Below are 288,358 nucleotides of genomic sequence, written 5' to 3' on the forward strand. Positions count from 1 at the left end.
ACAGGATGCTGGCGTTTCAGGCCAGGGCTTTAACCCGCTGTGCCACAGTGCCAGCCAGAGACCTCAGAAAGTTATCAACCCACACATGGAAATGCCGTGTAACAAGTGAGTAAAGAAATGTCGTACTACTCAGTAAGCACCACACCAAAAAAATGGGTACTCAAAAGCCAGAAAATCAAACCAGCTCCCTACTTCATATCCTGCACAAAATTAAATTCCAGCTGGAGAGGTGTACAAGATATGAAAATGGAAATCATAAAAGTTTTAGGAAGAGAGAATAGGGAACAGAGGAGCTGATCTGGACCATGGGAAGATACCAGAAGAACAGGGGAGGAACCACATTCCCACGGGACTGTTGGTGAGTTTTCCATGGGAAGTCTACAGAAAGAAGAGAGACTCATGGATCGGTGAAGACTGTACACTCACACAGCAGCTAGCAGAGTGCAACCAGCGACTCCCGCAGCTGGCAGAGATGCCACCTTCTTAGATGGAGGTGAGAGGAGTCTGCAGCAGCCTGTCTGACCTCGTCTGAGGGAGGACCTTGCGTTCTCCACTGACAGTGAGTTCAGCCTGAAGAGCTGGCGTGCGGCAGGGTGTCCACCTAACCCTGTGCAGGGAGGACACGTAGATTTCCTCCCCTTCCTCACCAAGGTGCCCAGCAACCAGTGGGGAGCAAGTGCCACCATCCCAGAATAAGGCAATTGAAGGCTGCTGCAGGTCGAATGGATTTTGCTGGGGAGAGAAATGTGTGGACTCCAGCTAGCCTGAGTCAGACTGGAGAGTAGGGATCAGAGCAGGTGCCTACGTAGTTCTGTGAAGGGAGGGCACATTGCTCCCCTCCTCTCACCCAGCCAACCTCTGTTGGACAAGTGGCTGACTCTGGGAACAGGGTTGCTCTCTCCATGGGTGGAGGCTTGCAGGGCAGGGAGTGGATCCTCTGTGACTACATGACAGGACAGGAGACTGAGAGGGTGTGGGGTGGGGCTGGGTCTTTGGAAAATCACTGGATCTGCCTCCCGAGTGCTGGGGAGGACTACTGGGGAGAGCGTCATGCTCACTCCACTGTGCACGTAGATTCTTTGTTTGCTCTATGTGCCTGAGTGGCTGGGTATATGGACACTGTGGGCTCACCCCGGGCAACGGGTTCCCCTCGGTAGTGAGGGGCTGGGGTTGTGAACACACCAGCCAGGGTGATTAGACCCTTGGTCTCGCGCATGATAGAAATCTACCACGCCCAACTTGGGTGTCACTCTGGACCTTGCCCCACCCCCGAGCTCTGGCCAGAGCCCCCTGACCCCACCTAGCATACACTTCTGGATACCTTCTGAAAGACTAGGGACTCCACTAAGCCACAGAGGGACATTTCAAACAGCAAAGACTTCAGAGGAGAGATCAGCAAGTTTTACTCAGATGCATAAAAACGAATGTGGAAATACAAGAAATATAAACATGGAAGACAACTTGACACCCCCAAATGAAACACATCACTACTTGTGAAAACAAGTAGACTGATGAACTGTCTGAAAAGGAATTCAAATGAATAATCATAAGATTATTCAAACAAAGAGAAACAAATAGATGACTTAAAATTTTTTTACATGACCTGCTTGAATAATTCCGTCAGGAGATAGAGATATTAAAGAGAAATCAAACTGAGATTAAAATTGAAGAATTCAATATTTCAAATAAAAAAGTGGAAAGTCTTAATAGATTTAGTGAGGCAGAAAAGATATCCAAACTGAGACAAATTTTTGAAAATATCTCAGTCAGACAAAGAAAAATTAGTAAAACCAAAAACAGGGTCGAGGTCTATGGGATACCATCACAATGGCTTAGAAAACTTATTCCATGAAATAATAGCAGAAAATTTCCCTAATCTGGGGAAAGATACGTATATCCACATATATGAAGCCCATAGAACCTCTAATAGACATGATCAGAAAAGATATTCACTACAACACATTACAAACATTCAAAAATAAAAAAATCCTAAAATATGCCAGAGGAAAATGCCAGATTACCTTTAAAGGACTGAAATTCACTTGACAGTAGAGTTTTCATCAGAAACCCTACAGGCTATGGGAGAATGGAGGTATATATTCCAAGTCTGAAAAGAAAAACATTTGTCAGCCCAGAATACTGTACCCACAGAAGTTCTCATTTATAAATGAAGGTGAAATAAAGACCTCCCAAAACAAGCAGAAATTGAAAGAATGTGTCACTGCCTGGCCAGCCTTATAAATGATACTTAAGGATGTGCTATATATGGAACCAGAGAAAGATAGCCAGCACCAAGAAAGAATATAAAGGCAGAAAACCTCCCCGTAAAAGTGCAAAGGAGATCTGAAACAAACAATAGACATATTTATGGGAAAATGGCAAGATGAAGATGTTACTTATTAATAACAACCTTGAATGTAAATGCCCTGAATTCTCCAATTTAAAGATACAGACTGGCTGAATGGATTAAAAACAAGAACTATCTATTTGTTGCCTAAGAGGAGCACATCTCATCAACAAAGATACATGCAGACTGAGAGTGAAAGGATGGAAAAAGATATTTCATGCAAATGGGCATCAAAAAGGAGCAGGAGTAGCCATGCTAATATCAGACCTCAAAAACTGTTAAAAGCGACAGAGAATGGCATTATGTAATGATTAACAGATCAATGCAACAGGAAGATGTAATTATAGTAAACGTATATGCACCTAATGCTGGAGAACCCAGATATTTAAGCATATGTTAGTAGATCTAAAGGGAGACTTAGCATCAAATACAATAATAATGTGAGACGTCAACACCTCGCTTTTATCAACGGACAGATCAACCAGACAGAAAATCAACAAAGAAACAACAGAGCTAATCTACCCTATGAACCAAATGGACCTAGTTGGTATCTACAGAACATTTCATTCCACAGCTGTAGAATACACACTCTTTTCATCAGGGCCTGGTACTTTCAACAGAATAGACCATATGCTGGGCCATAAAACAAGTCTCAACAAATTTTAAAAAATTGAAATTGTACCATGTATCTTTTCTAACCACATTGAGATGAAGCTGGAAACTAGCAACATGAGAAACTCGAGAAAATATTCAAACTGAACAACTTGCTGCTTAATGAACAGTGGCTCATAGAACAAATCAAGAAGAAAGTCACAGAAATCCTAGCCATAGAAATGAAGGAAGATGACAACATAGAGTATAAAAATCTATAGGATACAGCAAAAGTAGCGTTAAGAGGAAAGTTTATAGCAGTTGGTACCTACATCAGGAGACTGGAAAAGCGTCAAATAAGTGATCTAACAGTGCATCTCGAGGACCTCGAAAAAATAAGAACAAACCAAACCCAAAACAAGTAGATGGAAATAATTAATAAAAATTAGAGAAGATATAAACAGAATTAAAATTAAAAAAAAAGTCAGTGCAATGAAGGGTCTTTTTTTTTTTGGAAAAAAAAAGATAAACTTTTGGCTTAATTAACCAAAAAAATAGAAAGGGAGAAGACCCAAATTAATAAAACCAGAGATGAAAAAGGAGATGTTAAAATGGATACCACAGGGGAAAAAAAGCATCATCAAGAATTACTACAAACAGCTATATGCCAACAAATTGGAAAATTTAGAAGAAATTGATAGATTTATGGCCACATACAGTTTAGCAAAACTGAGGCACAAAGTCATAGAAAATCTAAGTAGACCAAAAACCCTACCAACAAAGAAAAGCCCAGGACCAGATGGTTTCATTGAAGAATGCTAGCAAACCTTTAAATAACTAATTAAATTTTCTTCTCACATTATCCAAAACAATTGAAATGTAGGGAATCTTCCCAAACTCCTTCCATGAATTCAGCATCACTTTAATTCCAAAAGTGAAAAAGATATAACAATAAAAGACCGTTAGAGACCAATGTCCCTGATGAACATAGATGCAAAAATCCTCAACAAAATACAGCTAATCAACATCTAAAACACATCAAAAAATTCATCTACCTGAACCAAGTGGGTTTTATTCCTGGGATGCAGGGATGGTTCAACACACAGAAATCAATAAGCATGGTAAATTACATTAACATATTAAATAATAAGAATTATATGGTATCTCAGTGGATGAAGAAAAATCATTAAATAAAATACAACCATACTTTCATGATACAAATTGGGTATAGAAAGATCATTCCTCAACACAATCAAGGCAATATATGACAAACTCACAGGCAGCATCATTCTGCGTAGGGAAAAGTTGGAAGCATTTCCACTAAGATACAAAATCAGACAAGAATGCCCACTCTCACCAATGCTGTTCAATATAGTTCTGGAAATTTTAGCTGGGGTCATTAGGCAAGAAAAAAAATCAAAGGGATATCAGTGGGAAAGGAGGAAGTCAAAATATCTCTGTTTACAGATGATATGACCCTGTACATGGTGCCACTAGGAGACTATTAGAATTCTTAAGAGGACCAATGGAACAGATTAGAAATCCCAGAAATTAATCCACATGTCTGTAACAAATTAATCTTTGACAAACCACTCCCTGAAGAAAGGACAGTCTCTTCAACAAATGGTGTTGGGAAAATTGGATCTCTAATACAGATGTATGAAACAAGACCCCTACCTTTCAGCCTATATAAAATCAAGTCACAATGGGTCGAAGATCTAAACTTAAGACTTGAAATCATCAGGTTACTAGGGGAAAACACTGGGGAAACACTACAAGGCATGGGCATAGGCAAACACTTCTTTTTTTAATTTTTTTTAATTTTTTTATTTGACAGGTAGAGTCACAGACAGTGAGAGAGAGAGAGACAGAGAGAAAGGTTCTCCTTCCGTTGGTTCACTCCCCAAATGGCTGCAACGGCCAGCGCTGCGCCGATCCGGAGCCAGGAGCCAGGTGCCTTTTCCTGGTCTCCCACACGGGTGCAGGAGCCCAAACACTTGGGCCATCCTCCACTACCCTCCCGGGCCACAGCAGAGAGCTGGACTGGAAGAGGAGCAACCAGGACAGAATCCGGCACCCCAACCGGGACTAGAACCCGGTGTGCCGGCGCCACAGGCAGAGGATTAGCCTAGTGAGCCGTGGCACCAGCCTAGATTTGATTTTTTTTTTATCTTTTATTTAATGAATATAAATTTCCAAAGTACGACTCATGGGTTACAATGGCTTTCCCCCCCATACCGTCCCTCCCACCCACAACCCTCCCCTTTCCCACTCCCTCTCCCCTTCCATTCACATCAAGATTCATTTTCGATTATCTTAATATACAGAAGATCAGCTTAGTATACCTTAAGTAAGGATTTCAACAGTTTGTTCCCACACAGAAACATGAAGTGAAAAATAATAGATGATTTTTTTTTAAATGATGATGAAATCAGATCAGACCTATTGTCATGTTTAATCCCAGTGAGAGTCAAGTTGGGAATTGATAATTTCTTTTTTTTTTTTTTTTACAGAAGATCAGTTTAGTGTACATTAAGTAAAGATTTCAATCGTTTGCACCCCCATAGAAACACAAAGTGAAATATACTGTTTGAGTACTCGTTATAGCATTAAGCCTCAGTGTACAGCACATTAAGGACAGAGATCCTACATGAGGAGTAAGTGCACAGTGACTCCTGTTGTTGACTTTACAAATTGACACTCCTGTTTATGGCATCAGTAATCTCCCTATGCACCAGTCATGAGTTTCCAAGGCTATGGAAGCCCCTTGAGTTCTCCGACTCTTATCTTGTTTAGACAAGGTCATAGTCAAAGTGGAGGTTCTCTCCTCCCTTCAGAGAAAGGCACCTCCCTCTTTGAAGACCTGTTCTTTCCACTGGGATCTCACTCACAGAGATCTTTTTGCCAGAGTGTCTTGGCTTTCCATGCCTGAAATACTCTCATGGGCTTTTCAGCCAGATCCGAGTGCCTTTAGGGCTGATTCTGAGGCCAGAGTGCTATTTAGGACATCCGCCATTCTATGAGTCTGCTGAGTATCTCACTTCATACAGAAATCTACCAACAACAGATGCTGGCGAGGATGTGGGGAAAAAGGGACACTAACCCACTGTTGGTGGGAATGCAAACTGGTCAAGCCACTATGGAAATCAGTCTGGAGATTCCTCAGAAACCTGAATATAACCCTACCGTTCGACCCAGCCATCCCACTCCTTGGAATTTACCCAAAGGAGTTTAAATTGATAAAGAAAAAAGCGGTCTGCACCCTAATGTTTATTGCAGCACAATTCACAATAGCCAAGACCTGGAACCAACCTAAATGCCCATCAATGGTAGACTGGATAAAGAAATTATGGGATATGTATTCTTTAGAATACTATACCGCAGTAAGAAACAACGAAATCCAGTCATTTGCAACAAAATGGAGGAATCTGGAACACATCATGCTGAGTGAAGTAAGCAAGTCCCAAAGGGACAAATACCATATGTTCTCCCTGATCGGTGACAACTGACTGAACACCAAAAAGGAAACCTCCTGAAGTGAAATGGACACTATGAGAAATGGTGACTTGATCAGCATAGCCCTGACTGCTAATGGACAACTTAATACATTATCCCTCATAGTATTTTTTTTTGTCTGTTCTACTTAATATGACTGGTTTAATTCTGTAATTATCACACAGTTATTCTTAAGTGTTGAAAATTAACTGAAATGTGATCCCTGTTAAACATAAAAGTGGGAATAAGAGAGGGAAGAGATGTATAATTTGGGGCATGCTCGGGCTGACTTGCCCCAATTGGTAGAGTTGGAAACATACCAGGGGATTCCAATTCAATCCCATCAAGGTGGCATGTGCCAATGCCATCTCACTATTCCAAGTGATCAATTTCAGTTCACAATTGATCATAATGAAAGGACTAAGAGTCAAAGGGAGCACATAAACAAGTCTAGTATCTGCTAACACTAACCGATAGAATAAATAAAGGGGAGAGTGATCCAACATGGGAAGTGAGATTTGATTATTATTTATAGCCCTTGTCTGTACTCCTGAGGAACAGTGGCCTATTTGCATACTACTTGTTGAATTCTTTAGTTAGTAGAGGATTAAGCTTGTGTTATAAAGTGAAGTGAAAGTATGTCATCATAAAAGTTAAAAGAAAAATAAGAAAGGATGGAAGAGAGAGGAAGGAAGGGATGGAGGGAAGTATCACTATGTTCCTAAAATTGAATATGTGAAATACATGAAATCTGTTCCCTTTATATGAATAAATAAATAGCCCCACTTTTTTGCTTTTAATGAACAGCAGCATTGCATTTATATATCTCTAGGAGTACTTGCCTCTAGATTTCAGTTGGTGAGATTACTACAGGGTCTAAGGGATTAGGCAGGTGTCATCATAATGAAAATTGCCACATTGTTATTCAAAATAATCTTACTAAGTACTTCCATCACCAAGATGTAGGGTATGCATTTTCCCCACCTTCTTGTCAATTTTTTTATCAAACTTTTAATTTTTGTTATTCTCTTGGGAGTAAAATGGTACACATTTGTTTGTTGTAGCTTCTGTTCTCTGGATTAAAAGCAATATTAGTGTTTTCTTTATAGGTTTACTTACCATTTGGGCTTCCTCTTCTGTTAAAAGTTCCTTTTGAGGAACTGTTTGTAGTTTGTATTTATTTGGAAAATTTTAAAATTCCTTAATACTATTTCTCTATCAGTTCCATGGGTTGAAGTCTTTATGTCCAATTTATAAACAAAAATAAATATATTCATACTATATTTCTTTTGCTTATTATCAGGCAGAAATCTTTTAATATTTATTGAATCAAATATATACAAATTTTTTTTATACTTTGCATTTTTTCTCTAGGTTAAGAAATCCTGTCTTTCTTAAATCCTAATGATAGGGGCCAGCGCTGTGGCGCAGCAGGTTAACGCCCTGGCCTAAAGTGCCGGTATTCCGTATGGGCGCCGGTTTAAGCCTCAGCTGCTCCACTTCTGATCCAGCTCTCTGCTATGTCCTGGGAAAGCAGTAGAGGATGGCTTAAGTTTTTGGGCCCCTGCACCCACATGGGAGACGCGGAGGAGGCTCCTGGCTCCTGGCTTCAGATCAGTGCAGCTCCAGCTGTTGGAGCCAATTAGGGAGTAAACCATCGGATGGCCTAGTGGCTAAAATTGCCACCTGTAATCCCAGCATCCCACATAAGGGTAGGTTTGTGTTCTGGCTGCTCCACTTCCTATCCAGCCCCCTGTTAATGGCCTGTGAAAAGCAATGGAAAATGGCCCAAGTGCTTGGGCCCCTGACACCTATGTGGGAGACCCAGATGAAGCTCCTGGTTCCTGTCTTCAACCTGGCTCAGCCCTGGCCATTGCAGCCACTTGAAGAATGACGCCAATGAATGGAAGACTTTTCTCTTGATCTCTCCTTCTTTCTCGGTAACTGTGATTTTCAAATAAATAAATCAATCTCTTTTTTATTATAAAACAGTGTAGGAATAAAAAGGCCTAAAGATACATCAATGGAAGATTTGATAAATTGCATTGCATCCACAGGACACTGTAGAGCTCTTAAAATGAATCCATTTGATCTTCAAGTAGCAACCCAATTGAATCTTCTAAACATAATGTGGGATGAAGAATGCAGTTTGTAGGAAGATAAATACAAGATGGCATTTTTATAGTGATAGAAAATTCACACACAGTATTTGATATTATTTGGGGACATTTCCGTAGACAGTAACATGGATGAGAATGACAGCAGTTATGTCCGGCAAAGGAGTGTTGGAAGAAGGAAATCACTATGGTGGCTTCAGGTATATTTATAACATTTTATAAAGACATAAAATAAAACACATGCAATGCAGCATTAGCACCCGTCTAATTGGGGCGTTGAGTGCATGTGTGCTTGCTCTTTGTTCTTTTCCAGATAGCATAATCAAAAATGCACTTGCCAAAAAATGGTGTCGTTATTTTCCATGTTCCCTTCAAGCATGTCAGTTTAATACTCGTTTCTTTATAAAATTGAAAATGCCTTCTAGAACCTCTTTTTTGCCTGTGTCTCATCCCTTCTTCTCTAGTCTCATTAAGATGAAATATTCATGTGGTTGTTGAGCCAGTCAGTCACGTTGGGCAAATCAACAAATGTTAATCTGGCTCTGAAAAAACCTGCCGTGATGCTGCGCTGGCATGCACCTTCCTTCCACACCAAGGCTGATTGCCACGGAGTGCTTTTATCATCATGTAAATGTGTAGAGAGGCTGCTCCACAGAGATGAAAGACGTAGAAGCGTGTAAGCACAGATTAGCATCTCCTTTTACAGTGTTTTAACTCTTGCGGGATACCGTGCTTTGTACAACTACCATTCTATCTCTATCTCTCTATCTACCATTCTGTCTACCATTCTATCTCTATCTGCCTCTATCTCTCTATCTGTCTCTGTCATCTCTGTCTCTATCATTCCTGTCTCTAACTCTATCTCTATCTCTGTATTTCTATGTCTATGTCTATCATTTCTGTCTCTATCTCATTTCTGTCTGTATCATCTTTATTTCTATCTCTATCATCTCTCTCTCTCTCTCTCTCTCTCTCTCTCTCTCTTCTCTATCTCCTTCCTAAATATAAAAATCAGAGATGTTCTTCCTATCGCTTAGGTTTGGAATGGTTATGTTTTCCTATTACCTCTTGTATCCATCCCACCAATGACTCTTGAGGAGCTACCCTTGGGATTATTTCCATGGAACATCAAGTGAGCTTGGACTTCTGTTAGGGGGGCTGACACTCTGCCTCTTTGCTTTAGGTGTTAACCACATTGTGCGTTTAGTTAGAAATTGACTTGAAGGCAAGGTACAGAAAACTCTAAAATATTGCTACCTTCCTCTCTAGTGATAAGTTGAAAGGTATTCCTTTGGTATTCCCCAAAGTAGATTTACCCTCTAGATTTTATTGCCAATGATTGCTTTCCAGTTAGGAATTTTTATAAGTCACCTACTCAATATATGTTTCTTGTCCTTTCTGAAAAAAATGATTCCATCAAATAGGAAAGAATTTGCATTGGTTTTAACTACAGGAAGCCTACAAGAATCTGAACATTCTTACTTAAAACAGCAGTTTTGTCTATATTTTTATACTGAGCTTTCATTTGAAGTATAATAATTCTGTTCACAAAAAATTTGGAAAATAGAAAAAGGAAGACAAAAATCTTCAACAGGAAGAGGTGTGTACTGATAATACCTTGGCATACTTCCCTACAGTTTCCTACATTTCTGTGTATGTTTTTCAAGTATAAATCATCATACATACGCATATATACATTCAAAAGTACTTAAAAAGTTTGTGAAAAATGAAATTAAAAGACAGATTTGTTTTGGTGCAGAAAATATGAAATCCAAGTATAGAGAGTTCTTCAAATAGTTCATGGAAAATGTGTATCATGGGAGGCCGGCTCTCCGTGGCTGTGGCTGCAGTGCCAGCATCCCATATGGATGCCGGTTGGAGTCCTGGCTGCTCTACCCCTGATCCAGCTCCCTGCTGATGTACCTGGGATAGCAGGGGAAGATGGCCTAGTGCTTGGGTCCCTGCTCCCATGTGGGAGACCTGGATGAAGCTCCTGGCTCCTGGCTTCAGCCTGGCCCAGTCTCAGCATTTGCAGCCATTTGGAGAATGAACCAGTAGATGGAAGCTCTATGCATGCATATGTAAATTATATCTGCGAATTAAAGTATTTTTTTCTCTTTACAAAGTGATGCACAATGTAAAAATATGAAATAATGAAAATATTAAAAACAATTCATATTTCCACCAAAAATAATCACCTAAGTAATATTTTGACATGTCGTGCAGTCCTTTAGTGCCAAGTTCAAGTGTGTATGCGTGTGTGTACATCGTTTTGCTGGTTGAAATCGTGTTGTGCATACTAATTTCTATGCCGAGGCCATTGGCACGGCTCACTAGGCTAATCCTCTGCCTGCGGCACCGGCACACCGGGTTCTAGTCCCGGTTGCCCCTCTTCCAGGCCAGCTCTCTGCTGTGGCCCGGGAGTGCAGTGGAGGATGGCCCAGGTCCTTGGGCCCTTCACCTGCATGGGAGACCTGGAGGAAGCACCTGGCTCCTGGCTTCGGATCGGCGCAGCGCACCGGCCGTGGCGGCCATTTGGGGGGTGAACCAACGGAAGGAAGACCTTTCTCTCTCTCTCTCTCTCTCTCTCTCTCTCACTAACTCTGCCTGTCAAAAAAAATTAATTTAAAAAAAAGAAATTTCTATGCCGAGATAATAGGAGAACTTTAGTTCATAGACAGAAGGCATGTAAAAGAAAGCTTTAGTAACAGATAATATCTGCCTCTGGGAGGTTGATGACTCATTCCTAATTTTAAAAAATCCCAATGACTCACTCCATATGGGGTTTTTTGATGATGTGTCTTTAATTAAAAATTAATATTGCATTTAGAAAACACATTAGAGAAATTTCTAGATTTCCTTAAGTCTTTTCCCCAGAAGTAACTAATTACCCTGACCAACCTAGCCTCGCCCAAAATAGTCTTTGCCTGAAGTAGAACAAACATGTGTTATTTTCCATTGACAATCCAACCTGCATGTATTGTAATCAATTTACTATATGGTTGCACATTATCTCTCACAATATTACCCGTATTATCATCCCTTTTTATACAAATGGGAGTATGCTCCACATGCTATACTACCCTTCGGCCACTTTGCTTCAATGCTTAGAAATTTTTAAATATATCAGTTCATGAATAACAACTTCCTTTTTTGGCAAGACCACATACAAACATAACACAATTTATGTTCCCACTCCTCTAACAATGGGGCCAGTCATTGTCACCTGTCTTTTGCTATGGCAAGTGACGTGACAATGAATATTCTCATATGTGCAGGCTCAGTTGTCAGATGCAGAGTTGCTGCGTCAACAAGTGACCCCGTTGTCAATGTATGGAAACCACCAGGTCACCGGGTCGGTCTCCAGACTGGCTACAACTTAGCATTGCTGAGCTGAGGTGAGACACAAGCGTTTTCTAACACCAGCAGATGCACCATGCACCAGGAAGCTTTCTAAATGTTTGCTAACATCTAAGGTGCAACACAGATTTTCGTTTTGAAAACTAAATTTTTACATTATGTCTAATTTAGATTGATGTGCATTGTCTTTTCATTTGTTGGCAAGCTTGTATTTATGAATTTCCTATTTCTAATCTCTGCATAGTTAGAATTTTTTCAATATTTATTTTATTAGAAAGGTAGAGAGCCAGAGATTTATGTGCTGGTTCACTCTCCAAATGCCTTTGACAGCTGGAGCTGGACCAGTCTGAAGCCAGGAAGTAGGAACTCAGTCTGAGTCTACAGCATGAGTGTCAAGGTTCCAAACACTTGAACCTACACCACTGCTTCTCAGGGTGTACTTTAGCAGGAAGCTGGAATGGGAAGTGAACTGGGACTCAAAACAGACTCCTTGATATGGGATGTGAATGTCCTAAGTGGTGTGCTAATGGCTGTACCAAATGTCAACTTCTATCTATTTTTTAAATTAAATGATTGACGACTTTTTTTGGCTGTTTCATAAGGTTTTTTTTATATATTTAGAAAATTATTCATAGTATCTGTTGCAAAATTTATTTGTAGGAGTTGATTACCTTATGATTTTGTCAACGCTAATTTATTATCCATAAGCAACATTTGTCATAGATCCAATTTTATTAATTTTTGTCTTTTACAGCAAGTAAATCTCACTTTGACTTTAAAAATCATCTTTTAAAAACCTTCAAGACTATTTTTTAAATATCCCAGCTCTTCTTCTGTGCTGGTAATTTTTTTAAACATCACTTTTTTTTTTTTTTTTTTTTTTTTTTTGACAGGCAGAGTGGACAGTGAGAGAGAGAGACAGAGAGAAAGGTCTTCCTTTGCCGTTGGTTCACCCTCCAATGGCCGCCGCGGCCAGCGCGCTGCGGCCGGCGCACCGCACCGATCCGATGGCAGGAGCCAGGAGCCAGGTGCTTTTCCTGGTCTCCCATGGGGTGCAGGGCCCAAGCACCTGGGCCATCCTCCACTGCACTCCCGGGCCACAGCAGAGGGCTGGCCTGGAAGAGGGGCAACCGGGACAGAATCCGGCGCCCCGACTGGGACTAGAACCCGGTGTGCCGGCGCCGCTAGGCGGAGGATTAGCCTAGTGAGCCGCGGCGCCGGCCTAAACATCACTTTTAATGTTTAATATATCTGGAATTTATTTTGGCTGAAGGAGTGAGGTAACGAATCCGATTTTTATTTTCTTTTTCTAGATGGTTAGCATATCCTTCAACTTTATTAGGAACGATTCATCTTTTAGCCACTGATATAAAGCAGTCTCAATGATTACATTAGTTTCCTATCACTGCTGGGATGAGTTACTACACACTCAGTGGTTTAAAGCAATACAAATTGATTCTCTTAGAGTTCTGGAGGTCAGAAGTCCCAGGTGAGCCCTTAAGCTTGCAATTCTCATGGAGGTACCAGAGGAGAATCCATTTCCTTGCCTTTTGCCCACATCCCTTAAATTGCAACTGCTACAGTCCTACCTCTATTCCATACCTGCATCTTCTCCTCTGACTAATTTCTTCTTCCCTTTATGAGGTCCTTATAAAGACACTGGGGTCACCTGAAGCATCCAGAATCATCTTCCTATCTCAAGTCTCTTGATTTGATCGCATTTGCAATGGCCTTTTTACTATGCAAGTTAGCACATTTGCAAGAATGATACATATGTATTACACATGTTGCATATGCACGAGGATGATACATATGTAACACAGGATACAGGTGAGGTATACAGAGGAACCCATGCAGGAATTGGGACATGAGCATCTTCATAATCCAGCCTTTGACACCTAGAGACTACCATACAGATTTAAAAGATGCACACTTTTTTTTTTTTTTTGGCTTTGTGTCAGATCTCTTTAAAATAAAGACAATATTAAAGAGACACATAAAGTCCAAAGATTACAATTTCTCCACAACCTCTCCAACACCCGTCTTTTGTAGTTCCTGTGACGGTCATCCTAACAAGTGTAAGTGCAGCTTGGATACACATTTACTTGATACAGGTGATGTTGAGCATCTTTGTATGTACCTGCTCTCTGTATCTCTCCTCTGGAGAAGAAGTTATTAAAGTCCTTCGCCTGCTTATAAATTGGGCTATTTGTTTTCTGCTACTGAGTTTCAGGAGTTCCTCATATATTTTGGAAACCAACCTCTTCGCAGACACCTGGCTTGCCAGAAATTCGATCCACTTGAATTCTGTTGATTCTTTCCTTTGCTACGCGGAAGCTTTGAAGCTTCCTGTAGTCTGACATCTTTCAGCTGATGATGGCTGTGCTTTTGGGTTACACCCAAGAAATCATTACAAAGACTGATTCAAGAATGTTTCCTGTGTGTGTTCTTCTAAGAACTTGAGAATTTCAGATCTTACCTTAGGGTCTTGATTCAAGTTTATTGAGTTTTGTGTATAGTGAATGATAAGAGCGCAACTTAATTCATGAATGTGCATAGTCTGTTGTGTTTCCCTAACACTATACATTGAGGAGAACTTCCTTTCCCCATTGTGTATTCTTGACACCTCGTTGATGATCAGTTGATCACAAATGCATGGGTTTATTTCTAAGCTGTCTCTTCCATTCCTTTGATCTACATGTCTACTTTTATGCCAGTGCCATATTTGCATTTATCCTTGGGATGCAAGGATATTTCTACATATGTGAATCAATCAATATGACACAGTACATGAAGGGAATGAAGGATGCAAATCATGCAAGTGTCTTGATAGATGAAGAAAGAACAGCTGACAAGGTTTTAAAAATCTCAAAAAATCAGGTACAGAAGGAACTAACTCACCTCCACACAATACTAGCCAGACATGAAAAATCTATAGCCGACACCAGACTTCATGGTGAAATACTGAGAGCTTTCCTCTAAGGTCTGGAATAAGGTAACTGTGCTCACTCTCCCTGTTTCTTTTCTATATGGACCACAATACCTGGTCAGAGCAATTAGGCAAGAAACAGAAATACAAGGCATCTAAATCAGAAAGGAGGAAATGAAATTATTTTTCTTTGCAAGTGACATAAATTTATATGTAACAAACCCTCCAAACACTTTACAAGAAAACCATTAGAACTAAGAAATAAACCAGTAAATTTGCAGGTGAAAAATCAGGATTAAAAAATCAATAGCATTTCTGTATACCAACAACACTCTGAAAAGAAAGCTAAGAAAGCAATCCCATTTACACATAGCACCAAAAAGAACCAAATACTTCAGAATAAACCAAACTGAAGAGGTGAAAGACCTGTTGGCTAAAAAGCTGTAAAACCATGAAGACAGGGCCCAGTGCTGTGGCATAGCAGGTTAAGCTGCCGCCTGCAGCTCCAACATTGCATATGGGTGCCGGCTGGAGTCTTGGCTGCTCTGTCTGGGAAAGCAGCAGAGGATGGCCCAAGTGTTTGGAATCCTGCACCCACGTGGCAGACCCAGATGAAGCTCCCGGCTTCATCCTGGCCCAGCTGTGGCCACTGTAGCCATTTGGGGAGTGAACCAGCAGATGGCAGATCTCTCTCTCTCTCTCTCTCTCTCTTTCTCTCTCTCTCTCCATAACTTTCTCTTTCAAATAAATAAGGTAAATATTTTTTAAAAATGAAGACATTAAATTAAGACATAAACAAGTGGGGGAAATCTACGTTCATGAACTGGAAAAGTTAACATTGTTAACATGTCCATACCACCTAAAGTTATCTATACATTCAATGCAATCCTTATTGAAGTCCCAAAGACAATTTTTACAGAAATAGGAGAAATAACGTCAAAATGCATATACACCACTAAAGATCCCTGACAGCCAAAGTAATTTTGATCAAGAAGCGCCACAGGCATCACACTTTCTGATTTCAGTTTCTATTACAAAACTACAGAAATGTGGTCAGTTTTTCAAAACAATTTTTCCAGAAATGCATTTATTTTTGTTCATTTAACCTTTTATTTTATCAGTCTTTATTGTTTCTTGTTTGTTTGCTGTTTCTATGTTAATAATTTATGCTATGCTTATTATTTTATTTTCCTTACTTTTGGGGTTTAGTCTGCTTTTTGTTTGTTTCTTTCATTTTACTTTGGATAGCTGAGTTATATTCACAGCTCATCAATGTTCAATAGTATTGTCTATGCATTGCAAACTGTTAATTTACCTGCAAAGTACTATTTTAGCTGTGTTCTTCAAGTGGAAAAGTTTAGTGTTTACATTGTTCTTCAGATCTAAATATATTCTCAAATTTTAATTCTTTATTTAGATTTCTCCTTTGAAACCTGTATTATTTATGTGTATTTTTAAGATTCTGAATACACTGAAGACTGCTTATCATTTTGTTCATCTTTTTGCTGAATTGTAGTCAGAAACTACATTATGTTATCATTATTATTACTTATACTATTGTATTTTTTAGAAAATTTATTGACTTATTTATTTGAAAGTGTTTCACAGAGAGCAGAAGAGATATACAGAGAGAGATCTTCCATCTTCTGGTTTACTCCCCAGTGACCACAACGGCCAGAGCTGGGCCAGGGAGGAGCCAGAAGCCAGGAACTTCATCTGGGTCTCCCATGTGGGCAGCAGGAGCCCAAACGCTCGGGCCATAATCCTCTGCTTTCCCAAGAGCTGGATGGAAGAGCAGCAGCTGGGACTCGAACTGGTGCTCATATGGGATGCAGTGACTTAACCCACGGAGCCACAGCACTGACCCCAAGATTTCCTACAGTTAAATCCCATAAGTTCTTGGTTGCCTGAAATAAAGTTCTCCTTTCATCCTTATTTATTTACTTATTTATTTTTAAGATTTTATTTATTTGAAAGACAGAGTTACAGAGAGAGGTAGAGACAGAGAGAGAGGTCCTCTATCCGCTGGTTTACTCTCCAGATGGCCACAGCGGCCAGAGCTGAGCTGATCCGAAGCCAGGAGCCAGGAGCTCTTTCCAGGTCTCCCATGTGGGTGCAGGGGCCCAAGGACTTAGGCCATCTTCTACTGCTTTCCCAGGCCATAGCAGAGAGCTGGCTAGGAAGTTGGATAGGAAGCAGCTGGGACTAGAACCGGCGCCCCTATGGGGTGCCGGCACTGCAGGCCAGGGCTTTAACCCGCTGCATCACAGTGCCGGATCCTGACCTTTATTTTTTAATGATTTTGTACTAAGTCTAGAATTCTGAGTGGATGTTCTGTTTTTGTTTTTATGTTGCTCCCTAGTCATCTTCCTGGTGAGAAATCCATGGTGATGTTTATCTTCACTTCCTTGTAATTCCTCCTACACCAGCTGTCTCCAAAGTTTCTTTTTTCATCTCTTGTTTTCAACAGTTTGTTTTTCTTTGTGCTTCTCTTGCTATTTGTGGACCTATAGTTAATCCTCTTTCATTCATTTTAGAAATCCTTATCCATGATCTCTAATTTTTCCCTACAGTCGCTCCCTTTTTTTTGGGGGGGGGGAGTATCAATTGCACATACACAGCGTTATCTGTCAGGTCAGCTGGTGGTTAGCTTTTCCTTGTATATGCAGAGAGAGTTATTTCTGGAGCACCCCTTGTGGAAGCATTAGGAAGAGGCAGGGAGTAGCCTGCTCTTGTCACCCCCGTCTCCTGGTATAATCTTGTCCCTGTACAATGTTTTCTCATGCTGAACAGTTTAATAGGACTAATATGAAGACACTTGAAAAATATCAAAGAGAAATGAAATTAAAAGCTATGCTTATTTTGGCACAAAAGATTTTGAAATCTGTACAAAATTTTTCTTAATATGCATTTTCCATAAACTTTTTCAAAAACAATCACGTACATAACTAATAGGATATTACAGAAAAGGGAGAATGTAACTGTTGTTTAAAAATTATTTATTTATTTGAAAGGGAGAGAGAGGAGAGAGAGAGAGAGAGAGAAGTCTTCTCTCAACCCCAAATGCCAGCAAAGGCCAGGGCTGGGCCAAGCCAATGCCAGGACCCTGGAACTCCATCTGTGTCTCCCACATGGGGGGCAGGGGTTCAAGTCCTTGGGCCATCACCTGCTGCCTTCCCAGGTGCATGAACAGGAAATTGGCTCAGAAGCAAGGCAGCTGGGACCTGGCACCAGAGCTCTGATAAGCGATGCCAGTGCTGCAAGCAGTGCCTTAACTGACTGTGCCCCAACGCCAACCCCTCAGCCTGACTTTCCGTGAAGCCCTGTGTCTTGGAAGACTTACGCCTTTCTTCCCTTCAACTGAACAGCTATGAGGAGGCTTACTATTGTTATGTGGAAAGGGTTTGGGCATTCTCTCAATTCCTGCCTCCTCCCTCGCCTCTCCATGGTGGCAGGCAGGTTCCCCAGTCACGGTGCTCAGCTGAGAGTCACTCTCTGCCATGTCTTCCAGTGCTGGAGCGCTGATACCTGTTCTCTCTCTCTCTCTCTCTCTCTCTGTGTGTGTGTGTGTGTGAGGCCCCCAGCACTTCCAGAGAGCCCTGAGGGGTTGTGTTGTTGCAAGGACTCCTTCTTCTCACAAGTTTCAGAAGGGAAAGTGTCCTGTGCATGAGTTCTTCAGAGACTCCCCCCTAGAGAAGCAGAACAAAGAACCATATTCTTTGTCAATATATTCTCATGATAAGAAAATTAAACTACACCATTTAAAAATCCATGTTAAGGCCGGCACCGTGGCTCACTAGGCTAATCCTCCGCCTTGTGGCGCCGGCACACCGGGTTCTAGTCCTGGTCGGGGCGCCGGATTCTGCCCTGGTTGCCCCTCTTCCAGGGCAGCTCTCTGCTGTGGCCAGGGAGTGCAGTGGAGGATGGCCCAAGTGCTTGGGCCCTGCACCCCATGGGAGACCAGGAGAAGCACCTGGCTCCTGGCTTTGGATCAGTGCGATGCAAGAGCCCTGACCAATACAGTGCCTTTATTCTAAGAAGCCTGCTTCTTTTTTTTTTTCTTTTTGCATTTTTAAACATTTTTTGACAGGCAGAATTAGACAGAGAGAGAGAGAGACAGAGAGAAAGGTCTTCCTTCCATTGGTTCATCCCCCAAATGGCTGGAGTGCTGCAGCCGGCTTGCTGTGGCCGGCGCGCCGCACCAATCCGAAGCCAGGAGCCAGGTACTTCCTCTTGATCTCCCATGCGGGTGCAGGGCCCAAGGACCTGGGCCATCCTCCACTGCCTTCCTGGGCCACAGCAGAGAGCTGGACTGGAAGAGGAGAAACCGGGACAGAATCCGGCGCCCCAACTGGGACTAGAACCCAGGGTGCCAGCACCGCAGGCGGAGGATTAGTCTAGTGAGCCACGGCGCCAGTCTTAAACATTTATTTAAGAGGCACAGAAACAGACAGAACTCTCTTCCAACAGCTCACACTCCCAACGATGGTGGGTCAAGCTGCATCCAGGAGCCAGGAACACAGTCCGAGTCTCCCATGTGGGTGTCAGGAACCCAATTACTTGAACCGTCACCTGCTGTGTCTCAGGCTCTGTAAAGGCAGGATCAGAGCTGGGACTCGTACTCAGGCCCTCTGATATGGGATGTGAATTAACCACCGTTTTAACCACTAGGCCGAACACTCACCTCTAAACATATAGGTCATTGCATGCTTGCCATCTAGCAGCCTGAGAATGAACTTGACACAAACAGAGTTGCCCGTGAGATGGTGAACAGGCAGGGTGTTGGCCTGACCCAGATCACTGTTTACACATATTGAGTTTCCAAAGAGGGGACTTCTCTGGGGGGCGTTGTGGAACTGAATCCTGGGAGCTTGGAGCTCTGAGCTTGTCTGTGTTGATTTAGCTTCCTCCAGAGAGAGTGTGTCTTGTAAGCAGACGCCGCCAATGTTCCAGGGCGTGTGTCTTGTTTCTCATAGCCCACATGCACAAGCTGCATGCTGTGTGTGTCTCCTGGGCTTGGGTCACTGCACTGAGCCGTCCCAAAGGCCCTGCACGGAGCTGCACTTGGAGTTGCACACTTACTATCACTTGCTTCCTTGCCCATGGTCTTAGCTTGCCTCTAAAGTCTACAAGGAATCTTCAAGCAGGGCATGAAAAATACCCATCATGCAAAAATCATGCATGGATTTCAAAAGAAAAACTTTTTGCACTAAAATAAGCTTATCGTTTAATTCCATCTTCCCATGAACTCCCTCTAGAACTCATGCAAGCTCTCCCCATCCAGTGTGAGCTGATACATACCTAATTGCTGCTCCTCCCATCAGCCCGGTTGGCGAATCATGAGTTTCCTCCTTCTACACATTGAGGTTCAAAGAGGTAAAGCAACTCCTTGGAACCATGTGGCTCGCAGGTGGTGGAACTCATATGTACACACTGGTCTTCTGACTCTGAGAACCTCAAATGTCACATTACAACATGTCACCCTTAGTTCCAATAGCACTGATTCTGTTCTTCCGTTGCTGCACACTGTAGTAGCACAGGTTCTCGCCAGTGAATCCAGAGCCAACTTTCTCCTCCTTGGTGCTGCTGCTGCTGGTGGGGGCTCTCCTTTAAGTAAAAATGAAATGATCTGCAATAAAGCACAGTTCTTTTTTATTATTAAAAATTTATTTTATTTATTTGAAAGAGTTACAGAGAGGGAGAAAGAGAGAGACAGAGAGAGGAATAGAGGGAGAAAGAGAGAGAGAGAGGGAGGAATAGAGAGAGAAAGTAGGTGGCAGGAACTCAGCCATCATCTGTTGCCTCCTGGACTCTGCATCAGCAAGAAGCTGGAGCCAGGAGCCGGAGGTGGGCATCCAACCCAGGCACTCTGATGTGGGATGGGGAGGCATCTTGACCAGCACGTCCATTGCTGGACCCAACACCCTTTATGTTGTAGAGCAATGATTTGCAAAGTGTAGTCCCAGACCAGCAGCATCTGCAGCCCTTGGAAACCTGTTAGGAGCTTAGATTCTTTTTTTTTTTTTTTTGACAGGAAGAGTTATAGACAGTGAGAGAGAGACAGAGAGAAAGGTCTTCCTTCCATTGGTTCACTCCCTAAATGGCTGCTACAGCCGGCGCTGCACCCATCCAAAGCCAGGGGCCAGGTAGTTCTCCCTACATTGCTTGCTTGCATTTCAGTTTCCAAATACTGTTTTCTCATGCAAAGGGAAAGAAATCCACTCACACTAATAAGAGGCCGGGTTATCCCAGTGTTGATTAACTGGGAGGTGAGTAGTTCCATAGTGACATAAAGTCATCCTGGAATACAGAGCCACTGTGCCATCTTGTTTCCAAAGTGCGTTAAGGTGGGTGGCTGTTTGGGCCCGGCAGCTAAGATCCTGCTTGGGATGCCAGCATCCGAGAGAGGAGTGCCTGGTTCGCCTGGTTTGAGTTTCAGTTCCTCTCTTTCTGATTCAGCTTCCTGATAATGTGCACCCTGGGAGGCAGCGGGCGATGGCTCAAGTACTTGGGCCCCTGCCACACACACATATGGAATACCCAGATGGAGTTTCTGTCTCCTGGCTTTGCTATGGCCCATTCTTGGCTGTTAGAGACATCTGAGGAGTGAAAGAACAGATGGAAAAATCTCAAATCTCTCTCTCTCTCTGCTTTCCAGATAAAAAAAATTATTTTTAATACTTGTAAAAGGTGCCTAAGAAATTATCTCCAACGGCCTTTTTGATCCACAGACGTAGACATAAGAAAAGGTGACAGCAGTGAGTCTAGGACCCCACTGCCATAAAACCAGCAAATCCAGCACCCGGTCCCCACTGGATCGTGAACTTCCAGAAGGAGCCAGCCTGTGGGACAGCCACACATGTCCCCGTTTGGAAGAGACAAAAGATGAACAGTCTGTCTGGCTCTTGTCACCCATAGAGCTGACAGCTTTATAAGCTCAGAGGAGGGAGGAGCTGGAAGGAGGTGCCTTGAGCACGGATCTTGGTGACAGGGAGGAGAGATGGATATTTTTATAGAGGAAGAAATGCACTGCACAAGGGAAATTGGATGGAAAGACCATAAAGGTCTCATAAAGTCTGGCCAAACCAATTAGTAGATGTTTACAAAAGATAACCCCTGGGGTCAGATAGCGTTTGCTTTGATGTCGATACTCTTGGGTTTGAAAAACGGCTTAGCGTCCTCTGTCACAAAGTGCAGTGTGCAGGGACACAAGTCTCCTGCTCAGCCTCCTGCCAGCTGTGTGCCCTTGGGCAGGTGACACAGAGTTCTGGGCAGCCCATTCCTCCTCTCTTACAAAAGAGGATTATAGGCGACCACCTCCCCAACCCCCTCCCTCCCAGGACGTGCTAGGAAATGCGCTTTGACTTCTGGAAATTTTCGGGGACATTTCTGGGCTCTGTTACAAATTGGTCTTAAGTAACTGTGCTTCATCTGGAGGGGAGGGGAGAGTTTCTCATCTCCTCTGCTTTGGGTTTTCTTAGCCACTTTGCAGTAGGCGTCAATTACATCTGCCTGAGGACCAGCACAAGGAAACAGCCTTGGGCAGGTCCCAGCTGTTCAATGAGGTTCACCTTCATGGCAGCCATTGGGTCAAAAGCCAGGAACGGGGCTGGCACTGTGGTATATTGGGTGAGGCTACTATCTGCAGTGCCAGCATCCCATATGGGCACACGTTCAAATCCTGGCTGCTCCACTTCCAATCCAGCTCTCTGCTATGGCCTGGGAAAGCAGTAGAGGATGGCTTAAGTTCTTGGGCCCCTGCAGCCACATGGAAGACCTGGAGGAAGCTCCTGGCTCCTGGCTTCAGACTGGTGCAGCTCCGGCCATTGCAGACATCTGGGGAGTGAACCATCGGATGGAAGACCTCTCTCTCTCTCTCTCTCTCTCTCTCTCTCTGTACCTCTGCCTTTCAAAGAAAAGGCAAGATACTATAAGCTGTGGCCTCAGGTCCAAATGGGCCAAGCAAAGTTGCACAAGGGAATGTCAACAAGTTCCTGGAAAATGAGATTAAGTGATGAGTTTATTTTTGTGCAGAACAGTTTTGGAATCCATGCCTAGTTTTTCATAACATGAATTTTCCATGAACGTTTTTAAAGATCTCTCAGACATATAGATTTATGGGCCATATGGGCGCTGGGTTCTAGTCCTGGCTGCTCCTCTTCCAGTCCAGCTCTCTGCTGTGGCGCAGGAAGGCAGTGGAGGATGGCCCAAGTGCTTGGGCGCCTGCACCCTCGTGGGAGACCAGGAGGAGGCACCTGGCTCCTGGCTTCAGATAGGCGCAGTGCTGGCCATAGCAGCCATTTGGGGGGTGAACCAATGGAGGGAAGACCTTTCTCTCTGTCTCTCTCTCTCTCTCTCTCTCTCTCTCTCTCTCGCTGTCAGTAACTCTACCTGTCAAATAAATAAATAAAATCTTTAAAAAAAGTATTTTCATGTGAAAATATACTTATCTTTCAAATTCATTTATCCATAAACTTTTATTCTCTCATATATTTAAAAGGCAAAGATGAGAGAGAAAGAGAAAGAGAGAGAAAAAGAAAGAGAGATCTCCTATCTGCTAATTTATGCCCCAAATACCTCTGGGTAGCTGGGACTGGGCCAGGCCAAATCCAGGAGCCTGAAACTATCAGGGTTTCCCTTATGGGTGGCAGGGACCCAACTGCTTGAGCCATCATCTACTGTCTCCCAGAGTAATATCTATTAACAGGATGCTGGAATCATGGGTGGACTTGAACCCACACACTTCAAAATTCAATGTCATTCAGAATCTCATTCTCCCACGAGGGGATTTTGTTTCGAATTTTTGAGCATGCTTTCATGGATATTCTTATTAGAAGTGCCACGTTGGAAAACTTGAGGACATCCAAGAGATGAAAAGTGATTCTGGAGAGAAAGACTCAGAATTAGCATCTCGCTTCCCTCTGGAACAAGATGGAGTGCAGGTAAAGTAAACTTTCCCAAAGGCACACAGAACTGGTGCTAAACTCTGGTTGTAAGTCTACCTAAGCAGAAAGGACTGGATTATTTTATTGTGAGTCTCTCTACTGTTAACTAAAATCAGCACCTTCCAGCAACCGAACTCTCATGTCCCAGCCACTAAGGCATTCAGTGACGTAATTTATTTGAATTAATGCTGCAGGAACTTTAGAAGGCTGGATGCTCTCAGTACTGCTAAATGTTTGGCAACCAGCTCTCCACATATATTTACAAAGAAATATGTAAAGCAGAAAACAGCCCGCTCTACAGCATTTGCCAATTACCACGGTGTTAATACTCCCCCAGTGGCCAAATTCAGGCTACCCAATTTACATCACTGGATGTCAAGCTCAAGAAAGATGTACTGAATTGGGCCTCTTGGGCAGAACCCATCCACATAAAAGCTGGCACCAGCACCATCTTGGTTCCCATGCCTATATCAAAGATGAAGATACAGAGCCGTCTTGGTTCCCATGCCTATATCAAAGATGAAGATACAGAGACCCAAAAAAGAATCACTTGGCTCAGGTCCCCAGAAAGGAAGTGGGAGAACCAGATTTTGCACCCAGGTGATCTGACTCCAACACTTGGGATCTCAGGGAAGATGCTTCACACTGTTTAGCTTCAACACATAGCAGATTCACATTTGCAGAAATGGATAATGTGAACAGTTCCACCTGCTGACTCTCAGCTTCCATTCTGAGCTGTTCCTGTGGTTTGGACACAGTATATCTATGTTCTTGCCAGGGTCTTGTGATTGGAGGGTTAGGGTGGCACTATTGGGAGGTGCTGTGGAATGTCCAGGAGCAGGATCCTAATGGCAGGTCCCCTTAGATGTCAGGGAGGTGCTCTTTGAAGGTAGGTACTGGGCATCCTGTTGAGTTCTTGCATGAGAGGTTGTCATAAAAGGATCAGGCCTGGCCCACCCAGCTTGCTCTGCTCCTGGTGCAAGGTGTGATCACTTGCTTGCTCCCGCATGCGTACCCATCATTCCTATCTGCACCGTGAGGTGATAGCAGCCACATGGCAGCCTTGAGCTTAGAACCTGCACTGTGCCATTGGAACTTTGAACCTCCAAGACTGTGAACTGAATAATCCTCTTCTTCTCCATACGTAGCGCAGGTCAAATGTTTCATTATACTGACACCTGCGTTTTAGCAGGTTTCCCTGCCATATTTCTACATACTCTGGGAGTAGCTGAGATAGCTTCCTGTCTTGCTGACTTCCTGTTCTGATGACTTCCTGTCCTTCCTAGGGACTTCCTGTCTTGCTCATAACTTCCTGTCTTCTTATTTAATCACCACCTGGACTGATCCTCCTTGTCTCTGTGTATCTTGGGTCCTTTTCTTCTCTGCCACAAGTCCCAAGAAAAATTGGTAAGTTCTGAACCCTTTAAAACCGTATCTGAGAGCTTTAACCAAGTTCAGGCACTTCCATTGTCTATAGTATTTGTTATCAGTGAGTCAAGACCATTTGACTGAAGTTCCTATGTGAGTAGGGGAGGTCACACAGAAGTGGCTATTGTTTTTATTTATTTATTTATTTATTTTTTGATAGGCAGAGTGGACAGTGAGAGAGACAGACCGAGAGAAAGGTCTTCCTTTGCCATTGGTTCACCCTCCAATGACCGCCGAGGCTGGCGCGCTGCGGCCAGCGCACCGCGCTGATCCAATGGCAGGAGCCAGGTGCTTCTCCTGCTCTCCCATGGGGTGCAGGGCCCAAGTACTTGGGCCATCCTCCACTGCACTCCCTGGCCACAGCAGAGAGCTGGCCTGGAAGAGGGGCAACTGGGACAGAATCCGGTGCCCCGACCGGGACTAGAACCCGGTGTACTGGCGCCGCAAAAGGAGGATTAGCCTAGTAAGCCACAGCGCCGGCCCCAGAAGTGGCTATTGTAACAGAGCTGTCTGAGACTAGTTTCTGTTTCTCACTCTTGCTCGATTCATAGATAAGCCATGGTCAGATGCCCCATGAAGTTGTGTTTCCTGTAGCCTTAAGGGGCTGCTCATGATGTGGACAGAATGTCTTGGTGTAATAAGAATTGTGGGAAGTAGAAAACTGCTTAGAGTCCCAAACCTTCATTGCAGTCCCAGTTCTGAGGAAGGAAAACAATGTTTATATTTCAGTTTTCTCATATGGGAAAGGAAAACTGGTTATGAAGGTATTTCAAAAGGTGATAAAAAATTGAATTAAAAGATAATATTCAGGGCCGGCACTGTGGCGTAGTGGTAAAGCCGCAGCCTGCAGTGCCGGCATCCCATATGGGTACCAGTGCTAGTCCTGGCTGCTCCACTTCTGATCTAGCTCTCTGCTGTGGCCTGGGAAAGCAGTGGAGGATGGTCCAAGTCCTTGGGCCCCTGCACCTGTGTGGGAGACCTGGAGCAAGCTCCTGGCTCCTGGCTTTGGATCGGAGCAGCTCTCTCTCTCTCTCTTTCTGCCTTTCCTTCTCTGTATAAATCTGACTTTCAAATAAATAAATAATTTTTTTAAAAAAAGATAATTTTCTTTGGGAGCAAACATTTTTTGAAGTCCATGCATAGTTCTTGCTTACTCACTATCTTCCATGAACTTTTTGAAGCTCCCTCAAATGCATGGATGTTTTAGTCATTTAGCACTAAAATAAACTTATCTTTTTGTTCCATTCTACCCAAGCTATGTTGATTATGCTGCTAATACCTGTTCTGGTTATAACCTGACGTTGGTAAGTAGGTCTAAGTGAAAAGGTTTTGAAAACGTTATACCTCATTCAACACGAAGTCTTCTTATCCATCACAAGGGATATCAACTACAGGACTGGGTAGTTCTGCCAAAATTCACAGAATCCTTTGGAAACAATAAAACGAAACTTCAACGCATGTAGTTCTTCCCCAAGACTGCAGAGGTGTTTCTCAATGTGTGGAAAGTGTCTTTCTGATTTAAATGTCAAGGCTCCTGGACGTGACACAGACCATGGAATTGTAAAGAAATCCATTGAGAGAAACCACAAAATGCAAACATTGTCACTGGCTGGTCATGAGGCTATTTGTATAACATCTCATTTTTATAAAACTAATATTTTTGCAAGGATAGTTTTTGTCTAAATCTCAGAGTTCATTAAGATGTTAATATAATAAACATTTCCTTTAATTTTTCTTAAGGGAAAATTGAAACAGGAGACTGAAACGTTACAGTGAGTAGTAGAATCACAAATCTAAGGATACAGTTTTATAGTTACTACTTCTTTACATTATTCCCTGGGGGTTGTGTTTTTTTGTTTTAAAGGTTTTTTTTAAAATTTATTTGGAAGGCAGAGTTATAAAGAGGGAGAGAGAGCTGGCGCCGCAGCTCACTAGGCTAATCCTCCGCCTTGCGGCGCCGGCACACCGGGTTCTAGTCCCAGTTGGGGCGCCGGATTCTGTCCCGGTTGCCCCTCTTCCAGGCCAGCTCTCTGCTGTGGCCCGGGAGTGCAGTGGAGGATGGCCCAAGTGCTTGGGCCCTGCACCCCATGGGAGACCAGGATAAGTACCTGGCTCCTGCCATCGGATCAGCACGGTGTGATGGCTGCAGCGGCCATTGGAGGGTGAACCAATGGCAAAAGGAAGACCTTTCTCTCGGTCTCTCTCTCTCACTGTCCACTCTGCCTGTCAAAAACAAAAAAAAAAAAGAGGGAGAGAGAGACAGAGACTCACTACACCACACTGTAGGCCTTGAGGTGGGGTGAATGGTATTGTCTTAAAAAAAGATTTCATTTTTAATATTTTTAAAAAAGATTTATTTATTCATTTGAAAGTCAGAATTACACAGAGAGAGAAGAAGAGGCAGAGAGAGAGAGAGGTCTTCTGTTCACTGGTTCACTCCCTAACTGGCCGGAACGGCTGGAGATGCACCGATCCAAAACCAGGAGGCAGGAGCCTGTTCCAGGTCTCCCATGTGCAGGGACACAAGGACTTGGGCCATCTTCCACTGCTTTCCCAGGCCATAGCAGAGAGCTGGATAGGAAGAGGAGCACCCGGGACTCGAACCAGTGCTCACATGTGATGCTGGCACTGCAGGCGGTGGCTTTACCTGCTAAGCCACGGCGCTGGCGCCCATTTTTACCATTTTTGCTAAGAAAGGGAGAACAACAGTATACTTGAAAGTTTCTATGACTGCCCATTTTATTTGTTTTAGTGACTACATATGCAAATAGATAATTTTCAGGCAAAAAAATCATAAAAGTTTGCATTAGTGTGTAGCTCTTCCCAAGCAACTATATTTTACATTATTTGTTTTTGCTTTTTAACTAATAATGACTTTTGTCAGTCACATGAATGTTATGACAGCCTTTTCAAGATCCCTTACTCTGAATATAATTGAAACAAATCAATAAAAAATAAAACTATTAGGGCAAGTAATTGGCCTAGTGGTTGGGACAGTTACATCCCTTGTCAGAGTGTGTCAGATGTAGTCCTAGCTTAGAGGTCTCAATTCCAATTTCCTGCTAATGTGCAGCCTGGGAGGCGACAGGTGTTGGCTCAAGGGTCATGTTCCTGCCATCCATGCATACCTGGGTTAGGTTCCTGGTTCTCTGCTTCAGCTCATAGCACAGGGATGTTTGTGGCCATTGGGTAGTGAATCTGCTGACGGGAGCACTCTCTCTGTCTCTTCTCAAAATGGGTAAATGAAAAGTAAGACAAGATGAAAGACAGATACAAATGTTAAAGTGAATGACATCATGTTTACAAGGCATTACTCACTCAAACATAGACAAAACAGCTAAGAGTGAAAAAAATTAAACTCAGAAGTTCATGATAGGAAAGAAATACCTGTGACATAAATAAAGAAGCTCGATTGACAGAATTCAACAAAGCGTTGATGATAAACAAAGTAAACTAGACATTTTCCAAATCGTGTCGACCAAATGAATCGCTCACTAATTTCTATTATTTAAACTACAGTAGGTGTGACATAGGCCACAGTAGTTGCTATTTTTAAACAAACATTTGCAGGGGTTAAAGAATTTGGTGGGAATTTTTATAGATGATTCCTCACTCTAATTCACTGGAAAAATAGGCCTGTAGAATTTTAAATTGGAAGAGACATCTGTAGAGAATACTTCTCAAGTTTGAGCAGTCATCAGAAGCAAACCAAAGACCCTACCTGCGCGAGTTTCTCATTCAGTATGGCCGGGCTGCGGCTTAAACACGCCTGTCTAACAATGTCCCAGCAGGTGTTGGCATGGCCGGCCCAGAAACCACACTTGGGGAACTGCGGTGCTGAGGTAACCAACCCAATCCCTGTGATCTACAGCAGTTCCCCAGGGTCTGATCTCAACGCAGGAACTGGATTCCAAGTTCAACATCAGTCTACTGCATTCCCACTGCTGGGAATTCTTCTGCAAGGCCCACAGTGCCTTGCCCAGGATGAAAAGCTTTCTTATATATTATTGTGCACAAGACAAATATGCATTTGCCAATTAGCTAGCTGCTCTTGGTGGCCGTCTTAAGTTCACCTGTGAAATTTGCTGCCCCCAAGACGGAGCTGTCTCTGACCAGGTCACGTAGAAGGTGGCCGAGTTACGCAAAAAGGAGTAGGCAAGATACTGGAAGCTTTAAAGTAAAAAAATAAATAAATAAGAAGAAAATGTGTGTGAAAAATGCTTTTCTTTCCTGTATGAAACAGGAACGAATGCCAAGCAGCACAGGAAGAGTCAGGCAAAGAAGTACGGAGAAGTGTAGCCGGCAAATTCTGAAACGACTCCTTGGCTAAGTCAGTGTCTGGCTGAAAGTGTCACCTGCTCCTCTCTTGGTTCTGGCCTCCGTAGAGCAATGGCCCTTGGCCAATTTTCTGATATCTCCTTGGTGACTTCCTCATCACCTCCCCTTAGCTCTGCTCTGTGGACAGGTGTCACTCACAGGTGATGGAGAGGAGAGTACACAGTAACAGAGTCTTCCCTTGTCTTGGGAGAGGAGTCTCATATACCCATGGAGTCCCGTACCCTTAAGGGGTCCCCTATACCTAAGGAGCACCTAGACCCTGGGGCATATTAGAATTCTTTAGAGGGCTTTAAAAATATCCCATCACAAAGCAATTAAATAAAAATCTCTCATGATATGAATCCGGACATTCAAATTGTAGGCCAATCTTCCAGGTACATCTAATGTGTAGCTAACCCCTAACCCAGATGATGACCCCTTCAGAAGAGGAATCCCCGGGTGAGAAATCCTCTTTTACAGATTGGGGTTATCCCCTTCCCCAAGACCTGTCCTAAATTGAGAGTGACCCACAAGGACTAAGAACTAGGAGGTACTTAGAATCCTCGGGTGCTGTTGATTTTGTCCCTTTTGGGGTCTCAGTGCTGAATCTGTCATCGATTGGATGAGTCACCTCACCTCACTTGGTCTTAGTTTGCACATCTGTAAGGTGATAGCATGGTCCTTGCTTCTTTGGGCAACTGGGAGAATCGCATCCCACTCTGAGGTCTACTGTTAGCAGCAGCCACGAGCATTGCCTGGCTTCTCTGGGCTTCCACGGAGCCTGGGACTTGAGGAACTCACATCTCCAGAAGCTTGGCTGCTGCTGAGAGGTGGCTGGTCGGTAGAATAGGAAGCACTTCTTTTCGTCTCTTTTGTCCTCTCCCTGGCACTGTAAGCCCCGTGCTTACTGCTCGCACGCTGATGGGGTTCCTAACGGCAGTGTGCAGTAGGATTGCACACCAGAGCTTTGTCTTCTGGGGCAGATGACTCTTGAGCCCTGCTGCTGCTTTGGAGTCTCCAAAAAAATGCCAGGCCGCTCTGGCCTTTTCCCACAAAGACAATGAGTGATGCTCCAGGTTGTACCTGGATTTAATAATTGGCGATTGAAGCACTTAGAGCATTTGGCTTTAGATCTTGTTCCAAATGCAATAAATTGTACCTGGCATGCAGGCGGGCTGCTGCAAAAACAGCTGCTGATGGAAGCTGTCAGCGACACCTTCTCCTCTTTGAACCTCACTGCCTTCCCCAGTGGTTGAAGGATTTTGTAGGAGCGGGTACTCACCGGGGACCCACAAAACAGCAGGGCAGATGAAAAGCACTTGCCCCTGGCAGCAAACCTCCTTTCTCTGAGTCTTAGAGCCTGCTCATAGACTTGTCCATGCTTTAGAAAAATGACAAGGGATTGGTGTCGTGGTACAGCAATTAAGCCGCTGCCTGCAACACCGGCATCCTGTATCAGGCCGCCGGTTTGAGTCTCCACTGCTTTGCTTCTGATCCAGCTTCCTGCTAATGTGCACAGGAGACAGCTCAAGTCCCTGGGTCCCTGCCACCCAGGTGGAAGACCCGAATGGAGTTCCCTGTCCCAGCACTGGCTGTTGCGGCCATTCAGAGAGCCAACCAGCCGCTGGAAGCTCTCTCTGCCTTTCCCTCTCTCTGTTGCTTTGCCTTTCAAATAGTAAACACATATTTAAAAAAAATAAGAAAAATGTCAGGATAAAGAGTCGTGCTGATGGCAGCCCTGCAGACCGCCTGTCACCTCTGTGTTCATCCGGAATCTGCAAGGAAGAGACGGCCAGTGCAAGATGGAACCCCCTGCAGGACTTCTGGAGGGTGGGTCAGAATGTGAGGAGGTGCCCCAGATGAAAGGTGGTTTTGGAAGGGGAAGAAGAAAGACCAGCAGGGCAGAGGAAGGGTCCTGTCTTCCTTCCAGAAAGCCCAGCTGCCAGGAGGTCTGCTACGTCCATCTGTGGGTTGTCTGCCCTGCGAGAAGGGAGCCAGAGGGAGCTGAGCCCATCCCTGCAGGGGGCGAGTCATGAGCTTCAGGGACCAGGGAAGTAAGGGGAGAACAGCCTTAAAGAGCTTCTCCAGAATACAGGAGTTTAGTAACGCTCCCTTATCTTCCAGCTGGGTGTGGGGCTCTCATCACCAGGCGGGCACAGAGGGAAAGTTCAGCCTTTGCAGAACACTGAGTCCATGTAACAGTTGTGAGCAAGCCGGAAATCAGCCGCCTGGAGAGATGTATGCTCCCTGTCTGAACAAGTATTGTTCTTTTCTTTCATCCAGCCAGAACACTGGCTCCAGTTAGTTTTTTTTTCTTTTAATTTTTTTTTATTTATTTGAAAGATAGAGTTACAAACAGAGAGAGGGAGAAACAGAGAGAGAGGTCTTCCATCTGCTGGTTCACTTCCTATATGGCCACAACAGCTGGAGCTGGGCCAATTCAAAGCCAGGAGCCAGAAGCTACTTCTGGGTCTCCTACGCAGGTGCAGGGGCCCAAGCATTCGTTCCATCCTCCACTGCTTTCCCAGGCCATAGCAGAGAGCTGGATCGGAAGAGGAGCAGCCGGGACACAAATTGGCATTCATACAGGATGCCGGTGCTGAAGTCAGAGGCTTAGCCCATTGTGCCACAGTGCCAGCCCCTCCAGTTAGTTTTTTTTTAAAAGAGGCTTGAGAGAGACTCCTGTCACCAAGAAATGTCACAGTGAGAAGTCAACAGTCTGAAACCCAGAGGAGAGCCCTCTTCAGAACCCCATCTGTCACCTTGAGCTGTGTCTTCCAGTCCCAGAACCGTGAGGAATCCTGGGAAATGCATTGCTGTTTGCTAGCCATCCACTCTATGGCATTTATGTTTTAGCCTGAACTAAGACCAGGAGGGGAGGATTCAGTGAGAAAGGCCAGAGGCTGCTGCCTACAGGCAATTTGGAGAGATCTCCAATTCAAGGGTACCTTTTGGAAAACCAATATCTTCTTTCAAAGCTCTGTCTTCAGTTTGACTTTTCTTACCACTGCCACTGCTTCTTCTTCTTCTTCTTTTTTTTTTTCCTGCCACTGCTTTTTTTTTTTTTTTTTTTTTTTTTTTTTTTTTTTTTTGACAGGCAGAGTTAGACAATGAGAGAGAGAAAGACAGAGAGAAAGGTCTTCCTTCTGTTGGTTCACCCCACAAATGGCCGCTGTAGCCGGCGCTGCGCCGATCTGAAGCCAGGAGCCAGGTGCTTCCTCCTGGTCTCCCATGTGGGTGCAGGGCCCAGGCACTTGGGCCATCCTCCACTGCCTTCCTGGGCCACAGCAGAGAGCTGGCCTGGAAGAGGAGCAATCAGGACAGAACCGGCTCCCCAACCAGGACTAGAACCTGGGTGCCGGCGCCACAGGCGGAGGATTAGCCTAGTGAGCCACGGCGCCAGCCTGCCACTGCTTCTAAAAGATTGTCACAAGCTTCGTGGTAAAATTGAAGTCTTTCTTCAAATGATAGATATCTCGGGTGCTTAGTCATTTTGTTTAAAAATAAAAGCATCTCAAAATTTGTGTCCAGATGGTATTTGTATGTGTTCCCAAAGGGTCGGCTTTCCCCTACTTGTTCCGATATAAAGCTAGTTTTTCATCAGAAGGGGGGCGCTAAGTAAATTCTTACAAGGACTGCTGCCCTCATGTCAAGTCATGCAATTGCTGGGTGAAGCAAAGCTAGATGGAGGAGACAGGAGGCTGTTTCAGTTAACTTGCCGTAATGAATTGTCAAGACAATTTGTGATTAAGGGGAAAGACGTGGTGTCTGACGGTGATACCCAGCGGGACACACAATAAAAAGAAGGCAAAGTTTATCTTTTGCAACATGTGAGCATGCTAATCAGGAGGAACAAATCTTATATGACTGATGATGAGCTAAGCTTCTAGATGTTTGGACACAACTGCGGAGTGGCACCTGATTGGAAAGTTTTTCTGAACATTCCTGCTAGCCCTATAGACTTCCAAGCAGAGATTCAGGAAAAGCCAGAAAGAAGCAGAACTGTAGAACTGAACATCAAGGCTTGATCAAGCAGTGGTCAGTGGAGAGCTTTTTTTTTTTTTTTTTTTTTTTTTTTGACAGGCAGAGTGGACAGTGAGAGAGAGAAACAGAGAAAGGTCTTCCTTTGTCATTGGTTCACCCTCCAATGGCTGCTGTGGCCGGCGCACTGCGCTGATCCGATGGCAGGAGCCAGGTACTTATCCTGGTCTCCCATGGGGTGCAGGGCCCAAGTACTTGGGCCATCCTCCACTGCACTCCCTGGCCACAGCAGAGAGCTGGCCTGGAAGAGGGGCAACCGGGACAGAATCCGGCGCCCCGACCGGGACTAGAACCCGGTGTGCCAGCGCCGCAAGGTGGAGGATTAGCCTAGTGAGCCGCGGCGCCGGCTGTGGAGAGCTTCTATAGCCACGTGCACCTCCTGCTCCACAGGGAAGCTTAGATGTCATTACTGTTGACATCTGAATCACCTGGGAAAGCAGACGGAGCTGGGTGTTGTGGCTGGTACCTGTTCACTTGCCATCCCCAAGTTCAGGGACTTCACCTGGGCATAAGCAAAGTCCTAGAGAGGGAAATAAAAGCAAGCTTCCGTCTGCAAAATAACTACACTGTCAGACTTTCTTGCACCAACAAGAGAACAGGTACCAAAGGAATGGGCAGAATGCAGTGATTAAAAAAAATACAAGTCCTCTTGGCCTTTTCTCATGAAACTACTCACCCCTTGGCCTTTTTTTTAATCACTGCGCTCTGCCCATTCCCTTGGTACCTGTTATCTTGCACATATGATTCCCATACTTGACAGGCAAGTTTTCCTTGGAAAAGCCCTTCCAAGCCTCCAGTCGGCCATCTCCATTTCTTAGGCTTAGAGATTTGTCTCCCAGAAATCCCTTACCTGTTTCCTACTTCAGATAATCACCAACAAGGTCCTGTTTGGATACAGACACAACTACTAAAGGGGCATACCTCAATGAGCACTTGAACACTAGATGGGGTTTCATTCATGTTGTGAAATCAGTGGACAAGGGATCTTGAGCTTACTCATTAAAGACTCCCTTTAGCTGCTTCTCCTTTTGAATTCCCTTCCAGTTAGATTTGCAATTATGAATTGGCTTCCTGTGCAGGTTTGCCCATAAGGAAGGAACGTGTGGCTCATCTGGAGAGGCAGACGCCAGGCAGGCAGGTGGCATGTCGTGTTTTTAATGACTTCGCTAGAACACTGGTTTTATCATTGAGTCTTGAGAGTTTGATTGATGTATTTTCCTCTCGGTCGCAGGATGCTGAAAGACCAAGTTTCTGAATCTGTAAGGTTGGAAATCAAACCCTGGACCACAGTAAGTTCACACACACACATACACACACACACACAAATGCCCCTGGCATTCTGCGTGTCCCACACAATGCTCTGGCCTCAGCAAACATTTTCTGCTTTGAACACCTACAGATGTCTCATGTTTGCTCTCTGTCAAGTGCCTTTCATTACAGAAGCACTCAGTAGATTCTAGTTGACTTGAACTTGACTCAACCTGCCGGTGGTAGAAGAGTTTTCCTTAGGGGCCGGCGCCGCGGCTCAGTAGGCTAATCTAATCCTCTGCCTGCGGCGCTGGTACTCTGGGTTCTAGTCCTAGTTCGGGTGCCGGTTCTGTCCCGGTTGCTCCTCTTCCAGGCCAGCTCTCTGCTGTGGCCCTGGAGGGCAGTGGAGGATGGCCCAGGTCCTTGGGCCCTGCACCGCTTGGGATACCAGGAGGAAGCACCTGGCTCCTGGCTTCAGATCAGTGCAGCGCGCCGGCCATAGTGGCCATCTGTGGGGTGAACTAACGGAAGGAAGACCTTTCTCTCTGTCTCTCTCTCTCATTGTCTAATTCTGCCTGTCAAAAAAAAAAAAAGTAGGGTTTTCCTTAGGCCACTTTCCCTGTTTTTCCCTTTCTGTCAAGGGTATCAGGATGCTACCATATGCCAGCAATGATGTTCTCAAACCCATAGCTCCTTTGTTGTCAGAAAATGTATCCTATCGATATCACCTAATGCTACAGTTGATGTGGTGGCCTCTCACTATCATCTCTTCCTCTGATGTTATTTCTAACCTCTACCATCTGCTTTATCTTCCTTAATTAAACACTGCCCATCAAGTCAGATCAAATCCTTTCCTTAGAATTCTCCATTATTGGACCTGCTATGAGACGTCTCAGTCATTGTCATTGCTCAAGTACATACCCTACACTCACTGTCGGGTATTCCAGCAGTTATCTATCACCAAGGATCAAACTGTCTCAAATCTCCAGGCTTAAGATGCTATTTCTGTTGCTTACAAAATTGCAACTTGGGAAGAGCTATGTGGAGACAAGGTAGCATGTTCTACCTGTGGCGTCAGCTTGACAGGACTGGACAATGCTCTCAGAAGATGACCCATGCCCGTAGCTGACACACGGGTGCTCAGTCCGGGTGTGGAGGGGGTGGGGGCTGGACATCCCTGCACATCCACAGGCTGCTGGGCCCCACATGTCTGCATTCCAAGGGAACCCGGAGGAAGCTGTATCACATTTTACAACCCAGCTTCACAAGTCAAATAGTGTCAATTCCACTGAATCACAAGACCACCCACATGCAAGAGGCGAGAACGGGGATATACCGTTACTCCTCAGAAAGGAGGGCCAAGCTCACATTGTAAAGGAAGGAAAAAAAAAGGTGTGGAATGGGAGATATGTTTTTGGCAATCTTTTTTTTTCTTTTTTTAAAATGTAATCTGCAATGTGACGCAAATGTCTGAGTGATCGGTTGAGAACAGTCAAGAAAGCAAAACATATACCTATCGTATAGTCATATTTGTAGATCTTGGAGTTTTCCATCTTACCTGATAGTTGAGAAAGCAAAGGCTCACAAAAAATGTGACTTTGGGGGAAAACTTGGAAGAGAGTCGAGGTCTAGGCCATCACACTGGCAAATTTTTATTGAGCCAGTCTAGATGGGGCTTGGGCAATGCCTATGTATCGTTAAGTGCGTACGGTGCTTCGTACAACACGGCAAGTTGAAGGAACTCAGCATTACAGCTTCTTGCCCACTGGAGCACCAGTTACAGAAATTCCGGAGGGTGTGGTTGCATCCCTGAATATTTAAGGCCCTCTGCAAATGGAAGACATCATTAGTAGTCCTTAGCCTGGGTGCACAAGCTAATCTCTCTGGATAATTAGGCGAATGAAGACGAATCAGGTTCCCCATCCTGCCCCCTGAGAAACAGGAGGCAGGCAATGACTTGTTGGGACTCAGCTAATCCCTGCTGGTGTGCTGGCACGCTGCCTTTTCCCCTCCAATGATTTGAGGAGCAAGCAACCTGTTGCCACAAGCAGAAGCTGCTCAGGTCCCAGCTGCAGCTGTGGACTGGCGGGGGCAAGAGCCCTTCGTTATGCAATTATCCATAATTAGGAGCTCATTACGACTCGCTCGTTGGGGAGCCGGCATCCACCCACCTGTGCAGTGCTGTCGTGAGGACTGGCAAGCCCGTGGGACAGAGCCTTGCTTGTTCACTAGGGAAGCGGAGTGAGAACCCAGGACACGCAGACAGATGCTGATACACAGAGGCCAAGTATTTAAATGATGCTGATCTCCTAATCCTAGTGTTCCCCTCAGGGCTTGCTACAGTAGATGGGGGATAGAAGGAGGGCAGGGGGAAAGAGGGGACTGTTACTTTAACCTCAGTTAATGGAGAACTCGTTCTGATACAGAGTGAAGCTTCCGTATGCCAGGCATAAAGGCTCAAACTAGTCTGACACGCAGAATTTGCTTTCTCTTTCTTTCTTTTTTATTTTTTAAAGATTTATTTATTTATTTGAAAGGCAGAGTTACAGAGAGACAGAGACAGAGAGAGAGAAGTCTTCCATCCACTGGTTCACTCCCCAAATGGCTGCAACAGCCAGAACTGAGCTGATCCGAAGCCAGGAGCCAGGAGCTTCTTCCGGGTCTCTCATGTGGGTGCAGGGGCCCAAGGACTTGGGCCATCTTCTACTGCTTTCCCAGGCCATAGCAGAGAGCTGGATCGGAAGTGGAGCAGCCAGGACTTGAACCTGCACCCATATGGGATGCCAGTACCGCAGGTGGCAGCTTTACCAGCTACACCACAGCGCCAGTCCACTGTTTTTCTTTGTAAAAGCTGTCCCCCTCTGTTAAGTCCTCCTCCTGAACCAAAAATTAAGAGTAAAAGTCTTCCTTATGTGTCATTTTACCTCCTGCCATCGAGTGTCTAGGAGGCACTGGTTGTTCAGCCCATGTTTCAAGAAGCAGTGGTTGCTGGATAAATATAATATGAGCAGTAGGGGAGCAGATAGGTAGGGAAGGTCTGGCTTGAAAGCATGGGAAAATGTGTGTGATGCACTTGTTAAATACTCCTGAGGGGACAGGAAATCACAAGTCTAATCATATAAAAAGGGAGCCACTTTTCATGGTTAAATCAGAACCAGGAATACAAATTACAGCAGATCCTGAACTAGAACTTGAATTGGTGGAGATTAGCAGGTGAATTAAGCACCTCCACTACAGTAAGGGCACTTGGGTATAAGGGTTTCTTGGATCCCAGGACTAATGAATGCTTTGCAGAGTGATCCACTCTCCCCTGACTTCCTCTAAGAAAGAAGGCCATGCAAACATGTATTGGTTTCTCTATTAAACGCTTTTGAAAGCTCTCACAGGTCGGTCCAATGCTACAGCATTGGTAAACCCAGCTATATTTAATTGGCTACAAATCATGGGTTTTGGGAGTTTATATACTGGTCATAGCTGCCTAATTTTGTAACTATGTTAAAAACTCCAAATACACATAGATAAACATGAGGGGGCTTTAAAAATTCATGGAAAATATGCATTTTGGGGAAATTATGCATAGATTTAAAAAAGTATTTTGCACCCAAATAAATATATATTTTTATCTCATTTTCAATAAACTTTTAGAACTTCCTTGTATAAATTTGGCATAAGGTATAGGTGGCATTTCTAAGATATTTCATAGATAATATTGACTCAAATGGATGGATATTGAAAGAAAAAAAGTAGAGAACCACTTTACTCATTATAACAAATTGGTTGAAAAGGTAAATGCTGAAAAATAAAAAAATATTCCACACAACAACTCAAGCAAATTATTTTTTTATTGCTTTCTTGCAGAAGGGCCTCTTAAAGTATTGCAGAAATCACTCAAACCCAAATTGATCATTTTAACTGTATGATGTAGAACTCTTACGTGATGAACAGGAAAAACTCTTTGAAGTACAATACGCAGAGGCCAGCGCTGTGCGCAGCGGATTAACGCCCTGGCCTGAAGCCTGGCACCCCATGTGGACTCCAGTTCGAGACCTGGCTGCTCCTCTTCTGATTCAGCTCCCTGCTATAGTCTGGGAAAGCAGTGGAAGATGGCCCAAGTCCTTGGGCCCCTGCACCCACTTGAGAGACCTGGAAGAAGCTCCTGGCTCCTGGCTTCAGATCGGCTCAGCTCTGCCCGTTGCAGCCAATTGGGGAGTGAACCAGTGGGTGGAAGACCTCTCTCACTCTCTCTCTCTCTCTGCCTCTCCTCTCTCTGTGTGTAATTCTGACTTTTAAATAAATAAATAAATATTTTTAAAATAGTACCATATGCAAAGTCAAAGTCAAGATGAACAATGTAAGGGAAAAAGAGTTTAGATAAGTGATTAAGGGCTAATTTTTATGGAATTCAGAACTCATATGGACCAATGAAGAAAAAAATCGTAGGAGGGGCTGGTGTTGTGGTGCAGCAAGTTAAGTCATCGCTTACAATGCCAGCATCCCATATCAGAGCGCCGGTTCGCTCCACCTCTGATCCAGCTCCCTGCTATGGCACCTGGGAAAGCAGCTGAAGATGGCCCAAGTTCTTGGGCCCTGCATCCAGGTGGAAGACACAGAGGGAGCTCCTGGAGATGGCCTGGCTCAGCCCTGGTTATTGTGGGCATTTGGGGAGTGAACCAGTGAATGGAAGATTGTGTGTGTGTGTTTATGTCCTCATCTCTTTCTCTCTCTGTGTCACTCTGCCTTTAAAGTAAATAAAACAAGTATTTTTAAAAATAAAAATAAATGGGGGCTGGCACCATGGCTCACTTGGTTACTCCTCCGCCTGTGGCACCAGCATCCCATATGGGCGCTGGTTCTAGTCCCGGCTGCTCCTCTTCCAGTCCAGCTCTCTGCTGTGGCCCAGGAGGACAGTGGAGGATGGCCCAAGTGCTTGGGCCCTGCACCCCATGGGAGACCAGGAGAAGCACCTGGCTCCTGGCGGTCATTTGGGGGGTGAACCAATGGAAGGAAGACCTTTCTCTCTGTCTCTCTCTCTCTCACTGTCTAACTCTGTCAAATAAAAAAAGGACAAAAAAAAAAAGAGGCATTAACAAAAAAAAAAATAAATGATAGGAAACAAACAAGGGACTGAGTGAACAAGTTTGCAGCAATAAGTATCAATAGCAAAGGAACACATGAAATTTTATTATTTAAAAAAGTGAATGTGAATCATGCAGTGCCAATGTTTACTTCTCAGACTGGAAAAATAAAGATTAGTAGTAGGTAAAGAGCATGTTCTCTTGCCTAAGGGTTCCTTGGTTCAAATCCCTTGTGCACCACTCACCAGCTGTGTGACCTCAGGTAATTTACTTAGCTTCTCTGTGCTCATTTCTGCTTCCATCAAACTCACACGGTGGTGAGGATGATAGAATGAGACAATTTTCAAAACCCACTTAGATAAGAGCCTGGCGCAGAGGGCGCACTAAATAAACATTAGATTAATGAAAGAGTGGGAAGAAATAGATGCAATTTTGATTTGTTGGACCATAAATCACAGTTAGGTCATTTAATCAATGTCTACCCACATTTAAAATCTAATTGCCCTAAGCAATGATTCAGCAGTTCTATTGCTAGGATTTAACTGTATGTATATAGTTACAAAACTACCGAATATCATTTTCAATAATTGGCCAAAAAATGGGAATTAGCCCCGTTTGTCAGTATGGAAGTGGTGATGTTGCTCTTGGAAGGAGCTGGATTGAGATGCGCAGACTGATAGAAAAATGTCTCGGAGGTGCTTTGAGTGCGACCAAACAAGTTCCAAGAGCTTCTCCGGGATGCGCATGAACTTGCTTATGAAATATAAATATATGTACATATTTAGGACTCATTAGGGAAAGCGGACTAAATGATATTTAGCCCCTCCTCTCTCTCTCTCTCTCTCTCTCTCTCTCTCTCTCTCGGAGTGCAAAGCTAGATTGTTTCTCTGAGGGTCTGTGCCCCCATTATGTTCTCTTCTTTGTGCGAGAGCAAACACTGAGTATCAGCGGACCAGGTAGAAGTCCAAGTGTGCGGAAGTGCAGTTGGTGCTTGGAGCTGGAAGGGCAACGGTGGCCATGCACCGAAGATGTAGAGCCCTCCAGAGGCTGAAAGCCCACAGGAGCTTTGTGCTCATGCCTTGTGCATGAGTAGTAAGAACCCAGAGTTCCTCCCCCAGGGAGGGGAGGGGAGGAGAAGGGAGGGGAGGGGAGGGGAGAAGAGAGGAGAGGTGAGAGGAAGGGAGGGGAGAGGAGAGAGGGGGAGGGGAGGGGAGGAGAAGGGAGGGGAGGGAGGGGAGGGGAGAAGAGAGGAGAGGTGAGAGGAAGGGAGGGGAGAGGAGAGAGGGGGAGGGGAGGGGAGGAGAAGGGAGGGGAGGGAGGGGAGGGGAGAAGAGAGGAGAGGTGAGAGGAAGGGAGGGGAGAGGAGAGAGGGGGAGGGGAGGGGAGGGGAGAAGAGAGGAGGAGAGGTGAGAGGAAGGGAGGGGAGAGGAGAGAGGGGGAGGGGAGGGGAGGAGAAGGGAGGGGAGGGGAGGGGAGAAGAGAGGAGGAGAAGTGAGAGGAAGGGAAGGGAGAGAGGGGAGGGGAGGAGTAAGGAGGGGAAGAAAGGGGAGGGGAGAGGAGGGGAGGGGCAGCCCAGCAGCTTTGGAATCAGCCCAGTATTTTACTCTACAAATTTCTGCCCATATCCCAACAAATTTATAGGGGGTCCCAGCCATTCCTCAAAGAAAGCACCCCAGGGGAATCCTCTTGCCTGGTGCCAACTGGGCTACCCAGTCTGATCCCACCGGGTGATACAACCTTGGGAGGAATTTTACCTGCTTCACACCCAGCAAACCCTTGTTCTAGGAGAAGTAGTTGGAGGGGGCGCAGAGGAGAGATGGCGGGAAGCCCTGGACCCCGTTCCCTTATGAGCCCCAGTCTGAATACAGGCTCTGCGCCCAGCTCTTTCCTGAGTGCCCACCTGGTCTAGCAGGTGCATGGCAGCCCCCAGTTCTCTCAGTTCTTTGCTGAGAGGCCCGCCCAGCCTGTTGGGTATATTCTCTCTATTAAGCTATGTAATCTTGCTTTCCCCAGTCTGAATGGTTGGGCACTTTCTCTAAGATTCTGTCTAGAGAGGCGCCCATCTGTTCTGACATCTGTTCTACCCCGTTAAAGCTTGCTGACTTGTCTACACTACTTCTGTCTCATGCCTGAATTCTTTCTTGAATGGAGACAAGAGCCTCTTTTCCACCAGTCTCTGATAACACCACTGAGGTGGCTTCCATTGAGACCAAAGTTTCATAATGTAAACCAAAGATAAAAGACAGCATGGACAAAGCTTGTCACTGAGATAATTTTTTAATATTTATTTTATTTATTTGAAAGGCAGAGTTACAGAGAGATGGTGGGAGAGACAGAGAGAGATCTTCCATCTGCTGGTTCACTCCCCAAGTGGCCACAATGGCTGAGGCTAGGCCAGGCCAAAGCCTGGAGCCAGGAGTTTCTTCTGGGTCTCCCACATGAGTGCAGGGGCCCAAGGACTTGGGCCATCTTCTACTGCTTTCCCAGGCACGTTAGAATGGAGATAGGCCAGAAGTGGAGCAGCCAGGACTCGAACAAGTGCCCATATGGGATGCCAGTATCTCAGGAAACAGCTTTACCTGCTACGCCACAATGCCAGCCCCTGTCACTGAGATCTTACACGTTAAATGTAATAAATGTATAGTAAAAGTTATGAGCTCTTTCACATATATAATTCTTCTGGAAATATATACAAGAAATAGACAATAGCATTTAGCTCTTAGAGAGGTGGACCTTGGGCCGGCGCCGTGGCTCACTTGGCTAATCCTCCACCTGCAGCACCTGTACTCTGGGTTCTAGTCCCGGTTGGGGTGCTGGATTCTGTCCCGGTTGCTCCTCTTCCAGTCCAGCTCTCTGCTGTGGCCCGGGAGTGCAGTGAAAGATGGCCCAAGTGCTTGGGCCCTGCACCCACATGGGAGACCAGGAGGAAGCACCTGGCTCCTGGCTTTGGATTGGCTCAGCGCCAGCCGTGGTGGCCATTGGGGAGGGGGTGAACCAACAGAAAAGGAAGACCTTTCTGTCTCTCTCTCTCTCTCACTGTCTAACTCTGCCTGTCAAAAAAAATAGAGAGGTGGACCAAGGAATGGGGAACAAAATTTTTGTTTTGTACTTTTCTGTATTCTTCAGAACATTAATGTATGACCATTATAATAAAAGTATTAAACATTCATATTTTATACACAGAATAGAGAAGGAGATACGTGTGTATGGTAGAAAACTGTAGGAGTTGAAGATAGGGGCAGGCATTGTGGTTCATGGGGTTAAGGTGCCACCTGTGGTGCCAGCATCCCATATGAGTGTTGGTTCAAGTCCTGGTTGCTCCACTTCTGATCCAGCTCCCTGCTAATGGCCTGAGAAAGCAACAAAAAATGGCCTAAGTGTTTAGGCCCCTGCTGCTCACATGGGAGACTTAGATGAAGCTCCTGGCTCTGGCTTTGGCCTGGCCAAGCACTGGGCATTGCAGCCATTTTGGGAGTGAACCAGTGGATGGCAGATCTCTCTCTGTGTATGTGTGTCTGCCTGTCTCTCCCTCTCTATAATTCTGACTTCCAAATAAGTAAATAAATCCTGAAACAAAAGAAAATAGTGAATGTGTCTTAGTGCTTCTCTATGATATTCTTTCAGTCAGTGTCTTCATAGTTTTGCTTCTGTTACAAAAATCATTTAAGATGGGAAACAGCCAAGGTTAAGCATCCTGATGGATAGAACCTGACATTCTGTCCAGTCTCCGCTCTGCCATGAGCCAACTGTGAGTCCTTGAAAGTCCCTGCACCCTTGGGGATTGGCACAGAGACCCAAGATGTCTCTCTTCAGTATCTCACCTCCAATAATTCACTGTAGAGGTGCGGATGCCAGATACTGGCTGTGTCCTTTGTGTGTTGGGTCACTAAGGGATACTAACCTGCTACGCCACAATGCACACACACAATGAGGTGTGTAGGGCAGTCCTCTTCCTTCCTCTGGAAAGCAAGGGACTGGACACCACCAGACCCAAGGAGAGTGCTATCAGCAGAGAGCTGGTGACAACAGGCACAAGACAGTGAGAGCAGAGAAGAGCCAACAATCCCCGGAGCAGCCAGGCTTTCAAACTCCGGGATGTTCCATTTGCCCTTTGCCATAAAAACGACAGAGTTGGCTTAAGAATTCTGCACCCCTTATTAGCCATTAGCATCTACAACAAAGATGAAAGAGCACCACAGCAATCATTGTCACTACGATCGGGATTTATTTCCCTTGGCCGATGCTTACATTAGCAGTTAACCACTGGCCAGACCCATGCCCAGCAGGTCATGTTTCTAGCCAACATTTCCTAAAGCCATTAGATCCCAGTATCCCTCCCTCCCCCATAAATTTGGAAGCTAGAGCCTGAAAAGACTAACAGAGTAAGGGGGAACCCCTATTCCATCACGTTATCTTAAGTTTATCTTTTCGAAGCAGATGCTAACCTATCTCTTTAACTACCCAACAGCATGTAACATAAGAAGAGACCATGGATGGGGGGCTTTAGTGGAGAAAATCCTCCGGTTTTGATCTTTTCCTTTTATAGAAAGACTGACAGTTGTGCAGAACCATTATCTACTTACCCAGGTTTAAGTGTTCCTTAGATGTCCGGGGCTACTTGAAAGCTAAGATCCAGTTGAAAAGAGGGAACAAAGGAAGTTTATTTGTTTGTTGCAAACAAAGAAATTGGGTGGAGTAGTCTTAAAAGACTCTGTGTATCCCATTTTAGTCCGAGGTGAGTCTTTAATTCCACCCCGTGCTTCTCAGAGTCACAGGATAGATAATAGTTTCTTAAATAGTCTATTCTAAGCTTCCTCTTTATAATGTAGCACTATTTTCTGGAGAGTCTTAGAGATTGAGAGAGGACACTAATATTTAATGGGCATTACTTGATTACAGGGAACTGTGTTTTGTAATACTGTAGTTGAAGTCTCTTGATACCCCTCCTTTTACAAATAAATAAATAAATACAAGCACTGGGACCAGCAGCGTAAGCATAAGCTGCTCTGTGGATCCCAATTTGAGAATCATTAACTTGGGTCTTGCTCTAGCCTTTGATACTTTTTTCCCGTATACCATAATACTTTTGATATATTCCTTTACTAGGTAATTATTGAGTTTCAAGTGCTATGAGAGGTTCAAGATGCAGAGGATGTAAAGAAAGCCATTCTTGGCTCTTGCAGAACACTGGGTGTATTGGGAAAGACCAATGTTAAGTATAATTACATGACTACCTATGAATATATATGATACATATATGTAGAGGTGATATTGAATAACATAAGAACATATGCGAATAAATCTATGGTTTTAGAATTGTGGTAAGTGCTTTGGAGGAACAGCCCAAGATACAAGGAGACTGAGTGAGAGCTTTGCTTTAGGTCCTTTAGGTTAAGAGGGTGAATGTGAATGGAGATAATAGCACAACAGATCTCACAGAAGAACTATCCATAGAAAATCCCGAGGTAGAAGAGCACATGGGAGGAGCCGAAGCCAGGGTGCCTAGAAATCATCACTGGGAGAAGAGACAGGAGCGGTAGGCAGAAGCTGAGTCCTGTAGAGCTGGTCCTGGAATTAATTTTGACATTATCACCAAATCACTGTGAAGCTACTGGGAGAATTTCAGAGGGGGCCTAACTACCAATGTGCACTATTTGAGAAAGTTGGAGAGAAGACACTAAGAGTGTGTGTGTGTGTGTGTGTGTGTGTGTTCCCAGGCTTTGTTCCTTGGTTAACCGGATGGGTGATGAGAGCAGGTGCCACCGGTGAATCCAGGTCTGGGCACTTGGAAACAGGGGTGTTATCCATTGAGATGGCAAAGTTGAAGCGATAGAGGATTTGGAAGAGATCTGGGAGAGGCCGGGGTTTGGCATGCTGTGCTGAAAGTGCCGGGGCACAGACGGCACACTGGCACTGCATTGTGTGGGTCTGCAGATGAGAAGAGGGGCCTGGATTGTTCCAAAGCCTGAGATCCTACAGGTACAGCACAATGATTAAGGACAAGGCTTTGGAGTCAGGTAGCTTGGATTCGAAGCCCAGCTCCACAGCTTACAGTGCAAACTTGGGCAAATTACCTTACCTTCCTGTGTCTGTATCCTTTTTTTAGGTAATAAAGGGAGCAGATGTGAGGGTATTTCAAAAAGTTTCTCAAAAGTGGAATTAAAATATAAGTTTTGCTTGGAGGCAAAACATTTTGAAATCCATGCACACGAGGCAACTTCAAAAAGTTCATGGAAATGTGTATTATGAAAACATTATTCTTAAATAAATTTCAAATTGTTTTATCTCCCCCCCAAGAATTTTTTTTAAAAAAAAGATTTATTTTATTTATTTGAAAGGCAGAGTTACAAAGGGGTGGGGTAGAGAGAGACAGAGAATCTTCCATTTGCTTGTTCATACCCCAGATGGTTGCAATGACTAAGATAGGGCCAGACTGAAACCAGGAGACAGGAGTTTCTTCCTGGTCTCTCACACGGGTGCAGGGGCCCAAGCCCTGGAGTCATCTTTCATTGCGTTTCCCAGGCTCATTAGCAGGAAGCTGGGTAGGAAGTGGAGTAAACCCACTGGGACCTGATGACTGCATAGAGGTTCCACCTCTTAGATTTGTTGCATGGCAATTGTGTTCCCAACTCTTGAACTTTGGGGGACACATTCCGTCCACCTAGGGTGAAAATCCAAGGTGTGAGGCAGTGGGAAAATTAAATGAGCAATCTCAGCCAAACGAGGAACACACACCCAGAAACGCATTACGATTCCGGTTAGATTCAGTTTCCATCTTTGCTTACTTGAGCTGATTTCAGCTCTTCAGGGCTGGCCTGGGAAAGTACTGGTGAGGTTCTCCAGGTTTGAGATGTTCTTGGTTGAGTACAGCGGAAGAACAGAGGCACGGGGGGGGGGGGGGGTTGGCGCATGCACGGGTTGCTGAAATGATGGTCCATGCACTCCTGAGCTGTGGCCAAGTAGTGAAGGTGGAGGAAGTATTTTGAGAACAGATAGAGAGAGGATGGGAGTGTATTTACTATCGGACCGTGTTGCAGAGGGCACAGTGGAAATATTTGGGAGGAAATGAAGTGTGGGAGTTTAAGAAAGAGGAGATCCAGCTCAGGGCAGGGTAGGGAGAAGGTGGTGGAGAGATCTACATGAGGTTAATACCCTTTGAAGTGTCCCACGCATTTGGCCATGAGATTGTGTTGGTTTATTGGACATGGAAACCAGGATACTTTCAGAGACTGTAGGTGAAGTCAGAGCTGAGTTTGTAGGTAAAGAAGTAGGCACAGAGTAGAGCACAGGATGAGATGGGCTCTTGCTCTCAACCCAAAATATTCGGTATCATGGCTGCTTCTCACGTTAGGAAGAAAACTCATCCATTTCCATGAGGACAGGAGGCTGCTCCTGGACCATGAACTAGAACAGGTGCATTACCTGGCTCCCGCAGGTGCTCCGACAGTTAATACAAATACATGCAACAGAGCCCTGTTGTCACCACAGCCCTTACATACTGGTACCTCCAATTTACTCTCCAGGTTGCACAGCCTTGGGGCTAGACTGGGTTGAGACCCTGAGCCTTGCTGGGTGAGGCTGGGGTGTCTTCTATAGCTCCGACTATACAAGAGCCCAGGTAACTTTTCTTCCACAAATTATTCTCTGAGGAATGGCTTCCAAGGTGTCACATAGATAGGACAGAAGAGCAAGAAAACTGCCCATCTCGTCTCCTTAGACACCTGCTGCACTCTTCTCCGGATCCCAGTGCAAACCAATGTCATTCCCAACACACTCTTCTGTTCATGGGCTGTCTCTGCCTTGAACACAGGCATTCATTCACTATTTTTTTTTTTTTTGACAGGCAGAGTGGACAGTGAGAGAGACAAAGAGAAAGGTCTTCCTTTTGCTGTTGGTTCACCCTCCAATGGCCGCCGCGGCCGGCGCGCTGCAGCCGGCGCACCGCGCTGATCCGATGGCAGGAGCCAGGTGCTTCTTCTGGTCTCCCATGGGGTGCAGGGCCCAAGTACTTGGGCCATCCTCCACTGCACTCCCTGGCCACAGCAGAGAGCTGGCCTGGAAGAGGGGCAACCGGGACAGAATCCGGCGCCCCGACCAGGACTAGAACCCGGTGTGCCGGCGCCGCAAGGTGGAGTATTAGCCTAGTGAGCCGCGGCGCCGGCCCTCATTCACTTATTTGCCTGATCCAAGCTGAAGAAGAAACAGGTAAGGCCCATCCAGGTTGTTAGAAGTTTGGTGGAGGTTGCGTCTCCCCCAGTCTCTAAGTACTTTAGAAGATCAGTGTTCCCCTGACACAAAATCAGACGTTCTTGCATTGCATGGTTTTTCCGGTGCACAATCCCCTCCGTTGCCAACTACAGCAGCCGTGGCCCTGCCAGGAACCTTCCTAAATGAGGCACAGGGGTATGAGCATACTTCGAAAAGTTCTTGGAAAAGAAATGGAGTTAAAGATAAGTTTATTTTCGTTCCAAAAACTTGGAAATCCATGCATGTGAAGGATCTTCCAAAAGCAAATGAAAAAAATTCATAGTATAAAATTCTTATTCATGGATGTTAAAAAATTTTGCACCACAACAAGCTTATATCTTAATTTCATTTTTCCACACTCTTTTAACATTATTTATTTATTTATTAAGAGGAGAGAGAGAGTGCGCATTCCCATCCCCCACTGGTTGGGTCCTCAAATGGCTACAACAGTTGGGACAAAGCCAGGAACTGGGAACTCAGTATGGGTCTCTGGAGCCCTGCCCACTGCCTCCCACGGGCTGCATCAGCAGGAAGTTGGAGTCAGGAGCCAGAACTGGAAAACAAGCAGAGGCAGGCCAGTGTGGAATGCAGGAATCATTGTAGCCAGCATTGCAATTGTGACACTAAATACCCACTTCCCATGACCTTCCCCTCAAGGTATTAACTATTCACAGAGCCTGAACACTTTCCGAGGTACCACATCAGCACTTTGTAGGCATTGCTTCGTTGACCACAACCCTGGAGAACTTGAGCACTTGTTCAAGGTCAAGGTCACATACAGAGAAGTTGATCACCTAGGATTCTGAGCCAAGGCGTCTAACTGCAAAGTCCACCCCATCTACTGGAGTGGGCCCCTTGCAGCAGTCACCGTGGTCACCGTACATATAGTTTGCAATCAGATACCTGCTGTGAGATCTTTGGAATAAAAGTCCTTAACACCAAATTCTTCAGAGCTTTAGGAATTGCCCCATGGCTATACTTTATCCTGAACATGGTCATACTCCTCCATTTCCTAGTGAGCCTATATTGTACTTCAAAGTATCCCTTGGGGCCAGCGCCCCAGCGCACTAGGTTAATCCTCCGCCTGTGGTGCCAACATCCCATATGGGCGCCGGATTCTGGTCCCGGTTGCTCCGCTTCCACTCCAGCTCTCTGCTATGGTCCGGGAAGGCAGTGGAAGATGGTCCGACTGCTTGGGCCCTGCACCTGCATGGGAGACCAGGAAGAAGCACCTGGCTTTGGATCGGCGGAGCTCCTGCCGTTGCAACCATTTAGGGGCTTTAGGAAGAAACCATTGGACGGAAGACCTTTCTCTCTGTCTCTCTTTCTCACTGTCTGTAACTCTACCTGTCAAATAAAAAAAATCCTTTAATTAAAAAAAAGTATCCCTTATTTATGCACATCGTGATGTCTCCTCCCACTTTTCCCTGTTACCGTTTTTTTGCAAAGAACATTCTTGTACATATATTTGTATGACTGTACAAGTCTTCAATAAGACAAACCTCAACAAGCACGGTGGGTGACTCAAAGGATATACGTTTGGTAAGTAGCCAAAGCATCGTCCAAAAATATCTACTCTGGTCATAACGATAAGAACATGCCGGTTTCCTTACATCTTTGATAACTTGCTATCAGCAAGTTCACGCATTTGTGCCTAATAGGAGAAATATGGTACCCCATTGTTTCCTATTACACCTACTCAATGGAGTTCCAGAAACTTTTCATTGGCCATTCTTTTCCCCACGTGCAGGCTGCTAATTATTTTTCTTGCCCATTCTTCCTTTTTCAACTATTCCTTGGCTTATTGACTTACAAGAGTTCTTTGTACGTGAAAGAAATGAGTACCCCATAACATATATTTTGCTGGCTTGCTGTTTGTCTCGAGGAAATCAACCTGCAGAACAGTGTGACACTGGCAACTGTCCTTTTGCAAGGCGACCACGTGTTTCTACATGCTTGGACAGTTTCTTGAAGCCTAATATGCTAAATTTAATGTTAGTTATTGAGGATCGGGGCGAGCAGGAAGTCAACCTTTCACTGCTCTGTATGGTTTTAAAATACGCGAATGGTATCGCTCTTGAAACATCTCGCCCCTTTCTCTCCTCTCTGGTTGCTTTAAATCAATGAACAGAGACTGCATGGTTTCCAAACAGGGCTGGACAGGGGACATCTCTACTTCTTCCCTACTCCTCTCTTCTTTTTTTTTTTTTTTTCCAGCTGGTTATTGGGAGCTCTTTGGAGACCCGAGAACCACAGTGAAACTCTCCTGTGGCCCCCGCTGATGTTCACGGGTAGCATCTGGGGCAGAGGTCTCCGGCGTGTCCACATCTGCAGCTTTGTAGGGGCCTCACCTCCAAAAGGCCTGAAAGTGTGAAGCCAGCCAGGGCTTAATGTGTATTAGCAAGACAAAGCACCCACGAGGGCTGCAGTGGGGATGAGCTTTAGTTTACTGAAGATTTATTAGACCTCATGAAATCGGCCCAAACCACCCTTTTTTCTTTTTCTTTTTTAATCTCCTCGGCCCATGTTTAAAAAGGAAGGCTTTGTTAGGAGGCGATGGTCATTTGAACAAAACTCACGAGGACAAGATGCTGGAGAGAATGCACCCTCCGAAAGGGGAACCCCAAATCTGAAAAGGTAAGAATGTTTCTAAGAGTCCTGCCCTTGACTTCTGTGCTTGAGCAAGCTCAATAAGCCTTGAGGGCTGGACAGGCTAGGGTGCTTTCCCACAACTCTCTGGATTCCTCCAGGGCGAGTCCCAGAGAAATGCGTTGAATGTTCTGATTCGGGGGTAAATGCTTTCCAAACCTTCCGACTCAATGAAGCATGTCCAGTAATGCTTAAGCGCTTAACTCATGAGCCCGCGATGTCTGCGGTTGCTCGAATGTTAAAATAGCAACTGCTTCATTTGAGCGAAAGGTAGAAGTTCCTGAGGCTTGAGTTTTCACTTACCCTTAGGCTCACAGCTCATTAATAGAGTGTTAGAAAATTCTCCCGGATTTTATTGCTAGAAACTTTCCCTTGAGTCACCTTCAATTACAAGTCTCACAAGTCTCCATTTGCCCGTCTATGCAATGGGTAGATGTTGAAAACAAAGTAAGACGTCTGGAAAAAAAAAAAAAAAAAAAAAAGGAAGGCTGACTGATTTCTCCCTGGGGAAAATGATCTCACTCTACCCAAGTCAGCCTCGCAACTTTAAGGAAGGAGAGGGAGTGCTTCGTTTGCCTTTATGAAATATTCATCTGTGCTCACTGCTGTGACGTAATGTGAAAAAAAAAAAACCCACAATTGTGAAGTTTAACAAGAGGAGGGATGAATTCCTCCTTCTGCTGGTCCTAAAAGTAGTAAGCAGTGGGGCTGGCGCTGTGGTGTAGTAGGCTAAGCCTCCTCGGCCTGCAGTGCCGGCATCCCATGTGGGTGCGCGTTCGAGTCCTGGCTGCTCCACTTCTGATCCAGCTCTCTGCTATGGCCTGGGAAAGTAATAGAAGATGGCCCAAGTCTTTGGGTCCCTGCACCTGCATGGGAGACCCAGAGGAAGCTCCTGGCTTCAGATCAACCCAACTCTAGCTTTTGTGGCCATTTGGAGAGTAAACCAGAGGGTGGAAAATCTCTCTCTCTCTCTCTCTCTCTCGCTCTCGCTCTCGCTCTCTCTTTCTCTCTCTGTCTGCAGCTCTTCCTCTTAAATAAAGAAATATATAAATTTTTTTAAAGTAGTAAGCAGGACAGAGGAACATAGTTGAACAGGGGAGAGTGGACGTAGCAGAGACATCCGCAGTGGAGTCTTTGACAGCAACACCAGGGCAGTGACTGCAGAACAATGCATGTGCAGACCATAATGCATCCTGCCACAGGCACTACATTCTTGGCCTTTGATAATGAATTTGGAGAGAAAAAAGGAAGATACGCAAAGATTCTGCTTTAAGGCACACTTGGTGATTCGGGTGCACTTTTAGGGCCAAAAGCCAATAGTTTTTTTCAAAAACAACATTTCGGCTATTTTGTGTCTCATCAATTGTAATCATCCTCTGTTTGACTGTGGGTTATAGACTACATCAGTCTTAATCTGTCAGTGCCCAAGTCTCCTTCTACACAATGGGATCGTCCTCAATTAATGCAAATTAAACCACAGTTGTCTTGTGTGTAATTGTCCAAACTAGCAGAGTGCCTTTCTTTGCTGAAAAGAGCTATCCCCAACTCCTTGCTCTGTGTACCCCTAAGGGCTCAGTACTGGTTCCATGCTTTATCTCTTTCTTGTGGCTTTTATCCACACAACATTAAAGGGACTCTCTTTCCTTTATGCAGGCAAATAAAAAGTAGATTTAGCGAGCAAAGATGAAAAGAGTGCATTCCACTGATGGCGCATGTCAGGATCCAGTGGCCTGGTTTCTCAGACGTTGGCAAAGTTGAAAGTTGCGCTGTCTCCTTTTACATCAGAAATTCTGATGGCAAAAAAAAAATCCCGAAATCAAGTGTGTGCCGGTAAGGACTTGCAGTACGCTGAGATGGAGTTGTGTCATTGGCAGCTCTTGACATGGGATTTCCAGGCCTGCCTTGTAGCCCTGGTTCTTGGGAAAGAAGAGCTCAGGGCTTGCAAGTTTGCCATTTGCCCTCTCAATCTGTTTCCATTTAAAGAATGTTTTCTGAACACGGCGAGCAGGTGAGAGAGAGCAAGCCTGAAAGGCATTATTATGTCGCAAAGGCCAAGCTCACCATCAGGTGAGCTGTTCTCACTGGTACATTCCAGGGCCTGTGCAATTTCCCCCAGCAGATACTCACTCAGCAAACACAGCAAGAATTCAAGGGCGGAATTCGATTTACTGAACACACTGCAAGGAGCGGCAGGCTGGCCACTCAGGTAGCGGCTGACAAATGCTTCAATACCCACCTAAACTGAGGGGGTAGAACTGTAGCATCGATCCCTTTTCAGTTAGGGTGACTGTGACCATAGGCTTCAACGGGGGCACCCGGCATGACAGCCACAGGCTGTCTGTAAAAGCATGAATGACAAGCCAAGAAAAAAAAATACCTGCAACTGCAATATTTTCTCAGTTAAAATGAGTTTTCTATGATGCAGGAGGTTATCTGCAATAGGTGATTTGCATCTCAGGGTGGAGCTGGGAAGCTGTTATTACTCTTAGTCTACAGGGCTCTATCAGATTCCACAGGGACACCCTTTGTAGAACAAACCTAAGTTCAGAACAGGGCTGTACTGGAAGAGGGGTTATGGGTCTGGGACAAGATTGTTCCATGCAAGGAGCTAGACTCCTCCAGGCGTAACCACTGTGCACTGTGTTACCCTCTGTGGCATGGGAATTACCCTTTTGTTGTTCCCAGGTGAGTTGATATACTTGACTTCAGGTGATTTCCCTAGCCCAGCCCCACTGGTGTGTTACACACACTTTGATTAATGCTAACTTGCTTATTCCCACCACATACCCTCCTTGACAGGTTGCACTTGCCCAATCTGAAAATGCAAACTCTGAAAGGCTCCCAAATCTGAAACATTTTGATCTCCAATGTGATGCCACAAGGCAAAAAATCTCCACCTGACCTCATGTAATGGGTCACAATCAAAACTTAAGTGAAGAACCATGAATAAAGTGGCCCTCCAGCTACACGTATAAGGTGTGTGTATGTGAAGCATAAATGAATTTTTTTGTTTAGATTTGGGTCCCAGTCTCAAGAAATCTCATTCAGTATATTCAAATATTCTAAAATTCTAAAATGTTATCTGAAACCAGAAATACTTCTGGTCCCAAGAATCTTGTCTATGAGATATTCAACCTGTGCTTCCATAATCACAAGCCCTACAACCTCTTAAAGTGACCACCACCCAAAGTGGGCCACTCTGTTCTCTATTACAACACACTTACTCTTTTCCAACCAATCTGTCCCAATCATTCAAACTGCAGTTCATTCCAGAGCCAGTCTGCTTAGCCAGTGTCTTTTTGCCCTCTCAAGCCACAAATGGAACTTAACTGGTTTTATTGTAACCCTGTAGGGATTCAGACATTCCATAACCATGCAGAACAAAGCTACATGGGGACTACCACTGCCCAAGATGTTCTCCCAATGTTGCACCTGATGTAAAGCCAGCTACCTTGCCTGAAGCTCTCTGTGCAGTGGGCACAGTATGGACTTTGGTGCCAGTTGGTCTGGAGTTTAAATCCTATATCTGTCACTTGCCAGTTTCTGTGCTTTCTTTTTATTTATTTCACCACAAAGCAGGTGAGTGTAGAAAGAAATCACACAGAGGATCTGGTGTATTTGGGTAGTCAGCCTCTCAGGTACCCTCCAGGTATCTTCACCAGCTGATCTTCAGGGTCACATGCTGTATCTTCCTATGCTGAATCAGAGCTGGTCTTATGTGACCAAGGAGCATGGAAGATGTCAAGAGGGTGGGTCACAAAGGTGACCTACCTTTTCTGCCTTGTTCTCTTGGATCAACATTGTGACATGAAGACTTGGAATCAACCATGTACAATAACTTTCCCCCCTACCTGCGACTTTGAGGAGCAGATCTAATCAATGGACAGGTGCACCTGGACACAGGTTACTCACTATGAATGGTCAGCAGAATCCAGATGGCAGTTTGTACAAAGATGAAGGAAGGGAAAAGAGCTCCCCTGGAAGGAAATGGAATGGCATCTCTGAGTTTTAACTCAAGAGTATGCCTATGAAGATGATGTGAAAATATAAGAAGCTTTGGCCCCTATGAAATACGAATTGAGAATCGTGAACAGAGAAAAGGCTGACACACAAAGGGCAACCAGTTACAACATTTAGATGAGAAAAGCATTGATCCCACATGGCAAGGGGCTAATAACTCTTATAAGAATCTAAACAGAGCCATTGCCAAGATGGAAATTGAATCAGTAATAAAGACCCTCCCAACAACAACAAAAAAAGCCCAGGATTGGATGGTTTCACTCCTGAATTTTACTAGACATTTAAAGAAGAAATAACTCCAGTACTTCTCAATTTATTCAAAACCATTGAAAGGGAGGGACTCCTCCCAAATTCTTTCTATGAAGCCAGCATCACCTTAATTCCTAAACCCAGAAAAGATGCAACAGAGAAAGAGAACTACAGACCAATTTCCCTGATGAACATAGACACAAAAATCCTCAATAAAATTCTAACCAATCAAATCCAACAATACATCAGAAAGATCATTCACCTGGACCAAGTGGGATTTATCCCTGGTATGCAGGATGGTTCAACATTCACAGGTCAATCAATGTGATACATCACACTAACAAACTGAAGAACAAAAACCATATGATTAACTCAATAGATGCAGAGAAAGCATTTGATAAAATAAAGCACCCTTTCATGATGAAAACTCTAAGCAAATTGGGTTTAAAAGGATCATTTCTCAACACAATCAAGGCAATTGATGATAAATTCATGGCCAGCATCCTATTAAATGGGGAAAAGTTGGAAGCATTCCCACTGAGATCAGGAAACAGACAAGGATACCCACTCTTACATTGCTATTCAATATAGACCTGAAGTTTTAGCCAGAGCTTTAGGCAAGAAAAAGAAATCAAAGAGATACCAATTGAGAAAGAGGAAATCAAACTGTCCCTATTTGCAGATTATATGATTCTATATATAGGGGATCCAAAAGATTCCACCAAGAGACTATTTGAACTCATAGAAGATTTTGGTAAAGTAGCAGGACATAAAATCAATACACAAAAATCAACAGCCTTTGTATACACAATCAATGCCACAGCTGAGAAAGAACTTCTAAGATCAAGCACATTCACAGTAGCTACAAAAAAAAAATCAAATATCTTGGAGTAAATTTAATAAAGGATGTCAAAGATCTCTACAATGAGAATTGTAAAACATTAAATAATGAAAAAGAAGAAGGTACAAAAAATGAAAAAAATCTTCCTTGTTAATGAATTGGAAGAATCAATACCATCAAAATGTCCATTCTTCTGAAAATAATTTACATATTCAATGTGATACCAGTCAAAATATCACAGACATTCTTCTCAGATACAGCAAAAAGATGCTGAAATTCATATGGAAGCATAGGAGACCTCAAATAGCTAAAGCAATCTTTATCAACAGAAACAAAGCCAGAAGCATCACAATACCAGAGTTCAAGACATACTACAAGGCAGTTATAATCAAAACAATCTGGTACTAGTACAAAATCAGATGCATAAATCAATGGAACATAATAGAAAGACTAGGAATCAATCAAAGCATCTACAACCTTTGACAAAAGAACTAAAATAAATCCCTAGAGCAAGGACAGTCTTCAATCAATAAATGGTGCTGGGAAAACTGGATTTCCACATGCAGAAGTATGAAGCTGGACCCTTCCCTTACACCTTACACAAAAATTCATTCAAAGTGGATTAAAGACCTAAATCTGTGACTTGATACCATGAAATTATTAGAGAAGATTGGGGAAACCCTACAAAGCAGTAATAGATAGAATAATAAAAAAGGAGAGAATGTTCCAACATGGGAAGCAGTCCACACAGCAGACTCATAGAATGTTAATCGCTTTAGATAGTAGTCTGATCTCAGAATCAGCCCTTAAGGTATTCTGGTCTGGCTAAAAAGCCATGAGCGCATTTCAGGCATGGGAAGTCAAGACACTGTCACAAAAAAATGTCCTACATGAAGGATCTCTGTGAGTGAGACCCCAGTGGAAAGACGGAACCATCAGAGAAAGATGTACTTTTCTCGGAAGGGAGGAGAGAACTTCCACTTTGCTTATGGCCTTTCTAAATACGGACAGAGATTGTGAATTCAAAAGCTTGCATAGCCTAGGCAACTCATGTCAAGAGCCTCAGATAATCACTGACATCATACATAAGAGTGTTAATTGTTAAATTAATAACAGGAGTCACTGTGCACTTACTTCCCATGCAGGACTTCTGTCCTCAGTGAGTTGTATTATGAGAGTTAACTGTAACAGGAGCCCAGAACTGAATCCACGTCTCCTACATGGGTGGCAGGGACCCAAGTGCTTCAGCCATCATCTGCTGCCTGTCAAGGTGTGTATTATCAGGAAGCTGGATCGGAAGCAGTGGAGCTGAATCTCAAATCAGGCACTCCAATACGAGACGTTGGCATCCCAAGTGACAACTTTGCCACTGCACACACATCTTCCCCTCATGTTAGTGACTCTGGATACTTCATACTTATATCCATTCATTTAGTGGGATTTCAAAATGTTGATACTCTAAAACTATCATCTGTTGTTTATTTCTTAGCTGGGACACTTGTAAACAGGCACTACCCTGACATCTTGAATGACAGCTTGTATAGAAACAAAAATATATAAGCACTAGATTCTTTTTTCCTTTGTTCCCAATTTCCAAGTAATTCATTCCGTACTCACCTCCACAGATGATTTATTGTGTTATTAAAATATATTATTATTGGGGCTAGCACTGTGGCACAGTGGGTTAACATCCTGGCCTGAAGCGCCAGCATCCTATATCATGCCAATTCGAGTCCCAGCTGCTCCACTTCCAATCCAGCTCTCTGCTGTGGCCTGGGAAAGCAGTAGAAGATGGCCTAAGTCCTTGGGACGCTGCACCCACCCATGAGGGAGACCCGGCGGAAGTTTTTGGCTCCTGGCTTCAGATCAGCGCATCTCCAGCCATTGCGGCCATTTGGGGAGTGAACCAGTGGATGGAAGACTTCTATACCTGCCTCTCTGCTTCTGCTTCTATAACTCTGCCTTTCCAATAAATATATAAATCTTTAAAAAAAACTACCTACATATAATCTCACCATTCTTCCTTCATTTTAAAAATAATTCATTGAATTTTGAAACAACATATAAAAATGTAATACATTAGAAGCTTATAATAAAAACAATTTGTGAACGCTTTACCAGCTTTCCTTTTCCTATTGTAACCCCGTTTGCTCTTGGTTCTATTACTGACTACGTATTCAGTCTTCACCCCCATATTGACGCTGAAGTTTGCCTTGAGCTGCTATGAACGTTTGTTGTCTGGTTACTCGCATACTCTTCAGAAAGAACTCACGGGAACATGGTTTCTTGAGTTCTGGCATTTTGACAACCAATTTTCTATGTTCTTTTCATTTGAAAGGCGGATTTGCTGCATGTAAAATCTTTGCCTCACATTCTTTCCTTTGAGTTCCTTGTGTATATCTTTCTGTTTTATTCTACCATAAATTGTTGTTCTTTCCTTTATACATCTTAGCTTTTTTTTTTTCTTCCTTCTTGTTCTTGTTCTCGGGGCTCCCACAGACAGTAGGGTAATTCTGTGTATAATTTTTTTTTTGAAGAAAAGTGACTATTGTTCAAATTGCAGTCATTTCTCAGAACATGTCTTCATTTTGGTTGTTGTGGGTCAATATTCACAAACAGACAGTGTGTTTATGCAGCTGTATCTTCACTTTTGATTTCCTGAAAGTTTGCTTGATTTACACTTTTTAGTATTTGTTCTGCATTCTGGCTTTGATTCTTTTTTTTTTCCTTTGAGGACTCTATTATCTGCATATCAGATCCTCCTTATCCATCTTCATGATTTTCCCTTCCAGTTAGAAGTCAAGAGCTTGGAACTCCTTCTGGGTCTCCCACATGGGTGACGGGGATCCAAGACCTGAGCTATCATCTGTTGCCTCCCAGGGTGCATTAGCAGGAAGCTGGACTGGAAATGGAATAGCTAGGATTTGAACCAGCACTCCGATATGGGATGTAGGCATCTCATAGCCCATTCTTTGCTTTCTAAACTGGAGTTGCCTCATTCACAAAGGTAGAAACGATAATCCTACAGGTGTACCATATAAAGGTCTCCTTTATAATCTGGGTCTTATTAGCCAGTGATAACTCCCAGGGTGCAGATATGACCTTTATCCCATGGGTATTCTTGTCTGGATTGCTCAATACGCACACTTTTCTGAGGACAATGTAGTCAAAACATCATTTTCTGTTGTCCTGAAGGTACAGGTAAGGACCAGGAACATGGTCTCCTGAGAAAATAACTTACAAAAAAATAGTTGTCAGCAGGAAGCCCGGGGGGTTCTGATATTAGACACTGAGTGTTGTGGATGTGAGACTCAAGGATGCTCTTCATTTGGTTCACAGACAATTCTGTAGACTACGGCTCATGTCCCTGTCTCAAAGCTATCACTGCCAGGATGTGGAAGACTTCTGGACTAAAACCTAACAGCACCTCTTAACACCTTGCTACCTGCCTCATCTTTTGTTTAAGGCACAACAGACTACAGAGTTAAAGATTATGCAAAGAAAGAAATCCATGGGTCCTACAGCCAGGTAACCCAACCCCAAAGTATCCTATCCGTGTCTCTGAACTGACAAGACTACAAAGAGTCTACTTTCGGCCATTAAACTCTCCAGACCTTTAAAAGATTCAGCCAACTCTTTAACTGCCCTGTTGTAAAATCTGATGTTAAACCACCAAGAAAAAGTTTGGATTACGCAAGTTTCCATAAAAGCATTTTTCTCACCAAACATTCATTTTACTATCCTTTTTATTGGAGGACTGAAATAGTCAGATCTCAGGTCCTGCCTGCCATTTGGCCTGAGGAGCCAGAAGCCTAGGTCAAGGTTTATGCTGACAATGAAACACACTTTTTTCTCTTCTCTGAGAGTTTACCTTAGGGTGATGTGTTTCTTAAAACTAAATGTTAATATTTGATGTAGGGATGATTGATGAGAATGTATTATTGCACCAAGAATGCATCCAGTGGGTACAATGAGAGGAAGGAATGTACGTAGTAATGTGAATTAAGACAAAGGTCAGAATATGGTGAGGGATGAAGACATAAATCCTGGGAAGGAATCCAGCTGTAACTCCATGTAGGAGCTGAATGTGCTCCAACTCCCAACCCCAATCACATAAAGAAGTGAATGAACAAACTCAGGAGCCAACTAGGTGCACCTGCTGTCACATGCAAATACTCCCGTTCTCTCCCAGATGCTCACAATGCTCCCTAGGCCTGGCCAGGGCTTGAAGCCTCTGTATCTTCCAGGTGGATGGCAGAAACCCAACTACTTGAGCCATCACCATTGCCTCCCAGGGTCTGCTTTAGCAGGAAGCTGGAGTCAGGAGCCACAGCCAGGTTCTCCAATGTAGGTCATGGGCATCTCAAGCAGTGTCTTAAACACTGGGCCAAATGTCCACCCCTAGGTTGGCTCAACACATATTTGAGGGCCTACTATGAGTAGGGAATCTTTGTAAGTCTTTGGGACACAGAATCAAATGTCATCTTTTCCTTCAGTGAAGCTTAAAACCTGTTTGTGGAGATGATGATAGTTAAGCAATCATAAAATAAGAACTTCTGATCCTAATAAGTGACTTGAAAGAGCAGGTGAAATGTTGTAATAGCCTGTAAGAAGGGAGTGGACCCTAGACAGGCAGGAGATGGTATGACAGTGTACCACTTTTTCTTTGGCAAAAGATTTATTTTTGTTTATTTATTTGAAAGGCATGGTTAGAGAGAGAGAGACAGAGAGAGAGGGAGAGAGACAGAGAAAAAGAGATCTTCCATCTGCTGGTTCACTCCCCAAATGGCTGTAACAGCTGGGGCTGGGCCAGACTGAAGCCAGGAACCAGGGGCTTTATCTGGGTCTCCCATGTGGGAGCAAGGATCCAAGCATTTGGACCATCCTCTGCTGCTTTCCCAGGCACATTTGCAGGGGGCTGGGAAGGAAGTGGAGCAGCCAGGACTTGAACAGGTACCCATATGGGATGCTGGCATCGCAGGCAGCCCCAGAGACGATGCCACTTGAACAAGAGTTCTCATGGAAGATGACTTAGTAAGAGAAAAGCCAGGAGAGAGGGCAACGGAGGTCCTGACAGAGGGACGGGTGAGTACACATCTTGAGCTCAGATAGAACACAGCACGGTGCTAACTAAAAGAAGACCCCGTGGTGAGGCTGCAGAGATAGCCAAGTGTGGGGTCAGATAAGGCAGGAGAGGGGAGTTCAACATGGAGGGCTTTGTGGACAACATTACTTTTTTTTTCTTTTTTCCTTTGTCCAAAGTCTAGGAGATGCTTAAATATGTTTAGAGAGGTTTCATGGAAAAATTTTCCAGTTGTAAAGTTAATTTTAAATTTCCCCAATTCAAAACAGCATAGGCCTTCCTTAACCCTAAAACATTTATTAAATTCACTCTAGGTTTTACGAATTCCAGTTGGTAAGATAGCAAAGGGAAAATTATTTCAAAGTACATTACATAAGCTATGAGTCATTGTTCTCCTAATGGACACATCACCACAATTGCTATTTCACAGATTTCTTATTTGGAATGGTCCCAATCCTTCCTAGTGGTCAGTATTTTGGTCCTGGATTTCAGTACCGGTGGACAAACCTCCATAGAGTTCTGTACGTTTTGTGGAATTGTTAGGTCCCTGATTGTCTAGAGCTGTGACAAAAATCTGTAGAAAAGGAAAGAGGAGGAGAAGGTGAGGAAGATTGAGAAGAAGAAAGGAGGAAGAAGAGGAGGAAGGAGAAGAAGAGAGGAGGGAAGGAGAAAAGGGAAGAAAAGCTGAGAGGGACGGGAAAGAGAGAGAGAAAGCATTCTAGGCAAATCTTCATTGTGTCCTTAGTTCACAGGAAAGGAGACGAGGATCCAGCTTTGTCACTGTACCCGATAGGACTAAGAGGCTGGGTAAGGGGAATAAGGATGGGGAAGGGGATATGAAGAAGGAAAGGAAAGAATTATGGAAACTCGGGTAATGGTTATGTTGAAAAAGCCTATTGGCAAGTGCTATTGATTTGAATCAAATGGAAAATGTGTGGAGTCTTAAAAACTCATAGAAAAATGGGTATTATGCAAAACTATGAATGGCTTTCAAAATTTTTGCAGCAAAACCAAGCGAATCTTTTTTTTTATTTATTTCTTTTAACTTTCATTTAACAAATATAAATTTCCAAAGTACAGCTTATGGATTACAATGGCTTTTTCCCCCCATAACTTCCCTCCCACCCACAACCCTCCCATCTCCCACTCCCTCTCCCATTCCATTCACATCAAGATTCATTTTCAATTATCTCTATACACAGAAGATAAATTTAGTATATATTAAGTAAAGATTTCAACAGTTTGCACCCACACAGAAACACAAAGTGTAAAGTACTGTTTGAGTACTAGTTATAGCATTAATTCACATTGTACAACACATTAAGGACAGAGATCCTACATGAGGAGTAAGTGCACAGTGATTCCTGTTGTTGACTTAACAATTTGACACTCTTGTTTATGGCGTCAGTAATCTCCCTAGGCTCTTGTCATGAGTTGCCAAGGCTATGGAAGCCTTTTGAGTTTGCTGACTCTGATCTTATTCCGACAGGGTCATAGTCAAAGTGGAAGTTCTCTCCTCCCTTCAGAGAAAGGTACCTCATTCTTTAATGGCCCCGTTCTTTCCACTGGGATCTCACTCGCAGAGATCTTTCATTTAGGTCCTCTTTTTTTTTTTTTCCACCAGAGTGTCTTGGCTTTCCATGCCTGAAATACTCTCATGGGCTCTTCAGCCAGATCCGCATGCCTTAAGGGCTGATTCTGAGGCCAGAGTGCTGTTTAGGACATCTACCATTCTATGAGTCTGCTGTGTATCCTGCTTCCCATGTTGGATCGTTCTCTCCTTTTATATTCTATAAGTTAGTATTTGCAGACACTAGTCTTGTTTGTGTGATCCCTTTGACTCTTAGACCTATCAGTGTGATCAATTGTGAACTGAAATTGATCACTTTGACTAGTGAGATGGCATTGGTACATGCCACCTTGATGGGATTGAATTGGAATCCCCTGGCACATTTCTAACTCTACCATTTGGGGCAAGTCAGATTGAGCATGACCCAAATTGTACATCTCCTCCCTCTCTTATTCCCACTCTTATATTTAACAGGGAACACTTTTCAGTTAAATTTAAACACCTAAGAATAATTGTGTGTTGATTAAACAGTTCAACCAATAGTATTAAGTATAACAAAAAAAAACTAAAAGGGATAAAGTATTAAGTTGTTCATCAACAGTCAGGACAAGGGCTGATCAAGTCAATGTTTCTCATAGTGTCCATTTCACTTCAACAGGTTTCCTTTTTGGTGCTTGGTTAGTTGTCACCGATCAGGGAGAACATAGGATATTTGTCCCTTTGGGACTGGCTTATTTCACTCAGCATGATGTTTTCCAGATTCCTCCATTTTGTTGCAAATGACTGGATTTCATTGTTTTTTTTTGTTTTTTGTTTTTTTGGTTTTTTTTTTTTTTAACTGCTCTATAGTATTCTAAAGAGTACATGTCCCATAATTTCTTTATCCAGTCTACTGTTGATGGGCATTTAGGTTGATTCCAGGTCTTAGCTATTGTGAATTGAGCTGCAATAAACATTAAGGTGCAGACAGCTTTTGTGTTTGCCAATTTAATTTCCTTTGGGTAAACTCCAAGGAGTGGGATGGCTGGGTTGTACGGTAGGGTTATATTCAGGTTTATGAGGAATCTCCAAACTGATTTCCATAGTGGCTTTACCAGTTTGCATTCCCATCGACAGTGGGTTAGTGTCCCTTTTTCCCCACATCCTCAAGCGTATATTTTTCATGATTTTTAAAATATATTTATTTAAACAGCAGAGCAGCACACACATACAGAGCAAGAGAGGGAGAAAGAGAATATTCCACCCGCTGGTTAGGTCCCAACATGACTTCAACAGCCAGGTCTCGGCCAGGACAAAACCAGGAGCCAGGAACTCCATTCAGCTCCCCCACAAAGGTGGCGGGGAGTCAAGTACTTGGGCCATCATCTGCTGCTTCCCAGGTGTTTCAGCAGGGAATTGGATCGGATGCAAAGCAGCCAGGACTCGAACTGGCACTGATACAGGATGCAAACATCCCAAGTGGCAACTTAACCATCTGGACAATGACATCTACCCCTAAACTGATCTTTTACTTTCATTTCTCCCATAACATTTTCAAAGTTCTCTTGTATATTGAGTGAGCTTCAAAAGAGAGTGGCATTGCCAAAGAGATTGGCTTCAAATGAGCTTGGGATGCCAACTGTCTGTGGATCAAGACACGGCCACCAGGAGAGCACGTGTTCAGACTGGCATCTCGTTCAGTGTTTCCTCTGTAGGATCAGAGAGAGGTGCCAGACGTCCTGAGGACTCCAAGTCAGTGGAAAGTTCAAGACCAAAACCAGATGTCTTCTATAACCCCTGGGGAGGTTCTACACAGTGTCTGTCTGGAGGCTGGGACAGGGTTCAGCATTGCCATAGACTGGTCATTACTTCTCCCGGTTTTAGACTGAGTGCATGTACAGGAACGAATAACTTGTCCTACTATCCAGGGCTCTGGACCAGCAGGTGTCTCCTCCTGTGCAAATAAGGAGGTGGAGGATACACATAGTGTTGCCAGGCACCAGGCATGAGGCCGTGAGTTCTGTTTCATTGGAGAAGAGGGTGTGTTTCGCTTGTGTAAGACTACTCACCGGAAGAAGCAGAGTGTGGAGGGTATTAGTGCGGTCCACTAAGTATTTCTGAGTTTTCTTCCTTGTGCATGCCCTTCCTGGCCACTTGAAAACAGAGTTTAGCTATGTGACATGCGTTAGCCAGAAAAACAACCAGAGGTGATCTAATCTCTCTTGAGGGTGACTATAGCTACAAGTGGAGTTCTTGGGTCATGTAGAAATTTATGTTGACCCTTTTTAAAAACTTAACATTGGGGCCAGTGCTGTGGTGTAGCAGGTGAGGCCACCACCTGCAGTGTGGACATCCCATGTGAGTGCCAGTTCGAGTCCCTGCTGCTCCTCTTCTTTTTATTTTTTTTTATTTTATTCATTTATTTTGACAGGCAGAGTTAGACAGTGAGAGAGAGAGAGACAGAGAGAAAGGTCTTCCTTCTGTTGGTTCACCACCCAAATGGCTGCCATGGCAGGCGCTGATCCGAAGCCAGGAGCCAGGTGCTTCCTCCTGGTCTCCCAAGGGGTGCAGGGCCCAAGGACTTGGGCCATCCTCCACTGCACTCCCTGGCCACAGCAGAGAGCTGGACTGGAAGAGGAGCAACCAGGACAGAATCCGGTGCCCCGATCGGGACTAGAATCTGGTGTGCCGGCGCTGGCTGCTGCTCCTCTTCTGATCCGGCTCTCTGCTATGGCCTGGGAAGGCGGTAGAAGATGGGCCAAGTCTTTGGGCCCCTGTACCCACATGGAAGACCCAGGGGAAGCTCCTGGTTCCTGGGTTCGGATCAACACGGCTCTGGCCACTGCAACCATCTGGGGAGTAGGCTAGTGGATGGAGGACGGACCTCTCTCTCTCTCTGCCTCTGCCTCTCTGCAACTCTGCTTTTCAAATAAATAAATAAATCTAAAAAACACCTTCACATTTTATGTATTTTTTGAGATAGCACAGTTTAATTTATGTTATGGTCAAAGGTTTAATGGTGCCACTAACTAAAGAGTTCAACAAATAAATAGTAAGTAGACCCTAGGACAGTAGGCAAGGGTGATAAAAAAATAATCAAATGAAAATACTTTCTCTTTCACTCATGTACAGTAAATTTTTACATAATCAAAAAATTCGTCTATACCATTTCCCATTCCCTTGAGTGATGTCTGAAGATTTGCATTTCTCCAAATCCTCACCAGCACTTCCTATTGGCCGATTCCATTGTAGCCATCTTAGTGGGTGTGTCACTGTGATTTTCATTCGCATTTCCCTGATGACTCACGACGGGCTTCTCGATTTGTTGTATACCCTTGTTGGACAAACACCTACTCAGGGCCTTTCCCAGTTTTAAATTAGGTTGTCTTTATTACTCAGTTGTAGGAACTGTTTATACTTTCTAGCTACAAGTCTCTTATCAGTGATACAATTTGCAAAGATTTTTACCCTCTCTGTGGGTGATCTTTTCACTTCTTGATGGTGCCTTTTGAAGTAGACAAGTTTCTAATTCTGATGATGTCCAGTTTACTTTGTTGCTGCTGTTGTTGTTGTTGTCATTGCTTACACTTTTTGGCTTCTTACCTTAAAAAAAAAATCCCAATCCAGGACAAATCCTACAAATCCTAATCTCAGGATATAACGATCACACCCACTTCTACTTGTTTCAGATCTTTCACATTAGGAATCATTGATCTATTTTAAGTTAATTTCTGTATATGGAGAGAAGCAAGGGTCCAGATGTATACTTTATCATTGCATGGTCCAGCTGTCTCCAAGCACTGGTTATAAAGGCTCTTCTTGACCTGCAGAATTGCCTGGCACGCTTCTCACCATCAATTGACCACAAAATGTGGGCTTTAGTTTCTGGAATTTCAATTCTATTCCATTGATCACAGCTTTATTTCAGTACCATACTATCATGAGTACAGTAACTTTCTAGCAAGCAATGGAGTTGGGAAGTCTGAGTGCTTCAGTTTTGTTCCTGTTTAAAGAGAATTTGGCTGTTCTGGGTCTCTGGAATTCCCAAATGAGTTTTAGGATCAGTTTGTCAATTTTTTTAAGAAGCTAACTGATATTCTGATAGGAACTGCATTGAATTTGTAGATCAATTATGGAAATATTGTCATTGTAATAATGTTATACCCTTTGGTATATAGTGTGGGATATACTTCTGTTTATTTAGACCATCTTTAGTTTTTTCCCAAAAATTTATATAGTTTTGAGCATATAATTTCACTTCCTTTGTTGAATTGATTCCCAAGTATTTCATTCGTTTTGACACTATTGCAAATTGAATTGTTTTATTAATTTCACTTTCAGTTTCTTCAGTTACTGCACAGAAATACAATATTTTTTTTAAAAAATATTTATTTATTTAAAGGTGAAAGAGAGAGAGCACACCACCATCCATTCATTCACGGCCCAAATGCATAAAATGGCTGGCAGCCAGGAATATAATCCAGGTCTCCCACATGGGTGTCAGAAATCCAATCAGTAGAGCCACCATCTGCTGCCTCCCAGGGTCTACACCAGCAGGAAGCTAGAATCAGGAGCCAGAGTTGGGATTCAAATCTGGGCACTCTAACATTGGACACTGGTATCTCAAACAGTTCTTAACCACTAGTTTAAATCACCTTCCCCTACCATAGCTTTTTTTTTTAAGATTTATTTATGTATTTGAAAGTCAGAGTTACAGAGAGGAGACAGAGAGAGAGAGAGAGAGAAAGAGAGAGAGAAAGGGTACCATCCATCTGTTGGTTCAATCCCTGAAAGATCTCAATGTTTGCAGCTGGGCCGGGCTGAAACCATGGTCCAAGAACTCCATCTGAGTCTCTGATGTAGGGGCCTAAACATTTGGGCCATCTTTTGCTGCTTTCCCAGACCATTAGCAGAGAGCTGGATCAGAAGTGGAGCAACCAGGACTTGAATCAGCGCTCATATGGGATGCCGGCACTGCAGACTTCAGCTTAACCTGCTAAACCACAGCACCAGCCCCACCACTGCTTTTTATACATTGATCTTGTATCATGACGCCTTGCTAAGCTCACTTATTAGTCGTAATAGTTTGATTAGTGGATTCCTTAGGATTTTCTATATGTGGTATCATTCCATCTACAAATAAAGATAGCTGTATTTCTTCCTTTCCAGTCTGGATGCTGTTTATTACTTTTTTCTTGTCTAATTTTTCTGATATGCAGCCCATTGCTAAGCAGGAGTGGTACGAGTGTGCTCTTTTCTTGATCCTACGGAAAAACACTCAGACTTTTACTATACACCGGGGTATCAGAGGCTGGCATTGTGATGCAACAAGTTAAGCCACCACTTACAAGTTAAGCCGCCACTTGCGACATGGGCATACCATATCAGAGCGCCAGTTTGAGTCCCAGTTGCTCCGCTTCTGATCCAGCTCCCTGCTAATGTGCCTGGGAAGCAGCAGATGGCTCAAGTGCCTGGACCACTGCCACCCATGAGACAGAGTTCCTGAATTCTGGCTTCAGCATAGCCCAGACCTGGCTGTTGCAGGGCAGTCAACCAGAAAATCCTCTTTCTCTTTCAAATAAACAGCCAAATAAATAATTGTTTTAAGGTTTGATGTTAGCTGTGGGCTTTTGATAGATTCTCCTTATCAAGTTGAAGAAGTCTGTTTCCATTCCAAGTTTGGGGCGTATGTTTGTCACTAAGGAGCACTGTGTTCAATGTTTGCACTATGCTGGATGAGATGTGAAGGTATCTTGTCACTGGGTTCCTTCAAACTCAGTTCCGAAGATTCACTTAAATGACATGATGATCTCAATCCAGAGTTATGCATGCTGATGGTGGGATGCATATTGGAGGGTGCATAAAACATACAACGTTGAAATTTGCATGTGGCACAGCATGAAAGCTATCCACAGAACAGCTGGAACATCAGATACGGTTCTACTTTAGAAGACAAATGGTACGTTGTGACTAGGAAAGCTTGGAGCGCACAACATGAGAAAGTCTACTTTTGTAATCAGTCAAAGAGAAAGTCTGCAGACTTCTGGCCATCTGTTGAGGAAAAGGAGTTCTTTGGTGACATTTCCACTGACAGTAATTAAACACCTTGCAATAAAGCATTACTGGCCATTGCACATGAATATCAGAAACCTCCCCTCCCCCCACCGGAGAGCCAACACCAAAAATATAAGATAAGCTTTTGATGTAGCCTTAGAGTGATCACCATAGAAATTTGGGTGCTCATTGTCTCCCCTATTATAGCCATTATTTATTGTTGTTAAAATCTCAACAAACACAATTACACATGACAGCAAAAAATATGGGAAAAAGAGACAAAATCCTATTTTCAAATGCTTTCCTTGTCTACCCAGGCAATCCAGAGACCAACAGGGAGTGTGGTAGAATAAGACTGTGGTAAGATTGCCTGTGAAAAATAAAATGACAGGTCTGTTACAAATATATCAGCCATACAAGAGTACTTCCAGAAGGCTATGGAACATGGATTGAAATGATGTTTATTTTGGTAGGAGATTTTTGAAATTCACGCCTATGAGGCGTCTTCAGAAAAGGTTATAGAAATATCAACTATGAAAAAAACTATACTGGGCACCGACAGCTTGCATAATATTAAGCTTATTTTTTATTCCATTTTTTCCACAAGCATTTTGAAATACCCTCATACAAACAAAGGAGAAAATAGACAGAAAAACGCACTGACCATGTTAACACAAAATGCAAAATAATGTTCTGGAAAAGATGGGGGCACGAGACCAGGTACTGACACCTGTGTGAAATGGTCCAGCTTAAGTCACCTCGCGCAGAGCCTGAATCGGCACTAAAACTAGAGGGGACCTGTCACAGGCATGCCTCTGACATTGAAGGATTTCCCAGAAACCACAGGGCAGATAAGAGCAGATTTAATGAACGCATGAAAGCTGTGCAATAATTCTTCTTCATGAGAAGGAAGTAGAGCACCTAGGGAAATAAGCAGAGCAAACCCTGGCAGGAGGCCACGGACACCTTCTAATTCGAAGGCGCCAGTCCTGGCAGCCGGCGCGAGAGTAGGGCTAACTCCGGCTTGAGGCGCCTTCCTGCCGCAGATCAATATGTTTGGATACAGCTGCACTGCAGAGGTGAGAGCAAAGGCCACAGACACGGTGGGACACTCCCCAAGTGGCCAGCCCCTTCCCTGAGCTTTTGGCACTTTGTGCGTAACAAGGTCTCCAGCCTTCAGCCAACAGATCTCCTAAGGAAAAACACTGCTCCTCTGACCACAGTAAAACAATAACAACCAAGTGTGGGCTCCAAGCGATCCAAAATGGCACATGGGAGTCATTTGCAGCACAATCAGATGCAGAAATCCTATCATGAAAGTGCAAGGACCCTTACGAATGAATTAAAAGGTCACTCAGTAAAAATAGGTCAAATATACACGCAGTGAACTCTCGCCACCCATACACAAAGAGCCCCGATCTGTGAAAAGATGCTCCCTTTCTCTCAAAGATCAAAGGCATTTTAACATCAACATGGAGAATGCCTTTTAGCCAACCGTTTGCCATGTATTTTGTATCCTATCACGCAGCGGAGAGCACAGTTATGGCTGGTGGGGTGCAAATTGCAAGAATTTTTTTTTCTAGCAGGCAGCTTGACAGATATGTCAAAAGTCTTTAAGATGCCTTTCTCCTATCCTAGTAATTGCACTTCGGGAAATTTAACTGTAAGGATCCAAGCATCGAATTGGTTGTAAGAATGCTGGCTGCAGTGTAGTGTGGTTCGGGCAGTGGAAATTTGGAAAACACTCACATTCCTGATGATATGAAGCTGCTTTAAGAGCTCTCCCTAAGAGTTCCCGCAGAAATACCAAGGATTCACGAATACATGGGAGATGCACATTGGGTGTTCAAAGAAGCGTCCTGTGATATATTTATAATCTATCGTAAAACACCCTTCTATACGTACACATGTAGGAGGTTATGTAGTTCATAGGCAAATGGAATTAAAAATACATTTCTTGGATGCCTCCAAAACTTGGAAATTCATCCATAGTTTTTTTTTTCATAAGGCTCATTTCCCATGACACATTTTGAAGATTGCTCATATATGCTCACACATAAGAAAGAGGAGTGTTGCTACATTAATTTTTCTCTTGGTGATGTGGTTTTATTTTCTGACTTGCTTTTAAGAGCCACAGGAATAAAAGTTTGTAAATCAACAAAAAGGAATGAAATGTCATTTTAGGGAGAAAAAAAAGAAAACCAGGGATGTTTTCTGAGGACACTTAATTATGTCCTCATCAAAGAAAAAGTACGAGTCTTCAGACCCTGCCATGGGAGGAATTTGTTTGGTTAGGGCTTCATTCAGTGTGTCCGGAGAGCCACTTATTCTCTCTCTGAGTGGCCCTCAAGCTCAATCCCCAACTAGGAAGGCAGGCTGTGGGATAATGTGCCGCTTGCTCAAACTCTTTGTGGCTTGAGTCTGCTGCTGTTGATGGGGGTGCCTGTTTGAACTGCAAACAAATCAACCCTTAACAAGGCATCTCACCAAACAAAAAGCAAAGAGGCGGCAGTGCAGGGTGGGGAGAAGCTTCTTGGATGGTGGGCTGCCTCCTCTGCCTCTTGGAGGTGGTCAGGACGTCTGTAAGACAAGGGGAGGGAGAGGAGGGGAGGAAGAATGTAAGGGCTCTTGGGTAGGCAGCCAGACATAAAATATGGAATGCAGTCATTCCCCCGTATCTATGAAGGAGTGGTTCCTAGATTCCACAGATACCAAAATCCCTTCTCTAGAATTGTGTAGTATTTGCGTATAACCTGCACACATCCTCCTGTACAGTTTATGTCACATCCGGGTGACTTGTAGCACCCAATACAATGTAAAAGCCATGCAGATAGGTGTGGTGTTTAAGGAATAAAGACATCAGCTGAAGAACGAACATGTTTAGTACAGATTAAATTTTTAATGAATATTTTCTTTCTCTTTTTCAAAAAAGATTTATTATATTTATTTGAAAGGCAGAGTAACAGAGAAAGAAGAAGAAGAAGAAGAAGAAGAAGAAGAAGAAGAAGAAGAAGAAGAAGAAGAAGAAAGAGAGAGAGGGAGAGCGAATCTTTCATCTGCTGATTCAGTCCCTGCATGTCCACAACAGCCAGGGTTGGCCCTGGCCAAAACCAGGAGCCTGGAATCCATCTGGGTTTCCCAATGGGTGGCAGGGGCCCAAGGGCTTGGGCCATCTTCTGCTGCTTTCCCAGGCACATCAGCAGGGAGCTGGATCGGAAGTGGAGCAACTAGAACTTAAAGTGGCACTATGACATGAGATGCCAGTGTCACAAGTGGTGGCTTAATCCACCAAGCTCTGATGCTGGCCTCTGAATGAATATTTTTTTTTTAATTTGACAGGTAGAGTTATAGACAGTGAGAGAGAGAGAGACAGAGAGAAAGGTCTTCCTTCCATTGGTTTACTCCCCAAATGGTTGCTACAGCTGGTACTGCGCTGATCTGAAGCCAGGAACCAGGTGCTTCCTCCTGGTCTCCCATGCAGATGCAGGGGCCCAAGCACTTGGGCCATCCTCCACTGCCCTCCTGGACCACAGCAGAGAGCTGGACTGGAAGAGGAGCAACCGGGACTGGAACCAGTGCCCACATGGGATGCCAGCGCTGCAGGCGGAGGATTAACCAAGTGATCCATGGCACAGGTCCCTGAATGAATATTTTCAACCTACTCTTGGTCTAGCATGTGGAGTCAAGACTGTATACAACCTTGCAGATTTGGGTGCTGGTGCCAGTCCTGACTTAGTCTCATTCTGAGCCATGGAATTATAGAAAGTCTAGACATATGCACTGGTCTGCCTGGTTATGGAGCTGATGAAGTACAAAGAACGTGGCCAATGACACAAATCCCTACAACCAATGAAAGTCCCCTGGATTTTATAACACAAAGCAGTTCATGTCTATTAACTCCTCAAAATTAATATTCTGAGGAGGCAAAAGTCAGAAATTGCAAAACTGAGGTTCAAAATGTTGAAGGATTTATTTAAGGTCATGTAGGATCTCCACATGTAGTATCTCCCGGTACTGAGCTATTTTGCATTTACTCAATAACAGGGCAATGTAGGCATCTTAAATGTCAGAGGAAAAGGAGTGGAAAGGAGAAGTAGAAGAGCTGAAGGGAAGAGATAAGGGTGGCATCGTCTGAGGGTACCCAGAAAGTACATGGAAGATGACATTCAAACAGTAAGTTTATTGTGGTGCAAAAAGACTTGGGAGATCCACACGGAGCCTAGTCTTTGAATAGTTCCTGGAAATGCATGTTATGAAAAAAAACATGCATAGATTAAAAAAATACATGGAAAGAAACCCATCTTTAATTGCACTTTCCCATACTTTTCCAAGCACCCTTGTATTTGAGGGCAGAGTAAACATGCAGTGTCAGCATGATGTTGCTTAACTCTACCCCTTCATTTGCCAACTGGTAGGCATCAATCATCCATTATGTGCCCAGAACTGGGTGAGAGCTTTCAAGTGCATGCAGGTGAATAGGGCTGGAAGATGGAGTAGCTTTCAAACAGGGTCTCAAAACACTGCATTTCAATAATATGGGAGGATAGCTCTTTCATCTGACCACCAATGAAAACATCCTTCCACGTCTGCAGGCATATTTTAAATACTGAAACGTTTAGTACAAAATACAAATGGAAAACCATTACTGACTAGAGACATTTCTATTGAAAGGGATTTTCCACCTTGTTTCGTAAGTTATAAAAGACCTCAGACGTAAAGTCCAATAATGCATCTAGCATGATTTATTGATGAATGAAGGCTCATAAATGGTTATATGACAGTTTTTCTCTAAGGCCAAATATGCTTTGCACAGACAAAGTTCCCAGCAATCTCTCCTAGATGTTACTGCTGCACAAAATGACCCTCACTCCAACGCTTGCACTTGGTTTTCAGTAGCAATTGTCATCATCATTGCTTCACATTTTGACTAATGACACCATTTTTCGTAGCGTATACTTTATCCAGCATAAAAGGAAATTTTCACTTAGATGGACATGCAGTGTGAAAAAAGATAACTGTAGGCAAAGGAAAACTAAATATTTAACTTTTTTACATTGCAAAAGCAATAAATATTGATCATGGTAAAAATATTGGTATGGGCTTGAAAGGAAAAAAAAAAACTTACCTGTATTCCTGTTACTGAGAAACTCCAGCGTTAGCATTTTTTTTAAGATTTTTTATTTATTTATTTGACAGGTAGAGTTACAGACATTGAGAGAGAGAGACAGAGAGAAACGTCTTCCTTCCGTTGGTTGACCCCACAAATGCCCGCAACAGCCGGAGCTTCGCCGATCCAAGCCAGGAGCCAGGTGCCTCCTCCTGGTCTGCCATGTGGGTGCAGGGGCCCAAGCACTTGGGCCATCCTCCACTGCCTTCCTGGGCCACAGCAGAGAGCTGGACTGGAAGAGGAGCAACTGGGACTAGAAACCGGCACCCATATGGGTTGCCGGTGCTGCAGGCGGCGGATTAACCTAGTGCGCCATGGCGCCGGACTGCTGGCATTTTCATATATATTTTTTTTAATTTTTTTTCAAAGATTTATTTATTTATTTGAAATTCAGAGTTTCACAGAGAGGAGAAGTAGAGAGGGGTCTTCCATCCGTTGATTGACTCCCCAATTGGCCACAACAGCTGTAACTGTGCCGATCCGAAGACAGGAGCCAGGAGCTTCTTCCAGGTCTCCCATGTGGGTGCAGGGGCCCAAGGGCTTGGGTCATCTTCCACTGCTTTCCCAGGCCATAGCAGAGAGCTGGATCGGAAGTGGAGCAGCCGGGTCTCAAACCAGTGCCCATATGGGATGCCGGCGCTTCAGGCCAGGGCGTTAACCTGCTGAGCCACAGCGTCAGCCCCCATATATATTTTTATATACCTTATTTAGGCACACACACATTGATGCAGTAACATATACTGTGTGTATATAGTGCATTGCCAGCATCCCATATGGGCACCGGTTCGAGTCCCAGCTGCTCCTCTTCCAATCCAGCTCTCTGCTGTGGCCTGGGAAAGCAGTAGAAGATGGTCCAAGTCCTTGGTCCCCTGCACCCACATGGGAGACCTGGAAGAAGCTCCTGGCTCCTGGCTTCAAATCGGCACAGCTCCGGTGGTTGCAGCCATCTGGGGGGTGAACCAGCAGATGGAAGACCTCTCTCTCTGTCTCTACCTCTCTCTGTAACTCTGTCTTTCAAATAAATAAAATAAATCTTAAAAAAAAAAAAAAAGATTGAACTATGAGAAGACTTCAGCAAGTTGTGGAAATATGTATTATGAAAACAGCTATGCATATATTTCATTTTTTGTGCAAGAGTATCTTCAGATTCCTTCTGCCCACAAACTTTTTGGGGAACCCTCACATTTTGTCTAGGGGTGAGCAATGGGTGGCAAAACTACAAAATTACACAGGAAGGAACTAATAGAAACAGGTATTGGATTTTTGTCTTTTGAGGATTTTGCCCTGTTTTTCAATATGCATGTGCTTTTATTTTTTGTTGCATCTTTCTCAGGTTTCTAGAACCATCTAAGCAAGGTGAGGCTCTTCAAATCTTTTCACATTAAATGAACAATTGTATAGCATGGGTCTTAACTTATGATGTAGAAGTTTACTCATAAATTGTTTGGAGATAAGGTAAATACGCTGTCACATACATTAATCTAATGTGGTTTTTCATTTCTGAGTCAGTTTTGCTCATCTACCTGAAAAATTTATTTCAAAGAAAATGCTTATCTTATGAATATAGATTGGTATCCTTCCTTCTGGATTTCTCAAAATTTTGACACTACAATATTTATTTTCCTTATCATGTATGTATTTACTATCATATTCTTATCACATGCATTATGTGATATAATAATATTTAATATATATTTAATAATTTAATATATAGTTAATATATAACATTTAATATATCACATAATATATGTGATAAGAATATTATATATATATATATATATATATGTATATATTTCCTTGAGTGGGAATGACTCAGATTTGTCCCTGGTAGCATGGAAGATAAGGTTGCTTCTGGTCACTAAAAAAAAAAATTATTTATTTATTTGAAAGGCAGAATGATACAGAGAGAGCGAGTTCTTCCATCTGCTGGCTCACTCCCCAAATTGTATCAGTGGCCAAGATTGGGCTACACCAAAGCCAGGAGCCTTGACTCCATGGGTTGCAGGGGCCCAAGCACTTTAGGCCATCTTCTGCTGCTCTCCGAGGTGCATTAGCAGGGAACTGCAATCAGAAGCAGAGCACCTGGGACTCAACCTTCACTCATACGGGAAGACAGGATGCGGGCATCCCAGATGTTGGCTTAGCCTGCCGCACCACATTGCTGGCCCCTGTGACCACAGCAGGAGCGCTTATCTGAGACACAAAGCCAAGGGGTGGCAGAACAAAGAAGGTAATCTACACATACCTGACTTCAGCCTCTATTGGCGGCTGCATCTCTGTGTTTCCTTCCTAGCAACCCATTTCATTCCCTGTTGACTGACACACGCTCGATCCAGACTTTTCTCTGCAGCTCAGACCATTCTGATTGATGAATGGAGACGTGAATTCCCTCCCTCTACAAGAATGCCCTCCCCTCCATGAAGCTTGGTCCTCTGATTGACATGTTGAAGAGACATACGGGAAAGAATGAAGTTCACCACCGGAGTGTTTTCTCTGCTACTGTGTTGCCTGTAGAGAGAAAAACCATGCTGCTTTGGCTAACATTGCACGGGGCGGTATCTGAAGATGCACCTTCCACACGGCACCCACTACACCACGGACCCAGTCCCCTGCAAAATCGGGGGTGCCGAGTTATCATGGTCTCAACATCACTGGACCTCGGGAAGCTTCACAGAAGGCCTCTGAGCTTTCTGAGCAAAACCATCAATGATTCATGCAGTAATGCAGGATTAATTCACATGTTCAAAGGCCCTGGCCCTGACAGGCCTTCGGAGAATGAGTTGCTGTTTGAAGTTCACCTTCCAACAAGGCTTTCTGCGATCAATAAACGCTCCGAACCACTGAGGACCCACTCATCCCTTTTATGTTTTCCTTTGCATAATGACAAAAACAAGTTGAGGGGCATTTGGAGCAATTGTCTCTACAAAGAAACAGCCTCTTGGGATCCCAGGGCTAAATGTCTAAAATAGGTGAGCTTTGGCTGCAACAGACACTTCCCATCCAGACGTGACGATAACCTTTATTTTCATGATTGGATGTAAAGGGAACCAGAGAAAGAAAAATCCATTGAACCTTAAAAGAAAATTTTGAGAGATGGAAAAAAAATTTTTTTAAATCCCTCAGATTATGGAAACACAAATACTTCTAAAAACACAGCCTGAGTATGTTTTATTTTTCTCAGAATAATTCATTTAAGAGCTTTCCTTTTTCAGTTGAAATTAGAAGCCGGCGCCACGGCTCACTTGGCTAATCCTCCACCTGCAGCGCTGGTACCCTGGGTTCTAGTCCCGGTTGCTCCTCTTCCAATCCAGCTCTCTGCTGTGGCAGAGAGTGCAGTGGAGGATGGCCCAAGTGCTTGGGCCCTGCACCTGGCTCCTGGCTTCGGATTGGCGCAGCGCGCCAGCCGTAGCAGCCATTTGTGGGGTGAACCAACCTTTCTCTCTGTCTCTCTCTCACTGTCTAACTCTGCCTGTAAGAAAAAAAAAAGGTTGAAATTAGAAATCAGTCAAGTTACTGTTTGAAAGGACTTGGGAGCTAACTCAACTGAGCATTTAATTCTGCTGGATGTATATTGTGTGTGTGCATTTGTGCCCTTGCGTGCGTGCTATTTGTAGATCAACATTCTAAAGAAAGCTTGCAAAACCGTGGAGAGTTCACAGAAGCCCTTTGAAACACCCACGAAATCTTCAGTTGTCACTTTCTTCACAACAAATCATCGCTTTAGCTAATGTCCCTTGATCATTTTTCCAATCAAAGAAATAAAACATATATATATATATATATTTGGAAATTCCGATCTTCTTTGAGAATGGTAGTCATGAGGACCAGGAATAGAAACGTGAACTCTCGGATACAAGTCAGTGTGTAAGGTGTTAGAGAGCTGTTTTCTCTTTACCTGGGCCCTATTCTGTCAACTTAACTATGTAAAGGTGTAACATTTTAATGGAAAGCCACCAAAATAACCAGCAGCCTAGATGGTGAGGAAAGTGGTGGATTCGGGCAACACGCAGTGCTGGACATGAACTTGTCACTGCATCTACTCTTCGGAGGGTTTTCCTGTTTCAGCCTCCTGACACACTGAGTCAGCCTCTATGTGTTTCCAGGATGGTCTGTCTTGCGCAAACTCTGGTATGCCTTCCCTTTTGTTACAGGGCAAGGCAAATCTGAATTTTCATGGAAGGCATATTATATTCTATGTGAGGAACACCAGACAGTAAGCACGACTTTCCCTAAACTGAGATAAAACAGGATAAAAGAGAGAGTGTTTTATGTTTGGCGGGTTGGTTTTTTTTGTTTGTTTGTTTCTGTTTCTGTTTGTTTGCTTGGGGTTATTTATTTGTTTATTTGCAAGGTGGTATTGTTGGTGAGGTGCCTGGGTTTACTGAAACTCTGACCCCTTAGGGTGACCCGTGGCTGGCAGTGTCCCTCAGAGTCTTCCTCACTGCCCTTCCTAAGAGCAATGTCATTGCAATCAGCGTCCATCATTTGGAGACCCTGTGCAGACCTAAGGGCTGGTGAATTCCATTTGAGGATGCACACGGCCCTGGGAGGAACTGTTTCCAGCATTCCAGATTCTTTCCCCTGTTAAAAATCTCACTTTCAATGTCTTGCATGTAACTTCTTTCCAAGTTAGTTTTATAGCTTCTCTTTCTTTAGAGAAAAGCCCTATTGTAGGGGAAAAGAAGCTTACATAATCACATTACGAAAGAAATTTAGTTCTAAAAAGTAGCCAAAGAAAATGGGGGAATCTTTTATTTTATTTTATTTTATTTTATTTTATTTTATTTTATTTTTTTAATTTACCATTGGTTTCAAGGGGAGGGAAAAAAAAAGATTTCATCATATGTCCTGGAAGTTTTTAAAGTGAAAAAATTTCTTTGAATACAGTCCTACTAACTAAACTAATATTTTAAAAGGATGTGACCTCCAACTATTTGGGAAAACAGCTCACTGTTAGCCTGACAGATGTATGAGGGAAATGGGAGCTCACAACACAGGCAGAATGACATCAGGTGGTATTTTTTCTCTTCACGTCACATAACACAAGGAAAAGACTTTCTTTTCTGCTTTATCAAATTCCCTTGGTGCTATTGATTTTTGAAAAGAAATCTGATGGTTTTTCCTTGGGAAAAAGTGTATAGCCCAAAATGCATTCCTGGCTGTGTTATGTTTCTGACACTCAGGATCATCTTGGTGCGGTCTCCCAGGATGGGCACAACCTAGGGCACGGTTTGGTGCAAGCAGGCTTGGGCAGCAAGCAATTTATATCATTCCAACATACTCACCAGGTTCTCAAGTCCTTCTCTCTGGCTGGCTGGCTTCCTCTTCCCCCACCCTTTCTCGCTTGTCTGTCTCTCTGTTTCTCTCTCACTCTCTCTCCCTTTCTCCTTTTCTTTCATATTTCTAACGTGACTAAAGACAGCTTGTAGGGGGCTTCTCATCCCACTCCCTCATTGTCCTGTCATTATTATCATACAAGGGTACTTCCAAAAGTTTATGAAAAAATGTGATTTAGAAAGTAAGTTTATTTTGGTACAAAAAAGTCCATACGGGCGGCGCCACGGCTAACTAGGCTAATCCTCCGCCTTGCGGCACCAGCACACCGGGTTCTAGTCCCGGTCAGGGCGGCGGATTCTGTCCCGGTTGCCCCTCTTCCGGGCCAGCTCTCTGCTGTGGCCAGGGAGTGCAGTGGAGGATGGCCAAGTGCTTGGGCCCTGCACCCCATGGGAGACCAGGAGAAGCACCTGGTTCCTGCCATCGGATCAGCGCGGTGTGCCAGCCGCGGCGGCCATTGGAGGGTGAACCAACGGCAAAAAGGAAGACCTTTCTCTCTGTCTCTCTCTCTCACTGTCCACTCTGCCTGTCAAAAAAAATCTTATTTAAAAAAAAAAGTCCACGCATATGAAGGATACTCAAAACGTCCACGTAGGGGCAAGTGTTCGGCGCAGTCACTTGAGATGTTCACAACTCCGATTAGAGTGCTTGGTTCCTGTCCCAGCTCCTTTGCTTCCATTCCAGCGCTTGGCTCATGCACCTGGGAGGCAGCAGATAACAGCCCAAGTTCTGGGTTTCCTGTCACCAACATTGGAGACCCAGACGGAGTTCCAGGTTCCTGGCGTCAGCCTGGCCCAGCTCTGGCTATTGAAGGCATTTGCGGAGTGAATCAGCAGATGAAAAGATTTCTTTCTGTCTCTCTGTGTCTCTGTCACTCTCTCTTTCGAATACAAAAGAAAAGAAGAAAAAAAAGGAGAGAGAGAAGAGAAGGAAAGAATAGAATATAGGAGCTTGGCTCCAAAGATATCAGCCAGAGTTCTCTAAACAAATAAATTCATGGGGCCGGCTCTGTGGTGCAGTGTGTTAAAGCCCCAGCCTGCAGTGCCAGCATCCCACATAAGCGCCGGTTCAAGTCCCAGCTGCTCCACTTCTGATCCAGCTCTCTGCTATAGCCTGGGAAAACAGTAGAAGATGGCCCAAGTCCTTGGGCCCCTGCACCCATGTGGGAGACCCAGAAGAAGCTCCTGACTCCCGGCCTCAGATCAGCTCAGCTCTGGCGTTGCAACCATTTGGGGAGTAAATCAGTGGATGGAAGACCTCTCTGTCTCTCTCTGGCTCTACCTCTCTCTGTAATTCTGTTTTTAGAATAAATAAAACAATTTAAAAATAAAAAGTTAATTCATGTGAAATAAAGATGATGATAAAATTGTGAATGGATACTTTGTACCAAAGTAAACTCATCTTTTAATTCCATTTTCCTTGAACTTTTTGAAGTACCCTCATGTGTCCAGACAGTTCATGGTTATTAGATTTCCCCTCACTGGCCTCACTTTCTCCTTGGCTCAACCAGCTTTTCACACCAGTTTCAAGTACATCTTCTCTGTCATAAAATAGACGACCTTAAACCTGAAAAACCTGCCACAGGCATTCTGGCTGCCCGAGCAGAAGCTCCCTCCACTTTTGCAGAATTTGTTACACCCCAGTTAAAGCAATTCGTTTTCTCTTCCACCTGGAGAAAGCAGAGGTCGGTCTGGGTTTGGGGCATCTGAGGTTTTTTGTTTGTTTGTTTTTGGTTTTTTGTTGTTGTTGTTTTGTTTTTGTTTTTCCTAATATACAAATGTGCTGTTGGCCCCAAGATGCTCCTGTCTCTTGCATGACATGTGACCACAACACTCGACATCTGCCAGGGCCAGGTGCCTGTTTTCATATCTGTTTATGACATAGTCCAGCGGGCAGAAGACTGGTGCTGCCCACTCTGTCTGTAACAGGAAAATTGCTTCCAGTGCTAGAAACTCATCCAATTCCAGGCTCTCTGTCATATGGACTTTTTTCATAGTCTGCTTAGGAATGACCAGGACCACACCCACCCCGCCTATCAGCAGCTGGAGTATTGATAGCCCCAACCTGTGAAGTCATTGGATGCCAGACACATTCGGCATCACCAGGTGGGGGCAGGCTGTGCACATAGCATCTGCCTCCAGCCACCCTCACCAGCCACATGCCACAGGAAGGGGCGTGTCTTTCTTTTGCACCCAGGGTTAATCAGTGTGAACCCAAGTTATCTCTGTATTTTTACTTTCTCTTTTAACGGATTTAACTATTTACATTTTTCCTTGGGCTGCTTACATTATTCCGGAAAGCAGATCTTACCTTTCCAAATATTAGATAATCATAATCGTGAGATTGAATGTGTAAACTTCTCTCTCCGTAAGCGTCTCTTGACTCACACTAAAAGGAGATACCAGGTCTGACATACTCTTTTACAGGGTTTCCGTCCCAGGCAGTGTGCTTTATATGGAGCAGACAGTGACACCATTTGATGGATTCTGAATCCAATGCACCAGTTTTCCCTCGTTGCTGATTTTTTTCAGCTGCAGAAAAAATAGTCACTGCCATTTGCTGAATGCTGGATCAAAACTCGTCTGTAGACAGAGATGGGAGCTGCCACTTGCATAATGTGTAGAGAGGGGACCCTGAGGGATTTCTCCTCCCTTTTATTTTATTTCTGTTATCCTTCTTCTTTTTTTAAGATTTATATATTTATTTATTTATTTATTTGAGAGGTAGAATTAGAGACAGAGAGAGGGAGAGGGAAAGAGGTCTTCCATCCACTAGGTCACTCCCCAAATGGCCGCAACAGCCAGAGCTGGGACAGACCAAAGCCAGGAGCTTTTTCCAGGTCTCCCACATGGGGGCAGGGGCCCAAGCACTTGGGCCAGCCTCCACTGCTTTCCCAGGTGCATTAGCAGGGAGCAGCCAGTCATTGAAATAGCACCCGTATGGGATGCCAACACCATAGACTATGGCTTAATTCTTTACTCCACAACACCAGCCCCTAGCTATCACCTTTATCATTTACATACCAACCATCACTAAGATCCACATGGCTGAGTGACATTGTAGTCAATAGAAGAAAGTTATGATGTTTGAAGCACATATTTGCATTGGGTCATCCCATAGATGGAAAAGAAAGATGCCAAATAATAATGGATAGTCTGGACTGGATCCAGGACAAAATGGATATAGGGATATTAAAGAAGGAAGATACAAGAGCAGTGCCAATGAAGTGGGAAAAGTGGAACCCAAAGAAATAATGCTTTATAAATCTGAGCCAGAAAAGAAGAAGCCAGAGAGAGGCGATGAGCTCAGGACAAGGATCCATCTGGTTTGTGTAGTAGAGCGCAGTAGGTCAAGAATTTCACAATTGGGGGCTAGCACTGTGGCATAGCAGGAAAAGCCCCTGCCTGAACTGCCGGCATCCCATATGGGCACTGGTTCAAGTCCTGGCTGTTCCACTTCCGATCCAGCTCTCTGCTATGGCCTGGGAAAGCAGTGGAAGATGACCCAAGTCCCTGGCCCCTGCACCCATGTTGGAGACTCAGAAGAGCTCCTGGCTCCCGGCTTCAGATTGGTGCAGCTCTGGTCATTGCAGCCACCTGGGGAGTGAACCAGCGAAGACCTCCCTCTCTCTGTGTAACTCTGACATTCAAATAAAATAATTAAATCTTAAAAAAAAAAAAGAATCTCACTAAACAGAGATCCAAGGTGAGAAAATCTAGAACCATGGAGTGTCAGATGGTTTCAAATCACTCATTTTTAAATGAAATCTAATCCACCGAATTCCAGTGATAAAATGTCTGGCTTCCCCCACCCGCTGCCCATCACACTATTAACAGCAGAGCTAATGGGATAAAGACCAGACTAGCCAGGGTTGAAGGTGTGGAGCGATTTCTGATCAAGAAGCAACTTTAAGTATTGAGATGAGCAAAAATAAGGACTCGGTCACTAGGCATAGTATCTGTGTCTTTTTTTTTTTTTTTTTGGATGTGAATTATAACTAGAGTTGAGGCACTAGAGCATAATAGCATTATCTATGCATTCTAAATGGTGAATGAGGAATGGAATGGATGAATAATTTTTTTTTTTTGACAGGCAGAGTGGACAGTGAGAGAGAGAGAAACAGACAGAAGACAGAAAGGTCTTCCTTTGCCGTTGGTTCACCCTCCAATGGCCGCCGCGGCTGGCACACCGCGCTGATCCGATGGCAGGAGCCAGGTGCTTCTCCTGGTCTCCCATGGGGTGCAGGGCCCAAGGACTTGGGCCATCCTCCACTGCACTCCTGGGCCACAGCAGAGAGCTGGCCTGGAAGAGGGGCAACCGGGACAGAATCCGGCGCCCCAACCGGGACTAGAACCTGGTGTGCTGGCGCTGCAAGGCAGAGGATTAGCCTATTGAGCCGTGGCGCTGGCCAATGGGTTTTCAAGAGTGTGAAATTATTTAGCAGTCTTAAAAATTCTCAGGGCTGGCATTTTGGTGTGGTAGATAAAGCCGCTGCCTGAAATACTGGTGTCCCATGTAGGCACCAGTTGGTGTCCAGATTGTTCTACTTCCAATCCAGTTCCCTGCTAGTGGCTTGGGAAGGGTGGTGGAGGATGACCCAGGTTTTTGGGCCCTTGCTGCCCTCATGGGAGACCTGAGTGAAACTTCTGGCTCCTGGTTTGGGCCTGGCCTGGTATGGGTCTTTGCAGCAATCTGGGAAGTGAGCTAGTGGATGAAAAAAATCTCTCTCTCTCTTTTCTCTCTCTCTGTCTGTCTCTGTTGCTCCCTCTCTCTCTGTAACTCCACCTTTCAAATAAATAAATAACCCTTTTTAAAAAATTCTCCTTTTTTTATGTTTTGGATTTTGCAACAAAAGCAGATTGAGCGATTTTGTGAGCCATTTTTACCTGTGAATTGATCATATACAAACTACCTTGACGTTTGTTAGGGATGAGCATGAAATAGTTGGACACATAAACAAAGTGAAGAAGGCAGGCCTAGGTGGGTCTCCATTGAGCAGCAGGCTGAGCATTTGGGGGTAACCCAAGCACACTGAGTTCTTGCGCCCAGAGAGTTGCCTAAAGTCACTGTCACAGGAACTAGGCTGATTACAATGCACAGACTCTATCACTGATTTCACTTTGTGTAAACAAATGTTCTTTATCTAGGGCACATTTTTGAGAAGACAAACTCTGGTTGTTGTCACACCCAGAGTCAAAGGAAAGTAAAAGCAGAATCATCCAAAGCACTTCCTCAATGAACAGCAAGTCTATTGTATGTGAGTTCTTTAATTGGCTGTGTGAACCAAATTTCACCTTTGACATTAAATAAAAGTGTGTATTTTCACCTTCCCCACTGCCCTGATGTTTCATGAGATGTAAATACCAAGAGGACATCCATGAAACAAGCAAAACATCCATGTGGGTTGATCCAGAGAGAAGTCAAGCCTGGGCAAGAAGTAATTCATGACTCAGGCAGCACTCAAAAGCGGAAGAGGCTCAGAGAGCTCCATCACAACAGGAAACTCAAAAGGAAGACTAAGAAAATACATTTGATTGACTAGGTAGGGAAAGCTCTAGTTAGGGGTTACGTGTGGTTTCTGATCAATAAAATCTCAGGTTGCATTCTACTTTTTATATTTAACTTTGGTTTGCTTCTTTAGCAAGTTAAAGTACTAGAACTGGCTTGGTCTAGTGGCGTCCAAATTAAAAATAATTTTCAATATGACACAGAGATCTTATCTTTCCTGAAGATTTGTTGGACACAGAGGCATCCTCAGGTTCAAGTGTATTACCCACTCACTCACTATATAACAATCACTGTGTATGGACTGCATCCTTGCCACTACATTATCCCCAGAGCCCATAGCAATACTTGGTTCATATTAAATACTCAATAGATATTTGCTTAATTAAATATTAAGGTGCTGAGGTTCACGTTGGGACTCAGTGGGTTAAGCCACTGCTTGCAATGCCAGCACACAATATTGGAGTGTTGGTTAGAGTCCTGGCTGCTCTGCTTCTGATTCAGCTCCCTGCTAATGCTTCTGGGGAAGTAGTGGGAAAGGCCCGAGCACTTGGGCACCTGCCACTCAAAGGGGAGACTGAGCTGGAGTTCCTGGTCATTGGCTTTGGGCTGGCCCAGCCCCAGCTATTTGTGACCATTTGGAAAATGAACCAGCAGATGGAAGATTTCTTTCTCTCTCTTTTTCTCCCTCTCCCTCTTTCTCTGACCCATATCTCATTTGTCATTTTCTCTTTCAAAATGAATAAATGTTTGCAAAAATAAATATCAAGGTATTTAAAGTTGCTGGGAAATATTTTGAAACTAAAAAAATCAACTTATAAAATATGGTTTACAGGAGTGGAGGTGAACATCAAAATCTTGCAAAAGATGGTTAAATGGTTACAAGATTACACATACATTGCATCTGGGAGTCATATGATATTGATATTCAAAAATGTCTTTGACTTGGAAATTTCAGAATTATTCATTGAGAGCAGGAAGTGGAGGGGATGGTGAATGAGGGATAATAAGTGAGGTACTTTATGCCCCGCTGTTTACAAAGTGAAGTAGTTAACTCTGTCTTTCTATTGCCATCTAGAGAGAAACAGATGTTGTTCTGAATACCCATCAAATAAAATCACAATGTAAAGTTCTAAGATCATTGATTTAAAAATTTCAAATAAGTGGCAGACAGTGTGGCATAGCAGATAAAGCCACTGCCTGCATTGCCAGCATCCCATATGGATACCGGTTCCAGTCCCAGTTGCTCCATTCCTAATCCAGCTCCCTGCTAATGTGCCTCGGAAAGCAGCAGAAGATAGCTCAAGTCCTTGGGCCCCTGCACCCTTGTGGGAGACCTGGATGAAGCTCCTGGCTCCTGGCTTCAGCCTGGCTGAGCCCTGTGGTTGCAGCCATTTGGGGGAGTGAACCAGTGGATGAAAGTGCTCTCTCTCTCTCTCTCTCTCTGTCTTTCCCCCTCTCTTTTTAACTCTGATTTTCAAATAAACAAATGAAGATTTAAAAAACAATTAAAAATAAAATTTTCAAATAAGTTTGATCAGTCTAGCACAGGCAGGGGACTTAAAAACATTCATGAAAAATCAAAACAAAAGGTAAGTTTGGGTGCTGATGCTGTGGTACAGTGGGTTAAACCACTGTCTGCAGTGTCAGCATCCCATATGGGCGGCAGTGTGAGTCTCAGCTGTTCCGCTTTGGATCCAGCTCCATGCTAGTGGCCTGAGAGGACATCAGGAGATATGCAAGTCCTTGGGCTCCTGCATCCACAAAGAAGACCTAGATGAAGCTCCCAGCTCCTGGCTTTGGCCTGGCCCACCCCTGGCCATTGCAGCCATTTGGGGGAGTAAACCAGTGGATGGACCATTTCTTTCTCTCTCTCTCTCACTCTCTCTCTCTCTTTCTGTAATTCTGACTTGCAAGTAAACAAATCTTCCAAAAAGAGATGTTTGTTTTGATGCAAAAAGAAAGGGATCTTGGGGCCGGTACTGTGGTATAGTGGGTAAAGCCACCACCTGTTGTGCCAGCACCCCACTTGGGTGCCAGTTCGAGTCCTGACTGCTCCACTTCCGATCTGACTCTCTGCTATGGCCTGGGAAAGCAGTGGAAGATGGTCCAAGTGCTTGGGTCCCTGAACCAGTGTGGGAGACCTGGAAAAAGCTCCTGGCTCCTGGCTTCCATCAGCTCAGCTCCCGCCACTGCAGCCATCTGGGGAGTAAATTAGTGGATGAAAGACCTCTCTCTCTCTCTCTCTCTCTCTCTCTCTCTCTCTCTGCCTCTCTGTAACTCTGCCTTTCAAATAAATAAATAAATATTTTTTAAAAACTAAAATAAAATGACTGTGGTTAGAAATTGAACTAACCGGGGCCGGCCCCATGGCTCACTTGGTTAATCCTCTGCTTGCAGCGCCAGCATCCCATATGGGCGCCGGTTCTGGTCCTGGCTGCTCCTCTTCCAGTCCAGCTCTCTGCTGTGGCCTGGGAAGGCAGTGGAGGATGGCCCAAGTACTTGGGCCCCTGCACCCACGTGGGAGACCAGGAAGAAGCATCTGGCTCCTGGCTTCGGATCAGTGTAACTCCAGACGTAGTGGCCATTTGGGGAATGAACCAACAAAAGGAAGACCTTTCTCTCTCTCTCCTTCACTGTCTAACTCTGTCAAATAAAAAAAAAATTTTTTTAAAAGAAATTGAATAACCTCGTACTAGGAAAATGTAAACTAAAAATAAAATCAGATGTAGAAATATGAATATCAAACAAAATAGAATTCAAGAACATTGGGTGGATCAGGTGTGAAACATGACCCAGTTCTCACTTGAAGTAAAAATTCTTGGAGACCAAAGACATTTTTCTTTACTGATGAGAAGACATAGGGAAAACTGGGGTTTCTCATTTCCATTAGTCCTCTGGCATACCATATCCACATGCGACCCTTAGAAGGGTGACATCACCCGAAGAACAGGAGAGAAACTAAGCCAGTGCAGAAGACAGAATGGAACAATGGAAATGCTCTGAATCTGTGGTTCATTGTTGAATCACTGAATTCATTCTTGAGCCAAGATAATCATTTTATAAGTACATTTTCAATATTATTTCATCCATTGACCTCAAGATTTCATGTTCCATGCAATTAAAATAATCCCAACTGAAGCATGAACTTAGAGCAAAGTACTCCTTCCCTTTATTTGCTTGACTTCTGAGTATTGCTTTTTTCTCCCATGTTCCCTGAGCTGACCAATTTTCTTTCTTGTGGCCGTGTCCTGTCTGTGAATATGTCAGGCACATTTTTCCTACTGGAGTCCCGTGAAACGCACGAGTTCCAAGAGTGAGTTATAGGCATGCCACAAAGTGAATGCCTTCAGCTCTCAGGGTGTCCAAGGGGGCCTGGGGCAGCCAGAAGCCCTCGCTTTCTGGTCTTCAGGAATCTGGATCAAGCTCCAGGGGAGAGGCCCACAGGGAGAGCATCTGGCACGTGTCCGCAGTTGGCACGTTACCAGTGCTCTGGAAGTTTCCTGTGTTTTTTTTCCAAGCCACCAACTCTTCCAAGAATAACCATACCTGATGTCCAGCACCCTTGAATAGTCTTGCCTACTTCTGAGATGCATTTAAGTTGAATGCATCTGTGATTGGCATCTATTTTAGTGCATTCTTTGGGGACTATCACAGAATACTACAAGCAGGGTAAGTTTTACAAAAAAAGAAACTCATTACCCACAGTCCAAGAGTATGGTGCCAGCATCTGGCAGGGTCTTCAGGCTACATGATGACAAAGCAGAAGGGAGTCACACGGAGAGAGAGTGTATGTGTGAGGCAGAGGAAGAGTGTGGGAGGAAAGAAAGGCTGAGGGAGACCCTGCTTGGATAACAACCCACTCTAGCAGTTACAGACCTACATCCAGTAGAACAGTCTTAATCTCTCTTAAAGACGCCTCCTCCCAATGCTGTGCCATTGATAGTTTAACTTCAATGTGGGTTGTGGAGGAGACCTTTGAATCATGGCTGGTTCTTTCTCCCCAAGTTAGCTTTGGGAAATTGATCCACACTGCCGTGTGCAGTAGGGCTGCCTTTGTGTTTGAGGAAACTCAAACATCATCTGAAAAGCTCTTCGTTGCCCTGGTGGCAGCAGTGTCTCTAGTTCTGAGAGCAAGCTGTCCCATTACAATTGTATAATGCATATGCTTCCCTGCCAAATGGCTTTTCCCACTGTGCTGCTCCTAACTACTTGGGGCTTTAAGAGACACGGAGGTTAGAAATCAGCTTATAACTTCTCTAAGGAAGATAACATGAACTGGGACTCTTCTTCCATAGCCTTACCCATCTACCAGACCTCTCTTGGCAGTTTGTTTCCATGTGTTATGGAAAAGTCCAATAGGTCTACCAAGTCCTGGAAGGGCAAATGAAATAAAATAAGGATGCAAAGCACATTGGGGGGTGGTGTCTTGGGAGATGGCAAAGCAGGAAACTCAAAGAATAGATCCACCACCCAAAGAGCTGTTACCTTGGCAAAAATGCACAGAATCTGCTTATTTTAGAATTCTGAAGTCTAGAGGCTGCCATTGTGACACAGCAGGTTAAGTCACTGCTCACTCTGCTGGCATTGCATATCATGGAGCATCAATTAGAGTCCTGGTTGCTCTACTTGGGATCCAGCTCCCTGCTAATGTCCTGGGAAGGCAGTGGAAGATGGACCAAGTGCTTGAGCCCCTGCCATCCATGTGGGAGACCCAGGTAGAGTTTTTGGCATCTGGCTTCAGACTGGCCCAGCCCCATCCAGCTGTTACAGCTATTTGGGGAATGAACCAGCAGATGGAAATCTCTCTCTCTCTCTCTCTCTCTCTCTCTCTCTCTCCTTTTGAATAAATAAGCATTTTTTAAAAGGATTCAAAATTTAGTAGAATAACTGTAGCAACCAAGAAAGTTCTGGTGCAGACAAAAGCAGCTGAATTTCAATGAGAAGTAGCGTGATACTGCTGGTTTCCTGCCTTTTGTCTGAATTCCTCACCACTGTAGCAGCCTAGATCCTAGTGTGTTTCCCTGGTACCAAGACAGGACAATAAGAACCTTGCTTTTAAAGTTCAGTAGGTGGGAGCAGGTCTTTAGTCTAGCAGTTAAGATGCCTGTGTCCCATATCTGAGTGTTTGGGTTTAATTCTTAGCTCTGGCTCCTAATTCCTGGTTCCTGCCACACAGACCCTGGGAGGCAAGGAAGATTTCCAAAGTGATTGGGTTCCTGCCACCCACATGGGAGACCTGGACTGTGTCCCCAGCTTCTAGCTGTACCCTAGCCAGATCCCAGCTTTTGCAGGCACTCAGCAAGTGAACCAGCAGATGAGAGTGTGCTCTCTCTCTCTCTCTCTCCCTCTTTCTCTTTTTGTGTATCTTTTACCATCAAGTAAATGAATAAATAATTTACCATTTAAATAAATTAAAACTGATTTAAAATAAAAGTTAATAAACTGAAATTCAGTGGTTGTGTATTTTTACCTGTGCATAAGTCTCTTATGGACCATGGCAGAGGCTGACAGAAGTTGTAAGAATGAATGTGAAATTGAAAAGTATAATAACTAAAATTAAGCATACACCAGAGTAATTCAATAGCAGATCTGAACAAGCATGAGAAATAATCCACAAGCTTGAAGATAAAACAGTTGAATGTATCCATGCTGAGGGACAGAAAAAAAATAATGTAGAAAAATAAATAAAGCCTATGGAACACTATAAGCACATTAAACTTATGTACTAGAAATCCCCAGAGGGAAAAAGAAATAGGAAGATGAAAAAAGGATAATTTTAAGAAATAATTATTTAATAAAAATTAAATTTTTTGGATGAATCCACACATCCAAAAAGCTCAAGAATTACAAGAGACTTATATCAAGGCACATTATAACTAAATGGCCAAAACCAGAAACAAAAACAGAATCAGTAAGAGAGAGGTGAATTTTCACATATAAGATGAATAGACAATTTCAAATCTTCATGTATGCAAGAAATTAGAGAGTAGTCTACCCAAAGTACTGAAAGAAATAAGCTACTTACAGAAATTCTGTATCTAGCAAAAGTATATTTCTAAAACTAAAAGAGAGGGGCCGGTGCTGTGGTCTGGTGGGTAAAGCTGCCACTTGCAGTGCTGGCATCCCATATGTGCACTGATTCGAGTCCTGGCTTCTCCATTTCTGATCCAGCTCTCTGCTGTGGCCTGGGAAAGCAGTGGAAGATGGCCCAAGGACTTGGGCCCCTGCACCCATGTAGGAGACCAGAAGAAGCTCCTGGCTCCTGGCTTTGGATCAGAACAGCTCCCGGCCATTGTGGCCTCTTGGGGAGTGAACCAGCAGATGGAAGACACCTCTCTCTCTCTCTCTCTCTCTCTCTCTCTCTCTGTAAATCTGACTTTCAAATAAATAAATAAATCTTTTAAAAAGAAAACTGAAAGAGAAGTTAAGACAATCACAAAAGCTGAGACAGTTCATCACTAGTAGACCTGCCTTACTAGAAATACTAAAAAGAATTCCTCAGGTTGAAATTAGAATATATTAGACAGTAATGCAGTCATATGAAGAAATAAAGAACTCTGGTAAAGATAACTACATAGGCAAACATAAAAATCAGTATTATTAAAGCATTAGTTTATAGCTCTCTTTTCACTCCCTATATATGACAAATGCAATCAACAGACTATCAAGATGACATCCATCAAAAGATATTTACACCAGAAATTAAAGGATGGTTAATAAAAATCAAACAGGGGCTGACGCCATGGCTCACTTGGTTAATCCTCTCCCAGTGGCACCGGCATCTCATATGGTGCCGGTTCTAGTCCCAGTCCCTCCTCTTCCAATCCAGCTCTCTGCTGTGGCCCAGGAAGGCAGTGGAGGATGGCCCAAGTGCTTGGGCCCCTGCACCCACATGGGAGACCAGGAGGAAACACCTGGCTCCTGGCTTCGGATCTGCACAGCGCACTGGCCATAGCAGCCATTTGAGGGGTGAACCAAAGGAAGGAAGACCTCTCTCTGTCTCTCTCTCTCTCTCTCTCTCCCTGTCTAACTCTGTCAAATAAATTTTAAAAAAATCAAACAAGCAAGAGAAAAAGAAAAAAGTGATTGTCTCAATTGATATGGCAAGAAAATTGAACAAAATCCAATGTCTTTAATGAAAAAAAATTCAGAAATATGAGCATGGAAGATAACTTCCTCAACATGAAAGAGCATTTATTAAATATTAAAACCTCATAGTTATGATGTAAATCTGAAATATTTCCCCTTACGATCAAGAACAAGAATTCTCACCACTGCTATTCAAAATTGTACTAAAGATTCCAACAAGAGCACTCAAACATGAGAAAGAACGAAAAGATAGTAAGAGTTACCTAAATTAGAAAATGAGAAATAAAACTGTCTTAGATGACATGATCTCATGTATAGAAAATCCAAATGAATTCTCCCTCCCCGCCTTCTCTCCCTCTCTCTCTCTCTCTCACACACACATACACACACACACACATTAAAAGAGACAATATACAAATGCAACAGTTTCAGGCTACTGAATCACACACAAAAAATTCAACTTTATCTCTATAAACCATCAAATAACAATATGAAAAGAAAATCTAGAAAAAATTCTAAACACAATAGCATCCAAAAGAATAAAATTCCTTGAGTAAATTTAACCTAAGAGATAAAATACTTATACACCAAAAACTAGTTAAATATTGCCAAAGAGAAGAAAAAGGGCTCAATAAATTGAAAGATACTACATGTCTGTAATTAATAAACATTATTAAGATAACAATATTACCCAAAGCAATGTACAGATTTAACAGAATAGCTATCAAATGTCTCGTAATTTTTTTTCAGAAGTGTAAAGACCAATCCTTAAATTCACATGTATTTGCAAAGGGCCCCCAAAAGCCAAAATGATCTGGAAAATGAAGAAACTTAGAGGCTTTACATTTCCTGATTTCAAAACTTACAATAAAGTTCTAAGAATCAAACAATGGATTGCCAGACAGCCTTTGAAGAAAGAAGGGCGCTTCTGTACTTCATAGCACTGCGGATAGATGGGAAGCTATGCTAAGTTAAATAATCCAAGCATAGAAACACAAATATTGTATGACTCATTTATAGGTAGAATCTAAAGAAGTCAACCACATAGAAACAGAATAATAAGGCAACCGACTGGCGTGGAGGAGGAAGAAGAGGAAAGATCGATGTTGATCAAAAGGAACAGTACCAGTTAGACTAGAAGAATAAATTTTAGTGATCATTACACTATATGTGACTAAGGCTAATAGTGATGTATTGTAAGCTTCAAAGTTACTAAAAAATAAATTTTTAATATCCTCACTTTTAAAAAGTGATAAATTGGTGAGGTGGTGATGAATATGTGAATTAACTTGACTGATACCTTTGACAATGTGTATGTAGATGAAAATATATCAATTTTACCCCATAAAGAGACACAATGACTATTTGTTAACTAAAGTAGTTTTTAAATTTTTAATTAAAGTTGTTGAAGGGTGACACTGGCATAGGATGGACATATAGATGAAGGAACATAATTCAGAGTACAGATAGTGACTTTTACTTAGATGGCCAGCGATTTTTCTCAAGCATCCAAGGCTATTCCATGGGAAAAGAACAGCTTCTTCAGCAAGTGGTACTGGGACACCTGGATATCCCCAGACAAAAGGATGAGGTTTGGAATCTATTCTTGGTTTGTCTCATACCATATACAAAAACTCACTCAAAATGGAACAACACCCTACACAGGAAGACTAAAACCATCAAATTCTTAGAAGAAAATAGAGTTAAGTCTTCATAACTTTGGATTTGGCAATAGATTCTTAAATATCACAGGAAAAACCAAGCAACTAAAGAAAAAAGAGATTAATTGAACTTTATCAAAGCTAAAAATTTTGTGCATCAGAGGACATTACCAGAAAAGGTGAAAACCTACAGAATGAGAGACATATTTTCTTATCGCGTATCTGACAAGTATCTAGCATTCAAATCTCCTAAGGGAATTATTACAACCCAACAACAAAAAGAAAACCCAATTTGAAAATGGGAAATGATATAAATGGTCATTTCTCCAAAGAACAAGTACAGATAGCCAAAAATCTCATGGAAAGATGCTCAACACCATTAGCAACTAAGGCAATGAGAATCAAAACTATAAAAATGAGGCACTGCTAGGGTGGGTGGGACACTGAGGCACCACGCCCACTGGAATGGCTGTAACAAAACAAAAGCCAAAGTGAAAATAACATGGATTGGTTCAATCACCATGGAGAGCAATTTGGAAGTCCCATCAAAATGTTAGACACATTGGACGGCGCCGCAGCTCACTAGGCTAATCCTCCGCCTTGCAGCGCCAGCACACCGGGTTCTAGTCCCGGTCGGGGCGCCGGATTCTGTCCTGGTTGCCCCTCTTCCAGGCCAGCTCTCTGCTGTGGTCAAGGAGTGCAGTGGAGGATGGCCCAAGTGCTTGGGCCCTGCACCCGCATGGGAGAACAGGAGAAGCACCTGGCTCCTGCCATCGGGTCAGCACGCGGCAGCCATTGGAGGGTGAACCAATGGCAAAAAGGAAGACCTTTCTCTCTGTCTCTCTCTCTCACTGTCCATTCTGCCTGTCAAAAAAAAAAAAAATGTTAGACACAGCCACCATGTGTAGTGTAGCAGTAAAGATGCCACTTGCAATTCACACAACTCATATCAGTGGCTGAGTTCAAGTCCTGGCTCCCTTTCTGATCTCAGTTTTAAGCGAGTGCATGCACCCCAGGAGGCAGCAGATGATGGCTCAAGCAGTTGGGTCCCCTACCACTCACGTGGGAGACCCAGGTGGAGCTCCAGGCTTTTTGGCTTTGGCCTGGCCCAGCTCCAGCATTCACAAGCATTCACAAGCATTTGAGAGTGAATGAGGGGATGGAAGATCTTTCTGTGTCTGTGTCTGTGTCTGTCTCTGTCTTTCTCTACCTTTCGAATAAATCAATCAAAAACATTTTGAAGTGGAACATAGAATTACCTTACACTCAGCAGTTACACTCCTATACACATAACCAAAAGAACTGAAAATGAGTATATAAATAAACACTTATACAGAAATTTTCTTATCATCACAGCTCACAATGGTGGAAAACTGTAGCCAATATACATATATATATTTGACAGGCAGAGTGGACAGTGAGAGAGAGAGAGACAGAGAGAAAGGTCTTCCTTTGCTGTTGGTTCACCCTCCAATGGCCGCCGCGGCTGGCGCGCTGCAGCCAGCGCATTGCGCTGATCCAGAGCCAGGAGCCAGGTGCTTCTCCTGGTCTCCCATGCGGGTGCAGGGCCCAAGCACTTGGGCCATCCTCCACTGCACTCCCGGGTCATAGCAGAGAGCTGGCCTGGAAGAGGAGCAACCAGGACAGAATCCGGCGCCCTGACCGGGACTAGAACCCAGTGTGCCGGCGCCGCAGGCGGAGGATTAGCCTAGTGAGCTGCAGTGCCAGCCCGTAGCCAAAATATAGAAGCAACACAAATATCCATCAATAGAGAAATGAATACACACATTATGGTATGTACATACAATGAACTATTATTTGATCATAGAAAGGAATGGAATACTGATACATTCTACAAACATAGATGAACTTCATAAACATTATGCCATGTGAAAGAAGCCAGATAAAATAGGTCATAGATTACACAATTCCATTTATGTGGAAGAGCCAGAAATCAGATTGATGATTGCTAGGCTCTTGGGCTGGAAAGGGAGCAGTGAGACTTACTTGTTTAAAGGATATTGGATTTTATTTGGGGGTGATGAAAAGATTTGGTAGGTGATGGTTTGCACGATATTGTGTGTGTCCTAATTGTCTCTGACTTGTTCCCTTTATAGTGGTTGCCTTTATGTTGTACGAATTTCCCCTCGATTAAACAATCACAACAAAAACACCTCTGCCAATCAGGATGGCGGCCATCTGCAGTTCACATCTCCCATAAATTCTGCAAATACCACAGAGGTCCTCCTCATCGCTCTCATTTGTCTTCAGAGGTGACTCCTAGGTCCAAGGGCCATAGGGTCCCATGCATGATGGGAGAGCAAAGTGAATCCATGTCGCGTCTAGGATGAACGCTGATGAGATAAAGCATTTACTGAGCCATATCTTTTTCCCTCCTTGAGATATATAGAAAAGCATCAGCTGCCATGGGAGTGCCTTATCTTATCTTATCTACCCTTCTCATACGCAGGGGAGCAGCCTCAGTGCGATGCGCCTGAACAGAGAAAGTTGATACTGAAATAAAAATAACAAGAAGCTGCTAAGCACAGACGTTTCTCAAGTAAGTGGAGACAGCCCAAACTCTTAGGCAGTGTCCCTTCCTGGTGGGTGAGTGGCGGAGAATAATTTGATAATTAAAAGGTAAGGAAAAGCATAGAATGAAGTATTTTTTTTCACAGCCAGTGTTGTCATTTTTGCCTTGCAATGCTACCTCCTCTGTAGATCAAAGATAGACAAACACCATGCGGGGAGAGGATGGGAAGGCAAACCCACCCGTGGAAGCCAAGAGCACCCTTTGACACTTCCCTCCGAGAGCCAGAGCGTCCCCATTTGGAATATCAATGTTTCTGAAAACTTTGGATAATGACCAATGTAAAGAGGAGAAAAGTGCTTTCTTCCCAGTGGGGTTTCTTATCTGCAGTGACCTACAGCGCCTTCAGATGGGGCTGTGGGCTCTAGTTCTCAGGATCTGAGAAAAGAATGCGGCTGCCGTGGGGTGGGGGGGTGGGGGGGTGGGAGTGGGTGGGAGGAAGGCAGGATGTGTGTGTGTCTGAGTGAGTGTGTGTGTGTGCTCTTGCGCTCCGGAGCCCAATGGTTTAATATGCAAATGGCCTCACGATTTTGCGTGGAGGATCAGGTTTGCTGTTTTCAGTATCCGTCTACTCTTGTGCCCTTCCCATCTGAGTTTATTTTCAACAGGACTGTCGATGTGACAAGGGCTTTGTGTGGGGAATTCAGGCGAATGAAAGGGCCAGGGAGACCCAGTGGAGGGAACGAACTTTGGGGGGGTCAGTGGGGTGAGCTTACAATAAATGTGTGGCATTGTCCGTATTAAGGACATGCTCTCAGCGGGGTGTCCTGAGCTGGGCCCATAGCGCTCAGGCCCGTTTTATTCAACACTGAAATACCTATAGGGAGAGATCTTAGGGAGCAAAGAGAAACTTCGGGAAGGCAAAGGCCTGCACCTTCCAGCACCAGACCATTCCCCACAGAAGCACAAAGACCTGTTTCTTTGCTAATTACAGAGAAGAAAGTGCCTGTGCATAACCCAAAATTAATTGATTAATTAACCAATGCATTAAAAGAAGAGATTCCCCTAGCGGTTGTTGGTTTTTTTTTTTTTTCTTCTTCTTCTTTTCTCTCACTTTTTTTTTTTCCCCACTCTCAGAGGCACAATCCAGGTCATTGAAAGCTGCAGAGAGAAACAGTTTCTTCACAGTGTTTGAAAACAGCCTTTGTCTCCATGGAAGTGGCACAGGCCCTCTGCGGTTTCTTTCCAGAAAACATTTACCTACCTCCAAGGGGGTTGTGTGTGTGCGTGTGTGTGTGTGTGTGTGTGTGGATTAAATGAAGGAAAGCGCTTTCTGAGCGCAGAGTTAGGGCTAAATAAATAAGAGTGGTTGTTTGTGCGTGTGGTTCGTCTGTGCCTCAGTCATTAGGAGGTCAGGGAGAAGGAGGGGCGGGTGCAAGGAGAGGCTGTCCCAGCTGAGGTGCAAATCAGATTAGAGGGAAAAGGGAGGCGGGAGGGGACTGACATCATGGGGTGGGGGGGAGGACACAATGTCACCCTTCAGGGCAATTAGACGGCGGAGAGGGGGCATTTGTAAAACCACAGTCAGGGTGGCTCCAAAAGACCAAAATCAGACTACAGTCACCCCTGCATGCTCTCATTCTGAATTTTTTAAAAGCCACATGAGTTTGCCTAGATGCAGCTTGAAGCAAGGAGACTGAAATCCATGAAATATTAAAAAATCTCAGCACTGAGTTATGTGCTGCAGACTGTCAGGATCTTTGGACACTGGAGGAGAAGCCGGACGCCATCCATTCACACACGGAAACCATTTAAAACAAGTCCGAGCAAAATGAAGACATGGTGGCAACAGGGGCTCAGCGGAAGAAGAAATTAGCACTGCAGGCCGGGCCAGGTGTGTCCTCTGGGAGAAGACACAGGAGATAGTGGTGACCTTGAGTTTGAGAAAAAAGGTTTCAGGAAGTTGAATTCTGGGGAGGAGTGCATAGGGGTTTGGATGTACAGAGTGTGTGACAGGGAGATCAGCTAGAAATCTAAGGTTATGATGTATAAGGTGATGGTGATGGTGATGTGTGTCTTTATCCATCAGAGGTGCTGCAATCGCATTGGAAACAGGTTTTTTTTGTTGTTGTTTGGTTGGTTTTGACAGGCAGAGTGGACAGTGAGAGAGAGAGACAGAGAGAAAGGTCTTCCTTTGCCGTTGGTTCACCCTCCAATGGCCACCGCAGCCGGCGCACCGTGCTGATCCGATGGCAGGAGCCAGGTACTTCTCCTGGTCTCCCATGGGGTGCAGGGCCCAAGTACTTGGGCCATCCTCCACTGCACTCCTGGGCCACAGCAGAGAGCTGGCCTGGAAGAGGGGCAACCGGGACAGAATCCGGCGCCCCAACTGGGACTAGAACCCGGTGTGCCGGCACCGCAAGGCAGAGGATTAGCCTAGTGAGCCGCGGCGCCGGCCTGGAAACAGGTTTAATCCGGAGTTGGGTGTTGTGGTGCAGCGGATTAAGCTGGAGCTTGCAACACCTGTATTCCATATCAGAGCGCCAGGTTAAGCGCCAGCCTTTCTGCCTCCATTCCAGCTTCCTGCTAATGCACCTGCGAAGGCGACTGATCGTGGCCTGAATAATTGGAATCTTGCCACCCACTTGGGAGATCTGCATGGTGTCCTAAGCTCCTGGTTTTAGCCTGGCCCAGCCCCAGCTGTTGTGGGTACTTGGGGGAGTGAAACAACAAATGAAAGATCTCTCTCTCTCTCTCTGTGTGTCTTTTAAATGAATAATAAAATCCTTCTTAATCAAAAAATAAGGTTTAATCCAATGTCAATTCTAGAAAATTTATGAGAGAACTTCAAAATGTTTATGGAAAAATGGAATCAAAAGATAAGTTTACTTTGGCAGAAAACATTTGAAATCCATGTGTAGTTTTTTTTTCATAATATGTATTTCCCATGAACTTTTTGAAAATCACTCATACAACAGAGGTGACCAACTGGAACTGGAGTTTAGAGAAACAAGAAGAAGTCTGCAGAACTCTAGGATTTTGTCATGGGAAACTGCAGAGTAGTGACAGCATGAGAAGAAATGTGGAACTGGAAGAAAAGCTCCTATATTGAAGGGGAAGAGAGTTTTAATTTAACTCATGTGGAGTCAGAGGCAAGGCACAGGGGCTGGGCCGTATTGTACAGAAGAGGAATCCATTGCATTGGAGAAGAGGAAAATATCAAGAGGTGAGCAGCGGTAATCAAATGAACTGTGGGCACATTTTGGGAAGACAGTAAGAGTTATTAATTACACCTCTAGGGAAAACAAGGAGGAGGAAGCTACACAATGTTTCCGGTATTGCGGTCTTGGGGAGGAGTTAACTCAAGAACAGAGTCGGGATATGCATACTTGGCCCTGAGTGTTCTGCCATGAGCCTACCACCCAGGAATTATTGGGGTTATTCTCTCTCCATGGCCCTCTCTTTATGAAACAGGGAAGACCCACATGTAAATGACGTCAAGGGAAATGTGAGGAATTGGAGTGTAGCTCATTCCATTGTGAGAGGAGGTTATGGGAGGATTGTTGAAGGGATTTGTACCACATATTAAAGATGAGATTTATGAGGAGGAGAATTTAGGCTACATGTGTAGAGGGGAATAAATAGGTCCTCATGGATTCTGCTGAGTTTTCCCATTTCCTGTTGACTGTAGTTATGATCATTGCAAATGATAAACCCACTTACATTTTTGGTATCCATATTACCTCATCTGATGCTATGAAAAAGCCCTAGAAAGGAGGATGAGAGAATGAAACCAATGGGACTTACTATCAAAAGTACTGCAAGGGAGCCTGCATGAGAGACCAGATTTAGTACTTGCTGTGGGCAGAAGCCAAGTCTGAGCCATCATTATAGTGCACAGCACATAAGAGATACTGAAAAATGAGTCAGCATAAATTTAAAATTTGGTCCCTCCAATGAGCAGTCAGCGAAGGCAGCATGCTACCAGGCTGCCTCTTCCTGGGCAAATGGTGCAGTTACACTATGTGATGGTTTTAGAATATCCGCTTAGCTGAATAAGAACCCAAAGTTGAACACATGCTGCTACCAGTGCATAGCAAGGCCATGGAGAGTGGACTTCACTTATCCTCTTGGTTGTTGTGGTTGAGTTAGCATAGAGAGTAGGGAGGCACAAGATAGAGGCTAGCTAGGACCTGATGTGGAGTGTGCCCACTGTCCAGGATGTTGGGTCAAACAAATGGATTACTAATGTCAATGCATAAAATCCAAATCACCTCTATTGGTTACTCTCAACTCTACCCCCTGTAATGTCCTTGACTTGATATTAGTTAGCTCACTCTTTAACAAACATTAATTGTACTCCTACATGAGGTCTTCAAAAAGCTCATGGAAACCTGTATTACCCTCCAAAAAACTATGCATGTGCTTTCAAAAAATAATGGGAGCTTTAAAACAATAAATGCCTTTTAATTCAATTTTTCTATGGTTTTTAAAGTACTCTCCTGGGAGTACATATGTTCCAGGAATGTAATGTTAATGATTCCATACAAATAGGATGCTGAACTCTGTTGGGAAGTGCAGTCATGTAGATAGGCAGTGCAGTAAGCTCTCTCTGATCTAAAGCATCATGGGATACAGCAGAAGCCCATACAATTAGCGGTTGTGCCAATTACCAAGACTTCCATGCCGTCCCCTCATCATTTTTCTCTGTATCATAGAAGCCTGTTGCTGCTGAAATGGCGGTGATGTCTGTTACACTGTCAGTGAGATGACAGGGAACAACACCCAGGGATCAACAGATCTGACAGGTGTCACCATCCAAGGAAAGGGGAAGGCAAAGAACTGTTAAGCTAAATAAGCCCTCTCTCAATGGCCTCCCTAAAATCTTGCCAGCAAGTGGAGCCTTCACTGCAGACCTAGGAAGAAAAGCAGCATTGCAATTTGCAGGGGAACCTTCTGCTAACAATGCAGCTGCTGGGGCTCAGCCAACTTCCAGGGTGGCTGCCCAGCCAAGTCTTTGATTAATGATGGCATTGCAAGCAAGATGAGAACTCCATTGAAAGGGCCTTGGCTTTCAACAGAAGCCTTGACTAAGCAGAAAACAGAGAGATGACCAACTGTGGTGTCCCAAATATCACTGATATAGAATGTCAACAGGGAATCCACTAAGAAGACCCATCTGAAGTTGTAGGCAGGAGCAGAAATTGATTGGGAGAGAAATGGCATCATCATTTGGGATATTTAAAACTGCTACCTTCATTGTATATGAAAAGCACACTAGCTGGAGGGTTCTCATTTTTAGATGAAGAAGACTAAGAACCAGATCCTAAGGAACTTATTCATGAACACAGGTAGGTTCATGGTAGATCCAAAACTACATTCTGATCTCTCTCCTCTCTGCTGCACAGTTTTCATAAAACTCGGCAAGATCTTATATCCAGGCAACAGTTCTCACTTTATAAGCCTGGAAACTCTTCAGAGACATAGGTAACTTTCAATGTTTCCAGTCATCATTAGTTGCTGAATATCATCAGATAATTTTTCTTTTTTGCAAGAGCTGTCATATCCCCTAAGTTTTTTCATGTTTGAGAATGGCTGCTGGCTCCCTTTATTTGTGGACAACTTGGCTGGGTATAATATTGTTGACTCATACGTCCTTCTTGAGACTTGAAGATATTAACCAATTTTCTTAGAGCATTGCATACTATTTGTGGAGAAGCCTGAGACATACATTTTTTCTGCTTTATAGAATATATGATATTATTTCCTAGGTAGTTTTTTCTTTCAGATTGAGTTTCTGTAACATAACTTGCATATGTCCAGTACTGATTGCATATGTTAACTTCTTCTTGAGAGTGGTCTCTAAAATCTGCAGATTCAGTTCTTTATTTTAGTGAAATTTCCATTTTCACATATATTTTCTATTCTATTACTTGGCTTCTTTACTTGAAGAATAGCAATGATCCCTCCGAGCTCTGAGACCAAATGGAGAATAAATCAAGTAGGGGCATTATTATTACTGTCTTTGGTAAAGGGTAGAATGTAGGGTGGAGTAAGAGTTCCATGTTCCTTTCTTCCTGGAAACTCTGGCTCAAAGAGGAATCTTCATGCAGTGACTAAGTCCAGGAACAAGTAGAAAAACAGAAGAGCCAGGACGATGTGGCAACAGAAGCCCTTTCCTAGTTACTTCTGCCTGGATGAGCTCATTTTCTGGCAAGATAAAAGACATCTAGACAACAAAGTTATGAGATATCTTCCACTTTCCTCCAATTCTAAACTGTAAGTTATCTGATAGAACAAAGCAATGCTGACCCTGTCCACTGCCTATTTACTACTATCCAGCATTGGCCTGGACATCTGGTCTAAACACCCAACATTTGTCAACCCCCCCCAAAAAAAAAACCCTGGGAGTCATAAACTTGATCTAGTGATTTTTCAAGCTTTAAAATAAAAAAAAAATGCCAAATATCCTATCACCGTAAAATTTATGTGGCCAGTATTTAGTTTGGATGACTCAGCATTTTGTTTACAGAGCTATTGGAATGCTAGTAACACCAAGGCTAAGATTCTCTGGCTCCAGTAGGTCCCTGTGGAGAGGGTCATTCGGGTGGCTCAGAGCAATGCAAGAGGGTGGACAGGTATGGAGGATGAACACACACTAGGTGCACCTTGGAGCCATGGCATTACCATGTCAGTGACCTTAGATTTGTCCTTGCACTCCTTGGAAGCTTGGTGTTCTCACCAGCAAGATGGTCAACCAACACCACATGGTGGTGTTGTGAGAATTAGGTACAAGAAGTTAACAGCAAACATTTAGGATGGCACTTAACAGGCATTCAAGCAGTGGTGTCTATTATTATTTGTCAACTTGAGATGCCTGGTTCTGTCATCTTCTCCTTACCTAGAGTCTCCAGTTCTATCTCTGCCCTTTGGTGTGGGACAGAGGGAAGAAGGACACTAATGTAGGTGACCAAACAGTTACACAGTAGAACTTCTTCCCAATAGACCTTCCTAAACTGCCCTGCTACCTAAGTTATATACCCCAATTGTCCCACAAGCATATGATGTGATACAGAATGAAGGAACCTGCTCCTTCCTCCAAATGACACAGGATTAGATGTTATTTTCAAAGAGATGAAGGAGGTTTATTATATTTGTCCTCCAAGAGGCACTACCTTGTCGCACACTTTGTCCCAAGATATTCCACAATGCTGTGAGACTGATTCTGTAACCTTTGCTTGCCCATCCCCTGTTTTGTTTTTGTTTTTATATAAAAAGTGGTTTATGGCACTCACAGTTTCTGAAGCCACGAATCTAAATAGCATGGTGCTGGCTCTGATGGGATCCAGCCTGGCTGTGTCACATCACGGCAGATGTGTCATGGTGGCAGCACCTGTGAGAGCAATCACACATCAAGATAAGAAGCCAGAGAGCATGGAGGGGCCAGGCTTGCTCTTTTGTAACAATACACTCTCTGGAGACATAACTCATTCTGAGAGAATTACAGTAATTCCTTCAGAGAGTGACGCTTCCAATGACTAAATCATCTCCCACTAGGCTCCTTCTCTTTAAAGTTCCACCACCCACCAACGTCACCACACTGGACACCAAGCTTTCAACACATGAACCTTCCGGGGATGCATTCAAACCATATACAAGGCATAGCCATCTCCTATTGGATGTCCTGGGAGACTGTGGATTTGTTCATTCTTTGAAGGCCAGTTTCCAGATCCCAGCATCTCTGAAATCATCCCAACTCATCACCTACAATTTGTCTAGGTCCATGATCTGACTCAGCCCCATAAAGGGTTTTATGACACAATCAACCTTAGTAAAAGAATCATTGAGTCCCCTTGGCATGGGTCAGCCACAGCAGGTGAGCCTTGCTCACTACGCAACCAGACTAGACTGTCCCCATGTGGAAGAGGAGGTTCTTTCAAAACCACCGACAGCCATCCAGATGATAAGGTTGGCACCAATTACAAACTGAATCTTGCTTAGAAAAAAAAAAAAAAACCTCCAAAGGCTGTGGACGCTGAATTCCCTCTGAAGACAAGGCAGCTCTTAGATTCTGCATGACTGCTCAGGCTGGCCTTTTCCTGTAGTTTTCCTTGGATGACTGTAATGAGTGACAGGCTCAACAAAGGGTTGGGGATAGGGTGGTGAACAGAGAAGGCAGGGTCTCTGCTTCCATGAAATAGACATTCCAGGGATGGGGGTGGATGGGAGATAACAATAAATACACAATCAAGAAAACTACCTGTTGATGATGAAAGCTATATAAAGATTTAATGCAAGGGGATGAGGCAAAGGGTAACTGGGTGATCACTTGGATCCGGTGGTCAGGAATGGGCTCCTGAAGGAAGCACTAAGATTTGGAGGAGAACAACCCAGCCACATGAATGAGAATCAGAGGAAAGGGTTTTGTAGGCAAGGGGGCAGCGGGTATAAAGACCCAGTGCTGGGATATACTTGAAGTGCTAATGGAGCCTTAGAGGGTAAAACAACAGGGAAGTGGGTAACAGCAGATCAGCCAGTGTCTAGGGGCCTGGTCGTGCACGACTGTCAATCATGGTAAGGGGTGGGAATTTCCATTTTAAAAATCGTGCCAGAGCAGGCATTTGGTCTAATGGCTAAGCCATCATTTGGGACACTTGCATCTCATTTTGGAATGACTAGGTTCAAGTCTTGGCTCCACTTCTGATCCCAGCTTCCTACTAACATGTACCTCGGGAGGCAGCAGGTGATGGCTCGAGTAGTTGAGCCCTTGCTACCCATGTGGGAGACAAGAATTTAAGTTCCTGACTTCTGCCTTGTCCAGTCCTGATCATTGTAGACATTTGGTGAGTGAACAACTGGATGGGAGCTCACTCTATCTATCATGTGGCTGTCTATCTATCCATGTCAAATAAATAAACAATAAATGGATGTAAAAAGTAGAGAAAAGAAGAGGGACATGTTAGCTGAGAGAAAGATTCGATGTTTTGGATGTGGTTTATCCCCAGGGTTCATGTGCTGGAGGCTTGGTCATCAAAATGTGATGATGTTGGGAGGCAGGAACCTGAAGGGGAGGAACCAAGTGGGAAGTCCTTAGGTAACCAGATATGCATCCTTAGAAGGGATAAGAGAGGCCGGTGCCGTGGCGTAGTACATGGAGCTGCCACCTGCAGTGCTGGCATCCCACATGTGTCCCAGCTGCTCCGCTTCCAACCCAGCTCTCTGCTATGGTCTAGGGAAGCAGTAGAAGATGGCCCAAGTCCGTGGGCCCCTGCACCTGCGTGGGAGACCTGGAAGAAGCTCCTGGCTCCTGGCTTTGTTTCAGCCCAGCTCTGGCTGTTTTTGGCCATTTGCAGAGTGAACCAGCAGACAGAAGACTTCTCTCTCTGCCTCTGCTTCTCTGTAACTCTGCCTTTCAAATAAATAAATAAATCCTTTTTAAAATAAATTTTAAAAAAGAAAGGATGTGGGACCCAGCGATTGGTTTTGCTGTGCGATCTCTCTTCCCACAGGCTCTCCTGCCATCACCATCCCTATGATGAGATGCAGCCCAGGAGAAATATGGCCTGAGCCTACATCCCTCTACTGGGATGTATATCTTCAGCCTCCAAAACTGTGAGCTTAGTAGCCCCAAACCCTTTCCTTGATAGTTAGCATGCTTCGGCTGTTTGATCACGGTGGAGGAAAATGGGTTACTACAGAGGATCAAGAAGGGTAAAGGTGCTCTTGGAGCTGGAACCAAGTTGGACCCCATGCAATGCAGATGTCTGTGTTGTAGTGGTACTAACCCCCTGAAGAACCTTCACAGATCAGTCCGGATACCCCAGTGGCTCGTATGGCACTGGCTCTAGAGGATCTCCTGATCAGAAGTGTTAAGTGGGTGGCTTCCAGGAACTGATCAGGGAATCTTGACCAAGGCCACCACCTCCTTGGACATCAATCTTTCCTGTATACTGAACAGAGAACCCTTAACGTCCTCCATACTCCCTGTGAACAGTCTGAGGGTATATGTTTCGTTGACATCTGCAGTGAGTTCATAGAGATGTGTTAAAGACAACTAACCACATTGGATAGCTTCACAAACATGGCCTTATCAGTAGCTGAGAAAGCCACAAGCCAGTCACTGCATTGTGCTGGATGAACCAGGTAAACACCATGCCAGGATTAAGCACATTCCAGTCCTCCGGGTGCAAGAAAAGTCTGCTTACCTCTCTCACGCAGGTGCTTCCAGTTCCCACCACCTCCACGTCCTGCAAGTAGGGGCAGTCTTGTCTCCCTTAAGGGAGATCATTGTAAAATGAAGAGAAACTGGGACTACAGGCAGCTTGCAAAGGTGCCTGAGCCCACTAGGCAAGTGTCTGTCTATCGCTGATGGTTAGGCGCCCTCTGCTGGTCAGATCAAGAGTGACACACCGAAAAGTGAGATGTTTTTCTGCCGGGATGCTTGCTTCCTGAAGGAAACTGGCAGGCAGGTGTTTGTCTCCAGGGATCTCCAAATGGAAAACAAGTTCAAACCAGGTAGGCTGCATTCGAGAGAAATCTTGTTGCGCCTTTACACATGCGGGAGGGTGTCTCAGAAAACTTGGAGCAGAAGGAAGCACAGAGCACCCTGGCTTCACACTTAAGAAGACACCATTTGTAGAAGCTTTCCTGTTGGACTCCTCACATACATAGAGAATGAAATTCTATTATAATTTAAGAGTATTCATCTTCATCTTCTTTTTAAGGGTGGATTTATTGTTGTTTGAAAGGTGGAGTTGCAAAAAGAGAGGGAGGAGAGGGAGAGGGAGAGGGAGAGGGAGAGGGAGAGGGAGAGGGAGAGAGAGAGAGATCTTAAATCCACTGGTTCACTTCCAAAATGTCTGCAAAAGCTGGGGCTGGGCCAGGCCAAAGCCAGGAGTCAGGAACTCCATCCAGAAGCAGGGGCCAAATACCTGGGCCACCTGCCACTGCTTTCCCGGGTGCATTAGCAGAGAGCTGTATCCGAAGTGGAGCCAACTCAGGGCCAGTGCTCTGGTGTAGTGGGTAAAGCCACCTCCTGCAGTCCTAGTATCCCATATGGGGGCCAGTTCGAGTCCCGGCTGCTCCTCTTCCGATCCAGCTCTCTGCTGTGGCCTGGGAAAGCAGTGGAAGATGGCCCAAGTCCTTGTGCCCCTGCACCCACATGGGAGATCCGGAAGAAGCTCCTGGCTCCTGGCTTCAGATCAATGCAGCTCCGGCCATTTTGACCAATTGGGGAGTGAACCAGCAGATGGAAGATATCTCTCTCTCTCTCTCTCTCTCTCTGCCTCTCTTTCTCTCTCTGTTAACTCTAGCTTTTTTTTTTTTTTTTTTTTTTTTTTTTTTTGACAGGCAGAGTGGACAGAGAGAGAGACAGAGAGAGAAAGGTCTTCCTTTGCCGTTGGTTCACCCTCCAATGGCCGCCGCTGCAGCCGGCGCACCGCGCTGATCCGATGGCAGGAGCCAGGATCCAGGTGCTTTTCCTGGTCTCCCATGGGGTGCAGGGCCCAAGAACTTGGGCCATCCTCCACTGTACTCCCTGGCCATAGCAGAGAGCTGGCCTGGAAGAGGGGCAACCGGGACAGAATCCAGCGCCCTGACCGGGACTAGAACCCGGTGTGCCGGCGCCGCAAGGTGGAGGATTAGCCTATTGAGCCACGGCGCCGGCCCTAACTCTAGCTTTCAAGTAAATAAATAGATCTTTGAGAAAAAAAAAAAAGAAGTGGAGCACTTTGGATTGGAGCCAGTGCTTCCCTGGCATTGCAGGCAGGGGCTTAACCTGCCATCTCCAAGAAAACTCATCTTTTAAAATTATGGACTTCAGGGTTACATGGGAGGAAAGAAGTTTGGTGGACCACAAGAAAAATGGAAAATGCCTTAGTGATCCAAGGAAGATGCATGTGGTTAAAGCATTGCCTCCTGTTTTTGGCTTTGAGCTGAGCCTCAGATGTTACGTTCAGTGACAGATAAAGGCACAGGATTTAACGTCCGAGCTGGCTTTCAATTCCAGTTCTGCCACTTATGGGAGAAGTTATTAAAGTCTCTGACTTTCCTTTATATGACTCTTTGTTAAGTGTTTCCACCCAGGAGCCAGCAGGTTAAGCTTCTATCTGCATTGCCAGCATCCTGTATGGGCGCCCGTCAAAGTACTGGCTGCTCCGCTTCCAATCCAGCTCTCTGCTGTGGCCTGGGAAAGCAGTGGAGGATGGCCCAAGTGCTTGGGCCCTGCACCCATGTGGGAGACCTGGAAGAAGCTCCTGGCTCCTGGCTTCGAATCAGCACAGCTCCAGCTATTGCGGCCATCTGGGGAGTGAACCAGCAGATGGAAGACCTCTCTCTCTCTCTCTACCTCTCTCTGTAACTCTGTCTTTCAAATAAATAAAATATTTTTTTTAAAAAAAGTATGAATATAGGGGCCAATGTTGTGGTGCAGTGAGTTAAACCACTTCCTGTGGTGCTGGCAGCCCAGATGGGTGCTGGTTTGTGTCCCTGCTGCTCCACTTCCAATACAGCTATCGGCTAATGCACCCGAGGAAACAGCAGAAGATGACTCAAATCCTTGAGCCCCTGCCACCCACAAGAGAGACCCAGATGAAGCTCCTAGCTTCTGGCTTCAGCCTGGCCCAGCAAGCCCGGCCATGGTGGCCATTTGGGGAGTGAACTAGCTGATGGAATCTCTCTTTCTCTCTATCTCTGTCTCTACTTTCCCCCTGTAACTTTGCCTTTCAAATAAAGAAATAAGTCCTTTAAAAAATGAAAATATATTCATAGCACACTGCTGAGCTCAGTTATAAATCACACTACATGGTTATCACATGAGCACACATAATGAAATTAACCAAAAGGTGTGCTTTAACCATCCTGGCAGTAGAGAAAAACAATAACTATTTGTGACTGTATAAGAGAATTCAATGCTCATTTTCAACAACAAAAAGTTAGCAGGTAGAGGCAGGATTTGGCCTAGTGGTTAACATTCCAGTTCGGATGCCCATATCTTGTATCAGTGCCTGAGTTTCAAGTCTGGCTCCGCTCCAGATTCCAACTTCCTGTTAAGGTGTGTCCTTTGGGGTCACAGGTGATGGACCCAAAGCAACTGAGTTCCTGCCATCTGTTTGGATTGGGCTCCCAGCTCCCAGCTTCAGCCTGGCCCAATCCCAGCCATTTCAGGCCCCTGGAGAATTATCCAGCAGATGGGAGATCTCTTTATGTGTGTCTCTTTTTGTCTCTCTCTGCCTTTCAAATAAGTGAATAATTTTAAAAAGTGAACATATACTATGTACAATCATGGCATTAAGAAACACAACAATATAATATTTGAAAATATGAGGCTTTAGACTAAAAGACTCAGCTGGAAGCTGAAAGCAGTTGTTTTGGGGGTCAGAGTTCAGGGAAGGGGTAGGATAAGGGAACGCTGATTTTCATTGTGATCACCATGATATAGCTTAACCTTTGAAAGGATGTACATATATTCTACTAAATGAGTTTTAATGGAAAAGGAGAGAGTATAATGTAATGGATACATGTTTGTTCATTCATTTGTTTAATTGTTGGCTGGTCAGCTGTTGACTGGCTGATTGGTGGTTGCTGGTTGGTTGTTAGCCTATTGGTTGTTGATTGGTTGTTGGTTCATTGCTTGTTGGTTGGCTGATTGTTGATTAGATGGTTGATTGGATTTTGTCTATCTTTTCCCCATGGTTATTCTGGGATTGCAACCTTTTTCTCCCCTCTCAAAAGTTTTTAGTCCTCTACTTTAAACACATAATTCCTAAGAATGGTCACATTTCCTCAGATAATCTTACTCCCTGTTCTCAATGGATTGGTCCAGATTGAGAAGGAGAGGAGAGAGTGAAACCAAGGTAAGAAGAGGGACAGGGAAGAGGAAGAGAGGAGGGGGAAGGGCTGGAGAGAGCAAAGAGAGAGGAACTGCAAAGAGAAGGAATAAGAGCTTTAGCACAAGGCCGGCGCCACGGCTCACTAGGCTAATGCTCCGCCTTGCTGCGCCAGCACACCGGGTTCTAGTCCCGGTCAGGGCGCCGGATTCTGTCCCTGTTGCCCCTCTTCCAGGCCAGCTCTCTGCTGTGGCCAGGGAGTACAGTGGAGGATGGCCCAAGTCCTTGGGCCCTGCACCCCATGGGAAACCAGGAGAAGCACCTGGCTCCTGCCATCGAATCAGTGCGGTGCGCCGGCCACAGTGCGCCGGCCACGGCAGCCATTGGAGGGTGAACCAACGGCAAAAGGAAGACCTTTCTCTCTGTCTCTCTCTCTCTCTCTCACTGTCCACTCTGCCTGTCCAAGAAAAAAAAAAGAGCTTTAGCACAGGCCAGCATTTGCCTAGCAGGTCAGATGCCTGTGTCTCATCTAAGAGCGCTTGGGTACAGTTCCCAGCCTCACCTCCTAATTCCAGCTTCTTGCAAGGGTGAGTAGACTCTGAGACAATGAGGATGGCTCAAGTAGTGGGATTCTTGCCACTCATACAAAGACTTGGATCCAATGGGGGGATGGGTCCCCTCTCTCTCATTCTTTGTCTCTGTCTCTCCCTATCTCATCTCTCTCTCATACATTCATTAAAAAGGGTGCTAGCAATGTTGAAGTCCCTGATGCTATTTACTTATTTAAAAAAAAAAAAAGGATTAATATAAAGAGGCCCAGCTCACGCTTGCCTTTCCAGCAACTTGATTGTTTAATGTTATTTAATGCGGGAATACCTCCTACATGCTTTACGGATTTTATTTATTTTTTGGGGGAAGCTAGCTTCAAGTTGTCTGTTTTCTTTGCACAAAGGATGATGACTGTACTCCTAGAGTGAAATGGCACTTGAGAAGCAGCCTCTGATGTGGTCTCCCAAAAATTCTCAGAAATTCACATAGCACCATGGGTCATTTTAATATGTGGTCTCTCCTATAGACAGCAGTCAACCTCATGCTTGAGCTTGGACGAATTCTTCCAGGTAGACGTGAGTTGAGGACAAGGACTGTAAAGATAGGGGGACTTGTGAGCGACCTAGGACCTGCACAAGTGAAGCCCTGAGCATCCACCAGCTAGGACCTGGGAGACCCTTAGCAAGGGGGCAAGAGGGCAAGGTCCTTTTTCATCTTTCCAAAACTTATGTGGAAGTTAGATCTCTGCTGACGTTGGGCAGCAAGTGGCGGAGATGGCTGATCAAGGCACGGGACGTTTGTTCTAAGACGAAGAAGCTCCCTGAGGCTCAAAGTCATGGTGGAGGGAAGGGATGTCACGTAGGTCCCCCAGGTCTGTGCTCTGTGAAAATCTGCTGGAAATTACACTTTGAGGAGTAAAAACAAAGGAAGGCAACGACGTAATCGATGCTGCAAAATAAAAGAGATCCATTGTTGAGGACTCAGAGGGGGCGCCCGAAGGGAAATGAGGAAGAAAGAAACAACACCCATGGAAACACATGATCAAGGAGCGAGAAGCCTCGGATAAATGAGGCAGAAGCAATTATCAAAGAAAAAAGACAGCTCCATCCCTAAGTCTTTAAAGTCTCTTTGTTGTTGTTTTTATTTTGTTTTGTTTTGTTTTTTAAAAAAGACTTCCATGACTTCCATATAGAAATTGTTAAGTTCCCATGCCGTTCTGGGCCAAACAATCTGAATTCATCCATTTATTTCTGGAATAATGTTTAGATTAAAAGGATCAATTCACTTGAAAAGCACTTCTGCAGAAAGAAAAGGTTATGAATGAAAGAGAAAAAAAATCCAGCCTGACCTCTAGCTTCTCATCTGGGCATTAATGCAACAAGACAATAGGGCAACATTTGCAGAGTTTTGAGCAAAAACTATTGAGATACTAGTATAAGTTTCTTTTAGAAACGGAGCGAAGGAAAGGTATTTTTATTAAATAAGGACTCAAAAAATCAATGGAAAACAAATATTTAAAGACGGTCTCCAACTAACTGGGGGATACTAAAATATTACAAGCACAAAAATGGGGAACTCATTGCATTAAATTTGATAGGGTTCAGCACTAAACCTAGTTAAACACGATCCGTATTTATCCAGTTCTGGTCAGGATAAATGTAAATTTAGTTTAAAAATGAATCTAAAATCCAAACATCTGTTCCTTTAAAAATAATGTAAAATTCATGATTTCATGAAAAAATAATCTGAGCCTAAAACACGAGCTAACGTTCACAAAGACAGGGGAATGTGAGGAGAGGGGACAGAGCAGGACTGGGTACTCAGAGATGGTTTCTTTCTTGACTCAGAATTAGCCGACGTGAAGCGAGAGAATGCTTCTGAGACATGAAAAGATAAACATCAAAGGAAGTATAAGCAAAGAAAACACAGCCCACAGAGCAAACAAGAGTCACCAATGAAACCGCATAAAACAATATTTAAAAAGGAGAAAACTCTGTGTTGGAACATGAAATAGGCCTTTTGTGCTAACAGACACGGATGTTAAGTACCTCTCTTAGAAGGCAGAGACTCCTAAGTTGTTTTCCCTGCATCCAGCCAATGACTGTCTTCAAGACAACACCTTAGACAAAGGTGATCAGAAAGCTGAACGTAAAATATTAGACAAACACATCATGCAAAAATCAAACAAAAGAACTGAAGGCTGCAACAATAAGTATCAAGTACCAACTTCAGGACAAAACAGCAAAAGGAACAAAAATTCAATTCTTTGGATGAACAGGACAAAATTTATGAGATGAATAAAATAACAAGATGATTTGAGCAAAATCCTTTTACAAAAGGGCACATGGAACAGTTGGAGATATTAAGATAGTTTGCTACTTGTGACAGATCAAAGCAAAAATTAAGTACATGTATAGAAAAACTAAGACTCATTGACTATGATGACACTAATAACCAACAAATGAGCAACAGGCCTTAACATGCAACCTCCATGGAATATGTTTTATTAATTTTTATTGTTTTAATTGTACATATTTATGGGGCATAAATATGCCCCACAACATGTTATCACGTGCAATGCATAAAGATCAAATCAAGTTAGGTAGTATTGCCAAGTCCTTAAACATTTTTTTAAAAATTTTTTATTAACAGTGATTGTATATATTTATGGGGTATGGTATGTGTTTCAAGAATGTATATGATATATGACCAAATCAGGGTAATGTTCAATGAAAAAGGTACCCCATAGAACAATATATTTTTTTTAAAGTTGAACATTATAGGTTTCACACACAAGTAGTATAAGCTTCTCTTGTATTCCCCTTTTTGGATCAGAATAAAATAAAACTAAAAATGAGAGATCGAAGTATCAAGTTATAGAAGTAGAAAATTTAAAAGTAGTCTTCTAAATAACTTATGGAAAAGAAATCCATAGTGTAATGACAAAGTATAAATAGTGTGAAGGGACTATATATTTCCTTTCTTCTCTTAGACTTTTAACATGCACCCATGAGGATGTGTCTGAGTTCCATTGAAAAATGATCTGAGGAGGCCAGTGTTGAGGCTTAGCAGGCAAAGTCACCACCTGTGACAGCAGCATCCCATATGGGCACTGGTTTGAGTCCCTACTGCTCCACTTCTGATCCAGCTCCCTGCCAATGCACTTGGGAAAGCAGTGGAAGATGGCCCAGGTACGTGGGCCTCTGCAACCACATGGGAGACCCGGAAGGAGCTCCTGCCTCCTGGCTTCAGATCAGCCCAGTTCCAGCCATTGTGACCATTTGGGGAGTAAACCAGCAGATGGAAGATCTCTCCTCTCTCTCTGTCTCTCTAACTCTGCCTTTCAAAACAAAATAAATAAAAATCTTTTTAAAAATGCTCTGTGGGAACTACATCAATATGTAACAATAATGCACTCCGGTTAGTTCTTGCTTGGTGTATGTGAATTTGTGTATATGAGGCACTGCTTTTCCACATGGACAGGTACTTGGCAGAAGCCATACCTTCACATTTTTGAATTTGAAAAATTGCTTTTGGTGGAGAATTGCAATATTCCCCATCACTTTTTATAATGATGTATTTATTTGTGTATTCATTTATTTATTTGAAAGATAGAGCACTAGAAAGAGCAATGGAGAGACAGGAAGAGACTGCAAACTTTCAGCTGCTAGTTCAATCCCCCAAATGGCCGCAACAGCCAGGGCTTTAGATGGTTGGAGTCAGGCACCAAGAACTCCACTGGGGTCTCCCACATGGGTACCAGGAGCTCAAGCACTTGGATCAATTCCTTGGTACAAAATGAGGTAGTATTTCTGTATAATTGGCACTATTTCTCCTGTGTATCTCTTATCATCTCTAGACTACTTATATTACTTAAGGCGATAGAGACGGCTGCTATACTACATTGTGTAGGGAATAACAGCAAGTGAGAAACAGACCCCACATGTCAGCATGGGTGCAGTTTTCCCCTCAATATTTTCAGAACACAGATGATTGAATTCATGCAAACAGAACCCATGAATGCAGCAGACTGAAGGTGTGTTCTTGGTCAGACTTTTGCTGGAAAGGGAGCCTGTGGCTGGGAGGCCAGGCTTCTTTTACCACAGTGGGGTTCCCCAACTCTGGGTTGAGATCCAGGCAGAAGGAAATGTCACTACTTGTGCGCTGCCTTAGCTAGGTGGGAGACTCCGGGGAAATGGTGATTGTAAGGACTGTGAAACGAGATGGCTAGGGCTGAGTACCACTGATTCGTGCTAGGGCTGAACACCACTGATGCTTGCTTCAAAGAGAGAAGATGGGAGGATTAGGGTGATCTTCAACAAATCCAAAGGGGAAAATCAGAAGATGCTTTTGGAATGACCTAGAGATTCCCAACTTTTGTATTTGCAGGGCAGGTCGTCCAGAGGACTGGGCTCAGGACCTGCCTGGAAGAGCAGTAGAACCTCAGAAGAAGTTGAATTCTCAGCCCCAGCAAGTCTCCTACGCCAGCCTCATGGTCTTCAGAGGCAAGCAGTGGGCCACTAAAACTTTGGGTGGGAGCTATTTGGTCGGATGCCCTGGAGAGCCTTGGGTCCTCTGGATCTGTACAGATGAGTGCTGCCCCTTGTTAAAGGGTTCACTCCCCAGGTGGCTGCAATGGCCGCAGCTGCACCCATCCAAAGCCAGGAGCCAGGAGCTTCCTCCAAATTTCCCACATGGGTGCAGGGGCCCCAGGACCAAGGCCATCTTCCACTGCCTTCCCGGGCCATGGGCTGGATCGAAAGTGGAGCAGCCAGAACTTGACCCAGTGCCCATATGGGATTGTAGCACTGCAGGCAGCAGCTTTACCCGCTATACCACACTGCTGGCCCCCAAAATGTAGCAGTTTTGTGACAGACAGCAGCAGCAGAAGCAGGTGCATGGTGGCAAGAGAAGGCAGATGTGCGTGGTCACAGGTGTAAACCTCCAGCCACAGTCCTTGCAGGAGCTGTGGGATGGCCTCTCTGGGCTGGGTGGGGACTCTGAGCTAAGTACAGAGAGCAGTGATCCCAGGTAACTCCATTCACTACTCAACTCCATGTGCTTTCGACAGTAAGTTCTCTCCATTAGGGACACAGCTTCTTAAATATCAGATTGGTCGCAATTCAGCTTGAGTCGTCCTCCTGCTGCTGTCCTTGATCTCAAGATTAACTGATCTTAACCTTTCCCCCTCTCTACTGTCCATTCCCAGCTATAATTGAGCAGGGGCTAGCGAGCGATATCCCAGAAGATCGCGACTCTGCCTGCCTTATCTAAAAGCAATCCTGCCTCCGCCTAATGATTAAGTCACACAATGCACATTGCCGTGACTTTCTTTGGCTGTTAGTCTGTGGGCACAAGGAACCCAAAGTGACATTATGGTTGCCTTAGTTGTAAATTTAGTGAGCCTCTTACTGTGTCCCTTGAAGCATAGGACTCGAGACTCGCAGAGTTGGGGAGCAGAAAGCACAGATTCTTTAAGAGACTTGCTGGGAATGGTAACTCTTGGGGGCATTCCTGTCTCTACTGCTTGGTTCCTGGAGCCATGTGTTCTGTCTATCGGAGACCCATTCCAACCAAAACGCTCCAGCCTTAGAGGGTATGGCCTCAAAACTGATGGTTCAGCTACACTTTCAAGACACCACTCCCCTGTTCTGGCTGGCTGGCAATGTCAGGATGGTACAGTATAGAGTGAGACTAGTAGACCCCGTGCTGTAAGCCCGTGACCATGTCCCCATTATCAGTGCCTTGAACTAAGGATGATGCTATACAAGACCACATCCTTCAAGATCAAGCCCTCTGTGAACCTTTGGAATAATGGTGCTGGCTAAGAGATTGCTCCCAAGAAAGGCAAACTGTTATCTTGAATACATGCCTGGCCTGAGTAAGATGGATTGCTCTTTCCACAGCAAAAGGGATCTAGTGCAATTGCACAGACAAGACTAGCAAGTTGGTCTTACCAAGGGGGTGGTAAGAATGCCATACAGGCATTCAGCTTTGATCTCTTTTCCTGGCAGATTGGACATTCAACAGTTGAAATCCATCTGCCAAGTCTCAATGTTGTTGGACCCATACAAAGACTCCATTTCAACTTTTATGGCAACCCCATTCATGAACTCATTACTACACAATGAAGTGGCCAGTGACAGAGGTTGACTGCCATTAACTGGTCATGTCAGTGTATCTAGCTGGATGGTTAATGCCTCTCCTTTTAAAAAAAAAATCAGTTTGTTTGAAGATAGAGTTAGACAGATAAAAGGAGAGACAGAGAGAGGTCTTCCACCCACTGGTCCACTCCCCAAATAGCTGCAATAGCCAGAGCTGGGATGATCTGAAGCCAGGAGCTTCTTCTGGGTCTCCCAAGTGAGTGCAGGTGTCCAAGTTGAAAGCATCCTCTGTTGCTTTCCCAAGCCATTAGCAGAGAGCTGGATTGAAAGAGAAGCAGCCGGGACTTGAACTGGCGCCCATATGGGATGCTGGCACTGCAGGTGGAGGCTTAGCCTACTATGCCACAGCACTGGTCCCAATGCCTGTTCTTCAGTGGATATGAGTGATGTACATGAAACACAGTGCAAAGATTGCTCTTGTTCTCCACTTCCATATGTACATCCACATGCCTCTACCCAGCACTCCCTCTCTCATCCCCAAATATTGCTTTTCCCTGACCCTTAACCAAAGAGCCAAGCCATTTTGCACTGGTGTGGGTTCATGCGTATTTTAACTTCAGGTCAATTATCTTTCCATACGAAGCCCATGGCTATGAGCATCACCTGAAGTTCTGTCACCCCTTGGGAGGATTTCTTCTCCTTTCTGTTTTTCAGGGCCACCCCCAAGTGGGGCTTCAGTGTAGATGCTCATGTTCAGGCCATGTGGACCTAATGAGTGGATTAAGGGCAGAAATCTTACTTCCTGCTTGTAGAGAATGATCCATGAGAAGCAAGGCGTGGGCTGGGGAAGAGGTATTGATTAACAAAGAACAGGACTCAGGAGTCTGGGTTTCCTGTGCTCACCGGAACTTCTCCAGCTGACTCCAGATTAAACACTTGAACCTTTACAGTCTGTTGGGTTCATATGGTAGACTTCTTGACGTCCCTTGGTTGGTTGTTCTGTCCCTGACCCAGCTCGGTAGGTCAGTTTGTGTTTGAGGTGTGCATGGCATGTAGTTCTCTCTGTTTCAGAGAGTGTGATTTTGTGCAAGAAACTGATCATCCACTGGAAATCTCATGAGTTTCCCATGAGCTTTCTAGAGACTCCACACAACCTCTCAAATGGCAGGGTGGCTCCGACTGCAGCTTGAATATGCTTCAGAGCCCATATTTGCTTCATGCTCTCTTGACATGGCCAAATAAATGAGTCACAGCAATATACCCAAGTGTGTCCAAAACCTGAAGAAGTCAACTCAGCCTTGTACTTCCCTTTTACTGGTGGGAGGTAGATAGTGAAACATCTTGTCACTTACCTTGGAAAGGATAACCCATTTTGATCCCAGAAAACAGAACCCCTAAATGTCTAACTGATGTATCAGTCCTCTAAATCTCCATAGAGCTTATCTCTTTCTAGAGTACACGTGACTTACTACTTCTCGCTTATCAGGTGCAACTTACATGGCGTGAGCAATATGGGCTAATATGATCTCCTACAGAATCTCCAGATGGCCAGATCCTTTCAGACAATATAGTGACTGAGAGAAAGAGAATTAACATACCTCTGGGGTAAGACCATGAATGTATCCTTCTAGTCCTCCCATATGCATGCAAATTGCTTCTGTCCTCCTATGTGATGGGTACTGAAAAGAATGCATTTGCTAGATCAATAGATTCCTGCCACTTACCAGAGTCTCTAATAAAGACACCACGTCCAGCATGGCAGCTGCAATTGGTTGCACAATTTGGTTAGGTTTTCAGTAGCAGAGTACACTGCTATTTTCCACAATCTATCTGGGTTTTGCAGGACTACTGCGCATGCATTCTTCAAATCCTTGAAGTTGGCACAACCTATAATTTCCAAATAAATAATTAAATTAAAAAAAAATAAAGTCAAGGAAGCTATACGGATATTATACTATGGCACCTAACTAGAACCAAAGCCAATATAGCCTACCAAACTGAAACCCAAGACACACCTTTAAGAGCCATTTACCGGCCAGTGCCGTGGCTCAATAGGCTAATCCTCCACCTTGCGGCACCGGCACACCAGGTTCTAGTCCCAGTCAGGGCGCCGGATTCTGTCCCAGTTGCCCCTCTTCCAGGCCAGCCCTCTGCTGTGGCCAGGGAGTGCAGTGGAGGATGGCCCAAGTGCTTGGGCCCTGCACCCCATGGGAGACCAGGAGAAGCACCTGGCTCCTGGCTTCGGATCAGCGCGGTGCGCCGGCCACAGCAGCCATTGGAGGGTGAACTAACGGCAAAAGGAAGACCTTTCTCTCTGTCTCTCTCTCTCACTATCCACTCTGCCGGTCAAAAAAAAAAAAAAAGAACCATTTACCAAGAAAATCACCTTCTAAAAGTGGTATAATTGACCCAGCAGTTGCACAAATGTGAAAAAACACCAGGGCCATACAAAACCTCCAGGAGAACTCAGTAACTCTCTAACCACAGATCCTAAAAGGAGATTGATAAACTGTCTCCAAAGGAACTTGAAAGAATGATGATAAGGAAAACTCAATGAAATATAAACATTTCAACAAAATTATAACACATGACATTCAGGTAAGAAAGATCTTGAGAAAGAATAAACAAGAAGGTTTAGAAATCAATAACTAATACAAACTATAGTTGAAAGACTTTACAGCAAACCAGAGAAAAAATCAGTGCAGGTCTTATGAAATAGTCCAGTTAGACAGAATAAAGAAGAAATAAAGGAGAATAAAGAAAGCCCATGAGATATCTGGGAAATCCTTCAATGGACAAATGTTCTAATTATGAGCATCCCCAAAAGTGAAGAAAAGGTAAAAGGCATAGAAATCCTATCCAATGAATAAAAGCTGAGATCTTCAAGCTTGGGAAACAGAGAGCCAAGGACAGGAATCCCATTGGACCAGGAATATACACACCCAGAGAAGACCCTCACCATGTTATCATCAGATTGCCAAAAGTATCAGACAAAGAGAGAATTCCATAAAGTGCACACAAAAAGTGCCAAGTCATTTATAAGGGAACTCCCAGGAGACTAATAACAGATTTCTCGGCAGAAAGCTTATAGGCCAGGAGGGAATGGAATGACACATTCCAGGTTCTGAACCAAAAAGCCTTCCGACCAAGAATATTACATACAGTAAACTCCCCTTCAGAAATGAGGGAGAAATAAAGACTTTCCAAGGCAAGCAGAAACTGAGGAAATTCATCACCCCCAGACCAGCCTTACAAAAGGATGCCTAAGGGAGACCTACCATCAAAAGCAAAAGAAATAAAATTACCACCATGAAAACCCGTGAAAGCATAAAACCCACTAGAAATGCAGACATACAAAAGAGAAATAGAAAAGAACCCAATCTTATCAATACAGTGAACCACAAAGATGCTGAACAAGAGAAGAAAAATGAACAAAGACCGTTCCAAACAAACAAGAAATTTAACAAAATGAGAGGAGTCTTTACTAACAATAGCAACCTTGAACACAATTGACTAAATTCCCCAAATAAAAGATGCAGAATAGATGAAGGATAAATAAATTAGACTCAGTGATATTCTGCCTACAAGAAAACTCATTTCAGCTGTCTCAAAGTGAATGCACACAAAAAGATGATTCACACAAATAGAAACCAAAAACAAGCAAAAGTTGCTCTACTTATTTCAAAGTAGACATTAAGAGAAAAAATGGAATAGAAAAAAATTAGGTTACCAAATAATAATCAAGGGCTCAATTCAACAAAGAGATACAATGATTGTAAATGTAGGTGCACCTAATACTTCATCCAATTTCTGAAGAATTCACTTCTGTTTATCAGCACATGGAACTTCCTGTAGAATATATCATATATTAGGATACAAAGCAAATATCAACAAAGTCAAAAAATGAAAATCATATGTTACATTTGTTTCTCACCACAATGGAATAAAATAGAAATCACCAACAAAGAACTTCAGAAATTATACAAATACATGAAGACTAAACAGCATGTTTTTGAATGAACAATATGCTAGTGAAGAAAGCAAAACTGAAATTTTAAAAATTCATGAAAAAAATTAATGTGGAAACATAACATACCAAAACTTATGGGCTAGAGAAAAAACATTACCACAAAGGGACCTTATAGCAGTAGGCACCCACAAAAAAAAATGACAAGTTACAATAAACAATCAAATAAACAATCAAATGATCCACCTCAAAAACTTAGTAAAGCAATAATAAACCAATCGCAAAATTAACAGAAGGAAATAAATACAGACCAAAGTGCTTGGGTGGAAATGGATGATAGCCCAATGGTTGTGTTCCTGCCACACATGTGAGGGATTCAGATGGAGCTCCTAGTTCCTGGCCTTGGTCTGGTCCAGCCCCAGCTGTTGCAGGAATTTGGGGAGTGAACTCACACATGGACATTCTCTCTGAATGTCTCTCTGTTTGTCACTCTGCCTTTCAAATAAATAAATAAACCTTTTCAAAAATTGGACACATGATATTTCTCAAAAGAAGAAATACAAATGGCCAACAAATATATGAAAATTGCTCAACAACGTCAATCCCCTGGAAAATGCAAATCAGAGCACATGGAGAAATCATCTTACCCCAATTAGAATGATTATTATCAAAGAGACCTCCCAAAATTTAAAATGCTAGTAAGTATATAGTGACAAGGTGGGGGGTACTTATGAACTGTTGATAGGAATGTAAATTAACACAGCCATCATGGAGAACAAAATGGAGGTTTTTCAAAAAAAAAACCAAAAATAGATCCATCCTATGATCCAGCTATCCCACTTCTGGGTATATACCCTAAGGAAAAGCAATCAACCTGTCAAAGACGTACCCACAGTCCATGTTTATCACAGCACTATTCACCGTAGCCAAGATCCAGAATCAACCTAGATGCCCATTGGCAGATGACTGGATAGACACAGTGTGGTATCAGTGCACAAGTGAATAGTATTCAGCCATACGAATGAATGAAATCCTGCCACTTGCAGTGAAGTGAATGGACCTGGAAGACATGTTAAGGGAAATAAGCCAGGTATGTAGTGATAAACTCTACATGTTCTCTCTCATATGTGGAAACTAAACAAAAACGTGCATCTGAATGTATAATAGTGACTACTGGGAGTTGGGAAGGTGGAGGAGGGAGTGTAGAAGGAGACTGGATAATGGGCACCAAAACCCAGAGATTTTGTAGTTTAGGGCTCACAGCACAGGGAGGTGCGTAGTTCACCATAACCTATGATGTATTTTATGAAGAACTCGAAAATCGGAGCTTGACGGCTCCAAGCACAAAGAAATGATAAGGAGATGGAAATGCTAATTACTGTGATTTGATCAGCACACACTATGTGAATGTCTTGGACTCTTACACTGTTCCCCATACACATATACAATTATGGTAAAAAGGATATTTTTTTAAGAAATGCTAGACCCACCCCTGAGAAACTGAATCAGAATCTCTGGGCGTCTGTACATCTTAGTTCTCAGCCAGATGACGGTGCCCAGATGATTCAGAAAGGTGAGAACCACCATTTGGGTCATTTTTAAGTGCTAGCACTGGGGCATTCCAATGTGACAAGTAACCCAAGCATCCCCATGGTGGGCTTTGAAATGTGGACATGTACTATGGACTCCATAGCAGAAATGAAGACAAAAAAAAGTTCCTCCTGGAAGTTTTTCTATGCTTGCCAAGGTCTGTTCATAGCCCCAAGTCTACAGACCAGGGAAATAAATAAGTCTCTCTCTCTGGCCGGTGCCGCGGCTCACTAGGCTAATCCTCCGCCTAGCAGCGCCGGCACACCGGGTTCTAGTCCCGGTCGGGGCGCCGGATTCTGTCCCGGTTGCCCCTCTTCCAGGCCAGCTCTCTGCTGTGGCCAGGGAGTGCAGTGGAGGATGGCCCAGGTGCTTGGGCCCTGCACCCCATGGGAGACCAGGAAAAGCACCTGGCTCCTGGCTCCTGCCATCAGATCAGCGCGGTGCGCCGGCCGCAGCGCGCCGACCGCGGCAGCCATTGGAGAGTGAACCAACGGCAAAGGAAGACCTTTCTCTCTGTCTCTCTCTCTCACTGTCCACTCTGCCTGTCAAAAAATAAAAAAAAAAATAAATAAAGAAGTCTCTGCAGCTGGTTGAACAGGACTACTCTGCATTGGGCTAAAGGCTGCTGGGCCAACAGAATGTTCTTATCATTTTGAGCTACGGAGTGCATTCTAGACAGGTAGATCTGCAGACTTCAAAGCAAGGAACTCATTTGAATCATGATGATGACCAATGACCGCCCACTCCCCATAGTACTGAAATTTTTTTTTTTACAATTTCTTTCTTTTTTATTTTTCTTAACTACTTAATACTGATTTTTCTCAGAACTACTATCTGTCATTTGTCTGTGTGGCCCTTGCAAAAGCTAGACCCAAACACTCTTTTTGCTTCTTCCTGACTCCCCACCAATCCAATACGTTAGGTATTTTCTGAGTAAGTAGGGGATCTCTACCTGTTCACAAGCATACGGCAGTTCCAAGGACCCCCTCCTACTCACCGCCTGTGGAGCCCCTTTCCCACTTTGGTTAGCTGTGGAGTGGAAGCTGTTTTACGATAATGACACAAGCTGTAACACACAATCAAGGCAAAACACGGCTTAAAACAGCAGAGTTGGAGCTCTCAACCCGTTCATTTTTCTGAGAACATCTGCTTCATGAGAAAATAGTTATTTTCATGAACAAAATCATCTCACTCTCTTTTTTAGCAGAATATGAGGATTGCAGCTTAAAAATGTCACCATGAGGCCAGGGTTGCGGTATAGCAGGTTAAGCACCCACAGGCAGTGCCAGCATCCCCTATGGGAGTTCCAGTGGGAGTCCCAGCTGCTCTGCTCCCTACCCAGTTCCATGCTAATGCTCCTGGGAAAGTGGCAGAAGATGGCCCATGAACTTTGGTCCCTGCCACCCACATGAGGCATCAGATGGAGCTCCAGGTTCCTGACTACCACCTGGTCCAGTCCCAGCCATTGTGGCCATTTGGGGAGGGAGCCAGCAAATGGGAGTCTCTGTCTGTCTGTCTGTCTATCTCTCTCTCTCTCCTCCACCCCATAACTCTGCCTTTCAAATAAGTAAATAAATTGTTTTTGAGAAAAGAGACCAACTCCACTGAGACAGGTCTTTATGTGTTTGAAGGCCCCAAGTTGGCTGTATTATGGCAACATTTGTTTTTGGATCAATCAGATTGCATCAGTGGTTTGGTTTTATTTACATCCAGGTTGCTCAATCTGTACCAATTTGACCTCTCCCTGGGGAAAAAAAATTTTTTTTCTTGCAAGGAAGTGACCAGAAGGCAGGCAAAATGTTTTAGGAAGAGAAAGCATAAGCAAAACAGAAAACTAAAAATAGCCCAGTTTAGTTAATATTTAACACTTTGCAATTTTCCTGTAGCAGGGTGAAAATTTAAGATCCGTCAGTGACTGGGAAAACCAACAGTCTTTCTTTAATATTTTAGCACCTGAAACCACTTAGCAGGCAGGCAAAGGCTGCCGGTTGCAAAATGCGTTTAATCACCAAGACCAGGCCAAATTTCCACTGCCGGGGAAGCCAGCCACCCTTAACAAGGACACAAGCCAAAACCACCAGGCGCAGAAGGTGGTTCTGTCATTTACCTGGTGAGGATTTGTCCTTTCCTTTCTTGTTCTCATGTACACAAAGGGACTTCCCGGTGCCTGCAGATTGTTCCCTCATGGTGCCTACATCACACATCTGCGGCCACTTGGGTGGGTCTTCAGGAAGCAGAGGCCTTGCCCTCACTCTGCGTGCCGTGGTCCTTGTCTTGCTGTCTGTTCTCATCTCTAGCACAGCCGCCCCTCCCAGCCCTGCCACCTGCTCTGCCACCTCCCAGGTTCCACCTAACACTTAGCTCTTTGCCTGTACATCTGTGGGTGGAGCTAACTTCCTCGAAGCGGTGAAGCAAAAAACACAGGGATTTTGGAACTCCAGCATTGTGCTGCAAATTCTCTTCCCCCTAGCACATTTTGAGGCATTTTATCAGCTGTGGTATGATAAGTGAATAAGTCTACATAGTCGTCTTTGTCCCTGGTTCCTGGCATAGGGCGCCCCAAATCCCTGGCATTATCTGGGGAATAGGAGTGGTGTTTGTTATTCCTTTGGGACCTCATTTAACCGTAGCTGAGTTTCTCTTAACGAGGTGACTGCTGGCAGGTTATGGATGGTGATGCTAATAGCTCCAGGACAGGGGCTGGTCACTATAAAAACCAACCAACCTGTGATTGGAGAGTTGATACTCTCAGCTCTACCTCCTGCAGTGGAGGAGAGAAGAGGAACTGGAAATTGAGCTTAGTCATCATTGGCCAATGATGACCATGCCATCAAGCAATCCTGTCTATGGAACCCAGGTTGTATCTAAAAAATTGAGAATGCCAGGATTTTGGGGGGGGGGTCTTTCTGATTGGTAAGTGCTGAGAAGGTGGGGGTCCCAGAGAGGGCACAGGAGCTCAGCATCAGCTCCTTCTCCATGTCTTGCGCTATGCATCACTTCTGCTGAACTGTCCCCAAGTGCTCTCCTGGGTAATAATACCAAGTAAAGCACTCTCCTGAACTCTCTGATCCATTGTAGCAAATTACAGAGCATGGTATGGGAGGCGTACGTAGACAACCCTGATTTGTAGCCTTCCAGGAAGATGCACAGGTAACCTAGAGACCCCATTTGTAACCAGTACCCAAAGTGGAGGCCAGTCTTGTGGGGTTGAGCCCTTAACTTGTGGGGTGTGCACTGATCCTGGGTCAGAGTTGAATGGTAAAACACCCTGTTGGTGTTGGCGAATCAGAGAATGGATAGTGGAAGGGTGCATTTGAATTGTTGGGGAAACACACATGCACCCAGTCACTGGAAAGGAGCCTGCACGTCCACCTAAGGAAGATGAGGGCTGGGAAAATTTCCCCAGACGGTGCCTTTGGAGCGTGTGTCACCGCTACAGCAGGGAAGGGAGGAAGAGGGTTGTGCCAGCCAGCAGCACGTGCTGTTTTTGCCATCTGAGGGGAAGCTTGAACACTTAACATGTGTTCCTTCACCAAGCCATCGCTTTGCATATCTACTCGGTGGGAAACCGGTGTGAGAACCTGAACCACTGCCATTATGCCCACATTCTTGGCTTCAGTACAGAGGAAAATTATGCCTCGGAACCATGTCTGGCATGTTGGGGCTGAGGTTGGCTGAGGCTTGGTTATGCCTTGAGGGCCCCGTCCTGCTTTGATGCTGTGACTCATTCATCGATCTGAGTCAACCTCACCGTTTCTGTGCAGGTGTCAAGGGCTCACTGAGAAGACTCACAAGAGGGTTCCAGCCCCCAACCACCCACAAGACAGACATAAGGAAAACCTGCTGGTGTTTTTATATGAGAAGTGAAATCTATGGGGGGTGTTTACTGATATAACCCAGACATCAGAGGAGCCTCCCTTTTCCTCAGCTTGGGATGCCACAGACGCTGGGGTCTACAAAGCCTTACAGGGACCCCAGTTTCTCCACTTGCCATTCATACCCACAGTCTCCTCACTTCTGGCCGCTGATCCCACTCGCTCTGTTTCACTCTGAACACTCTCCGTCCAGAACGCAGTCTCACCTTCTGTCCAGAATGAGAGGGGAGAGGGGCAGAAGCAAAAATGCGCTTGAAAAAACTCGTTCACCAAGGTGAACATTTTATAAATGCATAGGGGTCATAGGAACATGTGACTTCTTGGCTGTTTCCCCCACCCTCCCTCCACCACAATGTCTCTTCTGTACTCTCTCCAGGTGGCCCCTGGGACTGTTTACATAACCACCATAGAACCTTACAGAAATACAAGGGAAAGCTTCTTTGGAGGTTCTAGTAAGGGAGTGCATTTACTTGGTCATATGAAAAAAATATAAGGATAGAGAAAGTGTTTATAACATCCTGTAGTTTATCTTTTTTTTTTTGTAAGAAACAAAGGGTATTTGTTTCTTTTGAAGAAGAGTGATGGAAGGACACACAATAAAAGGTATACATGGGAGAAGGAGGAACTGATCTGGGCAGGATAAGTCTTCTTTGAAAATACGTGTTTTGTTGCGGCCGGCGCCGCGCTTACTAGGCTAATCCTCCGCCTTGCGGCGCTGGCACCCCGGGTACTAGTCCCGGTCGGGGCGCCAGATTCTGTCCCTGTTGCCCCTCTTCCAGGCCAGCTCTCTGCTGTGGCCCGGGAGTGCAGTGGAGGATGGCCCAAGTGCTTGGGCCCTGCACCCCATGGGAGACCAGGAGAAGCACCTGGCTCCTGGCTTCAGATCAGCGTGGCACACCAGCCGCGGTGGCCATTGGAGGGTGAACCAATGCCAAAAGGAAGACCTTTCTCTCTGTCTCTCTCTCTCACTGTCCACTCTGCCTGTCAAAAAAAAATTTAAAAATTTTAGAGGACTCAAACATTTATCTTTCCTTTCATATATAATAGGTAGTAGCCAACAGTTGGCAAAGGAACTTTCTAAAGGATTATTGCTGATAAGTGAACAATGAATGTTATCATTTTGTGTCAAAAGCAGGCAGTGAATGGGATTTGCATAGTGGATTTGCCAATCCTTGATCTAGGTAATGATTGCCTATGGAGGGCCATTGTGTACCTCTTAATGGAAGTACACACCACCTCCTCCTAGACAGACTTGAGGCCAAACCTGCAGATCCAAATTCTAGGTTTCAGGGAGCTCAGCAGGCATCCAGTACCACAAGAATGCACTCTGAGAAGCACAGACCCTGAAGGGCTCTGTGACACCAAGGACCCAGCGTCCTTCACACACACACCTACAAGGATAAAACAAAAGATGGCAGCAGGATTTACAGATTTAAGAGACATGAGACATAATAACTAATGAAAATGCAAAATTTAAGAATTGCCCCTCAAAACTCTAAAGTCTTTTTTTGAATTTTTATTTATTCATTTGAGAGGCAGAGCAATAGGGAGAGGGGGAGAAACGATCAAGAGTTCTTCTGTTTGCTGGTTCACTCCTCCAATGGCTGCCCCAGCTGAATCCAGGGGCCCAGGACTCCCTCTCTGCATCTCCCGTGTGGGTGGCAGCGGTCCAAGTGCTTGGGCCGTCTTCTGCTGCTTTTCCAGGTGCATTAGCAGAGAGCTGGATTGGAAGTGGAGCAGCCAGGACTTGACCACGCTCTGATATGAGATGCAGCATCCCAAGCAGGGCCTTAACCCACTATGCACAAGGATGGCCCCACAACTCTAAATTCTTGTCTAATTCTTATATAGGTTAGTTTCACTAACATAATCCTACTTCCAGTCCTAAATTCCCAAGATCCTCAAGGTTCTTCCTCAATAAGACCCCATCCTCCATAGAAGGCAACTGGAAGCAATATTTTACCCAGTTTCTCTAGGAGAGAAACAGATTCTGAGAGACAGCAAAGAGGTAATCCTAGGACAACAAGGAGAGTTCAACTCTGATTCCATTTTTTCATTAACTTCCCACTGTTTTATTTAATGCACCTTTCTCTAGTAGGATGTACAAAAGCTAGCTTTAGGGTTATATAAAGCGTAAATATTTTAACAGCCTCTCACCAAACAACACTGGACATCATCAGTAAATGCTTTATTTTGTATAAAGCATTTGGTGAAATTGGTTACTTCGGTGTTACTTTTTCTTTGGTTTTGTTTTCTCATCAAATAATAATTGCCACGGAGATGACACCATCATTTTTATGTAGGATGCACAATTCATGGGGCTGTTAACTCCTTGAAAAAAAATGGCTGTTAATATCCACATTTTTCTGGTTTAGATTTATTTCTCTCCAGAGGACCATAAAGTATTCCAATTAACCATGCATCTTAGTCTTCGGTAAATAGTAATATCCACAGCCCGTGTCAAGCTTGGGACATATTTTAGCCCTGTGCAGGTGAGAACTAAATTACTGTCTCTGTAATGAAAATAAATTTGCTAATTAGTCCACTTAATCAATCTGACTGAACTGTATTCTAAGCAGCATACGCTTGAGAGTCTTAAGACATCTGATTCTTAGAGCTCAGCATCTACAGCAACTTTTTCTACATTTTGTTGGAGAACAGTTATTCAGGCTCCTCAAACCTTAGAGGGGAGTCTCCACGCAGTCAATGGATGATACGTTATGATACCAGAAATCTGCAATAATCACTAAAAGCCCCAGTTGGGCTGGGTATGAGGCTCAGTAAAGCAGCCTGATAAAAAGTTAACAAAGGGAGGGCGGCGCTGTGGCGTAGTGGGTAAAGCCACTGCCTGCAGTGCCGGCATCCTACATGGGCACTGGTTTGAGTCCCGGCTGCTCCACTTCCCATCCAGCTCTCTGCTGTGGCCTGGGAAAGCAGTAGAAGATGGCCCAAGTCCTTGAGCCCCTGCACCCTTGTTGGGAGAAAGGGAAGAAGCTCCTGGATCCTGGCTTTGGATTGGTGCAGCTCTAGCCGTTGCGGCCATTTGGGGAGTGAACCAGCAGATGAAAGATTCTCTCTCTCTCTCTCTCTCTCTCTCTCTCTTTCTCTCTCTCTCATCCTCTCTGTAATTCTGCCTTTCAAATAAATAAAAATAAATTATTGTAAAAAAAAGTTAGCAAAGGAAAAGGTCGTGGAAGAGAAAGAAGCAGACATGAGCGTGTAAGCTTTACCCTAGGTTTACGAAAAATAGAACCATAAAGAATTGCTTGGCAGGGACCAAAATATGAGCTACATTCTTTCTTCCATGTGATAGAGACAATTTTTTGCAACTTTAGTATCAAGTTTTCTCTAATTCTACATTCACCAAATTGTACTTTTGTTAATTAATTGGGTTTCTAGTCACACAAGGGCACCTTAAAAAGTTGTGGAAAATAGAATTAAAAGATAAGTTTATTTTGGCCCCCCAAAATTTGAAACTCACGCATCTAAGTGATATTCAAGAAGTTCCTAAAAATGCATATTATTAAAATATTGTGCATGATCTGTTGAAATCTTTACTTAGCATATACTAAATTGATTTTCTGTATATATAGATAATTGAAAATGAATCGTGATGAAGAATAGAATGGGAGAAGGAGTGGGAGATGGGATGGTTGCAGGTGGGAGGGATGTTACGGGGGAGGAAGCCGCTATAATCCAAAAGTTGTACTTTGGAAATTTATATTTATTAAATAAAAGTTTAAAAAATATTGTGCATGGATTTCAAACAGTTTTTTGTATTATCTGTTTAAAGATCATTTTCATTTATTTATATTTTATTTACCTATTCTTCATCTGGAGCCTCCTCGGTGATTGTGCAATGACTGGCTCCCAACTCCTGAAGTGCAACACACCCTGAAGCAGGAAGCCCTGAAGACAAGCCGGGCATTATAAACCAGATGCTCAAGCTTCAGTCTCCAATGTCGGGGCTGGCAGTTAGCCTAGCAGTTAGGATGCCCACATCCCACATCAGGGTACCTGAGTTCAATTCCTGGCTCTTGCCTCCAACTTCCTGTACATGCAGTCCCTGGGAGGCAGCGAGGATGACTCAGGTAACTGGGTTCCTGCCACCCATCTCAGAGATTTAGATTGAGTCCCTGTCGCTGGCTTTGGCTCCAGCCCAACTCCAGCTGCTGTGGGTATCTGAGGGTGAAACAGCAGATGTGAGCTCAATGTCTCTTTCTCCCCACGCCTTGCCCTTTCTCTCTTCCTCTCAAATTTAAGAACAAACAAAACTCCAGTGTTTCTGCTGAGATCCTGGGTCTCTTGGTAAGATCCTATATTCTTAGTATCCATAAATGACCTGAGTTTGTCATGTGTTTCCAAGATTCCCTGCCTCTCTCTTCCTGAGATCCATAGTGTCATTCTCCAAGCTCTACAAGCAACTGAATTTCTACCTACCCCAAATGTCCCTGTGCCTCCTTTCGAAAGCCTATTTTAGGGAACTTGACCCTTGTCACCTGCCTATCACTCTGGTCCCTAACTGGCCTTATCTGACTTCATGGACCTCTGTAGACATTAAGGTTACCTGTCCTTATCTATGATTGAGTACTTGACTCTATTATTGCATTCATAATGCATCCTACCTTAAATTACCCATGGCAAGCCAGCCCGCTCTTCTGATTTTAAATTAGCTTCTGCTGAATATACAGGGAGTTCATAACGAAACACAAAAGTTGGGAAGAGGATAGAGATGTTCTCTATCTCTTAATAAGGGTGAGTCTTTAACAGCAACCCAGGTAGAAAGATCATGGTGAAGGGTTAAGCAGATGAACTGCTGAGTCCATCAGATGGGTATGAGAAGCCTACCTTTTGGGTAAAATTGCCCTGGATCTGCTCAGGGCAAGGTTATAGACCTCTTCGACACTCAGTTTCCACATCTATACATGAGGATAAAATTAGAACATACCTGAATTATTACAGAAAGGAAGATACTTGGGCCGGCGCCGTGGCTCAATAGGCTAATCCTCTACCTAGCGGCGCCGGCACACCGGGTTCTAGTCCCGGTCGGGGCGCCGGATTCTGTCCCGGTTGCCCCTCTTCCAGGCCAGCCCTCTGCTGTGGCCAGGGAGTGCAGTGGAGGATGGCCCAGGTGCTTGGGCCCTGCACCCCATGGGAGACCAGGAAAAGCACCTGGCTCCTGGCTCCTGCCATCAGATCAGCGCGGTGCGCTGGCTGCAGCGCGCCGGCCGCGGCAGCCATTGGAGGGTGAACCAACGGCAAAGGAAGACCTTTCTCTCTGTCTCTCTCTCTCACTGTCCACTCTGCCTGTCAAAAAAAAAAAAAAAGAAAGGAAGATACTTGGCTTTGATATCAGTCACTACTTGCTGGCACAGAGTTCCTAAGATGCTTGGAATTTCTTGAATGATAAGAGCATCTTTTGTTCTAATCAGACAATTCTTAAAGGACCCTGAAATAGCTGTGGGATGGGGGATTGGTTACCTGGAAGAGCAAACTCCTACTAGGCGCTTTCAGAGAGAGAGAGAAAGAGAGAGAGAGGTCTTCCATCTGCTGGCTCACTTCCCAGATGGCTGCAATGGCCATAGCTGGGTCAGGCCAAAGCTAGAAGCTTGGAGCTTTATCTAGGTGCCCCATGTGGGTGGCAGGGGCCATCTTTGACTTGCACCATCTCCAGCTGCTTTCCCAGCTGCATTAGCAGGGAGCCAGACCAGAAATGGAGCAGCCAATTTCCTTTGCTAAGAAAGATGACCAAGAGCAATACATTTCCGATGTAGCCACACCAGAAGTCACATGCTGTCCGTAGGCAGCCTGCTAGGAGTTGTGTTTGACCAACAGAGTTGTACATTTTTTAACAGGAGTACAATAACCTCCCCCCATCTACTGGGGACATGGTCAAAACCTGCAGTGATGCCAGAAAATCCAGATTACACCAAATCCTATATATACTGTGTTTTCATTCACTTACATCTATCACATAGTTTAATTTCTAATTCAGACATGGTGAGAGATGAACAGTAATAGCTAATAATAAAAGAAAATACTTATAATAATAGGCTGTCATAAAGATGATGTGAGTGTTCTCTCTCTCTCTCTCTCTCTCTCTCTCTCTCAGCCAAGTGGTTTCTAAGTGACTGTCAGGTGGGTAGCTGGAGGTTAGATGATTCATGCCTGTATCCCTGGAAAGATGGAGGATAGCAGCCTGAGACTTACTCATGCAACTCAGCTGGTGTGTGTTTTAATGCTTATCATCGGTTTATTGTTGGAATTTTCTATTTAATATTTTTGGGTGGAGGCTGACCATGAGTAACCAAAACCAAGCCAGACCTTTCTCTGAAGGGAGAAAGGAACCTCCACTATGATATGGCCTTGACTAAATAAGTTCAGAGTTGGTGAACTCAAGGGGCTTCCATAGCCTCGACAGCTCATGGCAAGAGCCTCGGGTGATTACTGACGTCATAAATAAGAGTGTCAATTGATAAATCAACAACAGGAGTCACTGTGCACCTGCTCCCCACGTAGGATCTCTGTCCTTAATGTGTTTTACTATGAGAATTAATGGTAAATATACTAGTTGAACAATACTCTGTATCTTGTGCAGTTGTGTGGGTGCAGTCTGTTGAAATCTTTGTTTCGTATATACTAAGTTGATCTTCTGTGTATAAAGATAATTGAAAATGAAACATGATGAGGCCGGCGCCGCGGCTCACTAGGCTAATCCTCCGCCTAGCGGCGCCGGCACACCGGGTTCTAGTCCCGGTTGGGGCGCCGGATTCTGTCCCGGTTGCCCCTCTTCCAGGCCAGCTCTCTGCTGTGGCCCGGGAGTGCCGTGGAGGATGGCCCAGGTGCTTGGGCCCTGCACCCCATGGGAGACCAGGAAAAGCACCTGGCTCCTGGCTCCTGCCATCGGATCAGCGCGGTGCGCCGGCCGCAGCGCGCCAGCCGCGGCAGCCATTGGAGGGTGAACCAACGGCAAAGGAAGACCTTTCTCTCTGTCTCTCTCTCTCACTGTCCACTCTGCCTGTCAAAAAAATAAAAAAAAAAAAAAAAAGAAAATGAAACATGATGAAGAGTGGGATGGGATGGGGAGTGGGAGATGGGATGGCTGCGGGTGGGAGGGAGGTTATCGGGGAAAAAGCCACAACAATGCAAAAGTTGTACTTTGTAAATTTACATTTATTAAACAAAAAAAAATTCAAAAACCAAGCCAGGTGAAACCGTGGAGAAGGAGGCATGACTGTGTCTTCAGATGGGGCATGCACCCTGTCCCTCACCACAACCCAGACCACTGTCCCACTTCAAGTGCCTTGCGTGGCTCCTGAAGTCACTGGTGCTATCCACACCTTCTTTCTGGACCCCATCTTGCCATCCCAGGAATGCAAATATGTTGGTCCCAGAAAAGATCCAAAAAGCCCCAGCCAGGAACAAAGAGCACCAGACTGGAAACACAGAGATGTCCACTTAAAGTGTTAGCTCGTCCACCTGGAACGATTAACTCTGAACCTTTGAAACTCAGTTTGTTCCAGATTAAAATGGGAGAGTCACATTAGCACCCCTCCTTTTTCTTTCTAAGGAGCTGTCATCTCAGAGTTCTTAATGATGGGTCAGCAAGCTGACTGCCAAAAAGTGAATACCCTGGACTAGGAGCCGGGACCCCAGAGTTCCAGTGCCTACTTTGTATTGGTTCTAACTGTAGCCTTACACAAAACACTTTTCCTCTTCAAATCATGGTGAAAATGCAAGGGGCTATGTTGGGTGCTCTGTAATCACCCTTCGGGCTCTCTCCTTCAGTGATTCCATTTTTTTCCCTGTATATAAAGGAGAATGTATTTTGCTAGCCAGGATCCTTGCATCTGAAAGAATTACTGTTCATGGTCCTGGTCTGGAATTCATTCTGCATACAGATTTTGAAATGCATCAGTCGAATTTATGCTGTGTTTCCTGGTCCAAGAATTTCTATGGAAAAGTAATTCAGTGCAAGACCCTACACAATCTATTCCGCATGTCTCGGAAGGCTTTTGGAATTCACGATCCTTCACATAATTAGGGTAGAATTCTTTGAAATGGAAACTGTCATGGCCCAATAAAGGGACAGCGGCAGGGGTGGGTACTTGGCACAGTGGTTAAGACACTGCTTGGGATGTCTGCACCCCATGTTGGAGTGCCAGTTTTGAGTCCAAACTCTACTTCTGATTCAGCTACCTGCTGAGACACACCCTAGGAAGACAGCAGGTGATGGCTCAAGTACGTGGGTCCTTGCCACCCATGTGTGAGACCTGGATGGAGCTACTTGCTCTTGACTTCAACCTGGCCCAACCCTTTCTGTTGCAAGAATTTGGAGCTCTCTCTCTCTCTCTCCCATCCCTTTCTCTCTTTCTCTCCCTTCCTCATTCCCTCTGTCATTCTGCCTTTCAAATAAATGTAAGTAAGAGTATAAAAACAAAACGGCAGTGGCAGCAAACAGGGATCCCTCTAGAGTGACCACCACAGGAAACTTGTACTGGACAAGGATGGGCTCACTCATTGATCTCCAGGGTGTTCTTGCTGAGTGCTGTCACCAACTGCCCACCATGTCCACTGGGGAGACCGTCTCATCCTATCCCCAGGAAATATCAATCCTGGTCTTTCTCCATCAAAATATCTGGTCCCTGGGGAAGCTCAGTACAATCTCTCCAGCCCTACTATGCCAACATTTAAGTATATCAAGTCCACCATGTCATGGGCCAGGAACCCTGATCCCACAATGGAAGTAATAGAAGAAAAGGATTTTCCCATCACAGGAGAAATGAAGGTTGGGTTCCAGGTTTATTGTGAGGACAAAGAAGAGCTATTGAAGAGGTTGTAGCATCCCACAGGCTACATCTTCACTGACGAGCCTCCAGCTGCATTCATCAAAGAAGGCTGGATCTCCAAGGGCACATTTCTCCCTCTTTTAGCCTTAGGGAGAGACAGTTACCTGGGGTCCTCTCCCCAGGACTTCTCATGTGGCCCATAGTCTCTCTTCCCACTTAACAAAAGCTGCATGAAGAAATTCAAAACACCTAGGCAATGAAATAACCTCTCTAAGTGGAGAACCTGGGCCATAATTATGCACCGGCATTGTCATAGCATGACAATCATGCTGGGATGAAGCAGAGAACATGAGGAAGGGAAAGAAAAAGGAAAAAGAGGAAAGCAATGGTGGATTCTGAATTACCAATTCTCATTACAGGATTACAGGATTTTTTTCATCATGTATTATGTTTATTTTAGTTGTGACTGACATACAATGTTTGCATGCACTTAGTATGTAATATCTTTATTCACGTTATACATCGGGTAATGATCAAGTCAGTAACAAGCACTCTAGCACCTGAAACTGCCATTTCTCTCGGAGGTGTACATTAAAAATACTCTCTTGGCACTATGCAGAGATATACAATGCATTGTCGCTATCTGCAGTCACTCTACCATCTCATAGAACATCAGAGCTTATGCCTTCTGTGTAGCTGTAACTTTGTACCCATTGGCCAACTGCTCCTCATCCCTCTGCCTTGAGGCTCTCCCCAGCCTGTACTACCGTTCTACTCCCAACTTCTTCTTTTTTTTTTTTTTTTTTTTTTTTGACAGGCAGAGTGGATAGTGAGAGAAAGAGACAGAGAGAAAGGTCTTCCTTTGCTGTTGGTTCACCCTCCAATGGCCGCCACAGCTGGCGCGCTGCGGCCGGCACACCGTGCTGATCCAAAGGCAGGAGCCAGGTGCTTCTCCTGGTCTCCCATGGAATGCAGGGCCTAAGCACTTGGGCCATCCTCCACTGCCTTCCCAGGCCACAGCAGAGAGCTGGCCTGGAAGAGGGGCAACCGGAACAGAATCCAGCACCCTGACCGGGACTAGAACCCGGTGTGCCGGCGCCGCAAGGTGGAAGATTAGCCGCAGCGCTGGCTTACTCCAAACTTCTATGAGATCAACAATCTAAGGTCCACACATGAATTTGTCTCTCTGTGCCTGCCTTATTGCACTTGACGTAATGTCTTCTGGGGTCCTTCTGTGTTGTCACAACCAACAGGAAGTCGCGGTTTTTTTTTTTTTAATGGCTGAGTATTATTACCTACGACTACTGCCTTTGCTTTCTCCACTCGTCTCTTGGTAGACATTGGGGTTGACTCCATACCTTGACTGTGGTGAGGAATGCTATAATGAACACAGAGAGGACAACCAACTTTCTTCCCAGGAATTCAGAGAGATGTGTGCAGAGTCTACACTGAGTCTAGAGACTCGCCACGGAGGGGAGTGAGACCTAATATGGCAGGGGAACAGCGGATGAAAGCGCACACACAGAAATGCTGGGGAAAGAAACAAGGACTTGCCGAAGATACAGGGAGGAGACGCATCCTTCAGGCAGGTGGGTAGAGTTTGGACTTTCACAGGTGAGAGAGTTCATTGTGTCTCTCAGGTGCTTGTTCCGTTGATTGATTAGCAAAGCTCTGTGCACCCTTCAGCAATTACTTGCCAACGGCATGTGATGAGCCAGGCCCTGCCCCAGGCTCTGGGGATAAAGAAGCGAATCAGGTGAACAGTGCAGCAGATCTCAAGGGCTTTGCATTCCACTGGGGAAGTGAGATGATTTGACAAAAAAAAAAAAAATCAACAATAACCACTGAATACATGATGTTGTTTTAAAATTTGGTATGTGCTCCAAAGGCATCCGAATGGAGTGAAGTGACAGGAAATGGCTGAGAGAGGGAGGTATGAGAGCTACTATCCCGAGAGCAATGACTCCATTTGCAGTCACCCCTTAGCTTCTGTAGGGATTGGTTCCAGGAAACCCCACAGATATGAAAATCTGTAGACGCTCAAGTCCCTGTTGCAGGGTATATGAAAATGTTCATGGGGAAATGGAATTAAAAGATGTTTATTTTGGTGCAAAAAAAGTGTTAAAATTCATGCCTAGCTTTTTTCATAATATACATTTGTCATGAACTTTTTGAAGACCCCTCATAGATATATTTTTCAATTTTTTTCACCAAAATTAGCTTTTCATCCCATTTTCAATGAACTTTTGAAGTATCCTTATGTAAAATGGCACGATATTTTCTTTTTTTAAGATTTATTTATTTATTTATTTATTTGAAAGTCAGAGTTACAAAGAGAGAGAAGGAGAGGCAGAGAGAGGGAGAGAGACATCTTCCATCCACTGGTTCACTTACCAATTGGCCACAATGTCCGGAGCCACGCCGATCTGAAGCCAGGAGCCAGAAGCTTCTTCTGGGTCTCCCACGTGGGTGCAGGGGCCCAAGGACTTGGGCCATCTTCTTAGGCCATAGCAGAGAGCAGGATCGGAAGTGGAGCAGCCAGGTCTCGAACCAGTGCCCATATGGGATGCCAGCACTGCAGGTGGTGGCTTTACCCACTACACCACAGCGCCAGCCGCACAATATTTTCATATAGCCTACACGCATCCTCCTGCATAGTTTAAATCTTCTCTAGTTCATGTGGAATACCTAATACAATATAAATGCCAAGTAAAGAGTTGTTAGACTATATTGTTTAGGGGATGATGACAAGAAAACATGTGGCTATTCAATACAGCCTCAATTTCTTCTTCAAATATTTTCAATGTGTGATTGGTTGAGTATGAGGATATAGAACTCATCAGTGTAAAGAGGCAACCATACTTAACTCTGTAAGTCCGTGGGCGCACCTGTAAAATGTTCATAAATCCTGCACATCTCAAAGGCCTGATATAAAGGCAGAGATAAGCCCTGCGCATCGCACCATGGCTGCTGAGTTACTGCCGCTCTAGGTGATCACATGTGCAGCCTGAAGCCAGACTGCACATCTGAATCCCATGCAGATTCCCGAGCCATGGAAACCACCAGATAATCAAATCACCATTGTTGTTTCAGGCCGCTAAGTCTTAGGGCCATTTGTCATGTGGCAACAAATTGCTTTTATACAGAAGGAGAGAGACTTTCAATATTTTTTTCCCGAAAGAGAAAAATTCTTCCGGTAGGGCTTGTTTCATGTAGAGCCTTTTCTGGATTATAATGTATTCATAGAAAATGGGAAGACCATGAAGGCCAATGGCTCACATGTCTGCCAATGAACAGTTTGCTGCTCATAACTGCAAGAGGAGGAGCCAGTCCTTGCTAAGAGAGGACACACAGGGAGGCATCAGGGCTGTCAAGAGGGAGAAAGGGGGAGAGATTTATGGGTAAGAGCCTTCATTGCGATGTCTGAAGGAAAGGACAGGCAAAGCATGGAAAACAGTGTATGATGAACTAATCTGAATAACTTCAGTGATCTCTGGGACATAGGGGCTGTCTCCAGGTGCCCGGGACTTGGTCCTGGGGTGATTCAAGTAGATGGAGAATGACCCAGAGTGTGAGTGTCCAACAAAGGAGATAGCTTGAGGTATATGGGCTCTGGATTGGCTGGTCTACATTTAAAAGTGGGCAAGTTTTTTTTTTCCCCAGGCAGAGTTAGATAGTGAGAGAGAGTTATAGACAGTGAGAGAGAGACAGAGACAAAGGTCTTCCTTCCGTTGGTTCACTCCCCTAATGGCCACTACAGCGAAGCCAGGAGCCAGGTGCTTCCTCCCGGTCTCCCATGCGGGTGCAGGGACCCAAGCACTTGAGCCATCCTCCTCTGCCCTCCAGGGCCACAGCAGAGCGTTGGACTGGAAGAGGAGCAACCGGGACTAGTACCCGGTGCCCCAACCAGGACTAAAACCTGGGGTGCCGGCGCTGCAGGCAGAGGATTAGCCAAGTGAGCCTCGGCGCCAGCCTCAAGTTCTTTGTTATCTCTTGGAGTCAGCTAATCCTGGCAGGGTCAGTGAATCCTGGGGGTTAAAGCATCAGAATGCAGACAATGAAACACAAGACTCACACAGAGCCTACCACCCATTACAGATGAAGACAAGGCTGTTCTCACTTCCTGAGCTTGGACTACCGTGTGGACTTTTAACCCAGTTGTGGCCTCTGGGACCAGAAGAAGGGAAATATGCTAGAAAGAAAATGAGCTGTGGTCCTGAGAGTGATTTTTCTTCCCTGATAAGAAGCTCACAGGAGGAAAAACCCTTTCCTCCTCTCTCATTTTGAACATCGTCAGACGACAACTCCAAGCTTGGAGCTTGGACCATGAGAGCGTGAGCTGAGAATCACAGAGAAGGCAACCTGGTGCCCACATCATTGAGCATCAGCCCTGGATCCCTATTGTCTAAGCAGCACGTCCATGGGGATTTGATTACTTGCAGCCAGAAGCATGATCACTGTACTACATTGGCCAGCAATGAATGGCATCATGAGAAAAACAATGGCTTCCAATTCCATCACTCTGCCTCCAGCCTCCACATCGCAATGATAGAGGGGGAAGTTTATATGTATTACCTTTCCACCATAATAAATTTGACTTGAGACTTCCGGGTTGAGAACTGCCAGTTTGCAAAGCACAAAGAAGAGCTTCGTTAAGTGGGGGTTCACAGAAGAAGGCAGAGGAGAGACATATGGGGAACAGCTTAGATACTGGAAGCCCCGAAGAGTCCTCTTCAATATGCAGGATCAGGCCGGGGCTGCCTGGAGCATCCATGCCTGGTGTTGTCTGAGCTGGGACATATGGAAGCCGTGAGGATGTGATTCATGTGGTCACTGGATACATTGCTCACAGCTTAGTGGAAACACACAGGATTCATATGGACAAGCTTCTGAGGGTCCCAGCACATCCGCCGGTGGAATGGGGAGTTGTTCAAGAAACATGAAGAAGAACAAAAGGAAAGGGGGTGGTGAATGTGTCGTTTTAATTGGGAAAATAAGGATGTGGGATGTACGGCTGCAGTCTACTGAAAGCAGAGCGGGGAGGCATGTTGCCTCCACCCTCTAGACTGTCGAGTGTGTTCATTGGATAGAACATCTCTCTTCACATGGATTTATTTGAAGTCAGTGTTTTATGTTACGTGAAATATTCTTATCTTGAGAGCACAAGCTGCTGGTCTTTGAAAAAAAATATGTGCAAGTAAAGGAGGAAGTGAAAGCAGAATTGAATTTTAGCCAGCACCGTGGCTCAATAGGCTAACCTCCGCCTTGTGACGCCAGCACACGGGGTTCTAGTCCCGGTCGGGGCGCCGGATTCTGTCCCAGTTGCCCCTCTTCCAGGCCAGCTCTCTGCTGTGGCCCGGGAGTACAGTGGAGGATGGCCCAAGTGCTTGGTCCCTGCATTCCATGGGAGACCAGGATAAGTACCTGGCTCCTGCCTTTGGATCAGCGCGGTGCGCCGGCCGCAGCACGTCGGCCATGGAGGCCATTGGAGGATGAACCAACGGCAAACGAAGACCTTTCTCTCTCTCACTGTCCACTCTGCCTGTCAAAAAAAAAAAAAAAAAAAAGAATTGAATTTTTAAAAAAATCCAGGCTGATTAATATGCCGGTGTCTAGACCATTATCAGAATTCTATCTTGATTGAGTTCACAGATCGTCTCATGTGAAGGTAGTGAGGGCAGTAGGGTGTGTTTTTTCCCCCCTATGATATGGAGAATTTTCTTCCCATCTGCACTGTGAAATCTGTTGGGTTATTTCACTCCTGTAGAATCTGTCCAGCTCCCACCCTGCTCTGTCCATAATTACCTCACTCATCCCTTCATTATTGCTAATTTATGCCAGACACCAGCACTGGGGAGGTAATGATAAAGCAGGCATCCTTCCCAGTGTCAAACTGGTTTTGGTTCCACATGGTCAGTGGTGAGTTTTTTTGTTGCTAAATGGATAAATACAAACACAAAAAGACCATTACAATTGCGAATTGTCTGGTAACGGTGATGCCGCCCCAGCCCTCTCTACCCCTCTCTGTTTGCTAAGTGTTGTGTGTTCCGTTTCTACTCTGGCTAGAAAATCCCAAGAACAGGGGGGCTCAGGTGAAACTGGAGCTCCACTGTGTCATGTGCCGGTGAAAATATACATGTATAAGCAAGTTACGACTTTTTAAATTGGCTTATTTTTAACTCTCCTGTTCCACTACAAATTGTGTTTCCCTGCAGCCTTTTTGTCCTATTGCCTAGGAATTGGAATTGGGCCGATGTCACCTTGAAGAGGGGTTGTCGATTTACCACTATAGGGGTAAAGAGAATTCTTGGGAAGGGCTAGGATGTGAATGAGGATGACGGGTTTGGGGGCAAAGACATACAATGTCAATGTTTTTGCTTTCCTTTCCTCCTGGGATAGAACTGGAGAGGATAGACAAGTTATTTGGAAGAAGTAGTCCCATAAGCAGTGTGAGTATTTAGTTTTGGGGGGAAGAGGACAGCCACAGGCCTGCCAGGAGGAACCACATACTCCGCCTATTGTCACATCCAATGGAGCTTGGCTATGGCAAGAGCAAAGGAAAAGGTCAGGAGGTGGGACCTGCCATATCTCTTCAGGGTCCATGTACTAGTTATACAGGAACCCCACAGGCCAGAAGAGAACATGCTCACAGAAATGAGAAGACACAGAGAACGGCATGGGGATGCAGAGAGCAACAAAGTAGGGAGCTGGTAGACTTTCCCTGGGGCCATCTTGGTTTGGAGCAAGGTTGCTTGACTGAAGAAGCCAAGGGGTGAATGAAGTAAACAAAGCGTGAGAGAGAGTGGTTGGGGGCCGGTAGGGTCTCAGGAGAATGAATATGGGACCACGTCAACCAGGAAGATGACATCATGGTTCCAGCCACCACATGGTACAGAGGACACTGCTATAGAAATTGAAGACCTAGGGGCCAGTGTTGCAGCAAAGTGGATAAAGCCACTGCCTACAATGCTGGCATCCCACATGGGCACCATCTTGTGTCCTGGCTGCTCCATTTCTCAATCCAGTTCCCTGCTAATGGCCTTGGAAAAGCAGCAGAGGATGGCCCAAGTGCTTGGGTCCAGATGGAGGCCCTGGCTCCTGGCTTCAGCCTAGCTCAGCCCTAGTTGTTACGGTCATTTGGGGAGTGAACCAGTGAATGGAAGACCTCTCTCTCTCTCCCTCTCTCTCTCTCTCCTTTTGCTCTGTAACTCTGCTTTCAAATAAATAAATAGACCCTTAAAAAAGGAATCAGAAATTGAGTTGATTATATCAGGGTAGCATCAAGCAGTGATATTCATTCAACATGCCTTAGGTTACACCATTAAAAGCCAACTGAAGTTCCAGGACCCCAAACTCTTAGGTTAAGAATGGGATAACGCTCAAGACTCCCAGTTGCTAAGGAGAAAAGGGAGCAAGTGACGAATTCCTGTGTGTTAGTCTCTTTCATGCTGCCACAGCAGTTACCCGAGACCAGGTAATTTATGAAGAACAGAAGTTTATTTTCTGATGGTGGAAAGATACAAGACCAAAAGCAGTCAGCAGGTTTAGAGGCCAGTGAGGGTCTGGTTTCTGCTTCCAAGCCATGCCTTGAACACCGTGTCTCCATGTACAGAAAGTAGAAGAGCAGAAAGGGGGTGAATTGCCCCTGGCACACCCCTTTATAAGGCACCCAATGCCATTCCTGGGGGTGCAATGCCGATGACTCCATCACTTCCCAGTACTCTTGCATGGGGATGATGTTTAAATACGAATTTTGGAAAGGGGTGGGGGGGACACTCTGTAACTCCTAGCAGAGTGCTTCTGGCACTGAAGGAGTTCTTTTTGGAGCATCAGAGGCTGCAGCTTTGGTGCTGTCTGACCAATCATTGTATTGCAAAGGGAGACCCAGTCACATCAGTGGGCGTGATGGACAATGAGAGGGGGAAGTGTCCGAGGAGAGATTGTAAAGCATCCCTTTGGGTCACACTCTGTCTTCTCAGAGATGCCTGGGACAAAGCCACGCCCCTCCACAGCTGCATGGCAAAGTGCTGAACATTCACGCTAGGGGCAGAGATGAAGGCTGGGAGAGTTCCGTTAATCATGAAGATAAATCCTGGCTACTCCAAGACAAAGTCGGAAGACCACAGCCACAGCTATGTTACCAGGGATCTCAGTATCCAAACAGAAGCTCAAAGCCCATCCCAGACTATTGCATCAGCACCCTCTTTTTAATAATATCTCCAAGTAATTAGCGCATGAAAGTTGGAGATGGATGGATGCACACCCTAGCTGCACCTCCTAACCATTTGGATAGTTTATTTTAATTTTTTTTTGTTTCTTTAAGGCACATCTAGGGGAAGAGTTCAGGCATTATTCTTCCTTTGTGTTATGTGAGCCATAGATTTTAATGTGTAGCCAGGAATGATCAGTTGTTCTCAGGCATCGGAGTCACGTGGAGGGCTTGTTACAACACAGACCGAAGGGCCTCACCCCAGAGTTTCTGATTAGGCAGGCCTGGAGGGGGCGGGACCTGAGAATTTCACATCTCACATGTTCCCAAGCGGTGCTGAAGATGCTGGCCCCAGAGTCCACACTTCGAGAACCACCAATCTTAACGGAAACATAAATAGAAGTCTGGTACCTGAAGTTCCCGAACTGGCCAGGTCCACATCGCTCAGGAACATTCTACAAATGTAGATAAGCAGTCCCCTACCCCCACCCACCCCAACCTACTAGGGCCCAGCAATTGGCTTCAACAGCCCAACCAGGTGATGCTGTCACAAGCTAAAGTTTAAGGATCCCTGGTCTCGGTGTTGGACTCCAAGCTTCTGCATGGTCAGCAGCTGGAAACAGACAAAAAGTCTGGCTGTGTTTTCCCACCTTTTCTCTATGTGTTCAGATCTCTCTTAGTAGTCTCCTTTTGCATCTGATTTGCTTCATGACAGAGAGCCTTGACCTCTGCCAGACCCACCCCGGCCCCTCCATGGTTATCTGGACCAAAGAGCAGGAAGAACAATCAGTCACCCATCTGTATCCATATATGGACATTGAGAATGTTTCCTAGGCTGATTTACATACAAACATGCATGCATACATACAGGTGTATTGACTTGGATTTTCACACCAACTCTGGCAGCTGAGGACAGAGGCCAGCTTCCATCTCGCAAATGTGCCTCTGAGCAATGAAGTGAACTCTGCTGGGACCCTAGCCACCCTCTGCTTCCCTGTTCCTCCTGCCTACCAGACACCTGCATTGTTCAGCAATCAACTTCTTTATAATGCAGGAGAAATATTTGAGTAGATTCTAATTATTCTTCATCGTCACCCTTGATCCTCAATAACAGCACTCTGAGAAGTTTTGAAAATATTTGCAGTGATTCCATATTCCAGACCCGATTTCAGTGTTCGGCACTGTGTTCTGAGAATTTCAGAAATCAAAAGTTCTGCAAGTGATTCTACTCTGTAGCCAATGGCTCAAGCCACTGGTCAAAGCCCATTGTGGTTGGTCATCCCATGCTTTTCACATGGGATTGGTCAAGGGGAGAGTTGTGCTGTGGTTCTAGCCAATCGGTAATGTTAAGGAGTCACTAGGAAATGGATTTCTTGTTCTGAGAGAGGAGGAGATGATCAGTGGAGCACCCCTGGATATTTTGGGGGCTAAATGTGACTGCTGGAGTCCCTGTAGCCATGTTGATACCATATTGAGGATAAACCCAACACAGAAAAAAAGGAAAACACAGAGAAGTAAACTGCAAATCCAGAGCCCAGAGCTAGCACTTCAAAACCAGCCCATTTCATGCAACTTGTAGTGTGTGTTTGATGATTAACCTGTGTCTATTACTGGCTGCCTAGCGAAAGTCACACATTTAAGGAAAATATAGATTCAGGTCCTCTGATTCCAGCTCCAGGGTTCTCCCACAAAATCAGACCATTTCTCAAGAGAATTCTAGACAGGGTATTTTGCTCCCCAAATTTCCAGAAACTCATCTTGGACAGCAGCTACCACTGCCTCTTAGCAATTGAATTGTCTTGCTCTTAAACAGAAGTGTTTTTGAGGTGGCTCACTAGCAGCTTTCCAATCAGACACTTTAACTGGGGGAGGGGGGACAGCAATGGAGGCGGGGTGGAGGTGGGGATTATGCATTTCATTTGTCCAGACTTGAAATTGGGCATATCTCTACTCGAGTTGAAGAATAACTACATCAGGGAACAGAATTAATGAGGAGAGAAGAGCTTTGGGAGCCAGATAATAATGATGTAGACAGCTTCCTGGATACACAAGAAAGGATGGTTTGCTTTGAAAAGGACAAAGTAATTAGAAAAGTCTGTGTTAATTTCCGGCTCCCTTGGAAGCCCCAGGGGGTGAAGTCCATCAGTGGGTAGAGTCAGTGGAAAATGAACACATTGGTGGGGGGAATGAAGGATGTGTGGGAATGTAATTGATCTTACCTAAGGGTAGGCAGAAGGGGAAGAGGCTCAGCCAGTGAGGCGATTTGTCAGCCGACTGCAATGGGTGACATTTTTCTCTCTCATATGAATAAAGGATTGTGACCCTGGAGGTGTACATTGAGGGTGGAATCCTTTTTAAAGATGATACACTGATTGGTATAACCCATCTGTCATTGCGAGTGTACCATCAAAATAAAATAAAAATAGGTTGTGCATGTGGAATGGGGAGAAGGAAGGAACCATTCAGGCAGCATACAGTTATTTTAAGTGGAAGTGTGGTTAAATTTGAAGGCAATGAAGCAATGTTGATCAGTTGACTTGTTCTAATCTATTAAGACAGTTGAAATAACCAAATTCGTCATTAACCTTTTGCTGTACTCATCACGTTATTATTTAATTGGATCAATTGTTCATTAATTGAATTCACTGCTCAAGACTAAATAACTAAATGGACACCCCATCTCCCTCTACACTCCAATTTTCCTGTGTATAAGGAAAGTGAACTGAACGCAGCCACGGAGGAATATTTGGAAAGGTTGATCACATTCACCTAGATCGTGGCACCAGATGTCCAGTGGTGATTATTACCCATAACCCTTAAAACCAATGTCAAGGTCAGGAGCATCCTATAGTCAGACACACAATGCAGCTGACGAGCCCTTAGTCATCTGCAGGTATATTCTTGGTGGCCTTTTCTGCAGGTTGTTGGCTGAATAGAAAATAAATGAAAAAAATCCCTCAAAATGTCAAATATTGCCTTTTTTAACCATACAGTACTTCATTTTTCAAGTTAATATGATATTTACACAAAGAGAACAGATTCAGTGTAGTTCGTAGATACAATTCCAAACATAATGAGGCTCCCTTCTTCCCTCCCTTTCAATCCCACCTTTTCTCCCTCTCTTTCCCTTTCTTTCTTTCAAATTTTTATTTCTTTGTTAAACCAATGGCTAAGAGTGATATACTACTATAATTTAAATGATCTGTGATTATTTTAAAATGCACTGCATAGGTGTGAAATGGCCATCATTTCATTTGATTATTGTTTGTAGCCCTTTGCCTATATATCCTGCTGAATTAGGGTCTTTTTACTTTTTACCTGTTGAACTCTATTTAGTGGAGCACTAAGCCTTTGACTATAATGTAAATTCAAAATATATTTTCTATGAATCTTGATGTGAATGGAAGGGGAGAGGGAGTGGGAAAGGGGAGAGTTGCGGGTGGGAGGGACGTTATTGGGGGGGAAGCCATTGTAATCCATAAGCCGTACTTTGGAAATTTATATTCATTAAATAAAAGTTTAAAAAAATATATTTTCTGAAAAAGAAAGAGAAAGGAAGAAAATGCCAAATATTTCCAAGTAACTGTTTAGAAACTTGTTAGACAAAAAAAAATCTGGATTTTTTTAAATTTAATTGCCAATTTTAGTTATTTATTTGAAAGGCAAAGAGGCAGACATAAAAAAGAGCAAGGTATTCTGCTTGTTCACTCTCCAAATGCCACAAATAGCCAGAGCCAAGCCAGAACCAGGAGCCCAAAACTCAATCAGAGTCACCCACATGGGCGGCAGGGACCCAGGTACTCGAGCAACTCCCATGGTGTACGTTAGCAGGAAGCTAGAATTGGAAGTGGAGCCAAAATTTGGACCCAGGCACTCTGACATAGGGTGTGGGCTTCCTAAGGGGCATAGACTCAGAGTTTACAGACATCCTTGCCATGAACACATGCCAAGATTTGATTCCAACCCATTCACAATTCCTGCCAATTCTACTCTAAAATTTTATCCCAAATTTGACCAAATTTGTCTCTGCTTCTCCCTCTCTAACACTGTACTGACTCCTCGATCACAACATCTTTAAAGGACTTAAAGATCACCTGATCCAGAGTTGGTATTGTGGCACACCAGGTAAAGCCACTGCCTGCGATGCTGGCATCCACATGGGCACCAGTTCAAGTCCCGGCTGCTTCACTTCCAATCCAGCTCCCTACTAACGACCTGAGAGAGGTAGCAGAAGATGGCCCAAGTACTGGGGCCCCTGACACCCAAGTGGGAGACCCAAATGTAGCTCCTGGCTTCAGTCTGATTCATGGCTGGCCTTTGTAGCCATTTGGGGACAGAAACAGCAGATGGAAGATCTCTCTCTTTCTTTAACTCTGATTCTCAAAATAAATAAATTTTTTTTAAAAAAGATCATCTGATTTAGCCATTTGATTTATTTGATGGAATAAAAGGACGGATGTTCATGGGTCACATACACCCTCTGAAGCTCCCAAAATCGTTAGTTGCAGATCTAGTTCATAGCCCAATGGGGCATCGATCGAATCTCCAGCCCGGTTCTTCTAGCTCTTAACTCAGAACTCTTTCCATGGTCATCCAGCTGATCAAATGTGTTAAATTATGAAGTAGGAATTCTATTTATTGGGACAAGCCATTATGATCAGCATAAGAGCCTTGTGTTGAAAGTTTTTGCTAATATTCTGCACATTAGTAATTTATGTGTTTGACAAACTTTTGCGATGGCCTCCTACATGTTTTTATGTCCTCCTATGCTTTTGACCTCCTAACACTTATTCAATAAATATTTAAGAGGCGACCAGTACAGGAGAGTGCTCAGATGCTCATTCAAATACTGATTCTAAGTAAATATTTTAGGAGGTCAGCTTGTGTCTTGAAAAGGGACACAATGAGGGCAGCTGTGGGAGTCGGGGCCAACTTGGAGAAGAAAGGCTTCCTCCAGTGTGCAGAACAGACGAACTCAAATGGAAGGGATGTCGTTTGGACTGAGGGGATGACCGGGATTTGGACACTGAAAGGAGGAAAGACCATTTCAGCCCGTGTGAAGAGCCCGGATGGAAGCCAAATATTCTGAAGTAGAGATGAGAAATCTCTAATCCAAGAGCTTGAAATCCAGCTTTCAGCTTTTTTGGACTAGAGTTGCTCAACCAGTACAGTCTATGGAAATATTCCAAATTAAAAAAAAAAAAATCCAAATCTGGAGCAGTTCTGGTCTCAAGTGTTTCAGGTAAGGGATGTGTACCTGTATGAGCTGATATTCCCTTTGCTCATAAACTCTGGGAAGAAATGGAGAAACAGGGTATCTTCACATTCTGAACACTGGAAACCCACCTCCACTCCTCCCAACCTCCACCACTCACCATCTGCCTCAGTGAACTCCCACAGGGATTTAGGCTCACCGAGTATTCCTGGTCCGTGATTTTTCTTTTATTTTTTCTTTTTTTTTGACAGGCAGAGTGGACAGTGAGAGAGAGAGAGAGAAAGGTCTTCCTTTGCTGTTGGTTCACCCTCCAATGGCCGCTGTGGCCGGTGCACCGCGCTAATCCGAAGGCAGGAGCCAGGTACTTATCCTGGTCTCCCATGGGGTGCAGGGCCCAAGCACTTGGGCCATCCTCTACTGCACTCCCTGGCCACAGCAGAGAGCTGGCCTGGAAGAGGGGCAACTGGGACTAGAACCCTGTGTGCTGGCGCCACAAGGCAGAGGATTAGCCTAGTGAGCCGCGGCGCCAGCCCGTGATTTTTCTTTGCTTAACTTCCTGGGAATTGTTGAAACAGTTATTTCAGGGTTGTTGTGAACTATATATAAGGTATCCAATAGCACACTTGCGTGATTCAATGACAGGAACATTGAGAATTTGTCCATCTCAATCTCAGTATAAGAAATAAGGAGAAGGCATTTAGAGTGGTGATTAATACATTGCTTGGGATGTCCATGTGCTATACTGGAGTGCCTGGGTTCAAGTCTTGGCTCTATTTCCAATTCCAGCTTCCTGTTGATCCACACCCTGGAAAGTAGCAGGTGATGGTTCAAATGATTGGTTCCCAGTCATCTGCCCAGAGTTCCTTGCTCCTGGCTTCAGTTGGTCCAACTGCCTGGGCATTTACAGGCATTTAGGGAGTGATCCAGTGGATAGACATTCTCTCTCTCTCTCTCTCTCAAATAAAATTAAGATTTTTTTAAAAGGAAAATAGGGGTGATGTTCTGGCACAGAGGGTTAACCTACCCCCTACAATGCTGGCATCCCATATGGGCACCAGTTAGAGTCCAGGCTGCTCCACTTCCAATCCAGAGTTCCATCATCCCGACCACACAATCATCCAGAACGTCACCTGAATTCCGTTGCTAACAAGGACCCTCTGTGAGCCGTGTGCCTTCCTCCTGCCTCACTCAGGGGAACCTGATCTGAAGACCTGGGCTGAGAAGTCCTCGGCTCTGCCCCCTGAACTGTCCCCAGCATTCACATTTTAGGTACTGGTCTGGCTTTGTTGGGGATGGAGGGAGAAGAAAACCCTTTCTTAGGCCCTTGAAGGAAAGGTTTATAACAGAAGACTGAACAACAGGGGAAAGCACACACATGCATGTAGTATGTTTTACCCAAGCCAAGGGAGCTTTCAGACACAAAGACCCAAAGAATCAGAGAAGTTTGTGTATGGATGAAGAGTGGACGGTAGGGCAGAAGTGGCACAGTCAAAGACAGCACCATCTAGTGGTCAAAAACCGGGGACAATGTAGTGAAGCCTGTTGGCTCAGACCTTGCTCTGTGTCCCTGGGTCTCCAGAGGTCAGGTTGCTCTTTCCCTCCAGGTGTAGGGAGGGCACCTTTTGACCTGCTTCCGGGGAAGGTCAGAACACCCTCCCTAGGTTCTGGGATGTGCTTCCGAGGAGAAGGGTAAAGGGGAGGGTGACAGGGGCCTCCCTGCCTCTGCTTTTTTCTCAAATGCCAAGGAGGCACATTTTGGAGGTAAGAATCCCACCAGATGTTTCTGCCCAAGGCTGCCCTTCACCCTATCACGTATTGCTAGACCTACCAGGAGAGGAACAGTGCATTTCTTATTTCCAGTATTATTTTGCACCCATGTCTTAACTGGATAGGTTGTTTTTTGGTTGCTGAGTATTTTGAGCTGCTGGTATACTCCAGATATCCATCCTTTGAAGGATGAGTAGCTTGCAAATATTTTTTCCCATTCTGTAGGCTGTCTTAAAGATGTTTCTTTTGGTACAAAACGTTTTGAAATCCATGCAAGCAACAGATCTTTAACAAGTTCAAGAAAAAATGTGTATTATGAAAAAATTACTCATAGGCACCAAAATTTGGAGGCACTGAGATAAGCCCACTTTTCTCTTCTTTTTTTTTTTTTTAAGACAGAGTTACAGAGAGAGGTAGAGACAGAGAGAGAGGTCTTCCATCCGCTGGTTCACTCCCCAGGTGGTCACAATGGCCAGAGCTGCACCAATCCAAAGCCAGGAGTCAGGAGCTTCTTCCGGGTCTCCCACGTGGGTTCAGGGGCTCAAGGACTTGGGCCATCTTCTACTGCTTTCCCAGGCCATAGCAGAGAGCTGGATCAGAAGAGGAGCAGCCAGGACCAGAACCGATGCCCATATGGGATGCCGGTGCTGCAGGCCAGGGCTTTAATCCACTGTACCACAGTGCCAACCCTGCCTACTTTTCCATGAACTTTTTGAAGTAGCTTCACATCTTACTAGCTGTGAGTCCTTTTACTCTTTCAGTTTTGAGTTTTCTTGAATCAGAAGGAAAGTATGAACTTTAAATTATTTAAATCTTTATTTATTTGAAATGGAGAGTTAGAGAGACAGGGGAGAGAGAGAGAGAGAGGGACAGGGAGGGAGGGGGAGAGAGAGAGAGAGAGAGAGAGAATTAGAATCTTCCATCTACTGGTTCACTCTCCAAAATGGCCACAATGACCGGAGCTGGGCCAGGCCAAAGCCAGGAGCCCAGAGCTCTATACAAGTCTCCTACATGGATAGCAGGGGCCCTGGTACTTGGAACATCCCATGCTGCTTTCCCAAGCGCATTAACTGGGAGTCGATCTGAAACAAAAGGGCGGGGACTGGAACCAGAGCTCACCGGGCATGCCGGTGTCTCAGGCAGTAGCTTAACCTGCTGCTCCACACTTCTGAGCCCATATATGAACTTTGAAACAGCTCACGGGTCCAAGCCAAATCTAGAAGGAGGAAAATCTTAACAACCAAACCTTTGGAGATTCAGAAGTATTAATTTTCCCACTTAACTGAAGCTGAAACCTCCGTGGCACACACAGTAATGAAGTGACCAAGGAAAGAGTCGCAATTACTTCTCTTTAGTCATTTCTGTGTTAGCATCTAAACTTGGCAGGCACAGACAGAGTTTATATCTGGCTCTTTCTTTCCATTTCTGGGTTTATAAGATAATGCACGTAAAACATCTGACGTGACAGCTCTGCCAAGTGGGCAGTAAACGTTAATACAAGGCATTCCGCACCGCTGTGTAGATGGTGGAGCAGGCGCGAGGGGACTTAGGAATAGCCCCCATTTTGGTGTTTATATTTTTCCTAGGAGAAGTAAGACATGTGCCTGAAGTGCTGAAGCAGAGACGGCTAGCAGGAGGAGAGCTCCGTGTTTGCTGCTTGTTCATTCCCGTGGGTTTGCACAGGGTTTGTTCCACCGCGGTGCTGCGGCTTGGTTCCCAGTGCGGCAGTGTTGGGGGCAGGTCTGATGGGAGGGGTTTGTGCCATGGGGCGGGGCATTCATCCATGCGTGACCGCTTTTCTCCTGGGAATCAGACAGCTATGGCGGCCACCGCCCGCGTTCTGGCCTCTGCACCTGCCTGTTGCCTGGTGCTTTGCCAGCTTTCTGCAAAATAGCTCAAGGTCCTCCCCAAGTGCAGCCTCTCGATCTTGAACTTGACAGTTTCCAGAACTGAGCAAACCCCCTCCCCAAATCCTTCCTTATAAATTACCAAGTTGCGGTGGTGGTGGTGGAGGGGGCTCCAATCGAAAAGGAAACAAAGTTGCTAAGCCTTCACTCAACAAGGCCTCTAAGCCTTTGCTCGAGTTTGCCGCACTTCCGCATCCCAGTGACTCAGCGTTTCCAACAATCCAAGATGGCCCCCAGGGGAGGTACCTAGCCTGACAGAAGACTTCCGTATTCGTGAACAGTACGTGTCCTCGGCTGTGATAGGCCCTTGAGGGCGTGCCCGGCTCCTGTCCTGCCTTACCTTTCAGCTGGTTGGCTCGGTTCCCTTGTGCCCTGGACAGCCCCCTTTCTGTGTCTATAAAAGCTCTTCCCCTCCCAATAAAGTCGAGAACCCCGCTGCGCCCTGGGCATTGTCTGATCTCCCGGCTCTGGTGTGGTTCCTTTGTCGTTGACACTCATCATCCCGCTCGACCCCTGAGCTCCCCAGACTGGCCCTGAGGAGCTCTATCGGACGTGCTGGGGTAGCACAAGAAAACAGATGCAGGCATTAATTTTTCAGGATCCTTGAACCACGGAAGCAGTGGGAGGCGAATCCTGATTCCTTGATTCCTTGAGTAGCAGCCACAGCCTCTCAATGATGAAAGACCACGTGATTCAGCTATCAATCTATGACAAGGAAATTGGGACAAAGGCCACAGGGTTCCATGCAGAAACCTTTCCTGGACAAGTCCATCTCAGGAATTTCTTGTTATCAGAAGACCCTTTTTTTTTTTTTTGGTCTGACTTTGCCCATCTTGTTGAAGGTGGGGAAGCAACGGATTGAATAATTCAGACAAAACACCATGCATTTCAGCATGTTCACTCTCAGGGGGTCATTTACCATCTGTGTCTTCAGAGGTGTTGGTCACTTGACTGCTTTTCTTTCATTTTTTAAACGTTTATTTAATAAATATAAATATCAAAAGTACAACTTTTGAATTATAGTGGCTTTTCCCCCATAACCTCCTTCCCACCCACAACCATCCCATCTCCCACTCCCTCTCCCATCCCATTCTTCATCAAGATTCATTTTCAATTATCTTTATATGCAGAAGATCAATGTGGTATATATTAAGATTTCAACAGTTTGCACCCACACAGATACACAAAGTGTAAAATACTGTTTGAGTAATAGTTTTACTGTTAATTCACATAGTACAACACATTAAGGACAGAGATCCTACATGGAGAGCAAGTGTACAGTGACTCCCATTGTTGATTTAACAATTGACACGCTTATTTATGATGTCAGTAATCACCCAAGGCTCTTGGCATGAGCTGCCAAGGCTATGGAAGCCTCTTGAGTTCACAAATTCTGACCTTATTTAGACAAAGCCATAAGCAAAGTGAAAGTTTGATCTTATTTAGACAAGGTTGTATTCAAAGTGAAATTTCTCTACTCCCTTCAGAGAAAGGTACCTCCTTCTTTGATGGCCCATTCTTTCCACTGGGATCTCACTCACAGAGATCTGTCATTTAGGTCATAATTTTTTCCACAGTGCCTTGGCTTTCTATGCCTAAGAAATTCTCATGGACTTTTTAGCCAGATTCAAATGCCTTAAGGGCTGATTCTGAGGCCAGAGTGTTGTTTAGGGTGTCTGCCATTCTCCGAGTCTGCTGTGTATCCTGTTTCCCATGTTGGATCATTCTCCCTTTTTAATTCTAACAGTTATTATTAGCAGACACTAGTCTTGTTTATATGATCCCTTTGACACTTAATTCTATCATTATGGTCAATTATGAACTTAAACTGATCACTTTGACTAGTAAGATGGCATTGGTGCATGCCACCTTGATGGGATTGAATTGGAATCCCCTTGCATGTTTCTAGCTGTACTATTAGGGGTAAGTCCTTGTGAGCACTCTTATTCCCACTCTTATATTTAACAGGGATCACTTTTCAGTTAAATTTAAACACCTAAGAATAATTGTGTGTTAATTAAAGAGTTCAACCAATGGTATTAAGTAGAACAAAAAAAAATACTTAAAGACTTATTTATTTATTTGAAAGGTAGAATTACAGAGAGAGAGGGAGAGCTCTTCCATCACTTGTTCACTTCCCAAGTGGCCTCAACAGCCAGAACTAGGCCAGGCCAGAGGCAGGAGCTTCTTCTGGGTCTCCCACATGGGTGGCAGGGACCCAAGTCCTTGGGCCATCTTCCACTGCTTTCCCAGGCACATTAGCAGGGAGCTAGATCGGAAGTGGAGCAGCCAGGATATGAACCGGCACATATGTGGGACGCAGGCACTGCAGGCAGTGGCTTTAACCCACTGAGACCCAGAGCTGGCCCCTCGCCTGCATTTCTTGATGCAGAAGACTGCCGCTGCCCATCCTGTCTCTCTTCTCAGCCCCTAGTTAGAGAAAACAGATGCTTGTGGACTTGTGTCCCAAGGCAGATGAGCCCTGCCTAATTGGCAGAGGTCATTTGCATGCACTTGAACAGACATCAGAATCTGCAGGGTTGAAAAAAAAAGTAGGGGCTGGTGTGTGGTGTAGCTGGTTAAGTTGCCACCTGGGCAACTGGCATTCTATACAGATGCCAGTTCAAGTCCTGGCTGTTCCACTTCTGATTCAGCTCCCTGCTAATGTGATTGGGAAGGCAGTGGAAGATGGACCAAGTGCTTGGGCTTTGGCCACGTGTGTGATACCCAGATGGAGTTCCTGGCTCTTGGCTTCTATTTATACTGACCATTGCAGCCATTTGAGGACTGAACCAGTGAATGGAAGACACTCTCTCTCTCTCTCTCTCTCCCCCCTACCTCCCTCCCTCTCTCTCATTCTGTAACTCTGTCTTTCAAAGAGGGAGAGAGAGAGAGGGAGAGAGATCTTCTATCCACTGACTCACTCCCCCAAATGACTGCAACAGCCAGGGGTGAGCCAGGCTGAAACCAGCAGCCAGGAGCTTCTTCTGGGTCTCCTACATGGATATCAGGACCCAAGCCCTTGGGCCATCTTTCACTGCCTTCCCAGGCACAGTAGCAGGGAGCTGGATCAGAAGTGGAACATCTAGGACTCTAACCAGTGCCCATATGGGCTGATGACATCACAGGTAACAGCTTAACCTGCTATACTACAATGCTGGCCCCAATAAATAAATAAATCTTAAAAAAAAAAAAACTCAAGTCAGTGGTAAAATTTTGGATGTTTAAGACCAATGCATTTCCATTTTCTTTCTTTTAAATTTTTTGGTTATATTTTTATTTATTGGAGTGCAGATAAAGAACGAGACAGAGACAGACAGAAAGCTCTCACCCACTGATCACTTCCAAATGCCTGCAACAGCCAGGACAGAGCCGGGGCTGACGCCAGAGCTGGGAACTCCACCTAGGAGGTCTCCCATATGGGTGGCAGAACCCAAGGACTCTGCTTGTCTGCTCCCTCCCCCTCCCCCCCCCAAACACAGGGCCTGTAATGGCAGAATACTGGCATCAGGGAGTCGTAGCTGGGACTCGAACTCAGGGACTGTGCTGGGTTAAATACATGTTCCTCATTCTCTTTCTCCCTGGGGGTCATAAGCACAGAACTCTCTAAAGGAGATGTAGATCGCATTTGTCCACTCCCATGCAGAGCGGCTTTGTACAGGGGGCCCAAGTACCAATCTCAAGTTCCTCTGAGAGGAGACTCCTGGTCCCAGACCACCATGTGTGCCTTGAAGCATTTCCCATGACCCGGCTTGGGTGCCCTAGGAGGCCGGCAGAAGATGCTCTTCCCATCCAAACCTGAAAGGCTTCTAGAAAGGACCCTCCCTTCCACATGCCCCAAAATTCTAGCAACAGCCGAGTGAACACAATGAAGGGGAAACAGTCGCGGGTGACAGTCACTTTCATCCAGCTATTTTGGTACTTGGCCACTGTCAAATGCCAAAATGCTGTGTTTCCAGCAATGCCTCCATAGCATTTTTAACTCAGCATCATGCTATCAAAACACACACACACACACACACACACACACAGTTCTCCTGCCCCCACCCCCTGTCCCCTTTGGACTCAAGACTCTTCCCCTGCCCCGCCCCCCAGTGGCGGCTGCTGCACAGAGATAAGGTTGTGTGGCATTTTCCCCTGCCATTCCCCATCATACATTATCATAAGAAGGTGCCAGGCATCCGTCATCCCACAGCCCCTGATTTATGCTCAAAGTTCGGATTATCTATTCGGCTCCAAATCCCTTCAAACGGCCAACTTGATCAAAGAGAAACACAGGCACCAGATAAAATGCGAATCTAGCTGCATGCCACAGAATGACAGGCAGGAGTTGTTTGAGTTTTTTTTTTTTAGTCTCCAAACTGTTTCTTCCACCTCCTCATTTTGTCAGGAATTGTTCTTCCTCCACAGCCCAGGACACACTGAGCCACTTGATGGTCCCTCTTGTATCTTTCCCACTGGGATGGGGTGGGGAGCCCTTTAAGGGGTTTGTTTCTAGGGTCAGGATTCCCTAGCAATACAATGTGGCTGCAAACCTGGTTCAGCCCAGAGCAGGGGTGGAGGCGCCACCTCAACAGGACGTGGGTCAGTATGCTAACTCTGACAGTGCTTCCATGTGTAAGCAGGAGAAAGCCAAGACAGAAAGGCACAGTCTTCAGTATAGGGCCATCTCCATCTTCCAGTTCTATTGAATACCTTCTAAATCCAATCATTCAGTACACTCACTCAGCAAGCATGAGGGGTCTTCAAAATGTTCAGGGAAAATGAAAAAGTGGCTGATGGATTTCAAATAAAATAAAATAGAATAAAATCCTTTTCCACCCAGATAAGCTTCTCTTTTAGTTCCACTCACTAAGAACTTTCTGGAGTACCCTTGGATTTACTGAATGCCTGATGGGGAAAGGCTCCCGTGAATCAAAGAAGCATATCATCAGAAAACTGAACATGGAGGAAGAAAATGCGTATCTGGGTGATTAAATACAAACATACCAGAGACCGCTAGCTCAAGAGAGAAATCTGAGCCCCATGAATTCAATTACCCCTCCTCTCAGCCCCCATGCCAAATTCCCAGTGAACTGATCAAAGAATTTTGCATAGACCTCAGGGAGAAAAACCTACATCACTCCTGGAAACTAAGCAAGAGTTGTGTTCACTGCAAGAAACTTGGAGGAATTTCTGGAAAGTATAAAGCAGATAAGGCTGGGTGGAGGGAAGAACTTAATAACCTACAGGTCACCATGCTGAAAAGGAAAATGTTCATAAAGAGAAAAGAGGGCCCAATGCTGTGGTGTAGCGGGCTAAACAGCCACCTGAGATGCTGGCATCCCACAGGGACGCGGTTCAAGTCCCAGCTGCTCCACTTCCAATCCAGCTCTCTGCTATGGCCTGGGAAAGCAGGAGAAGATGGCCCAAGTGTTTGGGCTCCTGCATCTGCTGGAGATATCCAGAAAAAGCTCCTAACTCTTGGCTTTGGATCAGCCCAGCTCTGGCTGTTGTCGCCATTTGGGGAATGAACCAGCAGATGGAAGACCTCTCTCTCTCTCTCTGTCTCCCTCTGTCTATAACTCTGCCTTTCAAGTAAGTAAATAAATCTTAAAAGGGAAAAAAAAGAGGAAAGAGGGAGTTCCATAGACAAAATAAAGGCAAAATGGACCATGGAGGAGACAGCCTAGAGGTAAGTGAGAAAAAAGCAGAATTCTACTGGCCCCTGACAACACATTGGGCTCAGACACCTGTGTGGGACCCAGGTCTGGCCCCAGGGATCTTGGCTGCTCTAGGCACGGTGACATATTCATTCAATAAAGAAAGGGGACAGTGGCACTGAGGACATGCCACCCCAATAGGAGGCACCATGGCATTTGGAAAGGCAATAGTTACCTTGTCCTGCTCCTTCTGCCCTGGAGCAGCTCATAAACTGGGCAAGAACTCTGATCTTCTCTCACAGTTTTCCTCTGAAGTGGTCGTAAGTCCCTTGCTGCCTTCCCGCCACCCAGAAGACAAGAACATCCTTATCTCTGAAGACCCAGAGTCTCAGAGAAGAGTGTGAAGGGAGAGGTCTTGCTAAGTTGCCCTCTGATCCTCACCAATAGATCAGACTCTCTCCAAGCCTCCTTCCACACAACGGCCCATGCCTTCATCAAACCTAGCACAAAATCCACGTGGCTCTTCCTCTTTATTTGGGTCTCAAGCCTCGCATGTTGCATAAAACTCAAATAACTGTGGATGTTTTTCTCTTGTTAATCTGCCTTTTTGTCCCCAGCCATGAACCTAAGATGGGAAAGGAAGATATTTCTTTCCCTCTCTGGGGCACTTGGTAAGACCAGCTACCTCCGCTGCAGTCGGCTGCAGCTAATAAGGAGGAGGTGATGTTTCCCTCCAGGTATGGCTACTGCCAGGTGCAGCATCCTCCTCCCCCTGGCCTCCCCTTCTCCCCCTCTGCCACCTGACAAAATAAGCCTGAGCATTATGAGGAGGAACCCAAATGCACCCAGAGGCCATGCCAGCTCCCGGTATCAGAGCACCCGCAATGTCTGGGGGAAAATCACCAAATGAGGAGTCCACAGCAGTACTTCACAAAGGAGCAAGAGCCTAGTGTCCCTTCTAAGCAAAGTTCCTGGAACTAATTCAGGAAAAATTCACCATGTTAATGATTCAACTTGTAATAGTATTATTTTAAAAAGATTTTCTTATTTCCTTGAAAGTCAGAGTTACAAAGAGGCAGAAGCAGAGAGAGAGAGAGAGAGAGAGATCTTCCATCCACTGGTTCACTACCTAAATAGCCGCAACAGCGAGAGATGAGCCAATCCGAAGCCAGGAGCCAGGAGCTTCCTCCAGGCTTCCCACATGGGTGCAGGGGCCCAATGACCTGGGCTGTCTTCTACTGCTTTCCCAAGCCACAGCAGAGAGCTATATCAGAAGAGGAGCCACTAGAACTCAAACCAGCACCCATATGGCATGCTGGAGCTGCAGGCAGCAGCTTTACCCACTACCCCACAGTGGCATCCCCTGCAATAGAATTATAGCAGAAATTTCATCTCTGAAACAGTAGCAGGCATACTAATTGTCTCATCTCATACCAGAGACAATAGGGTCTTTCTTTATTCTTGACCCAGATGCAGAAATACAACTTCAGTGTTGAGGGTTCTTTGTATGGAAGGGATATTGTTGCAAGAATAAGAACACCATCTCATAATTTGTTGCCATGAGGCTGCTAGGGCCTAAGACATCATATTCCAAATCACCAACTTGGTTGAGAGTGGAGGTTGAAGTCCAGATATTCACCACTTCTCTCTCATGATTCTCATTGGCCATGACCAAAGCAATGGTGTAAGGAAAACCAGGTAATGACTCTGCCAGGAAAGGCAGGAGATCAAAGGGGAAAGGTCAAGCCAGCAATCTACAAGAGAAATGGAGGGGACATGCACTGGCCACCGGTAGCATCCAGTGGCTGGCTGAAGCACAGCCTCAGGTGCACAGGATCCCAAGGTGCTATGTGAGGCAGCCCATGGCTACTCACAGAAACAGCGGACCAGATTGCTGGCTGACCACCAGCAGTGGGTCTCCATGGAGACAGAGCTCTGTCCCTGGTCAAGAAGGACAAGCTACTTTCGAAAATAGAATTGGTAGAGTGTCACCTGCGAGCTGTGCCCGGGGTGGACAGAGACCTCCCTCCGTGATGATGAGTGGCCAGAGAACTATCTGCAAATATGAAGAGAAGGCGTATCTGAACATTTAGAGCGCGTGTCCCTCACCCTCACCCCTTGCCCTGATGAAATAGAATTACTGCAAGAAACAAGAAAAAAATTAATGAAAGTTGTATATGGAATAATTTTAGATTTGTAGAATAATTGCAAAGATAGTACGGACAGTTGCTATATGCTCCTCATCCAGTTCCTCATAAAAACCATCTTGTATCACTATGGGGCATTGTCAGAACTAAGAAGCCAACACCGGTTTATTGCTCTCAACTGAACTCCATACGTTACTTGGCTTTTGCTAGTTTGTTCATTAGCGTCCTTATCACGTTCCAAAATCTGATACAGGCCATCACATTGCATTTTCGGTAGTTCTCTCCTAATCTGGGGCTTCCTTCACAGTTTCAGTTACCTGTGTTCAACAGTAATCAGTACAATAAGATGTTGAGAGAGAGAGAGAGAGAGAGAGAGAGAGAGCAAGAGAGATAGGACACATTCACATAACTGTTATGATAGTCTTGTCATAATTGTGCTAATTGGTTATTTTTGTAAGTCTCTTACTCTGTCTAGTTTTTTTTTTCTTTTTTTGACAGGCAGAGTGGACAGTGAGAGAGAGAGAGACAGAGAGAAAGGTCTTCCTTTGCCGTTGGTTCACCCCCCAGTGGCCGCTATGGCCGGCGCACCGTGCTGACCCGAAGGCAGGAGCCAGGTGCTTCTCCTGGTCTCCCATGTGGGTGCAGGGCCCACGGACTTGGGCCATCCTCCACTGCACTCCCTGGCCACAGCAGAGAGCTGGCCTGGAAGAGGGGCAACCAGGACAGAATCTGGTGCCCCGACCGGGACTAGAACCCGATGTGCCGGTGCCGCAAGGCAGAGGATTAGCCTATTGAGCCGCAGTGCCAGCCTTCATATGCATTTTCCATGAACTTTTTGAAGACCTTTCATTTGTAGAAGGAAACGTATACTATGCATAGATTCACTACTATATGTTTTGAGCAACCAGTGGGGGCTTTAAAACTTATCCCCGCAGATAAAGGGGTCTCTGTCACCATCATGCTTCTTAGTCTCTGCAAGTCAATCACAGTTTCTCTGCCTTTCCAAGATCTTTGAGTTTTTGGTGAGTACTTGGTATTTTGTAGCACCACCTTTAGTTTGGGCTTGGCTGATATTTTTGCCACAATTAGACTAAGACTATGAATTATGGGGAAAACACCACAGATGGGGAGTGAGTGCCCTTGTCATTGTATCTCATCGGGGGAGATGATGTCATCATGAATTCCCACTGCACATAGTCATCCCTATCCCATGATTATGGTGGTGGTTACCAGGCAGGAGCATCTGCCCATGTCACACATCAGACTGTCTGGGCTCAGTCCCGGGTTCCAGCTCCTGTTTGCTCATCCCCAGTAATGTGCACCCTAGGAGGCAGCAGATGGTGACTCCAGTATTTAGGTGCCTATCATAAATAGGAGAGACCTGGATAGAGTTCCTGGCTCCTAACATGGGCATTGGTGCAGCCTCAGTTGTTGCAGGCATTTGGGGAATAAACCAGCTCTTGGGAGTTCTCTCTCTCTCTCTCTCTTTCTCTCTCTTTCTCTTTCTCTTTTTGTATTCCCTCCATTCCTCCCTCAAATAATTAATACATACTTTAAAAAAAAAACAATTTATATAATGGTCCCCGATTTCTACTCTATTCTTTGGAAGTAAGCTTCCAAGTCCAGCTTGCTCTAAAGAGAAAGAGGAGCATTATACTCCAGGGGTCATTCATCTGTATCATTTTGACTTTTTCTGTAAATAAAATTTATCTTTCCTCCTTCATTCATGTACTTAATTTATTTACATCAGTATGGACTCACATATATTTATACTTCGGTTTATCACCCAATCTGCTTCATTTATTTCTGGCTCAAGTTGTTCCAACTGTGGCCATTTAGGATTCTCTCAGATTGACTGAGTTCTGTGTCTTTTTACATGACTCTATCCTTCTGTTTTGTGGCACTTCCTTGTTTTGTGTCACTACAAGATACTCCAGGTTCATTTCCTGTTTTCCCAGCCTGAGTTCAAGAAAAATTCACTGCCTTAAGAATCCCATGTCCCTTTCATTGAAGAATGATATTCAGAAACCAAGGTCTATGCATTGCATGTGCTTGCTGTGACTTGAGTATCCTAAGGAATTGTTTCTCAATTCTCTCAGTGGACAGGACTAGGCAACATGGGCATGTATGCTAACCAGGCATACGCACACCGCTATAGTTACTTTTGCATCTATTCTGTGTATGTGTGTTAAGCTAAACATAAGCTCATACTGATACCTTTACCCCAATGTTGCATGATTCGTCTAGACTGTTCTCCTGGCTGATCTGTAATTTTCCTCCCCAACAGTGAGAGATCTGGTTCCTAGTATCTAACACCCATTTACTTATGTGCTGAATCCCAGTATGGTGAAACAACTTCAGAATCATGAATGTATATCTCCGTGAAAAACAACTTTACCCACTCTAGCGATTATACATGGTTCCTCTTCTTTAGTCTTACAGTCTCCAGTCTAAACATTGCTTGCCAAAGTTACTTATAAGATCCCATTCCCCCAACTCCTGCAGTGAAATTCTATCTTACATGCATAACAGTAGGTTCATTTGTTAGCCTGCATTCCATACTGGATCTCTTCACACTTAGTTTTTTTTAAATACACATACGTTGGTAATACATACTCAGTTCTGTGGGTTGTGGCACATGTGTAGGGTCATGTACACATCACCTAGTATCATACAGAATGATTCCATCACCCTTAATTCTCCTAGGCATCCCCTTTGTAGTCAACATTGCCTTTCCCCCAACCTCTGGCTGCTGTTCATCCATTTTGCACTCTTATAGCTTTATCTTTTCCAGACTGTCATGGAAATGGGGTCATATACTGCATAAACGTTTGGGTCTACTTCCTTTCACTTAGCTACATGCATGTAAGATTCGTCCATGGTGCTGTGTGAAGCACTAACTAAGTCCCACCTTTGGCGTGTTTACCCGTCAATGTTTTGAAGGACATATTCATTGTTTCCCAGTCTTGGTGATTATGGATAAAGCCGTTCTAAACATTTGTTTGAATGTAAACTTTGAAATCACAAAAGTAAATACCTACAGGTGAGAGCGCTGTCTTGTATAGTATCTGTACACAACCACACTGGTTTTATAGAAACTGGCAAACTCTCTTGCAAATAGCTAACAATTTTCCAAAGAGATGTTTTCTTTTTAATTCACACTCTCAGCAACATTCAATGCTGATAAAACAAAATTAGGTCATGATGAATAAAGGAACAATCAGAGAATAGCAAAGAGGATAAAAACTTGCTTTGGTAAATGAGGCTATCATTTTAAGAAAGTGCTCCAGAGAACAGACGAAGATAAAAGATAAACACTTTCAGAGAAAAAGAAAACACTTAATGTATGCATGCAATTAATCTAATAAATATTCCACATAAAATAGTAACTCCCAAATGTAAGAGCAGAGAATGGCAATAGAAATAAAGTTCTTTCACTGAACAAGAGAACAGAAGAATGGAAGGCGCCATCAACTGCTCCAAGAGCTATTTCCAAAAATAATTAAGCAATGAAAATGCTCTTTCTATCTTAATCAGAAAACTTTAAAAGAATAAAAAACACAATAACGATAAACATAAAGAGGAAAGCAGAAACACACAAAGCCAGGAGATACAAAGAAAAATAAACAAAAACCATGACTAGTTTGTACAACTCTATGCTGAAATATTTCAAAACTATGGATGCCGTGACCCACATGACAGTAAAATAAAAATTTTACAAATTTACTCAAAATGAAATTAAAGCTCTCATTAGAGCTATAACCACAAAAAGAAATTTGGAATGTATCGAACAGCACCAGCTCAGAGAGATTCATGGGTAAATTTTTTTTCTCAAAACTTCAAGCCCCAGAACATTCATCTGCGCAGGAAATAGCATAGAAAGAGAGCTTGTTGATTCCCTTCACAGTTAGTATAACTCCGGCTCAACGGCTTGTCAAAGCAGAGACACAGGAGCTCTTCCTTGGTCTGATTTGTGGACGCAAACGTAAACCTTGTAAATTAAACATTCACAAACGGACTCCAGGAGCATGCAAATAGAAACACGCATTGCCAGGGTCAGCCAACCGAACGCCAGGATTACGAAGTGCTGTGGTCTGCGGAGAGCCCTCAGAATGGACCCTGATGAGACAGCGTAAGACATGGGGCCAGCAGGAGGGGATCAGGTCCCAAGGGTGCTCTCCCTGCCCCCCAGCAGTGAGATAAACACCCTTGTCAGAGGGCTCAAGAAAACTTTGCCCTTCTGCTTACAGACACATGGGGGCACCACCATGAGGTGCTGTTTCCACAGCAGAGAGAAGCCCCTCTCCAAAGTGGAGGCTGGCACTTTGATCATGGACTTCCCAGCCTCCAGGACTGCCAGAAAATTCACCTTTGTTCTTTCTGAGTCACCTACTCTTAGGTATTTTGTTAGAGCAGCAGGGACTGTGGTGCTGTGTCTCATCCCACTATTAGATCAAGAAGAGCAAGTTCCATCTCTCCAGAAGCTGAAATGCACATGATACAAAGCCAAATCCATTTGCCTTAGAGGAAAACTCTTCTTTAAAAAATATTTATTTTGTTTATTTGAAAGGCAGAGCTACAAAGGGGTAAGGGGTGCGGGAATAACGAGGTCTTCCATCCGCTGGTTCACTCCCCAAAGGCCATAGCAGCCAGGCTGGGCCTGGTAGAAGTCAGGAGCTAGGAGGTTCTTCCAGGTCTCCCATGTGGGATCAGGGGCCCAAACACTTGGGTCATCTTCTACTGCTTTTCCCAGGCCATTAGCAGGGAGCTGGATCGGGAGAGAAACAGCTGAGTCTCAACCTGGCATCCACAGAGGATGCCAGTATAGCAGGTGTCAGCTTAACCCACTATGCCACAATGCCAGCCCCAAAAGAAAACCTCTTAATAAACTTGATGAAACTCAGAATGTGTGAAACCATATGTTGAGTTCACAACTGCAGGTAAAACATCAGATGCATTGCCATGAAATCAAGAGGTGAACCAAGCCTGCTATCCCTTCTAGTTTATTACTTTGGAATTGATTTTTTAAAAAAGACAATAAGACAAGAAAGGAAATAAAATTTGGAGTCAAAAATCATACTACCTGATAACATTCATCCATGCCTGTCTAGAACTAAACATTCCACTTAAGGGAATGGCCTCAGTGTTTCAAATATTTTGAGCATCAACTTACAATATGTGTCTCATCCTCAAAGCCTCAGCAATTTGAGAGAAATCAGTAAATATACATCAGTGGGAGAAAGCTGAAAAAGGTATAAAAAGTCAAGTGTGGTTTTATGCATTCACTCACTCTGTCCTTCAGGAATTTGTAAAATGAAGCTTTTCCCACTTTTCTAAGACTGTCACCCAGAGGCCACCTTACCTGACAGATCTCTGATGACCACACTTCAGTAGTGTGCTTCATCTCCAGCACTTTCTAGCTTGTTTCTTTGTTTTATTATTATTTTTCTGGACAACAAATTTTATTACTTGATACAAAAATACATTTCTTTTTATTGTTGATTGTACTGCCCAACGTTCCTGGTCCCATCACCACCACCAAACACGCAGAGCAAGAGAAGAAGGTCAGAGACTGAGGGACCAGCAAGTGAGTGTCCCCGAGGTGGGACAACAGCCACAGGACCAGAGAAGGGGCAAAAGGGAGTGTTTCTAGAATAAAGAGCCCAGGGGAGATTTGGGGGACACGAGGCCAACGAAGCAGCCTACCAGCAGGTTCATGTAGAGCCTTGTAATCAAAGGAGAGATTTAGAACTCAGTAAGGTGGGAAACTTCTCAAGCAGAGAAGTGGTATTCGCTAGCAGACATGGATAGTCTACTTTCTTCCAGAGACTAGGCTAGAAGACAAGAGCGATTGGGAAGGTTATTGAAATAGTTCAAGTGAGATACATACGGTAAAGGCACAGGTAGTGAAAAGTAACCAAATTTCAGATATTCTTTCAAAATGGTACTGCGAGAATTTGCTAGAGTTGATTGCCAAATACATACACACACACACACACACACATACTTGAAACAGGTCATGGAACACAGAATTTAGACATTATTTTTGTGCAAAAAAAGTTTTGATTCTGTGCATATGTAATTTCCATGAACTGTTTGGAAACCCCTCATATATGTCAAAGATGACGCTGAAGTTCAGAGTCTGAGCAACCGTGCTTCCTTGTATTGAGATGGCAAAAACTAGGAAAGGAGCAAGTTGTATGGTATCCATTTACTTGTGAGTACAAGTAGGCAGAAATCAAGACTGAAGTGTAGGCGTGCTTGGCTTGACATGTCTTAAGATGCACCCAAAATGACACATTCAAAAGACAGCTGGATACTCCAGTCTCAGACTTCGGTATGAACTTGGAGAATAGAAGTGAGATCTAAATGTGAGAGTATTGGATGACACTTATAAGACCCCAGGAATGGTTGAACTCACCCAGGGATGAATATGGCCAGAGAAGAGGTCCAAGGACAAATTTCCAAAGCACTACCCCCTTTAGATAGGGAAGACTTAAGTAGTATCCTCAAAACAAACCAGGAGAGAAGAGCTCTGGGAATCCTGCAGCCCAAAGGATTTGGGGGACACAAGGCCAACGAAGTAGCCTACCAGCAGGTTCATGTAGAGCCTTGTAATCAAAGGAGAGATTTAGAACTCAGTAAGGTGGGAAACTTCTCAAGCAGAGAAGTGGTATTCGCTAGCAGACATGGATAGTCTACTTTCTTCCAGAGACTAGGCTAGAAGACAAGAGCGATTGGGAAGGTTATTGAAATAGTTCCTCAGAGTCGGAGAGCCAAGGTGCATCAAAATCTGGTGATACGTTTAGCAGGACAAAGACAGACAATGACCATAGTACTGAAAAGGCCACTGGCTGTCTGACAAGAGACATTTCAGTGGGGCAGGGTGATGGGAGGGGCTTTCAAAAAGAATGGGAGGAGGGGCTGTGGATACAGCAACTCCACCGAACTCACTCGCCAGAGAGGTCGGCTACCCTGGTGGGTGCTTGCAGAGAAACATGGCATCGTTGGAAAAAGAGCCAGGAAGTCTTTCCTAAAATAAGTTGCATTTTTGTGTGCTGAATGGAATGAGCCTGTAGATGGGGAAAAGATGATTACTGGGAAGAAAGGGGAAGTGTTGTAGCAGCAAGGCTCTTAAGAAGGCAAGAGGACCTAAAGTTCAGGGCATAATGGAGGGGGAAGCCTTTGATCAGAAAGCTGATATTTCACCCATCACATCAAAAATGAAGGCGGAGTGTATGGGTGCAGGGGCAGGTGGGTGGGCAGACCAAGCGTGGAAGCCCATAGACATCTCGCGTGGTTGCTGCTCTTCCCTAAGGAAAGGAGGAGGCACTGAAGTTCTGAGTGTGAAGAAGTGGAACAGCTGTGTTGCAGACGTGGGAGCAGGCATGGGCTGAAGATTGCAGGAGATTAATGATTCTTCCTTTAGAATGAACTGAGTTGGCATAGTTCTGTGTTTTTCTTTCTAACTAGGTTGTTTTGCAAAGGGGCAAGAGTGACATAATTTTGCCTTTTTTTTTTTTAATTTCAAAGCAGAGAAACAGGGACAGAGGGAGACACAGAACTCTCACTGGTTCACTCCCAAATGCCCAAGATGCAAAACCAGGAGACTGAATGTATCGCAGGTTTCCCACGTGGAAACTATTTGAGTCATCAGCACCACCTCCCAGGAAGTGCAGGAAGCAGGAAGCCAGACCCAGGAGCCAGAGCCCAGTATGGGCCCCAGGTACTCCATCGTGGGAGCAAACACTACTCCCCATTCATTCTTTAATGTTGGTTTGGCAGGTGACACCATTCTTCATTTTATGAATATAATAATGAGGGAGAGAAGTTAAAGGGCCTGACCAAATTCCATGATTAATTACAGGGAGAACCTGGTTTTCCTAACTCCTATCCAGGTTGTGCTTTGCATACACACTTCCTTGGGGGTGCTGTCCACATTTATTTTTTAATTTGTATTTCATTTATTTTACTGTCCCAATACTCTCTAATGAGTGGGAATACCACTCAGTAGTGATAGTCTCTATATCATTACTACTGTATTCAACTTTCTTTGGGATTCCTCCATGTAGGGCAATTATAAGAGCACAAGCCAAGGGGAGCCTAACCCCCATTTATAGCATTACTCTAAACTCCACATTGCAAATCACTGGCTTTGAAATACACTGTTGGCATTGAACTCCCGGGTAGGCAAGCTCTATATATGGAAATCCATTTCAACCCCAGTGCCCACCGCATCGTGATTCTGGCGTCTTTCCAGCGTATTAGCTTCATCCTTCCAGCTAGTCTGTCTCTTTCCACATCTCCAAATAATCCAGACAAATCCAAGACCCAGATACTTTAGACTGTGTAAGATTCTTCTTTATGGTTCCCTGTGGTCAGAAAAAAAAATCCATTTACTAACTACTGTTGAACAACCAATGTTAGTTCAAAAATCATGAGGTATACTTGCATGAAACTTTGCTTTGTTAAAAAGAATATATCATATACTTGTACATTTTTTTCTATAACTTGGAAAAAATTGCTCATTTATATGTCCGTATTTTGTGTCTTTCAGAGGAGTATTTGTTTAGGGATGCTTTAACATGGGAGTGACGACAATGCTCCTAAGTACTGGGATTGATTTTTTAAAAATTATGCAAAATAGTTTGGGTTCCAGGATAACTATATAACATAGACCACAGGGTTCACAGTAACAACGCATAGGAATATATGGGCTTGAGGGTGAAATACAGAGAATAGAGAAACATTTATAAGCAATAATGTGTATGTAAGCCTTGCTTTGTGTAGCTTCTCTTAAAAAAAGATTTATTTATTTATTTGAAAGTCAGAGTTACACAGAGAGGGAAGGAGAGGCAGAGAGAGAGAGAGAGAGAGAGGTCTTCCATCCGCTGGTTCACTCTCCAATTGACTGCAATGGTTGGAGCTGCGCCGATCCGAAGCCAGGAGCCAGGAGCTTCTTGCAGGTCTCCCACAATGGGCGCAGGGGCCCAAGGACTTGGGCCATCTTCTACTGCTTTCCCAGGCCATAGCAGAGAGTTGGATCGGAAGTGGAGCAGCAGGACTCAAACTGGCACCCATATGGGATGCTGGCTTCACAGGCACACGTGGCCTCCCAACCTAACCAGTTAAACTCATGGGAGCAGTGACCCTGCTTCCAGGAGGTGTTCATCAACTGAACATTGCACCCTCAGGAGCGACCTTTGCATAAGCTTTTCTTCAATCTGTGCCACATTTATTTTCTTCCATACCTGGTAGCAGTAGTAAAGGAGTGGGGGTGTGGGGGCTGGGGATTTTAAGAAATAGAACTGGGATGACTGGGGATGGGTTTAGGTGAGAGGTAGTGGTTGGCTAGGCCTTGACTTTAAGAAGACAGCATTCCCTGTGGCAGGAACAGGCTCCCTAGGTTCACTCTGGGTGGTCTCAGTAGAAGTACCTATGGGTGCTTTTCAGAATATCATTTTAGCAGTAAAAGTTCTTGAAAATTAGATTTTATCCATAACCCCAATGAGTAAACAGGAAAAAAAAAAGTGTTTATCATTATGTATTTGTGATTTTAAGTTCACATGCCCAGGGGGCAGATGCTATGGTATAGTAAGCCAAGCATCTGCCTATGGGACCAGCATCCCACATAGGTGCCAGTTTGTGTAATGGCTGCTCCACTTCCTATCCAGCTCCCTGCTAATGCTTGGACCCCTGCACCCACATGGAAGACCCAGAAGAAGCTCCTGGCTCCTGGCTTCAGATCGGCCCAGCTCTGGCCATTGCAGCTATTTGGGGAGTGAACCAGAGGATGGAAGATCTTTTTCTCTCTCTCTCCTTCTCTCTGTCTATGATTCTACCTCTCAGATAAATAGCCAGAAACATGACTAGAAACAAATGAAGCTATCTTGATCAATAGTAATATTTACAATCAGACCTTAAGAACAAGAGTCTTGTGTTGATTTTGTAAGAAAACCCAAAACTTGTTGTCTAAGTCATTCTAAATAATAGGTTTAATCATCTGGGCTGTTATGGACTTTTCGGGTCAACAATCTTAAGACAGACTTCACACAAACAAGTCCAGATGGCTGAATGCAGACCAAGAAGAAGCTAAACCATTAACGAGATCAACAATTTTCTCACATTACTTTGTAAAGTAACAGAGTTCAATGGCAAGCACCCAAAATTACAGAGTTATATGACACTGTCATTACAGAATGTGTTATCACATGGCTGATAAAAGAACAATCATTAACACACACAGCATGGGCTCATGTGTGAAGCCAGAACGCGCCACCTTTTGAAATCCTACCTGAGTGGGCACACGGGGGTTTGAGTCTTCTCAGAAAGCTCAAAGCCAGGACACAATGCACCTTTTCAAAGCTACATCTGCAGCCCGTGCACCCAGAAGCAGAGACAGGAGCAGCTACGACATGCAGAATAGTGAGAAGACACAGGAGCGCAAATTTATGTGCTGAGCTCCACGCTGATGAATTTGGCATAAAGTAGCTCTGAGTGATGAATGGAGATTTTTCCAACGTGTTGAAATCCGTGTAATTTCAGATCTTCCAGCACATCCAACGAAAATATGGAGATGCAATTGTTCAAGCTGATGCAGATCTGCAACTCTTGACTTTAAGCTCTGATTTTACATACGTCTGTTTATCAAGTTAACTTCGCTTTTACATTAGTGATATAAATCTGAACTTACAAAATGGTGAAAACTACTTTTTCCTATTTTACATATGTTGGGGTGTGAGTAAAAAAATCTCATTTTAAAGAGCGTTGAAGAAAGCAGTTCTTTTTTTTTTTTTTTTTTTTGGACAGGCAGAGTGGACAGTGAGAGAGAGAGACAGAGAGAAAGGTCTTCCTTTGCCGTTGGTTCACCCTCCAATGGCCGCCACGGCCAGCGCACCGCGCTGATCTGATGGCAGGAGCCAGGTACTTCTCCTGGTCTCCCATGGGGTGCAGGGCCCAAAGACTTGGGCCATCCTCCACTGCACTCCTGGGCCACAGCAGAGAGCTGGCCTGGAAAAGGGGCAACCAGGACAGAATCTGGCGCCCTGACCGGAACTAGAACCCGGTGTGCCGGCACCGCAAGGCGGAGGATTAGCCTAGTGAGCCGCCGCGCCAGCCAAGAAAGCAATTCTTAAATCACTAGTAAGTACTTCCTACTATAGAGTGAACCTATAGACCTTGTGCATGATACGGGGAACCCAAGGCACACTCTGCAAGCAAGCTCCATAAAACACGGTTGGAAGAGCCTTTGATGAGTGGATTTGAATGAGGGAGTTAATATCTCCAAAGGCCAGCTTCATCTCAAGTGCTGCCAGCTGTGGGTCAAAGCATCTGTCCTCTGCATAGTATGCCTTTCTGTGCTCCCTGAGCTGGCTGGGCAGCTATGAACAAGAACAAATTCTATAAGTTCCAGGAAAGCGACAAGAAGAGAAACACCTGGGATATGCCAAAGGGAGTCTTAGGCAAGACTCCCAGAGCAAATGTAATTAAAAAGCACTGTTGCCATCAGAATAATATCTAAGTTCTGATTCATAAGCAAATACCAAAATTACAAAGACTGCAGTACTATGGCGACTGCGTCTGCAACCTGTCACCACATTAGCTGCAACACTCCACTTGTCATAGTTTGGTGTTTATTTTCCCCAAAAGCAAAGTCTGATACGTAGTCATTCATGTGGCAGAATGAGTCCAGGAAGCAAGGAAGAAAAATAAAGTGATGCAAGGAAGGAGGGAAAACCGAGGTAGCGTGAGCCAAGGGGATGCTAATTCCACCAGGATAGAAGTCACGCCAAACTCTTCTACAATGGTCCCCGCGCTGAAGAGCAATTGCAGACTTTATCCATCATCTTCTCTCATCCACCATGATGGGGGATGTCCTCCCAGGAGCATTCTGGTTGCAGCTTCCCTGGCTCATGAAGTCCTGTGCGTTAGAGAAGACTCCAGTGCAAAAGGGAAAAGGCCCTTCTTGGTGTACATAAGACAGGTAAATCCGAGCTTGCGTGGAACTCAGTCCCCTGTGCCTTAGCTGAAGTCAGAGACGGACCAAGGGGTTTTGCTGGGGCCACCAGACATGCCTGTGACCACCGCGATTCTGCATGTGCTCCAGAGAACACTGCATACTAACGGGCCCCTCCCCGCTCCCATTGTTAGCCCATCATTGGTTACCATGCCCATTTTGGTTCTGCTGCTACTTGACAAAATCACTCACTCATCCGTTCTGAGGGACTGCTATGTGATGAGCGCTGTTCAAAGCACTAAGAACACAGCAGGGAACAAGGCAGACAAGCTTCTGTCGCCATGGAAAAAGACAAAGAAACATGTAGACAAAACATAAGTTGTCATATGGTAGAAGTACCGGGGAACAAAACGAAGGTGGAAAGGGTCAGAGGGGGCTCTCTCTTGTGGTGATCCAGGAAGGCAGGAGGAGGAGGAGGGGAGCCCTGGCATTTCATCAAGCTTAATCTATTGAACGTGGCCAATGACCCCCATTTGGCTGCCTCTCAGAGAAACCAATAAACAAGTTTATAGAAAAGTATAACTCTTTCTCCACTGTTTCATTGAAAGATATTGGCTTCTATTCAGGCAAATTCTGCCCACAGGAATTGTCACAGGCCTTATGGTGACTCCAAAGTATAGATTCTCCAAAGAGAGCCAGGAGGTCAGGCATATTCCTGCATTTTTAGCCTCCTGGGATTTTTCTGCATTTTTTTTTAATTAAGGATTTCAGCTTTATGTACGATACTATGGTGTCAAGTCCATTCTGTAAGAAAAATGTAAAATCTCACATAATTACTCCATTAGCAGTAACACCAAACTTTCACTCCTTGCTCGATCCAGCCTGGTCTCTGGTTCAGTCACAATTTATTTGTGACATTATAATCAACACTCAGAAGAGTAAATGATACACAAGATAGCCCAGTTGTGCTTTTTTAATATAGGGTACCTATTAAAAGTAAATGCCAAAAAAATTGAAGAAAGGTAAATTTCATAGCAAAGAGCTCTCAAAAGAATTGGATTATGAGAAGGATCATAAAGAATAGATTTTAGCAGAGGAGGCTGATGACATGTATTGTGTTATGTGGGACAGAGAACTGGGCTTAGCACAAAAGGAAGACAGAGAGGAAGGCTAGCTGAGTGATTCCCATTGGGGAAAGTTCATGCATTGGGTAGTGTTGGACTTGGAAAGTCTTGAAGAGGCATCCAATATTCATTTTCCATACAGTAGCTGAGCACCGGTACATACCAGGATATGAGAAAACTCTTGTAGGTAAGGAATAGGAGCCTAAGGAGGCTGAGAGTTCAAAAGAGAGACATGACATGATGAGTAGGGAAAGAGCAAGGAGTTGGTTCACACCTGTGTGAAACTAGGGAAAAGATAAAGTTCTCTTAGTAGCAAAGAGAAACAAGAATACCATATACAAAGGTCCTGCAAAAAGTTCATGAAGAAATGGAATTAAAAGACAAGTTTATTTTTGGTGCAAAAATGTTTGACAGCCATGCATAGAGATTTCATACTATTAGTATCCCATGAACTTTTTGAAGACTCCCCCTCATGTATCATTGTAGATGAAAAAGAAGCCACAGGAATTCGGTGACTGACTATAACTGAAGGAAGGAGCAGCAGTGATCACAATGTGACATTCTGAAGCCCGAGAGAGAATATTGGTATAATTAAAAGAAAAATAAATGATGTCAAGAGAGTGCATCCTTTATGGAGATGCGTGATTTTGTTTCAGAGATAAAATCACTTTTAGGAGCACTCAGAAGGAAAGGAGCACACATTCCTTTGAAGTTGTATTCCTAGAAGAGAGAATATTTGTGCCAGTTACTAAGTAAATTATCACAAAGTAAATTATCTCCAAAGACCCAGGAAATCTCACAGTAATTTTCTCCATTTTGTAGATGAGATACCTTGAGATTGAGGAAGGGAACTTAGACAAATATTATCCAATTGACAGACACAGGGATTCTTTTATTTTTTTTAGAAAGCTTTTATTTAATGAACACAAATTTCATAAGTACAGCTTTAGGAATATAGCGGTTCTTCCCCCCACACCCACCCTCCCACCCCACTCCTGTCCTACCTCCTACTCCCTCAAAGCCATTTAACTAAAAGTCTACCTTCTCTACGAAACATTACTATCAGGTTAAAAATCAAAACTATTATTATTTGCTGGCTATAAAATGATTTAGTCTAGCTAGTAGTTATTAACATTAAATATTTGTGTTTTCTTCATGGGTTATGTGACTTATAAAATTTATATAAGATTTAAACATAATATAAAATGTAAAAAAACTCCAATGACTTCACTCTCTCAGAAAAACATTGTGAACAACATTTTGAATAATATGCCATTTTCTGTTGACTTCTCTATCAATTTTAGTTTTCATTATCTTACTACCTTACTGCCACATCTGTTTCTTTGTATAAAAGTTGGTCCACACGGGTTTGTGAATTTTTTTTGAAAAATTTATTTATTTGAAAGGTTGAGTTACAGAGAGAGAAAGAGAGATCTTCCATCTGCTGGTTTGCTTCTCAAATGGCTGCAATATCTGGGGCTGGTCCAAGCCAAAGCCAGGAGTCAGGAACTCCATCCAGGTCTTCCACGAGAGTAGCAGAGGCCCAAGCACTTGGGCCATCTTCCTCTGCTTTCCCAGGCACATTAGCAGAAAGCTGGATCAGAGGTGGAGTGGCCAGTCCTCAAACCAGCACCCATATGCGATGCCGGTGTTGCAGGCAGTGACTTAACTCGCTGTGCCACACCTGCCCCCACACCCTATTTTCTTAACTGATACAAAATAATTGTCCAAGTTTATAGGGTGCCATGTGCCATGTTGATCCATATATTTATTGCACAATGTTCAAATCAGGGCATACATATCTATGTCCTCAAACACTTACCATTTCTCTATGGTGAAAGTAAGTGAAATCTTTTCTTCTTAAAATATATATACAGGGGGCTGGCTGGCACTGTGACATAGCAGCTAAAGCTGCCGCCTGCAGTGCCAGCATCCCAGATGGGCACTGGTTCAAGTCCTGGCTGCTCCACTTCCGATCCAGCTCTCTGCTATGGCCTGGGAAAGCAGTAGAAGATGACCCAAGTCCTTGGGCCTCTGCACCTACATGGGAGACCTGGAATCAGCTCCTGGCTCCTGGCTTCAGATCAGGGCAGTTCCCGCCATTGCAGTCAATTGGAGAGTGAACCAGTGGATGGAAGATCTCTCTCTCTCTCTCTCTCTCTCTCTGTCTCTGTCTCTGTCTCTCTCTGCCTTTCCTCTCTGTGTAACTCTGACTTTCAAATAAATAAATAAATGTTTAAAATATATATATATATATATATACACACATACATACATACAGGGGGCCGGTGCTGTGGCACAGCAGGTTAACACCCTGGTCTAAAGTGCCAGCATCCCATATGGGCACCGGTTCTAGTCCTGGCTGCTCCTCTTCTGATCCAGCTCTCTGCTATGGCCTGGGATAGCAGTAGAAGACGGCCCAAGTCCTTGGGCCCCTGCACCCTCATGGGAGACCGGAAGAAGCTCCTGGCTCCTGGCTTCAGATCGGCGCAGCTCCGGACATTGTGGCCATCTGGGGAGTGAACCATCTGATGGAAGACCTTTCTCTCTGTCTCTACCTCTCTCTGTAACTTTGTCTTTCAAATAAATAAAATAAATCTTTGGCCGGTGCCGCTGCTCAATAGGCTAATCCTCCGCCTGTGGTGCTGGCACACTGGGTTCTGGTCCCGGTTGGGGCGCCACATTCTGTCCTGGTTGCTCCTCTTCCAGTCCAGCTCTCTGCTGTGGCCCGGGAGTGCAGTGGAGGATGGCCCAAGTGCTTGGGCCCTGCACGGGGGACCAGGAGAAGCACCTGGCTCCTGGCTTCAGCCATTGGGGGGTGATCCAACGGAAAAGGAAGACCTTCTCTCTGTCTCTCTCTCTCACTGTCCACTCTGCCTGTCAAAAAACAAATCTTTAAAAAAATAAGTAAATAAAATAAACATTTAAAAAATATATATATACACAGAACATTATATATATATGTTCTCTTGATATATATCATATAAATAATGATATATATCATGGATAATAAGATATATATCATATAGATAATATACAATTATACATATATCTAATTATCTATAGATACTCTAGTGTGCACTTCGTTATCCTATCAAGCTATAACTTAGTCTCCTTCACTTGACCTTGACCTTCCCCCTTCTCCCCACCCTCGTCACCCTCTGGAAATCCCCATTCTACTCTCCACTTCTGTGAGATCAGTTTTCGTAGATTCCCCACAAAAACGAGCCGTGAACAGCTTTTTTTTTTTTCCATAAGGACCCGGCCTGTATCTTCCAGACCACCAACCTCAAAGCAACTGATCCTGATTCAAACAGTGAGCTAGGAGAGAACGCACTGGCGTAAACAGAGCAGGGTTGCTTTCTCAGCGGTTAACTCTGATACACCCATAGGGCGAAGAGTGTGTCGGGTAGACAGGGTCCCGCCTCCACTCCTTCCGTGCTTTGTGCCAAGCACAGGAGCAGACAGACCTGTCAAAGAGGAGCTTGCTTGTTGGGCACAGTCCAATCAGCAACTGAGCAAGCAGCGTGCTCGTCACAGATGGAAACGACTGTCCATGAGGAAACAGAACTTTGTCAGGGGAGCCCTTTTAGGAGAAGTGATCAGAATGAGTTCCTTTGCGCTTAGACCTGAAGGATTGGGGAAAAAAAAGGTTGACCTTCTCACCCAGCACCCGCTCACACCTTCAGTCTCCATCTTGACTAAACCAAGTCTGTTCTCCATGCAGCATTACCGAATCTTGGAGGATGCTGGTCCCCCCAGCAGAAGAATCTGGAGGGACAGTCACTTGTACAAAGGGAGTAAGTAGGAAAGATATGCTTAATTCCTCTTTCTCTCTCTCTCTCTCTCTCTCTCTCTCCCTGGCCCCCAGTCTCCTTCCTGTACTGCTATGTTTTCCATTGGCAAATCCTCAAGAGTTGTACAAGATTCAGATAATGCAGTCAGCAGGGCAGGCTCCCAGAGCACACAGGACAAACAGCAGAGACTGAGAGTGGAGGGACACACAGTCTGAACGTAGTCTTTCCCCAGCAGCACTGCTGTTGAGGCTGGGACCCTCCATACAGCAGTGTTGAAAGGCAGAGCCTTATGGGAAGTGTTGGGATCATGGGGGTAGAGCCCTCGTGAATGCATTGATGCTGTCTGGTAGGAAGGGGTGGGTTCAGAAACTGACCAAGACACTGAGAATAAGGCCATTCCACTGAGAGATACAGATTTTACACCTTCTTTCTAAACTTCATACCCATGGTTCAGTCCCCTTGGAAATCAGTTCAGCAATTTTCTGTAAATGGAACCATCAACTTACCACAGAACTCCCTGATGCCACTCCCTAGGATTGACACAAGCAAAGTGAAAGTTATGTTCACCCAAAACCTGTACGTAAATGTATACAGTGAATTTATTCAGAATCCTTCCAAACTGGATTCTACTTAGTGATAGAAATGATTGAGCTACTGAAACATAGGTGAATTTCAACCACATTATGAGTGAAAGGAGACCAACTCCAAGGGCTCGATACTCAATTATTCCACCTATATGATATGCTGGAAAAGGCAGGATAAAGACAGAAATTAGAAGACTGATTGCCACCTCTAGGGTGAGAAGAGTTGACTTCAAAAAGGCATATGAGCATTCGGGGGAGATGATGAAACTCCTATACTCAGCCATCCCTTTATGTCTATGGGTTCTACTTCTGCAGATTCATCTAACCATGAATCAAAAATGTTTGTAAAAGATTCGTGTTTGCATTGAATATGTACAGATTTTTTTCCTGGCATTATTCCCTAAACAATACACTATAGTGATTATCTGCATAGTGTTGGGTATTACAAGTAATCTATAGGGGTCAGCACTGTGGCGTGATACTGCAGTGCCAGTATCCCATATGGGCACCAGTTCAAGTCTTGGCTGCTCCACTTCCAAATAAGCTCTCTGTTATGGCCTGGGAAAGCAGTAGAAGATGGCCCAAGTTCTTGGGCCCCTGCACCCACATGGGAGATCCAGAAGAGGTTCCTGGCTCCTGGCTTCGGATCGGCACAGTTCTGGCTGTTGTGGCCAGTTGGGGAGTGAACCAGAGGATGGAAGACCTCTCTCTCTATCTCTGCCTCTCCTTCTTTCTCTGTGTAACTCTGACTTTCAAATAAATAAATAAATCTTTAAAAAAAGTAATCTACAGATGATTTAATATATGTGGAAGGGTGTACATGGGTTATTTGCAGATACTACACCATGTCATAAAAGGGACATTGAGCATCTGATTTGGGTATCTTCGGGGGTCCTGCAACCAATCCCTCTCGGACATTGAATTACAACTGTGTTGATCATGGTGGTGACTGTGTGTTCTCTAAAACTTAGAAGACGCTACTTGAAAAGGAGAAAACTTCACCAGATGTAAAGACTCCTTCAATAAACATGACTTCACCAAAAAGCCACCCCCATACCCCTCCATGCAGTCTCTGATGCTGGTTTTAACTTCTTTTACCACTGATCAAACAGAAGACATCTGGGAGGACTGCCACATTCTGAAAACCCATCAGTATCCATGATTTCATCTCTATTTTCCTGATGTTCAAAAGGAAAAAAAAAAAACTATGACTTCCGCTTGCTATGAATGGCAAAAGCTTCCTCAAATGCTCTGTGTTGGGGAAAGAAATCTTTCCTTCCCATTTTAGGTTCAGGGCTGAGGTCTGCAACAAGATAGATACACAAGAAAGCCTACGAAAGTATTTAGTGTACGGGTTTTAAATTATTCATTTATTTATTTATTTCAGAGGCAGAAGGAGAATAAGATAGAGCAAGGTCCCAAACTCTGATTCACTCCCCCAGATATCTGCAACAGCTGTGGCCAAAGCTGGGGCCAAGAGCTCAATTCAGGTCTCCCATGTGGGTGGCGGGAACCCAACTACAGGTGAGCCATTACCTGCTATCTCCCAGGGTCTACATTAGCCAAAGCTGGAATCAGGAGTCCATGCCAATGCTTACATTCAGATCCTCTGATGCTTAACCACTTCACCAAACACCTGTGACTTAATGTAAGTTTTAAGTGACATGAAAGTCTTCAAAATTGAAGAATAACATAGAAAACTGTATTTGTATGCTAGATACGATGAAGTGGGGACAGGCATGCTTGGACAAGGAGATACAATCTAATGGTAATGATCTGGGGGGTAGGGACTTAAAAAATACACCTCTGGGTGTGGGAGGGCACCCTCCGAATTGAAGGTTTTCTGAGCTGTTCAGGAAAGAGTGAGAAGACAGTGAGCGTGAGCTTCCTGCTGGTGCTGCTGCAGGTAGCACACCCTCAATTCCATCACCCGAATTCTTTCCTTCCAAGCTCCCTCCCCTCTGGCAGCTCAACCCCATTAGCACACAACCAAAACTGCCTCCCTAATGTCACAACCCTCCCTATTCCCTGTCCCCTCCCTCTGAACTCCCACAACAACATACCTTCAGTGGTTATCTGCTCAAATCCTCACTTCCTCACTACTCATCCACTCCTTAGGAGAGTTCTCAAAATTTTCAAATGTTAAAAAAAATGATAAATAAGAATATAACAAATTCCATACTTTCCATGCCCAGGCTTCACAGATGTTAACACTTAACTACATTTGCTCAGGATCTTTATCTTCATTTTCTCTTAAGAAATAAAACATTACCTATATAATTGAATCCCCCCCTCCTTGGACTCCTTCCCAATCCTATTATTCCCTCTCCCTCAAGAGGTAACCTCTAATCTGAATTTGACATATGTCATTGCCTGTATGGTTTCATATTTTAGTGCATCTACTTATGTCCGTAAATGATAAGTAGTATCACATTGTGTGTGTTTAGGCTTTACACACCTAAGGCAACCCCACCATGAATAATTACATCACGATGTAACTATTAGCATCATTCTCATTTGCATCTTTAATTGCTTCTTGCATTCTCTTTCTTCCTTCGTTTTTATTTTCTTCTTGCTGGAAAAGGTTCTTTCACAATTCTTTCAAAAGGCATCTATAGGGATACAGTTTATCACTTCTTACGTGTCAGAAAAATTCTCTATTGTCTTAACACACATTTTTCTTAAGACAGAATTATGTTCCCAAGTAATTTCCAAACTCAGATGACCGAATGTATTGGTTGATCATCTTTATGTATCGTGTGTGGCCAGTGAGATGTGTGATTAAGTTCTAATTCCATTTATGACATGTTTCTCTCTCTGTGCAAGTGTGTTGTGCGTGTTTAGCTCTCTGTTCTCAGGTTTAGATTTTACTCTTTGCTCAGTATTCTGAAATTATGTGTACAGGTGAGGGAGAGTTATTTTTCATATTATCCTACTCTTCAAATTTGAAGACATATCTCTCATTAATTTGGGAAAAAACATACTCTGTTCTTACTTAAGAATTTCTTCCCCTGGATTTTTGCTACTCCCTCAGAAACTCCCATTACATATGAGACGTTTCTTTTGCTTTTTCCTTAAAGATTTCACCCTTTGGCTTCACATTATATGAGAATTCTTTGGGTCTGTTTGCCATATTCACTAATTCCGCGTTGCAGTCAACCTGCTGAGCTGAGGTGTTGGGTTTAGTTTTCTTCAGTTTTGAGGACCAAGCTCTTCAAGGCCAAGGTCTGTATCTCCGCCCTCAATGGGGGGAGCATCCCAGGGCATGGCCTTGGGGACTGTCCTGCTCCTCACGCTCTATCTGCTCTGTGGGCTCAGGCGCTGCTCTTGGGACCTCACCTGCAGGTCTTCACTTTCCCAGACATCTGCGGGAGACCAGGATGCGAATGATTTCAGCTTTCAGCCTTGCGAGGAAGGGAAATGTGGGGAGGAGGAGCAGCTCCTGTGCTTTCCTTCCATGTGTGACCATGCTCAATGCAAATGATTTCAGCCCTGACCCCTCTTGCTTCTGAAACCCACGCCTGTGGATCTTCCCTCCTGCACGTTGACTGTTTCTTCATGGTTCCGGATGATGGGGCTTTTTTTTTTTTTTAAATCCAAGCTGAATTTGCCTCATTTCATTGTGTTCCCATCTTTTCAAGGAATCAACATGATGTAAGCTAAAAGGGCAGTGTTTTTGCTTTGCTTTGCAAACTATAATGAATTTGCTCCCTATTATTCTGTGCAGTGGCCATGATTGGAGCGAGAAGAGAAAGAGCAAAGCGTGTGCTCAATCTGTCTTCTGAAATCATAATTCCTTAGCAAGCTGTTCTCTTGTAATTAAAAGGCTTTTTTTCTATTGAATCATTTTTAGCAGTTTAATGATAAGTGTGTGCCTATGTGTGTGCTTTATCTTTTATCTCTCACGTTTCTTGGTTAGCACTGATTTTCAATAACAGTGGCTGGGGCCAGCATTGTGGCACAGCTGCTGTGGGTTAAGCTGCTGCCTGCTTCACTGACATCCCATATGCAGGACAGCTGGAGTCCTGCTGCTCCATTTCCAATCCAGCTCCCTGCTCGTGCACCTGGGAAAGCAGCAGAAGATGACCCAAGTGCTTGGGCCCCTGCCACTCATGGCAGAAATCCAGATGGACTTTGAGGCTCCTGGCTGAGGTCTTGCCCAGCCCCCAGCTGTTGCAGCTATTTGGGAAGTGGAGTGAGCTAGCAGATCACAAACTTTCTCTCTCTCTCTCTCTCACACACACACACACTCTGTACCTCTGCCTTTCACATAAATAATTAAATCTTGAAAAATAAATAAATAATAGTGGTCAAGGTAAGTGGCCCACCCAGGCCCCCTTTTCCTGGCATCTCTGCCCACCCCTCACCATCCACAGGAAAACAAAACTTCCAGCAACCTTGGTGTTCCCTGCCTGCAAGAGTCTTTGTGACTACAGCTGATCCGAGTAAGAAGAGACAACCTGATACACGTGCACGACTCTCACCCTCCTCCATAATTGAAAAGTGCAGAACAAGAAATGGAAATCCATGTCTAGGAGCTGTCAGAGGTTGAGTTCTGACGGACCTCGTCTCACACTGAAGAGGGGAAAAGTGTTCTGAGCAGGGCCAGGAGCCAGCACAAACTGTGATTGAGGTGTTGAAAGAAGGACAGATGTCCACAAGGTGCAGCCCCAAGGAGACTGTCTTCCTACGGCCTCTCCTCCCCTTCCCTCTCTCTAATGTTGAGTGTAGAGCCCTACCAGGCCACAAGCACCTTGTAGGTACCAAGTCACTTAAGGAGGAAGGGGCCAGATCCTGCAAAGCATTGCAGATGTAAAGGATTTTAACCATGTTAGTTCTCAGCCTGGGAACAGAAGGAAGTAATTAAAGATATGAAGAACAGTAGCACAACTAGATGTACTCACCTAGGAAGCCTGTGACCCAGCTAGACAGTGGGAGAGAGGGAGGTGACCTGTCGCAGGGAGATCAGTCCTGAAGCAATGTGGAGGGCAGATGTCCTTCTCTGAATCCTACTTTTATTTATTTATTTATTTATTTATTTATTTATTTATTTATTTTGAAAGGCAGAGTTACAGGGAGAGAGAGGAGAGACAGAGAGAGAGGTCTTCCATCCTCTGGTTCACTCCCCAAATGGCCGCAACAGTCGGGGCTGAGCTGATCTGAAGCCAGGAGCCAGGAGTTTCTTCAGGGTCTCCCACAATGATACAGGGATCTAAGCACTTGGGCCATCTTCTACTGCTTTCCCAGGCCACAGCAGAGAGCTGGTTACACACTTCACACCTCAGTACCATGCTGGCTGTCTGCTTTATCTCACTCTGCTGATTCTGTGAATGAAGGTACTTACTGGGCATAACTACTCAGAGTTCTTTGTATTTGAAATCAGGAATGGAATTGAATTCTACAAAAATATCTTCTTGAAATTTATTGAAATGAATTTTTCCCTTTTTTGTTTATTAATACATTAAAGCACATTCCTGGTTAATCTACAGGGAATACCTACTTGGCCATGTAATAAATTTTATTTGATGATATGTGAGGATTACTTTTTGTGTTTGTATTAGTAAGTGAAATTGATGGTTTTCTTTTAAGAGACACTCTCTGGGCAGTTCCACATTTAATGTGATCCTGGCTTCTTAAGACAGATTAGATAGATTTCTTTCTTTCTCTCTGCACAGGAGCAATTTAAATAGCAAAGGAGTTTTTGCTAAATCCTAAAAAGAGTTTATTCACAAAACTGCCTAGGGCTAGACCCTTAGTGAGAAAATGGATTCTCTGAGGACTTTGCTAATTTTCCCTTTTGTTATTTATCTTGCTATTCTTTGATAAGATTTGCATTCTTTGTAAGTTGTTCACTTCCCCCAGCTTTTAAAAATCATTAAAGTGGACTGGAAGACAAATTTCATTTTTTCCCCAGTCCCCTCTATATTTGTAAACGCCTTCACTCATTTTTAACTTGCACTGTTGTTTCTTCATTTTTTTAGAGTGAGATCTCTCTCATCTCTTTTTCTGAGAAGCCGCTTCTTAGAATTATTTATCAACTATGTGTAATGTTCCCATTTCAAAAATATTTCTTTCTCTCTACCTTCCTCTAATCTCCTTATTTAAGTTATTTTCCCCCACCTTGAGTTGACCATACTTTTGCATCCATTTCCCTTAGCTAACTAATTCATTTAAAGCTATGCATTTTCCTGCGATGACTACCTAGACCACATCTCATATTTTGCTATTCAATAGGTTCAATCATCTTTTTAAATCCTAATGTCCCTGCTTGTTTCTTGGTAATGGTGCCAGTATCAATGTTTTTACTCTCATTTGCTTCTTGGTTTCGAATCCACACACTTTTGGTGCAGGTTGACACTCCACATATGAAAAGGCCTTTAGCACTTCCTCCTGGAGGGTGAAGCAGACTATGTTTCTCTCGTCTTCTCTCTTTTAGCTTCATCACATCATGCAGATCGTGTCTTGGTGTTGACTTCATAAGATACAGGTTGGGAGCCCCGATGCTCACATCTTCCCAGCTCAGAGGTACAACATGCCCTAGACAGTCCTATCCAGAAACACACCTTTTTCTCATCAGTTACTGTTAAAGTGTGCTGAAACCCATGATTAAAATAGGTACTCTTTTTTTTTAGGCTTCAATACTCAATATTCTAAGAATGAAGTGACATCAGAGAAGTAATTGCTACAGTACAAGATGTTGAAAGGGTGAATAATAAGAGTCAGATGGGTTTCTTGGAAGGGAAATCGGTTTACAGTTCAAACACAGGGCCTGGGTGGAGAAACAAAACCACTGGGAGAGATTAAAACGCGTGAGCATCAAGGAGAATACTCAGAACTGCTTCAGAAGGCAAGGCACAGGCAGCAGGTGAGAGTCCAGAAAAAGAAAGGATTACAAGCAGGGCAGAGTCTCTCCTTGTAGCAGGCCCATGAAAAGCCATCTGTTCACTTGAAGCTATTGTAAGGGTTGAGATTGTGTAAGGGTTGAGATTGCGTCATGGGTCCAGTGAAACCTTTGTTTTCATATGCTCTCTCTTCTTCGTCTTTATGACGCATTCCCTGCTTCTGGTTGAACTTGGATACACAAAAGTTGTGAATAAAAACTTTGCAAAGGAACAAGGGATAGTCATCAGCCACTGGAATAGATAACAGTGTCCCTGAGCCACAGAACGGTCTCCCTAAGATGAACTCTTGACCACTTGATGTCTTTACTCTCCATCTTTGAGGTAGCTCTCTACAGAAGTGTCTCTATCAACCCGTCCCATTCCTGTTCATGCACGCTATTTCTTCACTCAACAGGTGGATGCTAATTCCCCCTTTCTTGAATCGTTGCTGGCCTTGGTGTCTTGATTCACCAACAGAATGCAGAGGTGATGCTACTTCTGTGACTTTTCATGCTGGGTCATTAGAAGCCTTGCAACAACTGGCCACTCCTGCACACCCATCATACAACTGGGAACGTCGTATGTGCGTGTGCCTGTTACCAACCTCAGTCGAGTTCTCCACTGACACCAGCTGCCAGTATTTGAATGAACTTTCTCAGTCTTTGGACTCAATGGGCGTTCAGTTGACTCTAGCCTCGTGTTGCGTCTGCTCCCAGCTGTGTAAGAATCACCAAATGAGAAACCAGCTGAACACACTCAACACACAGAATCATGGGGAAATAATACTAAACAGTTTTACACCATGAAATTTTGAGGGTAGATTTTTATATGGTAGTAGAGAACCAGGATAATCCCTTTAGTCTCAGCGACCCAAAGAAATGCCCTTCTAAGGGAAACATACGCTCCTTACTTCTTTAGACATATAATGCCTTCCTTTGGATTGAAATGAAACCAAGTTGACTGGGAGCAATTATGACTTCAGTGTTTCCGCTTTGATCCACTCTTACATGATTTATTGCTCAAAGAACACTATCGTTTCCAGGTTCTTATTGAAGATAGAGACACCTCATTTTTGTTGCCATTACGCACAGAACAGTAATTATGCTCAACCACAGGCACTGACTTTACTAAACTTCCAAGTTTACTGTTCAGCTGGGTTGTTGTGCAACTCAACAGATATTTATCAACTCTGCTTTACATGATGTGATGGTGACTGTGAGATGCAAAATAAATGGATTCTGTTCCCAGAGTCCCTTTAGTTCAGGAGAGAAGATAACACAGATATACAGATGTTATAATGTGAGGAAGAATGTGATGAGTACCAGGCATTAAAGGAACAATTAAAGTCATATTAGGACTCAAAGAGAAGGCAATTATTATTCAGCATGAGGAAAAGGTATAGGCAGAGGCCAGCACCACGGCTCACTAGGCTAATCCTCCGCCTTGCGGCGCCGGCACCTCGGGTTCTAGTCCCGGTCAGGGTGCCGGATTCTGTCCCGGTTGCCCCTCTTCCAGGCCAGCTCTCTGCTGTAGCCCGGGAGTGCAGTGGAGGATGGCACAAGTCCTTGGGCCCTGCACCCCATGGGAGACCAGGAGAAGCACCTGGCTCCTGCCTTCGGATAGGCGCAGTGCGCCGGCCGCAGCGCTCTGGCCGCGGCGGCCATTGGAGGGTGAACCAACGGCAAAGGAAGACCTTTCTCACTGTCTCTCTCTCTCACTATCCACTCTGCCTGTCAAAAAAAAAAAAAAAAAAAAAAAAAAGAAAGAAAGAAAAGGTATAGGCAGATATAGTTTGAATCGTAGCTCTGCCACTAACTTGGACAAGTTACGTAACTTTCCATATTTATAATATAGAGAAAAAGACTCTTCACTAACAGGTTGACATTTGTTGAACCATTCTGAGCAAGAAATATACAGGATTGTAAGAATGAAATTAGGAAAGAACCCACTGGTTATATCTTACAAGGCAGTTTGCTAAATAGCTTGACTTGATTACCAATGCTTGTAGACATATATTGAAATATTACATTGTCGCTCATAAATACGCACAACTGCTAGGTGTTAATCCAATTTTTATAATGTTGAAGGAGGTGGAACTGCTAACTAACCTGATTTGATCTTTACATATAGAATGCGTGCAGCAAATGATTATACTGTATCCCATAAATATGTATATTGGAAATATTTATCTGAAAGAAGTGGGGAAGAGGAGAGACACCCTGGAAACACCTTCTGCCATAGTTGAATTCATGGGACAGTAAGTCTGTTTACTGACTAGGACCTGAGTGCATGGGGAACCTGGATGAACACCCAACTTTGGTTCTGAGAATAGGAAAAATGATGTTTGCCTGGTAAGAGTAAATGGCCAGTTTGCAAGGCAGTGTAGCAACTCAGGTTTGGACAGAGAGAGAAGAGAGGACGAACACACAGAGGTCTTTGGACAAGGGCTCGGAAAACACTTGGACCTCCTATGTGTGAACAGTATCTACTGACACGCAGCTCATCCTGGTTGGTTTTGTTTTCTGTTGCTGTTTGTTTGAGGCTTTGGTTTGCCTGAAGGTGGAAAGGGTTAGGGGAGACATTTTTTGCTCACTATGCCTCGGACACTCCACTTAGATTTTAATGTGTGTTGTCTTATTTTCTCACAGATTTTTGAAAGCAGGTCTATTTAGTAAATCATCATGTCGACTGCCCTTTTCTTTTCTTTTCTTTTCTTTCTTTTTTTTTTTTTTTTTAAACAGGCAGAGTGGACAGTGAGAGAGAGAGAGACAGAGAGAAAGGTCTTCCTTTGCCATTGGTTCACCCTCCAATGGCCGCCGTGGCCGGCGCACCACGCTGATCTGATGGCAGGAGCCAGGTGCTTCTCCTGGTCTCCCATGGGGTGCAGGGCCCAAGCACCTGGGCCATCATCCTCCACTGCACTCCCTGGCCACAGCAGAGAGCTGGCCTGGAAGAGGGGCAACCGGGACAGAATCCGGCGCCCCAACCAGGACTAGAACCCATTGTGCCGGCGCCGCAAGGCAGAGGATTAGCCTAGTGAGCCACGGCGCCGGCCTGCCCTTTCTTATAAAATGTAAATGAGGCATTATATCTAAGAGCCTAGCCTAGCATCTAGCACCCACAGGCACTCAAAATACTAATTGTCTTCCCCCACCGTGAGCGTCACCTTGTATAAAGGTAAGGTTTGAATTGCTAACGCCCCCCTTCCTTGTCCAACTTCTCCAGCATAATTCACATTGGTACCATAAAGCTTTTTCTCTGCCACAGTTAACTTCCTTATCTCTGATCACTCCGTTCTTTGTACACCCACACCTCCCCTGCTTCTCTCTCTCCCTCGGCATCCCAGTCCCCATCTCGCCGGAGGCCTTCGCTGAACCAGTGAGGTTTAATAATGACAAATGCGCGTTGGATTTGAGGCTACGGTTAAGTGCTTGTTGGGAATTGGTGGAGGCCCACCCACACACCCATCTCATTTGTAACTGACGTCACTGGAATCCAGACGGCTGAAGATCTCAATCCTCACCCTCTCCTCCAGCTCAAGCCCCAGAGAAGAAAAGTGCAGAAGGCTCCTCTCTGTGCGCCTTGAGAACGGTAAATTGTAGCTCATCAGGGCCGAGTCCTCAAACCATTTGCTTTAATCTAAACCAGAATTTCTCATCTCTCCTTTTATGATCCCATCCCAGGGTTCTGGAAAGAGGTTGAGCTGCGTGTCCATATGTTATCGTTCTAATGAAAACAATCAGAGACTGGCGATTATTAATCACCGACCTTTATCATCCATTAAAGGGAAGTCTTATGAAGCAAAAGACATATGTTTTGTTCCTGAATTCCAGAGATAAAACCTCCAAAAGGGGCGGGAGAAGCGAACCGAAAACTCCATCGCATTAGAATTTGCAAAATTATGTGTATCTCGTCAACGGCTTCTTATAATTACGCGCTCAGATGTCGTCCGAAGTAAAATACTCCTCTTTAGATGTGGTTCCCTGAGTGTGTGTCTCTCCTTTTGTCCTTGTCATCCTTACAGTGTAACGTGAGTTATGAGTTCCTGAAACAACCAAAGTCACTTTAATCAGTTTTATAAGTAGTGCTCAGAAATCAAGAGGCCTCCAAAGAGGAATTCAGGGATCACATTTGATTGGGCCACTGTGAAGAAACCCATCCGTAGCAATATTTAGACACCTACCGATATTCAGTTGAAAGTTGTTGATAAAAAGAAAATGACATATAGATCATTGAAGGAACATAATTGGATTAGAAGGGCAGCAGAGGAGCGATAGATTTCCAAAGGTAACGATTTGAAAGCCAGGCAAATGGCTTTTATGGGGAAAAATAAATAAATAAATACTTCTTGGTTGCAAACAGGTCATCAAGGCAAGGTCATATGCATCATCCCCATCCTGTGTCAGAGTGCATGGAGTCAAGTCCCGGCTCTGCTTCCGATTCCAGCTTCCTGGTGATGTGCACCCTGGGAGGCACAGGTGCATGTACTCAAGGGGTGAGAAACCTGGGTTGAGTTCCTGGCTCCTCGTTCAGCCTGGAGCTCTTGCAGACAGTTGGGGAAGAAATCTCTGTCTATCACTCTCTCTGCCTTTCAAATAAAAATAAATAAATAATTAAAAAAAATTGGGTACCCAGGTCTGACTGCGTTTGCTTGTCGATGAAGAGCGGTTGTATTTGAATCAGCATCTCTCAAGATGAGTGTTTTGTTTTTTTGTTTGTTTGTTTTTTGTTTTTTTTGACAGGCAGAGTGGACAGTGAGAGAGAGAGAGACAGAGAGAAAGGTCTTCCTTTGCTGCTGGTTCACCCTCCAATGGCCGCCGCGGCTGGCGCACCGCGCTGATCCGATGGCAGGAGCCAGGAGCCAGGTACTTATCCTGGTCTCCCATGGGGTGCAGGGCCCAAGCACTTGGGCCATCCTCCACTGCACTCCCGGGCCACAGCAGAGAGCTGGCCTGGAAGAGGGGCAACCGGGACAGAATCCGGCGCCCCGACCGGGACTAGAACCCTGTGTGCCGGCGCCGCTAGGTGGAGGATTAGCCTAGTGAGCCGCGGCACCGGCTCAAGATGAGTTCTGCAGAGCACAAATACCACGTGAGCATCCATGGGGGAAAGGTCCAGGGAAAATCCACAAAGATGTTTGGAAAACTGTTCACACTCTTGACTGCTTCTTGGATGCACCTCTCAGTCACTGAGTAGGAAATCTGAGAAGTCTTTCGGTAGAGAAAACTTCCAAGGTTTCATTTCCACCCAGTGCTTCCGAAATTATTTGACAGAGGAAATTTTTCTTTTTGGGGTGATATCTATGGGGAGGGTTTTCCAGAAATAGTGAGTGGACTACAGAATAAACTTAGGGTCACTCACATCTGGCCTTCCAATGAGCTGTGCCTGGGGGAAAACTGGGCAATGGGTCCATGCAGTTGAGCCATGTCCCTATCCCACATCCTCTGGCTATGGCTTCATTTTCAGGTAGAGCAGCGTAGGGTGTTATTGTAGCGTGCACATGGTAGTCATTTAATAAATACTTGTTAAATGGGGTGAAAAAGCTATTAAATGACCCGGACTATGAGCTGGCCTTAACCAGGCCACTGCATTCTTTGGAACACATGTCACCTGTGTTTAGTTTGGTGGCCCAGCTTGCCTTCTTATAAGGAGGGGCTGTGTCCCCAAATACCTGAGAAGGCAGCTTGAAGCCCTGGAAATCTAATCACCAAGCCAGAAGACAATCAGCAAAACACTTGGTCATGTTCACCCTGGGCATTCCTCTGTATTTAGACAAATGCTTGAGTCCTTCTTTATTCATTTATTAAGACTTTTATCCCTAACATGCGCTATCTGTACACTGTTAATGGGCCACAGAGCGCTATTTCAATCCCTGCGTGAAGTGTCAGCTATCAAACCAGGCACTCAGTGTCTCCAGCTCTCCACCCTTCCTCCATTTCTGGCGCCTACTGGCTCCTCCCCTCCGGTTCTTTGTATGGTACACAATGCATTATCGCCATCTACAGCTGCCCCACTGCACAGGGGATGTGAGAACCTATCATTTCTGTCTAGTTGTGTTCTGATGCCCTTTATTCAAGTCCTTGTATGTCCCCTTCTCCCACCCTGCCCTGTCTCTGCTAATCACTCTTCTACGTTCAAGTCAACTGTTCTTTTCCACTTCTACCTGGTAGTGAAAACGTGCAGTACTTGTCTTTCTGTGCCTGGGTTGTTTCACTCTTAACACAATAACCTCCAATTCCATTAATTTTGCTGCAGATGGCAGGATCTACCAATAGGACCCAGCTATCCCATGTCGAAGTATACATCCGAAGGAAATGAAGTCGGTACATTCAAAAGATACCTGGGCTCCTATGTTCATTGCTGCGGTTTTCATAATAGCCGTGGTGTGGAATCAACCTAGATGCCCATTAGTGGACGAATGGGTGAAGAAAATGTGGTGTGTATACAATGGAATGCAATTCAGCCATACAAAGGAATGAATCATTCTTTTTTTTTTAAGATTTTATTTATTTAAGAAGCAGAATTACAGAGAGAGAGAGAGAGAGAGAGAGAGAGAGAGAGAGAGAGGTCTTCCATCTGCTGGTTCACTCCCCAAATGGCCACAAAGGCTGGAGCTGCACCAATCTGAAGCCAGGAGCCAGGAGCCAGGAGTTTCTTCTGGTCGCCCATGCAATGCAGGGGCCCAAGGACTTGGGCCATCTTCTACTGCTTTCCCGGGCCACAGCAGAGAGCTGGATCAGAAGTGGAGCAGCTGGGACTTGAATCAGCACCCATATGGGATGCCAGCGCTACAGGCAGACTTAACCTGCTAGGCCACAGCGCTGGCCCCAGGAATGAACCTTTCTTAATCCATCGTTTAGCGCGTAAAGAGTATACGCTTCAACATCAGACCAAACCTAAACCCGAGTTCGGCTTGGGCTGTTTATGATCCAGCCTCACTTTCCTCATCTGTAAATGGGATTAAAAACAGAAACTCTTTCACCGAGCTGTGATGAACAGACACTTACAATGTCATGTGTGAGTGGAGCCCAGCACGGTGCCTGAAGCCACCTACCCCAGCAATCTTAGGTGATGCTGGCCACAGTGAGAGCAATGGCTCTTTCTTTGGCGAGGGGAAGTCATGACATCAAAGGTAGACAGTGTGGGCCCTGAGACCTAGATAGAATATTAACTAGAAAACGCTGTATAGATTTTTCTGTCCAGTTTCACAGAGCACTGCAAAAACACCCACCCGTGCAAAAAGGTCCAGGGACAGGAGAAGAGCAGGAGGACAGTATGTCGGGTTGTCCTCAGCCAGACCTCCTGGAGGACCCGGATCATCTGTGAGGGGAAGGGCAGAGTTTGTCCCTAGGTGCGAAGGGTGTTAGCCCTGTCCCTTATAGGGGAGTTGAGCCGCACGTCCTCGGAAAAATCCAAAGGCAAGGAGATGAGAGAGAGCGAGCCTGAATCCGTGATCCTGGCCCTCACGACTGTGGGCATGCGTGTCTCCGGTCCCAGGTGCAATGCAAACTGGAACCGTGGCCAGCAGCCAAAGGGTCAGGCTGAGTCTTCAGGCTAGCCTAGATGGACCACGCCTGGACCACGCCAGCCCCATGGTGGCTTGCAGCTCATTGTCATGGCTTGCTCTCCCCACGGGTTAGGCAGTCCAAGCTGCTGCTTAAAACCTGGCCATGTTTCAGATCCCTTCCCTAGACATCGGATGCAACAAGGCTGGCGTGAGCCCCACGAGTCTTAGTTCATAGAGAGCTACGCTAGGGATTTAAATATGCCTCCTGGCCCGCAGCCCTGTGTCCACACCCTGTGGTCGGCGGTGTACGAATTCCAAAAGGATTATTTCTAGCCTGCCACCAGCTTACTCCTTAATAGTGTGATTCATGTCTCACCCTTCCATGAAAGGTTTTTGACCTTAGGGTTGTAGGAATTTGATATATTCTGAAAAGCCAAGGATTTTGTCTTTTGGTTTCTTTGGCTCTCAATAACTCCCGTAAGTTAAGATATCCAAATACTGAATTTTCCTGTGGTTCTCCCTTTATGTTTTAATTCATAACATCCCTCCACAGCCCTTGTTTAATATTTGGGTGACAATATGTTTCTCCACACTTAGAAATAAGTCCTCCCCGGCCATTATGGCTGTAAAAGGCAGCCACTAATAGCATGCGATCCAGGTTTTCCAGGCTCTCCGAAAACATCAAAGTTTTCCTTTGCCAGAAACTCTGGGTGGAAGAAATGTGCAAAGGAGCCCTCTGATGCAGTGTGTGAGACGGGGACTGGTGAGTGGGCTGGATTTACGAACTGCGAGCCGCCGTCTTTGGACGCCTGAATGAGGTCAGCGAAAAGCAGGTGTTCGCCTCCCCAGCAGGTGTTTCTGAAGCAAGCTTTCAGCCCTTGCTTGGCTGCTACCTGGAGCAAAGGGGTACGGACGCCGGGTGGAGGAATTCGCAGCGACGGTGTTAAGTCAACACTTCACGGTTCTCCTTAAGGACATCGCTGAGACTTAAAATCACCGTCCCATGATTTCAGGGCCCTGGCAGGAACCCGAGCGGGCGCGAGGTCTCAAGTCTGAGAACTGTGCGGAAATCGAGAGGATTCTTTGAGCAACAGAGAATGCAGTTTCTTAAAATGGGTGGCTTTGCTGTTCTTGCCTTCTCTATGGTGCAGACATAAATGTGGGAAGAGAGAGAAAAGTTTCAAAGACTGGCGAGGAGAGGAGAGGAGAGGAGAGGAGGGGAGGGGAGAGGAGAGGAGAGGGGGAGGGGAGAGGAGTAGAGGAGAGGGGAAGGGAGGGGAGAAGAGAGGAGGGGAAGGGAGGGGAGAAGAGAGGAGGGGAAGGGAGGAGGAGGGGAGGGGGAGAGGAGGGGAAGGGAGGGGGAGGGGAGGGGAGGGGAGAAGAAAGGAGAGGAAGGGAGGGGGAGGGGAGGGGAGGGGGAGAGGAGGGGAGAAGAGAGGAAAGGAAGGGAGTGGGAGGGGAGGAGAGGAGAGGAGGGGAAGGGAGGGGGAGGGAAGGGGAGGTGGAGAGGAGGGGAGAAGAGAGGAGGGGAGGGGAGGAGAGGAGGGGAGAGGAGAGGAGGGGAAGGGAGGGGGAGGGGAGGGGAGGGGGAGAGGAGGGGAGAAGAGAGGAGGGGAAGGGAGGGGGAGGGGAGGAGAGAAGAGGAGGGGAGGGGAGGAGAGGAGAGGAGGGGAGGGGAAGAGAGGAGGGGAGAGAGCTAGGGTGCATGTGATCAGTTTTTCTAGTGTCTCCCCATTCGCTATCTCTCCGCCATTTTCAGTCAGTGCAGTTCAGGAAGGCTGACCCTCCAGTCTACTCCAGAACTAAATACAGGGCCTGCTCCCAACAGGAATCCTTCCAGAAACTTCCGCAGGATTATTGAGGGAACACGTGTCCCGTCTGTTGAGGTTGCCAAACCAATCGGAAGGGAAGCTTGGTTTATCTGGGTCTACCTTTGGTACCACAGAGGAAAGGCTAACCTGAGGACCCTGAAGACAAGATAGAGAGAGCAGGACAGGCCGGCGCCGCGGCACACTAGGCTAATCCTCCACCTAGTGGCGCCGGCACACCGGGTTCTAGTCCCAGTCAGGGCGCCGGATTCTTTCCCGGTTGCCCCTCTTCCAGGCCAGCTCTCTGCTGTGGCCCGGGAGTGCAGTGGAGGATGGCCCAGGTGCTTGGGCCCTGCACCCCATGGGAGACCAAAATGAGTACCTGGCTGTGGCCTTCGGATCAGTGCAGTGCGCCAGCCACAGCGCGCTGGCCGCGGCGGCCATTGGAGAGTGAACCAACGGCAAAAAGGAAGACCTTTCTCTCTGTCTCTCTCTCTCTCACTGTCCACTCTGCCTGTCAAAAAAAAAAAAAAAAAAAAAAAAAAAAAAAAAAAAAGAGAGAGAGCGAGAGAGAGCAGGACAGTGATGGAAATGGTCCTTGCCTTGCCTGAAGATTCACCCTCAATTCAACTCATACAAGATGCCTATTCTTGCACAGGGTGCCTTTTGTGAACAGGAAATGCGGACTTCATCACGCATCCATCAGACAACCATGTCCAGGTAACTCATCAAAAATAATGCATCGAAATGGGTTACAGAAAGAAGTCAGGGGCCGCTACTGTGGGACAGCGCATTGGAGCCATGGTCTGCAGTGCCGGCATCCCCTGTGGGCTCCAATTGGAGTCCCAGCTATTCCTCTTCCGATCCAGCTCTCTGCTATGGCCTGGGAGGGCAGCAGAGGATGGCCCAAGCTCTTGGGCCCCTGCACCTGCATGGAAGACCCAGAAGAAGCTCCTGGCTCCTGGCTTCAGGTTGGACCAGCTCCAACCATTTCAGCCATTTGGGGGGTGAACCAACAGATGGTTCACCCTTCCCCCTTCCCTTCCCCCCCCCCACAGTTCTTTCAAATAAGAAAGAAAAAGGAAGGGAGGGAGGGAAGGATGGGAGGGAGGGAGGGAAGGAGGGAAGAGAGGAAATCCCGTGAGAGCCCTGGCTTTTTTGCTACCTGTAATGTACTTTCCGAGGTCGTCACATATATTGTTGAGTGTATCAGTTGTTCTCATTTGTAAAATCAGAGGGTTTACCAAGGTCAAGCCTCAGTGCCTAAACCCTGTTACTATGAACATGATGATCCTATAAACTAACACCAACACATTTTATGTCATAGAACCATAATTTCTTCTCTACACTGAATTGTCAGACTTTACATTTGGTGATTTTTAGAAAGAGAAGAAATAACAAACTTAATCTTGTAAGTTTTAGAGTGACTTTTCAAAAAATATTTATTTACTTATTAATTTTGAAAGGCAGAGTTAGAGAGAGAGAGAGGGAGAAATAGAAAGGTCTTCCATCTGCTGGTTCACTTCCTAAATGGCCACAATGACCAGGGCTGGGCAAAGCCAGGAGCCAGGTACTTCTTCTGGATCTCCTAAGTGGGTGCAGGAGCCCAAGGACTTGGGCCATCCTCTGCTGCTTTCCCAGGGACATTAGCAGGGAGCCAGATCGGAAGTGGAGCAGCCAGGACTTGAACCTCTGCCAATACGGGATGCCGGCACTGCAGGTGATGACTTTACCTGCTACGCTACAACACCAACCCCTAGCACTACTTTTTCATTATGACTCATTCTGTTTCCTGGTGGCCAGGACAAGAAAACACAGGGTGTTTCCAATGAAATACCATTGTTATAAGCAGCCCTCCTGCCAGAGTAAGTGTATTTGGAGAGCCTTGATTTTTTTTTCTAGGCTTCTGTTTAGAGCCTCGCACCTCTAGGCTTCCACCTTAGCTTTGCACTTCCCATATTGTTGGAGCAAGAATGATCTGCAGAAGCAGAGAGTAGGACCAGGAAGGCTTCCTGGCTGCCACCCACTCAGTTTCTGTGATCAGAGCAAAAAGATACTTTGTCTATTCACAGCTTCCAAAGGATTAATGTCTACATGTTTCTTCACCAGCTATTTCTAACCCTAGAATCCTAAAATATACTCTTATTGGATTAGTGGCAGCTAAATGTCTCAGAACTAATACAATGAGCCTAATAGGAATTGTTCCTAGGTAATTAGTGAGATGAAGTTGCCCTAACATTACAGCCCTAGTAATTAGACAGAGCGAGACACAGAGCCTGGATTTTATTTTATGAACAAAATAAAACTCCTCTCAATTCTTCCTAGTACCCCCCCAAGAGGAAGCAAACAAGCCTGTAGACGAGCAATAAATGCGGACTCACCTCTCTGATCAGCCCTCTCCTCACTTATAAATCAGAGATAATGAAATTTGCCACAGCTTGGCTTTAAGCGCTGCATGGGAGTGGAATTGTGGGTGAGGGAGTCATTGCTAGGTGAATGCAATCCATTGATTTGTGAGCCTATAAGATTTGGTTTGGAGAGGAGAGGGGAGGGGGAAAAAAAGTTAATTCTATTTTGTTCTAAGTGGTTCCTTTCACTTCCAAGTCAGTCCTTGGAAATTCCGGGGGTTGCAAAGCCAAATTTTAGTTGAGAAATCCAGCAGGATCCTGAAGCAAGGAGTTACTGCATCCCGCTGGAGCTATGTCTGATGCCTGAATGTGCGGCAAACACGTTTGGGGTGGGAGCACTTATTTTTGCCAGGCTGAGGCCGGGCAATGGCCGTGTGCCTCTCTCAGGGCCAACTCTCAGAAGAGCAGCTCCCTTCCTAGACAAAAGCTCCCTCACTTGGCTCCTTTGGGTTAAAGAATGCAAATGACTGTAAGCTGTCAGGCCCACCTGGTTTTCCCTGCTCACACGGCCCTTCATTCAACACTTTGTAGACACTTGGCCCACCGCATGTAACAGAAGAAATCAAAAGAGCTCCCCTTAGTATTTTCTTCACGGTCTAACCAAGCAATAAATGAACCTCTTATAGCCTTTGGTATCTATAATCAACATTATCAAAGACAGTTTTCTCCATCCCAGGTGGTTTCATTCCCAACACACCTGGACCCACACAGGCACACACCTGCACCTGTCTGATTCCTGACACAAGCATTTCCTGACTCTGCCCCCTGCTCCTCTGTTCTCTGCAACCCCACCAGCATCAAAGAGCAAAGACTGACTGCCCAGGTCTCATCTTCTCAACCCTCTCGCCCATGCCTCCTCCTTTGCCCAGAAAGATTGTCATGGTTAATTTTAGGTCTCAACCTGGGTTGATTCCCGGGATGCCCAGATATCTGGGTAAATATTCTTTCCTTCAAAGATCAGCATTTGACTCAGCAGCCCCCCAGAAAAGCAGGAGACCCTCCCCAGAGCAGGTGGGCCTCCCACAATCCACTGCAGGCAGAAAAGATTCACTCCCTCTCTGCCCGTTGGCGCTGTGACATCCCTCTTACCTCAGCACCTATGGATCTCAGGCCTTCACACGTGGATCTAAGTCTAACCCATCAGCTCTCTGACACACAGGTTTCTGAGCTACACCAGCAGGCAGAGGGCAGACTGTAGGACTTCTCAGCTTCCCTCATCACACGAGTCGACACCTTACGATACATCTCTTTGCAGGGGTTGAAATGCTTTGACTGGTCACTGGGTTGTGTCCAGGTCAACCCGTCACAAGTTGAAAAATGCATAGAATGCCCTTCACCCCCGCCCCCGCATCCTGAGTGAGCGACACAGCACACTACAGAGCATTGAATGTTTTCCCTCGTGACCATGGGGCTGAGAGCTGTGCTCTCCATCACTGCCCAGTATTGCCAGAGTGCATGGCACCACATGACACTAGCCTGGGAAAGAAACCAAAGTCAATGTTGTGAAGTTCTGGCCGGTGCTGCGGCTCACTAGGCTAATCCTCCACCTGCGGCACTGGCACCCTGGGTTCTAGTCCCGGTTGGGGCGCTGGATTCTGTCCCGGTTGCCCCTCTTCCAGGCCAGCTCTCTGCTGTGGCCCCGGGAAGGCAGTGGAGGATGGTCCAAGTGCTTGGGCCCTGCACCTGCATGGGAGACCAGGAGGAGGCACCTGGTTCCTGCCTTCGGATCGGTGCAGCACGCCAGCCGTAGCAGCCATTTGGGGGGTGAACCAACAGAAAGAATACCTTTCTCTCTCTCTCTCTCTCTCTCTCTCTCTCTCTCTCTCTCTCTCTCACAACTGTCTAACTCTGCCTGTCACAAAAAAAAAAGTCAATGTTGTGAAGTTCTAAATGGGTGTCAATTTCAAGTCCCACCTCCACTTATGAAGCCAGCTTCCTGCTAATTCCCCTGAGCACCAGCAGGTGATGGCTCAAACACTCGAGTCCCCATCAGTCACATGGAAGACTGGGATGGAATTCATGGCCCCCGGCTTCAGCTTAGCCCAGCCTTGTCTGTTGTGGGGATTTGGAAGGTAAGCCAGAGAAGTGCTTTCAGTCTGTCTCTGTCTATTTGTCTCTGTATCTCTGGCTTTCAAATAAATTAATAAAAACTTAAAATTAATAAATAAAATACGGCATCTGGGAAGACTTGCTCTTGAAGGCCAGGAAATCAGAAAACTCTGAGAAGCTGCTGTGGTCTGCGAAGAATTGAAAGGGAAGGGGCAGGAGCAGGTGCCCACAGAGATACACCAAAAGACGGACCCAGAGCTGGGGACTCAGGTAAGCCCTGAAATCTTTAGGCTTGGATGCTCAGCTTAAAATGCCTATGTCCATTAACAGCAGCGTCTTTCGTTCGTTTCCCTTATTTTCTCTCTCCTATTTCTTTTAGAACCAACTTGGAATCATCATCAAGGGACATCGCTTTTCAGACAGGTTCTCAAAGTGCTGCTGCAGCAGCTGCTGCTGTTGGTTCAGGGACCATGCTTGGAGAAGCAGGGATCTCCAGAAAGTTCTGTCCACTTGTCCCTTCCTCTTTTGCATTGCAGATGAAGGGACCTGTTTCTGGGTAGTCCCATGGGATAACACTCCCCCCTCCCCCCTGCAACTCCATGACCACACAGAGGGAAGCATCAGTCACTGGAGGTCAGAAAGGACAGCAACATGTTATCTCTTTCCCCACCAGGTGCACATAGCTCCGCAGCCTCTGGGGGCCATGCCAACGCTCGCTGGGAACCTGGATTTTTCCCTGGGCTGTCATGAAAAAGCTTGGAACCTGCAGAGCAAGGAACGCCCATTTGTCAGCAAGAGCATGTCTTCCTGTGATCACAAATGGTTTCCAGTCCTGAAGAAAACCCCGGAGACGGAGGAAGACGAATTGCCAAGTCCATAGCTGCAGTCTCAGTCCATCCCCGAAAATCAAATTGAAAGGAAAACCATGGAAATATCTCGGCCTCCACTCCACTCATTCTCGCACTCCTCTTTGGGATAAACGGATTGCTTTCTTATATTTCACATTTTCCGAATTTGCAAAGAAGCAGTCCCTTGAGAAGTAACTGGAAAATTCAGACAACATTCACTTTTATTTAGACTTGAACACTCCATTTATTGCTATTACCCCACACGTAAACATCCCAGCATTCATTTTTAATGATTGTCTTTTCATTTGTATGTTGAAGCACTGTTTGGAGATGGGAAGAATCAAGATTGCCGATTTTCCTTCTTCTTAGTAGCAGAAACTGTAGCAACTGGACCACAGGTGTGAAAACTGTCAGGATCTGCCCAGGCAAGGCTTGGCACAGCCACACTGATAGCCCGGTCCAGGCAAGGTCTGTGGGCTCCTGTTCCATTGCATTCCGTGCCCATGTGGAAGCTTTGAGACCACGGTGACTTGACTATGCCAGACGGTATCCCTGGCTCCCTGGAGCTGCCTAAGCAGACAGGCAGTGGGTGCTGAGCCCAGGGGTGATTTCAGAACATGGAACCAGGAGCTGGTGTTGTGGAATAGCGGATAAAGCCACCACCAGCGATGCTGGCATCCCATATGGGCGCCAGTTCGAGTCCCACCTGCTCTACTTCTGATCCGGCTCTCTGCTAATGGCCTGGGAAAGCTGTGGAGAATGGCTCAAGTGCTTGGGCTCCTGACACCCATGTGGAAGACACAGATGGAACTCCTGGCTCCTGGCTCCCTCCTGGCCCAGCCTGACTATTGCAGCCATTGAACCAGTGGATGAAGGATCTCTCTCTCTCTCTCTCTCCTTCCCTCCCTCCTAGCTCTCCCTCTTTCTCTGTAACTCTGCCTTTCAAATAAATAAATAAATCTTTTAAAAAATGGGACCAGAGGAGACCTGGATCTTTCTGAGCATTCCTGAAGCTGACACTAATAGGCATGATGGATTAACCCAGCCTACGGCAGATCTACTGCCTGGAACACTCACTCTGTAAATGTCGGTCCAAACCAGAGGGAAAAAAAATTTGCCAAGGACTCAGAAGTTTGGGCCACAGTGAGCTAAAGAAAACGTATCCAGTCCATCTCTTCTCAGAGAACTTCTACTTTCCCAAAGTTTCTACCGTCAGAGGGAATGGGTCTCCGAGGAGAGGGCTGGGGCAGCCGGGGTAAGGCACCCAGGAGCGGAGAGAGCAGGCTGTGAGGCCACTAAACGTTCCCTCCACTCCCTCTCCATCACCTCACTGCAGTGAGCACCAGATTCTGGGGAAAAAGTAAAACCAAGCGAGGACTTTAAAACGCCGAGTTGCGGCTTTTACAGGCATATTTTAAACATTTTCCTTCTCTACCTTACACATAAAATATTTGGGTCAGAATATGCTTGCCAAGAGACCCTCACAGAGGCCAAAGCATGTTGGGGGAGATCATTTTCTTCAAGAATTTCAGACATTAAAGATGGAAATGGCTTTCCAAATGCCAAGCCCAGAATCAGAAACGCAGCTACTCATCTACTGATTCCATTACTCGCTCCTGAGGCTACAGCAACACATAATCGAGCTTGACATTGACCAAATCCATCAGTGAGAAGTGTTGTGCTCTTAGTGGTGTTGGCTTCTTTCTTTCTTTCTTTCTTTATTTCTTTCTTTCTTTTTTTTTTTTTTTTTTTTTTTTTTTGACAGGCAGAATTAGACAGTGAGAGAGTGAGAGACAGAGAGAAAGGTCTTCCTTTTCCATTGGTTCACCCCACAATGGACGCTGCAGCCGGCGCACCACGCTGATCCACAGCCAGGAGCCAGGTACTTATCCTGGTCTCCCATGCGGGTGCAGGGCCCAAGCACTTGGGCCATCCTCCACTGCACTCCCTGGCCACAGCAGAGAGCTGGCCTGGAAGAGGAGCAACCAGGACAGAACTGGTGCCCCGACCGGGACTAGAACCCAGGTGCTGGCACCGCAGGCAGTGGATTAGCCTAGTGAGCTGCGACACCAGCATGATGTTGGTTTCTAACATTTTATATGCTTTGTACACATACTTTGTAAGTATAAATATTGCCCTGTAACAGGGGAAAAAATCAAGTCCAGAAGAAATGAGGGATTAATCTCAGGCCACACAATTAGTAACGACCCAAGTCAGCTCTTAGAAGCAAATCTGTCATATTTCAGGCATGGAAAGCCAAGACACTCTGGAAAAAAAAAAAAAACCTAAATGAAAGATCTCCCGCGAGTGAGATCCCAGTGGAAAGAACAGGTCATCAAAGAAGGAGGTACCTTTGTCTGAAGGGAAAGGGAAGAGAGAACTTCCACTTTGACTATGACCTTGTCTAAATATGATCAGAGTCAGTGAACTCAAAAGGCTTCCATAGTCTTGGCAACTCATGACAAGAGCCTAGGGTGATTACTGATGCCATAAACAAGAGTGTCAATTTGTTAAGTCAACAACAGGAGTCACTGTGCACTTACTCCTCATGTAGGATCTCTGTCCTTAATGTGCTGTACGTTGTGATTTAATGCTATAACTAGTACTCAAACAGTATTTTTCACTTTGTGTTTCTATGTGGGTGCAAACTGTTGAAATCTTTACTTAATATATGCTAAACTGATCTTCTGTATATGAAGAGAATTGAAAATGAATCTTGATATGAATGGAAGGGGAGAGGGAGTGGGAAAGGGGAGGGTTGCAGGTGGGAGGGAAGTTGGGGGGGGGAGCCATTGTAATCCATAAATCGTACTTTGGAAATTTATATTCATTAAATAAAAGGTAAAAAAAAAAGAAGCAAATCTGTCTAAAACCAAAAACAATGTTTTGACCAACACCCACCATTACCTTCCATAAATCTTGGAGTTAGATTAAGAAAGATGAGAATTTGAGTGTTTAAGATAGTTTCTTAAATGAAAGCTCAAAATCCATTTTTTAATTTTTTGAGATAATATATTTTTAATTTCATTCTAGCCAGAGGCATAATGCTCCACTAAATAGTTCAACAAATGAAAAGTAAAAAGACCATAGTCCTAAGCTAATCTATCACTAAAAACTGGAAATACACAGACTGTCATAACACAAAAACATTCAGTTTACAAGTAAGGACAAGTGGGAAAAACAGCCTTTTCATGATCTGCAAATAATCCCATCTCACTGACAATGGATTTTTTTCACCGAATAAATAAACAGCTCTTTAGATAAAAATCTCACACAATGGGACTGTAACCCCTCAAATGTGCACTTTTAAAATGACTTCCATACTTTCATAATCAAGGGATTTATTCTTACCAATAGTAATAATAATAATAGCCATCACCAAACGGGATGAAAGAGAAAGAGAACATTACGCTTAGCGAAATGCAATTCATCTTCAAGCATGGTTTGGGAAGCACACTTCGTTTGTACCAATTAGCTTCATTATTCTGTGCGGAAGGTTTCTTTCCCTCTCTGTATTCCAGCCTTCTGAGCTTAGACTCGGAACAGCCTCAACGGCTTTCTTTCCAGTTAAGATTGCAATAATTTGTCATTGGTGTGCAGACACTGTCTTAACTATTCCTGTGTTACAAATAAAAGTGCAGCATTGCCTGGGAGGTTATCTCTGGGGTCCTGCAAAGCCAAGCACTATGAAATGGTTCGGCATTAAAGATGCGAAGCAAGCCTGTAAAACAACACATAAAAATGTGTCTTGCCCGGCCATTTATGTGCAACGCTGGTGCAGCACCATCTTTCAAGCCAAGAACTATTTTAGAATTAAAATTTCAATCAGAACAGGAATGGGGAGAGGTTTCACTCTTTCTCTTTGACCCTGTGTCTGGGGTTGTAAAGTTGCCAAAGTAAAAAAATCATGTGATTTGTTGGTTTCCCCACTGGCCTTTTGATCTCTCTCTCTCTCTCTCTCACACACACACACACACGCACACACACACACACAGACACTGTAAGGGAGATCTGCTTTTTCAGGTTCATGTTATTTCAGAAATACAAAACTTTTCTAAATCAGACTTTTAACTCTTGGAGAAACACCTCCTTTTTTTTTTTTTTTTTGCAGATTTATCATGAGAAAAATGTCAGAGAAATGTATCTGTGCTCATACTCACTGGGAGAACTGGTGGTTCAGCCATTCAAGGGAGTGGATCCTTTTTTTACAGACTACATTTCACTGGGGATATAATAAGTGTCCATGCCATCATTCTGGTCACCAGTATGGAGTCACCTCTGCCCAATAGCAATCAGTGTGAACACTAGAAGAATAACAAAAGGATATCCTCACCAGGTAGGTAGAAAATTCCAGGTATCACAGTTTATCTTTTTTCTTAAGATTTATTTTATTTATTTGAAAGGCACAGTTGCAAGAGAGAGATAGAGAGAAGAGAGAGAGGAAGGCAGACTTCTAACTGCTGGTTCACTCCCCATATGGCCGCAACAGCCAGGTCTGGGCCGGACCGAAGCCAGGAACTAGAAGTTTCTTCTGGGTCTCCCACATGAGTGCAGGAGCCCAACCACTTGGACCATCTTTTACTGCTTTCCCAGGCACATTAGCATGGAGCTAGATTGGAAGTGGAGCAGCCAGGGCTTGAACCGGTGCCCATATGGGATGCCAGTGCTGCAGGCAGCCACTCTACCTGCTATGCCTCAATGCTGGCCCCAGTATCTCAGGCAGCTTTATCAGAGAGAGTCAGATGTCACATCCAGAAAGCGCCAAGGACATCAAAGGGGAACTCTGGGACCAGGACAGAGGATGTCTGCTTTCGGGAGTAGTCGATTCTGCACCTGCTCTTGTTTATGGGCACGGATCATGATAACAGCCAGAAAGAGCACAAGGAGTCCCTGGTGTGCTGTAGCCCACGCTTGTTGGCTCTCCTTCCTTCCTACTCCTAGTTAAAACCATTTCTGCATACACGGAGCTGACAACGTCTAAGCACCAATACTGATGAGTCTGGGATGTTTGAGGAATACAAAGAAAGTCGATGTCGTAGGAAAAATGAATAACAAGGAAACAGGTGGAACATTTGGCTGCAAAGCAAGACAAAAAAAATCACATCAGATGAGGATTTAGAAGACAGTTTGGACCTCATTCTAATTACAATGGCTCCACGGAAGTGATTGGCAGGTTCGAATTTTGACATTTGGGAGATCACTTTGGGGCTCACCTTTGCTGAGTGCACAGCAAATGTGCCGAAGCTCTCTGTGCATTGTTTTGTGTAAATACTCAGCACACCTGGGGTTGGCATGGCACTGTGGACTAAGCCTCCGCCCACAACTCTGACATCCCATATCAGTGCGCTTGTTCAAGTTCTGGCTGTTCCATTTCTAGTCCTACACCTGCCTAAAGTGCCTGGGAAGGCAGAAGAAGATAGCCTAAATGCTTGGACCCCTGCCACCCACGTGGAAGACCCAGATGGAAATCCTGGCTCCTGATTTTGAACTAACCAAACCCTGGCTATTGTGGCCATTTGGAGAGTGAACCAGTGGATGGAAGGTCTCTTTTTCTCCCTGTCTCTCCATTTCTCCCTGTCACTTTGTCTTTCAAATAAATTCTTAAAAGTCTAAAATAAAACAAGAAAGGACATAGCTCAAAAATATGTCCTTTATTATCCCTTTGGTATATACAGGATGAGCCTGGTCCTAAGTCACCTACTGGTAACTGAAGGAGGTAGGGTTTGAATCCAGACACACCTCATCTCAAAGACTAAGCTCTGTATACACCACAGGACACTCTTAAAAACCCTCATGAGTTCTCCCTCTAAGTCATCGCCCAGTGCTTACTGATGTTCTTACAGGTCCAGTGAGTAGTATCACAGAACGCACTCTCTGTTGCACGTCCACCCAGTGAGAACTTTGGAATGGGGCTTTGCGCAGGAACCCCATTTCTCTAGGGTTGCCAGTGGGCCTTCTACCCGCGGATCTATTGTTACCTGTTGAGATGTTTGGGGCACTTAAGTCTCTGAGTCTCCATAGCACCAGCCTGGATCTAGATAGCACTGTCCTCACAAAACCCTATCAGGGTCTCTAATGACTCCTACATGGACATTTGCCCAGCCCCATCTTCCTTTGTACCAGTAGAGAGATTTTAAATGCATCTTGGGACATCTGTCCCTGCTTCCTGCCGAACTGCTTTTTCCCACCTATTGCTGACAAGCAGGCATGCATCTACCCTGTTCTTTAATCTACAGAGAAAGAAACGCCAGGAGTTTCACATTACAGGAAAGCACTTTCATCTCCTATTTGCAGACACATTCTTGTTACCCAGAGCCGCTTGGAAATAAACAAACGCCAACTCCAAGCTCCAACTACAACAAATCCCTTGCACACCTCCCACCATTTCCCAACTGCTTCATTTCCCAAGTGCTTCATCCACTGTCTTGTTTATTTTCATTATGTCAAATTCTTCACAAGTTTGATTACCTACAAATCATCAATAGAAACTGAGGCTGCTTCCTGGCTCACCAAATTTTTCTCCTAGGAGTGAATCATTCTTCTTATCTTGTCCTTTCTTCTTGTGAAATGTCTGACCCCTGGCTGGCTATGGTGAGCAGGTGAACCAAACTGAGCCTTTTACCCAGTTCAACCTGTGTGACTCAAGCCTGGCCAAGCAGAGATCTTCGTGGGATATTTTGTTGCAATTTAGTTGGAAGAGAGCTGTCTTTTTTCCCTTCTCAAGACACTGAGGTATTAAGCTATCTAGATATGCTGAAGACCCTAACACCTACCATGTGCTTGTGTTGTACTGTGAAAATGTATCCCCATGGGGCTGGCATTTAGGGTGCAGTGGGTTAAACCACAGCCTGCAATGCCTGCAGCCCAATATGGGAGCTGGCTCAAGTCCAGACTGCTCCACTTCCAAGCCAGCTCCCTGCTAATGCGCCCGGGAAAGCAGTGGAAAATGGCCCAAGTGCTTGGGTCTCTGCCACCCACATTGGTGACCCAGATGAAGTTCCAGGCTCTTACCTTTAGCCTGAACCAGCTTCGGCCATAGTGGACACATGGAGAACAAACCAGCAGATGGAAGATCTCTCTCTCTCTCTCTCTCCCCACAACCCGTCTCCCTGCCCCCGCCTCCCCCCAACTCTGCCTTTCAAATAAATAAATTTTAAAAAGAAAAAAGGAAAGACAATGTATCCCCAGGCAGAGAGAAATGGACCAGGGAAACCTGGTCCCTGATGCTGCCTAAGTCCCTTGTTAGAATGATTATCACCTCTTCTATTGGTTTGTCCATGAAAGCCACTAAATTTCTCTTCCCTCTTTAAACTGACTTTAATTCTTTTTTAAAATATATTTTATCTGTTTACTTATCTGAAAGGTAGAGTTACAGAGAGAGAGAGAGGGAGAGACACAAAGAGAGAGAGAGGTTTTCCATCTGTTGGTTCACTCCCCAAATGGAGGCAATGGCCAAGACTGGGCCAACCCCGTGCCAGGAGTCTGGAAATCCATCCGGATCTCCCATGTGGATGCAGGGACCCAAGCACTTGAACCATCTTCTGCTGCTTTCTCAGGTGAATTAGCAGGAAGCTGGATCAGAAGTGGAGCAGCTGGGACTCAAACTGGCACCCATATGAGATGTCACCCTTGCCAGTGGCATCTTAACCTGCTGTTTGACAATGCTGGACCCTGAACTAATTTAAATTCTGATTAGATCTAACCTTTCATAGGATAATAAAGAAGTAAGTGATAGAGGGAGTGGAGAGAAACAGTTCTGTATGATGAGGGACCATAACGGTGGAAAAGACAGTCGGATAATTCAGCACCCAGGGAGAGAACTACAGAGCCAAAGAGCAGACGGTGTATAATTCCAGCGTCTGCACTGGATGTTTGCAACACTGACCCTGAATCTTTGCCAGAAGTCCAACAGGCTCTGTTTAAGTATGTCGGGATGAAATAATGGATTTTAGAATCCTTTAAGTCCAATTTTTTTTGAGCTCAGGAGCCTGAAGGACTGGACTTGGTTATTGAAAAAACTCATGGTGAATTCCAGATAAAGTATTTTAAAAAGGGTTTTTACCATATCAAATTTATAATTTTTTCCAACCCTCCAAAATGATTTTCTCCCGATGATACTAGCTTCTACTCCAAAGACAAACCCTTGAATAAACACAGATTTCCTCTCCCTTCTTGGGCATTTTCTTCTTCCTGCTGCTTGGTTCTTTATCCTTCTCATTGGGATTGTTTGGAACCCGCTCTGCCTACATTCAGCACAGACCACATACCCATCTTCGGAAAGAAAGCTTTTTCAAAAATTTACTTTTGATTTATTTAACAGGCAGAGAGAAAGCGAGATACACCATCCACTGGTTTATTCCCCCAAATAGCCACCACAGCAGAGGCTGGTCCAGACCAAAGCCAGGAACCATGCACTCAACCAAGTCTCCAAGCAAGGACCCAACTACTTGAGCCATGGCCTGCTATCTCCAAAGAAGTGTTTTAGCAGGAAACTAGAGCTGGAAACTTGACACAAGCACAAGCGCTCTCATATAGCTGGGGTGTGTCCCAAGCAGCCTCTTGGCCATTGCACCAAATGCCTGCCACCAGAAGCGAAGCTTTTTACCAAAAGGGCTGTGGCACAAAATACCAGCACTCGACTTCATTGGAGTTAATCTACGGTACTTTCCCTAGTCCCAAACCACAGTTTGTAGCCTCAAAACTGGCAAGGCAGACCCATGAGTTAATAGGCTCTCTCACGAGTCACGGTTCTAACCAATAGAATACTTCAAAATGTTCCTGGGGTTGGGCAGAATGAAATATGGAATTAAATTATGTTTATTTTGGTGCAAACAACTTTTGAAATCCATGCATCATTTTTTCATGTAGAGCAGTTTTCCACATTCATCAGCTGGAGCCTTGGTCTCAGACTCCTTATTCCCATTCCAAAGCTCCTCAATTATTGGGTTAACTGACAGGTTACCCGAGACCCTGCATATTCCACCCACGTGTCAGATCTCCCGACATACCCAACTTGGAGCCTGCTGTCATGCCCCACCATGCTGTGAGGTCCCCTCCAGGGCCAAGTGTCTTACCCCTGTGACCCACCACTCTTCAGCTCTGCTGGCTTCCACGGGGGACTGGCTGGGTCCATAGCATGGTGGCCGCTGTTGCATATTTCCCTGACTCCAAGAACTTAGCCCTCTGCATCCCATGCAGAGCTTTTCATCTGAGCTTTTCAGTACCCTGTGGATTTCTACCTTTCCACTGGTCCCAAAATTGCAATATCCCTCAGGCATGGCTACTGTGGAATCCAGTTCCATGGCTCCCTTTGTATTGAGTATTATAAACTCTATTTTATTAGTGTGATTTCATTTCTATATAATTTTCATATCCATTGACATGATAATCTCTGAAATTTATTTTCTAATTCTTTTAAAGTTTACGTTAAATTTTACCAGTAACATGAAACTCATGTTACACTGTGGCTATCAACTCTTATGTCACTACTCCTTGAAGATCTTTGTACAGGCTACTATCCCACTTCTATTTATACTTGTGTTTTTGGTGCAATCTCTATATAAAACTTCCTTTTAGAAGTTCAGCCTTAGAAGAACAACCTTTTTAGATGTTGCGATTTGTTTTTTCAATGTTCTCTGCTTTTTGTCAAAATAGCTATTTCCTAACTCTACCTCCTCTGCAAGGGATGATTCTTACCCTTCAGTGCTTTGTCTTAGGCAGGTAGAATTTAAATGTGATGGAAGGGGATAGGTATTTGGCACGGTGATGAAAAGACCTTTGGGGACACCCACGTGCCATCTAGGAGTGCCTGAATTCAGGATCCACTCTGCATCTGATTCCTGCTTCCTTCTAAAGGGCACTCTGAGAAGCAGCAGATGACGACTCAAGTACTTAGGTCCCTGCACTCACAGAGGAGACACAGAATAAGTTCTGGGCTCCTGGCTTTGCCCTAGCCCTGTCCTGGCTGCTGCAGGTGTTTGAAGCGCAGACGGAAGTTATCTATCTATCTATCTATCTATCTCTGATTTTCAGATGAAAATAACTATTTTAAAGCATTTAAATTTTCTGAGAATTTAAGAAAAATCTCTGAAAACTTAATGTTTTCTTTCCAGTCAAATCATATTTTAATAAATGGTAAATAATTTTGGCTTTATTATTTATAACTAGCTTGTACTCCAATGGTAAGTATGAGGAGGCTTCGAAATGTTTAGGGAGAAATGTGGAATTAAAAAATAAGATTTTTGGTACAAAAACATCTGAAATGCATGGGTAGTTTTTTCATAATATTCATGAATTTTTGAAGACTGCTCACAGGTATGATTTTAATAACATTATTTACCATACTTTAAAAAAGAGAAACAATCTGAGTGTCCATCCATTGGGGATTGGCTATCTCAGGTTTAGTGTCCCTATGATGGAAGCTACGGTGCCGCTACGAATGACATCAGAACATCAGAGAAAAGTTCCCATCATGTAACTTGAAGAATAAATCAACCACGAAAATAATAATGGATGGCTTGATTCAAATTATTATGAATAACTTTTGAGAGTTGCAAAGAAGCAGAGTGTAAAATACTTAAAGATGACCAAAAATAAGTTATTAGTGGCTCTAACTAGTGTGTCAGATTTGGAGACATCTGTTCTCTTTTGTGCTTGTCTATGTTTTCCAACTTGTTATGATAACTAAACCCAACTTTTTACAAAGAGTCAGCCTTCAGAATCACTGACAGTGCCCCCTAATTCAACATCGGTATCCATATGTTTCCTCTTTCCTCAAATTTGTCTTATTTTCCCCAAACAGCAATACAAAGGGGGGGTAGGATTAGGGAGGAGTCCCACCATCTGCTGTTTTCCTGGTTTTATTTTGTTGTTACTATTCCACCAGTATGTCTCTTTCCTCATTGAAACATGATGCAGGGACTGAAATAAAATCATCACCTCGCCAGTTATTGGAATCAATAAGGGTCACAAATAATCACGTGGCATTTACTAGATTCCAACAACTGTTCCAGTGTGTACACATGTGTGTGTTTAAATCCTTACACAACAGCTCTGTGAATTGCAACTTAATATCCTCCCTCTCTTAAGAATGGGAAAACTGAGAAGTTAGCTAGCTTGCCTCAAGTGACACAACCAATGGTGTCCAGGACTGGATTGCTTGTTTACTTACTTATGACTCAAAGGTAGACACAGAGATCATCTCTTGGTTCATTATCCAAACGCTCACAAAGACCTGACTGGAGCTACAAGTCAGGAACGCAATTCAGATACCCAATGTGGGTTGCAGGGACCCGACTTATTAAGTGGAAATCAGGAGTAGAGCTAGGACTTGAACCCAGACACCCCAAAATGAGATCTCAGTGTCCCGCTTGGTGGCTTCACCACTTGACTAAATGCCCATCCCTCAGGTTTTTGACACAAAAAAAATTGTACAGATTTATGGGGTACAATATAACATTTCAATATAAATGTGACAATCTTCTTAAGTTCATAGAAATGCATTTTATTAACCATAAGCACAGATTTTAAAATTGTTAGTACCAAAATAAATTTACCTTTCTTTCCAAAGATTTTTGAAGCCATTCCATATACATTGTGTAATGATCTAATCAGGGTCACTCACATACACATCACTTTGAATATTTATCATTTCTTTTTGATAGGAGCATTCAAAATCTTTTCTTCTATTTTCTAAAAAAAACTGTATTTATATATTCTCTCTATATTATATATATATATATATATATTCTACTTATTTGAAAGTCAGAATGATAGAGAGAGAAAGAGATCTTCCATCTGCTGGTTCACCCCCCATATGACCACAGCAGCCAGGGCTCAGCAAGGCCAAACCCAGGAGCCTGGAACTCCATCCAAGTCTTCCATGGGGGTGGTAGAGACCCAAACACTTGGAATATCCTCCACTGCTTTCCCAGGCACAGTAGCAGGGAGCTGGACCAGAAGCAGAGCAGCCAGAACTTGAACCAAGACTCATTCTGGATGCCAACGTCACAGTGGCAGCTTAACCCACCGCACCACAACTTCAGCCCCCAAAATCCTCCTTTCTAGCTATTTTTAAATACACAGTACATTAACTGTAGTCACCCTATAATTTTTTTCTAAAATATTTATTTATTTATTTGAAAGGCAGAGTTACAGAGAAGCAGAGGCAGTGAGAGAGGTCTTCCATCCACTGGTTCACTCTCTAAATAACAGCAAAGGCCAGAGCTGCGCCGATCCAAAGCCAGGAGCCAGGAGCTTCCTCTGGGTCTCCCATGCAGTTGCAGGGGCCCAAGGATCTGGGCCATCTTCTACTGCTTTCCCAGGCCATAGCAGAGAGCTGGGTAGGAAGTAGAGCGCCCGGGACTTGAACCGGCGCCCATATGGGATGCTGGCACTGCAGGTGGCAGCTTTTTTTTTTTTTTTTTGACAGGCAGAGTGGACAGTGAGAGAGAGAGAGACAGAGAGAAAGGTCTTCCTTTACCATTGGTTCAACCTCCAATGGCCACTGCAGCCAGCGCACCGTGCTGACCAGAAGCCAGGAGCCAGGTGCTTCTCCTGGTCTCCCATGCTGGTGCAGGGCCCAAGTACTTGGGCCATCCTCCACTGCACTCCCGGGCCGCAGCAGAGAGCTGGACTGGAAGAGGGGCAACCGGGACAGAATCCAGCGCCCCAACTGGGACTGGAACCTGGTGTATTGGTGCCACAGGCAGAGAATTAGCCTATTGAGTCTTGGTGCCGGCTGCAGCAGCTTTACCTACGACACCACAGCACCAGTCCCCACCCTATAATTTTTTACCCATTGACCAACACCTTCCCCCTCTCCTCCCTACTGTCCTCAGGCTCTGGTGACCACCACTCTGCTTTCTATTTCCATAAGATCAACTTTTCACATATGAATGAAATCATTTGATATTTGTCTTCCTGTGCCTAGTTCATTGCACTTAACATAATGTCCTCGAGGTTAATCCATGTTGTTGAAAATGAACAGATCTCCTTTTTGTAGTTGGATAGTATTACATCTTACACCATGTGTTTTTAAAATTCATGCATCCGTTGATGGACCCTTAGGTGGTTTCCATATCTTAGCTAGTGTGCACAATGCTGCAATGAACGTGGGAACGTGGGAGTGCAGGCATCTCTTTGGCCCACCAGTTCCTATCCCTTCAGATACATACCTAATAGTGGGGTTCAAGGGTATTCAATTTCCGAAACTGTGTCCATGACCACCATGAGATCCTGCTTCCACGCCAATATATTAGAGAGACACACAGAGTATGGTGTGGCCCTAAAGTTTTCTACTACTTTCCATTGCCCTATTTCAACCAAGGTATGGGTTAAGTAAGAATTCGGAGCTAGCGGGGCTCCTTAACTGCCATTTATAATATTATTTCTACGGAAAGAAATCACTGCACATTCCAAACAACTGACCTTCAAGTGAAATTTCTGAATCGTCTATTTGCAAGTTGGAGGTTGTCTGTATATTTCACGAGGAAATTGTTGCCAAGGGAAAGACATGTGTTTCCATCCAAAATAAATGTCTGGAACTTATTTGGCCTTTGAATAAACTCAGGCCATCCATCTTCAGCCAGGAGTTTACTCTGAGGGCTCTTCATCAAGTACTAACAACATGAATAAAGACTTTTCAGGATGCTAACAGCAAGTCACAGACGTGGCTCTGGAAGCCTCAGAATTTTCACAGGGGTACACACGTGCTTCTGGAAAGAGTCCTTGTTGGCTGCAGGAAAGGGAAAAGCGGAACATTTCCCAGTCCTTTTAGAAAGAGATGAAAACTGTGGATGGAGAAAAAGAAGGCTGCAGGTTGCATAATTGTTATCGTTTCAAAATATTCTAATATGCGCTTGGAGTTGCCGGCTGGAAGTAGACTACGCAATCAGCGGCTTCCTGAGCTATTGCAATCCAATTTCTTACTGCAACAGACAGAATCCAAGTTTGACCAAAGGTAAAGCTGTCAGAGAAGTTTATAATTATATAGAAGCAAGACAGTAATATTATATTGTATCTGTGGAAAAATGCATATTTAATTGACACATGCTCTCTCGCTCTCTCTCGCTCTCTCTCTCTCTCTCCCCTCTGGTAAAAGGGACTAAGGAGGCTCAGAGATAATAGAAGTCTCTCTGAGAATAAAACCAGGAAAACTAAAGATGCCTTTTAAAATTTGATTGCGCAAGGGTCATTGGTGTGGCATAGAGGGTGAAGCCGCCACTTGAGATACCGGCGTCACCTATCTGAGCACTGGTTTGAGTCCTGGTTGTTCCACTTCTGACCCAGCTCCCTGCTGATGTTCCTGGGAAATGACCCTGCCACCCACATGGGAGACCCAGATGGAGTTCCAGGTTCCTGGTTAGGTCTGGGTTAGATTTGGCTGTTGTGACTACTGCAAAGAGAGCCAACAGATAGAAGATCTCTCTCTCTCTCTCTCTCTCTCTCTCTCTCTCTCTCTTCCTCTTTGTTTCTGTGTCTTTCAAATAAATAACTAAATCTTTAAAAACATTTTTGTTATGAAAAACTGCTTCATGGAGAAAACCCAAGCAAGCTACTGACTCTCCCAAATTGTAAGCCACATTGTTCCAAAACAGAAGTTTTACAAGATTGGGGAAGAACAAAATCAGAATCTGTACTTATGAAAAAAAGCAGTCCCAGTCCTCTGAATTTTCACAGAGAACCCAATCCAGTTTTATTACCCTAAGAAAAAATTCTGAATTAGAAAATAGTAGGGGCCAACATTGTGATACAATGGTTAAACCGCCTCCTACCAACTACGACATCCCATACGGACACCCATCCAAGTCCCAGCTGCTCCACTTCTGATCCAGCTCCCTGCTAATGTGCCTGGGAAAGCAGCCAAAGATGGTTCAAGTGCTTGGGTCCCTGCCACCCACGTGGGAGACCCGGATGGAGTTCCAGACTCCTGGATTTGGCCTGGCCCAGTCCCAGGTATTGTGGCCATTTGGGGGAGTGACCCAGCAGATAGAAGATCTCGGTCTCCACCCCCCCTTTCTGTAATTCTGTCTTTCAAATAATAAAATAAATCTTCAAAAAAACAAAAAACACAATGACCTTTTCTGGCCATGAGGAAGCAGCTCATTGTTTATCTGTTGGGAAACGGCTCACTGCAATATAGACATGCCACTTTGTACACGCTTTTATCACGGGTTCGTCTTTTACACATGACATCGGCTGTGGCTGCATCTGTTTCTTAAAGCAGAGAGGTACACAGACAATCTGCCTGCTGTTATCTTCACAATGGGTAACTGGCTCCTTGTGTTCTAGTGAATGAAAAGAAATTGTGTTCTTTTTTAGAAAGAGAAAAAGATCTTTCGGTCACTGATGATTTCCTGAAATATACACTCTAAGTCCAAGAACAGGGGCTTAGATTTCCTGGCTACTCTGATGGTGTATCCATGCACAGTTATTCTCTCCCAGTCCATTACTGTATTGCATTGAATTTTTTTATTTCAGCTTCTCTGCTTCATGATACTGATAACAGTGTTACACCTTCCACTAGAATAGCCACCAATCACACAGAGCAAATGAGCACTTGGAATGTAACTGGCCCAAATGGAGATGTACTGGGAATGTAAAACACACATTAGATTCGAAGATTCCTTATCAAAAAAAAAAAAAAGGTGCAAATTAGGGACTGCTATTGTGGTGCCCCAGGTTAAGACACAGCCTGAAATGCTCTCATCTCATATCAGAGTACAGGTTTGAATCCCAGCTGCTCTGCTCCCTGCTAATGTTCTTGAGAAAACAGTAGAAGGGGACCCCAGTGCTTAGGCCCCTGTTACCCATGTGGGAGACCTGGAAGGAGTTCCAGGCTCCTAGTTGTAGCCTGGCCCAGCCCTGGCTGTTGTGGCCATTTGGGGACTGAACCAGTAGATGGAAGATCTCTCTCTCTCTCTCTCTCTCTCTCCCCCTCTCTCTCCCTCTCTCTCCCTCTCTCTCCCTCTCTCTCTCCCTCTCTCCTTTTTCTGTCTCTCCCTCTGTCACTGCCATTGTGCCTTTCAAATAAATAATTCTAAAAAGAATGCAAATCATCATCATAATTTTCATATTGCTCACATGTTGAAATGACACTGTTGAGGGTCTATACGTATTTTTCAAATCAGTTTTGTCCATTTTCTGCTTTGTCCTGTCCCATGCTCCAGGAGCCTGGCCTTAAGAACTGAGCCACTCAGGGTGCCTGGATGGCTGAGTCCAGCCAGTGGGCGGTTCTGAACGAAGATCGAGCTTGAAGATCCGTTCTTTCCTCTTCTCCCTCCCCTGCCTGAGGTCCCCATTTCTAGGAGAAGCTGAGTGTGTCCACGATGGCAGCTTCAGCCTGATGTCTTCCTCCTCCACCACCCACCATCGCTGCTCTCTGACAACACAATGGCCTCACTTAGTCACTCCGGCCCGAGCAAGGTTAAGGGCTTCCTGTTGTGACTGGTCTTCGGGTGCCTTACTATCCCGTGTTGATCCCCTTAGCCTTGCGTCTCTGAAGTTCATGCCTTCACTAATGCTTATTCTCCTCGGGTGAGTTCTGTGTTTTGCTGGGACTCTACCAGATGTACTAGACCCTTATTTTTCTCCCATGTGACAACATAAAAAGCCCAAACCTGGCACCTGCTAGCAAGATGTCTTATGTAAAGATGCACTTGAGGCATTAAAATCAGCATACTCTCCTTTGCTGTATCTGCCTTCCAAGATGACACATTCTGTTCAGTATGATTGAAACCCTGCTTGCAACTGTGAAGGCACTGTGCTGAGCTCTTTGGAGACAAGGAATACTCAAGCCCCCAGTCTCACCTCAAGAATGTGTGCAAATGAGGAAACCCCACAGAAAACAAAAATACACAGCTGGAAGAGTAAGTATTCATAACTCTACAAATATAGCATTTGAGAATTCAGAGGAAGAAGCAATGTGTAAGTGTGGTGTGGGTTTCTCACCCAGTCCTGCAAACATTTCTCTAGCCAAGCGAGCAAATGTAGACGTTGGCTGGAATACAACATCTGGGTAAGGCAGTAGTAAATGGACATAACAATAAAGGCAGCTAATGTGAATCTAGTAGTTCTGACATGCCTGAATTCTGCTAACTATGTAATAATTGCAGCCATCATTTCCACATAGTTTTTTAAATATTCCAGGGATGTTCCAAGCACTTGATCTATAGTAACTTGCTTAATCTTCATAACAACCTTTGTGGTAGATCCCACTTTACAGCTGTGGAAACTGATGTACAGATTGATTTGGTTAATCTTCTCCAAGGTCCCACAGCCAGGAACTGGCAGAGCTGGGAACCAGCAACCCAACTCTGAGTCAGCATTCTTAGTTCTGATGTTCCGCACCCTCTCGCAAGCTGAGCTAATGCATTGGTCCCTATTCAGTTATTATAATGAAAGACCTGAGGCAGTCTCCTTTATATTGAAAGGAGATTTATTTTGTCACAGTTTGGCACATCCAAGTTGGCCTGTTGCTGACAGAGTCCCAAGGCAGTGCAGAACATCCCATACAAGGGACAGGAGATGTGGACATCTGTTTGTATCTGTCTCCCTCTTCTTATAAAGCCACCAGAATCCAATCATGGGACTCCTCTGTAGCGCACTAATCCACGTCCGGTGGCCTCCCCAAGGTCCCACTCTAAACACAATAGTCAGAATAAAGGTCCACCTCCTGGATACCATCAACTATGACTTTGGGGATGAAACTCCTGCAGGAGTTTGGAGGAACAGACCATATTCAAACCATAGAAGCTGCCCTTCACAACACCCAGTGGAGTTCTGAGGCAGATAGAGGATCAGAACAGCTCCCGTAACTTGCCCAACATCACGTGACTATCCACCAGGACCCTACACTGCCTCCCAGATAGTCCTGGGAGGTAAAGAGGGGCCACACCATGGAAAGCTTTCAGGACAAGGGATTCTGGGGAATCTGTCACTACCCCCCCACTGAACCCTTTTCCTTTTCCTGCCCTGGACTCCGAGTTCTGAGCATACCACCAGCTCATCATATCTGAGTCCTTTTCCACACTGAATCCCACTTTGCCTTCTTCCTTCCTCCCTCTTTTCTCCTCTTCTACCCCTAACTTTAACAATACTAGACTTTGGACAGTTGTCCTACTGTTACCTATTTCCCCACCCCTACCTACCTGTTGGGGAATGAAATGGACCCTAACAACTTCAGAGCTCGCCTTCGTAGTCCTGAGCCAATCAGCACAGCTTATCAACCTGTTTACAATAATTGGTTCAGGGATAGGTAGCAGCAGGGTCCTGGAGCCAGTCCCCATGGTCTTTAGGGAGTACTTGGTGTACCTCTTCCTAACTCTGGGTTCAATGACATCACATTGGTAGCTTGAAATCAGCCATAGGAAATCAATGAAATTTTCAATCAATCGATCAATCAATTTTCACCATGAAAATCAAACGCTATAATTAGAGATTTTTTTCTTTCTTCTTTCCTCCTTTTTTTTACCTTTTTTGAAAGAGAACAAGGGAGAACCAGTTCTTAAACGTTCACACTCACACTACTTGATGGGCATGGCCTAATTTAAGTCCATGAGCTGTGAAGAGACATTTAATCAGGTTCTGGGGAAACAATTAAAGGAAATTCTATTACTTTGAGTAGAGGGACATAAAGAAATGAAATGTCAGAATACTGAAGCCATTTGGCCCATCAGGAAAGGAGCTCACCAGAAGACAAAGTTGAGGCACAGAGAAGAACAGCTCTGAAAGGACCTCAGAAATCTGGAGTCAGAGCCCCGATGGTGTGGACTTCTGAATCTACCACCTGAAACCCATCTACTTCTTCACGCTTCCTTTAAATGAGCCTCTGAAGTCTGTGTTCTCAAACCAGTTTGGGAACTTTTCTTTATCGATCATCAGTTGAAAGATTTTGAGTTGAAACAAACGTAGAGTTATGACATATGAACAGGGCCCCCCATATTGCCCAACCCTAGGGGAGCCATTCACATGGAAGTCTTTGCAAAGAGAAATCCATAGAGAAGGGACAGCCTGTGCATTCATGTGTAGCAAATGTGGTGGCATGCCCAAGAAACAAGCTTACCCCTTCCCCATCATTCAGCAAGAAAGCAACCTTCCCTGCAAGTTCCCCATTGATTTCTTTCGCTGCCCGTTTTCATTAATCTTTTTTTGCTACCCTGCCACCATTGCCCTGTATTTATTTCCTGACTTCCTCCAACAGCCAACCTTTCCCACTTTCTACCTTTTTTTTTTTTCATGTTTTCCATGGCCTCTGGGAATTCCTAAAACGAATGAATAGACTCTCTAATCCTGGCTGACTCCATCAATTAATCAAAGTTTTCTTTCCCACAAATCTTGAAAACATTTGTCCTATTATTTTGTGTTCTATTCACCCCCTGTTGGCCGAACTAGCATATTCATCATCCTCTGAACACATTCTACAAACACGTGTTTCAGCACCTCCGTGTGTGAGGCTCTTCTTGCCGGGAATTCTACAGCTTCTCTTGATATCCTGTATGTTCAACAACTCCAAGTTCAAATCCCTCTCTTTACAAATAGTCCAATAGTATTATAAGAAACAGGCCTCTTTAGCCCAAAGAGCTAAAAATACGGGATAAAAAAAAACACAGGACCAATTTACAAAACCTAAAGTATCAAATGCAACTAGTTTTCATGTGATACTGGAGTTGGAAGAACCAGAAAATCAAACATGGGAGTTACTCTTCTCCACCTCTGAGGCCCCAAGTTTTCTATTTGTCTCCTTCTCCCTCCATATTCTGTCTCTCTTCACATTGGCCCTCTGTGTTTTATATGTGTTTGATGGTTTGTTTGCCCCCATTAATTCTAGAGTTCAATGGACTCTGGGCACATTCTTACTGTGTCCCAAGGAATTCCACAGGAGAATCCCAGCTGAGCCAATGGGATGACTTCCCTTTGACCTCATGTCCACCTCAATGTGTGGAGAGCAGGAAGAAGGTACATGATTACGTGGCACCTTTGGCTCTTACCTCCAGGAATATGGGAAGACCTGACTTTCCAAAGAGTAGATTGTCAACATGGAAGAAGTGATTGGCATTTCTAATATACCAATCATTTCACAAAGAGTGACACGAATGCCACATTGCTTGTGCTTCTTCTTATATCTATCAATACTGTCAAACTGCATTCACATTTCAGTTGCCCAAATAGGGAATGTAGATTATTTTATTTGCATAATATGTAAGAACCACCATTGTTGTTAAATTCTCCAGAATGCAGACTCTGAGGCAAAACAAGTAAAGAATATCCTTGGTGGGCTGGGTGTTTGGGCCTAACAGCTTTGTGCAGGTTAAGACACCCACAACCCATGTTCAGGGGTCCAATTCCAGGCCTCAGTTCCAGATTCCAACTTCCTTCCGATACAAACCCCAGAAGACAACAGATGATGGCTCAAGCCAATGGGTCCCTGCCACCCATGTGAGAGACCTGGATTGAGTTCCCAGATACCAGCTTTGACTCCAGTCCAGCCCTGATCATTGCAGGCATTTAGGGAGTGAACCAAGGAAGGGAATGTATGTCATTCTCTCTCTCTCTCTCTCTCTCTCTCTCCCTCTTGAATAAATTTTAAAAATGTATACCCTTGGTGTCAAGAATCGTGGAAAGCAAGAGATTCATCAAAGGGAAACAAAGAGTTGTCATGATGACCAAATGACAGCCCTGGAGGCTCCTACAGGGAACTCTGCAGCAACCTCACCATTGCCTTAGTTGGACTGAGCTATCCAGGTCTCTACACTCTGCATCCATCAGTATCTACCAATCATTGTAATGTGAGCTTCCCTGGGAAGGGGTATATCTTGGTGTGAGGGGCTTTTTGCAGCTGAGCTAACCTAGAGTGGCCAAGAGCTGGAGGCTGTGTGCTGACTACACATCCACAGCTACAACAATAGCTGTTTTATTGAAGGAGGACCTGATGGCCCAGCACGGGGACCACCATGTTGACTGTGGTCGCCGTTGTACCTCACACAACGCATGTGCTTGTCTATCTGACAGCTGCTTCAAAGCACAGAAAGAGACAGAGGGGATAATTGCTGGATGAAATATTAGATGAAGGTACACAAATAAATTGATTTCCTACAGATCCTATTGGGAAAAAAAAACAGAATATTTTAAAATCTCAAGACTTGGAATCAGCACATGTGCATAACCCACATCAGCCTCTTACTACAACTTTAAGGGACTCACTAAGCATTTCTTTCTCCCCCTCAGGTGAGAGTAAATATGTTCCATACATGTCTGTACCTAATGTTTGAGTGGAGAAGGGTGAGGAATGGAGGTCCCTACAACATACTTCAGTGTCAGAACCTCAAAGCATGCCACTAAGTTCTGTCTACACGTCTTCCCCAACCCTCTCACCAACAACAGCCCCTTGGTCCAGCAGGAGGCCCTACAGGCTCTGGGAGCAAGCTTGAAGCTATTTGGTTGGGAATTCAGCATCCCAGGTGCCTAAAATGTGCTTGAGAATGAGCAGCACAGGCTCTGGGTGATTCTGCCATAGCACCTCCACATCTTTCCACTTCATAAGGAGGATCCTGGAATGAGGAGGTAAAACAGATCTCCTTGAGTTCAGGGTCTGAGGAAGTAGTCTTGATTGCATCAATCAAATAGTACAAGTGGCCAAGTAGATCATCCCATCTGCCTGTACAATACTGATCCCATGTTGGCCAGCTGTCTGTGTTCCTTGAGTTTTATACGACATATATTAAGACATCCCCATAAGAATCCTCCCTTAAAATCTTTCCTTCCTTTCTCCTCCTTAGGCCTCTATTCTACACATTGCTCCTAGTTCGTGGTTATTGAGATTTTTGAATCACTGAATGGATTTGTTTCACCCAACATGGGGAATTATCGACCACCCCTTCTATGATGCTACAGCAAGTATGAACTGACATAAGCTAAATCATATTACCAGGAATCGAAAGTCATACTGTGGTGTTTTTTATTGAGGGTGCTTGGAGGGGACACCCTAAGGCAAATTTCAGTTATTTCAATCTTTGCTTTGTCCCTAACAAAACACAGGACGTGGTTCCTCCAGCACTCTCTTGACTTTAGGCGACCATGTTGGTATTTTTTCAATGACTCAATGACTCCTTCAAGTTGTCCTCACCCATCGTTGCCATTAAAAAAAAGGAGACCTCCCTTCATCTCTTGCTAAAACATGCAGGAAACTGAGCTGTGAGATATTCCCATGCCACTCCCTGCCCCAGCAGGCTGCATCTGTGCTCAAACACAGACAAGGAGTCCCAGTTTTCATGCATTGGAGGTACACGGAAGTGCATATCCCATTGCTGAGCATTCAGTGCTTCTCTGTGGCCCCTGTGCAAATGTGCAGACTCCTACAAATCCTGAAGACTGGCAGGAGTTTGAGGTTTTTCTGGAGTTGGTAGGAAGCATTGTATAGCAGCCCATCCTGTAAGGATACTTTAGAATTCAAAGCTCCTTTCATCCACTCCCTGATTCAGAAACTGTGCTTCTACTCAAAATCTCCTGCCTGCTGTGGATGAGGGAAGCCAGTGTCTTGGTTCATTTTATGCTGCTATACCATAATACCACAGACTGGGCAATTTTTAATGAACAGAAATGCATTGGCTCACAGTTACGGAGACTGGAAAGTACAACATCAAGGATCTGGGATCTACCAAGGGCCTTCGTGCTACATCACCACATACAGAAGGCAACGCATGACTGAGGAGTAAAGAGAGAGAGCAGAAAGGTGTGAACCCAGTCCCAAGACAATGAGCCCATAGTTGTGAGAATGGCAGAGCCCTCATAACCTAAGAACCTCTTATCAATCCCACCTTGCAATACAGTCACATAGGCAATTAAATTTCAACATCGCTTTGGGAGAGGACATCCAAACCATAGCCCCCAAGTAGCCCACTGACCCTCGCACACAGCAGATTCAAATGTGATCAGCACACACAGGCTACACGCACACATACACTCAAGAAAATGCCCAAGCCTGGACGCCCTTGCCCGGGAGGTCTTCAGAATGAGGACGTAAGGATTGATACAGGGCAATCGCAAGTGAGATCAAGAAACCGGGGTCTCCTGGAGAACCAGGATTCATGCTTGGAAACAGCCAGCAGCAAAACCAGGCACCCAGCGCAGCAAAGGCACCCCAGATCCCTTTGTCCCATGGGCCTCCTGTCCTGTGAGTGAAATGGGCTGAACACTTCGGCTTGTCCAGCCTCCCAGGATTGGGACAACTGCCCAACAAAAGCGAATGTGGAAGCAATTTGTGAATTCAAAAGAACTTTGTGATAGCCAACACTATTCATTCCTTATTTTCTCCTCAAAGAGGCGCTTGAGTCATCATGACATCCCGTTTTCAGCAACTCCAGGTCTCTGGTCCTCATTTCCTTGTGCTCTTATCTCACTGAAGACTAAGAACAAATCCACTTACTCGCTGGTGTGAATGCACTCTCCATTTGTCGTCCCCTGGATGCTTTGGAAACAGATGTGAAGTCAGCTCATAAGCACTGCTTTATAAACCCTTGGAAAATTTAATCTTTATGGTAATTGTACCATTTGATCTTATACAGAAGGAAAGAAGAGAGAGGAAGAAGACAGAGAGGGAAAAGAAGGAGGGAGAAAGAAAAATCCCACCATATCTACTTCCTGTTGTCTTTGACTCCCCATCTGATAATGGAATATGCTTTTTGAAAAAGGTTTTATTTAATAAATATAAATTTCATAGGTACAGCTTTTTGGAGTATAGTGGTTCTTCCTCCCATAGCCACCCTCCCACCCCCACTCCTGTCCCACCTCCTACTCCCTCTCCCACTCGGAATACATTTTAAAATTTGGCTCCTATCCTTATATATGAGGATACTTCAAAAAGTTCGTGGAAAATATGGAATTAAAAAGACGAGTTTATTTTGGCACAAAAATTGTTGAAATGAACACAACATCTCTTCATAATAATAATTTCTCACACACACTTTGAAGATCCCTCTTGTAGAAAAATGAGATTCTGGCTTCCATAAAAGAGTGTTTGTCTTTCTCCATGAAGTCACTGAGACTGTCTCCACAGGACTAGACTGTGCTCCTCCAATGATTTCAAGGATGTTGACTGTGTCCCTACTATGGACCGGTGCTATGCTTGACCAATAAGACTGTCCTCAACTTGCATTGGTTCAACTTAGAATTTTTCAGTATTATGGTGGTACAAAAGCTCTATGCCTTCATTGAAATCATACTTCAAATTTTGAATCTGGATATTTTCCCTGGACTAGCACTATGCTGTCCTATCCTCTCTGGTGACACTGGGCAGCAGCCGTGAGCCAGTTTCAGCCCCATGGTCACAGCAGGAATAACCAATGCCCTACAGAGAGTTGTGCCAGCATGTGCAGATGGTCAAGTGGACTCAATGTGTTTTTAAGCCACAGTGGGTTTACTGGGATGTGGCCCCATTATTAAGTCAAGGAGCATCTGCGCTTGATGACCTCAGTCAGTCAACTTGACTCATGCTTTTCTGAGTTTGTCTTCTCTCCAGCTCCCAGGAAAAGCTCCTGGAAAGCATTAAATCCCCGTGAATCCACCAGAATGGCACAGATACCAGAATGCAAGTCAACTGGCTTTGTCACTACCTAGAATGAAGCCCACGTGCCTGATTAGTCTGCACCTCTGCACCACCACACCACATGTGCACAGACTTCGAGAACCATTGCATCCCTTCCTGAGATCCTCAGGATCTGAGGAGTCTGGGGCCCACAGACAGGTGACTAACCCTGAGCTCATTTAGCAGAGGCTAAAATAATATGGTAGATAGGAAAATAAAATATTAATATTTACTCTACATTCAACAATTTAAGTTAAAATTACAGCAGTGATCTAAGGAACAAAAAATGAATAGAGTATTGATTAGAAGATTTGGGGGTTAATTTTTCATCAAAAAACCTCAAAGGTATTATGCTAAGACTTCTCAACTCCATGTTTAGCTTTTGCACTTGATTATAAAAGGTTTGGGTTTTATTTGCAAACATTTTCAAGGGCTTCATCAATTTTCTCAATGATCTACCTCTTCAAATGATTCTCTTATAAAGTCCTTCCATGTTGGGGGCCGGTACTGTGGTGTAGCAAGTAAAGCTGCCACCTGCAGTGCTGCCATCCCATATGGGCACCAGTTCGAGTCCCAGCTGATCCACTTCCGATCCAGTTCTCTGCTATGGCCTGGGAAAGCTGTAGAAGATGGCCCAAGTCCTTGGGCCCCTGCACTTGCATGGGAGACCCAGAAGAAGCTCCTGGCTCCTGGCTTCAGATTGGCGCGGCTCTGGCCGTTGCAGCCAATTGGGGAGTGAACCAGCAGATGGAAGACCTCTCTCTGCCTTTGCCCTCCTTCCCTCTCTGTGTAACTCTGACTTGCAAATAAATAAATAAATAAAAATCCTTTTTAAAAAGCCTTCCATGTTAACATCTTTTTTTTCCCCATTTTTTCAATTGTTAGCTGTTATAAACCTTGTAGATCCTTGTTTGTCAATGGATTTGCTAGACTCTAACAGTTCTGCATTGATAAAGCCCTGGATATTTTATAAGACTTGCAACTGTGCTTCAGAATACATTTTTTAAAATATTTATTTATTTGAAATACTTATAGAGAGAGACAGAGTTGGAGAGATCTTCCATCCACGGGTCAGTCCCCAAGGCCAAGGCCAAGCCACGCAGAATTCAGGAGCCAGGAGCTTCATCTGGGTCTCCCACATGGGTGGCAGGAGCCCAAACACATGAATCATCTCCTGCTGCTTTTCCAAGGCCATTAGCAAGGAGCTGGGTTGGAAGTGGAGCAGCCGGTACATGAACCAGCACCCATATAGGATGCTGGAGTTGCAGGTGGCAACTTTGCCCACTGTGCCACAATGCCAGCCCCTCAAAATACATTTGTAGAACCTATGACTACAATGTGTTTGATGAGTTATCCCTAATGGATGGGGAGACAGGGTTCGCAGGGTGTGAGTCCATTCCCAAAATTAAAGAGGGAGGAATGCTGGAATGAGAATCAGTCTTACTCGACATAGTAAATGAGTGAAATGTTCTTGTCTTGTGGCCCAATTTTATTTTGTCTTGTGACACATGTAAAGGGCTCCCTCATGGTCCCTTTACATACAGAATCTTGAATATATTCTTCCAGAAGTAGGGAATCTTTTTTTCTGCCAAGGGCCATTTGGATATTTATAATATCATGAATGCATGAGCCATATAAAATTATCAACTTAAAAATTAGCCTGCTAGAGATTTATTGAATGCTGAGTCCTACCTGTAGTTGCCTTGACAGGGCCAGACCAAATGATTTCACCAAGCCTTATATGGGACTTACAGCCTGACATTCCCCACCCCCATGGGCACTTGTGATGCTACCTTTATATGGAGAAACTGGCACTTGGATCAGGACACCCATTCTGGTCCTAAAGACAGAAATTGAATCTCCTTGCGTTAGTTCTAATCAGCTGTCTTTTTTTTTTAAGATTCATTTATTTATTTATTTGAAAGTCAGAGTTACACAGAGAGAGAAGGAGGGCAGAGGGAAAGCGAGGTCTTCCATCTGCTGTTGTTGGCCACAACAGCCAGAGCTGCACTGATCCCGCTGATCTGATGCCAGGATCCAGGAGCTTCCTCCAGATCTCCCACATGGGTGCAGGGGCCCAAGGACTTGGTCCACCTTCTACTGCTTTCCCAGGCCATAGCAGAGAGCTGTACCAGAAGTGGAGCAGCCAGGACATGAACCGGCGCCCATATGGGATGCCAGCACTGCAGGCGACAGCTTTACCCACTATGCCACAGTGCCAGCCCCTCTGCCTGCCTTTTCCAAATAAAGCAGTCATCTGAGATCTTACTGTGTAATCTCTCTCTGGCAGTTTGTCGCTGAGTTTCTCATTCATGGGGGTGCTGGTTCTCCTGTCTATCACCTTAATGATTCTCCTTCATAGTCCGTTGCTTCCTTGTCCGGATTGTGATTCTTCCTCCTGTGACTTCTTCCTGGATGGAGTTGTCATTGCTAAAAATTCCATGTATAACCTAAGTGGTCCCATAGAACAGTCTTCTTTTGTACCAGGATCCCTGGCCCACTTTACGCTACCTTCTCAGCTTGGGATTCTTGAACCTGGCACAGAAATTTAGAAGAAACCAGGAGCTTTTTCTGGGTCTCCCAAGTGAGTGCAGGGACCCAAGAACTTGAGCCATCTTCTACTGCTTTCCTAGGCCACAGCAGAGAGCTGGATCGGAAGTGGAGCAGCCAGGACTCAAACCAGTGCCCATATGGGATGCCGGCACTGCAGGCAGCAGCTTTACCTGTTATGCCACAGCACTGGCCCAAGAAATCAATTTATATCAACTTTGCTGTCATTGGATTAGAAGAAAATCGGTATTGAGATGAAAGTTAGCCCTCCCTATGAGGAATCAAGCATTGATGTTGGTCAGGTACAAGTTTACCGGGCGTCGTTAATTTTCATAGTCAGATACTTCCAGAAATGTTTTCTTGGTTCTTCCGGCGAAGCATTTTTGGACATCTCTCGTTGAGACAGTGCCCTTTCAGGTATTCTCATGCAGTCACTTTCAGAAACCATCTCCAGAAAGCTCCTGCTGCCTATGGCTTTTTGTCTCAGGATCCTAGGCCAACTGCTTTCTAAGTACAATCAGTGACCTACGGGTTGTCCCTGCATCTAAATAGATTAAATACACAAATTCTCCCCCGGAGGTCAGTCTTCTTTCATTCTCAATTTCCAGATCTCTTCATCCAGCCGCAGGACCTCGGACCATCAAGTGGAGATGAGATTGACAGATGTTGATGCTTATTACAACTGCTGCTAAACACTGGGTAGCTTAGAAAAGGAGAGGAAAAACAAACATTGGCATTCCAGGGAACCTCGTGGGGACAGCTTCCCCCACCCCGGGGTTTCTCAAAAATAGTAGAGTAAAAACATCGCCAGTCCTACCCCACTTATCCAGCTGATGTTGCAGCTGCATTTACTGGCAACAGCAAAATAAAGCAGACAATCTCTGCAGAGAAACAAAAGCCAGTGGTTACCAACAGCTCAGAGACCGGAAGCTCCCAGGGTCCTTTAAGAAGCTTTGATTAATGGTTCCCTGATATTAGGTACAAGGACACCCACAACCCACCGTGTTTTCTGTCTTGACCTGTGAAAAATAAATCCATTAACCCTAATTAATCTCCCAGTCTGCAGAGCCGCCTGAAATTCAGCAAGCAAAAGAGCTAACCATTGTCTTTGGTAAGCCGCAGTGGCAAAGAGGGGGACAGATTACTGTCCCGAGTCCCCCGGTGGGGGAGGGGCTGACATCTTTTAATGAGAAAATGCAGGATTGTTTTTGTTTTTAATTGCTGGAGCTAATTAAGGCCTGGGGCTCCTCTGCAGACCTGGAGCCTTGAGGGTTGGTGTTCCCAGCCACCTCTGCCCCGGCATCACACCAGCTGCGGGTAAATCACCTGCCCTGGCTTCCTGCTATAATTAGTAAGGATGTCTATTCCGATGAAGTGCTTTATCAGAGAAGCTAATTATGAAATCTGTAGCTGGTTTGCTGTGCCTGAGGACGGATTTCCTTGTGTTGTATGAAAGGAATTCTAAGGGTGGCTCTTGTTTCACCCTTTAGACACGGAAGAGAATTGGCACATCACACAGATGGTCATGTGTCAACACATCCACAGAAAATAGAAATATTTAAAGTGCACACCAGGAAAACCAAGCAAACAAAGCTTCTTTTTAACTGAGATTCGGAGCAGGGATTGGAGAGAGAATAAATGCTATCATTCTAGGATTTCCCACACAAACCTCAAGTTGAGGAATTAGAATTTTGCCTGACACATGAATCTAGGATGAAATTGTGTAGTAGAAGGTTTTCGGTGGGAACCACATGTTTCTTCCTGTTCATGTGTGTTTTCCCAGAATTTAGTGCGGCATTCCGAAAAACCAACAAACAACAACAACCAAAACGGCAAGTGCTGGGGTAGAATGTAGAAAGATCAGCAACTTGTGACATGTTGAGTTGTCTATTGCATCACTAATCTAAAAGCCCTTTTTATAAAGAGAATTCCCAAGAACATAATCTCTGTAGAGATGAAAGTAGAGGCAGGGGTAGCAATAAGAGTAGACATGGAGATAGAAATAGAGATCGAGATACAGATCAAGAATTGGAGTTAGAGCTACAGCTAGAGATATTAGGGATTGTTGAGATTTTGTGGTGTGTGTGTACATCATATTGAGCACTGAGTCTAACTCCAAACAATAAAAATGTGTGAGTGTAGTTGGGCCATGGGGGTGGGGAGAGTAAGTGATTGACATAACCCAGATGGTCCCTAACATTGACCAGACTTTGGGCAAGAGTAGATTGGAGACTCCTGGACTTCCTTCTCCTGCACTCCTGTGAGCAGCCAGGCTTCAGGCCTGGGATGGGCATGTCTCTAGCACAGCACACCTCTGCAAGGAGGAATCTATGTGGGCCCTGGGCACAGACTCGAGGCTGTTTGAGCAAGTTATTTCCCAATTTCAGGTACTGGGAAATGGTGGGCTGGCAATGAGGCAGGGTTGTCTAGGAGGACACGAACTATCTAGCAGAACGCCTCATTCCAGGAGGAGAATATGAACAAGGGGGTGGACAGACCAAGCCCTTTGTATCCTAGGATTCAAGGCAAGCTCCCAGGTACCCTCCTCTAAGGCAATCCTAGAAATGACGTTAAGCATTATGTGATATAGGTTCAATCATTTATTCATCAAATACAGCCTGACTTTCTACAATGACTTATGAACTTTGCTGGACACCAAGGATATGATGGTGGGTAATTTGCAAGATAATGCAATTGTTTCTTAAATAAATGTATCAGAACTTATACACCCAGTTGAATAGAGCTTTTGTTATTCTGGTTGAAGTAGAATTCTCTGGACTCTTGGGGACTTTTGCTTTATAGTCGAGAATACAGATAAGAAGACTGTATAGCTACGTATTTGTATATATGTCCATGTGAAACTACACTCCTACAAGCAGATAGAAGGTTCAGAGATTGCAAGGGTCTACATCTTCTTGTCACAGATGAAAGAACGCAAGTTCAAGAATGCTGAGTCTCAGATCAAGAGGGGTCAACTGGAGGGGTGACCCAGCCCAAGCATGCAGCCAGTTCATTGGCAACAGAATTGATTGGTTTGCTTGAGTTTCTTGGCTGGGTGTATACAGTGGCCTCCCTCTAACACTGTGCATACAACCTGGTATTCAGGGAAACAACTCCACAAACTGTTTTGTGATTTTGATTGTGTTCAAATCAACCTGGTATAAATCCAAATGTCATCCATGCTGTGGGTTCCAACTTTCTGAGTCTGGGTATTCCATGCCTGAGAAGGGTCCCGTGCCAGGAGGTTTATATCCTCACTGGCTCAAGCTCCAACCTCTCACAAACACCCTCGCAAATGAGTCTGATTTGTATGAGAGAACACTTTCTTTTAAAAAGTGAAAATCATAGACTTCAGTACATCTTTGCAAGTTCAGAACAAGCATGAATAAATAAATCTAGCTTTGCTGGTGACCTCAGTATGGAAAATGACCCATGTAAGCACCGTCATTGAAAAGTGAATAAAACTAGGAGAAATTGCGGCCAGATTTAGTGCACAATGAGTCTGATTTAAGGAAGTACATTTTTTTGATTGATGCCTCCCCCACTGGAAAGCAGGCCTCCCAACGTGGCAAAGAACCTGTCAAAACTTCCCTGGCACATCCTAACCCAGAGCGGGAAGATGGAAGGGAAAGCAAGGAGCCTCAGAACACAAGGTAGAAACCATTGCCCACACCCTACCCCAGCCCAATCCACTATGGAAGTGTCCATTCACTTCAGCCCAGACAGATAACCTCTACACATTGGAGAATTTTCTAGCTGTAGTCACCTAAACTGATCTCTCCATTGACTCGCACTCCTAAGCTACTGAATTCCCAACATAAATGCACAACAAAGCATACGTTTTCTGCTTTCTTGTCATCTGGAACTACAGAAGTTGGATAGGGACCCTCTACCACCACCATTACCAATGTTTGACAGAACATAGTATCATTCTTCATATTTAAATAAGTGCTTAAAACTCCCTCTAAGACAATGAACCTCAAAAGGAACGATCTCAGGACTTAGAAAAAACACTACTTTTCAAAGAAGGGCACTCTGCTGGAAAATTAGAGAAATTCCCTCTCTGTTACGTCAGTTTGCTACAAGAAATTACAAAAGGTTGTGGGAAATTGCATATCAGTCTCTTTAATTTTCAACTGGGTCATCACATTTATCAGTCTTCATTAAGCATTTCTGCTTTTTTATGATTTATTTGTTTATTTGAAAGGCAATTATGTAGAGAGACAGAGACAGAGAGAGACAGAGAGTTCTTCCATGTGCTGTTTCACTCTTCAAATGGCCACAACATCTGGGGCTGGGTGGGTTGGCAGGGCCCCAAGTACTTGGGCCACCTTTCACTGTTTTCCCAAGTCCATTAGTAAAGAACTGGATCAGGTGTGGAGCAGCCAGGACTTGAACTGGCAGTCATATGTGATGCTGGCATCACAGGATGAGGCTGAACCTGCTGCACCACAATGCTGGCCCCTCATTAAGCATTTCAGAGGAGAAAATCACCCATGAGTAAGAGATGATCGTTGGAAGACATCATTTCTGGAACCCCATACAGACACTGCTAGACTTATAAAAGGATTATATCCCAATCAATCCATCCTAAGTTGAAAGCTTTGTAAGTTAACACTGCATTTAATATCCTGATAAACCCATCATAAAGTCAAAAAATAATAAGTTGAACCATCCTAATCTCCATGGTTTATGACAGAGCTATGCCCAGATAAATCCATGGTAAATTAAGCCAAAAGTTGAACCATCCTAAGCCAGAGCCCATTTATATATGCTATGTTTTTCCCCCACATATATACCTATAATAAAGTTTAATTTACAGAGTAGGCACAGGAAGACACTAATAACAATTAACAACACAATAGAACAGTTCTAACAATGTACCATAACAAATGTTACGTGACTATCATCTCTCCCTTGAAAGAATTAGCATAACTGTTAATATGTTTGTAAAGCAGTTGACCACGGGTAATTGAAACCACAGACAGAAAAATCAGAGAGAAGAGGGAACTACTCCACATGACATAGGTCAGACACACCTCCATTTCCTTGTTCTTTCAGCCGAGAGAGTCTAGAAGCACTAACCTCCAGCACCCAGGTCTTGGTTTTTAATCTCATTCACCAATAAAAGAAACAAGGGCTCCTGGAGGAAGCAGCTGATTCTGGGAGTGGGCACAAAACATCCAAGATGAACCTGGAGCATCTGATGGTAGAAGAGAGTAAGGAGGAACAAAAATAAATGAGGGGCCGGTGCTGTGGCGCAGCGGGTTAAAGCCCTGGCCTGAAATACCAGCATCCCATATGGGCGCTGGTTTGAGTCCCAGCTGCTCCTCTTCCAATCCAGCTCTCTGCTATGGCCTGGGATAGCAGTGGAAGATGGCCCAAGTCCTTGAGCCCCTGCACCCATGTGGGAGACCCGGAAGAAGCTCCTGGCTCCTGACTTCAGATCGGCGCAGCTCTGGCCATTGCAGCAGTCTCGGGAATGAACCAGCAAATGGAAGACCTCTCTCTCTGTCACGACCTCTCTCTGTAACTCTGTCTTTCAAAAAATAAATCTTTTTAAAAAAAAATGAAAACACAACAGTGGGAGTTGTATCAGAGGGGAAGTGGAAAGTTCCTTGTAATCAAAGCTGGGGAAATATGAGTAACAAAATAAATAGTAGATCAGAAATCAAAGTATAAGAATGAACACTCATCAGTGCTCATCAGGAAAACTAAGTGATTTGGGAACAATATGGTCTCGTGTGCATAACGGCTTCCAGGAAATTTTGAGGAATTCTCCACCCTAAGGTGGTAAATCCCCCTTTGCTGAACTATGAACCGTGTACAGTGACTGCTCTCCAAAGAGTACAGTATGGAAAAGGAGAAAAAGGAGATAATTTACAATGGAGAAATCAGACAGCTGCTGCCTTAGGCCAGTGATCAAAGCCAATGTCAAGGGGCTGGTGTAGTAGCACAGTAGGTTAATCTTCCACCTGCAGTGCCAGCATCCTCTATGGAGCTCCAGTTCGAGAACCAGCTGCTCCTCTCAGATCCAGCTCTCTGCTGTGGCCTGGGAAAGCAGTAGAAGATGGCCCAAGTGCTTGGGTCCCTGCACCCATACGGGAGATCCAAAAGAAGCTCCTGGCTCTTGGCTTTGGATCGGCCCAACTCTGGCCGTTGTGGTCACTTGGGGAGTGAACCAACAGATGGGAGACCTTTCTCTCTGTCTCTCCCTCTCTCCATCTGCCTCTCGCATACATTGAAAATAAAAATCAATGTCAACAGTGGTCTGACATGATGACAATGGCACTTTCCCTCTGCATTCTTCCTACCTTAATTGCATAACCCCAGTTTGGTAATGACAGAAGTAAAAAAAGTCCAGTTGGAGACCATTCTACAAAATACCAGGACCCTACTCCTCAAGGCAATGAAAACAAGGAAAGCAGGAGAAACTGTCACAGCCAAGATGAGCCCAAGGAGTCAGCCCAGGTAAGGGCAGTGGGGCGCCCTGGATGAGCTCCAACAGCAAAAGACGGGCATTGGGCAAAAGTTAAGGAAATTCAAACACGAGATCGATTTCAGTTAATAATAATGCCCCAGTATTGGTTCATTAATTGTAACAAATATATGCTATTGATGCATGAGGTTAATAACAGAGTGAACACACTGTAAATGTTAGTTAATAATAATGCACCAGTCTTGGTTCATTAATTGTAACGAATATACTATAGTAACGTGAGACATTAATAAGAGAGCAAACTGCGTGCAGGGCATATGGGGACCTAGCAAAATCATCACATTTTAAAGGAAACCTAAAGCTGTTGGAAAATTTCATTTTAAGCTCTTAATTTCATTTTTAATTGAATAAAATAGAAATTAATAAATTGTAAGATTTAAAATATTAATTTAATAAATGTTTTTAATTTTAATTTAACTTTAAGGAAATTGAAAACACTTTAAGTGTTTCAAAAAGAACATATTCTGCAAGGCTCAAAAAAATACTTGCACATAGAATAGCAGAATGAGGGCCAGCACTGTGGCATAGTAGGCTAAGCTTCTGCCAGCTGCACTGGCATCCCATTTGGCTGCTGGTTCGAGTCCCAGCTGCTCCTCTTCCGATCCAGCTCTCTGCTATGGCCTGGGAAAGCAGTGGAGGATGGTCCAAGTGCTTGGGCTCCTGCACCCATGTGGGAGATCCATAAGAAGCTCCTGGCTCCTGGCTTCAGATCGGCACAGCTCCAGCCACTGTGGACACTTGGGGAGTGAACCAGCAAATGGAAGACCTTTCTCTCTGTCTCTCCCTCTGTCTGTAACTCTGTCTCTCAAATAAATAAATAAAATCTTTTAAAATAAAAAAGAATAACAGAATGAGAATAACTCCAATGTGATGTCTGCCTTTTCACAATCATTGTGTGATCATTAATTCAACATGTAAAAAAATGCTATTCAAAAGGGAGAATGAGAGACTGGCACTGGGGCACAGCAAGTTAAGCCGCCCTCGTGACACTAGTCTCCCATGTCAGAGCAGTGGTTCAAGACCTGGTTGCTCTGCGTCTGATCCAGCTCCCTGCTAATGTGACTGGGAAAACAAACAGAAGATGGCCCAAGTCCTTGGGCCCCTGTACCCAATGGGAGACCTGGAAGCAGCTCCTGGCTCCTGGCTTCAGATCAGCTCAGCTCTGGTCGTTCTAGCCATTTGGGGAGAGTCTCTCTCTCTCTCTCTCTCTCTCTCTCTCTCTTTCTCTCTCCCTCCCTCCCTCCCTCCCTCCCTCCCTTCGTCACTCCCTTCCTCCCTCCTCCTTCTCCTCTTCTCTCTGCAACCCTGTCTTTCAGATTTTTTAAAATCTTAAAATAAAATAAAAAATAATCTGCATGACTATCATCATACCTGTTAAAAGAATGAAATTTAAATGAAATCTTTGCACACACATGTGCACACACATTCTAGGCCTAGTTGGCTTCACTGATGAAGTCTACTCAATGCTTAAGGAAGAAATGAGACCATCTCTTTCAGAAAAGAGAGAGAAGTGACTACATCACAACTAATTTTACAAGGATAGTTTTACCTTGATACCAAGACCTAACAAAAGTGCATTGCAAAGTAAAATTAGATAGCAGAATCTTAATAGATACAGATTCTTTAACAGAATACAAACAATTTGAATATGGTAATGTATAAACAATATAATAGATCACTATCGAGTAGGACTTTTATCCCAGAAATTGTAAGTCAGTTTAACATTTAAACATCCATACACTGAAAGCAACACAGATTACTGTCAGTGAGTGGATGAATAAACAAACTGTGATGCACTTATATAGCAGAAAATTACTCAGCAAAAGAAACGAAGAACAATTTGATGTAGGTGGATCTTAAGAAAATTATGGTGAGTGAGAAAGATCTCAAAAAGGTGCATATTTTAAATCCTATTTATAAAATGTTCAAGTGGCAAAATTATAAGGATGGAGTACTGACCATGGGTTGGCAAGTGTTAGGTTGGAGGAGTGTATAACTAGTAGGTGGTAGCACATGACAGGACAGTGTGCATGCCATATGCAGTGATGGTTACAACAAATCTATGTAAGTGATAAAATGTCATAGACCTACATCCCCTCCCACACATACAGAGAGATAATATAAAAATGAGGGAAATACAAAGAAGGCATGCAATTGAATTAGTGTTATTGTACAAATCTCAATTTTGCTGGTTTGGATAATACATTGTGGATGTAACCATTGAGGAAAGTTGGGTAAACGTGACTGTGAATTCTTCTATGTATCCTTTCCTTAAGCTATTCCAAAATATTAAAATACTGAAAAAAGTAGAATTCACAGGGTTAAAATTGAAATGAGTTACAGTAAAATACAGGTAGAAAATATTAATATCAAGTTTGTGATGAAACGTCTCAAAATCAATCAGTATACTTTATGTATTCATTAATATAATGAATTAATATAATCATTATAAAATCAGATTAATTGAAACTATTCAAAATTCATTATGTTTTTTTTTAAAAGAAATCTTCCCAGTGAGCTACAAATAGAAAACTCTCAAAGCCATGAATAAACATCTATGAAAGATCTGTAGTTAACATATTTTATTGCGGAGACTGGAGAGTATCTCCAAAGACTGCCCATAAGGTGAGATCTACACTTTGCTCACTACATCAAGGCCATAAGTACACTTCTGATACACAATATACTGCAGTCATAAGCTGGTACAAGAAGGCTAGAAAAGGGAAAATAAAGTGATCAGAATGGAAGAAGTAATAATGTCTGTTTTGCAAAAGACATGATTGTGTATGGAATCCTGAGGAATCAAAAATCCTACCAGAACTAGTTAAGCTGAAGAATGCAAGACCAATGTACAAAAAAAAAAAAATCTGTTGTAGTTCTACATGCTAACAATACACTAGAAGAAATTGAAATGTAGAAAAAAAATTGTTCACGAACATATCATAAAAACAAAAATACTTAGCAATAAACTGAAAGTAATTCCACAAGGCTGGCATTAAAAAGAAATCTCAAAATATTGCTGAGATAGATTTAACATGATCTAAATAAATGGAGAGATATACCATATTCATGAATCAGAAAATTCATGATTGTTAAGATGTTAATTTTCCCCAAACTGTAGTAAACATGCAACATAGTCCTCAAAGTCACAGGGGTTCTAAAGAAATTGATTCACTGGTTGTAAAATGTGTGTGGAACTGTGAAGACAAAGCATAGCCAAAATAATTTTACACTGAGAACAAAGTTCAAAGGCAAAAATCAAGAAGGATATAAAATACTTGAATCTGGTTGTAAATCAACTTGATGTCCTTGCCTTCTAATGAACACTCCACTATCACAGCGGAAAGCGCTTCCTTTGCAAGTATACATAGAAAATGGACAAGACAGACTGAGTTCTAGGTTAACAACAAGTGTCGGCCGGTGCCGCAGCTCAATAGGCTAATCCTCCGCCTTGCGGCACCAGTACACCTGATTCTAGTCCCGGTCGGGGCACCGGATTCTGTCCCGGTTGCCCCTCTTCCAGGCCAGCTCTCTGCTGTGGCCCAGGAGTGCAGTGGAGGATGGCCCAAGTGCTTGGGCCCTGCACCCGCATGGGAGACCAGGAGAAGCACCTGGCTCCTGGCTTTGGATCAGCGTGGTGCACCGGCCACAGCACGTCAGTCATGGTGGCCATTGGCGGGTGAACCAACAGCAAAGGAAGACCTTTCTCTCTGTCTCTCTCTCTCTCTGTCCACTCTGCCTGTCAAAAAAAAAAAAAAACAAAAAAACACAACAACAAGTGTTAACCAGTTTGCAAGGATTCAAGTCATGAGGATCAATCACTAGAAAGTTCTCGAACATCTTAAAACAAATAAACACTTGTCAACAAGTCACGATTCACACAAGAAATCAAAAAAAGAAATTTAACTATATTAAAGATTTTATGAAACTAAGGTGGTGATCCCTATCGTACAGGTGAGGAAACCAGTTCTGAGAATGTAAGTGTTCTTTAAAGCCACACAACTGGAGTTTGCCACTGTTAAAATTCGTACCCAAGCCGTGGTATACGTGAGGTGGAAGAAATTTTGTTTTCAATGCAACTAGTGTATTATTTATCAAAAAATTAAATATGTAAGAATTTTAAATGTTAAAAATAAGTGAATTTAAAAATAGGTAAGTTCAAATTTCCATATGTGTGTGATAGGTGTTATTCTAGCAGTTAAGATGCTTGTATCCCACGTAGGCATACCTGGGCTTGGTTTCCATTTTGGACTCTTAACTCCAGATTCCTGCCAGTGCTGACCCTGGGAGGCAGCAGTGATGGCTCAGCCTGTGGGTTCCTGCCACTCTCAAGAGAGACCAGGATTGCAATCAGGACTCTGAGCTTCAGCTTTGGCTGCTGTAGGCATTTGGAGAGTAAACCAGAGGATGGAATCTCTCCCTCCCTCTCCTTCTCCCTCTCTCTCTTCCTCCCTCTCCCTCTCCCTCTCCCTCTCCCTCTCTCTCTTCCTCTCTTTCTCTCCCTCTCCCTCTCCCTCTCCTTCTCTCTTTGTAGTTCCTTCTATCAAATAAATAAATAAATCTTTAAAAAATAAGTCATGGATTTCAAAAGAGAAAAGGACAGAAAAGCCAGAAGAAAGAAGAAACCCTACTAGTAAAGAAAGAAATGCAACTTTTAAGCCAGATTTCCTCTTGTTGATTTTCATGGGACAAAGCTACTTTTGTTGGAGTAATTCCTTTTGCCTTCTTTTGTGTGTTCAAATAATTCTTTGATAGAGGAAGGAAGAAAGTCTTTCTGTATGTACTGTGAAACTGAATAATATCATTTCCCTGGTGTTAAAACTGGCGTCATGTGTTTTGAAAGTCTCAAAAATATGTATATTCTTCATTTTGGTAATAATAATGTTTCAGATTTATCATGAATAATGAAATTTGTATACCAACAGAGATGTTCTTAGTATAAAATAATAGAAAAAGTAGGAAGAAAGCTATATATTGAAAAGTTAGTTAAACATTGTTGAATACATAGGCATTAAAAATTATATTTTAAAAGATTTTATTTATTGATTGATTGATTGATTGATAAGCAGAGTGGACAGTGAGAGAGACAGAGAGAAAGGTCTTCCTTTTGCCATTGGTTCACCCTCCAATGGCCGCCGCAGCCGGCACGCTGGGGTGCAGGGCCCAAGGACTTGGGCCATCCTCCACTGCACTTCCCTGGCCACAGCAGAGAGCTGGCCTGGAAGAGGGGCAACCGGGACAGAATCCGGTGCCCCGACCAGGACTAAAACCCAGTGTGCCGGCACCGCAAGGCGGAGGATTAGCCTAGTGAGCTGCGGAGCCAAGAGCTTCTTCTGGTTCTCCCATGTGGGTACAGGGGCCCAAGGAATTGGGCCATCTTTCGCTGCTTTCCCAGGCCATAGCAGAGAGCTAGATCAGAAGTGGAGCGGCCTGGACTTGAACTGGTGCCCATATGGGATGCTGTCACTGCAGGCGACAGCTTTACCCGCCACACCACAACGTCAGTCCCTCTGTAAACATCAGATGTACCCACATGGGAGAACCAAAAGAAGCTCTTGGCTCCTGGTTTCAGATCAGTGCAGCTCTGGCCATTGCGGCCAATTGGAGAGTGAATCAGCAGGTGGAAGACCTCTCTCTCTGCCTCTCCTTCTCTCTCTATGTAACCCTGACTTTAAAATACATAAATAAAATAAATATTTGAAAAACAAAAGATGTTTACAGGAGCTGGCAATGTGGTAAACCAGAGTACGCCACCATTTGCCACGCCGGCATCCCCTATGGGTGCCTGTTCTAGTCCAGGCTGCCCACTTCCAATCCAGCTTCCTGCCGAAGCACCTGAGAAATCAGCTGATGATGGCCCAAGTCCTTGGATCCTTGACACCCATGTTGGGAGACCTGGACGGAGTTCCAGGTTCTTACAGGCCTAGTCCAGCCATGTTGGTGTGGTCATTTGGGGGAATGAACCAGCAGATGAATGATTCTCTCTTTCTCTCTCCCTCCCCTCTCTTTATTTCTGCCTGTGTCACTTTACTTTCAAATAAATAAATCTTTTTAAAAAAACTAGAACTTAGGCCGGCGCCACGGCTCAATAGGCTAATCCTCCACCTAGTGGCACCGGCACACGGGGTTCTAGTCCCGGTAGGGGCGCCAGATTCTTTCCCGGTTGCCACTCTTCCAGGCCAGCTCTCTGCTGTGGCCCGGGAAGGCAGTGGAGGATGGCCCAAGTGCTTGGGCCCTGCACCCCATGGGAGACCAGGAGAAGCACCTGGCTTCTGGCTTCGGATCAGCGCCGTGTGCTGGCTGCAGCGTCCATTGGGGGGTGAGCCAACGGTAAAGGAAGACCTTTCTCTCTGTCTCTCTCTCACTATCCACTCTGCCTGTCAAAAAAAAAAAAAAAAAAAAAAAAAAAAAAAAAAAAAAAAAAACTAGAACTTAGACTTCAAAAAAAAAAAAAAGATTTTATTTTTTTGGACAGGCAGAGTGGACCGTGAGAGAGAGAGACAGAGAGAAAGGTCTTCCTTTTGCCGTTGGTTCACCCCCCTAATGGCCACTGCAGCTGGCATACCACGCTGATTCGAAGCCAGGAGCCAGGTGCTTCTCCTGGTCTCCCATGGGGTGCAGGGACCAAGGACCTGGGCCATCCTCCACTGCACTCCCGGGCCACAGCAGAGAGCTGGCCTGGAAGAGGGGCAACCGGGACAGAATCCGGCGCCCCGACCGGGACTAGAACCCAGGGTACCAGCACCACAGGTGGAGGATTAGCCCATTGAGCCACGACGCCAGCAAAGAAGATTTTTATGAACTGTTAAGGAATGGTGAAATGCCAATATCGGGGGGCATAGCTACTCAGTGTACACAGAGCACAACACAATTGTTTATTAGTAAAGCATTAAGGAAGCCCACTTGCACAGGGAAAGACAGGCAGAATTCTACACTATGTTAACCACACTTATCTCTGCACTGTAATATTGCATAGCAATATTATTTTCCAACGTTCCTGCCATAACCCTTTATTATAGTCAGAAAAGAAGAAGATAAGTTCTTGCTTCAAATGTCTCCACAGCCACACCCTCCACCTGGGACGGCCTGGGACTCTGCTCCTTATCACATCAGCTGAGAATGCAGAAATATGTATGAATCCGTTATTTTTGCCACTCCTGGCTGCAGCCGGATGGAACCTGACCTTAAACTCACAATGATCGCGGAGGAGTAAGCTATCGCCTGCATCCCCTGACACAGAGCCAACAGCTTTGCGGAAGAATTTCGGAGAAACTGAAAAAGGAGACAATTAAAGACCTGTTCAGGCCTGGGCCTTTGTTTGGGAGGACAGGTGAGGAAGGCTGGGTGCTGTGGTCACCCCATGGATTAAGTGTGCCTTGGCACAGGGGTGCTGAGGGCAACTCCGATGCTACAGTGGGGAGCAAAATGTGGCTGTCTCCAGCAGGAGTTTCCAGTACAGCCCTGTGTCAGTCCAGGAAGGAAACGTACCTGGGTTTGAAAATGCAAGTCTTTCTGGATGACATGAAAACAGAAGGGGCACATGGGTGGTATAACTGGATCTCAGAGGGCAGAGTGTGACCACAAGGTCTCCATCGATTTGCTCGGTGCGTGGCGTGGCAAGCCTTCCGGCAACCAATCCAGATGAGAAATGGAATCTATTAGTGGACTTGTTAAATCCCCCTGATCTCTGCGGATGACAGCCCAGTGTCTGCCTTTCTCTGCAAATGTTAAATCATTTTCACATGGAGGGGAGGGGGAGCAGGGCAGAGAGGGAGAGAATACACATGGTATTAGGGGGGAAAAAAAACCCGAACAGTGATTGCTTTATTTTGCAGATGACATTGAGAACACCAGAAGTTCTAGTTAGAAACACATGGAGATTTATTTTTACGAGTTTTCAGCCTCACGAATTATTTATAGGACAACTCCTGAGACAAAGTCATAATTCACCATGGGCCACAGGACCGTGTCTACGTTTCGGAGCCTTGAGAATAAAGTATTCATTTTTTATTATGTCTATGGACATGAATGCTTTAAAAGTTAGTGCTCAGCAGGGACTCCATCATGTTAATTCACGGGCTTGCCAAACCCCAAATGAATACCCCTTTACCTGTGTGCCTAGAGCTTCCGGGATTCACCCATCACACTTGGTGGCGCTGCTCCTCGCTTGCACGACACAGCACGTCTAGCAGAAAACAGATTTTGTATTGGATGGAAAAGAAGAATGTGGTCCTCCCAGTAATTAAGTTAGTGCCACTGATCCTTGCAACAAGCCAGAGTGATGAAGCATGGCCAATCCGTAAATTAGGCTTACAGGCAATCAGCAAATCCACAGTTAGTTAGTCATGCCGAGACAGGCTTTGACTATGATGGAGACACCTTACTACCAGACTCAGACAAAGGCATTTATCACTTGTCAGGGCTTTGGTCTCCAACTCCTGCTATCTCCAGACAGATAGGCCTATCAGAAACTTCTAGACGCTTGTCTCCTAAGTATGGTTGCGATGCTTGGCTATTTCACTTACCCAGCGGTCTTTAGATCACCCAGATTTTTCCAGGCTGAAAAAAATATATATACTATTTTGGCCACAGACACATCACAAATACAATTGTCAGATTATGATCTCCTCTGGAAACTTTCATGTTGCTGATAACCATTATTGGTGTAAAGTTTACGTCCTGGCCACAGGCATGGGCCAGCTCCCCCAGCTCATGTTCCAGATGCGTCACTTTGCTTATATGTTAGCATTGACCTTTGATAGATGCAATTTTCTGGCTCTTGTTGTTGGGTTGCATTCTATTCTCAACTCACAAGAATGAATCAGTCACTGAAAAAATCAGTCATCAATCATGAAAACAATGAAAGTAGCACTGCCCACAAAAAGTACCAGTAGCCTACTTTTTTTTAAAGATTTATTTATTTACTTGAAAGTTAGAGTTATGCAGAGAGGGGAGAGGCAGAGTGAGAGAGAGAGAGAGGCAGAGTGAGAGAGAGAGAGAGGTCCTCCATCAGATGGTTCAATCCCCCAATTGCCTACAACAGCCAGAGCTGCGCCGATCCGAAGCCAGGAGCCAGGAGCTTCTTCTGGGTCTCCCACGTGGGTGCAGGGGCCCAAGGACTTGGGCCGTCTTCCACTGTTTTCCCAGGCCACAGCAGAGAGCTGGGTTGGATGTGGAGCAGCTGGGACTTGAACCAGCGCCCAAATGGGATGCCTGTACTGCAGGCGGCAGCTTTACCCACTATGCCACAGCACCAGTTCCTTAGTAGCCTACCTTTTGAGTTTACTTCAGCCACATAAAGGAATGCTTTCTACCATCAAGTCTGGGTTTCAAATTTCTTTTCAGATAAGAGAAGTCTTGCTGTCCTTCGCCTCACTGTGAAAGCCCTTCCAAAAGTCCATGGAAAATGGAATTTAAAGATGGATATCCATACGTGATTTTTTTTTTCATCACACACAGTTTTCATGCAGTCTTTCAAGATCCCTGGTATGCGTGGATTCAACATGTTTGCATCCAAGTAGGCTTATCTTCGAATTCTATTTTAGTGTCTTTTTGAGGGCAGCTATGTTATTGCTAGATTCCAAATATGCCTACCCAGAGATCAAAAAGTGATCTCTTAGCCCCCAGGCCTTGTGGATTTCAGGTTTGTGGTGCATCTGTGCCTGCATTTGAAGATTTTTCCCTAAGATATTTCATTCAATGCAAAGCTGTGCTCTCTCCACAGGAGGGAAGAAAAAAGTATGTGTGAGTGATGAGCAGGTGGTTTCGTAAGCTCAGAGTAAGACATTTGGAAAGGTAATATCTTGGTGCATTTTGTACTCTTATAACAGAGTACCTGGAGCTGGATAGTTTATGAAGAACAGAAATTTACTTCTCTCAGCTCTGGAGCTGGGTGTTCAAGATCAAGGCACTGGAAGTTTTGTTCCTGAGGAGGGCTACTCTCTGCTTCGGAGACATCACCTGTTACCGGATTCTCTCGAAGGAAGGTGCACTGTGTGTTTGCATGATGGAAGGCAGAAGGACCAGTGAGCTAAACACTACATGAAGTCCCTCTTCTCAGAGCCTCTGTGTTCTTCATGAGGAAAGACCTCATGACCCAACGACCTGTTAGAATCCCCACCTTTACCTTGACCCTTAAGCTTCAACACCAGAACTTTGGGGGAAACACAGTTAAGCCACAGCAGGAAGGATTCAAATCAGACTTTGCCAAGAGCAGCTCCCTTTGCAGGGTGGAACTGGTAAAGAGTGCAAACATGGAAAATACCACCTTCCACTGTATTTTTGTTTGCTATCCTTGTTACAGTGCATGCATTCAATAGCAAACCTACTGAGCTCCTGCTGTATACTGTGCAGGTATAAAACAACAATCAGAAAGGCCCCAGTGCTCAGCAAGTTTACCCTCTAGTGGGAAAGAAATGGAGTGAGCACATGAACAAGCATATTCAGTAAATGCACACGGGAAACATCAGCGTTAGGATCATAAGTGGTCCCTGAGGACCTGCTTTGGAGAGAGTTGATCCAGGGCAACCTCAAGGTTTTAAGTTGATTTTGTTGGATGAGATAGCATCATCCATCATTCCAGGGCAAGAATGATATAAACAGAAGGAAGAGCAAGTGCCAAACCTGGAAGAGAAAAATGTTAGGATATGCTGAGAAGAAGACGGTCATTGTCCAGAAGGTCAGGAGTCCAGAGGCCAGACACTGAGCTGATCTTTCTGGAACACTAGCAGAGTATGTGTTTTATTTAAAGAACTCATAGACGCGGATCTGGGGCTGCAGCCCGGCGGAAAGATGCGGCCTTTGACTGAAGAGGAGACGCGGGTCATGTTTGAGAAGATGGCCAAATACATCGGGGAGAACCTGCAGCTGCTCGTCGACCGGCCCAACGGCACCTACTGTTTCAGGCTGCACAACGACCGCGTGTACTACGTGAGTGAAAAGATCCTGAAACTGGCCGCCAACATCTCCGGGGACAAGCTGGTGTCGCTGGGGACCTGCTTCGGGAAGTTCACCAAGACCCACAAGTTCCGGTTGCACATCACGGCGCTGGACTACCTGGCGCCCTACGCCAAGTACAAAGTGTGGATAAAGCCCGGCGCCAAGCAGTCCTTCCTGTATGGGAACCACGTTTTGAAGTCTGGTCTAGGGCGAATCACTGAGAACACTGCTCAGTACCAGGGAGTGGTGGTCTACTCCATGGCCGACATCCCTTTGGGTTTTGGGGTGGCAGCAAAGTCTACACAAGACTGCAGGAAAGTAGACCCCATGGCCATTGTGGTATTTCATCAAGCAGACGTTGGGGAGTATGTGCGGCATGAAGAAACGTTGACTTAAAAAGCCTTCGCCAGGACAGCCGGCCCTGAGAAGGGTCTAGTTTTGTTCCTTTGTGTGTGGTCTTTGTGTGAAGCACCGTGACCTGGTCAGGGACTTCTATGTGTAATACGGCATCGCTGACAAATGCAAGCTGGATTCTTAATGTACACAGTGGCTCAGAAATGAGGTTTCAGATCTTTGTATTTGTGACTCGGTAGAGTACCCCATTACAGATTTGAATTGGAGGGCTTCTTGTGAGTTACAGGTTCCACATTGTTGGAACTGAGGACAAGAATAGCTTGTTACTGTTATCTGTGATAACACTTTGTTTTCTAAACTCTGGCTTTTCTATGTTATTTATTAAAATCAAGAAAGATATTGCCATATCAGAGTAGTAGGCCTCAAATGGAATTTGACTAAGATAATAAGAGCAGTTTATTTAGCTATTTTTCTATACAGTAAGTGCTACGTGGTATAAAACAAAAACTTGGATTCAGACTAGTTCTGCCACCTACCAGCTAGATGGCTTTGGGAGAGTCCTTCAGCTTTAACATGTTTCATTTTCTTCTGTTTAAAAAAGAAAAACTGAAACAGCTTTAACCATCTGCTTAAGAATCATTTCAAAGTTAGAAATCAATTTTTCTTACAAACCTCTTTGCCTACTTGGCTGGCCTGGCCTGGCCTGGACCAAAAGCACTGGAGGCTCTGAAATAATAATTCAGCTTCTTCACCTTTCACATGTTTCTTAAAATTATTTTGTGAAAATATATTTTAAAAATCGGTAACACTGGGGCCAGCGCTGTGGTATAGCGGGTAAAGCCATGGCCTGCAGTGCCAGCATCCTATATGGGCACCAGTTCGAGTCAGCTGCTCCACTTCCGATCCAGCTCTCCGCTGTGTCTGGGAAAGCAGAGGAGGATGGCCCACGTCCTTGGCCCCTGCACCCGCGTGGGAGACCGAGAAGCTCCAAGCTCCTGGCTTTGGATCAGCGCAGCTCTGGCCGTTGCGGCCATTTGGGGAGTGAACCAGCAAGTGAAGACTCTCCTCTCTCTGTCTCTATAACTCTGCCTTTCAAATGAATAAATAAATTTTTTAAAAAACAATAGTTCTAAAAAAAAAAGGACAATAACGTTTCACAGGTTTTTAAGATGTGTGTTGTAAACAGTTTTTAAATGAATATACTCATTTTTAATTCCAAAGAAGATACCTCTAAAAATAAAACAGTTTTGACCACAGAAAAAAAAAAAAAAAAAAAAAAAGAACTCATAGTTCCTTTGAAGGAAAACTTTGGGGGCAGTGAGAGAGAAGCTGCCAAATCCCAGCATTGACCTTGGATGAAAGGGGAGGGGATAGAGACCACAAAACAGGAGAGAGCCAAGCCTCCATTCATTTTCTGAACCATAAGGAGATGCCATCAGCTGTCAGTCTGGGGCAGCTCCTGGGCAGGGGTTGGCTTGGTCGTCCATGCATGCCCACTCGTCACTGCTGTCCTCAGTCACAGGGTCACCTGACCAGACCGTGAACAAGCCTTCCGATCTACTTTAAGATCCGTTCTGATGTAGACCTCAACTGGTAAGTTCTTTCATCTATTTTGTGAGGACTTTCTGCGTGGCAGGTGTTTAAACTGAACATAACGGTCTTCTCCCCTCGTGAATACCCTTGGAGACGCCAAGTATCAGCACTATTTTCCTGCTCATCCATTCATTGAATGACTATGGAGCTCAATGGGGAGACCAAACTCCAGTCTCATTGAGGAGAGCCAAAAAGGGGGGAAGCCTTCGGACTTGAGCCAACTCTATTCTCATCAGACTCAGAAAACTGGAGCATGATCAACCATCCTCACGCCTTGATGGCTTTCTCAAGTGAGCGCAGAAGTGCCCTCAGATCTTGCAGCAACCTCCACCCTCCCCCCACCTCCGAAATGAACCCTGGATAGGTTCCCAAGTGAATCCAGGAAAGTAGAAAGGTTTTCCTATCACACAAGGGAGAACTCCCCCAGTCAAGGGCAACGGAGCCAGCCAGGTTCTGCAGTCTGCCAAGTTAGGGAGTACAAGTTGCACATAAAGCAAGTGCCCCATTCTCTCCTTGAAATTGACAATAAAATGCAAAAGGCAAAGCAAACTCTTCTAAGCAAGCCAGAGCAAATGATAGATGTTGCTCCACTGTGTACAGACTCTCACGCTTGGCTAGGCTTACTGTCCCTAATCTCCCAGGTGAATTTATATAGGTCACTAAAATAGTAGAAGCATCAGCTATCAAACAAAAGAAAAATTGCCCTCTGCTCTCAAACTCCTTGGGAGAATCTTTTTAAAAATTTTTTATGTGTTTATTTATTTGAAAAGCAAAGTGACAGAGAGAGGGAGAGAGAAAAAGATCTTCCATCTGCTGGTTCATTCCCCCAAATGGTCGCAACAGTTGGGGATAGGTCAGGCTGAACAAAGCCAGGAGCCAGGAGTTCCATCTGCATGTACCACATGAGTAAGAGCGAACCAAACATTTGGGCCACCTGTTGCTGCTTTCCCAGGTGCACTGGTGGGGAACTGGATTGGAAGCAAAGCAGCTGGGACTTGAATCTTTGCTCCAATAGGGATGCCAGCCTTGCTAGCAGCACCTTAACGCACTGCACCACGACTTGGGTTCCAGCCCCCATCTTCAGATGACAACATGATAGGCAGGTTCCTGGGATCCACCAATGTGGTCCAACACATGCTTATCAGGTAGGTGAGACAGGAGTCTTGTTGCAGAGAAAAACCAAGCAGCACTGCATCCCAGGCTCCTTAGAGTATGAGGTTGGACAATGGGCAGCTGGAACTGGTGCCTTCTAGTGAGTACTGGAGACAACTGCATCGGTATTCACACCTGTTCCCTATGCTTTCATTTATTCATGGGAACCCTGCCATGTGCTCAAAGCAAAGGGAAGAATTCTCTACCATCCTAAAGTTGACTGTGGTAGGGACCTAGGAAATGCATGCAGACGGATGAATCCCTCTACGGAGTTGCCTGCTCCAAGAGTCACAGGGAGGCAGACAAGGGAGAGCCATAAGAGTTGGCCTTGTAGAGGAGCTAACAAGGTCCAGAGACAGGCCAGGATGGGGACAAGAAGAATGGCGGTGATGGAGCTGATGCTCAGAGGGCCTGCGGAGCCACTTCTCAGGGAAGAATAGTTTAGTGGAAGCAAAAGCATCCACCGGAGAAGTTGTAAGAGCTGAGACTGGAAATATGCACGGTGACATGAATGCAGAGGACTTGGAATGTCAGATCCAGGCATTTCAATTTGATCTGTGCACTCATGTAAAGGACTGAAGGATTTGGGGTTAGAATGGGTGAAATATACAAAGTCAAGTTTTCGTGGTTGAGATAGAAAAATCTGATCACATGGAGTCCTGGTGTCTTGAGATGGCTGGATCCAGGTTCTTATCTCCAGTGCAAGAATTCTAAGACAGTAGGGCTGGAGCTGTGGCCCAGTGGGTTAAAACTTCAGGTTGAAGTGCCAGCATCCCACATGGGCTCCTGTTCTAGTCCTAGCTGCTCCTCTTCTGATCCAGCTTCCTGCTGATGGCCTGGGAAAGCAGTAGAAGATGGCCCAAGTCCTTGGGCCCATGCACCCACATGGGAGATCTAGAAGAAGCTCCTGGCTCCTGATTTCAGGTCAGCTCAGCTTTGGCCATTGTGGCTAATTTGGGGAGTGAATCAGCAGATGGAAGACCTCTCTCTGTAATAAAAAAAAAGGAACTCAAAGACAAGACATATAGGTAAAGCTCAACAGAGACAAGATTTATTTGCATGGAAGGCCGAAGTATGTACTCAAGAGGGAGTGGAGGCAGTTGCAGGAGTGAGCTGCACCCAGTATGATTCAGGGTCCTTTCTGTACGTGATCTGGAGGCATAAGGGGGTGGTGTCTGGGGCGGGGTTTAGTTGCATATTCATTAGAAGCAGAGTGTGAATACCTCCCATTTCCATGCCCCTTTTGTAAATCTAATGTCATGGTCAAGTAGGAGTATCAGCCATAGTAATTTTACTATATTGACATTATGATTAACTGAAGGCCATAGTGGAGATGCACGGTGAATTGGCCAGAGCCAGTTCTGAGCAGTGGCTTCGTGGAAGCTGTGGATTTCATCTGCACACAAAGGGCATGGGGGGTGTGTGTTTGGGTTGTACAGATAGGGGCTTCAGAGACCGGCCAGCTACCTGCTTATCTACACCACTGGTGGGGGACGATCCAGGCTGAAAGCAGATAAGAATCCAAATTAGAGAGAGTATTCAGTTGGGAAAGGGAAAGAATATTCTGTTTGCTGATGATTTAGCATGGATTTAGCTTCTTCAATGACCCTGTGCAGACCACCGTGATAGCAAGGGCTCCAAGGTCATGTTTCCCGCTAGCAGGCAGGCTCCCTGCAGGAGGGGACCTGGGTGTCTCCACCACTCCATCACCAACACGTGGAGCATGGTGCCCAGCACAAGGTGTGTTCCCTACACCACAGTGGGTCAGCTGGACGTGTTGGCCCTAGGTGGAACCGAGCAAAAGGTGTTAACTGAGAAATGACTTTCTAGGGAAGGGACAGGGCACCAACTCAGGTAGCAGACACCGAATCTGGATATGATGGGGTACAGGAAATTCTATCCCCAAAATTCAGTACCTTGGTACACAGAGTATTTTAAGCTGAAGGTCCCTCTGGCCTTCTCCCACCCCGTCTCTCCTCCATCAGGTAATGGACAAACAAATTCTTCCTTGAAACAGGATGCGACACTCAAGGTAGTCACTCTGTGACCTTCTCCCCCACTCCTTCACCAGAGACCTTCATGTGACAGGGGTCCTGTCAGTACCTGAAGGAAGGAATGCTACACAGAGAATCTAAGAAGAATCCGAATAGAAAGGTCCTTGCACTTCCTGCACTTGTCACCACCAGGCCACGCCCTTTTGTCCACCAATCATGTTTTTGCACAACTGCCCATAGTTTTCAGTGTCTTCATTTTTGAAGACCTCTGTGTCACATAAAACTTTTGCTACATAAATTTGTTATGCTTTTCTCTTCTTAACCCATCTAAGGGGTCTCAGCCACAAAGCCAACAGTAGGTAAGGAAATAGTGTTGCTTTCTTATAGATAGGTGGAAAGGAAGACAACCTTCTTGGTAAGGGATGTGACTTATGAGAAGGCACAAAAATCAGCCAATCATAAGGAACAAGAAGAGGAGGGAGGAGAGTTTTGTCAACACCTGCTCAAGATACTGGGACCTACAAGCACCCGCGACCAGGTCTTTTACCCAGAGCAGCTCCAAGAATCTCTTGTCCCTTGGGGTAGGTGCTTATTTTAAAGTCTACAGACACAAATATTGCAATGCATAGAGAAAACCTGAGTTTATTGAGCACAGAATGGTCTGCCCTCTCATCAGCTGCACACAGATCACTCTATGGAAATGCATGTGATGCGATTGCTCATCTTAACAAAACCTGGCCAGGAGAAGAGACTCCCAGATTCTTCAAAGCCCAAGGCCTGCGGCCCTGGAAAAGTCCATTCATCTCTGTTTTTCGCCAAAGACCCATAAGCAAAGAGAACGTTGGATCCATGGTGTCTGAGCTCCTCCCAGCTCTGTCCTATCCTACAGTGGCCTTTGTGGTCTGCAGGCTGAACTGCTGTGCTCAATGCAGGGAAGAAAGCCAGCCTTGAGAGGCTTGAGCTGTGGGGTTATGGATCCCGCATCTCCAGCTGATGGGTTCTGCAGCAGTGATGGGACCTACCATTTGAAGGGAGAGTGTCTCTGTCAGGTTGCTAGGTAAGTGTAAGTCATGGCCAACTAGTCAACCCAGGAGAGCTTAGAGCACTTGCCTCCTGCTAGGGTTGCACAAGAAAATGGGGTGCAGGGGTTTGATGGAAGCTTTGACAGGGGGAAGACCAGATACTAAGTCCTTAGAACTAAAGGTGCAACATCGCAACTCAAAAGCTCTCTGATATTGGCAAGAAGTGAAGAAACATATCTCCTCTGGCCAACAGACCTGCCTTCTTGCATTCTTTGTACGGCTCTATAAAGTGTAGCAGGTGTGATCAGATGCGTAGTGTAGGAAGATACAGGGAAGGAAAAAAGAAGAAGCACTTCCTCCAGTCCCTCCCATCAGCTCTACAGGGACAGGTGCTTGGCCTAGCAGTTAATATGCCTGCATTCCATATAGCAGTGCCTGGGTTCAAGTCCCAGCTCTAGCTCCTGACCTCAGCTTCCTGCTAATGCAGACCCTGGGAAGGAGCAGGTGGTGGGTCAAGTAGTTGGATCTCTGCCATCCACATGGTAGACCTAAATTGAACTGTCCTGGCTTCCAACTTTGATCTGGCTTAGCCTCTATGAGGATTTGGGGAATGAACCAGCAGATTAGAGCTCTCTCTCTCTCTCTCTGTTTTTCTCTCTCTCTCTCTCTCTCTGCCTTGCAAACAAAACAAATAAAAATTTAAAATACAATAAAATAAATGCAACCATACATGAAAATATTCCAAAATGTAGAAAACAAGTATTAAGGAAAACCATGCATAGATTAATTAATTTTTGCACCAATAAACACTTATCTTTTTTTTTTTTTGACAGGCAGAGTGGACAGTGAGAGAGAGAGACAGAGAGAAAGGTCTTCCTTTGCCATTGGTTCACCCTCCAATGGTCGCCGCAGCCGGCGCACCGCGCTGATCCGATGGCAGGAGCCAGGTGCTTCTCCTGGTCTCCCATGGGGTGCAGGGCCCAAGCACTTGGGCCATCCTCCACTGCACTCCCAGGCCACAGCAGAGAGCTGGCCTGGAAGGGGGCAACCGGGACATATTCTGGCGCCCCGACTGGGACTAGAACCCGGTGTGCCGGCGCTGCAAGGCGGAGGATTAGCCTAGTGAGTCACAGCGCCGGCCAACACTTATCTTTTAATCTCATTTTCTCTCAGTTTTGTCAACACTCATAGTACCTTTGGAGGAGTGAATTTGACAAGCTTGATTAACCTACCAATTTCTTGCACAGTTTCCATGTAAATGATAGCTTCTGATTTTTGCCAAGATGGTTTTCCAAGTGTGAATCAATATTGTCATACAAATGGTTAACTGGAGCACTTCAGGAACACTATCCCCAAGACAGTTCTGTCCACAAGAAACAAAATGCGAATCAAAAATGCATGCAACTGATGCCATTTATAATTTCCTAGTAGCTACTCTAAAAATGGAAGTTGCATGGGGGAAGTGGTTCACTCGAAAATGTGATCTATTGAAAGTCAAACAGAGGTTAGCGCTTAGGAAGTATCCGCAGGTGAATGCAATAGTGTCATTGGCGACTGGCTTCCTCAGGGCACTGTCATTCTTGAACCCTTCTGATCCAGCTCTCTGCTATGGCCTGGGAAAGCAGTGGAAGATGGCCCAAGTCCTTGGGCCCCTGCACCTGTGTGGGAGACTCAGAGAAGCTCCTGGCCCCTGGCTTTGAATCAGCACAGCTCCAGCCATTGCAGTCAATTAGGGAGTGAACCAGTGGTTGGAAGACTCTCTCTCTCTCTCTCTCTTTCTTTCTCTCTCTCTCTCTCTCTCTCTGTAACTCTTTCAAACAAATAAATAAATCTTTTTAAAAAATTTTTTTAAGGTTCTGCCAACATCTGTGTTCATTGGAAGGAAAATAGCTGACTTACCTATTCTTAGGGATGGAGGAAAAACCTCCATCAGTGTCTCCCCAAAAAATTAACTAGGCCTGATTGGAAAGAGGACTTTGTTTTCATTGTGTTTGTTTCACATTTCTGGAGGCTTTATTTCTCTCCTTTTTGCTCCCAATAACCAAACATCATAACCATACCACATTTGCTGTTTGCATTGTGATGTCCGTTTGCTTTCTCACCATATGCATTACCATAAAAAGAGCTTTTCCAATTCTTTTACTATTTTCCCCCCTTTGCATTCAAAGTAGTCCTTTGTTCCAGGAATGCTAGATGAATTGATTTTAAAACATTTATCCATAAAGTTAATCGCTACATCAAATTAAATATATAGGCAGTGAAAGGCATCTGATAAATTTCAGTAATCACAGCTATTGCTGAAATAAACAGAAATATGTAGAACACCTTACACATGATAAAGACTGTTATAAAAAACAAAATCAAGCATTATATTAAACTGTGAAATAGCAATCAGTCTCATTAATAGAGAAAGAACACTATAAGATCCAAATGTATTCAGCGTTGCTTTGGAAATTCCAGCTAATAGAAAAGTAAAAGAAAATGAAACAGTGGTATCAATTTGGAATTAAAGAGAGAAAACTATCTTTCATTTACAAATTCTATAACTTTCTGCCCAGAACACCCAAGGGGGCATAATAGTTTTTTAAATTATTAGAATTAGGGGCCAGTGCAGTGGATTAGCAGGTTAAAGCCCTGGCCAAAAGCGCCAGCATCCCATATGGGCGCCGATTTGAGTCCCAGCTACTTCTCTTCCGATCCAGTTCTCTGCTGTGGCCTGGGAAAGCAGTAGAGGATGGCCCAAGTCCTTGGGCTCCTGCACCTGTTTGGGAGACCTAGAAGAAGCTCCTGGCTCCTGGCTTCGGATCTGCGCAGCTCCGGCCATTGCGGCCATCTGGGTAGTGAACCAGCGGACAGAAGACCATTCTCTCTGTCTCTACCTCTCTCTGTAACTCTGTCTTTCAAATAAATAAAACTTTAAAAAAATTATTAGAATTAAAAAGCAAATTTGAATTTCCAAAGCTTTAATAAATACACAAAAATGCAAAACCCTTTGCACTAGTAAAAGTCATTTAGAATTTAAAAGGAGTTTTAAAAATTCTACAAGCAATCAGTCACATTAAAAACCAGATTGCTGAGGGGCCAGCACTGTGGCACAGTAGGTTAATCCTCTGCCTGCGGTGCCAGCATCCCATATGGACGCTGGTTGGAGTCCCAGCTGCTCCTCTTCTGCTTCAGCTCTCTGCTGTGGCCTGGGAAAACAGTAGAAGATGGCCCAAGCGCTTGGGCCCCTGCACCTGTGTGGGAGACCCAGAGGAAGCTCCTGGCTCCTGGCTTCGAATCCGCTCAGCTCTGTCCATTGTGGCCATTTGGGAAATGAACCAGTGGATGGAAGACCTTTCTCTCTGTCTCTCCCTCTCCCTGTCTGTCTATAACTCAACCTTTCAAATAAATAAATGAAATCTTTAAAAAGAAAAAAAAGTGTCAAGGAATCACTTAACAAAAATGTTCTATGTGGGGAATACAATGAAATACATCAAATAAGATCTAAATAAATGGATGAGAAAAACTTCGCATCACAAAAAATATTAATTGTGTTTAATATAACTTCCCATAAAAATCATAAAGGGGTTTTTAAAGAAAATGGACAGTATGGTTTTAAATTTTATAATAAAAAATCAGATATTGCTAAGACATTGTAAGAAAAAAAAAAAAAAAGAAGAGTAAGGGACAGCCTATATGTGAATTGTGTAGTCAAATAGTATGGCGCTGGCCCAAGAATGGACAAGGAAACCAATGGAAGAGTCCAGAAATAGATCCAAGTGTATACAGGAACCTAATCTGTGATAAAGGTGGTATTTAAATTCAGGCATGAAAGAAGGGTTTATTTTATAAGTGAGACTGGAGTAATTGACTATTCATCTAGACCAGCACAACATTAGTCCCTTACTTGAGATCATATACAAAAATAAACTGCAGATGAATTAAAGATCTAAGCAAAAATTAAAACAATAAAGATTTTGGGAGAAATTTTAGAAGAATATTTATATAGCCATTGGATGGGAAAGTCCATACCAAGCAAGAAGCACACCAAAAAGCAGTTAAGAAAAGCAAAGTCAAATTAATGTTGCATTAAAAAATCAAAAATGGCACCGTACATAAAATCCTGGGGCCCGTGATAGACTGGAAAAAAATAATGTTTTCCAATATAGCTGAAAGTGAAAGTGTTGCTATATGCCCTTTGTGCAAAGACAGGCAAACCAATTGTTTCAGAATCAAAGAACTGACAGGCATGTGGACAGACCATAACGGACAGGAAATTAGTTCAAGGCAAAAGTATAAAGGACCCATAAACACGAAACGATGTTTGTGTCACTGAGCCGGGAGTTGAACCCAACCACTCCAACATGGGATGTGCATATACTAACTGTCTCTTAGCCCTTATGTCAAACACCCAGCCCCCAAAACACTATGCTATGGATTTCAAAAACATTTTACACTCACATAAACTTATCTTTTAATTCCAGTTTGCCATGAATTTTGGAAGTGCTTTCACAGGTGTTTTCTAGACTTTCTGGTGTATGTGTGTTTCCGACTGTAGACGATATGGAAGGAGCCACATCTAACTACTGAATTTGATTGTCTCTGGGGGCTGAGTGTGACAGGAGAGACAGGAGTATGACAGCTTTTCCTCATGTATCTCTTTGGTTTGGCATCCTGCAAAGAGAGTACTTTGCTTTTGGAATTATGAGCTACAATTCAAAATCTAGAACAAAATAATTTCATGACCTGCTCTGAGATAAAAAATGATTGCATCTAAGGCTTAAATGGCCCTCATTCCACATTGGAGTCCCATTTATTAAAAGAATAAATCTTCTAATTCCATATATGAAACCTACTGGGAGAAGAATAACCTGATTATGGTGTCTTCTTATTGAGGATAAGGGGCAATGAGTGTTCTCAACCAAAGTAATAATGCAATTTTGAATGAAAGGGATAGCTCTCCGTGGGCAAATATTTAAGAAGAGTTACAAAAGATGTTTACAGGACACGTGTTTAATGCATTCAAATAAAGTTGCATTAATTCACTCATTCATTCAACCTGTACCTGACTTGATCTAGTTCTCCCTTTTTGGCATGCCCAAACCACTCCACCTCTTTACAGTTTGTATTTAATGGCTAAAGGTTGCTCTTATAAACCAGAAGGTTTAGTATCCCCCATAGGCCTCTATCCAACTTAACTGTTCAAGATTCCAAGGGGAGCTTATTCAGTTCAAACATCAAATAAGTCTGAATCTTTCTTCCAAAGGCTAAGAGAAAAAAAAAACCAGGTAGACTTTTCCATCCACTTCTTTGTGGTTCATCCTGACCAACACGCTTGATGAGCACTTAGCTCTTAGGTACAAACTCCTGGTTTGCCTTGCTATTAAGACTGCAATTGAACAAATGCTTGTCCAGTGCTGTGGTGATGCCTTTGCTCTCTTGAAATCTGGACTAGCCCAAGTGACTTACACAATGGACTTCGGTCCTGGCATTTTTAGTTCCACTCAAGTTCAAGTTCTTGAGCATTGTTGTCCGAAGCAGAACACTCCTGCCTCAGTGACTGAGCACAGTGAGGCTCCTAACCTCAGCCACAGGCTCTACAGGCACTCTCAGTAACCCTTGTATTAATGTCAATGTTGGACCCAGGTCACCAGCCCAACTATCTCCTCCATGGTGCGTTTCTCTTTGAGATGGCTGGGGTCCTTCTGGGGCCAAGCAACTCACATAGTGTCATTTGGGACCACTTTACTCTCTTGAACTAAGTTGAAATACAGGGTTAAGAGTTTTAGATGGTGATCTCTTGCCCTGGAATACCCCAAGTTCCTTATGCAATTGGCAAAACGCTCTGCAGGAGTTCATCAGGAGAAACAGCCTTCAATAACTCACAGTAAGTTTGGTTCTATCCTGTGTGGGCCCAGAGCCAGCTCACAGAGGCTCCTGAGAATCAACTTGTGTGCCCTCTTCCCAATGCTCCTGTTAGCTTCATCTCCACTCCAGTGGTGATGTTGACACAACAGGTGTTGGCAGTTGCTACAAAGAAGAGTTTCTGGTTCTTTCTGTGGAGGCCCAGGTGGCCCAAATTTATGAGGACATACCTAACTATATCTACCTTCCTCTTTTAGGGGTCCCTGGTCCCTTAAACTTTGATAGTGAAGAGGACTCCCTAGAAGGATTCTTCCTGTAATATGGAACATTAGTCTAACTTTTCTAGTTATATGCCCTTCTGACTTAGCAATCACTGGCTTACTATTATAGAGTTCACTTCACTTGACCCTATTATAAAAGAAACTCCATTAAAGACAAAAGAACTTCCCCCCCAAAAATAGTTGGTGGAAATGGAAATAAAGCACAAGTTTATTTTGGTGCAAACAGTTTTTGAAGTTCTGCTACTTTTTTTTATAATACATTTTTCCATGAGCTTTTTCAAAGACCCCTTATACCAATGACAAGAAAATCAGACATTCTCTTTGCTTTACAGGTTCATTCAGAAGTCTAGAAGCTCAAAGATTCCTAATATTCATTTAAGATATTTTCAGTATCGTATTCCTTATTTGTCATTTCTGTTCACCTTAGCTGCCTCAGAGTTAATGAATAAATTTGTATTTCAAATATACTATATTGTTGAACAGCTATCAATCAAAGTGCTTAGGTCCCCTGCCCCAGTAGCAGACATGACTGAGGATAGATGACATAATCTACCCTCCCAGTACAGAGACTGTTCCAACCAGGCACATGGCCCAACCACAGCCAGTCAGAGTTCTCTTGCAGAGACTCAGTTGGATTCTGGAAATATCAGCTTGAGATTTAAGAACCAGATGAGGCTTGAGAAACCTATCACGTGGAGATAGTTTGTAAGAGAATGAAACCAACACAGCATAGAGAAAGCAGATTCAAGAAATGGAGAAGGAGGCAGGAATGGGGCATGATGATATCGTTCATGTAAATCTTAAATCCATCCTTGTCTGAAGTCAGGAAAATTCGTGAGCTCCTTTTGGCTTAGAATGAGGTCCAAGGAATAGGATCTTGATTGACACAGCAATACAAGGGAGAATATAGAAAACGGCATTGTCTCTACAATAAGATTCAAAGAGAGTTTACTAGGTGGCAGACCTGATGGTGGGTGTGAACAAAATCCAGGAGACCAGTCATAGGGGCTCCCAGGAGTGGAGGAGCCCCTAGGGGGTCCCCACACTTCTGAGCTCTGGTTCTTGTGCAATCCCTCCCGTTGGCTTGCATTAAGAGTGCAGAGCAACTAATGATAAAGAGTGGCATGGGGAGCGAGAAAGAGAGAGAGCGAGAGCGAGAGAGAGAGAGAGAGAGAGCAGTCTGGTGCGAGTGTATCCCCCAACACTTCAGGTGTTGGAAACTTAACACCTCACTGAGGAGGTGTAGGGGCTGGAATTTAGAGGGAGGTGTTCAGTTCATGGCAGTGAGGCCCTCTTGAATGGATGAATGCCTTCCTTTGGGGATAGGTTAGGTATTGTGGGAGCTTCCTCCTTCCTGGTTAGCAGGAGCACACTTGCCTTCCACTTTCTGCTATAAGTTGAACCCGCACAAGGTCCTTACCATGTGTGACTGCTCAGGATTGGGTTCCCCACTGAGAACAAAATGAACATCTTTCTCTTAGAAACTACCCAATCTCAAGTACCCTGCTAAAGCAACCAAAACAGACTAAGACACACAGAGGACACAGCTACAGAGATAGCACTCATCCCAAGCTAAAGAAAACCAGGAAAGAGGTAGAATTCTCCAAGGGCAAGGCTACCAACTAAAGTCTTCAAAAACAAGTCCTTTATCCTTTTTCTGCCATTTTCTTTGTGGGTCTCCATGGAAAGGATGGGGGCCACACAACACTCCTGCACATTTTCCTGCCCCTGAAGGCTCTGCTTCCCTCTCTTTTCCTCACTTTTAAGCCCATAGCTTGGTTTATCTTCTCAAGCATGGGGAAACTCTCCATTAAGTATGTACCTGAGTTTCTTACCAATGTCTTTTTGCCTTCGGATTATTTTCTTTATTCCTTTCTGGTATCTCAGTGGGAAGCCTGTCTTTAATTACTCAATTTAGAGAAGAACCAGGAACTCAGATTGGAGAGCAGTGCTGTTACACAGCAGGCAAAGCCGCCGCTGGCAATGCAAGCATCCCATATCAGAGTGCTGGTTCTAGTCTAGGATGCTCTGCTTCTGACCCAACTTCCTGCTAATGCACTTGAGAAGACCACCAAAGTACTTGGGCCCCTGCTACCCACGTGGAAGAGCAAGATGGAGTTCCTGCCTGCTGACATTGGACTGGCCCAAACCAGGCTGCTGCAGCCATTTGAAGAGCAAAGCAGTGGATGGAAGATCTTTGTCTCTGTCTCTCCCCTTCTCTCTGTCCCTCTGCCTTTTTTGGTTTTTGAAATATTTATTTTTATTTATTTGAAAGACAGTGTGTGTGTGTGTGAGTGAGAGAGAGAGAGAGAGAGAGAGAGATCCACTGCTTCACTCCCCAAATGGCCACAATGACCGGGACTGGGCCAGAGCGAAGCCAGGAGCCAGAAGCTTCATCAGGTCTCCCATGCGGGTGGCAGGGGCACAAGCACTTGGGCCATCTTCCACTGTATAAGTAGTGGAGCAGCCAGGACTCAAATCTGCACCCATATGGGATGCCAAAGTTGCAGGTGGTGGCTTAACCTACTACACCACAGTGCCAGTCCTCCCCATCCCTTTGCCTTTAAAATAAGAAAACAAAATCTTTAAAATGAAAACACATGTAATACAACAGTAAGATAAAGACATGTTTTAGTTCTAATTGTTATTTTATACAGTAATTCCGCTTTCCCAGGCATATTATTAAGCAAGTCAAAGTACAGAAGTAAGCACTGCTCATTGTACAGTGGTCACCACCTAACAGTGGTGTAGCAGTTCCAAGAGCCCCAGTGGATCCAACACTAACAGCAGTACTAAACCCTATATATTGTATTTTTCCTGCATATAAATATCCATGCCTTTGATGAGGTTTAATCTGCACATTAGGCACAGTCAGAGATTAACAATTGATAATACAGCAGGATAATTTTAACAATACATTTGTGAGTGAACCAGAGAGTGGAAAGTCACTCTCGCTCTCTCCCTTTTTCAAATTAATTAATTAACTTTTTAAAAAGTTATTTATTTATTTCAAAGTCAGAGTTACACAGAGAGGAGAGGCAGAGAGAGAGAGAGAGAGAGAGAGGTCCTCCATCCAATGGTTCACTCCCCAATTGGCTGCAATGGCCAGAGCTGCGCCAATCCGAAGCCAGGAGCCAGGAGCTTCTTCCGGGTCTCCCACATGAGTGCAGGGGCCCAAGTCCTTGGGCCATCTACTACTGCTTTACCAGGCCATAGCAGAGAGCTGGATTGGATGTGGAGCAGCCAGGTCTCGAACCAGCACCCATATGGGATGCCGGCACTTCAGGCCAGGGCATTAACCCACTGCACCACAGCACTGGCCCCTAATTAATTAATTTTTACAAAGAACCCAGGTTGTTATTGGTGACCATGGGTGTAAGCTACGAAAGAGTGAGCTGAACCTAACTGCAGGAAGTTTGAGAAGAGACAAGGACTTGAGAGTAACAAAAACAGAAAGGAAGAGATGGATAGACAGAGGGGTGAGGCACGCTTTAGAAGTCCATTCTCGGCCGGCGCCGTGCCTCACTAGGCTAAAACTCCGCCTTGCGGTGCCGGCACACCAGGTTCTAGTCCCGGTCGGGGCGCCGGATTCTGTCCCAGTTGCCCCTCTTCCAGGCCAGCTCTCTGCTGTGGCCAGGGAGTGCAGTGGAGGATGGCCCAAGTACTTGGGCCCTGCACCCCATGGGAGACCAGGAGGAAGCACCTGGCTCCTGCCATCGGATCAGCGCGGTGCACTGGCCGCAGCGTGCTGGCCGCGGCGGCCATTGGGGGGTGAACCAACGACAAAGGAAGACCTTTCTCTCTGTCTCTCTCTCACTGTCCACTCTGCCTGTCAAAAAAAAAAAAAAAAGAAAGAAAGAAAGATAAAGAAAAAAAAAGAACTTATGGGGGGAGAAAGCCATTGGAATTCATAAACTGTACTTTGGAAATTTATATTTATTAAATAAAAGTTTAAAAAAATGAAAAAAATAAATAAATAAAGGGAAAGAGCTTAAAAAAAAAAAAAGAAGCTGCTGTGAATGTATAGTCCCATAACTGACCTGCAGAAATACAGGCAGAACCAGGATGCTCTCCTTCTAATTCCCGTGGTCTTTTGAAATCAGAATTTCTGGCAAAGGAAGCAAGGCTGCAAATGATACCCTAGGAAAAACACACCCTGGAGATACCACGAATCCTTTGAGCTCCATGGAAGTCATCTCATTGCCAAGAGAAATTGCCTCTCTACGCTACAAGTGCCTGTGCCTCCAGGACACTGATGACGAGGGGCACAGGGCAGCCTGCAGTAACAGAAACTCTCCCTTTGGAGAGGCTCTGGAATAGCCTTGGCTACTTGACTCAGGTGTGCACAGAAAACATCAGAGCCTGGGTGTCATTTAATTCCATGAAGCTATGTAAGGAAAATTAGTACAAACCAGATTGCTCATTTGCTATCCATTCATTCAAGCACTTGCTAGACTCTTTCCGTGCACAATGCATTTGACAAATATTGGATGGATGGATGGATGGATGGATGGGTGGATAGTAAAAAGACATGAGAGAAACATAGAGATAGATGGATGGATAGATAGATAGATAAAAGAAAGTTATGATGGAAACAGAGATAGACAGATACAAACAGATGATATAGAGTAGAAAGATAGTGATAGACAGATAATATATACAGATAAGAGTAGAAAGATATGATAGAGATATAGATGATATGAGGCCAACACTGGGGCACTGGTGGATAAAGCTACCGTCTGCAGCACTGGCACCACATATAAGCACCAGTTCAAATCCCAACTGCTCCACTTCTGATCCAGCTCCATGCTAATGCGCCTGGGAAAGAAGCAGAGGATGGCCCAAGTGCTTGGGCCTCTGCCACTTGCACAGGAGAGAGCAGATGAAGATCCTGGATCCTGGTTTTGGCTTGACCCAGCACTTGTCATTGTGGCTATCTGGGGAATGAATCAGCAGATGGGAGATCTCTCTGCCTCTCCTTCTCTCTCTCTGTAACTGTAACTTTCAAATAAATAAATAAATCTTAAAAAGAGAGAATGAGAACAGACTACCTAGTTTAAAAAAAGAAATACAGGCAATAAATAATAGATAGATGATAGTTTTCATATATATATATATATATTAAAATGTAGTCTCTACCGTTCAGGTCCTAATGGGAGCAAGAATATCATAGTAATATAGGGTAAATAAATACTATTTAAAAAATGTGCACAGCATGCAAAGGAAGTTTGGTGAAGGGAAGAAAAAATCTAACCTGTAGGCTCACCCGGCTGAAGCAGGGATAAATGCCAGTTACCAAAACTCCGTAAGATGGAGCAGGACCTGGTGTGGGACATGGGGGACCTCAGAGCTAGGTCCTGTCTGTTACTGAGTAATTGCAGGATGTTGCAGAAGCTGGCCTCAGTATCCTCACCAGAAAACTGAGCTGTGATTTGTAGAGTTCTGTGGTTTTCATGTGCGCATGTGCAAATTGTAGCCAGCAACGCATCGACTAGACAAAAAATATTTGCACCCAGTGTGGTATAGAAAGACTTCTGAGAGAAAAAAACATACACAGGCCGTCTTCATCTTTTAGACTACGTTTCCAAATACAGCACAATTTTCCTGTCTTGTCTGATTAAATTGATTTTAAACAGATTGTGATTTAGAGGAAAAGAAAACCAAGTATTTCTAGCCGTTTCAAGTCATTTATCTTGATTAAAAGACAGTCTTTATATCAAAGCGAGCCTGTCTTATTTAAACCTGGATGAAGGAAAGGCACTTTTTCCTAAGTACGGGTGATTAGTGTGTTTAACAATCCTTTATTAAATCTTGGGTGGGAAGGATATCTCTGAAAAGCACAAAGAGATCTAGAACGGATCTATTTCTGTGTTAAAACAAAACAAGGGGGAAGCCACCAATGGCCCTAGAGCTCCTTGTGCCGGTCGCTCTCTGTCCTTCGTCCTGAAGGCCACGCTCTTTCCATTTTTAACACCACCTTTTTGTACATCGCCCACTCACAGTCATACTTCACCTCCACTGCTCTTCCAAAATTGTATCTCCCCAGGTCCACAGTCCCCTTCTCATCACCAGATCCAGTGGGTACTCTTTGTTCTTGTCCTATACAAGTGAGTTCCAGATTCACAACACAGTTCTCTCCTCCTTGGATTTCTGGGATACTAATCTCTCCAGGTTTTACTGCTTTAAAAACATTAACTAACTGTTTCTCAGGTGTTAAGAATTCTGCAAAAGGTTTTACATAATGGATACTTCCAAAGGTTCATGGAAAGTGGAATCAAAAAATAAGTTTGTTCTGGCGCAAAAAAAAAAAAAAATTGAAATTAAAATCCATGCTAGAAAGAGTCTTTAAAAAGTTTATTGGAGGCTGGTGCCATGGCTCATTAGGCTAATCCTCCGCCTGCGGCATCAGCACCCCAGGTTCTGGACCCGGTTGGGGCGCCAGATTCTGTCCCAGTTGCTCCTCTTCCAGGCCAGCTCTCTGCTGTGGCCCGGGAGTGCAGTGGAGGATGGCCCAAGTGCTTGGGCCCTGCACCTGCATGGGAGACCAGGAGGAAGCACCTGGCTCCTGGCTTCAGATAGGTGCAGCATGCTGGCCGTAGCAGCCACTTGGGGGGTGAACCAACAGAAGGAAGACCTTTCTCTCTGTCTCTCTCTTCTCTATCTAACTCTGCCTGTCAAAAAAAAAAAAAAAAAAAAGCCGTTTATTGGAGGCACCAGCGCTGTGGCGTAGTGCGTAAAGCTGCCACCTGCAGTTACGGTATCCTATATGGCCGCTGGTTCAAGTCCTGGCAGCTCCAGCCGTTGTGGCTAATTGGAGAATGAGCCAGTGGATGGAAGACATCTCTCTCTCTCTCTCTGCCTCTGCCTCTCCTTCTCTCTCTATGTAACTCTTTCAAATAAATAAATAAATCTTTTTTAAAAAAGTTCATTGGAAAGGCATTTTATGATAAAGTTATATATGCACTCCCAAAATATTTTCAATGAAGCAAACTTTATCTCTTAATTCTGTTTTTTCCATGAACTCTCTGAAGAATTCTTGTATTTAAGTATGAGAATATTTCTACAAAATATGTGTTGGTGCTCCCTTTTTTTTTTTAAGATGTATTTATCTTGGGCAGGCGCTGTGGCGCAGTCGGTTAAAGCCCTGGCCTGAAGCGCTGGCATCCCATATGGGTGCCGGTTCTGATCCCAGCTACTCCTCTTCTAATCCAGCTCTCTGCTATGACCTGGGAAAGCAGTGGAAGATGGCCCAAGTCCTTGGGCCCCTGCACCTACGTGGGAGACCCAGAAGAAGCTCCTGGCTCCTGGCTTCAGATCAGTGCAGCTCCAGCCATTGCAGCCATATGGGATGCCAGCACCACAGGTGGAGGCTTAACCTACTCCACCACAGCGCCAGCCCCTGCCCTTTAACAGAGAAGAAAACACCCACAGAGTCTTTGCCCAAGGTCTCAAAGCTGGAACACAGTTTACTGTTCCCAGGAAGACACGGTCTCAGCTGCTGTAACCGTGAGGCCAAGAAGAACCAGCCCTGACCATTGCCAGACCATATATATTTTTTTTTTTTTGGATTCTGAATTTTTTCATTTTAAATGGAAAGTTTTCATTTAGACACCTTAAGCAAGATAAAGAATTCCTGCAAATACTCAAGGTACTCGGTACTGTTCATCAGTCAGAGACAGTTGATTATTATTATATCCATTGCACAGTTAAGGAAACAGTGATTGAGAGAGGTTGCTCCAACTCAAGAAGGAGCTTGCTTCTTCTCCCTTGTAATTTGCCTTCTCCATCCGTGGTCTCCTCCCTCCATCTCTTCCTCACATGGTCCCTTCTAGGAAGACTTCAATTGTGCATACGGCTTCAACCCTGCACTGTATCCTGATCAGACCACGTTAACTCAAGGTCATCGACAGGGAATCCCACCTGTCCATAGGCTCAAGTCTATGGTTGTGTTGCCAGAGCTCAGCTGTGTGCCTTCCTAGTAAGTCAACCAGATCTTGCTAAATGGAAGTGGGTGACTCTATGCAGTGTCATACTGTGCTTCAAAGATAAGTCTCTTTATTTTCCTACTTTTGGGGGTTCCTTCCCTGGCGTTCCCTTATCTGCAATTCTGTAAACCTAAGAATCTCCAAAGGCCCAACATTTTCTTTTCAGTAGAGTCTCTTCTGGTGGTCTCATGAACTCACATGGGTTGTGCACACGATACCAGCACAGATGTTTCTGCCACACTTATGTCCTAGCTACCAACTCCTCTCTCAAACTCCACCCTGAGATTTCCAGTTACCTGTAAGAACCCCTGTGTAGACATGATCTCTCTAGAGACATCTCACGGTGGAACTTAGTCAATGTCTATTCTGCCGGCACACACATTCCCTCCAAATCTGCCCTTCTGTCACAGCCTATCTCGGCTAATCTATATCTTCCCAGGTGCAAAAGCTCAAAACCTCGTCATCATCTTAACCATTTCACGGGTTCAACGTCTGTCTCTCACTCTCATTCTGTTTCCAAGTTCTCTCTGTTCCATCTCTCTGTTAAACACACTACCCATGTCCCGGTTCGCTGCCAACAGCATCTTGTCTCTTCAGCAATCCTCTATCCTGTTGCAAGGAAAACCTCCCTAAAATTCTACCATATACCTTTCCTTCTCAAAAACTTACAGTGATTTTCCACTGGTGTAATGTGAATATACTATGTAGACATGAAGGAAAGATTGCTCTAGATTCAAGAGGGCTCAAAATGGGGAAAATTTACTCATGGTAGACCAGCAGCAAGAGGTGAGCTTAAGCCAAATCTTGTAGGAGAACAAACAGGAACAATCTTGAGTAAACCCAGGAGAAGCAGAGATGTTGAGAGTAGGGGGGTTCTTTTTCAATGCTTCAGGAATTACTGCATCAAAATCAGAAAAAGTCATTTGTGTGATGTTCCATACCAGATGACTACGATTATAGTAGTTGATTTTGAGGTTCTACACTATCTCCATTGGGCAGTTGAGAAACAGAGCAGAAACTTGGGAAATGTAAGAGTTTTTGGACATCTTTCTAATGTCTTAGCAATACTCTTGCATTCACTTCTTCACAGAGAGTTAGAAGTAGGGACAATCTTGCTACTGAGAAGTATTTGAGGCCAAATACTTAAGACTGGAATTGGAGAGTTATTTTTGAGTACTGCAAACTTAGAACTTATTGGAGTATTTTGGTATTCTGCCAAGCAGAGTCAGATCCCCCAAGATCAAGGTAGCAAAAAAGAGCTACCATTCATCCATAGTGGGGTCATCCATCAATCAACCAGTGAAAGTACTTGGATTTATTTTGCTGCAATTCTATATCTTCACATTATACCATAGGAAGAGAATATTCTGAGTTTGAAAATATACAGACCAAAACAATGAAACCACCACATCAGTCCAATCTTACATCAACTTCCAAAGAAATTATACATAGAATAAAAATTAGAGTTTATTTTTTTCTAGCAAGTTTGGAAATATCTGAACTGTAAAACAGCTGCTATCTTATCAGAGTTATATGAATGTATTTTTAAAGATTTATCTATTGGGGGCTGGCACGGTGGCATAGTGGGTGAACCATCACCTGCAGTTCTGGCATCTCATATGGGCTCTGGTTCAAGACCTGGCTGCTCCTCTTCCAGTCCAGCTCTCTGTTATGGCCTGGAAGAGCAGTAGAAGATGGCCCAAGTCCTTGGGTCCCTGCACCCGTGTGGGAGACCTGGGAGAAGCTCCTGACTCCTGGCTTTGGATTGGCACAGTGCCAGCCGTTGCGGCCAACTGGGGAGTGAACCAGTGGATGGAAGACCTCTCTCTCTCTCTCTCTCTCTCTGCCTCTCCTTCTCTCTCTGTGCAAACTCTGACTTTCAAGTAAATAAATAAATCTTTTTTAAAAAGGAGGACATCTTTAAAAAAAAGATTTATCTATTTATTTGAAAAGTAGAACATCAGAAAGAGAGGGAGACAGAGAGCATATATACATATATATACATATACATATATTCAGCTTTCATATATGTACAATTCAAGTAAATTCAACATATGTATAATTCAAGTATATATACTTATACTTGCATATTGCAAACATAGATACTGACACACTGGTATACATTTGGATGATCGATGGATAGATAAATTTTACACTGTAACAGCCCTAAATCCCCCCAAAACAAGAAGGTTTTCAATAACAGAATAGGTATTTTGAACAATAATCCTTAGACCTAAAGCAAAGGAAAGGTATAAAAACAGAGTCAGAACCCACAGAATCAGGCATTCACAGCGCCAGGAACAGAACAGGGATGGTCCCCGGGCAGATGCGGGACATTTCACTTGCAAAGTACATTTCCCAAAAGCTGTGATCCTCAGGACCTTTGGCCTGGCCCCCTCACCGGAAATGAGGGGCCCAGCATGCGCAGCTGGCCTTTTGCCTCCAAAATAACTCAAAAGGCGAGATCTTCTAGCTGCAGGGGAGGAGGGCACCCAGAGAGATGCTTCCAGCAACCTGGGGGCCTTCCGAAGCTCCCACAAACAGGCAAGAGGAGGATGCTGGCCAGGAATGAATTCAGCCAAGGACGCCCCTCTCCAGATTACCCATAGACACCTGGCTCTATGCCCACACCCCGACAGAGACTCTTAGCTCTCAACAAGCCAACAAGCCTGACCCAGACACGAAGCTGACACTCAGCGCCTCCACTCTGGGAGCCAACAAGCAAGGAAGCAGGCAGGATGGAAGCGGCATTTTCCGAACAGGTGAGCGGGCTCAGTCACCTCCCACTCAGAAATCTGCATCCCAGGCGCACCTGGTGCCCCACCCACATCCCTCACCATTCCAGTCCACCTGGACAACTTCTTTTTTTTTTTTTTTTTAAGATTGTATTTGTTTATTTGAGAGGTAGAATTACAGACAGTGAGAGGGAGAGACAGAGAGAGAGGTCTTCCTCCCTTTGGTTCACTCCCCAGATGACCGCAACAGCTGGAGCTGCACCTATCTGAAGCCAGGAGCCTGGTGCTTCCTTCTGGTCTCCTATGTGGGTGCAGGGGCCCAAGCACTTGGGGATTCTCCTACCACTTTTCCAGTCCATAGCAGAGAGCTGGATTGGAAGAGGAGCAGCCGGGACTAGAACCGGCACCCATATGGGATGCTGGCGCCGCAGGCGGAGGATTAACCTACTGCGCTATGGCACCGGCCCCACCTTCACGACTTCTCACTGCACTCCTACAACATCTGGATCCAGCTTCCTCTAGCTGAGGAAGGGTCCTGGGCTGTGCACAGGGCAAGCCGAGAGGGCTGGAGAGTGACCTCCTGTCGCTCCCCCTCTTCGTGGAGGAACGACACAGGACCCTGCGCTGTTCTTTTGTCTGCTCGGCCCTCCCCGGGTTTGCTGCTGGTTCTTCCTGGGTTGGCTACCGACCCTTCCACCTCCGTGGAAGGGCGGTTCCCCCTAGCCACTTTCCCCACTTCCGCGGGGGAGCGGCACACCGCCGGCCGGCTCTCTCGGGGGCTGCACAGGTGTTCCTCAGGTGTTCCTGGTGCATGTTGTCTCTCCTCCTTTATAGTCCTCTTCCACCAATCCCAACTCTGCTACCCACACGCCGAGTACGCTGCTCTCCTCCAATCAGGAGCAGGTCCTGCTGTTTATGGGTTGAACTGGAGGCAGCTGTGTAGAAGCTGTTTCCTCCTCTCCCAGCGCCATATTGTGGGAGAGCAGATGCATAGAATAAGTCTTAATTCCAGTAACTTAGTCTAGTCCAGAGTTGCTCCCCACAACCTCCCACAGAACCAATCACGAACGGGCATCAGTGCGAGACGTCACAGACGTCCCTCATCCGTCAGGCAGGAGGAGTGTTCCACAGACCATCAGAGCCCCAGTGGGATGAAGCCACGGTGCCTGGGGCGGGAAGCTCCCAGGCACACCTGTCACCGGGACCTGAGCTTCCTTCTCCTGCCCTTTCTCACCATCCCATCCACTCCTGGTGCCTTCCAAAGCCTCTTGCACTTATTCCTCATCTCAACGTTGCCTTCTGGGAAGAACTGAATCGAGCACTATGAGCCCCAGAGTCTCCTCAATTTATAATTTTTACTCTTACACAAATTTATAAAAGTCAGCGAGACAGATATTCATCCCGAGAGGCGTCCCTTGTCAGAAGTCTTCAGAAATTCCTTTTATAAAGTTTCGAAACAGAAAAGTGTTTTGTGCAACAGTTAGCTGCCTGAATCCTTCCTCAGGGTAGCTGGGTTCAAGTTCAGCTCTGCTCCTGATTCCAGCTTCCTGCTAATGTGCACCCTGAGAGGCAGCAGTGAGGGCACAGGTAGTTGGGAGACCTGTATGGAGGTCCTGACCCCTGGTTTCAAAATATCCCAGCCGGTCATTGCAACCATCTGGGGAGTGAACCAGCAGATAGAAGACCTCTCTCTCTCTCTCTCTCTCTCTCTCCCTCTCCCTCTTTGTGTGTGTGTGTGTGTGTGTGTGTGTGTGTGTGATTCTGCCTTTCAAATAAATAAATCTTTTTAAAGCAATTATATCAACCATTGGAAAGAAATTCCTCTTTAACCGCACTTCAGATTAAAACTGTGTTACTCTCTGTACAAAGTCACCTAAAACTGGATGGGCGTGCCTTTAGAAATAATTTTGAAGTTGTGTTTTTTCCAACTAAGTTCAAGTTGTTTTGTGTCGTCTTCCCTAACTGTTCTGACTTTCACTGTCCCCTTCCCACACTCTAGAGCTCTAATTCCCACACCACCCACCCATGCCCACCCTCAGATGTAACGCCGGGTTCCACGGTCAACACGAGCAGTCGGGGCCACAGGGGTCACCAGCCATGCATCTACAGTCCTCCGAGTCTGCGCGACAAGTCACCTTCATCAGTGAGTGCTGCGGGCCAGGTGGGCCAGCAGGGGCTCAGAGGTCAAGGGTCAGAGGTCAGGGGTCACAGAAATCCCTGTCCCCCATATTGAAGTCCAGCTGCCAGCCTTGGAGACATTTGCATTCAAGCATAGCACCTGACACCCCCAGGAACAGGATCCCACATCCATGTTGAATGCCCTGCTTTGGTAATGACCATCCTGATTATCTCCTTCTCTCCAGGGTGCCCCAGGAGTCCCTCGGTCGCTCACCCAGTGGGGCTGAGAGCCACTCTCTCTGCAGTGACACAGCCGCTGTCCACAGCACTTCAGAAAAGACGGGGTGGGGAAGAAGCCAGGGAGGAAGATCTGCCCTGCTGGAGACTCTAGAAGTTACTGTTCGGAACTAAAATGTTCTAAAACCCTTAAAGGGAACACCGCTTCGAATCTCACAGAGCGCTGCCACGTTCCGCAGCTGAGAACTGTAAATGTAGCCAGGTGAAGGCTCTGTGTCAGCCTCGACGGACAGGAGGGGAAGAAGGGGCCGCCTGGTCTGGTCTCGCCGAGTCCAGGTGAGAGACAGCCTGTGTTTCCTCCACTGTGCCAAGGGGAAGCTGAGCGCTGGGTACCGTCAGGCCTGAGTTATCCAAAGGCAAGAGCCCATGAGAAACAAAGATCTCTGAGTGACGACGTGCCACGGAGTCCATGCACTAATTCTGGACTCGTTCCTGTGTTGTTCTATTTGAACATTCATCTTATTTATTTAAAAAGGCAGAGTGATGGAGAAAGAGGGAGACACACACACACACATACACACACATACACACACACAGAGAGAGAAAGAGAGAGAGAGAGAGAATCTTCCAACGCTGGTTCACTCCCCAGACTCAGCTATGGCCAGGGCTGGCCAGGTCAAAGCCAAGAGCTTTATCCCAGTCTCCCATGTGGGTGGCAGGGTCCAAACACTTGGGCCGTCTTCTGCTTTTCCCAGGCCAGTAGCAGAGAACTGAATCAGGAATGGAGCAGCCAGGACACAAACTGGTGCTCATAATGGGATGCCGGGATCTCAGCTGGCAGCTTAGTCTGCTGCACCGCAATGCTAGCTCCTGTTTCTGATTATTAATGAGACATATAATCACAGTGATATCTACATGTTAGAGCAAAGATTAAAAGTTTTTCAAGGGGCTGGCACTGTGGTACAGTGAGCTAAAGCCCCAGCCTGCAGCTCCAGCATCCCATATGGGTGCCGGTTCAACTCGGCTGCTCCTCTTCTGATCCAGCTCTCTGCTATGGCCTGGAAACGCAGTGGAAGATGGCCCAAGTCCTTGGGCCCCTGCACCCATGTGGGAGACCCGGAAGAAGCTCCTGGCTCCTGGATCCAGATCAGCTCAGCTCTGGCTGCTGCGGTCATTTGGGGAGTGAACCAGCAGATGGAAGACTCTCTCTCTCTCTCTCTCTCTCTCTCTCTCCCCCCCCTCTCTCTGCTTCTCCTTCTCTCTCTGTGTAACTCCGACTTTCAAATAAATAAAATAATTCTTTTAAAAAAAGTTTTTCAAAAGCAAGCAAGAATCTCCCAGGCAAAACAATATGGGTTTATTTATCTAGTTTTTTTTTTTTTTCGCAAAACTGTCTAATTTCTTCAGCCACTTCTCAAAAGACCACAATACATGATATTCATAATGAGGGCTTTAAGTAATCAGCAGCAGGCACACACATGTTCTGAATCCTGATTAATAGAGTGTGTTCTAGACCACTTCCCATAAAAACTGTGAAACGGGAAAAGTTGACTGCCAAGGGCACAGCTGAATATCAGGATCATGGCCATGGTCTGAATTTCAATAAAGATGGGGTTTACATGGCTGGATACCTACATCTATCAATTCTACATCTGTCAATCAATTCTATGTCAGTTCTCGATCTTTCAAATCTACACTTACAGAGTTGCCTCTTACTATACACAAACTATGTCTCAATGAAATTGATTTTAAAAAAAATAGCAGTCAACTTAAAATCTGACCCCTGTAAGACAGGAGTCTACTGAGAATCCTCTGTAAGAGGCCAGCACTGTGGTCAAGTGGGTTAACGCCCTGGCCTGAAGCGCCTGCATCCCATGTGGGCGCTGGTTCTAGTCCCAGCTGCTCCACTTCCAGTCCAGCTCTCTACTATGGCCTGGGAAAGCAGTGGAAGATGGCCCAAGTCCTTGGGCCCCTGAACCTATGTGGGAGAACTGGAGGAGGCTCTTGGCTCCTGGCTCCTGGCTCCTGGCTCCTGGCTCCTGGCTCCTGGCTCCTGGCTCCTGGCTTCGGATCAGCGCAGTTGCAGCTGTTGCGGCCAATTGGGGAGTGAACCATCGGATGGAGGACTTCTCTCTCTCTCTCTCTCTCTGCCTCTCCTCTCTCTCTCTGTAACTCTGACTTTCAAATAAATAAAAAATATTTTTAAAAAAGGCAGTGACCAGGGCCAGTGTTGTGGCTCAATAGGTTAATCCTCCACCTGCAGGGCTAGCATCCCATATGGGCACCGTTTCAAGTCCCGGCTGCTCCACTTCTGATCCAGCTCTCTGCTATGGCCTGGGAAAGCAGTACAAGATGGCCCAAGTCCTTTGGCCCCTGAACCCACATGGGAGACCCGGAAGAGGCTCCTGGCTCCTGGCTTCAGATTGGTTCAGCTCCAGTCACTGCAGCCATTTGGGGAGTGAATCAGTAGGTGGAAGATCTTTCTGTCTCTCCCTCTCATTGTCTGTAACTATTATCTTTTAAATAAATAAATAAAATCTTTTAAAAAAAAAAAAAAAAAAAGAGGCAGTGACCTAGTTCCCCGGTGACACCAGCTACTCAACATCAATGCAAGGTGAGCCAGCCAACGTGTTGACTCCTAAGGACACCAGAATTTTGGAATTACGACCTCTGTCCTGGGAAATCCCATGGATTGGCCAATTTGGTGGCTAGAGGAAGCGTGACCTTCCCGGCAGACTCAGCACATATTCAAATGTGGTGCTGGAAGAATGAAGAAGCAGGATTAGGCCCTGCAGGTGCCTTACCTCCTCTCGGGTGATGCTGCCCTATGCTATCCCCTTCATGTGGGTCAAAGCCCTCTTTTTTTTTTTTTTTTTTTTGACAGGCAGAGTGGACAGTGAGAGAGAGAGAGAGAGAGAGAGAAAGGTCTTCCTATTTGCAGTTGGTTCACCCTCCAATGGCTGCCACGGCCAGTGCATCGCACTGATCCGAAGGCAGGAGCCAGGTGCTTCTCCTGGTCTCCCATGCGGGTGCAGGGCCCAAGCACTTGGGCCATCCTCCACTGCACTCCCTGGCCACAGCAGAGAGCTGGCCTGGAAGAGGAGCAACCAGGACAGAATCCGTTGCCCCAACCGGGACTAGAACCTGGTGTGCCGGCACCGCAAGGCAGAGGATTAGCCTATTGAGCCACGGCGCCAGCCCAAAGCCCTCTTTTTAAATGGACATTGTTACGGCACCTATACCACAAAAAAGACTCACGGGAGTTGTTGGCAGAGTGGAATTTTTCTCTAGCAGCTTCAATTTCTTTTTTTTAAGATTTATTTATTATTTATTTGAAAGTTAGAGTTACACAGAGAGAGGAGAGGCAGAGAGAGAGAGAGAGAGAGAGAGAGAGAGAGAGGTCTTCCATCTGATGGTTCACTCCCCAGCTGGCTGCAATGGCTGGAGCTGTGCCAATCCAAAACCAGGAGCCAGGAGCTTCTTCAAGGTCTCCCACTGCTTTCCCAGGCCATAGCAGAGAGCTGGATTGGAAGTGGAGCATCCAGGACTCAAACCGGTGCCCATATGGGATGCCGGCACTGCAGGCGGCAGTTTTACCCGCTACGCCACAGCACTGGCCCTAGCCTCAACTTCTAATCCCCAGGATATCCAGCCAAAGAGAAAGAGAGAGAGAATGAAATGTAAAAATCCCTGAAATACACTGATTATCTTCATGAAAGCCTGCATCCCAGCTCCATTTGTCTATCAGTGTTTTATTTTTTTCACCTGCTGGCTCAACCCAATAACTTTCAGCCCTTGAAGCACCATGGTCATCGCGCAAGGTAAGACATCCAATAATCTGCACAAGGATACGAGACTTTATCTGTACCCCTTTCAGGAACAATACACACAACTGTTAGCTACCCTGAGAAGTTGGAGGAAGCATCGTTGTACTGACACTCCTCGATGTAGGATAAGGACACATCCTGATAAACCCATCATAGGTTGAAAAATATCCTAAATCGGTTAGTGGACACAGGGTCCACTTGGGATGTCGCAAAAAAAATCAGCCTCAAGAAGGAGTTGCTCAAAGTTTCGCTCTCTTGAGACAAGAGAAGGAGACAGTGGGAAGGAGAATCTGCCTCCCTGAAAAGAAAATTGCTAGAACTTTTCTAGCAAGAGTTAGGGGAGAGGAAGAGGGTCCTTCCTGCTTGCACACATCATGTGTTTAAAACTTGGACACAGAGACTGGTTTCTCGCCATGTTCATTGGTTGACTGGTGGTGCAGCTCTCTCTCAGCACAAGGTTACAAGACAAGCTTTCCTGGAACATCCTGGAAAAAAAAAAAAAAAAAAAAAAAAAAAAACAGGATCTGATGAGAAAACCGACACAAATGCTCTGCCTCTGTTCCCGCATGGCCTCTTACCTAAATCTCCCAGCTCTTGGTTACAAGTGGAAAATGCATTGAATCCACCTAACCCGCTGCACACCCTGGCTCAGCAACACAGCACACTGTAGGGCATCCGCTGTTTCCCCTTGTGCTGGCGGGGCCGAGTGGGAGTTGTGCTCGCTGGCGCTTTCCAGAACCCCCGGAGAATCATCAGACTGTATATCACTAGCCCGGCAAAAAGTTCTAAATTCCAAATTCAGAGTGTGGCTTCTACTCACCATGCATTGTTCTAAAACCATCGTAAGATCGAAAAATCAACAATCAGGCCATTGTATGTCGGGGACCATGTGTGCTTTGCACTGCTCCAAGGAGCAAAAAGAGACGTCTCCATTGTCTCACATTTCACAGTGCAAAGTTGATCCTCACTTTTCCATCCCGATTGAACAGTTCTCAGTTCCAAAACGCTCCACCTAGATCTCAGATGGCCCAGACCAGAAACATCCTACAGGCAGGAGCTTACCCAGATTGTGGGGTGCAGAAGATGTAGTCCCACACTAAGTTCCCCCCCCCGAGGAAAGAGAGAGCAACAGTGGGTTCTTGTTTATGTGCTGGCCTGGAGGTGTGACCCCACAATTGAAGGGAAGGTAGAGACCGAATGATAATGAATGGACAGTGGCCCAGGACAGTGGCCATGTCCTTCAGCCTTGGAAATGCACAAGGAATCTGAGAATCCAGCTGAAGTGTCCATGGGTCAGCGGCGAGGACCACTCCCCACTCCGGACTCTGTGAATGGTGGGGTGCTACAGGCTTTTGTCCTTGGTCCCCATCTGTATAATCCCCCCATGCAAGGGGACAGCTGCTCTTTCGCATCGCGTGGAGCAGGACGTGGGGTTGCCTTGGGCCGGCTTGCCCCGCAGTCAGTCTGATGAGAAATGCAGTTGAAAGAACATTCTGGAATAGTCAAATACCTGCCAGACTCTTTCACACTCCGGTGTTGCCAGAAGGTCTATAAAAATGTCATTGTTTCTCAGTGGCCGGTGATTATATTACCCTTTACATGGGCTGTCGGTAATAAAAAAAAAAAAAAAGCAAATATCATTTTTTTTGCACCACTCTGGCCTTCCTCTGGCCTTTTTCAAACAATAATAGACTAAATATAAAGAGACAGGAGTCATGACTTGGCTCTTTAACTAGTGCCAAGGAAAATGAATAATTAAGGAAACATTACTTGAAAGAAATTTACACAATTGCTTTTAAGTTAGAACCAAATAAGAACTCTTTAAAAATACATCATTTCCCCTTTATCTTAACATGGCGTCATAGTCCAGCCTAATATATTACGCTGGCTACTGTTTAGATCTTGGGAGGGGGAAAATGCTTTTAGTTTCCATTATCCTATTATAAGTCCCAAATCAAACAGAGACGCAGGCGAGAGATGAAGAGGGCAGGAAGGCAGCCACTGCTCCGTTGGCACCGATTTCTTTCACATCTGGCCTCGCAGGCAATATTTAATTTTGCGCACGTAGGACAGCAAATTTCTAAACACCATTTTCTGATTTTCACACCTCCACTTCCACTGCTGGAAGCCTCACTGACTAATTAGACGCTCAATTCCTTTACAGTCGCCAACAAGCACACACAAGTAGCCTCCTGAAAAGGAGACTTCGAAAAGGACTCTGGAAAAAAATGGAATTAAAAAGATAAGCTGATCTTGCTGCAAACCCAATGTTGAAATACGTGAGCAGGCTTTTTTCCTTAATATATATTTTGCTTTTTTCTGAAATGTCGTTTATTTCTTTTCGCTGGAAGCTAGGAACTCAATCCAGGTCTTGCCCCGTGGATGGCAGGAACCGAGTCACTTGAGCTGATACCTGCTGCCTCCCGCAGTGTGCACCAGCAGGAAGCTGGAGCCCGGCGTCAGAGCCCGGCATTGAACCCAGGTATGCTGTCTGAACATCTCTCTCGTGCATGGATTTTAACATATTTTGGCTCCAAAATAAATGTTTAATTCCATAGATGCTCTCACAGAAGTTCACACTCTCATGGTGGTTATCAGAGGTTGGAGAGGGAAGGGGGGAGGGAAGGTTGGGAAGAGTTTGATTGCTGGGTATAGGCTCTAGCTAGAACGAGTAAGAAGTCCTGGGGCCCTATTGAACAATAGGGTAACTATAGATAATGCTGATGCACTGTATGTTTAACTATTAAAAAAAAAACTGGAAAAGTGAGGCTGTCTTGGGTTGAAGGTTGATCGAATAGCTTCTTTTAAGAAGAGGAGAGATGGGGTCAGTGCTGTGACGTACTGTGTCATATGGGCGGCAGTTCATGTCCCGGATGAGCCTCTTCCAAACCCTCTCTCTGCTAAGAAATTAGTAAAAGATGGCCCAAGTCCTTGGGCCCCACATGGCAGACCTAGAAGAAGCTCCTGGCTCCTGGCTTCGGATCAGCTCAGCTCCGGCCATTTGGGGAGTGAACCACCAGATGGAAGACCTCTCTCTCTCTTTCTCTCCCTGTCTCTGTAACTCTGCCTCTCAAATAAATAAATAAAATATTTTTTAAAAAAAGAAAAGGGAGGGGGGAGGGGAAAGAGACAACAGGGACACAGCCAGGCGAGAGGCAACAATAGCAAAGCCACAAGCAAGCCAGGGAGCGAGGACTTAGGTGACACCTGTCAATCAGCTTTTCCCCATCCCTTCCTCGAGGCCTTGCCAACACTTTGACCTTGGACTTCTGTGAGACTGTGAATTCCTGTAGTGTGGGTCACCCAGTGTGTGGCCGCCCCACCGAACGCTCTCTCTGCAGAGTTCCATCCAATGCTCCATCCCAGAAAGTTACCAAATTTGTTTCTCTGGGCTGCCAGAGCCAAATACTGCAAACCGGGTTGCTTAAAAGAACGAGAGTTTAATATCTCACTGATCTGGAAGCCCGTAGACCAAGGCCAAGGTTCCCACAGGGTGGTTCCTTCTCCTGAAGGTCCTGAGGTAGACACGTCCCAGGCCCCTATCCTAGATCCTGGTGGTAGAAGCATCATCCATCATCCCCATCTCTGCATTTATTTATTTATTTGAAAGGCACAGAGAGAGAGAGAGACAGAGACAGAGGGAGGGGGGGAGACAGAGAGTCTGTCTTCCATCCACTAGTTCACTCCCCCAAATGCCCACAACAACCAAAGCTGGGCCAAGCCAGAGCCAGGAGCCAGGAGCTTCTTCTGGGTCTCCCACATGGGTAGCAGGAGCCTAAGGGCTTGAGCCTTCGTCTGCCAGCTCCCAGGCACACGAGCAGGGAGCTGGCTTGGAACCACAGAGGAGCCAGGACTTAAACCATGCACTGTGATATGGGATGCGTGCATCTGGAATGGTGGCCTCACCCCATGTGCCACAAGCCCCCACCCTGCCCCTACATCTCTGTTTTTATCTTCACCTGATATTTGCCCTGAGTGCTTGTGTCTCTCTCGTTTTTATAGGGACACAAGTCATATCGGAGGAGGGCCCACTCTAACACCTTCCTCTTTTTTAAAACCAGGTGATTATCGCTAAAAATTGTATGCCGGGGCAGGTGCCACATGACAATATTTTCGTCCACAGCTCACTGAGTTTGCTGGAACAGAAACAGAGCTGAAGAAGCAAAAACAGGGGTTGCAGGAGAGGAGAAAGAGGAACCCCCAAGAAAATGCACAGTAGAGCGTGTAGCAAAAGTGTTTGCAGCTCCCAACAAGCTGCTTAAAATATTTGAAAACGTGGACCCCAACGCTGAGGGGTCTCCACAGCAGAGAGCAAGGCCCAGGCACATCTGTGATGAAAACACACACACACACACACACACACACACACGCACAAGCCAAGCAAAATGCCACGGACGTCTTTCCGAGCAAGGGACCCCCTCCTCCTCCTGCAGAGCCGCAGGCAAGCCCTTCCGGAGGTGTCCAGGAGGAGGCGCTGTTGCCAGGCGAGGCGGGAGCTCTGTGCCTGCCTGTCACTGCCCCCGACCTCCCAGTGGGACCAGAGGCGGACGTGGAAGGCGGGGATTCTGAGTATCCTGGTCCTCTGTAGACCCAGGCTAATGTGTGTGTCCCTGTCTTCGTTTTTAACCACAGACTTTAAAAGGGAAAATAAGTGGTAAAGATAGAAAAGAGCTTAAAGAACAGGCTGTAAAGAGAATACTTTCATGCATCATACGAGGAGTTTGTCTTTGAAGCTAAGTGCTGTTACAGAAGACCAGAAAGGTTTTTTTAATGTGCTTATATAGACACGGGGGAATATTATTCAGCTATGAAAAAGAACGACACTCTATCATTTGCGTTAAGGTGAATAGAACTGGAAGGAAATAAGCAAGACAACAAAAGACAAATACTGTGTATTCTACCTTATAGGTAGGAGCTAAAACTTCCAAAATAAGGAAGAAAGAGAAGGAAGGAAGGAAAAAGAAATGTTGGTGCATATCAGTTTTGCCACAAGTACAGTGTTTTATCCGACTGTGTTGTAAATCTTTGCTAAACAAATTGATAGGAATTATATACTACTACAATTTCAATGATGTTGTGACTATTTTCGAATTTGAAGATAACCATTTTTTTTCATCTGCTTAATATTTATAGTCCTTGCCTGTTTTCCTAACGGACTGTGGTCTTCTTACTTTTTATTTGTTGAGCTCTTTACTGAAGGAAGCCGTTAAGCTTTTGACTATAAATTAAAAATATGTAAGAGGGGCCGGCATGGTGGCGCAGTGGGTTAACGCCCTGGCCTAAAGCGCCGGAATCCCATATGGGCGCTGGTTCGAGACCCAGCTGCTCCGCTTCCTGTTCAGCTCTCTGCTATGGCCTGGGAAAGCAGTGGAAGATGGCCCAAGGACTTGGGCCCCTGCACCCATGTGGGAGACCCGGAAGAAGCTCCTGGCTCCTGGCTTTGGATCGGCACAGCTCCAACTGTTGCAGCCATCTGGGGAGTGAACCATCTGATGGAAGACCTCTCTCTCTCTCTCTGCCTCTCCTCTCTCTGTGTAACTCTTTCAAATAAATAAATAAATCTGGAAAAAAAAGAACAGTTTTTTTATACTATTTGTTGAACCCTTTACTTAGTATAGAGGTAATCATATGTGAATAAAGTCAACTGAAAATAGATCTTAGTAAAAACTAAGAATGGGAACAGGAGAGGGAGGAGGAAGAAGGGCGGGAAGAATCACTATGTTCCTAATGTTGTACTTATGAAACGCATGAAGTTTGTATTTCTTAAATAAAAGAATTTTCTGGGGAAATAAATAAATTAAATAAACATAAAAAGATATGTTATCTCAAAAGTAAATGAAGTTGAAAAAAATCTAAAAGTTTACTAAGTAAAAAAAGTCATGGTAAGCTAAGGTTAGTTTATTACTGAAGAAGGAAAATCAATTTGCTATCAATTCCAAGTGGGTACCGTGGTTGGCTGCAAGGTCTTTGGCCTTCACGGTCACTTTCACTGCCTCCCCCAGAGCCACTTCCGGTCCTGCAAGCTCCCTTGGCGGGAAGTGCCCTACACTACACAGGGGCACCATCGTGTGTCCTGTGCACCTGATGGTATTGCACCTTCTCTGTGCTCAGGCACACAAGAACTCACCACGGTGTCTCAGCTGTCTACAGTGTTCTGTGTTGTCCAGGGCCGTAAAGGGGAACAAGGGTGTGTGTCATATGGCCTGGGTGTGAGGAAGCCACACTAACCCAGGGGGAGCAGCCGCTAGGGGGAGCTGAGGTCAGCCAGCCATGCTGAGCATAGCCCCAGCCCATGGGGCATCCTGGTCTATACTGCTCACTACTCCCCTTCCCTGCACCACCCCAAACCCACTTCCATGCTCTGCCTATCAATCCCCTCCCCATTCCAGGAAGTGGCAAACCACAAATTCTGCAAAGTTGCAACTCAGAAGCAGCCCCAGAGAGAACTATCCAAAAAGACTGCAGGCTGTGGCCCTGTGATGACCTTAGCCATTATAATATTATTATAATGACATTACCATGCCGATATTCCCACTCCCATCACACACCTGATGCCAGGACACTGTTGGGATTTCAAAAAAAGAGGGGGCCAGTACTCAAGCCCTGCCCCAAACTCCACCCCCTTTGAATGCTCTAGAAAGCCTGCCCCAGACCCCGCCCCCTCTGCCTCCAGGTTATATAAAAGACTCCGGGATGTTGTTGCGCTTTCTCTCAGAAGTTTGTTTGCACTCCCTCCTGGGTGTGTGTGCTTTCGCTTAGCATGTACATAAATCTTGCTTTTCTGCTAACCTTCATCTACATCTCCTCCTTGAATTCCTCCTTGCAATGAAGAGAAGAACCTGGACCCCGTCTAGCCAGGGGCCCACCCCGCAACACTACAGCTAGGTTTGTGGTCTGGACACATTTCTCAGCGCGTGTCCTATTATGAAGCAATGCCTGACCTTATTGACCACGCTCAATGCAATGTCTTGAGGCACGCACATGCTGTGAGCTAACTACATCCTAATGACCTCAACTTGACCATCTACAAAGACCCCATTTCCAAATGGGGCCGCATTCACGGAGAGCTGGGATTAGGACTTCAATATCAGTAGCCACTACCTACAGAGAGCATGTCTATGCCCCAAATGCCAACACAGTTACTTGTGCGTGAACGAAGGTGGAGAGCCGTCATCCCCGATTCTAAATCATCCCAGTCCCGCTTATGTTTTGAGTTCTTTACATTTTTATTTATTTAATTTAAAAGGCAAAGAGACAGAGCTACCATCCGCTGGTTCACTCCCCAAATGCCTGCAACAGCCAGGACTGGGCAAGGCTGAAACCAGAAACTGAGAATTCAATCCAAGTCTTCCACAAGGGGGACAGGGACCCACATACTTGAGCCATTCATCACCTGCTGCCTCCCAGGGTCTGCATTAGCAGGAAGCTGGAATCAAGGGAAGAGCTGAGAATCCAACCCAGGCGCCCCTACTGGGGATGTGGCGTCTGGAACAGCGGTGCCAAACACCTACCACTGTTTTGACTTCTTGTAACAGGGGATAATATTTTTCCAGGCCCAAGAAGAAAGACGGCGTCCTGAAAACTCCTTGCCACGATGCACATACCCAGGAGTGCAGCATTTCTGGGCCAGAGGTGGCATGGCCAGGTAGGTACAAGACAACACTACAGCGTAAAACCCTCCACCATTGGCTAGAGCTGGGAGGAGGAGGAGGCAGGGAATTGAAAGAACTTGGGAGTTGCAGAGTCTGTGTGTGTGTTGACTGGGGACACCGCATATGTATATATATATATATATATACACATATATATTTTAATCTGTGTATATTTGCCCTGTGGACTTGGCTTCTGCACCCAGGGGAGAGAAGAGTGTTTAGAAGGAGCCTCTCAAATGTGCTCACTTGATCACCTAATAGTGAGAGCAGAGGAAATCAGACAAGAGCTGCAGATTCTTCTGACAACAGCAAGACAGGAAGACAAGAACAAAGACAGAACGGATCTCTAAAAGCCACCTTGGCTGGTTTGCCTTGCCCAGGAGTGATTAATTTTACATCAGCACAGGGGGGAAAAAAGTCCCATGTTAGGGAAGTGCACTTCAGTGAGCTACAGCCATTTATGTTTGTACCGAGTCAATCCAGGTGATTAAGGTAGAGGCAGGACCTGTAAGAAGGTGGGGAAATCTACAAAGCAGTTTCAGTCCCCACACTTATTTGCTCTTGCAAAGCCCACTCGGCAGGAAAACCAAATTTCTGATGCAAACCTTAGCAGTCCTCTTGTTCCCAAGGCATTCTGGGGGCCATCGTCCCAGAAGCTCATGTGTGAAACTCCCATGAGTTGAAATCTCTCTATTGTATTCCTGTTAACTCCAGGCCATGCACTTAGAAGTTAACAAGCAAATAGGGAGAGAGCCAAGGGTGATGGGAGGTGATGCCAACTGGAAAGACACCAATTTGGCAGCACCAAGAGGCTGCCATCATGAGAACTGGTTTTGTGGATGTTTTGCTCCCGATGGCAGCATCCTGTATCAGAGCACAGGTTCGAGTCCTGGCTCCTCTGCTTCTGATCCAGCTCCCTACTAATGCACCTGGGAAAGCAGCAGGTGATGGCTCAAGTACAGGGGTCCCTGCCACCCATATGGGAGACCAGAACGGGGACGTCTGGGCTCTTGGTTTTGGCTTGGCCCAGCCCTGGCTGTTGCAGCCCTGTGAAGAGTGAACCAAGGAAGATGTCTCTCTGCCTCTCCGTTTCTCTCTGCTCTCCCTCTCACTATCTCTGTCACTCTGCCTTTCCAATAAATAAATAAAACTTTATTTAAAAAAAATCACATGTGGATGCAGAGGGAGTTTGGCACAGTGGTTAAGATGCAGCTGCCCACATCCTATATCCGAGTGCCTGGGTTCGAGTCCCGGCTCCTCCTTCTCTTCCTCCTCCTCTCTCTCTTCCTCTCCCCTCCCTCTTTCCTTCCCTCCCTTCCTCCTCTCTCTCTGACTTTCAAATAAATAAAACAAATGAATAAAATTTAAAAAAAAGAAGAAATCCCATGTGACAGCAAGTCATAAACTGGTGTGTGTGTGTGTGTGTGTGTGTGCGTGTGCGTGTACGTGTGTGAACTGACTTATGTACACTGGTGCTTTGGGCAGTGCTGGCCCACAAAGTCTCCATCACTGGCCACTCTGCAATTCTGAAGTTGTGTCTCTCTCTCAGGAGAATCCACCGTGGATGACCACACTGAACTTTCGCAGTCTGCACAGGCAGGCGCCCAGCTGCACATCAGCACTGTAGGAAAAGGAGGTAGCGTACAGCAAGAGAATTCTTTTGCAGGCAGCCAGGCACCGTGTCTCTCCAGCCTGCGCCCCTGGAATGCCTTGGCCTTCACAGCCACCTGCCCCACGCTCTCCCTGGTGATGGTGCATACCAGATACAGTCCCTTGTCCTTGGACTGATCCAGCAGCTCCATCTGTGCTCACCCCCTCTTTCCTGCCGCCTCATCTCTGGTTCATCAGAGAACCTCAGTGTAGTATGAATTGCACTCTACCCCACACATGACGCACGCTGTTTTCTGCAAAAGTTCCATTCTGGGGCCGGTGCTGTGGCATAGCAGGTAAAGCCACCGCCTGCAGTGCTGGCATCCCATATGGGCACTGGTTCTAGTCCTGGCTGCTCCACTTCTGATCCAGCTCTCTGCTATGGCCTAGGAACACAGTGGAAGACGCTCCAAGTGCTTGGGCCCCTGCACCCACGTGGGAGACCCGGAAGAAGCTCCTGGCTCCTGGATTCCGCCTGGCCCAGCCCTGGCCATTGTGGCCATTTGGGGAGTGAACCAGCAGAATGGAAGACTTCTCTCTCCCTCTTTCTCTCTCTCCCTCCTTCTTTCTCTGTATTTCTGCCCTTCAACCAAAATCCATAAAATCTTTTGTAAAAAAAAAATCAAAATGAAGCAAAGAAGAAAAGGACAGAGAATATTATTAATTAATAAAATATATAACTATATAAATGTATATATAAAATATAATTAATATGATTAATTAAATATGATTAATGGCTGTGGTCGTTTGCTGATCACCCATTCTCTCACTCCAGCAATGACAATGGCTTTGACCAGAAGCCCATTGATTCTGCATTTCTACCATCTTTCCAACAGATTTAAGAATGGCCTCATTGCCCTAGACTGATTCCTCCTGTGCGTTACCATGTGCAGCCCAAAGCCTGCTACGCAGGGCCTCTTCCTGGGCCTCCGAGCTCTTAAGTGCCTCTCAGCAGTTCCTTGTTGTAATAAAGGCATGGGACACCCTCAATACCTCAGCTGGGCTCCATTCATCCCCTCCCAGGAAGCTGCCGGATGAGTGATTCAGTGCCCTTTCAAAGGGCCGGGCTCATCTTTATGCACAGGCAACATATGTTACAACAAAGTTAATCCAACATGCAGCATCAAGAAATTGAACAGATTTATTCACAGGGGAGGGGGGAAGAACACACATAAGCAAATAGACCGAGGCGGGGAGGAACGTGTCATACAAAAAGAAGGAACTTGGCCTTGAACAGGGTGACACATTGTACTTCACCAAGGTCGGGTGCATCTTCATGACTCCAAACAGCGCCTCCACACTCCCCCGAAATCCACTGCATTGGGACGTTGATGTTATTTAGGGGAAACCTTTTGGAGTCAAGAAAGTTCAAGAAACAAATAGATTCTGAATTTTTTTGTAGGCCTTCTCAGAGACTTCATTATTGCAAATCTTCACATACACATTTTATAGCTAATGTGTCCCCCATGCCTGAAACTCAGTCATCTCTCATGTTAGCATCCTTTTTTTTTTAATTGGAAAGACAGAGTTACAGAGAGAGGTAGAGATTGAGAGAGAGGTCCTCCATCTGCTGCTTCACTCCCTAGATGGCCACAATGGCCGGAGCCATGCTGATCCGAAGCCAGGAGCCAGGATCTTCCTCCGGGTCTCCCACGTGGGTGCAGGGGCCAAGCGCTTGGACCATCTTCTACTGCTTTCCCAGGCTGTAGCAGAGGCTGGATCAGAAGTGGAGCAGCCAGGACTTGAACTGGTGTCCACATGGGATGCTGGCACTTGTAGGCTGGGGCTCTCACCCACTGTGCCACAGCGCTGGCCCCATTATGTTAGCATCTTGCACAACATGACATCAAGGGTATCTCAAATAACTTGTGAAAAACAAAATTAGTAGATAAGATTATTTCAGTGCAAGAAATTTTGAAATCCAGAGTTGCTTGATAACATGCATTTGCCATGGGCTTTTTAAGAGAGCCCTCGAATTTGTCAAAACTAAGAAATACCATTGTCATGTTTTAAGTAAACACTTTCTTGGGATTTAACAGTTTTTCTACTCATGTCTTCTTTATGGTCCCAGGATTCAATCCAAGATACCCCATTGCATTTCTGTCTAATTTGACTGTGTGTTCCAGCCTTTTATTTTAAAATAAATCAGAGATTTACTGGACATTGCAAAATATAACAGAATACAGGTGCATTGTCCCTGTGTATCCTTCTCCCAGTGGGGACACCTTGTGCAACCACACACAACAATACCAAGACCAGGACACCAACACGGTACACTCTGAAGAGTATAATAAATATATTTGCATATATATATATATATATATGAGTCAGTGTATTTTTGAATTTCAGTTTCCCTCATATCTAAGAAAATCAGAAACTGTCCATTAAAACATAAAATACTTCCCAGGGTCGACGTTTTGGTGCAGCAAGTTAAGCCACCCCCTGTGATGCCAGCGTCTCATATGAGCACTAGGTCGAGTCCCTACTGTTCCACTTCGGATCCAGCTCCCTGCTAATGCACCTGGGAAGGCAGATGATAGCCCAAGTGCTTGGGCCCCTGCACGCACGTGGAGACCTGGGTTAGCCCAGCTCCATTGTGGCCATTTGGGGATTGAACTAATAGATAGAAGATCTCTCTCTGTTTCTCTCTGTCTCTCTCTCTCTCTTTCTCAAATACATAAATCATTAAAAAATAAAATAAAATTCCTCTCTCTAGGGAGGCCTCCCCAGGAAGCCTATTGGAAACCGGTATTTTTCAAAACTTTCACGCTCAAAGGTTCATGTGTTTTGTTAAGAAAACAATAGGAAACAATGACTTAGACCAGGGAGTCTATGTCTTAGGAGAATATGTAACCTAGTAAAGTATCTGAGCATGCTCCAAACAGTTCTTAGAAAATGGAACAAAAGGTTATTCTGGTGCAAAACCAGTTTTGAAAATGCATGCGTTTTCCCATGATACACACTTTCTGAAGACCCTCATACACTGACCCAGTGGTCTCTGGCAACAAGCGCCACTGGAGGAAAAGGTAGATAAGAGACATGCACGGGGTTTTTTTGTTTTGTTTTGTTTTTTTTAATTTGATTTATTTATTTATTTATTTATTCCACCCACTGGCTCACTCCCCACATGGCTCTTAATCACCGGGCTGGGCATGACCAAAGCCAGGAGGCAGCAACTCCATCTTGGTCTCCCAAGTGGGGTGGCAGGGGCCCAAGTATTTGAGTCATCATTTGCTTTCCCAGGTGCATTAGCAGGGAGCTGGATCAGAAGTGGAGCAGCTGGGACTAGAACCGGTGCTCATGCAAGATGCCAGCATCACAGGCAAGGGCTTACCCCACCGCCCCACGATGGCAGCCCCCATGCATGGTATTTTGATGCAGCCTCTTCGATGTGTCTGTTTGGACCCTGAGTCTGATCGGTCCTGAACAAACCACCTTGCATGGGTACCACTTTGAAGCTCACACCCTCGAGCTTCCCCAGGGTGATGGAAACGGGGGTGAGCTGTGAACGCAGGATGGTGTCAGAGGCACGCTTGGATGCCTTCCTGGGCCAGACTTTTTCAGCTTTTTTTATGTTCCCATGTGACTTTTTTTTTTTTTTTTGCAATGCCTGTGACTCATAGTCCGCTTCCCTCCCCCCGCAATCAACTGAGTCAGAATTTTCTGCCACACTGAACTTCACGCTTGTAATCAGCAAGCAAAGTCCTTTGAGCTTTTCAAGCCAAGGAAGTAGATGATGGGGAATCACGCATTTGCTCTGCCCCAGTGGGCTTGAAGCATGTGTATCCTGCACGGTTAAGGGTGCAAGTCTGAGTGCGTGGCACGGATTAGGCTGCAAAGCTTTGGAGCAAGAATCAGAGTTCAAGCCATGGTCAGCAAGCAGTTTTCATCCATGTGAGCGAAACAGGGAATGAGCCAGCAGCCCTGATCCCACTATAATTGGACTGGAAGGAGCCAGTCCAGCTAGAGACAGGGAAACAGATGACTGGGAATAAGGGGTGAGGATGTGGCTAAACAACTCGAAGGGATTTCCTCTCCTGCTGAAAAATATAAAAATAAAATACAACACCCAGGACTGGGCTACCTAGTGTTGATGGAAGCCCAGGTCCAAGCTTTTTCTTGGCCACTCCGATTGCATGATGGGAGCATGGTGGGAGGGGAGGGGACAGACCAAGCAAGACATCGCTGTTTGATGTATGACCTTGTCTCTCTTCAAAGCCAGTTTCTCCAGAAGCCTAACTGATTGGCACCGTCGCAAATCTCTGTGGGTAATTTAGAGTCCTGGGCTAGCTCTGTCACCTTGCCAAGAAGCTGCACCTGCAACTCTTACCGTTACTCAGAGGGAGACTTGGAACCCTTCTGGGAGGAGCCCCAGGGGAACCTCAGAGGAGCCGCGGTGTGGCAAGAAGGACCCCGCCCCTCTCTGGAGGTAGAGGACCACGGGTGTAGAAGGGCTGAACCATGGCTCCTTCCCTCGCCCTTTCCACAGCTCCACGGCCAGTGGTTGCTCTCGGAAGATACATTTTGCTGCCCTATCTCTGTCCTGTGAGAGTGGCTCTTCTCTAGGAACCCCAGAGACCCGTCCAATCCAAATACGTGGGCACTTCAAAAACAACTTGTGGAAAACTGAATTAAAGACCAGTTTATTTTGGCATCTTCCTACCCATTCCAACCGAAAAAAAAAATCTCAAAATCTATGCATAACAAGGGTATCCCAGAAATTCACACAAAATGTGTATTATGAAAAGCTCATTGGGGCCGTTGCGGTGGTGTAGCGGGTAAAGCTGCGCCTGCAGTGCTGGCATCCCATATGGGCACTGGTTCGAGTCCTGGCTGCTCCACTTCTGATTCAGCTCTCTGCTAAGGCCTGGGAAAGCAGTGGAAGATGGCCCAAGGACTTGGAGCCCTGCACCCATGTGGGAGACCCAGAGAAAACTCCAGGCTTCGGATCAGCGCAGCTCCGATCGTTGTGGCCAACTGGGGAGTGAACCAACAGAGGGAAGACCTCTCTCTCTCTCCCTCTCTCTCTCTCTCTCTCTCTGCCTCTCCTTCTCTCTCTGTGTAACTCTGACTTTTAAATAAATAAATAAATCTTAAAAAAAAAAAAAAGCTCACACCTGGATCACCTGGATGTAAATTTTTTGCACCAAAATAAACGTGTTTTAAAAACCACTCTTCCACCAACATTTTAAGTACCCTGGTATTGGGAAGTCCAAGACACAAGTGGAGCCTAGTTTTTCTCTGGATAAACAGGAGGGACAGGTACCTTTATGGAAGAGCTTGCTTGTTCTGCTCTGTTTGAGTTTGCTTCCTACCTAATCTCTTATGAATACCCACAGAAGTGAGTGCTGCCATCCCGTAACTCTGTTTCTCATTTCTTTTTCCGAATCACTTCTTTGTAATCGGTCGTCGGAATCCTCCCAACCCCAGCCAGCCATTCATGTGGTAGTGATGGCTGTTGTTTGAGATGCAAGCTCTGCGCAGTAGCAAGACGGCTCCTAGATCAGCCACAGGGGCAGACCAAGAAGTTCTCGGACAATTCTAGAACAAAGGACTCAATGCCAATGTCAAGGTTTCCATACAAGGCTGCAGAAGCTCAGGGGCATGTGCCCCTGGGTTTCCCCAGTCCGAGCTCCTGCTCATTGGCAAACAAATCCAGTAGGAAGCCGGCATGGGGATGCCGGCCTTGGGGATGGGAGCTTATTCTCAGGTTATCCCCAGAGGTCCACATCATCTCCCCATCTCCTTGGGACATCCTGGCTGTGGCATCAAGTTCCTGGCAATCCAGGAAACCACCTCTGATCATGACCCTGACCGCCACAACTCCTACATCTTCCAGTGGGAGGGACTCAAAGGGGAATATCCCACAGCCCCAAGAACCTGCAAGGTGTTAGAGATATTTCCCTCCCAGGGCTGACAAGTGAATCCCCAGCCCCCTTGCCCACAGAGCCCTTCCAAGCCAGCAAGCTTAACCGTCTTGAGAGAGGAGCTGTCGGGCAAGTGCAGAGCAGCTGGGCAAAGCCAAGTTCTGTCAGCTGGGAGGGATGTGTGTGCGGTGCATCTGCATCCTGTGCTCCTCTCCTGCAGCGCCACCCATGTGCAGACAGAGAGTCCAAAATCAGTGGGAGACTGTGTAGAAAAATGAAAGACACGGCCCCTGTCCTAGGAAACTTATCATCTAGCTGGGAGAGGCACGACAGTCCCAGATGCACAAAAGGACTTACAAACACGCTGACAGAGAAACGTAATCGAAAGCAGACGTGGAAGAAACCACTTCCTGAATGGGATGCTGAGAACACGGCACACAAAGAAAACCTCCCTCCAGACGTGCACGTGTGTTACTGTTCAGAGTTTACCTTGCTCTACAAAGATTTGGAGGAAGTTGACACACGTACGTTTAGAGAAAGAAAAACAAGAAAATGAACTAGAAAACCAGAGCCAAGGAAAACAGGAGTACACAAATGCCCGGGTGTGGGCATTTGGCACAGTTGTTAAGATGCCACCTGGGATACCCACAACCCATGGCAGAGCCTGGTTCAAGTCCCAGGCGCTCCACTTCCTGCTGGGGCATACCCTGGGAGGCAGCAGGTGATGGCCCAAGAACTTAGGCCCCTGCCACCCATGCGGGAGACCCAGACGGAGTTCCTGGCTCCTGGCTTCCGCCCTGACTGTTGCAAGCATTTGGGGAGTGAAACAGCAGATGGCAGCTCTCTCACCGTGTCTTCCTCTGTCTCTGTCTCACCGCCTTTCAAATAAAAGGAAAATAAATAAACTTGTAAAAAGCCACAGAAATATCACAAAGAAGTCAACTCTAAATACTGGAAACTGAGTTCTCCTTTGCTGATGAAATTGAAGGCAAGATTCATGTAGGTCCTGTAATCCGCTACCAGTGGGACATTGAATTCTAATACTCTGTTTGTG

General features: G+C 44.8%; 1 pseudogene across 1 annotated transcript; it reads left to right on the top strand.

Moving 5' to 3' along the window:
• The first annotated feature begins 242,812 nt into the window (after positions 1-242,812).
• Positions 242,813-244,597, top strand: LOC100349696 (60S ribosome subunit biogenesis protein NIP7 homolog pseudogene; annotated as a pseudogene). The gene has a single exon (XR_016224028.1). The product of XR_016224028.1 is annotated as a 60S ribosome subunit biogenesis protein NIP7 homolog pseudogene (transcript).
• The last annotated feature ends 43,761 nt before the right edge of the window (positions 244,598-288,358 follow it).

Source organism: Oryctolagus cuniculus, chromosome 17, assembly GCF_051225735.1.
Source record: "Oryctolagus cuniculus isolate XC-2025 breed Fujian yellow rabbit chromosome 17, ASM5122573v1, whole genome shotgun sequence".
Classification (NCBI taxonomy): Eukaryota; Metazoa; Chordata; class Mammalia; order Lagomorpha; family Leporidae; genus Oryctolagus; species Oryctolagus cuniculus.